The following is a 248,090-nucleotide window of genomic DNA, read 5'->3' as shown; positions in this document are numbered from 1 at the left end:
AGCACTCAACTGAAATTAAAGACACTCTTAGAAACTCCTTCCCCTCTTCCATTAACCTCATCCTGCGCGAAGGCCTAAAGCGCAGTAACGGCCACGTGAATTCAGTTTGCATCCTGCTCGTTCGAAAGCAGTCCTGGAAAACTCCTGGCAGCTAGATTTTTATCGTGAGAGTTGTTTATATCTTAAAATCAGTCGTTTCTTGCTTTTATAACATATGCATAGTGTCTGTTTACATGACATAACTGCAAAGGTATATATTTATAGCAAGGCGTGAGAAGCCTGTGTTTGATGGCAATTCCTCTGTTTGATGGTATGTATCCCACCTTCTTTACCACATTAAGCCTTGCGATAACTTTTAGCTGTGAGAGCCCCTGTCCCCCTCTAGAACCCCATTACCTTCTCTCCAGACACGCAGCGCTTTTTGTGGTGCATGCAGCCACGCGGTAAAAGGCTGTGTGAGGACCTTACCCATTTCCAGCTACTCGCGTTTACAACTGCTTTTCTCCAGTTCCTTACTGTGAGTTGTAGAATTTATACTGTGTGAAGTGCATCGTTGTTTTAGGGAACACGGTTTGTGAAGAAAGAATAAGGAAAGCGAACTGTGTACTTAAAGCTCACCTTTTCATTGCCATTTGATTTACTAATTTCATCAGATGATGCCCACAAACTGTCCTTCAGGTGCTCTTTTACTCCATCACACCATCTGTTTGTGCACTGGGTGCTAACGTAGAATTTATGTCAGTGAACGGTATGATGAACATCTGTATTTTTAACTCTTTGGGGGATAAAGCTATAGCCTTAGGCAGAATCTAACTCAGTTGTACCTGTTTAGCCAGAATATAGAATGCAAAAGCCCATCCACTGGTATAGGTGTTATATATATATATATATGAATATTTATATATATATATGGATTTATATAAGCGTATGCATCTATATATAAATACATATATATGTGTATATTGTATAGTATGTGTGTGTGTATACATAAACACAGCAGTGTTTATATACTACACATTGAATAATGAAGGGATGTCTACAGAGCAAAAATAGGTATCCATTGCATTATAACCAGTGACGGGTCTGAACCAAACCCCTAAATCCAGAGGCCGTTGCATTTGGAAGGTTCGAACCTGCCTTTTGAGATTTGTCATTGACTTTCCTCTCTGGTTCCAGCCCAGTTTCTTGTACACACATGCATTTTGGGGGATGTATGTGTCCAGGCACACGTGCTTTTTTCACAAGCGCGTGCCTGTGTGAATGACAAAGGACACGCGTGCCAGGAAGTGCGCGTGTGTTTACGTATACGCTTCCAGCTTCAGTGAACTATAATGTTACCAGCGTCATCTTCACTTGTAGAGGTTTATCAGCAGCACACGAATGCTTCCAGAGGTCACTTTTCAACTCTTTAAATCACTACATTGAAGTATTACAGTTGTACAGTTATACGTTCATCTATTCTTGCTCTGCTGTAACTTTTTATTTTATGTATTTTGTACTGCATAGATTATATATTGTGATAACGTCCTATGCAATGATATAAAAGGGAAAAAAGGAAAAAGGAAGAAAATTAACAACTGTAAAATATTGTCTTAACTTGTATGCATGATTAGTGATGTTTACATTTTCCAAAATAAAACTTATAACTATAAAATACTGGGTTTCTCTTAATTTCCTTCTCTATGTATCAGTTTAAAAGCATCAGTTGTTAATATTTCTGCTACTCGGTTGAGGCTCGATATCTTGTTTGAGATCTTCTTTTAAATTTCTCCCAGTGCTACTGTTTAAAATGGGATATTTTTGTAATCACCGTAAGTTTCCATGGTATTTGGTTTGTACTCTCCTCTGCTTTAATCAGTATTTTATAGATGCATATGGAAATTTCTTTCTCCAAGCTGGTGTATACTGTGTTTTTCTTTACAAGACAGTTATGGGATTAATATGCGTGACTTAAAGATCAGAGTGTCAACCACCCTCTCTTTTAAAACCCAGTTCTTAGCAAATTTCTGGCACCATTTCCTGAAGCGGCAACACCCCGTCAGAACAGTAGTAATTTAATCTCACAGAACCTGGAATGTTCATTCTTAATTTTAAAGATGAGGAAATTTAAACCCAAAAGATTTGAGTGACTTTCTCAATGACGTGCGGTGATGGCAACTGTCAGCCTTTATCCTCCTTCCAGAGCAACACCAGACCCCGGCAAAACAGTTTTGTGCCCCACAATGAATATCTGCCTATAGAAAATTATAACTGATCGCAAAACCAATTTAAAACAGCGGACTACTGTTGAAGGCTAAAATACCCTGACCGAGCAAGGGGCAGTTGTGGGAATTACTTCAGAACAGTGCATTTTCTTGTGCAGAGGTCACGAAAACTCTTCAGAGCAAATGACTTGGGGCGCCATTATCTTTAATAGCACGTTTCCCCGTTTATTCATTACGGTGTTGAACTGTCAGTGCTGTTTTCTAAACTTTCAGGAAGAATTAAAAGAGAAACAAATCCTTCCAAAAGGATATGGTTTTCAGTTCAAGTACGGAGTTGTTGCTTTGGTGCCGTATTGTTACTGTGCTTCTCCACCCAGACACCCACACTCTGAAACACCTATTGTAACACATTCTCATCTCTGAAAGAAACTTCTCTCAGGTTGCTTAACGTCTGGGTTTCTGTCTTGCCTGTGACTCAGCGTTTGCCGTGAAATGTTCACAGAGTTGGCAGCAGTCCACCAGTTGAGAAGAGAAGTGGCAATACTGCTGGAGTTAGGATGGGGTTTTCCTCTTTTTGTTTACCTGTGTATAACTTCTGGCTCCAAAGTAGTCCACCTTGAGGTTCCTCGCCCCAGCTTTTCCGGGAACCACCCCCGTGCCATGCCGTGTTAGTTGCCTGCAAGAGAGAAAAGAGACAAATATAAATACACCATCAACAGAAACAGAAGGAAAAGCCAGAGAAGATGGATGTTGAAATAAAAAAGAGATGAGGATGATGAGGAAAGCTGAGTGTTTCTGGCAGCTGACCGGAAAGGCTGATATGGCACCAGAATACCTGCAGGAGTTCCTAAAGAATTTCAGAGAAGGCAAACTAGGCGTCATCTCCAAAGATGAGCAGAGACTGTGTCATCTTTTCTAAGAGCAGAGGAGGAGGGAGCTAAGTCGAACAGTAATTCAAGCAGGCAAGCGTGTGTCTAGCTATACCGCGTTGCTGGGGCAGCTCAGAGTATAAAGAGAGACAGAGGGATTATTTTCATAGTTTTCTCAATCCATGCACCAGATGAGGGATGGGACTCTGGATGCCCAGACAGCTGAGCAGTGAGAGGGGAAAGAGTGAACCAGGAGTGAACACTGGCTCTTGGAGCCAGATTTGGGCTTTGGGCAGCCTGGAAAACAAGATCATCATAAAGAAGTCTGGAGAGGAAACAATAAGAAAAAGAGTGAAGTAAACAGATCTGAGGAAACCTAAAGCCTAGTTTTAGGCAAGAACAGGCCCCAAAGGTCTGCTAACAAAACCCAAACACTGAGCTTACTAATAACTCTACCCTCACCAAGAGCAAACAGGCCTGGAGTATAATTGGTGCCTCATGGTAATTGTAAACAATCACCCTGTCCCACCTGGTTGGCACCGGCAGGAGTTAGATTTAATCTTACGCTCCCACTGGCTGGAAAAAATGTTCAACAGGAAAAGAGGGGCTGGCATCGGGCTGGAACAAGAGAGGCTCTGAGACACTGCTGCTGACAGGTCTCTGCTGAGCTGATGTTTCTTCTCTGCGTCACTGGATAACGGCGCCAGCGCAGCAGGTCTGAGCCTGCCGCACCAGCAGGGCCTCCTCCAAAGGGCTGCACACGGCCCCAGCGCTCCTGCCAAGGGCAACCTGGGATGGCCGGGACATCTCCCAGACGGAACGTGCCAAGCAGGTGGATGAGAGAACACCACTGAGGACAACGGACAAGAGAGATGGTGCTGGTTAGAGAGTTTCAGGTGTGTGGCAGCCCAGCAGTAGGAACGAGATGAAAAAATGTGGGTAACAGATGAAAGGTACAATAACTGGGGAAGGTGGGGTATAGAGAAGGAAGATAAGTATAGAAAAGCGAGAAACAAGTACAGGGTAAGGCAACTCCACGTCATTTTCTAGAGAGAAAAAGAAATGTGCAAAATCCAGGGGGTCTAGAGGAACAAGTAAGATCATAAGATCATAGAATCACCAGGTTAGAAAGGACCCACTGCATCATCGAGTCCAACCATTCCTAACACTCCCTTAAACCATGTCCCTAAGATAGCTCATGTGGTAGCATTTCCAGCAGACCAGAGGGTAAGGCATGACAGTGCATAATAAACAGGGCTGCGTGGCTTTAAGAGACCGATGTTTGTGTTTTCCCATGCTCTCCTATTGTGGAAATAACTTTCTGACTAATTTCTCTGATCCTGGAGACAAACTAAACAGATGCAAAACATAACAAAACACAATAGCAACGGAAAGAGAGAAATTCCTCCCTCCCCTTTCCACCACACGCACGTTTTACGTCAGCAGTCTGAACGCACTCAAAGCCTCGGAGGGGAAGGCTTTGGAAGCAAAGCGCAGACCAACAATGTTGTTCGGTACACGCTTTCTGAATCAAGACCTCCTTCACCACCACTACATAAACAGTGACATGAAAGCCACACTTCCCCTGTCTGCCACTTTAAAATATGTTATCCAGTCTCTGGTTAGAAGTCTTGCCTTCCAGATTTCCCACAGACAGTGAACGGCAGCAGGAGTTTGCCAACTTCAAAGCGTAGCACTTCAAAACCCCTGCGATTTTTCTCTCAACACCGTGCCCCACCCTTTGCAATAAAGATGCCAGTTTGGGGCTCTCCCTCAAAAATGCCACATTCGGAAGCTCACAAACATCTAAAAATCAACATCACAACTGCGATCCACCCAGAGGGGAGTAGCACGATGGGCACTCCTCACCAGCCCTGGCCCCCAACCCGGGCTCTCTCAGGGCTCCCTACATCCAACTGCACAATCCCCACTGATCAGACTTCGAGATGAGTCCGTTTTCTGTCTCTTCCGTCAGCCTCGATTACTGTGCTGAGCCCTCTCTTGAACCCTTTGATACCACAGTACGGTGCCATGGAGCTGCAAGGCCTTACAGGCCTGGTTTAACACGCAACCGCTTTGTTGACTTCAGCAGTCGTAAAACAAATCCCAGACTTCCCCACTCTGGTGCTGCCGTACAAACTGCTATTTGCAGCCCTCTGGGAAGAATGGGATGACTTGACAGGAAGAAGGAATCAGTTTTGTTCAGGATTGCCAATCCCTCAAGCCCGGGGCCACGGAGACGCCCGTGCTCGTGCGCGGTGGGTGCAGATCCCTCAGAAGAAATGACCTCCATCCCCACAAGAGGAGTCACTCTTGGGGGCTGAGGGTTTGGAAGCAGCCGCAGTGCTCCCCAGCTTTTGCACCTTTCCCTGGAGTCTGGATAAGGGGTGGTTTCCCCTCCACACGCCCTCGCGAGCAGCTGTACTGAACCACCGGGGTGAGCAAAGAAGCGGCAAGCCCAGGAAACGGGAACCTTGTGGAGGGTGGGACGGCACAAACAACAAGACAGAGGGAATAAATCAGGCCTGGCTGTTGGCTTCCCTGTAAGAAACCTTCCATTAAGGCTCCACTGGATATTTTTGGACTCCACCTGTCTATTTTTAGAAGTGATAATTAATGCCAAAGGAAATGGGGGGGGGGTATCGAGCTTTAAGTCCAAAAATGGAAAATTTGGTATTCTCACAAAATCACTATGATTAAAGAGGACTAAAAAGGAAGGGTTACATTTCAGGAGTAAAAATATGCTACAAGTCACTGTAGAAATTGTATGTTACGTGGTGTTTGCTAAGAGAGCGGAAGCATTTCAAGAAGACAGCTCTTCACCACTTAAATGTTATTAAATAGGAGCGAAGGCCCAGCTGAATGCCCAGCTTTAAAACACAGCTGTGGCTTTGTGTCGCTCCCAGCTGTGCTGCGGCTCCCGGCTTCTCTGCGTGCTGTGATCTGGCCTTGGGAGGGGCTGGCCGGGACCTCGAGAACAGCCCGCACAGGCTCTGCCCAGTGCCGGCCATGAAATTACGCAATGAGGGAAGAATCACAGCAAAGTGACGCAGCACCCTCACCAGGTCCTTAAAATAATCTGCTTGAAGCACAGGGCTATTATAAGGCCAGAAAAACTGTTTAACGAACTGAGGTGAGAGGTTCTCAGAAAAAAACCCTGCCTGCTTGGATAGGGGAGCCAAAACCAATGCACTGTCTGAAGAGGGCCAGCCTACACTAGCTAGTAGTTTTATCAGTGACATGGGGAAAGTGCGTAAAAGAATCACTAATAACATTAGAAGATTAACTGACAATGCTAATAGAGTACTCGGGGTTGCTCAGTAAACTGGGTACAAACAAATCAAGTGTGTTTGATACAAACAAAACTCAGACATTTGGGGGAAAAAAACAACTTAGCTATACTCACCAGACGGAAGGCTCTAGCTCAGGAAGCAAGGACTCTGGAAAGCACTACGGCAAAGAGCAGCTGAATGACAGGTCCTTGTAGATCTTATGGCCAGAAAGACTAAAGACATCTTTATGAATAAATATACAATAATTTAAGTTATGATATCAACATGTACTGAAACGTAGATGCTATCTATTCTTACATAGAGTCAGAGACTAATTCAGAAGAGAGACCGTCTCACGAGTCTGCAGCAGAGTCTGCCTGAATTAATCCTTGTTGGAGTTGGAGTGTATTTCACAAAAAGCTTTCAGTTTAATCCAAGTATCTACAGACCAAGCCAGATGTTAAAAGCCTGGAGGAGACTCGAAGCACAGGCACGAGAAAGTTAACATTCAATGAAATGGAAATATATCTTTGCAACAGTCTGGTAAAGCACAGTCTGCTTAGGCTGACACAGAGAAGGTTAAGGGACGGCCCCATCCGAGGGTACAAGCAATCCAAGGGCAACAGGCAACTCCTCCATCGGATCCAAACGCAGAAATTGGAGTTAGGCAAATTCAGGTTAGAAACAAAAGGTTCTTTTTTTCACAACTTACCATGTGTGAATCTGACTCCTGTTCAGCACCTGGGGTTTCTCTAAAGAAACCCTGTAGTTCAAAAAGAGTTGGTTGACAAACACCGTGTCTGCAACCTGATGACCCGGGCAGAGAGTTCCTGAGGACGGTCACAGCGAGAGCCGCAGCCCAGCGGTGTGGCAGCACTGCCCCTCGGGCACGGAAGGATCTCGTGTCTTTGGAGCCTGGGAACCAGCAACACAATAAAATCAAACCAAGAGCTGAGCAGGCCTGGCATTGCCTCGGATTGAAGGCAGCCAATCTGTGCAAGTTACTCTTGCAATCAAACTGAGTGAGCTTTATGGCGGCAGAAGGAAAACTTGCGATGAGCCACTGGAGCCCCACCCCGGGGCTGCGGCATGTCCCGTGCTCCTCGTTTCCCCACCGTAACGCTGAGGAGAGCGCACAAAAAGCACAAACAAGAATTCAAGCAAACGGATAATTTAGAAATAAGTTAATTTTATTGAATAGGCATTAGAGCTTCTCTCAGTTTCAAATAATGGAGAAGCCAATTCACACAGATTACAGAGCTATCGGTTACTTCGAATAATCTTTCATAAAAGAAAGAAATTAAATACAGTTCTGCTATAAAAAGTGCGACAGTTATAACTGGAAGTTTTTCCAAACAAAAGCAAGTTTTACTACCTATTGCAAAAATCGGTTTAGTGCTTTAATACTTTACAAAGTAACAATCCAACTGCTAAAAACAGCTCCTACACATCATCTTTGTCAAAGTATGGATCAGATTAAAAATGACATTTAAATTGGATTTGAATGAAAAACTGTATGTAGAAAAGGTTCTCAAGAACTCACACTTTTCACAACAAAAAATATTCATTCCTTGAACATTAATTAATGCTTTCATTCCTTTTTGAATGATGGATTTAAGCGTGATATGGCAGTCAGGTTAAAAATGATCAACTGTTTTTTGATTGAGATGAAAGTGACTGCAACCAATCGTGTCTTTAAATTATGAATATGGAAGAGAATGGGAAAAGATAAACTCACTCCTTTCATACGGGATAAAAGTTTGGCATGAAAATGGTCAAAGACAGAGAAACCTAAAAAGTCACTTCAGCTTTAAATAAATTTCTGATATATTATATTGTTTAGTGAAAACCCAAATCAATCTTTGCTAAAGCAGTATAAATGCAGAGAAGACAAGAAGAAACTCAAACTCAGACTCCAAAAATTTAGCAGGATGGTATGACTACCAAGAAGGTGAATTCTTAGCCATCAAAGATCAGTAAGACTTTCTTGATTCCTTATTAACATTTACTTAAGCTCCAGTAAGAGCCAACGGATACCTTTCTTTGAAATACGGACTTCAGGCACAAATACATTTGCTGTACACTTCTGCGGCTTTAAAAATGCGATTTGCTACGTTATTGAGTCACATCACCTGTCCTGATTTTTTAAACTTTATATATTAGTTTTGGTTACAGTCAAACAGAGACCCTCAGTTAATGAGTAAATGAACTTCTATAAACCAAGGGTGTGACATCTGTGTTACTGTAATTCTTGTTTGGGGAGAGAAGCCACTCTATAGGCAAACTGAACTGACAAAGCCAAATCTTCTTTACTGGAAAAGCTACCACAGGCTTTAAGGACAAAAAGCTTCAGAATCTGCCTAAGGAAGTAGAAGATGAAAGGAAAAATGTTAGGAACAGCAAAACAAAGATGTACAAACAATTTGGGAAGGGCATATTACACAATAGTAACAGTAAAGTTATGATGAATTAGCTACATAGGCCTTTTGTGTATAATAATTCAAACAGTCCTTCCAGATTTGACCGTATCTGAGAGGCACTGGGTTGTAACAGCGCAGAATTGTGTAACAAAAAAGATAAAGTATACTGAATGGCAGAAATACATACAAAGAGCATTGGTATTTTCAATGTTTCACTCAGCTTTTTCGATATAAAAATGTCAGTCACAAGAATCAATGAGGAAGAACGAGGCCTTCCAAGGAGAACAAAGTCTTTGAGCCATACAACAGTCAACTCCAAGGCATTACATAAAGTTTGTAACAGTATTTTACGTCTTAAAATTGGAGCAAAATAAAACTTCAGATAGATTCCAACAGGAAAACAAGAGCTCTACGCAGATTTGAAAAATTTTCAAATCCAGCTGAATGATGATAAATCTGGCACGTTCCAAACACAAGGAGTTAGCCTGGTAGGAGCAACAGGCTTGGAAAAGCCACCGAAGTAATTGCTCCTCGTCAGGAAAGAGTGCAAACCTAATCCAGATTATTAGGGTAGAGTTTTGCACAGAACTGTCAACACTGGCCTGGAACACTGTGGCTGGGAATTCCTAGCTGCTTAGGTCCATGGGGTAATTCCATTCATTATTTAATCTCAGCTTAAATCCTCTTTGTTCTCCTTGGCTTATGGTGAATGAACAGGGTGCATGCAAAGCTCTTTGAGCAGCTCCGAGGGAAAAGCATTTTTGTACTGTACACAAACTATGTGCATTATACAAAGACTGTATTTACAGTACTCAGAATCTTCAGCAAATAAATGAGAAAATCATTGCTTAGCTTCTGTTAGTATTAAAACATAAGTGCACACAATTTGCAGAGTTTAGAGACGAGAGCGCTTCTATCTCGCCCACATGGCTGTTTCAATTCATACCTGACCACAAGCCCAAAGGAGACGGAGGCCGTTCTCTGCACCCGCGATGCCGGGTTTTGCTGCTACACCTCCTGCGTGTTTTAACCAAAAGCATAGGGGAGAGGCTTCGTGTTACCTAAACCTGGAGGCAATGAAAGGCAGTGTTCCACTTCATCTCTACTGCACAGATCTTGTTCAGACACCACGGGCCAGAATGAACTGTATCTGTTTTAAAGGGACATGACCAGCCCTTCTGTCTTTCGGCTAGGCTGGCCGTGGCTCTCAGGCTCCCGACATACCGTCAGGCTTCATCAGGCAAAGTTTCTGTCCCAAAGGCTTCTAATCTTTTTTGTGTAGCAAAGGAGTTACATGGGATTTACCCAAGAAGGTGGCTTTTACATTTCAGCTTGCCTGCAAGTGCATGAAAACTCCGTTTTCATGTTTATATTGATATTGCATGTGAACAGAGGAAGAACTGGGTCACCATCTTACAAGTTTATTCTTTAAACTCCCTCCCTCTCTTTCGTAAAAACAGCATTTCAAAGGGGCAGAATGAAAATGATGTACACAACTCTCACGCGGGAATTAGGCACTGTTTACTTCTAATATCGGATCATATCTTTTTGCAGTCTTAGATGATTCTGCCACTAGAGTAGAATTTGCTTTGCTTTGGAAGGGGAGAAAACTCACCACTTTACTCTCCCTTCTTCCCAACAGCAAACCTCCGCAACAAAGAGGCTACGTTAGATCCAGAGATAAATGGCAAAACAACATTTCTGTTTTCCCAGAATACGGGAAGAGCTACAGAACTTCCACTCTTGACAGGAAATACTTTTTAATGCATCTTAACTCTTTTCCCTGGTTTTAGTATTTTGGTGCCATGGTTACTCCGCCATCTATTTTTATTATCCATTTATTATCCATTATCTATTTTTACCTCTCTCTCCTCATTTGCCTAAGGTTTCCTGACACACCGACACTTAGCAAAGAACAACAATGTTTTAAAGGAATTTCTTTTAAGCTTACAGGTTATTCAGATGAACATACACAGTAACGCAGGCTACAGCAGGCCAGAGCGTTTTACAGACATGGTTAAACGAGTAAGTGGGACAGAGGCTGCATCCAGTAAAGTGACTCTCAGTCCCCAGAGAGTCATAATTTTAAGGCCGTTTGGAACATGGTGGCTTCTACCCATGTCATACGTTCCACAGTGCAAACGCGCATCAGCCACTTCAATTCTCTCGGTACAGTACATGCATTCAGGTAGTGGGAGATAAAACAGCAATCAGAACAGCGTATTCACTTGAGAGGGGAAAAAAAAGCCACAAACCAACTAAACAAATCAGAGTGATCGCGATATCCAAGAAGAAAAGGCCTTACGTTCCCCCCCAGCTCGGTGGGATACACTAACCGCATTAAGAACGCAACCGTTAAATGGCCAATTTAGGCAGGGTTTTGGTACAAGGCAAGTCTCTCCATATTCAAGCAATAACTTCATCAATAAGCCCACACATGAAAAATCACTGCAGATAAAATGTAAATTCCATTGACCGAAAAGAAGTGTAGACTAATAAACAAAAGCCCTGAAGATGTGTTGGAGTAATGCGCACTTCATTTTCTGATACCCAGAAAAAGCTTTTGCTCCCACAGAAATTGATGCTCAGTACATCTTAAACCCACTGTATTTATTAGGAGAAACCCAGGTGCAGAATCTTAACGTTAGGCATCCAGATTAGAAAATTTTGGTTGCAGTACATACATTAACACTAATTCTTAAACAAAGAAACAAATTCCAAAAAAGTAAACCACAGAGGTTATGGAATTTTAAAAACTACACTGACTTCTAATTTAACGTCTGCATTAGATTGCAAAGTCTTTTTTTGCACAGTTCATCAGTAATTGATATGTACAGTACAAAGAGCTATGAAGAAATAAGATCTGGACATTTGAATCTAAAAGAAGCTAATGTGTATTTGATATATAATGAGACACAAGTTATCTGCCAATTAGAGGATGACTTTTCTATGATCTAGAGCGTTTTTCTTCCCACAGATGCTAAATGACTACACTGGTTATTAATTCTGGATTTTCAATTTGAAGGAATTATAAATCTGCTTCTGTTTTTTTTTTAAAAAAAAGCAAAGTATCCCTACTCCAACAGATTCAGAGTTTATTATGAATGTTCCGAGTCAATCGATATCTGTGCAGAAATGTTTCATTTGGTAAGAAAACTTTCCAGATGAATGTCTATTCAGAAGCTGCTTATAAAACTGGCTACTGGTAGGGTCTGGAAGGAAGATGGAATTAAATAGGGAGGGATAGTGTTGTACCAAAATATATAAAGAAAAATTTAAAGCTTTTCAATTAAAAAAAAATAAATGTATATTCAACTCTCATTCAATACAGATGCGCATGACAGACAGAGCAGTTAGAAATGACAAGTACGTTTACAAAGCTTTCTTTTCACGGTTAATTTCTACCAGCATTTCTGAAGGTAACCTACTAAAATGATGACCCTGTTTATAATAAAGGCGCAAAATATTGCTCTGTAGCATATTTGGAAAATAATATAAAAATAATTTCTATATTACAATTTAAACTTGGCTTGTAAAATTCCAACACAATACAGCCTTAAGTCTAGAAACAGAACGTACTTACAAACACCTTTGTGTTGGTTTCCTCTCATTTTTAACAATATAGTATTTTAGTCATATACATTGGAAATGAATGTGCAAATTAAAGTAGACGCTAGTGTTACTGAAATAATTTAAATTCTATGCTATATACTGTTTGATGTTCCTCTGCGTAAGCTGCCGTACCCTAAAACAAATACTCTTCAAATACATTAACGGAGACTTTAAATACACGAAGCTGACAAGCCAGCTACAATCAGCATCAGTTATTTTGCTTCTCTTGACCTATAATTATTTGAGACTATTCTAGTTTCTATTGACATATGGGTTTCACCCGTGCAAAACATTCCCGGTGTTAGGAAGATCTTACTCCCTTACTAGCTCCTACGCTACTATCACATCCAGGTTGCGAGTATTTTGTGTGTCTGTGAAGCACCTGATTTAAGGCCCCCATTACTAATGGGATTCTGTCCACAGATTTTGGAGGACAGCAGATTCAGCCCCAAGAGGCCCAAGGCTCCCCTCTACTCCTCAGGCAACATTCTCATCGATTCTCTCATTGGAAGAGTAACCTGAGGGGAACAAACACAGACTGAAGGCTCAGGCCTTGGTCCCACACACATTTATGCTTTTTCTTAACAGTTATGTTAAGTTTCTGAAAAGCAGCGGTCTCCTTGATGTCAGGGAAACCATTCGTATCAGTGAAGTTGAGCACCAGTGTAACCGTTTGCAGAATCAGGGAGTTCGAGGGCAGTATTTTGTCAGACCTGTGCTGTGCAGTTTTTGATATTCACACATTCATCACCCGAGAAGTAGATTACCCTGAATCCGCCTGTCGGGACAGGGATGTTGGCTCAGCTGACTGCTTTGATCTGCAGGCAAATGCTGCGCAAAGCCGCGTTAAGCGACTCTCCTCAATGCCTTCTGTACGCAAGTAATACTTCATGAGTTCTGCAGTTTTACAAAAGACAACTCTGAAGGCTTCACTTGGCCTACTTAGACTTCTTAAGGAAGAAGGAACACGAAACTTTTCCAAGTACCTCATTATTCTTTCAGCGATGCCTTTAATGCTACCTTTGACTCAGGAAGAAGGAACTAATAGCTAAAGAAAGCTGGGTCACACACTACATTTCCACTGCATTTATAAAGCTTAATGAACCGGGATAACAAAAATCAATTGTTTTAAAATCCAAACTATCTGAAGTTACTTTTGATAATCTACTTCACCATTTTCTGAATGAGCTGCTTGTTAGCCATATGATACAACTGATACCCACAGCTGAAAAAATACTTGTGAAGTCTGGCAATAGTTTATGAACTCTTTAGAAAGCATTTTAAATGGAACTTTAATATAAAGCGTGACCGAAACCCACTATGTATTACAGGCCTCCTCTGCTAAGAACAGACCTTTGTATCAGAGTTTATGAACAACATAAAATAATTGCATAATAGGTTTAAGCCTTTTGTGAAATTAGGAAAAAAGCACATTCACTTGTTTAAAAAAATTCCAGCTTCCTCCAGCCTAAATATCTTCATGTGATTTTGGATCTACTCTGGGAAGGTGTAACCTACCCAGGATTTAGCTTGTACTTTTGCAGGGTGGACAACAGCGATAACTGTTGAATCACTTCTAAGGGGAGAGGAGGGAAAAGCACATACAGATGCAGAAGTAGGAGTGGTTATTGCAGCCACTTGAGCTAACAGGAGGAACACAGAGGGTCCTCCAAAACCAAAACTGATATCTGTACAGCCGGGACTAAGCGGTGAGTCTAACGGGCTCTGGAAGGCATAGAGAGGGCAGATGAGGCACAGAAAAGGACTTGCTGGCCTGTGGGCTGCGTATGCTTTCATTGTAAGGGAAAATAAACCAAAAGAGCAGTCAAAGGTCAGCCTTTCAGTGCAAAAGAAAACCATACTGGGAGATTATTCCTTGTCTCACCTAGCTAAGAAATGACACAGCGTCTTTCAGTGCTGCCGAATGCAACTGATGAGCAGTTGGGAGTTACCTCTGGGGAAAAAAAAAAGGTATAAAATTTTCTCTTACAGCTAGACTCTTCTTCTAAGGTGACAATCACTTCTTCAGGAGGAGGCCTGGTTTCTGCATGTTTGGGCTGCTTAATACCAACTACAGTATCCTCTTCAGACAACTGCTCAGGAAAAAGAAAATCACAGTATTACTTATCCAGAAAAAGGGACAGCTACTGGGAAAAGACGGGTAGGTGTTACCTGGCAAGCTGGCCTTGTAGGCCTGCAACTTCTTTTCAATATTAAATGTTAAGGGACAGGATATAGTGGGATATTTGCAGAGTTCTAAAAGAAAATAGCAAAAGTAAATTATTCTAAGTTACAAAGAAAAGGACTCTGAGGGACTTGGGATGACAGTGAACACTGAAGATTGGTATCATGTACAAACGAGCCTATAATTATTCAGAAGACCAATCAATTTTGCAAAATAATCTAACGTACAGGTACAATCTATTCAATAATTTAGAACAGATCAATTTCTCTAAATATCAACCAGCTGTAAATCTCTTTGTGACTATTTAGATGTTAAAAACACGCTGTCAAAACACCTCCTTTGAAAAACGGGAAACAGCAAATTCTCGTTACTTTTTTCCTCCCTTAGGAAGGCCAGAGCTGACTCAAACCCTCGGGCTGGGGCAGTCTGCTGCTAATGTAGGATTTCTGAAACACAACTTTATGCAGAAGCAATTCTCAGAGTATTAAATGCTACTGCTACTCTAATGCTCTAAGAATTCTTAACTATTGATTTCCTTCGTGAAGTTTCATCCTGTCAGTTTTCTCAGTCTCAGCAATAAACACAATCAGGTATGATACTTGATTTGTTTTAGGATGATCTGGCTTGTTCTCGTATCATCTGCAATCACAGAGTTCTTTGGCAATAAGACCTTACACGCAATCACAACATTTAACCAAAAAAAAAAGGACACTGCTCACCAGCGTGTGCCAGCAGAGCCATGGGCTTTGGAACGCGCTTTCCTTACCCACTGAAGCCCTGTGGAGTTTTAACCTGTCATTCCACGTACTATGCTTCCCTTTCACGAAGGAATTCAAATTCAGTGTATGCGCAGTACATGACAAGAAACACGAAGCACAGGTCTGGATTCACAGGACAGTAACATGGCAAACACTGTGACTTTTTAGGAGTGCCTAATGGATTTACTTTGAAACTATCCTTCAAACCTCCCATCCAGCAGAGAGCCTACTCATAAAGTCAATTTTAAGCACGTGCTCAGTTGTGCAAACTCCAATGGTGCACCTTAGCCCAATCTTACGTGATTTCCTGCAAGCCAATACGCATCGGCACAAGTCCGTCTCTTGTTTCAGACTACTTTACGCGTGGTTTCAAGGGTAACAAGGATTAACTGTACCCAAGCGAAACGGTGCCACCCATGTCAAGAGAAAAAAATGGGGCACAGCAAAAAATAATCAGAAACAAAGGCTCTTTGGCGAAGAATCTTTCCTGTGCGGGCCAGAAAAGTACTAGGCCATCACAAGTAAGGCAGAATTCAAGTCCTGCACCTTTCGGTGGCAGAGGAAGCGGTCCTGGAGGCACGACTTCACCTGTTTGTGGGAAACGAGCTCTTTTTTTAACAAAAAGGCAGACAGTGAGCCATTGCCCGCACGCGTGACACCACCACAGACCTATCCTTACTACTTCACACCAATTGATGGTGGAGTGGTGCAAAAACGGCAAGCGCTATATTCAAGAAAACTTCCCTCAATTATACATCCACTTCAACAGTATTTGCAGCGTCTGCTTTACAGAAACATTTTGAGGAGCAAAGTTTAGTATTCAAAAGCTTTGCAAATACTTACGTAACTATTTGGATCTCAGACTTGTGCAAATCAGGGCTAGGAGCTGCCACTCCACTGCAGGTACTCTATAGCCATCTCGGAACCTCCTGGCAGGTACAGAACTCTCTCTAGCAGAAGACTCAAAAATAGGTGGAGCCAATAGTGTTCAAGAAAGGCTCAGAAGTAGTTATCTCTGCAATAACTATCACTATAAAGTTGAGAAACGAATAAATAAATCATGATTAAATTCATGCAATGGCTAAGAGAATCAATTGATGCAATACCTCTGTTTTGACAAGCAGTTCATTCAGCTCTAAAAACGATCCTAATTCTCCTATCCAGTCATCAAATTTTGCATATCTAATAGAATTTTTAATTTTAATTTCATGTAAAATTTCCCTCCATTTTAACAGCAATGAAAATACTACTGAAATTCAGGTGCTCAGATCTATGATACGTGGGGTTTTCTTGTGACGTGAAGTCTTGCAAATCATAAAATATTTTTTATAAAACCCATTTAGAAATTCAGTACAAATAAAAGTGGCTCAAATCTACTTTTTTAATGGAAATATAGGAATAACTTTTAAGAACTTAAAATTAGGAAGAGCTACAGCCCTTGTGAATTCAGACCTTTTGCTCCCATCTTCCCAGAATCATTCCCTTTCAGCCTACAGTGAGTACAGACGTCAGCAGTAATGCAATAAGCTGCCATGTTAAAAATGTGCAGTACGCAAAAATCACTATCCTCCGGAAAAAAAAGGCTATGAAAAATTTAGGTTTTACTGAGGAAAAAATACTTTCATAGTAGCTATAGAATTTCAAATGTCTGCAAGGCAGATACAACCCTACGACAACACCACATCTCCGGTATTCCGACTTTCCCCTATCGTTCTTCTACCTGAGTGATGTCAGTGTAAATTCAGGCACCATTAGTAAATTTTTGACCAAACATATACACAGCACTGACAAGGAGTAAACAACCCTTCGGCTTACCAGTATATGTAAAAAAGACACTGACAAAATGGAAAATAATATTTTTTTTTTTTATGATAAATTAATCCTATTATTTCCTCATTGCCCCAGAAAAGCGAAAAGCTAGACACTATTTACTCATCAATCCTTTATTCTTTTTTTAAGGATTCCTTTTACTGCAATTCAACACTGTTTACTTTGTAAGTAAGAAAATGGTAAAACTAAGTAGTCACGGAAGAATCCTCAATGCCTGTGTCCCTTGCTGTCTCTCTCCCTGCGCTTTAACTCTTCTTTGTAGCAGTATGAACAGTAATTTTCAGTCTCAGGACGACCATAAAAGGAACAGTTCTCCTTCTTACAGCGGTTCTGCTGGATGGAATATAATGGGCAAACTGTGCTTCTGCCTTGGTTTTTATCATTGTTCAACCAGGTCTGAGGAGCATCCTCATCAGCATATTCTAAGCAGTCTCTAATATCGCCGTTATTGAAGCCGTTTGTGTACGTCTGAGACTTGTGTTCCGTAGGCATGGCATAGCTCAGCGACTCCACTGTGTTCACCGTGCGGATCCCAGATATCCGGGCTGGGCTATAGCTTTGAGAGGACAGTGATCTGTTTTGTTGGGGATAGGTGGCACAGGTTTTTAAGGTGCCAACCACTGGCTTGTAGGTGTCATCTTGGAAGCTCGATGGCTTGGAGTTGACATCATGCAAATGGATGACACTTTGCCTTTGAACAGGTGGCGTATGGCTATAGTGGGCAGATACCGGAATGGGTCCACTTTTCTTAGCACCGTTACTAGGTGAAGAAAAAGACCCGGGAGTGGGACTAGTGCGATCTTTAAATTTTAAAACCAGCTGAGTTGTATGGCTTTGAGGCAAGACGGGTGATGCCCTGTCCTGAGGAGATGATTCTAATTTTTCTTTTGAATACGCTTCCGGCTCCAGTTTCCTACTAGACGACCCATTCAGTGCAGCCTTTTTCTCAGCATCCTTCCTCTTCTGTTCCTGTTCCGCATTGAAACGCTCCTGCGCGCTGGTCAGGTAATAGCCTATCATCTCCTCGTGGAACTGATGCCTATGGCTGGTCAAAAGCAGGCCAGCAAAAATAAACTTTCGTTCACCCTGCATGGCAGCTCTCAAAATATTTAGGCTGAGTTTCACGTCAGTGCTGTACTTCCAGGGGTCAGACTGCTTGTCGGAGAAGGATTTAGTGTTCATCTTTTCAGTGGGCGAGTTGCTAGCTCTGTCAGTCGGAGATGGAGTGGTCTTTTCAGATGGAGAAGTGCTCGCAGACTGTCCAGATTCTTCTTTGCTCCCTTTTCGAGACTTAGATTTCTTCTCTTTGACTTTCTCTACCGTGTCACCATTTTTTCCGTTCCCTGAATTGGCTCTGCTCATTTTGCCATGCACCAGGCCTCCCAGACCACCCATATTCTTTTTCAGTTTAATTCCTAGGGTTTTACTGAGGCTTCCTATTTTATTAGCAACCGAATCCGTCCTGGTTTTGTCTTTATCTTTCCTCTGTTTGTCCTTTTCTTTTTCTTTACTGTTTTTGCCATTATTGCCGTTGGAATTACTACAGATGGAATCTCGGTCCGAGTCCATTGAGTCAGCCAAAGACTGAACGTCTTCCCCGGCTGAAGCTGTAGGGGATTCTGGTTGAGCCAAAGGGGCCTGCTATGGAAAAGGAATTATAATTAGATACAGCAAAAACAGTTTCATACATACTATTAAAAAAACAACCAAAAAGAAAACCAACCAAAACCAAACCTCAAATCCCATATAGATTTTGATAGTGGTTTTAAATGTACTTTAAAATCTAAGCATTGACATTTTAGACTGGTTCTACACAAAATAAAGGTTATTTGGCTGTGCTGACTCTGTATCTTGCTTGTTTCTACAGCAGCTTTTGGCTCACTTCGAGCACATTTTTAGAACAGAGGGCAGTCATTCGGAGCTTCTGTGAAAATCAGTGTCTGAATAACAGAGAGATGCAACTTAGAGCTCCTGTCGAGGGAAAGGCTGCAGCGCAACCTCCCGGCTCGTGCTGCCCAGCCAAGCTGCCCCTCAGCCAGGGTGGAGACAGGGAGCACAGAACGAAACCAGTAACATTGTGATGGAGGGGAAATGAGGTTCTGCTGAAAGCTGCGGGGGTGCAGCACACAAACCTGCATACAGCAATATTTCAAAAGTCATTCTTTTAAAATCCAGACTTATTTAAATTATTTTCTTTGTTGTTCAGGTCTGCGGTGCATGAAAAGCAAAGGTACGAGCTAAACATCTTGCCTGAAATATAAAACACTAGACTTAAACAAGTAGGCTGAGGAATACAATGAGACATTCATTCTTACTGAAACTATAACGCAGATAAAACTGGTGTCAGAAGTGTGAGTTCCAATTTATACTTTAGGTAAGGTGATAAAACATCTTCCTTGAAAATGCAGTCATGAGGATCCTACGATACTTTAAAATGTGGCTCTGTTCATTTACTCCTGCAAAGCCTGGCCTTGCTGCCAGGCCCTGCGAAGCTAGGATCTGCTAGAGAAAAACATGAAACATTGAACTATCCATGATGATTCGGGGGGGGGCAGTTGTGGAGGGAAGGCTCTGGAGATGTGTACACTTTCACTATAGAAATCCACGCCTGCTTCTTGTTCTGGGGTACTTAAAGGTCCTCTGTCCCTCTGGAATCCTCAAGCACTCCAGCGCCCAGGTGGGAGCAGAGCTGTTATCTCTACTTGGCAACGGAGGAAGCGGGTGCTCAAGTGACCCGACCATGCTCACGTGGCAAGTGTGAAACACGGAGAGGTGACGCAGGTCCCACACATTTCAGGCTCACAGCTTACAGCTGCAGGACAACTTCACCTCTCTTTTTTCTGATGTGGTAGCTACCACAGTAGAAATTGTAAAGAAATGGATTTTTTTTCCCTTCTTGAGCTTGTTAAACACTTTCTCCTTTTGTGTTCTGTTCCTCCTTTCAAATCTCCTCTGTGTAGGCTGTCTAAATCACCTCCATCCTCTCCTAGCAACCTTTTGCTTCCAGACTAACGCCTCAATCTATTCAATGTAATATGCAGAGAAATTTGCAGCTGACTAGGTGCCAGCTGGGCACGGTTCTAAAATAGCTTTCTGAAAGAACCAGGCTCCAGTTCAGTGCCAGTCTGTGGCCTTCTGTCAGCCGCTCTGAACTGGGGGCTGTCCAGGGGTGCAAATGTATTCTCAGAAAGAAAAAGGACTTGGGATTGGTGACCTAACAGTGGCATCAGGAGAGCCAGCCAAAGTTCTGAGGAAACAATTCTGAGAAAAGGTCTATTTTAAGGTTCCTCTGAACTACACAGACTACTGAAATAAGTACCAGAAAGATTAGGCTCAAAAATGCATTTCAGAATAGAGCGTGAGTTGCAAAGATATGCAAGCAATGGTGCTATTAAAACAAATAATTAGAAAAATCTCTAAGCCTGATTGCAACGACCATGACCCATGAGTGACTGCCCCTGTGCTAGGATGCTTCGCTGTGTCCACACATCTTACCCTACGCAACACCCTGTCACGCTTTGTATCTCTCATCGTGTTTAGACCAAGGAGGAAGTTTACCTTACCCGTGTCTCAGAGGGTATGCGTATCCACGTTACATTCATATAGCTGTGTAGAAGATTAAGCTTTGCCTCAAGAGACAGAATCAAACTAAGGACGAAAAAAGAAGGGAACAAACAGTCAAAAAGAATTAAAAAAAAAACCAAGGCAATACTTCTCAACAGAGACAGCAGCCTGAGCCGCAACTGTCAGCTGGAGACCCACCCATGGCTTCTCCCACGTAACCAGAGAACATGAACAAAGCCCTCTCTGTTAGCAGCTCTCCCAATACTTCAATCACGTATGGCTCAAGACATTTTACTGCTTAACACTAAAGTTACAGAAAGGTCTTACTTGGCCAGCCTGGTGTTATCATTGTCATCTTTTCCCCACTCCCAGTCTTTCCCAGGATCGACCGCAAAGTGCAAAGGCAGTAACTTGTGTTCAGAGTCAGTCAGGGGGATCACCGCTGAGGTAGAGAAGAAACAAGGATTGGGGTGAAGGGAACGAAAATGATAGAAAAATGATTTAGCTGTGAAAAGCAGTATAACTGGCTGAAAAAGAAGGGCAGAATTTGAGGGCAGAACTGTCACATCCAGAGCAGCACAAATGATTTATACCAGGCTCCATTTCCCTAATTTGATGCTTGTGCGATAGAAGAGAAGGGGGAGAGGTTAATACACTGATTGCTCCTGGAGAGAACATCGCTGCCATTTTGTCATGCACAATAAACATTTCCTGGAGACAGAGCCATTAGAATGGCAGAAAGCAATAAAAAGTCAATATATTCCTGCCTGTCTCCCACGCAGACGCACATATACATTATTTTTCAGTTTATTATCTTTTTGTTTTCCATTGTGAAAGAAACAAAAATATATTGATAAGGGCATTAAGAAAGAAAGCAAAAATGCAGTTGCAGTGATTTTGGCCTCTAACTGTGACTTAACATAATTGAGGAGCATAGATCAACATATATATGGATTGAGAGGTCAGTTTGAGACCTGTCTTGAGTGCAGCGAAAAGACCATTACTGCTGTTCTAGCCCAGCATTACTCTTTAGCTTGGTTTGGCTCCTCAGTCCTTTCCCCCCTCTGCTAGCGCTCTGCCTTCTGACACATCTCTTAATGACTCTACTTCATACTCAGCATGCAGGGACTGCATTCTGATTTTACAGCGTCTATCATTCATCACCAGCAAGAAACTGGTGAAAAATACTGTCAACTTTAATTAAAGCTGGCAATTTGCTTCCAATTCATTAGGAAAAAAAAGTAAAAGCCACTGAGGGGCCGGGCGGGATCCTCAGCGCGGGGCAGGTCACTGCTGCTGCTCTGACAACCAATCAAGAAATTTAATTTTCTGTCCTAGAATCCTCAAGGACTTTGCTGGGGTATTCATTCCAGCAAAGCCAAGGGGCAAAGAAACGTGGAGAAGTCACCCAAACATCATGGCACTGAATTATTGAGAACTGATCACACTTATTGGCTGTATTCTGTTTCTAATCGTTTCTGCAGCTCATAAAACAGATGTTGTCAAAACAAAGGTACAATATTTTTGGTTAACTACTGCTCCTCAGCTAGCAGAAGGCAGAAAATTTAATCGGCACTCTAGATTAACACAGTGAAGTCCGTATTTGGTTCAGACTACAGGAAATAGACACAGCATTTCATTTTTGCAGGCTGGAAATAACAAGGTCAAAGCTCTACAAGTTTAATGGAAACGTTTCCCCCTACTGCTTACAGTAGGTAATGCTTGAAATATTTTCCCCATATTAAGTGCAGATAGAACAGCTGGGAATTAATCAACTGGAGACTAATCAGTTGCAAATACCGCTGTAAGATGCAAGCATAGAAATCGAGACAGTAAGAGAATTTCTCTCTTTAAAGAAACTCAACGTGAATAAGTAGCAGACAGTCTAACTCTACAGCTCTAAACACCTGTAATCAAGCTCCCGAAGTACAAGAACGTAAGAAATGTAGAGAGGAGGTGACAACTGAGTACACTTCTTAACACTCACGGAGTAATATGAGGGCTTATCCTGCTGGATTCAGCGAAATTATTGCAACAAAGGGGCTGCAAGAACTGCGAATCCAATTAACTGACAGTGCTTCCAAGGAAAACACATGCTCTGCCAATTAACTGAATTACTAGCAGGTACTGACTGGATTGACAACTGACCTTGCAATGCAACAGATCAACCATTTAAAGGAAGAAGGCAGCTTAAAAAAAGAGCAGCATTAGAAGCTTACAACGCAATGCTTCCACTTCTGGGAGTACCTGACCTCGACCGTTACAGCCTGGCAGAGAACCGGGAGGTGACATTGGGAAGCCGGAACCAAGGAACCGTCAGTTGAATCGGTCTCTTTGGGATGTAAACCTCAAAAAGTAAATTTGAGTTTCTTTTCTAAGTGCAGCTTGAAACTAGTTTTCACAGAGTTCAATAAATAACCACTTTCATAAACGAACTTTAAAAGAATCCTTTTCAAAGGTGATTTTCCTACTGATATGGAAGATGTTCCTACTCAAAATGTTTAGTGATACTCAATTTTATGAAAATCTTAATATCTAAGTACAAAATAAAACTTAGAGCTGATTTTCTAAGCACGTGACTATTGCCTTAACTAATGTACACATTATAAAATGTACTGTCTCCATCTTCACACAGAAACTTGTTATGGGACAGTCTGAGGTCGGTATGAAGCACTACCATCTTCTTGCAAAAAGTATTTGCTAAAGTAACAAGAGTTTTAAAATTCTGGTTTCACTGTAAGAGATTTCCTCTCTCTCAGGGAATTCTGTTTGATACCCAGGGTTTCCGGTAGGATTTCCCCACGTTCCTGACCGAAAAGTACTTTAATGTTAGGGCTGCGAGCAGATCCATCACATTTGTTTCTTGAGCGCACCCAGCAGCCGGTAGCATCGGCTGCTCAGCCACAGCACAGCTCACAGCTTCGGTGCAGGAGTTTGGTTACTCCGGGGTTTGGATGCTCTTTAGCTAAAGCCACACTGTTGGGGACACAGTCTGCAAGTCCTAATGCCAACACAGATGGGATACGTCAAAAGTAACAGCTATTTCGTCCACAGCAGCTTTAAGACACACAAGTGAGGACTTTCAGGCCGTTCCTCAGCTGGGTGTATTGCCTTTTGTGCTGTGAAGTCACAGTGATCCCCAGGACCCATCTTCACGCCTCGTGTCACTATTAATCGTCTATGAAGAACACTAACTGCTTCTGAAAACACCAGTAAAATAAAATGCTGACACAGATCCCAGTACACTGCTGTCAGAAACCCCTGTCACACCTCTGACGCTCGCTATCGCAAACCCACGGTGGGCAGCCATTGCGGTGCTGACCGGCTGACACAGCACGGCAGCATGCCGAGCCCCAAGCTCAGCGAAGCAGCCTCACGGGCAGCGAGAACCGTCCCTGCATGCCAACTATCTGCAGAACACCTACGTGCCAAGAGAGAACTCGAGGCGTTCACATCAGCATTTATTTTACCGCACATACAGGACACAGCGTCCCCTCCCCAAGGCAGCTCCTCCGCAGCTTACGCATGGGCGTGTGCGCAGGCAGCAGTCCAGACAGCTTCAGATGCTGCTCCTGACATCCGATGACATGGTTAGAGTAGAAACACTACAACTATAGTCATGAATGGCCTGGCTATCAGAGAAGAAGCTGTATCTCTGAGCTCTCAGCTACACACTGACAGTTCAAACTCTGGCCATGTACTGCGGCACCTGTGCCATTGTTTTCTGACTCTTAACAATTGTGGCTCTCCCTTCCTCTGTGCCAAAGCTGCCAACATCTCTGTGCTGACAGGGTACAAAAAATAGGCATTATTAGAGCATCCTTGTGCCAGTCTATTTCCTGTCACAGCATTTGAAGAACAATAGCGATGCTGTGTTAGCTGTTAGACTGCTGCAGTCTCTAACAGCAACCGGCTTGGCAGCTGAAAGCTAAAGCATTCCCTTCAGCCCAGACTCACTGCCAAGTGCTCTCTGCTGCACTACAGAATTGAGCCTTTCCTCTGCAACTACGGGCAGAGGAAAATCCTACAGAAAGACAGTTCCTAACTACGAGAAATATATTTAATACCGTTGCTAACACTTGTAGGAGAAATGAAATATGTGACCTTGTTATCAACCTCAAGATCTTACAGTGTGTAATGAACAGGAATATATGGCTTGTAATGTTCTGAATAATTCAGTAGGTGGCACCAAGCTATACCACTGAACAACACGCTGAGAGGAAGGGGCAGAGCAGCTAACAGCAGTTTCCATCACTACCTTTTGTCAATTCTGTCCCTCAAAGGATGCCACAATAACAAAAGGTTTGGTGGGTGGCAGTTGCCCTATCTGCAAAGTTATTGCAGAGATAGTTAACTTCTGCGTATTCAATCAGATTATTTACGCACATAGGCTCTTTTAAGAACCATGATAATGAAGTATTGTATGAAGGCAGATAGACCTGCCTGAAATAAATCAGGTTGCTGTCAGTCTACTCATATCCCCATCCCAAATGCTAGAAAGGAAGAAGTGAACTTTGCCTACTCCAGACATTGTCTCGTTTTGCCACCAACAAAACTCAGATCTAAAATGGACCAAGACCAAAAACACAAAGGCAAGTTCTAGAAGAAGACTGGTCTAAAATTTGTAACACAGATATATATGCAGGAGATACTAACTTAATAGCTTACTGACATTACGGTCCTGGCTGTGGTGTGTCACCAGCAACCATCAAGAGTGAAACAGTACCCTTAAAAAGGCTCTCCAAAACTCTTACCTTCATTCATCTTACATTATCACATTAAAATGATATGAACTTGCTTTGCAGACTTTCATTTCTGACAAGGTGTTTCACATCATCTCTGTGTAGTGTAAAGGCCAGGCCTACTGTCAAGCACCTACCTACAAACCCCTGAAACAGCTATGTGCCACTGAAGGTTGAATAGTCCAACTGGATTGATTTTTCCATTGAATATCCAACATACAGATCAACCTTTTTTTCCATTACTGCCTTACAATTCAGTCTCCTCTTCACCAACACAAAAGTATTCCAATACCACATGCAGCCCTTTGTTGAGTGTTTCTCCTCTCACACAACCTCATGTAAAAACTTCCAAGAAGGACTCACTCGTTCCAAGAAGGACAACTTAACTAGATATCAAATTCTTGCATTAAGATGTCTACAACAAAATCTGTTGTTCAAGAGTTTCTTTCCTCCTTTGCATCATTTAATTAACACCTTTCTACTCTGCCCAGCTGCAGCACGCCAACTGGGCTCATAAGCGTAGAAAATGCCCAATACCTCTGAAATCAGATGAAATGCAGAGACCATTAGCGAATCAAATGAAGGATATTTGCTTGCCTCTAAACTGCTCTCTAAGAAGGAGGACTAAATGCAATTCACTCATTCGATCTCAACAACCAGCACACATTCCATGTTTATTTTACAGGTATATGCCTTTATATGGCATTTAGAACACCTCTGCAGTGTCATCAGGCAAAAAAAAAAAAGGAGGACTCAACAGCAGAAGTCCATCGAGTTGTTCTAAAGCCTCACCATATTTTTGGCAAAACACATTTCCCTTTCCCCGCAAAAGAGGCAACGACAGACAGGAGGTCGTCTCAGAGCTTCCAAATCAGGGCAGTGACAGCCAGCTCCTAAGCTACTGCTGCAGGAACAAACCCAGTCCTCAGCTCTTGTCACTCCCAATCCCATATTGAGGAAGCTCAAGACTTGACAGAAATATCTGGTAAGACTTTATTGTCACTGTTCCAAAGTAAACCAGAAGACAGTAAGATGATATTTCAACTAAATGTTTTCATATGAGAAAAGTGCAGAGAGATTTTTCCACTGCATGGTTTTTCAATAGTAATCTGTCTCACACTTCATTTTCCAAACACTTTCATAACCTAAATTTAACAAAGGCCTTCAAGAGCCCAGAAGCACAGTAGGCGACTAGGATTGTACCTACTTACATACATGGAACTGATGGAAAAGGTTGAAATGCCAGACAATGGCAGCACAAGGATTGGGACTGAAGAGTTCCTGGCTCCCAATCTTGTGATCAGACCGCTCAGACTGCTAAGAATGCAGAAATACCATTTACTGAATATTGTTGCCTTTCTGATAAATACACCTATAGGTAGAAGGAAGTACTTTGTGCACTGTATTCAATAAATACCCTCAAGCTGCTGTGTTTATAACATACCTTGTTCTCTCTGTTGATCTTTTTGTTCCATGGAAACAAGCGCAGAGAAATGGGCCTGATCATAGGCTAGCACGAGCGGTGAGCAATGGCATCTGTTAGGCAGAACTTCAAGTGGCAAATAAATTCCTCCAAATGGTATAGGTGCAAACGCTGCAAAGAAACAAAGCATGTCAAGGAGTAGATAATAAAGTTGGTTCTACTGTGCATTAACAGCTGTGCTACAAGATTGGCAGAGCTCCATGGGAGCATCCTAAAGTGGAATAATCAGTGCAGAAAATAGTCATAATAACAGTTCAAATTCCATTATAAAAATATCAGGAAATACCCCAAGAACAAGAACAAAAACATTCTGCTCTTAGATATATTTTCCTTGCTCTGTTCACTAGTAAAGACATCAAGGGCTTATAATAAAACCTTGATGACTCTCACACGCATGCAGATTCGTACCTTCCTGCAATACTTTTAGGTAGAAGGACATTTTCAAGTCATCAGCAATAAATACAGTATCAGTTCTCTTGGTAAAATGCTCTGCTCATGCTTTGCATTAACAGATTTGTAAAAGAAACATTACAAACATGTTTATAACCCACACACAGGTCATCGCACACATCACCAGTGCATGAGTGCGTACACGTATGTACATAGGATAACGATAAGGAAAGATTTTAGAAAATCTACAAGTAGAATTTGAGTGGGATGCTGCATCTGTAAGGGCAAAGCTCTTTCCTTTGAAAGATTCTATACTTGTTTAAACGTAATTATGGGAAACAGCGAGTTTGGGCAGGAAAATTCTCTCAACATGTTTGCTTCTGACCAATTTTTTTTCCTGCTGCTATGAAAATATGAATCTTTACTGCAGAAACATCGCCAAAACGAACATAAGGAAAAAATAAACCCAAACAATGCCCTGTTTTTATTACAGCCCTTTTCTTGGAAGAGGTCTGCTATATCCACACACTGGGACAGAGAACAGTATTGTTTTTGAGGCATAAAGCTACATTCTAGTGATTCTATCCAAATTTGACCAAGTTATCAGTCTCTTTCAAAGCTGTACTTTGTATGTACAATATTTAAACTGGGATTTACTGTGACAGAATCAGATAGGGTCAAGGAGAAGAAAATGTGCCAGGATGGCAATTCGGGATAGGAAAAGTTACGAGGAAATGAAGCACCAGCGATCGAATCCATCAGCAATCAGACAACCAGTACTTGTAGTTCACGCTTTGAATGGACACTGAAATTACCCAGTGTTTTCCTGTGGAAGTGAACTTCCCTAAATTCCATCACGTGTTTAACATCCCCCTTTAATCAACTAAACATTCTGCTTTAGTTAAGCAACGTACTATCATTAATTAGTATTCTATTAGTTGATAGTAAGTGAGAGAGATGAATTTAATCATTCAAGTCCTGCTGCAACAGCTGTCCAGCTGGTTCCACACGGGATCTAAGCACTTCTGCGTTCACACGTGGAAACTGAACAAAACATGCGGGTAACTTTTGAATGAGAGGTCACAAAGGAGTTAGTAAAACCCAAATGCTAAGATACATCCATTCAAAATTCAGTTTTTCAAAGTCAGATTAGATGGATTTAGGCAGAGTTTTAAAGGGTGTCAAAATAACATGGCAAAACTAGAACCGTGTTAACCTAGACCAGGGAGAAACATATTGTGTCCTGCAATTTGGCGATTATTAAGTTAATAGTAAATATCTAGGATGAACAGATATTCAGTGAGATTTACATAATTACAATGTATTTCTTCTTCATATCTAATAGAAATGGATTGTGTATCATTCTGGTTTGTTGGGTGTTTTTGACAGCAGCTATCCCAGAAACTCTCAGTATATCACAGCTGGGTCTTCCATTTGTGATAGTTTACGACTGATTCAATTTACATCGGTGCATACATTTCTAATTAAGAACTCTTACCTTCTCCCCCCGAGTCTCGTAACATTGTGTCTGCTACTACAACAATAGGTCTTCTCAAAATATGGGCTAAGACAAAAACATGGAACTCTTCTAAGCTCTCATACACTGGATCTTCTGAATTGTCGACTCTGGAAGACACAGCATTGAAACTTTCTGAACCAGCCTGAATTCATCATTGAAACTTTAATAAAGCAACACGTTGCAGCGGCTATTTCTTCTTCTTCCTTGTCACTCATATTCCCACTCTTCTGAAACACATATTCCAATTACTGAAATAGGTAACAGAAGTAATTGGAAAAGAAACTAGGTTTGGTAACCTAATGGGAATAAAAAAGGTAATTCCTGGCCAAACTTCTGGTGTAAATCTACTTTTGCCACAAAAATAATAACTACACATCCATTTTCCATTGTTCATTTTCACAGAATGACAGAATGGTTGAGGTTGGAAGGGACCTCTGGAGGCCACCTTGTCCCACGCCCCTGGTTCAAGTAGGGCCACCTGGAGCCAGTGGCCAGACAGCTTTTGAATCTCTCCAAGGAGGAAGACTTCACAGCCTCTCTGGGAAACCACTTCAATATTCAATTTATTTTATCATTGCCAGTAATTTATGTGGGCCATTAGAAATTATTTCAGTATCACTGCTGAGGATCAGAACGAATGTTCCTAAAGATTAATAAGAATCAAAAATCATCATTAACACATATCCTTAGCAACCTGCCACATCCTTCGATCCACTTATCATTTTCATGGACCTTTATTTATGCTATCTACAGGGCCATGAAAACTGTGGACAAAATAATTTTATCAATATAACATGAAAGCAAAGGAAATTCAAGGAACTGAAATGAATCCCTCTGTTCGTGTAAAGTTAATTTATAAATAATGAAATCTGCATTTCATAACCCTGCTCAACCAGAGCACTCTGACTAAATAATTTGTCTTGACTGCAAGAACAAATTAACAAAAAAGGAAAAAAATAAAATGACCCCCGTTTTTCCTACAGGGACCACTGATACCTAACCAAGTACGAAACCTTAGAGATTTGAGAGGTACTTCCCGTGTAAATATTCAGGTTTTCTGCCTTAAATAAAACTCTGATGACACAAAGGAAGATTATAGCAACATTCCCTCCCTTCTTCCCCATCTAAAAATCACTTGACTTTATTAAGAAGATAATGCCAACAGCAGAAGGGACGGGTGGCTAGAAGGTGACAATTAATACTATTCATAAATAAGAATACCCCCCACTTCCATAATCTGTCTCAGCTCGCAGGCCCACACAGCACGAGGCCCGGCTCCCAGCTCTGCAAGGGTTTTGAGAAGCGAGGCACAACAGTGAGATTCAATCTAGCACTAGAACAGCCTTCGGAACCTCCGACAGACAACAGGCTGCGAAACAAAGGAAGGGCTTGGAACTTTCTCTTTAGCAGGACCGCAATAGTGCGGTTCTTAACAAAAGCAGAGGGCATTAGACGTGTTCCTTTTTCCAAAGCAGTTGCTTCAATTCAGTAGCCCCGGTTTTGCTTGTAAACAGAGATTAATGAGCCGATGACTTTAATCTGAAATGTGTTTTTTACATTTACAGAAAGATGTGTAAATCTGTTTCAAAACAAGGGTCTGCTTCACAGTTAATTACGTCTGCTCTGCTTTAGTGCTTGAAGGATTTTACGCACTGGAAACAAGAACTTCAGAACCAGATTCTTCTGTATTCCCTTTATGTTTTTATTTTTTTCCTACTTCCAAGCCTCAAGAACGAGAGTGCTTTCAAAGAAGAAACCTTTGGAGTCAGCGACAATCGCTGATCTCCTTTGCATGTAGTTCCCTCCAAAAAATAACTGAAAGGAACCCGCAGGTGAATGAGGGAGCGTAATTCCAGGCTTGGGCTTGTCATCGATTTCTTTTGAAGCAGATACAACTTGTGATGCTTTAGCTAATTCTGACACCAAAGGAGAATGTCTCATCTACAATTCAAAGACTATTTTGCAAGCTTTCTTAATACAGTACCTAACTAGAGTACGTACTATACCCATCTCAAATATACTATTTCGATATCCCTTTTCGTTCTCCAGGGCTCTATTTTGAACATGGGTACATTAAACTGAGAAAATAATTCATTCTGCCACATTCATCCTGTCTTTGGAATGCTTGTAATGAGAAATACCTATTCAGACATTTAATAGGGTGAGTTTCTGGCCCGATTCCTCTTTTACCATTTTAAAGGAAAAATTGACTGTTGTCAGTTTATCCTTACTTTATTTTGATTTGCAAATGATAAATGCAGACCATGATGAGAACATAAAAAACCAATTTAAATTAGTTCTTTATGTAATAGTGATAGTCCCTGTTTAAGTATCCGGGAACTAAAGGCAAAGATGTTGATTGACTGGCAAAAGCAACACATGAAGATATCTCCGACTGGTAGACATCGAAACTGCATGGTATGTGAATTGTACAGAATGGAACAGAGAGAATAAGGCCTGAGAAAATCAGTGGTGGATGGCCAAATTTAACAGCGATGTGGAGTGAACCGCATTAGAAGGCTAAAGTGTATCAACAGGAAAATATCTACAAACATAGGAAACAAAATAGAAAGTAAAATGAAAGCCAATCTATTATTTTTAGTCTCAAAACAGAAGAAAACGAGACAGGCTGGCAATTTTCTAAACAATGTCCTCTTGCATTAGTAGAATTACCAGAATTACCTATCCTTAACATCACAGGCCTAAAAGGAAAATATAGTATTCTTTCAAAGCTCTGAAATAAATGTATGAATATGACAAGATGGTATTAAGGCTGTGCTAAAACATAGAAAAGAAGATATCTGGGCACAAACTGCTTTCTTCTAAAATGCTATTAGAAGATGTGATGTTGTTCTGTCATTCCACGTTTTAGTGAAAGTATCTGAGCAGCAGCTATGTTTCTGCTAAGTTTTCCTCAAATGAAAAGCTACGTACCCTCAGCGAGACAAAGCACTTCACCTCCTTGAAGCTAAATGCTGCTGCCAACACAGTTCTTCCAGAAACCAAGAAACTAGGATTTAAGAAATCCAGACTCTTGGAAGCAAAGTAACCTCAAGTCAGTGAGGTAACTGTATAAGGAAACCATAACAAGTAATATAAATATTGTAACGGGAAGTTTAGATAATTATATTCTACCATCAAAAGAAAATTGCAACCATTTGAAAACGCACTTTGATGCTGCTGTAAACATTTTCATTCATTTCTACTGTATTGTTTTCCTACTGAGGACAAAATCTAAACAATTTTGTCATGCTCTAAACTTACCCACCACCAGTGCCTCCATTTTTGCTGAAATGTGTACGAGGCTCACTCGATGCCAGTTTAAGCAGTTCATTCCATTCCCGCTCCCACTCCTCTTCCGTATACACTAAACCTGACTATGGTAGAGAATAAAATACCTTTTACCATTATGCTGGTACAAATGGGAGCAGAGCTCTGTGCTCGTATTTATGACAAACTGATTTTGATCTTCTCAAGCGACACAGTTTAATATCTTAAAACATTCAACATTTCTATTCAAGTGGAAGAATATTAACTTATTCAAACAAGATCTAAACCACTAACTGTGTACAGGATTATATTTCTAGACATGGCTCTGCTGCTAACAGTGTTCCGCTCTGGGAGTTCCAGTTACTCATAGCCCTGTGAATCCCTCGCAACCACGGTTAGCATGCTTTACTGCCCATTTCTGGAAGCTTGCTTTCTTCCCCAGTATGTGGAACTACCATGACTGCCCTTCTTGGCAGTCCTGTGATGCTTTGTCGCTCCGTTCAAGAGCAGAAAGGGTTTAAGTGTGCTTCAGTGCCCCTGTGTTTTCAGGTCGGCTAAAGCGGCTGAGTCAGTCACAGCTCAGCTGTATTCTCAGTGACTGCTGCCAGCAAAGAGCAGATTACAAATAAGTCACAAATATTTAAGCATATTTTCTTGATTGCATTCAGGATTACTCCTGAAATGGGATTTTTAGCCACTGTTTAGGCACAGACATCTTCAGAAATTAGCACATGCTGAAGTACAGCTTTTAATCAACCGTCAAACTAAATTTAAAGATGGTTTTAGTTAAGAAACATCCCCTCAATATTTGGTCACAGGTCTAAGAATCCTAATTCACCATTACAGAATCATAGAATAGTTTGGGTTGGAAGGGACCTTAAAGCCCATCCAGTTCCACCCGCTGCCATGGGCAGGGACACCTCCCACTGGATCAGGCTGCCCAAGGCCCATCCAACCTGAACATCTCCAGGGATGGGGCAGCCACAGCTTCCCTGGGCAACCTGTTTCAGTGTCTCGCCACTCTTATGGTGAAGAAATTCTTCCTAATGTCCAGTCTAAATCTGCCCCTCTCCAGTTTATGCCCGTAAAAAAACTCCCCATTCTGGGGAATTGTTCCCAAAAGGGCTTTTCTTTCTTTAGTGGTTTTCATCCATTTATTTTATAATGCTTGTGATAGCTAAATTATACATTTAATTGTGAAACTCAATTCATTTTAGATCTTTGTAGGCACAAAACTATGCGCATTTATGCCCACAAAGGAACAGGCACATTTGCATTCTGATACAAAAAATTCCAAATAAAAGTATCTCTTTCTCCACGCAAAATGGAAGCACAAGGAATTTGATAGCAATTAGAACTTTCATACCAAACATCAGAAGAATGCTTTTGACCATAAATGATATAAGTAAGACTATCTTTAGGCCATACAGACCTCCTTATTCTGCTGAGTCTGTTGCCATCTCCATCTCCTTTTCAGTGCTTCCCTTTCAGCTCCACTTCTCATCATGGTATAGAGTGCTTTACGTAAAACAAGGTCTCGGTCGTGAAATCCCCACATCCCTGAAGCAGCACAAGATGACATTCATTTTTAAAGAAGCTACAGTGAAACAGAAATAGTAAGTACTAAAACAATTAATATTGCTCTGTTAGCAAAGGAAGCACAGCTTATACATTATTTAAAATGCTCCTTGGCAAATAATTAACTCGCTGCTTTTAATGTTTCCTAAAGAAACAGTCAATATAGATAAGCTAATGAATAACAAGAGGGAATTTGAACAAAGTTTAAGCTTTGATTAAGGAATGACTAAGGATTTGACTGGTTTCAGCATATGCTTGCAGGCAACACCAAGTTTGCTGCAAGCAATGGAATATTCAATGCACAGGTTGGTTTCAGCTGCAGTTGCCAAGAGAGCCTGCAGACCCAAGAATGCTAACGACAACTGCAGGCACCTTTGGGCATCGCAAATGATCCCGACACCCAAAGGCCTCCGCTCCTACAAAGCATGATGGTAAATTTCCTTTGGCTTCAAATCCAAAAAAAAAGAGAGGAGCATTCAAGATGACTGGAACTCTAAAAATACAACCAGCCACAGGCTTTCAAGCTCATTTTACAACAATAAGATGTCTTCAAGTAGTTAAGAATAGTAGCGTACAACAAAACAGACCAGAGCTCTCTCGAAGACGTGCACCCAGAGACAGCCCCATCCCAGCTAACCATTTTGTCAGCTAGTGGCGTTAAATATGTTTATATAAGACTTTGCTAGTTAAAATACTCCAGACTTTTGCTGTAAATAATACGGAACTCCTTCTAAATAAAAAATGAGGTGGACAAAAATAAAAGGATCCTCGAACACAGCAAAAAACTCTTTTATTATTACTTCTTTCAGAAAGAAGAATCTCTTCAATACATTAAAAATCGCGGTTTTTTTAACAAGTCACCTTTTGGAGTTCCACTGGTGGAAGGTTTTAGCAACTGCAACAAAAAAATAAGTTTTCTCATAATAGGCTGGGATGCAGAAAGCATAGCAAAGACTTTCAGCTTCACAGGTTTCTATTCGATTTGAAGAGAGGCATCAAAGATCTTGTATTAGTGATTAATTAATCAATTGAAAATCACTTTAATTCACCCCAAACTCTGTTTCTTCTATACTTAAAAGTCTACAAAGAACGAACAGAGATAATAGGTAGATGCTGCGTTCTTGGAGACAGCAAGAGAACTGTTTAACAAAAGCCAGAGAATTAAAAGAAATTCCTCGCCCACAATGAGGACAACCCCGCAGATGCATCTGAAATTTGCCTGTTCCCGAGCTGTTAAGTCGGGCTCTGTAAGGAAAATGCCAGTCACTGGTGTTTATGATATGTAAGTTTTTGATACTGTTCCAATTACATTTCTTTTATAACCTGATAAAACCTTCCCCTTCCTCACTCAAGCACGCCTAAAGCAAACAACACTTAAGTGAAATTTGAAGAATATATTCCTCCAGAACGAGTTTTTTAATGAAAGTCTTTGCATTCCATATGTTTCTGAGCTTTTCCTGCGGACAGAGAAATGTGGTAAATATTCCGGCAGAAGGTTTCACGCCCAGGCTCTCCCTTACCTAGAGATGCAGCATGCAAGAGGCAGTTTCCGTCACCTGTTGTAGCCAAGGGAAGAAGACGCTTGCAGCTTGTACACACAGTGGACCACCAATTTAGTCGTCCTGAAAAGAAAGCATCTATTAAATTGATGGACACTAAAACAGGATGCATCCTGTGTACGGACATACACTGATGATGCATGATGTTGAAATTTAATCAGGAACACCCTTTCTGCCAAATAAACGTGACATCAGAAAAGATTAGAAATAAGAGGCAGAGAAATTATTTTCTAAACGTATTTGGAATAAGAATAGAGCACCTTTAATTAATTTGCATCTTCCGTTCTCATTTGCTGCATTCAGATCGCCAAGGAGTTCGTTGCCTAAATACCATTATGAGTCTTGGCATCGGTTTCCAAACATCACTGACATTGTCTCCCCCGACGGAGACGAAGGAACACATTACAGTAACAAGTTTCAAAGGCAAAATAATATGTACGTGTTAATCAAGATATGTTACTGTTAGGTAAATTTATTAAGTGAAGTACTATTGTTTCAATCCAAAGGATTGGTTTAATACCTGATTCTCCTCTCTTTACCGTACTGTAAATCATGATTCAACCTACTAAAATCAACAGCTACACTACCTGAGTATTAAAATGAGACTGAATACAGAGCTCGAGGCGTAGGAAAGCAGCTGCTTTTTCCCTCTGAGAACTTTTAGAGAACCACTTATCCATTATTGCTACATGAAGCAAACTTTACATAATAGAAGACAAAGATGGATTATGAAAAAGACTGACAAAAGGACAGGTATGTGATGTATCTGGAGGAAGCAAGTAAAGCCCCAGAGGGTGTCACAGCCAACACCGCACAAGCACAGTTCCCGGCACACAGGCTGCTGTGTAGTAGTTATTGGACTGCTAAGTCTTGGTTAAATGGCCATGTGAATATTTCTAATATAAAGGAAGAGGATGTGACTAATTGGGTAACATTTCTGGGGACAAGGAAGAGCAGATGATTAATAATGATGAGTAGAGCTGGTAGATTGCCCAAGACTTTTGGAAAATCTGTAGGTAACGGATGCTTGAATAATTGAATGAATAATTCGAGAGGCAGAGTATGGTGACTCCATTTCTTTGTTTGCGCTCTTTTGCAGACTTTTTCTCCCTCAATTCTTCTACTTGCAAGCTGAGAGAAAATAGTATCTACATATTTGGACAGTCAGTCTGGCAGCTAAGGTTAAATCCCCAAAACAGAAATAAGCTCAAGCAATGAAAATACTTTTCTCCATTAACATGTTTTCATTACAAAATTATACTGAACTTTATTTGTAACAGCAGGTAACGCACCTAGTGCAAAAAAATATTATATTTTATCATGTGTCCTCAATAGCTTGTTCTGGGTCCTAAGAACTGTGTAATTATATTTTAATTAGTAAGCATGAATTGGGAGTTATACTATACCACAAAGGTCAAGAAGCATAGCAGATCAATAACTAAGCATTTTTGCTAATCCTCATATGATTTTGGCAGCTCGTTTGTAAATGCCCAACATCTCAGACTACACTGACCGAGTTCTAAATTTAATATGCATTAAAGAAGCTTAATTAAAAGCACTATTGGACAGCCTTTGGGAAGGATATATCTGAAATAACAAGTTATCATTTTTAGCAACTCCCATGTCTGTGGGCTGTGAAATAACAACTTGCCATCCGTTTTGGCAGAATGTTTTGGTGGTATCATATTGAGTAATAAGTTATACCAAGGTGCTGCTTAAAGCACAGTTACAAGACTTAAACCAGACAGACACAGACCTTATTGCTCTCTAGCAGCTATTGGTAATAAATGTCGAAGCTGGTGTTTATGAATCTTTAGAATAACAGGAGGGTTCTGTAAAAGGGATCTGATGTCAAGTAGCCAATGCAAAAACTGCTTGTGGGCTCGGTTAACACCAAAGCTTACAGCTGCTTAAAAATTAGCAGAAATGCATTGGAGTGCAACAAAACAGCAACGCATTTTCATTTTTCAAATCTAGTGGTTATAGTCGATCCCTTTGGGGAAACAATAGAAAAGTGGTGCTTAAATGAAAACCGGAAACAGTTCTTCCTCAGGCTTATTTCTGTCTGCTTTGATAAGACAATATTTATGGACAAACTTGACCTTTCTCTCCCTCTCTCTCTTGGTCTCCTACTTGATTTTGCTTCTTACTTTTTCACAAAATCCCTTTAATAGGATTGAAAGCACAATTTCAAGAAATTGATCTGTTGTTTTCCAACAAAAATACATGGAGAATTAATATAGCCATATTCTAGTATTCTGGATGTTTGAAGGTCTTTCCCATGTGGATTCTGTAGTGTTTAATAAACAATATCCACATCACAACATTTTCTTCTATGGAAATACTAAAAATAAGCTTGCTGCTTATTTTCATGCAACTTTTAAAAGCGTAATCACAGATACGTTTGAAATTTGCAGAGTTAAAATTAAAAAATAAACAGGGTACACTCTAAAGAGACAGTTTGCTGACAAGCTCTGCTTCCCTCAGAAACCAGGCTAAATCCAGCCTTTCTTTCATTTCTCCAGCACATTGTATTTCCAGAAATCGACCTCTAATCCATCCCCCAAGACGAGCAAGTCACAAAATAAAGTTTTTCTCTTCCAAAGCAGGCCTAGTTCTGGACATCCCCATCCCTTCTCAAACACACTGGTCGGCCCTGAACGCTCACCAGCTGCCCCATGGAACCCAACAGCAATAACTGCCCCGGGCTGTGCCCAGGACTGACCGGGAACGACAACGGAGGATTTCTCAGCCCTCTCAGACAATCGGCAATGGGTGCAGGAACCTCAACTGCAGATTGGAGCAGAGGTACAGCTACGCTTCATACGTTTCATACATGACTAGCTAAGAGGATTTGCTTGTTTACTTTTAGGTTTTGTCCTTTCATACATAAATGTGTTCTTGCAAGTATTGATGTGAAGAAAATTACAAGAACAAATTTTCTATGTGGGCTTATAGTAATCATTCAGTGACTGCTTCCTTTTTAAAATAAGTGAATAAATAAAGCATTTACCAATACATTTTCTGTTTTTCAAAGAAAGGACCTTCTTGTAGGAGTTCTCTCTTTTAGTCTAGACAATGAAATGGGCTTCACACAGCATCTGCAAAGCTGTTCGTGTTTACTGATGGCCCTGAAATGTAAAGCTGAGCTGTGCGTGTAGAAACAAGTAAAACTGAGCAATCAACGAAATGCTTCACTTTTAGCCTGGTGTGTAAGAAACAAGGACTCTGGCACAGAAGCTGCAGCAGTGTGCAGAATGCAAATCAGAGACCACAAAATAAGATGGCACAGAAATACTTGACTAACTGGCTGCAGGTAACGGATACAGAGTTCAGTTATTCGCAGGTAACTGCAGATCCAGTATTACCCATTTCTTCACTTATTTCTTTCATGATTCAAGACAGACGGGTTTCTACGACATTATTGCATTTCATCCTACCCCATGATTCAATATTTGTCATTCATATTAGAAATTAATTACACAAGCATTGATTTCAAAGCTTGAAAACGAAGAAATTAATAGAGTTCTCTTGTAATTCTAACGGTTGCGATCCCAGCACCCTGCATACACCATGTGAAAATCTATTAAAAATTCTGGGATGAGAATATGTTTCTACAATTTAAAAGGAATGTAAGACCTCACAGGCTTTTATAGACATGCAGCTCCTAAAGTCACCTTCAGACAACACGTGCAGAATATCAGATTACCTGGCTGCTGACATCTGAAGTATTTACCCACCTGCTTGCTCCAAAGCAACCATTGTTGCCTGCTCAATTAAATCACGTTCAATGAAGCTTCTGAAATCTTCACTGTACACGCTTAGGTCTGGTAGCTGGAATGTGTAGATGGGCATCTCCAAAGGAAACTGTTCATTGCTGCAGTCATTTGCTACATGTGATCGAGCAAGGGAGACTATGGCTGAGCTGGCATGAGAAATACCTCTGGAAAGACGCTTTTCTGTAGAAAAAACAAAGAGACATTATAGCACGTAAGACTACATAAAAGACCAGCACCAGGCCTGGTGAATGCCTGTTCGTTTGACATTTCCCTACAGTCAAAGACTGCTTAGCTCTTGCTATGGATCCCTACGGCAAGTCACAGGCACTTCAGCCTCCTTCGCGCAAAACTGATGAACAGTAAAAGCAACAAAATATGAAAGACAAGTATTTCTATTAAAGATTTTTTTAATATGTCTTAAATTTCCAAAGACGCACTGGAAGAAACAAGTCTTAATTCAAGCTGACTTTTGTCAATCAAAAAATCCAGCTTTCTACCATCACCTCGCATTGAACATGCCATACGTTTTAATCTAAGGACAATCTACCTGAAATTAATTTTAACATCATTATGCTGAATTTAAGACCAATTTAGTTTTTATGCATACGAATTTTTTCAAATCCTGATGGAAGAAACCAATACATAGTTCAAAAAGGACAATGACATTAACAAGCCAGACACAAAAGAAAGCATTATTACTGAATCAACTATGAGCTCGAAACTTAGAATTTATTGAATTTCTCTCTGGACAAATGCTTCATAAGGAACAATAAAGGGTCACACATTTACATATTGTTAAGTTAGATAATATTTTTGTTATTTTTCTTCGGTACTGGAAGCTTTTGCAAAAAGCTATTTGTTGCAGCTTCACGTCTATAGCTTCACAAATACTACCCTAATCTAGCCTTTAGTGATCAACCCTCAAACAGGTACAATGTTATATTAAAATAAAAGAAGCTCCTGTACTTCTGTTCCTTCAGAAATTAACAAAGCAGCTTAAATGCACGTAAGCGAAGAGAGTCTTTAAGGCATCTCCAACTGAGTAATGTTTATTAAAAAAATAATTTTCCTGGAGTTTGTATACTTTTATTTCTCTAATGGATCAAACTTTTTCTAATTTTAAAAGCTCAATTGTACTCCCTAAAGTATCCTAAATTGGGGGGAGGGGCAGAAGGTTTGATTACATTTGCATTTCTTTCTTCTGTCTAAAATCACTTCTAAACAGGGGAACTGAAGTATTGGATAGCATCTCCGTTTGACATCCTCTGCTACTACTCCATCACCCTTCTCGCCATGGTCCACCCCTCTCCTGCTGGCTGCATCCCTCACTCCAGGTACCTTGGCCATAACAAGACCCTCCTTTCCCTTCTCTGCTCCTCCCCGAGCAGAGAGAGGAGAGGATATCCCAAGAGGATAACAGTTTCACTTTCTGTTAGGGATGGCTCTCTGATCACAAAGAACTCAGTTATGCATTGAATTGGGAGCAAAGTTACCGTCAGTCCCAGCATTCCAAGCCAGACCTACCCCACACGAGCTCCCAAAGCCACTAAAATACCAACTGGCCATTTCAGGGTAAACTGGGCAGTTCAGTAAGATGGGATTTTGGAGCGAGCTATATTCTAATGAGGAGGAAGGGACACAGTTTTATCCATGATAGTGAGCTCCTCCTCCTCCTCCGTTGTTTATAATCAGTGCCTTTAAGAAGTCACAAGAAGCACTGCAGTTCCTTTTCTACCGGTGGAAGTTATCAATTCTAAAAAGGCTTTACTGACACTCCTAAGTACTGATGCCATTTCCCGCATAACACAGGGAAGAGCCAGCAGGAGGAGGGAAGACTTTCTGCTCCTTATTATTGCATAGAAAGCCATCCCCAAGCCAGTGCTACCACCTCCCTACGTGACAAACCATCACATCTGTGGATTTGATTTTGGTGCAAACTACAGCTCCTTGATAAATTAATATTAAAAAAATCATATTCCAAAAGTCTGAAAGAGACAGAGATCTAAAATAAAACCTACAAAGAGTCTGCAATCAAAAAAAAAAAAAAAATTAAATTCTAATGCTTATCATCCTGTACTGGAAATCAGCTGCTAGAGGTTGTCAACTCTTTTTTCTTAAGGTTTCAATTTCTGTTTGGCAGGGGAGAAGGAGGTTGTTTTTATTTTTGTGGAACTATAAGGGAACAAAATTTTGAAGCTGAAAGTTATTCATGGATTTCATAGACCCCAATGCATGCTGTGAGTAAGAATGCAAAGATTGAAATACGGATGTTTTTCAGCCTTCTTTTGGTCTCAACAAGCACAGAAAATTACATACAATAGTGGTCCATAACACCCGGTAGTTAATTCCTTTCACATGTACTGCAGGACTGCCAGGGGACAATGTATTTTTATATTTGAACGGCACATTAGAAAAAAAATAACTTGCAGAACTGAGGCAAAGCTCATGACAACTGCAACGTGAGATGTAGGGTCCAGCAACAGCTCTGCGGATCCCATCACAACGACACAGTTCACAGGCTGATGGCAAATGACTTCCAACTCCCTGCAGACGAGCACGACTCGCAAACAAACAAGCTTAGAAAGCTGCTTGTCCACAAAAGCCCTGGAGAAGAGCTCTTACCTTGAGCAATGTCATCCTGCCTTTGCAAGCAGGGCCGCTCAGCCTTCGTCACCTGGGGAGGCTGCTCTGGCTCCTGCTGCTTGTAGTACTTGCCCTCATTGAACACCTGGGGCAGGTTGGCGGTGTGTACCTGCCGGAGCTGCTCATAGTCATTCAAAGCTGCTGTCAAGTCCCAATTTTTGCCTGCCAAACAGCAAAAGGACATTCTGCTCACATCTGCATGTGACCAGATTGATAACCCGGAAACCATCTTCATACGCGCTTGAAATATAAACTTAAATAGAGAAATCACTCTTACTTAAAGCATCAACAAGGAAACAGAGGTTCTTTAGATAAACCATTTTACAATCACTCCTCCCTCAACAAAAACGCACAGTTGATAAATACCTTGAAAGCACAGCAAATGTAAAAAGACATATATATTTTTCTTTATTTATTTATATTTTAGCTTTCTTTATATCATAATTGGAGAAGACCTCAGGAATGCTCTCGTCCAACTTCCTGCCCAAAGAAGGGTCAGCTGTAAGATCAGACTGGATTGCTCACAGCTTTTCTCCTTTAAAACACCAAGGATGGAGACTGTATAACCTCTCTGGGCAAAGCGTTCCCACATTGGACTGTTTTCACGGGACCTGCGGCCACTGTGAACCTCTCTCGTTTCAGCTCATACCCACTGCCCCCTGTCCTCCTACCACACGCCACTGTGAAGAGGCTGCCTCTGACTCCTTGGTTTATGAGACTCTCGCAGTATTCCATGAGTACTTCTTCTGGGAATTCAAAAGTAACCCCATTCTGACTAATACAGGATTTATTGCACCATAAAAGGTTGTCACTTTATGTTCTTGGAGAAGCTGCATTACCTGAGTAGCAGTTAAATATAACTTATTTGCTTACACAAAGGAGAATAAGCTAAAAATAGTACAAAGCCATTTTATACAGATAAAAGAAAGTCTTTTACTGTTACAGACAATTCTATGCAGAAAAATACCTAACGGAAGTGTGGAAAAAACAAACAGCTGTTACCTACAGGGCTGAGCTAAACTATCTCAGGTTTTGAAGTACTACACAAAAATGTGAAAGGAGAATTAATAACATTGAGCAAGAACGTTATATACATCCCGAGTAGTCCATGCTAGAAACCACCATGTCAGTGATACGGAATTGTTCTATATGTTACGCTGTAATCTTCTCCTAGAAAGCCTGGAGGACAAACTATATATTCAGAGAAAATTGTCAGAGATCCTAGAACAAGCACTTGAGATATTGCCAGCATTTTTTTTCCTAAAGATCCCATGCAGATTCCATGGCTGGGCTCCAGCCGGGGCTCTGCTCTCACTCTACGTATTGTCTGCACCAAGCTGCCCAACCCAAACATCGAAGAACCATGAGTGTGCTCTCAAGAGCAATGTGATCACATATCACTGTTTGGAGGAGGCATTGCTTTTCTTCAGTCCTGTTTCTATAACACACTTACAATCAGTATCTAAAATCTTCTTCTCCACCATAAGGATATTTTTTATTTTTAAATGAAACAGACAACAAGGAAAATTCCATGGAATGTAGGTTCTAATAGAACAGCCCTGTCCGAGAATGGGCAGTGCTACAAGTCCAGCGCTACGTGACCCCCAGCAGCAGCCCGGGTTTACTCAGCACGGCTACCTGAGTCACAGACCTGGATGAATGGAGCACAGACGGCATTTCTCTGGTGTCAGAGCATTCCTTACAGGTCACCTGCTCAAGACATTTCATATTTAAGCTCTGAAATATAACAAAAATCACTGTGCGTGTGCTGTAAATGACTGCTGTGTGACGGGGCTTTGATGTACAGAATAGGAAAGCAGAAAATCAGTAGACTAATGGAAATGTTGCTGTGCCTCATTTTAGTCCAAATGCAATAATTTTGTATGAAAGCTTTATCATAATAATTACAGTCAGCCTTTAGAAACTAGGCTCAGTGTGCTGCATTGAAAATCTAAATTGCAGACTAACTCTTGAGTTATGCTCCATGGTACAACGTAGTGGCTGAACTTCCAATACAGACTTGACACTTCACATAAAATTTCTATATCTAAATGTATTTAACACAGAAATATTTTATTTTCAAATCTCTCCATCTCCCTGGAGTTGTCTCCATCTCCTGAACAACAGCACTAATCAGCACCAAAGCCTATCACTTCAGAAAACCAACACAGCAAATGCTTATTAGACTCGCCTGCGCCAAATCTGCTGGAGCCTCCAAGCATCAGAATGCAGGGAAAAAAAAATCAGCCAAATTAGAGAACATATTAAGCACTTTTCCATCTTCATGAAATAGTCGTTTTGAATATTAGCCACACTAAATAACTAGCACAAGTGTTTTCAGCTACTGTCCGTACTGGAAACATGTAAGCTTGCCCCCTTTTCCAAGGCTTCCGCTCTTTTTGGTTTATATTTTCACAAGAAAATATAAAAGACAGACCATTTGTTTTTCCAATTGCCCATAAAAAAGAAGAGAATTCATCAGTTCGGGAGGATTAAAGAAGAAAATTCCCAAGTCAGAGGAGAGGAAACTTGAGGCAGCAAAAAGAATAAGGGGAAAGGAAGAGAGGAAAAAAGAACAGAGGCATTTATAAAAGACACCGTGTGAAGAAAAAAAAGAGTTTAAAAGTGTAATTCAGTATAAAATAAAAACAAAGTAAACAGAACTTCAAAAAACATGTGATGTGATCTGGACGATAGAAACGGAAATGAACTGCAGAAGCAATGGACAAGCTGGGAACAAATCAGAGAGGTTACTGAATTCAGAGATGTCCAAAGCAGATGATCCGAACAAGGATCTCCCATATTGTGACACAGCAGGTTTCAGCTGGAAGTCATTCAAGAAACTAGCAGGGCTGATTGCGGAGTTGAATAGAGCAAACCCTGCCCACCTCTCCTCCTTTCAATGTTGCATACCAAAAGCTTTTGAATTTCTAAAGCTGTATCTTATTATATTCCAAACTAAGCTTTGAAAGAAGAAAAATCCCTGAGGTCTGCTGGGTCAGAAAGGACAAAAATAAATTCATATCACATTGAAACCAAACATACAGCCCCACTGGCTCAGAGGGTAGGACCCTCCTTCCAGTCTTGCTACTTGTCCAACAAGTTTCAGCAGCCTTCTGCTTTGGAGCAGAAAACATACAGTCCTTCTGGGCTCTTAGGGAAGGACTTACTCCTTCTAGGTTCTGTTTGGGTGTTTGCTCCCTGGTCTTCTCTGAAACGTCCCAGACCCTGTTCCTTACACAAGTCCCTGCTCTGTAACACCTCTTTTATTTTCTTCTCCTGCAGGCCCTCAAGGGAAAGGACCAATCCTTCTCAATCCCACAGAGGTTAGAACTGACACAGGCAATGACATGACCTCCATCTTCCATCACCAGAATGAAGGAGAAGCAACAAGTAATTCATCTCTTTTGCATAGTTTCAACTAAATCAAATCAAGCAAGACTTTTTGTTGCAATCTGAAGGACAAAACCAACACAGGAGTATTTTTCAGATTGTTCACTCTTTCTTTACTGTTACTTATCTGATGGGCCTCACTAAATTCTTGGTTTATATGACACGTTATTGTAGTTAAAAAGGTATTTCACAGGCACAACAATGTTACTGCAGTGTCCACAGTCACATGAGATGGCACCACACCAGTGAGCAGCAACTGAACCTCCACCGTGTGTTTACGTGAAAGGTTTGGAGTTTCTAATGGTCAGAGAACATTGGTCAGCAAAAAGGCAAAGCAACACAAAGCTGGTTAGAAAACACAGGTGGTGAATCACGATGCTGGAATCGAATTTATTCACTAACTCAACAGAAAGTATACTCTTACTGAACCGTTATTTCCAGAACAGCCGCATGTGCTATGTGAGTCAGCAGGTGCAAAATTTAACAGGACTGAAAGGCCTCTGCTTTCAAACCAAGTGTTTCTAGTGTGGAGGAAAACCAACAAAACAAAAAATAATGCAGCTGATTAAGGAATGGAATATGCACTCTGGCTAAGGGCTGGCACTGACATTTTAGTGTCAGACACAGCAGGCATCTACATGAAAGGGAAATCAAAAAATAAACTCAGTTACACTGTGAAGTTTCTGTCCTAAATAACAGTTGCTTGAATAACAACAGAAGGCATCGTCAGCCTGAAGAAAAAGCAAAGACTTAGATTAAACAATATTTAAGAAGCCACTCATCCATTTTCGTCTTATCGCTTCAAACTGAATTAGCAAAGGGTTAAAAAAAATGCTAAAGCACAGCAAGAGTAGGACTCACCTCAGAAACACTCCAGATGATTCCGTTTTTACTGATCATCAGAGAACTGCTTCCCCCCAGCCCCCACCTCTGCCCCATTCAGACAACTGGAAGAGTCTAAGCATTGCTCAGAAGTGGGTTTCCCAGTCAACTGATGCTCCGGGACCAAGCCGAGACTGTTTTCCCAGGCCTTGATCCTGGTTCCAAAAAGCCTAGCTTTCCTTAGGGCATTTCAACCTGAGACAACAAAGGTGCCAACAGCACGGGTGAGCCGAGTGCCCAGTGCTAGCGCTTTCTATGGTAGGTTCACTGGATTCCAAATACCACGCTAGAAAGAAGCTGACGAGGAGCATTTTCTATGCACGAGTACTACTGCAGGGCCCACACAGAGCATGCTCCCACCTTGGCACGCTGTTCTTCAGGCATCACAACTAAATCTAGCTTTTGAGGGAGGGAAAGACTGAGTGAACTCATTAGGACTGACCACATTATGATCAGAGAAGACATCTCATTCCTTTCCCAGCCCTTCCACCTCGGCTTTCTTGTACTTCTCAACCCATGGACACCATCCTCCCCTTAGAAAACATTTGATAAAAGAAAAATAAGACAAAACCTAAACTTCTGTCCTTATCCTGAAACATTACTGTTTCGCTCTTGAGGCACATCGGCAAGAAAACCAGCCCAGTGGCAAGACTGGGAATGAGATGGACAAACTACTGAGCCAGTATGTTAGTCAGAAATTTAGAAGAAAACGCTGATTTTACTCAAGACTCTGCAGAAAGGAAATTGGGCGCGTGTCAACGAAGAGGTCAAACCAAACCAGAGCAAACTTCACAGGGCAGAAGATATTCCTGTAGCAGTTTTTGCATATCTAGTTCTGCATCACCCACCACGCTGGGCCCAAGCACTATGTACACACGTGTTACAGCACTGTAACAAACACAAACCATTGACATCACTGTTTTGTGAGTGGAACCAGAAATGTTGTGCTATCAGACAGCCGAGGGGCTGTTCACATTTTAAAATACCACCACTTTGTTGAGTATTAAATAAAATAATATATTGCAAAGATTTTAAAAACTGAAACCAATACAACTAAACAGAGCTCTCTATTGGAAGCTCTCTTCGAAAAGTTTCAGAGTGACCTCCTGACAAAGTCCTGATTTCTTTCCTTTAATAGATAAATTTCAAATTCACTTTTAAGCGCTGATCAGCTTGAAAGCTGAAAGTTGAACACAGAGGAGCTCTAGAAACTTCGAACTTTTGCTTTAGATCATTCCCTTCAAGACTATCACATTTGGTAATTTTTTTAAAGAGAAATATACTCTGCCTTCATAAAAACAGTTCAGTGCGCAGCACTCAGGTTTTACAATAGTTTTTGCAGTGCTTAGACAGCTGCATTCACCTCTGTTTTTCTGGAGAATAAGGGTCCAGCTTTCTAACCTAGTCCTTCTCGAGTCAACTCTTCAACTTGACTGTGCTGTGCAGAGAAGGTGGCTTTCTGTTGCTCTGCAGCACATGAGTAATCCTCGCCTGCTCAATGTTAAGCACACGCTTTGTCAGAACACAACTCATACTCTAATAACAAATATCAGGCCCCCGTTAAGCAGCCTACACTACTGGTACCCGTCTTAGACATTATGTTTTTCAGCCAGAGAGGATTCAGGCAGCAAGACCTGAGTGACATCCTATTATCTAGTTTTGGGGTTCTTGCTTTTTATTATTTTGGCTAAAACAGTGTGACTCACCAGGGCTGTAATAGTTAATAAATCTATTGTCTGTCACTTCTTAAAACAGTACAAAAAAACTAGAGGACATTTATCACTAATTAGTAGGAAGAGGAAGCGTGCAATTATAAAGCACCTTCCCCTCCAAGCTTTCAAATATCCACCTACTCCAATATGTTAAAAAGAATGTTTGAAAGGTCACCAACAATTCTTGATTTAATGACAAACAAAATGCTTAAAAAGGATGCAATTTGAGATGGGGAACTAGGAAAGATCTAAATAGCAGAGACCACAATGAACTGCGATCTCTTTCTAATCTACTGGCATTCGCGCTTCTGGGTAGTTTTACACTTAGATGAATAATTTGAAATAATCAGGTCCCTAAGAACTCTACATTAAGGGCTCCTCATGAATAAGGATTCCTCTAAGACAGACCAACTTATGGCCAACTGCAGCAAAAAGAATAATTTTTGTTCCTGGAATTAAATGGGTATTCAATTGTATGGGAGAATGCATAAAGGCCTGAAGGTTGAGAACTGATTTAGGCCTCCCAAAGTAAGAGGAAAGCCTTTGAAATTCTTCTTTCCTGTCAACATCAGCTCCGTCTTGTCTAGGTTTAAAGTTAATTTCCGTGCTTCTGATACACTGTACATTTGGGAAATGGAAATATTCACATTTGCCACAGCAGAAATGAAAAGCTGAGCCCATGGTTAACGTATCTAGTCATTGACAGGAATTCGCTCTGCGTACTCGTGCGTATCTGGGAGGATGATGTTTTGAGAGATGCTCTAGGTTGAGAGGATTCATAATTGCCAATAATAATATGAAATCTTGAATTTTATGTAGGACTAGAAGGGAATATTACCACCTTCATACAAGTAAGGTAATTGTTCCATCATTCTAATGCCTTGTCCAAATCTTTGCAGGAACCCTTATTTAAATGTCTTGGCTGAACCCAACTTCTACACTTCTATCTTTTTAATGCAGCATGTTTGTAGTTCTCTGTGCTGGTGAAGGTACAATTAACTGTCCTGAACTAGAACAGTTCTGATAGTTTATCCTCATAATTTCATAGGACTTTTTTTTTAATAGGATTCTCTCTCCAAATATTTAAAATTGTGATTACAGGCACACGGCACAGTCATCAACTGACTAACTAGGCTGTAATTTCAGCTTCAACTGCAAAAGCTCTTTTACTTCTTCAGTTATTGCTAACATTGATAACACCAGGAGACCTTTTACTGGATAGAATCTATTTATTAAACTTACGAGCTTTAGCTGACTATACTGGAAAGGACTTTGGAAAAATGATAAGTACCTTCTGCCTTTCAAGATTATTGACTGATTGTTAGTTTTCACCGACATAAAATGATCCTCATTTTGTGCCACTAGGCCAGTGCACAGTGATTATTTTTATACACACATAAAAATATTAAAATTATCTAAATTTAACAATCTGTTAAGATATGAAGCCTACCATCAGCTTCTTTCCTGTGTAAGGAAGACCAACTGCTAATAAAGCAGCCCACAAGTACAGTTTAAATGCAGTCACTTCTTCCCATTTGGCATGAGGTAGATCAAAAAATATTAACAGGTACAAGATAAGAAGAGGAACTCAAGACCAGATTTATTCCTTCCGATAAAGACTACATGCTAAACTAGGATAAAATTAGATTGTAGGCTTTGAAACAAGATTTAACCTTGGTCCACATTCTCAAAGGAAAATAATGTAGCAAGGACACATGGTTGATATTTGCCTTGGTTTCTGCTAGAATGCAAAGTCACTCAAAGCTGAACAGACAGCTGGAAATGACAATTTTGATCTCTGTATAAGGAGACGCTGGTTGCCGCTCAGCTTCCCCTTCCCTTTGCCAAGCCTTCCACAAGAGAACTAAAAAAGGAACTGTCTGAGGGAGAGGAGAATAAGCGACTATTTTTGGGGAGTTAGCTTTGTACGCTCAATCACATGACAGTACTGTAAATTTCTCTCTCCCTCTCCATTAATTACACGCCTTTCTTTGAATTCCAAAATCACCATTCTTTGAGATGTCTTCCCACTGCACCTCTGTCCTCTTCGCCAGGGCCAGCCTCCTTCGCTGCACACATTTTATGACTGAAAGCCGATCTCCTCACTTCTGAATTAATAGTGAACTCTGTACACCTTGATTAAGCACTATTTAAAGCTGGAAATAGACAGCAATTACTTTTATATAAAGGTGAAACACTACACCACTTATATAAATAAATGAACCTTTTATACGAGTAGAGAGAACTTTTTCAGTTATATACATTATTTTTAATGCAGCTTGTATTCTTTTTTATGTTTTTATTATTTTTATGATTTTGGAGGGTTATTACTATTTTATCATTATATTATAATTTTATTAGTAGTATCATTATTGCCAGTGAATTTCACAGATCCTCCAGTTCCTGATGGTTGTTTACACTGCTGGTATTTTAAAACATTTTCTCCTACGTCTCCCCCCTATATTCAAGTGGTCATTGCCTGCAGACTGCTGCTTCCTGAAAACTAAGCTATTTTCTAACTGATTTCATTAGTAATCTCCAAGTTCATCCACACCTCGAGCCCTGGCACTGTAAAGCAAACACAGCATAACTTGTATAAAGACACTCTGCCCGGTGTGCTTCCCTAGATCGCATGTCCGAAACACCTCCAGTTTTTCATTACAGGTGGGAAAAATGGGTTGGGATTTGGTATATAATTTATGATGATAATACTCATGTTACACGTAAAAGTTCTTTCGTACAGCAATTGATAGTTCTAAAGCAAAAAAAACTTATATAAAGAAGTTTGGAGATGGGCGCATTTTAGACTCTCTTCCTTTCAATGCTTCAAATTTGGAAATTTATGGTCTGTTCACCTTTTTGAAAACTGAAGCACTGACATCCAGAAATAAAAGAATAATGACAAACGCTTCCTAGAACAATCAGACCTAATCTCAGGAAGAGCATTTACTGAATGCGTAACACAAGACTGAAGTTATAAAGCCCATATGAGTGGCATGTGCAGCACTTGAGGTCAGCTCACAAAGTGCAAATGAAGTAACTGCTTCTGAGGGTCCTCCAGCAGAGCTCTGGAGGTTCGCGCTCTCTTTATTGCCACAAGGGCACTGATACACAACTGTTCCACTCTCAAGAATTCGCAGTCGTGGCCAAACCAATAGGTACCTCCCTCCCTTGGACTTGACTATGTGGACGCAATTCATTTTGGAATGAAAAACTACTGAGCGACTTTGGGTTTCTTTTGACATTTGATGGTTTTGAACACACCAATCCAAATAAATTGGAACAGATTTAATTTAAAGGAAATGAGTAGTAAAGACCGCCAAAGTCTGAGAGAGATGGATGCTCACCTTTCTAGTAACTGAGGAATTTAAAAAATATACTGGAAATGGCACCCTTAGCCATAATCAGCTTATTAAGAAAAGTAGGCAAACTTGAAAGAACATGTAACAGTGAACAGGAAAAAGGTCAATAGGGAATCTGAGAAGTTGTTTAGCAAATATGCAAAACAACAACAAAACAAATCTTAAAATGGAGAGCCACTGAAGTTTCACAAAGTGCAATACCTGCTCTCAACTGTTTCACACACAGAAGTACGCTTTCAGTCCTCGGGAGCACACAAATAGGGTAAAAAATGCTTACAAAGTGCTAAACAATATCTCAAAGAGATATTAAACCAAACTAATGAAAGACTTGGGGAGTAATCATCCAAAAATAAAAGCAAAGCTGGAAAATAACATTCATCAGAAACAAATGGTTTAGCAAATGTATACGATCTGCCAACATAGTTGGCAGAGCTAATGATACGTAGTTGAAATTTATGAATATTAATTTACAATTAATTTAAAGCAAATGTAAGTATTTTAATAATTGTGGAAGTCCAATATTAGATTTCTATACCAGATAGCCATGAAACTATTTAAGCTGCAAAAACTTAAATTATTTTACTATTTAAACTTAAACTATTAAAACTTAAACTATTTTTTTTTTTTATTTTGCCCTATTTTAAGGCAAAAGCATGCTCTTGGCCTGTATTGGAAGCAAAAAGATTGCACGTCACTGACTTCTATTCTTTTTAACTGGAATCAAGAAGAAAAACTGGAAGTATGATAAAATTTTTCACAGACAAGAGCTAATCACTGCAAAATAAAATGGAAGGGAAAGAAAATGAGTATCAGAAGCAGAGACACAGAACAGTGCTATTGGTCCTGGGGCACAAGATTCATTGTTCCATTGGAATGCAATTTTAGAAAGTGTTTTTTAACCTAGGAAAAAAATCCAGAGGTTCACACTATGCTCCCGGATGCTGCTAGCTCAAAATCAAGCCTGTGTCTCAAGGAATTACGTGAAAGGCTGTTAGAGTAAGACTGACGGGAACACTCTTGTTTTCAGGCAGGTTAACTGAAAGAATCTCTTCAGTTTCGGGGTTTTTTTCAGAGAGAGACAAACTTCTACAGCCTTCCTTTCTCCTGAATGAAAATGCACGGAGACAAGATCTCAGGCCTGCAGCATATCTTTTTGATACACAGTGATCTGCTTCAAGCAGATCTGACTCCTGAACCATCACACTGTGTAATGTCAGATCCAGTTTCCACATCCCTTGAGTCAAATGCTACTCAGAGAGCCAAACAACTGTCACAGCCACTCTCTCCACTCCGTAATTTGCTGACATATGTGCTGTGCATATATTCTCCTCAACTCACTATTTTATTTATTCTCTGGTACAGTCAGCAAATAGCTTTTCGTGTTATTTTATTTGCATAGGAACATACTCATCATTCTTTAGTTGACTTGTAATTATTAGCAGGAAAACTTCCGGATTTCTGAAGTCTTGGAGATGCCATGAATTCGAGGACACTTATCTGTAGGTGTGCAAGCTCTCAAAAAATAATTCCTGCTGGGCGTTCACTTTAAAGTCACTGCAAGATTAGAGACAAAGGTGTAGATAGCTACCAATGAAGTGTCCTCCCTGGAGTCCGAAAGAACAAGGATCAACATTGTGAAGTCTTGTAGTGATAACCAAGCTGAAAGCACTGTGCTTCCTATTTTAATAATTCAGCCATAACAGCAGCTAAGAATTTTGGCAGGGTTGGTAGAAAGCTGTGTTTTGAACAGAAAGTGATGGAAGCAGTCTATGGTCCAGGATAGCATTCAGGAAAAGAAAGCAAGGAGTGCTGAGAAAAGGAAGAAAAAGTACAGAAAGGTACCCAGAAGAACAAGCTAGCAAAACCAAGCATGAAGCGTTCTATGCACAAGACACCGCCAGCAACTGCCGGAGCGGACAGAGTACTGCAGCTTCTGATGGAAGACAGATTCCTGATGCAGAGACAGATCATCTGGAGAATTCAGCCCAGAAATAGCTCACTCAGCTATTGCTCAGGCATGCAGGCATGCTGTGGGCACAAGAGAAAAATTATACTAGTACAGAGAAGGGTAGAGAAGAGCCTCCTGAACTGAGAGAGCTAAGACACTGCCTGCGTTAGCTGTACGTAAGCCCTGTGAAAGGATTTCTCTCATGATCTCATCTGCCTTGGGTTCTCAACCTGGGTGTAGGCATGGAGTTAACGGGAATGTTCAACAGCAAGGAATAAAACCAAGCTGAGGGCAGAAATGGGAGACAACAGCATTCATATCTTAAAGCTATAAAGTCATTCTAAGCTCTCATTAAACTGTTACTAAGCATCCACAGCACATCAGAGACTGGAATAAAATTTGATTACTCATATGACTGTATATCTTTAATAGACGCATATGAGTGACGAGGTAAACGATCTTGTGCTGTCAAAACCTCTGCTTGAAAACAATGTATAACCTATCCTTTACAATACGCCAGCTCTATAACCCTACACAACTAGAAGTCTAACATTTTTTAGCCATGCTTAATTATTATTTAAGACAAATGGTGTACATTTACAAAATGCATCCAGCCATACATATCTCCACTGTTCCACTGAACAGCTGGGAAAAGGCCTTAGTTTGGAAATACTTCTATAGTTTAATGAAAAAAAAAAAAAAAAAAAAAAAAAATCACTGAATCCATCCTACCACCAAGGCCTATGATGTATCAGCTTGTAAATTCAAGTTTCAAAAGTTTTCTTTAACGGCAGAAATGGGATATTTATAAATATAATATATATAAATAAATAATATATATATAATATATATAAATAAAATATAAATATATAAAATATATATAAATAAAATTATCAGAATAAAGTGTAAGGAAGGACCGTTCTTCACAATACTTAAGAAAACCTCAAGAAAACTCCAGCAGTTAAGACAGATTATTTAGAGTGCAGGTCTGCGTGCTGCTGACTGCTGCCTCCACATACCTTTCCTTGTGCTTTCTCCAAGTCACAACGGGGTATTCTTTTAAGTTTTATTACATGTAATGTAGATTACCTGAGAAATGCAGCAAAACTGTGTGCATCTCTGTGTTAATCACGTATCATTCCTTATTACTGAAAGACCCAGAGTCAAAAAGAACTTACAGCAAAATATGCAATAAAGGGAAATTGTTCTTGCACAAAGATATGAAGACCCTAATATATACTTTTGAGTTTGCTGTGTCTGTTCAGCAGTTACTCTGATTTAACACACAATTTCTTAAAGGATGTTAAGATAAAAAAAAAAAAAAAGCCTTCAGGAAAAAAGTCCGGTATGTGTATATCCACAGAAGCACAATTTACACAGATACCACGTACTCATTTCTAACTTCCTCTCTTCACAACTGGTGAAGAACTGTTTTCAGAAGAAATTAACAACTATTACAAAACGCATTCAAATATCAAGGTGTCTTTCCACATTTAAGCTTATAAACTTAAAGCAACCCCAATAAAATAAACAAAAAGACCCAGTTCTTTTTCTGATATGGTTTCTCAGCTGTTTTTAAACCTAGATATTTGACTCTCATACCATGACGTTCAGGTACGTGCATTAATCACTGGTCCCCAAGATATCTCTGGTTTCTCTACCACTTTACTGTTAAGTCCTCTTCAGACCACACCTAGTGCTTTGCACAGTAAGCTGAAACACAACTACTTTCAGGCAGCTGAAAAAGTCAGAATTCAGCTAAAGGCCTCTCTCTGCTCTCCCTGGCACATCTACTTGTAAGGCATGACTTTATAACCTAAAATACAGCACACTCACACCCAGAACTTTCTCAGGGTTTTGCTGAAAACATCTACTGTAGTGTAATCTACGGTCACCTTAGTTCAAGAGTTAACTGACTAGTCAAAATACTAAGAAAAGTCTGTTTCCATAGACCAGGGTTCTCTTTTTATGACTGCTTCTTGCTTTAAGCAAGCAGTGAACACATGAAATACTTGTGTCCTGAAAGCTTACCTTCCAGTAAGTCTCTCGCCAGACCTGGTTCTGCCCCTGTGGACCGAACAAAGTCTGACAGGACTGCATCCATATCAAGAGTCATGTGATCATTCAGAGATGCTGCCAGACATGCAGCAGCAGCAGGACTCGCTGGTTGGCTAGAAGGCATCCATCTGCCAAGGAGAAAAAGAAACAGGATTTTAGAACGTACACTCCAAGGTGCTGTAAACCACGTTCTTCCTCCTTTCCACAAAGAAGACCATTAAAAATGCTAAAACATTCAAGTTATAGCACATTAAAATAAAGACCATTTGTCATCTGCCTCTGCCTTAGCCTAGAAGCTGTTGATCACTCACACTTTTTTCTCCTTCTTCACATTTGTTTTTTTTTTTATTTTTCTTATGTGCAGTTTGTAAATAATTCTGCAACTTGAAGACTCCAACCCAGCTAAACACAGGCACTGTTCATTCAAAGCACAACCATCATATCATTGTCACTACTCATACACTGAATTTGAGCAAGTATTTAAATGTTTGGCTAGCCTAGAGCTCTTTTGCCTTACTTACTAACATTTACACAACAGAGCTTAGGATTTGTTCTTTTATTTGCCTTGTCAATATCACTTCTGTAATTTATAGCTTCTCCACCATACTTGATCTGGCTGGAATGGAGTTAAATTTCTTCATTCATTTTCCAGAACTGTGGCTAAACCAGCACTGATAACACATCGATACTTTAGTCATTGCTAAGCAGTGCTGACAGACCCTCAAGGCCTTCCCTGCGTCCTACTCTGCCCCCGCAGTGACTAAGCTGGAGGTGGACAAGAGCCTACGAGAGGGGACAGGCAGAAGAGCTGATCCCATCTGACCTAAGGGATCTTCCAAACCCTAGAACATCGTGCTCAGCCCTAAAACTGGAGTAGAGTCTTTCCAGAGTGGCCGTTGCTCGAGACTGGCTGGGCATCAGTCTGCTTGTGACAGGTGGGGAGAGATTTTGTGTCACTTGCTTTGTTTCCCTCTTCCCTTCACTTTAATGAAACTGTCTTCATCTTGACCTAGAAGTTTTTTCCTTGCTTTTGCTGTTCCAATTCTCTCTCCACCGGAGAGTAAGAAGAGCAAGTGAGCAGCTGGTAGATCCTTAGTTGCTTCCTGGGGTCAGCAAACGCCAGGGCTTTGTACATCACACTCCAGGATTTGTTAATGGCCACTTTCAGCTTTTGCTCTTTGCTGTGTTCTTTATCACTTTGTTTTTCTTTGCCTGAAAGACCCATGATAAAAGCAATAGCCTTGAGTCTAATCTGGTGTTTGGCTCATGTATTGTTGCCATGCCAGTACTCTGGGAATCATCTCATGGAGCCAATTAACAAGTACACCTTTCTCCTCATCCAGGAGCAACTTTGTAAGGAAATTAAGAATGGCACCTCCTCTTTCTCATTAGACACTATTGCCCCAACCAAGAAGTCCTGATTCCCATACATGTGCTGATGAATTGACGAGAGAGACAAGGAGTGATGAGCAACACTCGCTCACTCTGTAACAGTCCCACACTTGGAAATGAGTGCCCCAGGGAAGGAAGCACAGCTCTACACAGGAAAAGGGTAAAGCCCCCAGCGACCCACCACACATTATCAGAATTATCATACGGTACAACACAGTTAAAGAAGGGTTTGAGAAATGGTGTAAAGCAAAGAAAACAGAATGAAGTTAAAAGATACACAATATAAGCAAAAGTGCATGTTTTACTTTCATGCTTATTCATAATTGGTCAAAGTTTACCTTTGAACATGAGTTAGATATTTCCTGTTAACTCCTCCTCACAAGCTCAGTTGCGACTTCACACATGCCAAGGGTAAGGACTATCACGGAGATTTTCTACTAGTAGCAGGTGATATTAGTTGGCTCTTGCTTGTACCACAGCTGTGAAAGAAATAGAAAACCAGTTGATTTCACTGTTCCCCAAATGGAACACAGTTTTGTACAACTAAGCCCATGTTGCTAACAGAACTCCAATGAAAGAAACAAAATATTATTCAGGAAACATACCTGTACAAACCGTAGCATTTAAGGTATTGTACACTTCACCAAAATGCTCCTCAAAGCCTTTGTACTGAGCTAGGAATGCCAGCACCTCTAATCTGACTCCATTCAAATTACCTGTGCTTGACTGAGTAATTCAAGAAGGGCAAATTCATCTTATTAAGAGGCACTTCATAATTACATTATAGAAGGGACATGTGGTCGTAGCTTATTTGCAATAATAATCATCCAGTTCTGCAAAATCTGTAAAATGCTTTACAAAGTCGCTGGATGGATAAGATCTTGTCAGCACACGTAGTTACAGTGATGAATTAAATGGTATTAGTTGAAGCAGCCAAAATGATAATAAACTACCTAACAAAAAGTAACACGCGCTAGACCTGATGACAAAGCGAGGTATTGATGTACTAAATATATTAAATATATAAAGTGTAGATTCATAAAACAAGTAAGATAACAAGACATCTAGTGACTATTATGATTATGGGCCATCTAACTTTTAAAGTATAAAGTATCAGAGTTATAGGAACAAAAGGTCAGGCATAATTACTAAGGTTTTGTCTACACAGTGGAATTCAGGAAATTTAACCTACATTAATTTAACTGGATATGTCCATGTCCATTAAATTCCTTTGCAAACACCTTCACCTGGGAATAAAATGTTGCCTTAATTTTTGTTTGGCTCACCTTGTCTTCAAAGTGAATTAAACTAAATTCACTGGAGGCCACTTTAATTATGAGCGGGAGAGTGCACAGAGACTTGGTCAAATTTAAGCTGCCCTCTTTAAATCCCTGCATTTTGTTGACTTGCATCAATTTTCCTCGGTATCTTGTGTAGACAAGTCCTGAACCCATATACCAGGCACAGAAGTGAAAAAATAGAGAATGACGGAAACTACGCTGAAGAATCCTCAGTCAACACACTAAAGCCCTGTGGAACCACTGGAGAGCAGCTATTTCCAAGAGAAGAGAATTGTTCAACTATTTTAAGTTTAGTTCTAGGAAGAACACTGCCAAAGTTCAGAGACAACTGGGAATTATTTTAAACACGCAGCTACGTTTCAGTTTTGCAGAAATGCTATTTAAAATTTCTACTATTTGCTTAATTTGTTTGAATTATTTCTAGCCACAGCTATTGATAAAAGACACCACTATATCATCTTTTGAGGCAATTCAGAACTAGAGGTTAGAACCTGTTATTGGAGTTTAAGATAAAAGAAAGTCAAAAAAGAACAAATGAAAAGGTAACGCTGCATTTAAGAGCTATAACATCCTCTCACGAAAGAAACATTACAGAAAGCAATATGAACAAGCTAGACCTTTCCCTCATTTTTTTCCTAATTTTTCCCCTAATTTTCCTCATTTCTAAGTTTTTCCTGACACTGCAAAAACCATAATTTCCAAATATTGAACATATTCCTCTAAACACCATCATTCTTTAACATAAAGGAGGTATGCTGGTCAGAACTCTAATCTTAACACACTTTTCTCTCACAAAAACATCTACCACACGCTCTTCAAACACTGCACATGTAAAAATTTACTCCAGTACGTAAAAAGCAAGATGACTATATAACCATTATTGAATATATGTAACAGAGAGTTTCATTAATTTTTTCAAGTTCGCCTGGCATTAAAAATGCAACACTTGGCCTCCAGGCACCATGAAACGCACGCAGCTTAGTAACAAGCACAACTAAGACCAGCTTCACCACTTGCCGTTTCTTACATTTCGAGGTATTTAGCCCCCTTATTTCTACATTGTGAATTCTAAAATTAATTGTCATAGCAACAGCAGCCCAAGTCTTCATTTACAATGCAGACAACCTTTGCGATGATTGATGCATAACCCCATCGCTTCTGATTTGCAATGTATCGGGGAAAGGAACAGAACACACGGGTCGGAAGCGCTGGCACGCAGTGGTCAGGAAGCAGCTCAGGCCCAACCTCTGCTTTACGGCAAGTTTCTTCCTTCTATACTTGCATTTGACAACAAACAGCTGCTGCTGAAAGCCAGACTGCTAAGATTAGCTCTCCTGTTAAGGCTGCTTATTCTTGAGCCGTAAATAGACACACAGCTGATTAAAGCTATCTTTAAGCAAGGTTTTAATTTGACTTACTTACAACTGAGTTTAAATAAGAGTTCCTTGAGGCATGTGTCAGATGGGCATTATGCTGCTGGTTTTTGGTGAGGAAAATAATCAATTTTTGCCACAGTAGAAGGTATGAATAAGCAAAATGTTGTCCCCTGAGAAATCTGGAAAAAAAAAAAGTAATATATTAATTATTGTTCTTATTTAATGTTACTTGAATAAATTGGCAAAAAAATCCCCAATTTTACCTTTGGCCTTAGGTGCCTAATGGATGCTTCTCTCAATACAGATCAATTACCACATACAAGCATGTACATTAAGAAGATTGCCTGAGCACAACCCAGACAATTAAGGAATTAAATTAATCACAAGTGTATCCTTATGGCTATCCTACAGGAAAAGAGTAATTCATGCTTAAACACTCCTCTAACGGTTCTCTATCTTAAGTTTGATCAATTATACCTTTGGAAGATCTTCTTCTCACAAAGTATCAAAATCTAAGGCAATTAAAGAGTGAAGAATAATCCAGGGGAAAACTCAATAAGGGTACCTGCTTTTTTTCATGGAAAATAGGACAAACGAAGAAAGAAAAAACACTGTTTCACGGGATTTATTTACTTTTAAAAGAAACAGTATTTTTCTCTGCATATACTCTACTCCTATCTATGAAGTACAAGTCCTCCTGCTTGGAATATATAATCGAATTACCATAAGCTTCACCTTATTCTTTTAAAAGGCACTTACAATCACTTCTACTGTTTCTGTTTTTATTAAGCCATTTGTAAAACTCACAGACTTGTAACTAAGCCCAGCCTTATCAAAAATAAGGATTTAACAGATACCTGCCCAAACTCTTTCATCACTGAAAACATTCCTTCAATAATGCTGTTAAAAGAAACAGAACTAGAACATAGTCCACATTTTTTATGAATTTGTGAGAATTATGATATGAAAACAGAACGTTATTTCTTGTCAATTCCAAGAATACATATGGAATTAAGCAAATCTCAGTAGGTTAATAGTCCTTAAGTGAAAAAAACAGTCGTCTGTGCAAAACTCAACTGTAACATGAAGTGTTTGTGAGCTAACACATACTACTTAATAAGATCCCTTGCTTTTTTCTTCTCCATGACATATTTTTATGCAAGAAACATACACTTGACCAAGGAATTCTCCTTAATTCTTTGTCAGAACTTACTTACAAACGTACCACATCACAGACCATTTTGAAGTTCCAAATAACATAAGGATCATTTCCTACACTGCAAAAGAAACGCAAGCAGCGGTCAAACTGCATTTGTCCATGACCCTCATCTTTATCACCCTCACAAAACTTAACAAAAAAAAACAACTGTAAAACCCTTATTGACTTACAGAAGTAACTGTTGATAGCTCTAACGCTTTCAAAAATACATCAACTGCAAAGGACAGAAATAACCATCAAGTGTGATTATGCCTCAACAACTCCATGTACACCACGTTAACAAACTGAAATATCGATGCTATGAAGCTCCTATTCTCTACGGGGAAATAACTAAAACCGTGATGCAGCGTTCTGACACAGGACTGAGATGCTTGCTGCAGTCTTCCCAGCAGCTCAGGACCAGCCGCAGAGTGCTGAAAACCTTCTCTGCTAATATTCTGCTGAACCTGGATGAGCATCGTCTTGAAAAATTCTTACTTACCCTAACTAGTGGCTCTTCCACGTGAGAGATGGAACACACTTCTCCCCCCCTTGGCTTATGCTAATTTGATTCAGAAAATGTGTGCAGTAGATTGAGCTGACGGGGATGTGAAGGCAGAAGCTTAAAGGACATCAAAAGTATTAGCGTTATGAGCTTTGTATAAATGATACAATTCTCCAAGCATCCTCTATCTTCTTGTACACGGAGGTTAGAGAAAGGCTCAAATGCTTTATTGTATGTTAAGTGCAGAGTCAACACATTAAGAGTTCAGTACAGTGCTTTAAAATGGATTCCTCAGCATACTCATGCCTTGAGGTAGACATTTCAGCTGCTGTTTTCAACACAAGGCTTGACTGTTACTTTTCACTTTGCATTGCTTCTAACATCAAGGCAAAGCATATAATGGTGATTTTTGCACGTTCCCCTTAAAAATACTGATCCCACGACTCGGTTCATTCCCCAGCTGCAGTCACAGACTGATGGGAAAGTTCCCTCTTTTACAAGTACCCTAAAAATCATGGCAGAATTGAATTTCTGACATTCAGCTTACGTTCAAAAAGCAAGTCCTTCAAAGTCCTTAGATGCATATAACGTAGAAAGAATAGCAAGTTACTAGCTTGCCAGGCACTCACATAATGTGCTGGAATTCAATCGTAAGCCTATCAGCTCAGCGTGTACAGCAGCTAAATAAGCTACAGAGGAAAGAGCTCACACAGAAACATTACACAGCAAAACAGAACTGGTAACTCCCCCCCTGTGACTCCCATCCTCATTGCTGTGAAACATTAAGTTTGTTCCACAGTTAGTGCGTTTAGTTTGGAAAACTAAACTAAAAAGAAAAGAAGGCTTAATTATTTTTCCTACTAAAACGTATACTTTCTCCAAGATTTTTAGAACAACTAGTGATACAAAGATATGAGATATGGAATTTAGAAGGTTTCATTTCACATCATTTTGGAAATGCAGAATTTAAGTATAGCAACTGTGCGTTCCACTTAAACTACATAAATAATCGGCAATCTGTGAAGAACCCATTAGCAAAACTGAAAACCATGCAACAGACAGATCTAGAGAGAAAGCACCCCCCCCGTTATTGGAATTGTATGGGCCAATATATGACAGCTGCGGTATTGAAGGCTGTTACACAACTCATCAGCTATGCTGGTGACTGAGCAGCCACCGCTTGTCACGTAGCTCATCAGAACCCAACTCTTGAACTCTTCCTCAACGCAGGGTGTCAGGCTGCAAGAAAGCCATGCACCGTGCGCTGAGAAAGAACCAAAATATGACTGTTATCAGTTATAATGCATGGAAACCTGTTTTAAGTACTCCAAAGACACTCAGTCCTACAGTGACCGCAGCAGGATTAAAGCACAATTCTTAGAAATCATGTCCAATTGTTGGAAACTTCGCTTATGTTAAAAATCTCTAAGTTAGCATCAGGGTTAGGGGAAAACACCATGGTTTTTTCAATTATGGGTCATTTCTAAACTTTCTGCCAGGGTAAGAGAGTACAGGAAGGCGTAAGCGTGTTATTTTCATTGCCATCTGAACAGATACTGCTTTTCAAGGTGGAAAGGGAAATATGTGGCAAGTATTGTTCAACTACCTAAGCAGAAAAGCACCAACTCTGAATGAAGTCCTGAAGAAACAGCCAACAGATAAGCTAGTGCGGTTGAAAAGGTCCCTCTTTCGAGTTCCAGGGAAAGAAATAACAGGTATCTGTATCAAGCAAAGAGCAATGTCAAAGGCACACCTTGCAATAGGCTGAACGCCTCAGGTTCGGCCTACATGAAAGGTTTCATTTGGTACAGGAAACGTTTCTTGAAGAGGATGGGGGTATTTCTCAGTCACTAACAGTCACGTGCAGATACAGCTGCGCTGGATAAAAGGTGTGTCTGATGGTATGAACTAGTATGTTGGAAGGACTGTTGTAACTGACAAAATCAGAGCAGTGTTGACTTGCAAACTGGTACCTTCATAAGCTGGATTCGCAACGCTACCTCTGACAGCAAACTTCTAGCAGAGGCAAAGCTTCAGTTTGCCCAGTTGTGGCCACTTCTTATCAGCTAAAACTGCCGCTGAGGAACCAGTCTTGATAGAAGGAGGGAATGGAGCCCCCATGGCCCCGCCACGTCACACAGCACATCTGGGTTTACTTACTCGAATACGACCCGTTGTAAAACTGACTGCCCCTTCTCTGAGGGGCGCGTGGTAGCCCCTGAGGATGTTAACAGCAGTTCATATGAGGAGCATACGTTCATTGATATGCTGCTGTAGAGTATGAGCGTAGAAATTATTAGAGAGGACAAGGGATGTGCTAAACACATTTTTCAAAACTCATCAGTGACTTCTCAAACTCCAGCTAGAGATCCCGGGGGGACAACAGGAAGAGGTGAAAACAAATAGGAAGAGGCAAAACATGCAGCTACTTTTTTAAAAGTAAAGGTAAAAGTAGTACTGTACTATTATAATTCTCTGCAGTTTTCTTGGAATCCATTTTTTTGCATGTGTTGCAGCTCCTTTTCAGACTTAGGCTTATACGTATTAGCAAACTATAAATTTCATTTCATTTTCAAGCAAAATGTCTAGTGTGAAATTATCTAGTATTAAGAATGGCTGTTCAATAAAACTTAAAGATAACGTGAGATGACCTAAGTAACAAGAAAAATCCTTCTTTCATTCAACCTAAACAATTTGGTAATGTTCTGTAAGTCTTCTCTCACTGCCAATAAGCTACAGTTACCTCTACAGCCATCAAAATTGATCATTTTTGCAGTTAGGATTTTTTTTCCTGGAATTCAGGCAATGTTTAAAAAAACCCAATGATTAACGGGAAATACTCAGGCTCAACAAGGAGAACTGGAAGCTGACAAACTCGGGGAAGTGTTACAGGGAAACATGCCGAAGAATTGTATACAAGAAAAAAGCATTAGCAACTAACAGATAATCAAAGTTTGATATTAAAATAGCGCAGCTTGATTTTTGAGAGCTTTTAAACAGTTCTGACAGACTTCAACAGGATTAATGGATATTCAACATCTCTAAGAAGTAGACCGTTAGTTCTAATTGCCACTGTCATCATCATCTATTATTACGTTCTATGAAAAGCAGGACACAGTCAGAGTTAAATATCAGTGTGCCAAGCAGGAAATTTAGAAAGCTAGAAAAAAAAATATGGAAATTGCTAGTGACTGCAAAATAAGCCTGGGGGTAGGAGAATAAAACCCTTCACCACATGGAATATTAATGTCCACAGGCAACAGCTAAAAAAAAATAACTTAAAAAACCCCCAGGCACTGTTGTTATGCACCACATTCACATATGAAAACACCGCCTGTGAACTAAATTAAGAACAATCTCTTCTTAAACAAACTGCTCATCATAGGCTAACAGACAGAAAAAGGGGAAAATACAAAAGAATTTGTATTCTCCTTGAGCCTCCGTTGACAAACACGATGACATCACTCTAAGCAATTAAATATGTTTTGTAGAGCTTATTGCAAGCTTCAGCACATAAATATCTTTCAGTTCTATCTACTGTAGAATGAATTTTATATATATATATATTTAAAACAATCTCAAATACATGGATTTCAGAAACAACTGTATTTTTCTCTGCTTTTTATAACAAAAAAGAAGCCCTGGAAAGTACACAGATTCATACAAAAATTCCTCGAGGTTTTCTAAAGCTACATTCTCCTTCATACATTTCTTTTTGCCTTTGCTTTAAAGACACATTGACCAAACTCTGTTGTGCTTTGCTGCTGATCTGAAGCTAAAGACATGGCAAAACTGATTGGAAGTTGTTGCTTATTATTTTTAGAAACAGTGCATCATCACTTTGGACAATACACACTGTCAATTTATTGGAACTTTTTCAAAGCAGTGTGGCAGAAAATGGCTCTTCCTGACTAGCAGGTCTGTTTCTTAGCCAGAAAAGCAAGGAAGGAAGAAAGAAAACATCCTGTTACTGTTGGTTCAAAATAAAAATACGTGGAGCAGGAATTATTTCAGAGATGATCTATAATTACAGTTAGGTGTTATATGAAATACAAATGGCTGAGGAGAGTGGAGAGAAAATCTCTTACTTGATGTGGTGAGTTGGTCCTGCAAAAACAGAGCAGCACTGTCTGGTAAGATGGATGCTCAACAGGCAAGACCACGTACAGGGGAAGAAAAAAACGATGTTGATTTTGCTTGAAACTATGTTCTTCCACAACCTGCAAAAAAACAACTAGACGAGCTGATCAAAATGGTGCCTTAAGAAGTGGCCAACCACAGTGCAAAAACCACAGAAACAAGGTTACCACCATTTCCCTGTTCAGTTTTGCAGAAACCTAGTTGAAAAAAATACGGTTTTGTTTTTTAAGTCAGTTACTTTCCACTAAATCAGTCAAGTTTGCCAGACAGTAAAAATTCACACAATATTTGCTCATCTGAGTCAGCTTTTCTCTTATTTACAAATGTTTTGGAGAAACCTCTTACTTTTCAGTTTGCTAAACCAGTCAATTAACCAGCAGTGCTCTCCGGGACAGACAGAATGAGCTCATTTCTTGCAGCTGCAGCCAATAGACATTGAAAAGCAAACTGTCTACGGGGAGTTCATAATACTTGAAAATATAAAAAGTACAAGCTGAACTTTATCTAGTTGATGGTAATTTCTTTTTCCAATCACTAGCATCAAAGCAAAAATGGTAGTATCAGGAAAATAAGGTCACTACTATCAACTAGTTGAATGTTTAAACTTGGATGTGAACTAAATTCATGCTATCGGTATTTGTGTTTTAATTAATATAGAAACAGATCGGGTTACATGCAACATAACATGTGCAACTCAAAAACTACAGAGCAGCTATCATTTTCTTCTATTTGACATCAATGTTTTCTAGGATGATGATCTATAAAAACTAGAGGCTCTAACTAAAAGGAAGAAAAACCTTCACAAACAGATTTCATCCAAAAGAGATCTGCTGCAAAAAAATTCAGGCAGCTTCAAACAGTCTTGAACATGTCTGTAATTTTTTTTACACAGCTGCTGTGACTGAGTAACTAGTCCGCGTATACAAATCCACATCTGCTTGGTTGCAATCAATTCTTCAACGTATTGGATGAATTCACACATTACAAGAGATAGTACTACGTAATTTAAATAGCTGTATCAACAATTAAACACTAAATATACACATTACTTCCTTATACTGCAGGACAGGGAGGTATCTTTTTGTTTTTCCTGTGCAGTGGAATTAATTTTACCCCTTTTTCTTTCTTTGAAGAAGCTGACTGTTATACCTATTTGTCAGAAACCACAAGAGAAATTGGAGATTTTGCCTCACAGGTCCAAGAACACGGCCTGGAAATGCACAGGCACAGTGCATCTCAGTTTGCACTATGACAACATTTACCAAACCAGTTTAATAATTTATAATCCTTTTTTTTTTTTTAATTGCTGGGTTTTCAGAAGCTGAAACTTTAGTAAGAAGAAAGCTATTTTGCATACAGCACTGCTCAGCTCCAGCTTTCAACTATCATCTGCATAAATTCCAGAACGTGTTATGCCCTTTTCTTATTTCTTTCCAATGAACAAATCATATTTCTGTATTATTTTTTGAGTCTCACTGGGAATTCCCTGTTGCCCTCCCTACACAGCATAAGAGTTGATCCAATAGATAAAGTAACTGGGTAGTCATCGACCATTATTTTTACTGCTCTCATGAGTGGTTCGAACCTCAGCAACTTACAGCATATCCCTGTCTCCCAAGAAGTACTGTAGCTAAATTAGACAGCATTCAAGAACACAGAAGCATTTCTTAGTATTTTTAAGGTCCTGTCACTATCACAAAAGCTGTTCTTGACATCCAGGCGTAGTATGGCTTCACTATGGAAGAAGGGAAGAGACAACCGGATTTCTCAGTGGCATCTCCCCTTGGTAATGCTTTAATCATCACGAGAATCAGAAGTGTATCTAACAAACTGTCTCGTTCCATCACAGCATCAAGCAATTCAGCAGTGCTTTCAGAATCAATAAAAAAAATAGTGACGTTATTTCTTCATATGCATTAAAATCTCTGTTAATAACAATCACTGAAGAGAGCAAATCTAATTTCCCCATAAATAGAAAGAGCATTCCCTCACAAAATAAAATACCTCATCATAAAAATGTATCCAATTACTTATGCGATTTTTCAACCAAGGTATTTTAATACGACATCCTTTTAATCCCTGCATGTTTAATAACACAACTAAGACATTTGTTAGTTTACTAGACTACTGGTTCAAAATTCATTTTTATGATCAGCAACAATAAGTAACTTAAGAACACAAATGAAATGGTCAAATCTCATAAGCTCCAGAGAAACAATATATAGAACATAATCACATGCGGCACACATTTTGGAAAGGATGTTGACTCCATTCCAAATTTAGCAAAATGTGACCAGGAAATAAGCGTCTGGAACTTAACCACAGTGTGTGTTGACCTTTCTCAGTCTTGAAACCTACTATTTGCCAAACGCCACTTCAGCTTGTAAGAGTGTTAAAGATACTCTGTGAAGAATTAACTGTTCCATGAAAGAATTTTTAGAATCTTACTGGTCTAATTTACACTGAGACTTACTTCAGTTACTCTAAAGGATTTTATTCTCTCTGGCTAAAGTTTATAAAGATTTTTCACATCCACGTGAAATCAACAGTGTCAGCTTTTCATATATGGAAGTAGTTCAAGAAGAAATCTGAGAGGAGATGGTTTACTTGGAAAGGAGTTACTCACTTTCTTCTCTATCAATATATCAACTGTCTCCTCCTTTTAGTTATACAAACAGTACCAACTTCTCCATCCATATGCTCTTGCCATCATACATTAATAAAACGGCAAGTAAGGATAGCTGTTGTCCAATTTTACTGAAATTCTTTTTGACTTAGCGATAAACTACACTAATTTGCTTCTACGTATGTGAATGTGAAGCTGAACTATAGTTTATTTCTGCAATGCTAAACATTTATTACAGAGCCCATGCAGCATCCAGAACAGACAACACATTTGTTTTGAACTGTCCTGATTTTAGAGCTTTAATACATTGGACACTTCAAGTTTCTGATCTCCTTATCTAAAATAGTAATGCTTTGAGAGAGATAAAGATCATCTATTTCATCACGTAGCCACTGTCTACTGGCTTAGTCTGTACACACTACATTAATGTAAGCATATTATTAACAGTAAAAACAATGGAATAGAAATTCTTATAGATTTTATGCCAAATAATTATGAAAGGAGTGTTTCAGTGCCATGAAGTATTGCATGAAATGTTTAAACTGATCCTTCTACTGATCTACATTGATTATTTTCACATTACAATATATTAGTGCCTTCTTAGATTAAGATGGATTTCTTTAGAATAACAGAAAGTTGCTCTAAACCAAACCACTCAGTATTTTCTTCTTAAAAATACATCCTGATGACTGGATTTTCCTGTGAGAAAAGGTATTATGTTTTTAAAGTATAAGTATATATTCTTTTCACCCAGGTCTACACCTATCTACTCTGGAAAAACACCACTTTAGAGTGAAAAAGGAACCTTCAAGACAAAGAAAAATTTCCTGGAATTCCACAAGGACCTGTCTTGCACAGAACTGACTGAGACGTGAATTTTTGTTTGCAAACATTGGCCTGAAAAGCTGTGTGAAGTTACTACCTTACAGACACGGCTTCTTCCAGCTGTGAAAGCCACGACTTTTACAGTTTGTGCAAGAGGATGAATCTTGTTTCTCACTATGGAATAGGGCTTAGACGTATTTCACACTACACCTGGTCATTCGTGAAAGCATTTTGATTTCATGAGGACTAAGTGAACCAGTTCAGTTCACACTGATAAAACCTGTAAAGGCATACACCAACAGGAGGTATGAACTAGAATGTTTGTTTTCTGCATTGGAAAAAGCAAGGCTACATGTTTGCACATGTACCTCATACAATAACAAATTGTTATTATGTAACAAAATTGTCTCTTAATAGAGGGTTATTAAAATAACCGACCTAACTAGCAATTAAAGCTCAAAATGACAGAGCATTGCCTGTAATTAAATCACACTTTTACTTCCACCCACGTTAGGCAGCGCAGCTCGAGTATCCTCATACAGTAGTTAGCCTTTATTAATAGTGTCTTAATGGGGATTCCTAAGACAAATGCAATATTGAAATTCAAATAGACTACAATCAAATGGCGTATAGTCTTAAATTAGCCTAAAATTAACAGTAACTGCCAAACGATGAATTGAAGAGTAAGCTGCCTGTAGTGACAGGTAATGCTTCCCAGTTATTTGCAACACCGAATGCCGTCGCTCTATAATAAGCCAACATACTTCTGTAAAAATACTACCACAGCAATAGCCAAGATGATGCTTAAGTAAACTGGAATAACATTTCTATCTTAACTTGTCTCACGCAGGCATTGCTTATCTCTATTTGATCACCATCACTAGCAGGAGACTGGAATTGGCTAGAGCCAATAATAAATATAATATATGCCCCTAATAAAATAATCACTTTTAAAAGATTAAAGAAACCATTAACATATATTGACTTTGCCCCAGAAGAACAGAGGGATGGAATTTATTCAGCACTGGTGATCTGGCAAGGACAAATAAAATCAGTCTGACACCCGAGCAGAAAGACAGGAGCTTGTAGATGCTGAGTGTAGTGTCCATACTCAGAGGAACTTTTGAAGTAAGTGGCAGTGGTTCCAGAGGATACATTCTATAGGCAAAACCAGATACTCATAAAATTCCCAGCAAGAATCCCAAAGCTTTTACTAATATCATTCTTAATCCTCAGCAACTTAAGTAAAGAACAGTTCCCACAGAGGAGGGTGCAGTTCTGAACCAATTTGTGCATCAGCTATGGAGAGAACTGGAGAGCTCAGGTGTGAGTTCAGGAGCCTTAAGACAGTTTGATATGTCAAGACCCACTCCTGAAAGGCAAAGGCAGACAAAGATTCTGTGTTGAAGAAGACACCTTTGGTAGTCAAGATTCCAAAACTAACAAACGACTGGACACAATTCAGGCTTAGCAGGAAAGAAAGATTTGTGAATTCTAACTGCTGCTTTGCTGGACTTCATCCACACAATCCAGTCTGTTTACATGCATTTGGTACAAAGGCTGGCTTGCTAGCAAATATTTTTTGTCATCTCCCTTTTTCTAGATTATCTGAAAATCTCATTACTCAGAATCTGTCTGGACAGAAAGAACACTTCAGTATGGAACTATTACCCCGGCTACACTGACGTTCTTATCCATGCCCTGAAAGTACTGAAGAACATTATTTTCTCTTCAAACTAACTGTCCCAATATTATCTGATACAACTTAACAAGGAAAGAAAACAGAACTGACAAAATTAATTTCAGGTCCCCAGATCAATACACAATGTTGTATTTAATAACTTTACTCATGGTTTACTGAGTTCTATAAGAATTTCCCTTGAAATTGCCATAGCATAACTTAATAATCCTAGCAAAAAACTGCACAGCCTTTATTTATGATGTCAGGAATTGAGAGACTTATTTTTTTTAACCCAGATAAAACAGGTTTCACGTTTTCCTTTATTTTTCTGCTCTTTTTAACCAAGCTTTGCACTACCTGTAAGTCAATGACATTTTTCCACTATTTTCAAAATCTGTTTTTAAGGTTTGTCAGCACAATGTTTGTGAAAGCTCAGAACTCTCCTACTGACAGTTGCTCCACTGAAGGTTGTAATGACAGCAGCAGAACAAAGTTACAGCTCAGACTTTAAAGGCACAAACCCCAATTTAAACAGAAAAGTTTAGCAGAAAAATACATCATTTCAAAGGCAGATAAAACTGGCACCTGCAAGAAGACAGCACGATTTGCCACCCAATAGTCTGCCCTAAACTCTAAGCTCAACGATGACTCTTCACCATCTTTGCTATACAAATGTCTTCTAAATACAACTGACTGGGAAATATCAAAAGAATTAAAAATAATTAAGATGAATTCTTTTGAGGCAAGAGAAAATTAAACTAGACTTAGCCAGCTTAGAGATTTCTTCTGGTTTCACTTTTTTTCCCCCTGATTCCTCTCTACTTGTAGTACTACGAACCTGCCATTATGTTCCTTTAGTTTTGCTGGAGGTGGTGCCTTGGTATTTTTGAGGTCTGCCTCCCTCCTCCATTCTTTAATTCCTCATGGTCAATCCAAAGTTAAGTTTCAAAATTAGAAATAAATTAAATCTATCAAATGAATTCTGAATTAGAACTCCTTCACAATCACAGTAAACAATGACAGAAAACTCACATTTGCAGTAACAGAAAACTGATGCCTACTGGATATTTTGTCATCCTGGCATCCTTAAGCATTGAACTTGCATTTTATATCAAAAAAATATTAGGATTCATAGCAGTGGGGAAAAAAAAAAAAAGAAAAGCAACAACCCAACCACCAACATCGGGGGGGGGGGAATCTGACAAAAGCATCATTACTGCTTTTTATAGAAATCTTCTTGCATGTCAAAGAATTAACAAGAGATCACAAAACTGTTCGAGCTTCTGAAGTCACAAAATATATACAGGAGTCTCCTCCATCTCTGAGGGTATTATAACACATTGCTCATTCTAGTAAAAAAAGTAGGCAGATTTAAAATGTGAACACTTCAGGACCTCGAGGCCGTGGTTCCCCCAACGGAGCTGGAAGAATATCCTGGCTGTAACTCCCTGTAAGTCAAAACAGAGTAAATGCAGGAACGCAGAATTTTCATTCAGTTTTCTTGTGTGTAAGAGACACTATTCTTTAATTATATCCTCTATCTGGTATTTTCATTCAAGATCCCTGTTTTTAAACATTTTGCTGAACTGACAAGGCTCACTTAATCAGCAGGTTCTTCATGTGTTCCGTTGGACCCGACTATGCAAGCCTGGCCCCAGCGACGTGACTTACCCAAACCTTTTGAACCTCCTCAAGGGAGGGTCAGGATTTTTTTACTTCCTTCCATGTTCATCTGCTCAGTACATGCGTGTCTCACAAAACATTAACAAGCTCAGTTAAGAACGTGCCTGTAAGGTGTGCAATTGCTATCCTATTTTAAAAATGGAGCCAAGGAAGATAGATTGGTTTAAAAAGCATCATTAATTTTGACTCCCTGCACTTCATTACAATTTTGGAGAGTATTTAGCAACTCAAAATTAAAATTCAAGTTTCCACGTACTTAATTTTCAGCATAATGCTTAACACAGACCTTGTGCTCTCAAATCAAGAACACTGGCCACAGTTTCCCATGCTTTTCTCATACATAGTGGAAAGTAATTATTGTCAGCAAGTTTTAGTTAGCTGCTTTAGTTTATTGAAGGTCCCCTCAAGCACTTCTGTGGACCTAATGTGGCAGGGGAAGAAAAAGCAATAGCGAAGAACTCAATGCAGCACCGCTGCCAAGGAGTAAGATATGTGTAACATCCAGTGGAGAAACATTTGAGTGAGAGGTTTGGTTTAAGCATTGTATTTAGCATCACTAAGAAATTCTGTAGCACAAGCAGGGATGAAATCCAACTCACCATGGTAGGTTCTACTTGCAAAAATCTCCTTTCTTTCCCGCAGGCCCTATCTCATTTTGGTGAAGCAAATGAGGCAGGCATCCACACCAGTAAACCCGCTTTCTCCCTAGAAAAGAGGACAGAGAAGTCAGTAAGTAAATGGCAATTTACAGCCGCTCATAGTCAGCTAAACACCACTTATTTAGCAAATGTATTGTTCACTTCACTGTCCTCACCAAGGTTATTACTATGGGGATCTTCCAGTTAAATCTTATAATAGGCTCCACCATGTTATTACAGAATGAACTGTTAAGAAATACAAAAGCTAAGAACTACGCCCAAAACAGAGCTCTGCAGTGACAGATCAACTGCTGCAGCCGTTTAACACAGCAATGATATGGATGGTTTTAGGAACTTATTTAGCATCCAAGTTTTAGAAAGCGCAGATAAAGATTCATGTAATGAGTAACACTGCATCATCCACCAGCTCTATGTTGCCCCAGGCAATAGCTTGCCATTAGCTTGTTAATAATTTTAGTAGGTTTCTTTAGTTGGCTACACTCAGTTGTTGTCAACCAGAAAACAAATTAAACTCTTGTTTTTCTTTGCAAGGCCCTTATGCTCAGCATTTCAGAATAACTAGGTGACAGATGCTAAATTGGGGGGTGCAGGGGATGTTTACAGCTACTTACAAGAATGAGGTAGGCAGGCCTCTAGTTTTGTTTCTAATATGTTTACCTATTTAGGAAGGTAGGAGGCAACCGTCCAGCTGATTTTGGTTCTGCTTTTGAAGCTCTGAAGTATCACGTGCCTCTGACAACAGAGAGAAGACCAGAACATGTTTTACTGTTTTAGTCCAAATGCGACACTGTAAATACTGTTTTGCATCCATTTATCCTTCCCACTACAAACCTGACCCAGTAATCTTGTCACATTTATTTCAATATAACAGACCTCCAGTGGTCAGTTTTAAAGCCCTAAGATGCCGCCCACTTTTCAGGTTCAGATGAATTTTCACCAGATTAAATCATGTCAGCCATGCAGAACTCAAGTGCACATCTTCACAAGTGTCTACTAAATTCAAAACTACATCAGCCAAATCGCACCACATCTTTGATTCCCAGCTTCATAACAAACTATGAAAATGACAGAAGTTTTTAAGAGACTGTCCAGATACTTTTTTCATTCTTGCCGAGGTCTTTCTTTCATACTTCTAAATTGTTACCCAAACTTCACTTCTGTTATGTGCAGATTGTACAAGTATGCATAATTAGGCTAAAATTTTCATAGCCGAAGTATGGTGCTCAAGATCATAAAGTTCATGTGATTCCTTTGCACCACCAACATTTCATTCACAACACACATTACAGTCACACACACAAATCATTGAGAACAAGTGGTGCGTCAATAATGCCGTTGGTGGAAACAAAAAGAGCCCAAGCCTGTTGTGCTGTTCCGATGCCCTCACATCCTGCCGAACCGCTTGACGCTCACAAAACTCAATTAACACTTCTAGAAACAGCACACATGGAAGAACTACTCTGAGTATTACTCTCCATCAAAGTGGTCGTTTGTTTCTCCAAAGTGCCATTAAAAACAGCTGTTTTAATTGAAGAAGTTCAAAAATAGCCAGAACAAAGCTCTCCCTAAACAGCAAAAATGCAAAGTAAAAAAAAAAAGGAACACAAGAGACTGCAGAGAGAAGTCTCTCCTGGTTACTTTGCCTCCTGCTAAGATGATCCCTGAATGCTTGTAAGCATCCAGTGGACAATAAAACAGGCCAGGAAAATGAGAGGAAATATATTGGTCTCATCTTAATTGGATGAAATTCATGCAACAGCACAAGCAATGGACAAGGAAACACAAACCTTGTCTTTCAACACAAAGGCCATAGCAAAGGCCTCAAGTATCTATGCCTGTGAACTACAGATTCAAATGAAGTTGTAATTGCCAACACAATTAATTTGACCTCGATATTCAGTTCTCTATTCGGTTATTTGATGAGTCTGTCAAAACAATTCATATGTAATGAAAGGAAAAACAAACAGCACTAGATTCAAACTGAAACAATTACAAGAAAGGTTTTACAGAAAGAACACCAAACATTTCCAGTAAGTTCCTACACGGGTAATTAATGCATTCAAATTCAATCTATGTCTTGTTTATGGCATAACTGCAACGTGACAATCTCTCACTAACGATTCATGAATGTGAATTTTGGTGCAGTAATACCTTGATGTGGTTACACTCTAATAAGTACTGAACATTCTCACATTAGGATATGTGATACATATTATCAATACACTGATTACATTACTGTTTAAGCTCCAATTTATAATTCTATCTCTGAAAATAATACACGGACACTTCCAGTTACGCAGATGGTAGTTGTGTGTTTTTCACTAGTCCAACACTGAAGATTTCCAATTTCAAAATGCAAAGACCTTTCTGAACAATTTTATTCTAACTGGTTCCATCATGAAAGGCTGTAACGGGACAGTACTGGTATACTGGAAGTGCCCGTGTTTGAGCTTTATGGCAGACCTCGGGTTTCATCAGGATAAGGTACTAAAGCAGCTTTTGCAACAGCTCCTGTATTTGAAAACTGATAGAATTGCTTAGGTCTTGGAAAGTCTTCTGTATGTTCCCTCTAGCTTTCAGCAGCATGTGTACTTCGAAGCAGTAGTCTTTTTTGTCCAAAGCTCTAATTTAAGGCATGATGAACCACTCAGTTATATTTATTGCTGCTGACTTTTAGCATCTGTAGTAACAGCATGACGTCATGGAAAACACAGTAATTGTTTGACTGGTCAAAGGCTGAAGACACTTTTTACAATGGAAAATTCTCTTTTTAAGTAAAGACTTTATATACAACACATCTTTATCACATAAAGTAGAGACACTTCTAGGCCTATCAAATGAACTCTTATCACTTACCTACATTCATCTTCTGAAATAAAGAGCTAAAATCTGAATTGAACAAACAATGGATACTACCCCCAACCTCCACATGTCCACTTTATACTACTTTTCCAGCAACATTAGTCTGTGCTGACTCAAAGATGATGCTAAAACCTAATAGCTCCAAAAGGTGGATTGTTCTTCCTTCTCTCTGGCACTGGTTTGGGCCACTTGGTGCCATTTGCTTCTTTTCATTTGCTCTGATACTTAGCCGTCTACGTGGCCTGTGGGCTACTTCAACTCCCCCAGTCAACAAAAAGCCACCTTACTAGTTATTTTTGTCTGGAAGAATTCTGCATGGCAATCGAGCTGGTTCCAGGTCATCCAGGTCAGCACACTGCAACAATACCGAGTGCAGAACTAAAGCTCGCTCGGCTCTGCTGGTGCCCTGCCGGCCCCAGGGAGCTGACAGGTACTTTCCGGCACGGTAGCAGCTGGAAAACCAGTCTTCACCTTTAACAGTATACAAGAAGCTGGGTTGGAGCTGAGGGCTTTAGCTGCATGCTGTGCACAGCTTGTGTTTCAGAGAAATTTCCAAACACACATCCGCCCAGTTCCTCGCAACCTCACAAATAAAAATCTGTGGAAATCCTACCTGTCCTGCGACAACAAAAGGGGATTGGGGCATCCTCCTTTTCTTCAATAGCCAAGGAACATTTTACCGAGACTAAGAAACACTGAAAGATTTGACCATCAAGCTACACGTCATTAAATTAATCTGACTCTCCCGTGCTGTCAGAAACACAGCCAGCTACTCTCATCAAGTTTCTGTAAACAGCACTGAGAAATACAAGATCATAAAACTTGTTTTTATCTCCCTAGTACTGTGAACAGCAAGACTTTGTACATACTCATTTTTTTTAAAAGCCATCAAATGTTGCTCCCCTTTTCCCTAGCCATTGAAAGCTTAAAATACTCAATTAAGTTAATTGTAAAGGTGGGTTTTGCACGTTAAAAATGGCATGGATCTAAACTGAGCTCCAGAAATGGATCTTGACCATGTGACTACCTACACACTTGCATTAAAACATCTCAAGAAACAGGAACTAGAACTGCAGTACTGGGAAAACACAGCCATAGTTTTACCCTTCAAGGCTTCTTCACAACACTCCAACTTCATAGAGACAGCTTCACCTTTACAAATAACAAATGTGATTTCACTTTTGAAAGAATCATACTTCACCATCTTTAAACCACTTCCAGCCACAAAAGCTGACAAGCTCCAAAGCCTGCTGCTGAGGAGTGGTACTATACCATATTTCAAAGTATCTGCTCAGGTGTGATAGGACCTTTGCAGGCACTACCAGATGAGAAAACAGTGCAAAACTGGAGCACACTGCACATACCGACACCTGAAGACTCACAGCATCAAGCACGGTCTCTTATTGATTTTAACTTCATTTCATAAGACCCATTTTCCTTTAAACCCTACTTCACCAAACAAAGCCATTTTCCAACTACCACTGCCCCAATAATGCAACAAAGAATGTCTTGAAGGGTAGTGAGAGCTTCCTGTAAAAACTGGGAACCTGCTAGTGCTTCATATAATCACGGAAGCATTGTTTCTCCTCAATCAGCTTCTTAGAAAGGGGACTGACAGGGAAGAAAGGCGGACTGTGGCCTGCCTCATCAACATTGTATGCCTGCGCCATGGCAATTTCAACGGACCGCATTCAGAGAACTACTTGGTTTGCCGCCCATCTGTGCTTCTTAGCGGCAGCTTCTCAAGGGTGAGGGGTGGGTGGGAAAAAGAATGGAAAGCGTCAAAGACAGTGAAACATGCAAAACTGTGCTTTGCTAAGTGATTACTTTGCATCGTGAAATACCAGCAGAGCAAATCTGACCTCTGTACAAGAGAAGATGATTAGAGAAAAAGAAAAATGACTAGGGGAAATTTTCCACATGATTTAATGAGGTGGAGGAGGGAGAATATATTCTCCACCACAGACAATAACTCTTCTATCACTTAAAATATATATCTATATCCCAGATGTCAATGAAGTTTTTCCAAAAAACAATTACTCAAAATATCTTGTTAGAGGAAGACAAAAAAGAATTAAACCATCTCTCTTGTTTTTCAGAGATGCTCTAAGTGGAAAACATGATGATTATATGATGAGCTGTCGCTCAGCGACTACCCACTCAGTTCTATTACTGCTCACTACAGCTGCTTTAACATTCAGTCAGCTCAGATACCTTTTATATTCATTACATGCAGAAATTCTCAAACGTCCCTTATCACACAGAGCAATCCTTGCCCTCGGAGTCCAGACTGATCTGATCTCTTTTTGCGTTATTGGAACTGAGGACTGAATCGTGAAAGAGAGTAGGGACTCTGTTTCCATATCATTTGAATTCCTGCACCACACACTTTTTTCTCTGCCCTTCCTTTTGCTCTCCAGAAGACTGAGGTCATATGGTACAGTGCACCATTTGCATATCAAAAGCAACAGCACTTTACACAAAAATGAAAAGCAGCCACTTTTCTGGTTTCAGTAACTAAGAGCTTAAGACATGAAAAGAATTTCCTTCCTCTGAATCTCTAACTCCAAATTCAGGTGTATCTCAGTTTTTCAAGACTGGCTCAGACAAGAATCTTTAAAATGAAGAAGCTCCCCCACTGCCAGTGTTAGCCGTTACTTATCTGCCAAAGGCAAAGTTTACTTTCTTTCTTTCTTTCTGGAGCAGTTGGGAGACTTCACAGTCTTACCTGAAAGAATATAATTAAGAAAAACATGCAAGCAAGGTCAAAGGTCGTGAAGAAACAAATCTTATTTATCTCAAGTCACACACAACTTTTCTGAATGGCACTACCCCTTACCAGGGTGTTTCAATGTCTTTTTTTATCTAGCCACCATAGCCTTAGATATGTCACATGTTGTTACCGCAATGAGCTGTATGACTCTCTGCTCTACCTTAAACAATCTAACACAAGAACATGTGTACAGAACTCTGTGTCATATTACAGTAACTTCACGCTAGGGCAGCATCTCGCCCTAAAGTACCTATATGGAGCCATCTTTCCTGAAGCAAAGTGTCCAACACCGGAGCAAAGAAGCCACCAACCACTAGTGCAGAACAGCTAGCACACCGCGAGCTCCACGCTAACTTGGGACCTTCAAGCTCCAAGAGATGCAGCCTGGATACTACGCTATTGCACCCTGTTTTTCTCAACAGGAGGCAGTATTGATTCAAGCACAAGCTATATTACCTGCTAACATGCCCCTAACTGTATCACACCCGGCCATTCTGCCCTCAGCGCATCAGACCAACCTCCACTAAGCTAAAAGAAGCACCTACCCTCCAGAAAGCAGAGAGGAAAACAAATGCAAAAACATTCATAGTTCTGTTTCTAGGGAAAACCTTTCCTGCACCTTAATATGGGTCTGTAGCCTAGTGCTTGGCATACTAACAGAGGGGCGAGACTACAGATCCGAGCTGTGGTGTCCTCGTCAGGCACAGTAACTCACCATCTACACATTCTTCCCCTACTCTTTTTACTGACGGTCACATACAACAGACAAGTGCATCAATGCTTTAAAAGGGGTTAGAGAGGGATGCAACCACATGCCCTCACCCCCATGATATGACTATGATTAGTGACATCAATTTTAATGACTTCCCTGCCTAGAAACGTACCTGGCCACCCACAAACCCTAGACAGGATGGCGAGGTGGGAACAGCAGAATGACTCAGAAATATCAGCTGTTTACTGCAGTGTCTCACTACTCCCAACACCAACAGTAGAACGGGCGGTGTCTGAGCTGTCCTCAGCCCTGCCAAATCCTTCTTCAACTATTTCACATCACTAGAAACGCTGATGTCTGAAGAAAACCAGCTAGCAGACAGTTCTTGTGCTCAAGAGGACCATGCTATACTGTAAGAACGGAGGATCACACAGTCATTTGACTCGTACCAGCCAATCAAGCTGGTTTAGCATTCATGAGTCACCTAAAACCCTTCTCAAATCCTCAGAGATATATGATCTGTTCCCTTGTGTGTCTTCGGTTAAAGTCACACCATTTAAAGAAACTGCACGGGATCAGAAACAAAAACCAGTATTTGACATCAGACAGTCTCAGCAAACTTCCATTTTTCACCTATTTCTTACTTGATAGATCACACGGTGCAAGGGTACGTTCATTTAACCTAAGGACAATGTTTTTATGAGTACATTGCTATTTGCATAGGAATCTTATCGTTAATCCATTTTAATTTTAAAATAAATTTTATTGAATTCTCACACACATTCCTACAGTAATGCTCTGTGCCTCAGAGGAAGGCAACAGTTATGCCACTACCACGTCTTTACAGAGAGGTAAGGGGATGGTGGATCCACAGAGGACCGAGATCTTAAATGCAGAGTAATTCTGTTGCCGTCACTCTCTGTAGTGCCTGTAGGATCACAACTCATGTGGAATACTCTATCCCCCTATGGCAATTCAGGTGATAAATGGGAGAACCTCTTAAAAGCGTTAGGTGGACTTAGCAGCTGAAGTCATACATCTTACAGTAAATAAATAGTTCTCTCTTTAAGGGTTGCCAGAGCAAACATTTAATTTCTTATAAACTGACAAAAACTATGTCCATCTTTCTAGGACTTGCTTTTCTGGGTTCCAGATCTGCGCTGATTCTTCAAAGACACTGAAAAGCCTACATCCTAGACACAAAGGAAAAAAATCAGATGTTTGAGAACCTGGTTTCCCTGTACTCTGACTGGACTTGTTTGGTTGGAAACAAGCATGAGAAAGGTTTCAGTACATCTAAGTTCTACCCTCTGGCAGACTATAGCAAACACAAACGAAGGAACACTAAAGCTTCATAAACTGGATAGAGGTAAAGACACACAGAGCATAAATAGGTACTGACACCTGCAAAGTCCAACACGGTCCAAGGCAGCTCAGGTAACCACCGCCAGGTTCACAGGACTCGTCGAATTCGAACAGGGCTGACTGGATATGCACGCATTAGCAGAGAGCATTTTTCACAGCTCTATTTCTCATGAAGCGTGGAGAAGAAACTTAAAATCCCCAATTCAAATAGCATATACAACCTCTTCAAAAAGATCACAAGTCAGCTGTCAAAACTATCTTTTATGTCCAGCACCATCTTCAGCCCAATCCTGCTTTTCTGCCTTCCTGCCTGATGTATTCAGAGGTTGTTGCTGGAGTCGATTCCTCTTCTCTGTCCTATTTAACTAATGTAATTCAACAGAATAAAATAAATTATTTCTGCAATAACAGGAAGGCACATAGTGAACTGTGGAATACCAAATATACCAATTCACTTTATTCAGCGGATACAAATGTTACCCAGAATACCTCACTGTAACTGACTGACACTAAAACAGAACAAATAATTCAGTAATCACACCTGCACCCGGAACAGTCTGTCTTGTTCAGGACTGAGGTCATCCAGAGAGGGGAGTTTGCAGTGCAGCTGCTGCACTTTACATAAACACAGAGCTTCCACGGAAATTTGAATGCTTGCTTCTTTCCCCCCTTCCTTTTTTTTTTTTTCTTTTAAACGTAACTTTCCTATGTACTTTGGAAAATCTTAAATTTCTACGCCTTTTGCTTATTTTCTAATTTGAGAATGGACTACAATCATAAAATTATTTCCTACTGTAAATGACAGAAGTGTCTGATGTTTTTTATATGATATTAGCGGAAGGTTCTTAACTGTCTTTATAGCATAAGAACCCAAATTTTAATCCTCCTAGCTCTACTTTTTTCCAAAGCAGGAAAGATAGAGTCTTTAATGAGAAATACCCAAAAATTCAGATGAGTATGACAAACTGATGTTTTATGCTTACACAGTTATCGCCTTTTGGTGGGAAAGTGAGGCAGTGCACTCACTTATTCATGATGCTAAGTTCTTCTAAAACCTGCCCCCTCTCTTCTGCATTTATTATTATACTAAAGAAATAGCTTTACAATAACAGAGTTATTGCCACTACTCATGTGCTAAATGTATATTCCCTTCACAACATCCTTAGTGGGTCACATTTACTACAAACGCTACTCAGTATACACCTTCTCAGTAGCTGCCAAAACCACATTCTAAACGTTTCCCAAACTATGCTGGTAAAGTATGAAATTCAGATCTAATGTACAGGATAACCAGTCTTACATTGATAGGTACCACTTAACAGAGAACACAAATAAATGTTTAGTAAACCCAAAGAACTTAATTATAATATATATGTTCAAGTATCATTAAGCTAAAACAAAGCAGATTCAAGCTCTCATTTTGTAATCAGCTCTGCGAGAATGCACTTTTTTATATCCATGTTCCTGAAAGAAGACGCAAAAGATGCTTAGGTGTCCTACCTGAGCGAAAGCCCCTCATTGAAGCCACCTAGGAATCCTGCTTCAATAAGCATTCTCAGCAGGACTTGTTTGAATCCTCATACATACCAGCAGAATAAGCAGGAAGCTCAACAGCAGAAAAGGAGGAAGTATATTTGCACATTTCAATGCATTAATATAATACAGGACTTCCACTCTTCTCTGTTCAGTTTCTGTGTATGTGTAAAAGAGCACGAAGAGGAAAAATTTTCCATTTCAACTACGGATTGTGCTAGAAGCAGCACCAAAAGATGGAAATGTGTCTCTGCCAGTCCAGCTGAATGCCATCTAGTGAACTGCTACTAAAGGTACTTACTGAAATGAGTGGCAAAACCATCACTGCCTTCAATAACAAAGAATCATCTCTGAAGCTAAAAAATTACATGGCTGTTTTGTGCTTTTTACTAAGTGTGCTCGCATTACATCAGCTTTTGCATCAAAGCTGGTAGTGCAAAGAGGAAAGCAAAGCCAATTTTATGAACTGATGTAATCAAGCCCAGCATCTCTGTGGTTTTTTTGTTCCTACGGTCACAATGACATCAGACTACACTGCCTATTTAGTACCGGAGGGCAGCAGCAGTTCTTCACCTCTGCTCACACACTTCTCTATTCTTCTCCTCCTGCTTGTACGTCCTGACACATCAGGACACTTGCCTCAAATCTCTCCCCCTCTCTCTCCCTGCTCCTTTCTCCCAATGTTTCCAGCTATTGGAGGCAAAATCAAAACTTTTCTTAAGAAAGTGGAAAGGTTGTCAAGAATTTAACAAAGCACATCTAAGCACTGTAAAGTGGGTCATGAATTTATACATTTTAACACACGCTGTTCAATAATAGCTGTCTTCTAAGTGTAGCAGGTATTTATTCATACGCAGAGCTGATCCGGAAAGATTTTGAAGCCGTTTGTCTGACCACCCATGCCGCAGGTAAATTAACAGGCTTAGTACTCTTAGCTTTCTCATTTGCATGGGTCCATATATGTGTTCCAAAAGACTCCGACAAACCTACTCAAGCAATTCCACATCTCTACGTCAGTTTATACACTAAAATGGGAATACTTACACTAATCTTAATAACGCATCAACTGAAGAGAAGTTGATTCACTTCCCGTTCACAGAATCCAGCCCTGGAACTCCCCATCTAATTAATCCTCTCATGTGAGACACATCTGGGCCAGATACATCTATGCTCTACTCTGAAATTAGCTACGGCTATCTTAGAATCCAAAACACACAAACATACTGTAACCCCTCTGGAAAGTATAGGGGAAATTTTTCCACGGAGTTGTTACACAGCCTTACCAGCCCTGAAACAGAATATATTAAAGAACACATATTTACACATGGAAAACACTGTAAAACCTACTGACAAAAGCAATCCGTTACTGAAACCTACCAACACGCACACGGTATATTTTCTAAGCTTTCCTGCTAGATTTCCTGACTCTACTCTGCTGTACAGAGCACAAACCTATCTGCACAGTAGTGGGTTTCGAAACTCATCTTAAAAAAAGCATTCACCATCAAACCAACCTATCTATTAAACAAACATCCCATACTAACCATATAACAGAAGAGGTATCTCTAGTTTTCTGCCATATGCAATAAGCAGTATCTAATAAAACGCAACTACAAAAAATGTAATAATCCATAAAACTAACCTATAATTATATTCCATATAATTCCAAAAGCCTTCCAGGACCACGGATTTCATGCTTTTATTTTACTTGCAAGGTTTTGAGATTTTTTTTTGCCCCAGACAGAAAGACAAAGCACACCGACAGAGGTGCAGATGACAAAAGGCAAGAGTTTCTAACAGAAAGTCACACTTTCCCCAGCTCCTCCAGTGGTTCGGGTGAATCTGTCACACGCTCTGCTGGCAGCATGGAGGAAGATAATACCCTGCCAGGTATCTTGAAGGTGATCCCGCTCCAGTTTGCTCCTTTGCCAGCTGTACTCCCAATACGTGTCATTACCATCAGGCGAAGCAGTCATTTACAGAAGCGCTTTAGAAGCGCCTGAGATTGTACCAATAAAGTCTTTCAAATAACCAAAGACATTTCAAAATACAGTCTGTAGTAACAGACAAAGTAATGAGTGACAAACTGCTGTACAAAGGTCAAATTAGAGAACAATAGACCTCCGAACACTGGTAGAAGTACAGATCAAAGTGACTCAAAAACACTGACAAGATATAATTAACATGCAATTTAAGTAAGTTCTACTTTTCAACATTAACAATTTGGCCAATGCAGCAGAAATCTATCAGAAACTAAATTTAGCATGAATGCATGTATTAGCTTTCAAGAGAAGCATTCAAGCTTTCTTGCATTTCAGTTTTCCAAAGATTTCATTTTGTTTATCCCTTCTGTCTGAAACGCACGGTTTAAGCAAGAGACTCAGAGTGATGAGTTATGAACTGTTTAGAAAAAAAACAGAATGTGTGAAATAAAATCACTATTGCCTGATAACAGAGATATTATCAGAACCTAGAGCAAAAAAAAATATCTTTACACTGACTACAAGTGGCTGAATTCTGCTCAAGGACAAAATACTCCCAAAGTTTACCTAGCCAAGTTCCATCAACTCTTCCTTTTCATTGAAAGAAAACTAATCTTGTATGTTTGTTAGAAGACAAACCTTTTACATTGTCCTGATGAAGAATCACATATACAGCAACTCATATATCACTTGTAAACTTCAGCAAAATATATCATCCAGAAAAGACAAAGGTGTTCCATAATTATCCTGGCAGAACATCTTTACATATGAATAAAACGAAAATGCAGATAGAGCACAAGCAGCCTAACATTCAACGGAAAGATTGTCATCCTGCAGAAGTAAAAAGCTGTTCAAATCAAAACCAGAACAGAGTCTCTCTCTGCCTAAAACCCCCAACTGAGCAGCTGAGTTACTGAGCAGAAGGACGCTGGGCAGCACAGGAAAAAACAGACTCAATTTTAGCAGTCAGAAAATGTTATGAGGCTTGCAACTGGAAATGAACTAAGCTATAGGCTGGAGTCAAAACTCTGCAATTGACCATAAACAGAGTTACAAATATTATGGTTACAGTACTATTACACCAGACAGCACAAAAAGCCAGCAATGCTGTTGTAAAAAACTTCCCATATAGCAAAACAATAACAGTGCCTGGCAAAATGAGCCCTGATCTTCAACTGGGCACATCTGGGACATCACTTAATTGTAATATTTCTCAGTGACACACAAACTGAAACTTAAAAACCCACCATAAGGAGAGGATGAGATGTCTAATACAGAAGACAAGAAAACAAACTCTAGTTGCTGTCTTTCACTTTCAGATGTTCGTCTATCAAAGGAGTCAAACAGATAACATCCCAGGGCAGCAACATAGCAGAAAAGGGATTCCACATCCTAACCTCCTGCTTTGGAACTCTTGTTTACATGCGGGGCATCCTAAGGATTGAATTACAGTTCTAACTTTAAACTGAACAGAAAAGCTTTTCATATACTACACAAAACAATAAGCCAATTAACACTCACAGTGGCTTCAGGACACACTCTAGTTCATCATTGGGACAGCATTTGCAACAGTCATAAATAGCTTCAGCAAAGCCCTAGCACAGATGTACTTTGTGGAGGATAGTCAGATTTTCCTGAGGACCGGTACTGCCCAGGGCAGACCAAGTACATAGAATAAAAAACAAGAAGAGGAATCCCAAACTGTGCATGTGATTTGCACCACGCTTCTCAAGAATCTGTGAAAGTTTTTCCAGATAAACCAGGTTTCTGGACGAACGTTTCCCCATCTGTGAAATTACATCTCCGCAATTACTGACCTAACAAGTTAAAGTGTTATTTTGGGGGGCAGGGGGAGTGCTTTGGGGGAGAGCCCATAATCAAATTATTTCACTGAATCGGCATCAAAAAGCGGCTGAGGTTGGCACGGAGCTCTGGAGGTCACCATGCCCAAGCCTCCTGCTCAAGCACGGTCACCTAGAGCCAACACCATTTCCAGCTTCTGAGTATCTCCAAGGATGGAGACTCCACAACCTCTCCATGCAACTTGTGCCAGTGCTTGGCCACCCTCAGAGCAAAGAAGGGTTTCCTGATGTTCAGATGGCATCTCCCATGTCTCAGGTTGTGCCCATTTGCTCATCAGTTATTCGTCACTGTGTACAGAATGCTGTGACACATAAAGCTTTAAAAATCCCAGACAAACGCACAAACCCCCGTGCTTACAAAGTAGTTAAAGGACAAGAATCATTATGAAAACTCAAGGAAGCAAATGAGGACAATGACATTTAACCTCAGCCAAATGAGAATGTAAAGTCTAAAAAGCCACAACTCAGACAGAAGCTTACAGACCAAAAGAAAAAGAGTGTCCTTGTGAAGAGACACAATGGCCCAGGGCTGGATGTATGGATGGCCACCAATAATCACGTGGCTCTGCAAGCAGACCCAGCTTCGTTGCTGCCTTACACATCCACCCAGCTACCGGATCATCTCTCTAATGTTTGCTGTCCTATTCTAACTGGCACCAAGCAGAAGTGTGACCATGTCCATATGCTGCCTACTGCAATACGGTCCCTGCCCCACCCTCCTTATTTCTACTTAGGTGCTCTAGAAGCCACTGCATTGGAAATTGAATATGAGAAGAAACCTTAAATTATGTCTTACACTGCCATTTAGGATTTCCCCGATACAAAAACAACCCCAGTATTTAGGTCAGAGTTCTGTGTCTCATGCAGCCTGGAGTTATCAGCCATGTGCAAATCGCTCCTCCTGCACATTCATGGTACATCTGATCTGAACGCATGCTGTCAAACCATCTAGGATTTCTGTGCATCTGCAGCTCCAGAGGAGCTATGACGCCAACCGAATGTCCCATGGCCTGATTAGAGCCGCTACAGGAATTCCCAGGCAACCATCCAAAGGCCTCACAAAGCACCCAGACAAGAACCAACTTCACGCAACTGCCAGACACACAAACACGCGGTACCACAGAGAACAAACCACTGAAAAAGGACAGAAAGCCCTTTCGAGGCAGAAGCTGAACTTTAAGAGAACTGGTCATTCTGACATCGGTTTCACGAGGGAAGTATTGCCTCTGTAGCAACTTCAAAGTCTTCACCACTAAGGTGGCAAAACTGATACATTAGAATGTTGCTTTTATTCTGTTTTAATCTACCTAAAATTTCAAAGCCTTTGCGAGTGTTCACCAACAAGCAGGAAACAAAATCATTCTTCCTGCACAGCTTCATCCTCAAAAATAAATGAGAAAAGAACAATTCTTCTGATCATTTGGAAATATCTCACCCCAGACCAATGTTTTTTTAATGCTGAAGCACATATTAATCAACATATCCCATGAAAGAGTGAGGTCTATGTTCAGATTACCTTTATTTCCCTTATAAGAACATTTCTTAACCATGGCACTTCTTGCTGGAGGAGAAAAATAATCTCTCTACCATCTTTCACAAGGAATTTCTTGCAGAGATAAGCTTTAGGGTTTTGTGTACACCTGTGCACTATGGACTCTATGAATACTGCCAGTATCACAGTAAAAAGAGAACTCTGCTTCCATAATTGTGTGTTCCACCTGAGACATCAAAAAGAAAATGCAAATTCAATTCTCTGACCTGACAGCTCCAGATGACCAGAAACAAACTGTAAAAATCCAGCCTGAAACAAGATTTTCACTAACTTTTGTGTGAATTCTTACAGAATTCCATGAGAAAAAGCTGCCTCAGCAAGACTTTTACAACCCACCCTAGCACCTGCACCTTCATCATGTTACGTACATTTAGCATCTCAGTTTGCTCTTCTAACAAGTAAAGGTTTTGAAATTCTTTCCAAGCACGAAATAGCAGAGAACTGCCTGGCAGCTCAATGAAGACATTTGCCCACGAATGAATACAGATAGAAAATATTAGTAACAGATATTTATACTCTGAGGAGGCCAGGATTTACTCCATTGGTAATCCTGTCCCCTATGGACTTTTCCAAATGCACAGACAATCGGAGCCAAACAGAACAGCTTGCAGATTCCGAATCCACCTGAGCCGTGCTTCTCCTGACCTTGCAGGCATTTGTCAGACCAAGCTGAGGGCTCTAAGCACTCATATCCACAATTTCTGCAGCGCTACCCGACTCGGACAGGTCATCTAGAGCAAGTTACTGAAAATTGCTGACCAACTATTAGGTGGTTAAGCTACAGACACTACTAAAGAAACTAATATGCTGCAACAAGAAAAAAGGTAATCCCAAACAACTAAGTAGCCAAGAACAGAAGCCAAAACATTAGAATGGAGTTTCCCTCTACTCTGCATTTCCTTCCTTCCATCTAGCTTAGCATGCCATACGAAAACGTAACCAAGAGGATGGAGTTTTCATCTAAATAGTGAAATTCCTCAGTCAGAGCACGTAAGACTTCCTACAGAAGAGTCCTGCTGGAGCAAAGTTCTCAGCAATGAGCTGTGCCAAACCCTTGAATTAGTCTGAAAAATCAGAAAATTAGCATAATATAAATATCTTATGTATATAGCTATATACAATCTAATATATTTTTATATTAATTTCTCAGTTTTTCTTTCTAGATTCTCCAGAATCCTTAAGATTCCTTAGATTCAATTTAAAACAGTGTTTAGTTACTTCAATAGATTTAAAGAACTAATCCATTACTGAATTTAAAAAAAGGGTCAAGAGATCTCTAGCAAGTCTAGGAGCACCTGATGCTGTTCTGTGGATCAGAAAACCACTGTGGTCTACTGTGTGCTGTTCGTAGTTTACTGGAATTTTCCCCTATTATCATACCTATGCAGTGTGCCAGGAGACAGATGGTGGCAAGGTGAAAAATACATACAAGACATGGATCAGCTGCATGATAGGGAACTTGGATATTTTTCCATTGTACTCAGATTTATGTCAAGAATTTAGGAACAGCCAGTCACATTATCCTAGAACTATGAGCTCTTAAGAAATCAAGTACATTTACAAGCGTGTATATATAAAGCAAATAGGTACTCATATATTCCCACATACTTTTTATAATAACTTTTCAAATGCACAGGAGGGGAAGGGATTTTTCTTTTTTCCTGAGCCTTCTTCAATTATATCCACGATGAGCCATTTTGGAAAAGGAAGGTGAAAGTTACTGGTGGTGAAATATATTTATACCATGCTATTCAAAAATGTAGGAAAAAAAAAAAAAGGTAGTCAACGCCTACCAGAGCTGAGCATGACAAAAGCCTGTACGATGTCCTGTAAAAGGCTTACAGTGGTCGTGAGTTTTTATGCAGATAAGTGCCTTGATGGACAGCACCTTACAATTTATAACATGGACAAAATTCACACTACAAAAAACTTCCTCTGAAAAATATGTCCACAAATTCTCTTATTCATCCAATTAGTCACACCGAATGATGTGCGTACTGAGACAGCCTTTTCTCTTTATTAGCCTTATTTGTTCATCAAACACAGGGACCACAGGAATACTGTGTTTCTATCAAACAGCAAAATTGTTTTTTCGATTGGCAAGACCTATAATGCTAAAAAACATAACTAGGGAGAATGCGTACTGACAAGCTGGGCAAATCATCGCTTTTTTAACCAGAACTAACAACTCATTGTCATTTTGAAATTTTGCTGAACTTGGCCCAGAACAATTAAAGTAACAGCTGAACTCATTTAAAAAATAATCTGAAATACTGACTGTTTCTTCAGCCCCATAGACTGTTAAAAAACGTAACAGAAAGGTGTTCACCAGTGTTTGGGTTTTTTACCTCCCCTTTGGCTGCATTTTTCTTACAACAACTGAGTATTTTCTGCCACTTTTTGGATGAGCAAAGATATAATTTTTCATTCCAAATACTCTGTAGCAAAAGAAGGGGAAAAAGTAAATAAGGAATGTTTAGAGTCAGAGTTTCAACCAATTAAATGCATTCTGACTAAATCATCATTATAAAAAGTTGCTATTTTAGCCTTTTATAGATTTCAGAATAATATTTAAGTCGTTAATAAAAGTAGTTCAGAGGACAACAGTCTAATTCAGGGACTCTGGCTTGTCTTATACAGGAGGTAGAAGATGAAAGAAATTAATTCTGTCATCTCTATATCAAAATTTATTTATAGCCTTTTATTTCAGCTATGTAACTTTAGGAAGTCAAGCAGCACCAATTTAAAGACTGCAGCTGAAGGAAAACCCATCAGATTACAGATGGTTTCTTAGATTTGCTACTGAAAATTTGGGGAACTTGCTTCCAGTCTCCTTTATCTAGCTCCAGTTTCCAAGTCATGGATCTCATTACAGTATCCTTCTGCTATGCTTAAAAATATACTCCTACTATCAGAAGTCTTTTCCTCTGTTCTGGCAAATTTAGACAATAATTAAATCAGCTCTTATCCTTCTTTTGCATAAAGTAAATAGTGTATTTTGAGTTTTGGAAAGCTTGTCTTGTAAGAGCAGATTACGGAAAGTTGTTGTTGTAGCTCTTATCTCACATACATGCAGAGAGTTGCTCCTACAGCGCTGACAACCTGCTCTCATAAAATAAAAGATTTACCCCTAGGTTTTAAAAATGCACTTTTACAGCCTGATGCAGCCATACCTTGCTGCTGCAAGCAGCCAGCAGGATTATGCATGACAGTACAGAACATTTGGGCACTCAGAACAAGGACCCCAGCACTCACACCTGGCAGTCACTGCCACTTCTCTTCTCCTCTGAAGTGCTCCATGGCAGTGACACCATTAAAGGGAGTTGCATATTCTCTCTGATTGCTTTAACCTGCGGACTCTCAGGTATAGTAACAGATTTTTATTTGAAGACATTCTCTTTGTCGAGGAGTAGTTAGTGCATCTCATAAGAAGGCACAATTTCTTTTCCATCCATAAAGAGCAGACTGCGGATGATGGGAAAACATTTGTTATAAATACAGCGCTGTCCCAACTGCGTGGCCCTTGGTAAAGCTGGGGTAAGAGCCTACACAGAGCTTGGACCTCACACATACCTCTCCAAAACAAACCCCTCAGCTTTGTGTAGGAGCTTCCTATTTAAGCCAGTAAAACAGGCAAAATGTACAAACGGCACCTGCCAAACAGAAATAAACACAAGCCTTTTTTCCTCAACTTCAGGAAGCAAACATCACAAAAGCTGTTTGGACTTCAATATTCCACAAAATGATACACCATGCTACAGCAAAGTTCTTTGCCGTGTTCTCATTTTTCCTGCTTTTTCATTTAGAGAGATATTAGCTGCCAAAATATGCTTCGAACTTGAAGATACGAAAACACCTTCTAAAATTAACACTAAAATAGCTAGAGAAACAAATAAAGTTGCTATCTTGGTGAACCAGTAATTCAGAGGCCTGTTGGCCTTTGTTCAACTACTCAAATTATTGAGAAGACTGATAAGCCTTCTGAGATATAGAAAACAAAACAGCAGGAAAAGGGAAAAGATGATGTCAAATTACACGAAAGTTAACACAAATAATACTATTACTTGGAGGAAATTCTCCATCTAATTTCTGTAAAGAGAAACAAATAGAAAAACTTCTTGAAACACAACGGCTACTAAATCAATTTAATAAAATAAATTAATAGCTATTGCAGCAATATAAATATTTCATTAGGTAATAAGTTGCTAAATTCCTTCCCTGCCAAAACCAAAAAAAAATAAAATCACATTTTGAAGTCTCCAAAGCTCACTATTTTTGCTTTTGTGTAGGTACATCTTTCACTGACCACAGCTACAGCTCAACTTTTGGAGAGGGACAATTACCAGTGCAGATCTAGCGATGGAAAGCTGTACGGCTTTTTACAACAGATCCCGAGCAAAAGCACACTCTGTTGTCAGAGGGCAGGAGCGCTCTGCGGGAGCAGAACTTTTCTCTGCTTCTTGTGTTCAGGAACGGCAATTTCTACAGTACTGCATCAATAGTTATTTGCTTCAGTACCTGAAAAAACAGCTTAGCTCATCTATCAAAACCACATTCTTGACACTCACAGCAAAACCACCCCCAGACACTGTGGGCAAAATGTATATGTGTACCAACAAAAAATAAAATAATAATTTCTGGTAGATCAGCGATCTTTTTAGCAAAATAAGACCATTTAATTACCAGATTTGTCCATCACCTTTTAACTACCAAGTTACATAGATCACTGTGTAAACACTAGATAGAATTTACTGGACTTTCAGTCTTGTTCTCCTGGCCTAAACTGTCTCATTACATCATGATTCTTGCTTGAATAATAAAACTAATTTTAAAATTAACTGGACAACATAGCAAGCGAGACTGTATTTAAAAAAAAAACTATGAAAGGTTTTGAAACCTATAGAAAAAGATAGTAAAGTAATCAATCATACGTTTACACCTCCTGATTTAAAGTATCTGTTTCCCATTGTCACAGACACATTTTACTACTATTTTTGTATGGCATCTTTTTGGAACAAAGTATCCTACAGTACAAGATATCGGAGATGAGTTCACATTGCTTTGATTTAGAGATTTTCACTTAGATATCTGTTGAATTCAATTCTCACTTTAGCCCACAGCATTGTAAACTCTTGAGCCTCAACTATCAGATTTCATTCCCCATTACATGCAATCTCATATATTAAAGTTGATTGTTTTTCAGAGAGACATCTCATCAAACTCAACAGCTCTTCCAGAAATAAAAACACACCAACCAATTAAAAAACCTCATGTTCTTGGTATTTGAAATTCTTTCAGATTGTATAATCTGGCCTATGGAAAAAGATAAACTATTCCAACCTAGCCTAATGTATGAACCCAAAACGTGAAATACATAGGAAATATATGCCATGAACTTTTGTTTATCTTGTCCCAAACCATTTTTACATAATCTGATCTGGATAATAACCCAAAATGAATACTCCACCTGCCATCTAATAGCTGTAGTCACTCATGGTATTTCTGAACAGACAGAAGTATATATTCCTGAGACATGAAGTTATATGCAATCATGTAAATTGAGCTCCTTTAAACTTTCTAAAAGGTAGGAAATGAAGTATTTTTGCCAAAAAGAAAATATTCATCAGAACTATGACAAAATAAAAACAGCATGAGAGACAGCAAGCTGGAACTTTTAACAATTCTACTGCTTCTTAGACTCTAGAAGAAACTAAAATTATACCAGTGGTAAAAAAGGAAAAAGAAAGTTTTACTTATCATGAACTGTGGGCATGCTTCTCACTGTCTGCCTTCTCTAAGGATTTGTGAGATGCTCAGTGATGGTGTTCATCAGAATATGCCCACAGGCCTGCAGTGATATGCTTACTTACACTTTCATTTTTCTGATGCAAGGCTGCTGCTTCATTTTGGGGGCCTTGCCCAAGAGAAGCCTTGTGAAACGTCACATACTTTTATCTCTCTATTTTGTGCCTTAATGACTATGCAGAGTTGTGGTACAGCCTTTGATATACACAGTAAAAAAAAAAAAAAAAAAAAAGACTGTATTAGTAATAGAAATTTCTGAGCGAACTGGGACTCCTGAGCTTGTTTATGGCTTCAGGGAGGTGGGGGATGACAGATTTGGCTGACATTCGCTCTTGGACAGTACTGAAACGTGCCACAGAAATGGTTCGTGAAACGTATATTACTTTCTCCTCAACACTGGAAAACACTACTACCCTCTTCCCAAATTACACATAAAAATAAAAGAATGTTCCATGAAAGCTGCTTTCCGCAAAGCTCATATAAATGGTTTTGAGCCATCCCTGGCTGGCCCAAAGCTTAATCCCACTGAGCTGCCGAGAATAAAGGATAGCGATTAAAGGAATGCAGTGCCCCCTCAAACACTATTTTTGTGGTATACTAGGAACAATATCATAGATTAGCACCCCTAATGTATCCTGGGATTCCAGCATGCGGCTGCAGTACACCCTGACCCAGAAGTCTGCCCGGCAGGCTGTCGTCTACATCTGTCCAGGTAGCTGAAGACTACTACTGGTTCCATGTAAAGCTGCACTGATCTGATTTAAATACCTTCCTGCACAGAATGTTCTGGATCTGACTTCCAATGCTGAATGGCAGTAGCAGGTTGAATACGCAACTGTGCTGAGCTATCAGGTAAAATTGAGACTATCAAAGACTACTTTCCCTTCCAACACACAAGCATCTCTGTCAGTCTCTCCTCTGGATAGATGGAGTAACTCCCTCTTTTATCTGCAGATCAGCTTTGATTATGAAATCTAAAAGATTCAGTACATACTGTAACTTTTACTTCACAATCCAAGCAACAATGGGAATACAAAAGTTAACTCCAAAACAAACCAAATTAACAACCTTTCCTTGCCTAATTTCAACATTTTGGGGAATACCAGCAATAACATATGTAATAGTCTATTTTTATTTTTCTAAATCACCTTTTTCATACAAAAAAATCTTCAAATCTTACTTCTATCCCACATTATTCAGGCTTTTACTTCAGATTTCCTTCAGTAACATCCAGCTTGATATATACCTAGTAAACTGCCCTATCTAAAGGAATTTATCAGTTCAATTTTACAGCTTCATTGATTTTTGAAGACTTTAATGTATTTTATGCACTTTTCCCTCAAACCCAGTAGCAGCACTGTGACCAATTTTCTTCCAAGACTGGGCAATCATCATCACACAATAAAACTGTTAGTCATGACTTAGATTTCATAAGCAAGTTCCAAAAAAAAGAACGCTTCACTCAGGAGAGTAACTTTTTAAATTAAAATAAATCACAGCAAATGAATTGTTTTAGTTTGCCTAAACTAAAAGGAAGAATTCCAATGGATTTGCAGTTATACTCATAAGGCCCCATTCATGCTTTCCCTTTCCCCTTCCCTCACAAGTGTTATCTTTCAATCCATTTTATGACCGAAAATTTTGGCTCAGCTAAAGAGACCCACAGTAACCTTCACCTACAGCAGCTAGCTCTAAATTCCTGATTATAAGAGTAGAAACTCCATTCTGTCTCTGATTCAGATTTTGCTTTTAATAACAGCAACTGCAACATGCATACTTTCTGAAGAAAATGAGTGAAAAATGAATAAAGCAAATCGAGACTATCTCAAGGCAGAGAGAATTGCTATTGATTTAAGTGGCGAGAAGAGGCTCAGAGAGACGATGGTAACGTAAGAAGGGACAGGGTGAAGCTCTTGAGTTCCAGTCCAAATCTTTCAAACCCAATGTTCTAAATAAGAGTTCAAAGTCTAAATTTAGGTTTCTAAAATTAAAATGGCCTATGAGAGGGGTCAACCATCTGTGTCGTCCAGTTAATTTAAGAGTCAGTATAGTTACTTAGTCGTGTGAAACACCAAATTACTAGGCGTTTACATATAAAGCTCATGTCCTAAGTTTAAGGGCACAGATATTCTGGACTCCATGCATTAATTTTCCCCAAATTCAAAAATTTTGCCTCAGCCACAAGGGTCTCCTTGCTCAATATCAAAAACCTTCTTCCAGAAATAGCAGGGCATGCTTATTCAGGCTAACCAAGTCAGATTATTCATTTACCACGGATAGTAATACAACTTGATTAACACATGTATTAAGCAGTTGATCCCGTACAATTTTTTTAAGTTTGGCACTTATCCCCTACACACTCCCTTACTGCCCAGTTCAGTGATCTATCAAAAGAAGAATAAAGTTTAATTCAGAATCTGAGTGTTAATCCTTCAAATATTCAGTAAACTGCAGTTGAGAACGGTTGGAAGTTGTAGAACTGCCACTGCTGGAAAATGCAAAGACAAGCTAATAGGATGCAGACATCTACAAAACATCCAGTTCTAAAGGGTTGAAAAGCATTTGATTCTAAAGAAGTTTTTTTTTTTACCCTACTCTCAGTCTTTTGAGACATTTTCAACAGAACCACATTTTCTGGCCTTTCCTGAGCAAGAAAGAAACAGCCTCAGAGACAGATTAAAAAGATGACATCCATGATTAGATGAGAAATCTATTGGGGACTTCATTTCCCTCCCGTTTCTACTACACACATCAAAACACAATCCACCCGCTCACTGTGTTTTACCTGCTTTTAGAAGATGTGGAGCTATTACACACCCTGGCTACAGCACCTGACTCTTTAGCTCAAGCCGAGGAGAGACGTGCCATTAGTGTTCCATGGCTGCACTTCAGCACCTGATGTATCAGTCAAGATGGTGATTATCATAATATCATTTTACAAATAGTCTTTATGAGGCAGGAAACATTTTAATAATAAGATCTTAGACAATAAGCCAATAACCACATAGCCACTCAGCAGGAACCCAATTCCCCTTCCAGTGCCAGATACGCTACAAAAAAGGTCACATAGTTTTGTATATGACATTCACCATCTTGTAGAAACAGAGACACTATGACAGTTCAAGCACATCTTGCAACTGTGAGGTTATTTTCATCTCAGGTCAAAACAACAATTCCTTTGTCAATTAAATTGCCAGTTCTTGCTGCTAATGATCTTTATATTAAACAGCATATTTCTCTATTCAAAAGAATGTAAAATGCACCTTTGTAAGAATATAGGTTCTGTAACTTCCACAGCTTTCCTGCTTCTCAAGAAATTTATTGTGCTTATATTTTGCAAAGATCCTTCCTCATCGTCTTACAAAAAAGTAAGGAAGGAGATACTGGGGATATAGTTATATATAGGTTAATTTCTGTATCTTTGCAGGGTGACAGAAGCTTTTATTGAAAATGTAAAACTATGGGGCTTGTTTTTTATCAAACATTTTCTTTAATGCATTAAATTAAGCAAAATACCTCGAAAGCATCCAACTCACCATCGGTAAGTAGCTACTGTAAATACATTCTCTCATTTTCACTGCAGTAGTGGTCTAGACAAGCTACTCCCACATCCCACAATTTTCAGATGTCCTGTAATTGAACAATAAATCAATAAAACATTTTGGTACAGCTGTAACTTATGCTGACTACTTCTTTATTTCTAAGATTGTATTTAGATCCTAAGCAAAAAGTCATTGGCACCAAAATGTTAAAAAAAAAAAATAGCACTCAGATGCTCTACCACAACCAAGAAACTGGGGAGGGGAGGAGGGGAGAAACACCCATGCAACAAACTCAAACAAATTCAAAGAAAACCCACACGGAAAAGCCCGCAAAAGCCCTACAGCATCCACTCCCCAAAAATCTCATTGCCTCCCAAATCTTCTCCCTTGGGAAGCTGGCAAGGCCAGAACTTCACTGTACACTGCATTCCCACTGCAAGCTTAGGACAGAGAGCACAAAGAGAAAGGAAGGGCCCATGGAAAAAGCTTACACTGAAGACTGGGAATGGCAAGCTGTCTTGTTCTAGGTGTACACGCTCACACAAAGGTGTGTAGATGTGCATATAAATACATGTATGTATATATTTATTCTATCCTAACAGTGTAAAAAACCCTGCATGGCAAACATTCTTCTGTGCCACAAATACAGAGAAGGCTTATATTCTAGACTTTGTGGTTTATCTTCTCATAAAAGATGATATTTTACTTCTCCAAGGGTTCCCAATCCCTTTTTTCTAACTGATCAAACTAAAAATAAAAAAAATATCAGGACATCTCTTTTGGCTCTGCCACAGAAGTAGAGCACGCTGCCCGAGAAGTGCTTTGAGAACTTCCTTCCAAATGGAACAGCAGAGGGGCTTTTGATCAGCACTGTGGTAAGCATTCATTCTGCGATCATTCCTTTGGTTTCAGTCAGCAGCACAGTTCTTGGAGCCGGCTGAAACATTCTCAATAAAATTTGATACTCAGCAGCAGAAAGGATGCTAAACCGACAGAAGAAACAATCAGACTCCATATTTTTTTCTCTTGGGGACACTGGAGGTTCAGATAAACCACTGATTTAAATAAATCAGCAGAACCAAGAGCTGCAGAAACAGTACAAGGAAGAAGCAAGAGATTAGTAGCTGCTCCTTGAAGTGCCTATGGAATAAGAAAATCAAGACATTCCCTCATCTCTGAAGCTGTTCTTCATATTCCAAATGTTTTCCCCCCTCTACCCTGAAATGCAGAAATAATAAGGAGAGAAAGCACTGTTGCTTCTACAATGCAATCCAAGAAAGTCCACTGATACTTATTTCAAATACACAAGCATTTTATCATAGAAAAAAGTTTTGGAATGCTAACAGTGAGGATGCCCGCACAATGCTTTTGGACCCTGAACCCCTCAAATGGTTTTTGTTTCTGAGGTCAATTACCTCCAGACACGACATAACAGCCAGCAAGACCGCTGACTCCGAAAAGGGAGGAGAAACTTGACCCTTCCCCAGCCCAGCAAAGGGACACCCTCATGTTAACCACATAGGAAGTATCAAAGAAAAGGTCACAAACAAAAACTTGGATGAAGAGTTAAAAAGAATGATCAAAATTCACAGTAAGAACAAAGATGTTCTTGTTTCTTTTAGGCCATCTTCCTTTTTTAAAACAGTACCTGTATGTTTCTATACATGCAGTCGATAGAGAAGTCTTTGTCTGATGAAAGGACTGTAAAGCTACCTGAATTGCATCTCGTGAAGTACTGCAGTGTGTGAAAGTTCTCACATTATTTAAGACCTCTGAATAGAGTAAACCCTGAAATTGTCACATGAGATGTAGACTGACAGTCATATGCTGTCACTCCTGCTTCAGTACCAATCCATGTTTGGATTCCTTCTAATCTTAGAAATTCAGTTCCTGTAAAAAAGATGCAAAAGCCAGATATTCCTGTTAGTCAAGATTAGATCCTATGACAAGGTGAATGAAGGTTTCCCTAATGGCAGAGAACATAGCTTTTGGCATAAGTAGCTTAGCTGCTGTAACAGTGAAAAGAATAGCTTCCACTGCAAATGCTAACAGGCAGCAGATAATTAAATATCTGTGGGTGAATATCTGAAACTGAGTTTTGAACTCTCAAGCAGAAGGACCTGCTCACTGCAACCTGTACAGACTGCTTGTAAACTTCGGTAACAACTGGACTAAAGAAGAGGGTCATGTTCTGAATCTTCCCATTAACACGGAGGCAGAACATGCAATTAAAAGGCTGATCACACATCGTGCTTCAGCAGAGAGCGGTCAGACTGACAAAAAAAGAGGAGTTTGGGTGCCAAAAAAAAGGGTTCCCAAAAACAAAAAAAAGTAGTAGTAGTTTTGGAAAGAAGAGGAGGCCAGGAAAGAAGGCAAAGATCATGGCTGCAGAAAAGACTCTGAAGTGAGGGAAAATCCTTGAGATCAGAGATGCATGGAGGCAGATGAATGCTAGGGCATGTCCAGAGACCCTGGCCAGTGATGTCGAAGACTGACAACTACAAGGAGATGCACAGCTCAAACCAACGCAACTTTCTACCCAGCCTTCCCAAACCAGCACAGGTCTCCCTGCTAGGAAGTGAAGTCAAAACCTAGTGAATTAAGTGCTGGCAATAGAGTCGATGAGTGAGTGTGCAAAATGAAATCAAGCGTGATAAAAGCTTGTTGGTCCTAAATAAACACCAGCACGTCACTCCACTACACAATGGTTTTGGCTCTGTCTCACCTTTGACAGCTGTAATACCCAGTTTCCTGTTAGTTTTCTTTGGCATGCAGTGGCCTATCTATTGACAAAAGTTTAAGTACATTTTATTCACCATTTATTAAAAAAAAGCATAAAAATAAAAGAAGAAATAAAAGTCCCCCAGACCAGAAAACATTTACAAAATCAAACTTTATAACTGCAGGTCTCAAAATGAAGTTTTGCATTGCAATCACAAATCCATTTTGGTAGAAAATGGAAAACACTTTCTTTCAAAAGAAAAATAACTTCCTATTGCTAGTTGCTGCTCCCTCATGAAAAATGCAGCCTACAAAATTACAAAAACGAAACACTAATCTCAAATTGAAGTTCACAATTAATAATAAAAAAATTATGACTCCACAGAAGGGTATCCAAGAAATACACTTTATTTCACGATTTCCATTTCATGTATCATGAAAGGAAGCAGGCAGAGGTATAAAAGCTTGGGCAAAATATGAGCATCTTAGTCTCCTGGGAGTTCATTTTATGCTGTAATTGGTGAAAAGCCTCTCTAAAAAGGTTATAAAGGCCATATTATTTTCATTAGGGAAATTCCCATGGCATATTAATTTTGTTTCTGGCACTGTTACTGCATCTTTACTGTTAATGAAATTACCTCTTCAGATTTTGTGTAACAGTAAATATCTGTGAAAGGCAACTGTTTTAAACAGACTGGTGACAATTCAGCTCGGAAGCATGCATGTTTATGAGTACTCGTATACTATCACGCTCTTCCGATTAACAACACACTGCCACACAAGAGTTAGCAGGCTCTGCTACTGAAACCACGCTCCCCTCAGGGCCTCGGTATTTGCAAAGACTGCATGAACGGCTATCAAAAGACTAATGACCTACTCCTTTATTTAAGGCAGATACTCGTCTTCTGTGATCACATATAAACTCTGAAGCTGAGCATGAAATTTAATAACTGTCTTAGCTTATGATGCTCAGAAAGAAGACTTCTCCTCTCCAAGCACGTGCTACATTGGACACTGTAGGTAATTCTGGACATATAAAACACTAAGTGTCAGTTTGTACAACAGCATTAACAGCTTCTCCATCCCGGCCTCAATTCTGCAATCTGACTTGTACATGCAGACCTCTGAAACTACCTACGATCTCATTAGTTAGTAGAAGCCAATGGGAGCTTTTTATCATAGGATAAACTTATAAAGCACAAAGAGATAGCAAACAAGTTGTATCACAATAACTACATAGATGCTTGGAAATCTCAGTCTATGATCACTCTTACAAACATAATATGTATATTTTGTATGGTTTATGTCACAATAATTCTAAAATCTACATACACTTACAGGTTGAGATATCCTGAGCTCAGCTACAGAATAACAGAACTGCTAGGTTCGAAAGGACCTTTGAGATCCAGTCCAACTGTACCTGTCTGCTACTAAATCATATCCCTAAGCACTTGATCTATTCATCTTTTAAATACTGCCAGGGACGACGACTCCACCACCTCCCTGGGCAGCCTCTGTCAGTGCCCGAGAACCCTTTCGGTGAAGAAGTTTTTCTTAGTGTCCAATCTGAACCTGCCCTGGTACAGCTTGAGGCACTTAAACCCGAAAGAGTAGGAACACACAGAAAAGAAAGGTACTCGGTATTTCTGAGTACACTGAATACACAGACAAGCATGGAATCGTGACATGAATGGCACTGTTGGATTTCTGCAGAACCCAACTGCTATTTCAAAGCTAGTAAAGACACACAGAATCATATCCAGGAAAAAAAGCACAGTGAGTGTGTGAACTTTCAGTTAAAAAAAAAAACAAAAAAACCTGTGCTTTTTAGGCTGCCATCTGAGGTGACATGAAATGGTATCCTCAAACTTAGGAATCCTCTCCAAGAGTATTCTATTTATGAATAGCAACATTTGCTTGAATGCCCTAAAATCAACAAATATTTTATCACATAGTCAATTCCTATTATTACAACAAAAAAAAGAGGTAAAAGGAATACCTAGCAGAGACACAATAGTACAAGTATTTGCCATAGCTTAGGAAAGACCACAGGACTGCAGGTTCAGTTTTAAACAGATGTGCCTAAGGGCTAGGAACATGTTAATTTTTACAAATTACAGGAGAACAGAGAAAAAACACAGATTTGGGACTGATATGCAGCTCCACTTTATCAGATTTAGAATCAATGTTTTGAACTGGTGTTTTACATCTTGAAACTTAATGAAGTTACAACTTTGTCTGGCAGTTTAATCATCAGGACAAGTATGAACTTTAAAAAAATACTTCATACAGCTTAGAAGCCTAAATCCCATAAGAAGTTACGGGATCTTTTAAGGACCTATAGTCAGGCTTTCAAGCGAGGCAAGGAGCTGTGGAAACTTTTATAACAATTCTCTCTGCACAGGCTACTGGTATTATAAAATAAATAACTTTAGTCTGTCTCTCAAAGAAAGTAGAATTATCCCAACTATTAACAGATAAATATTCTGCTGCAAAACATGAACCAAAGATTCACCAAGCCACTGAACCTCAGAGCTGCAGCCCACCTTCTGTTTCATTCGGTCAACTTTATTGAAACCTGCGACATTTGGATTCATAGGCCGATGCATTCCCAAAGAACGTACTGCTTTCATAGTGATCTGCTAGTAACGTACTTATAGGAAACGTGCTTATTCTTAACTGGAACCTTATGTTTCCTGTAACCCTACGAAATCCTGCTACTAACTTTTTGTATAAATACGACAAATTCTCGTCTTATTTAACATGCGTTCTATGCAGTGACCCAATTTAACAGAGCAAGGCTTGAAGAAAAGAAGAGCTATTAAATCTACAAATATATAACATCACTGCATTCCAGCCAAACAAACAGTGGGAACAGGCAGAAGCAACACAGAAGGAACACTGCATACCATTGGCAGCTCTTTCCATACCGATATTTTGTGAAACAGTTGAGAAGCTTTTATCTTATCTGGCTGCTCAAAAACTGATTTTTTTTTTCTTTTTTTTTTAAAAAAGCAACTTTTCGGGCAAGCTACTGTTGGATTTGCTACTTCCTTACTGCAAAATAACGGTACAAGGTTTAAAGTTTTCTACAGGTCTTAAAAGACCTTATTTTAATAAGTATTTTTGCTACCTGTCAATAACTCATTTTCCTAGAACACATGCCTGTAAATCTTCAACTACATTTTCAAGAAGCTTTTGCTTTTCTTTCAAGAACATTGGTAGCCCCCTATAACTATATTCATAAATATATGCTTTGTAACTTAAGCTGGAAGATCAAAAGAAGGTCACATTTTGCATAAATATCTGTACAGTAAGTTACGTTCTTTTGATGTTTTTACCTTTATAACACCAGCAAACCTCACTCTTAATGCCGCATTAAAGAAAAAAAATAAATGGATTGAACGTAATGCTCATTATCTCGAATTATACAATTGTAATTAACACTATATTCAATTTCTCATGGTACGGTGAGAAAATAAGATAACCACAAGCTACCATAATTAGAATTTCAGTTATTAGAGATGTTTTCATCTAGATCTCAGGATTTTACTGTCCAGGACCAAAACAGTTATAAAATTACCTCCACTTAAGACCATGAAATATACTGTACAGTATTGGGAGGGTATAGGTTTCCTGAAAACCTATTTACCTCCTCTAAGCATAACATATTTTCCATAGCCATAGCCAAGAAAGATACAGCATGTAGATAAAATATCTCCAAGAAATCCCATCTATGTGGCAAAATATTTTGTAGAGTTACGTTTTGACTCACTTTAAAAGTGAGTATACACAAAATAGATTTATTTTTTTTCCCCATAGATATCATTGTGGCTGCCCCATCCCTGGAGGTGTTCAAGGCCAGGCTGGATCAGGCCTTGGACAGCCTGATTTAGTGGGATGTTCGTGCCTATGGCAGGGGGGTTGGAACAAGATGATCTTTAAGGTCCCTTCCAAACCTAACTATTCTATGATTCTATGATTCCATGATCAGTCACGAGAAGTGTTTTAAAACATCTAAAACCTAATCTGAAGCTCTCCAACAACACAAGATTTTGTTTTCCAGGTGTGAGTAGATTAAGAGTAATAATACTGAACCAAGCCCACTTACTGATCATTCATCATTTCTGCATCTTAGCTTAAAATGTATTTTACTGCCACGATTATTCCCTCTTCTTTCAAAGAGACTCAGAACTCCACCACTCAAAGGCTTTCTTCCAGCATTATTTCTCTAGGAAATAAGGTCCATTTCAGTGAGTTTTGTATTTTTAAAGCTCCAGACCTCTTTCTCACCAATTCCCAAGGACAGTGGTAGCATGACCCTCAAGGAATTTGTTACAAACAGAATCACTTTCTCCTCCATTCAGAAGTATCACATTCTTAGGAGAAAAAAATAATGGTTCACAGAGAACACATGTATACATATATCATTACAGCTTATATAAGATAATAATCAGGCTAAACCCAGTCATACGGTTATTTCTATCCACAACGTCACACATCATGCACAGTAAAATTATGTGTTCTTCCAGCCTTTTCCTCACAAAAATGAAGTATTTTCATACAGGTAAACTTTGTTATGAAATCCAAATAAGAGTATTTCATATTTTTCTTTGATAGCTATAAATACACATTTAATGAGTCAGTCAGCTTGAGAGATACCTTCTCTCATGAGTACAAATCTCTCCATTTATATAAAATATGAGAGGCATGTGGAACGAAAGCTAATAACTGAATAGCTTCTGAAGGAACCATGTCTCCCATTTTCATGTAAAGTATATTTTAAGAGACAAAACTGGGGGAAGGAAAATTATAATGGTTCTGTTTCTCAAATTCTATATCAAGGAAAGTCGAGAGATTATCAGCTAGATGCAACCATCTCATCAACTCCAGATACTCACAATCGAGCTGCTCAGGCATGAATATTAGTCTCCTGTGGCAGCAAGAGGCTATGATTTATATTTCCATGTTAATTGAGGTCTGCACTTCACTAGGGCAACATTTTGCACTCACGCGTGCTTACCTCAGGCACCTGATCTGCATTAGCACTGACGGAGAGCAGCCAGCCTTGCAATACTTGAACTGGATGCACATTCATCAGCTTTTCCAGTGAGACTACACATTGTTTATCTGCTGAAATGAGCATATCCTCTTTCCGTGGGCAGTGCTACCGGGCCTACAGGTAAGCAATACATCATAATAGTAAAGCGCACGTGCCAGTATATCAGCACCGTCAGGCTTCCTTTATAGAACATGTCTCCACGTGTAATAAGTAGTGAAGTTTGTAGCATGTGTTTACAATCACAGACAAAGCCACATCAAACAGACTCACACTCCACTGCAAAACTGTTACTTCTTCCAGTCAAAAGCCCTGAGATTCAGTTTCCAGCCTCCTACCCTCTGCCTGACCCACCCTCATTGCCAGCTACAGGGACTCTCCCTTTGAAGGGTAAAGGAACAGAGAAAAGTATTTGGGATAGTTAAGCGATGGGTATCCCCGAGAAAGAGACAACATAATGACTATTGTTACAAACAACACTGCTCTCAACTTTTAAGATGCTACTTTCTTTTGCACATGCTTTTATCTATCAACATCAGAAGAAATGAACAATGAAGAAGGATAAAAATGTAAAATGTGCCGTCCAGGAGACATCACAGACCTCTACATGGGGCTTCTTCAAGAGAACCTTCATTACTGAAGGAGAAAAAACTGTGTAACCTTCATACAACATGTGTTTTCACAGCCTTTAGTTTCCTCCTATTCCTGCCAACAATAGCTATCCTTTCATTAATCCTGATTAAATTCTGCTTTGAGTATTCACAGTCTGCCTATACACTAATGAGTATCCGTCTTTGTATTTCCTGCCCCAAACTGTTATACAGTCCTTATCTGCTTATTATTAAGCATCCTCAGCTTGGAATGTTCGAGCAAAGAGATACAGATGATTATCGACAGGGAAGAATATGAGAGAAAAAGAAACTTGGCAAAGCACTTCTGGGTGCCTCCCAGAAGAGGAGGATTATTTGTATGAGTGCAAACAACTTTTCCTAATTTATTTGAAACTCCATCTCCAAGTATTTAGTGATGAACAGAACAGAGGAAATCTACCATAAGACAAACATGCAAGAAAACTTCAATTATAAACAGATGGATGCAAGTTCTGAGGTCCTAAAACACTGCAGTTGTGTATAGAGGCTTGAAGGAACAAACTGTCTATTGCTAAAAAACACTTAGCTTCTAGAGGACCTGCCATTCCAAGTGTCCCTCATCCACTAAATGCCATCCATAACTACACGGCTCAAAAATTCACTCCTTCACACCAGTCTTTTAATACAGAAAACACATTGTATAAAGCCCAATTTTAGAATATCTGACCTGCACCCCGGGGTATTAAAACTATACATGATAAGAAGCTGTGAGAATACCTCACAGGACCTCAAATCCTTGTGGCTAACTGTCACTCGGACCTGGAGCTTCCCCTAAATGACTTGGCATTGATACACTTCCCCATGGTCAAGTCTTGCTTTCATAGTTTTAAATCCAAACATGAAACACTTATGAAGAGAAAAACAAAACTGATATCAAGTATCTCAGCTGTTGTGAATTTTGCTCTAAATTCCAGACTTTCACGTTGACCTCACAATCTCTGAATTCAATCCTCAGCTTGTAAACTCTAGGGCATCCCAGTACTCACAGTTAATGAAAAGGTTACTGCTTTGCAAAGGCAATTTCTCAACAGCAAACAGCCTCAACCTATGGAGCTGCAGACACTGTATCAACCTGACTTTATTTGATGTTATCCTCATGGCCTTCTCTGCCAGACTACTACATTACACGTTACTTCTGTTAATTTGTGCTGAAGGGAGGTTTATCTCCAGCTCTTAATCAGCTGTGAACCCAATACTGCCTAAATCATTCCTAAATGTGAACTTTATATACAGGTTGTATATTCTGTCATTATTTCTGCTGAAATTATGCAAATCTCCCTTCCCTTTATACCCTACCTTTCCTGGAGAAGAGAATCCTCTGGGGAGACCTCAGAGCAGCCTTCCAGTACCTGAAGGGTGCTACAAGAAAGCTGGGGAGGGACTTTTTACAAAGGCATGGAGTGACAGGATGAGGGGGAACGGCTTTAAACTGGAGGGGGGAAGATATAGACTAGACATTAGGAGGAAGTTCTTCACTATCAGGGGTAGTGAGGCCCTGGCCCAGGTTGCCCAGGGAAGCTGTGGCTGCCCCATCCCTGGAGGTGTTCAAGGCCAGGTTGGATGGGCCTTGGGCAGCCTGAGCCAGTGGGAGGTGTCCCTGCCCATGACAGGGGGTGGGACTGGATGATCTTTAAGGTTCCTTCCAACCCAAACCATTCTATGGTTTCCTTAATTTACTGGTACTCTTCCAGAGACAAAAATGCCAGGAGTTACTTAGAGAGACATAGGAGGTGATTTCATTGCTTCACGCTCCATTATAGTTTGCTAAATCAATGCTTTCTTTACACTAAAATAATCTTTTCCCATTACCACAATGTTATTTAATACACCTGTATGTCCTCCTTTTCTCCGGAGCTGACAATGTAACATCTCTAAGACTTAAATCAGAAGCTACTATGATAGTAAATATTCTTAGGTGAGAGATGGGCAGGTTTCTGGTAAGGGATAGCAAATCTGAGACAAAGTGTTCCCGACATATCCATCTGCAACACTTCAGTCTCAGTACTGTTCTCAGGGAAGTATGTTGTTCTGACTAGGGCCAGTGTGCTGTCATATCCGATTCTAAGCACAGAGTCTGATAGCCTGTGCTTACCTCTACTTTTGCCGCTTAGTACACGCTGAATCTAATCAATAAAACCAAGTTTACCATCATCAAGAATCTGTCCTCTACACTGATCTTAGTGCTAAGAGGGAAAACAATTTGACACAGAATAAAAGCTCCTTTGCAGTATCTTGGAAACTTTGACGGCAATGTGTTTGGATAAAAATTTATTGAGTTCATACCTAGAGAGATGTATCTGGGATCACTCCCTCCATGTCCTTTCTTAGGAACTTCCAGCTGGGTGTAAATACCCAATACAGTCACTTACCAGTAACAGAGAAATGACTCATTCCAACCAATGAGAGAGTAGTCCAAATCAGGGAGCGTTTCTTTCTTATTGCAGTAGATCTCAGATGGAAAAAGCTAATCAAGTAAAGATATTACCTGCTATACAATCTTATTTGGCATTCTTGTATTCATGATTTGCATAGTTTGAGACATACCCTTCACAACATCAGGCTCCCAAATTCAAGGTCTGCCATTATTATGTTTTGAGCATCTATGTAGACAGTGCCCACGGGACACAGTTGCAGCCCTTCTCTGCCAGAAGAGCGTTTTTGAAGAAAATCATACTTGCTGCACTATTTAGAAAGCAATGACAGTAGAAGAGAGTAAACCGACTTAAAGGTCAGTGTTGCAAGAAAGGCCTCTACTCCAATGCCCTTGTTCTTGAGACCAGAAGTAGTCTGTGGAATGTCTGAATTGGCAGTCACTCACTTATTTAACGTTTCAACAGCACCAATACGACAACCTTAGCCTGCTCTGCTATATAACGCAGAGCAAAGCAATTTGTTCAATAATTTTTTCAATCAGGAATATAACATCGGTGGGGTTTCATTCCTGCTAAGGTGCTGAAACACAAAAGATAGAGAAATAGAGAAGAATTTTTTTAATTCAGATTTCCTATTAAGCAATGATTATTTTACCAGTTTCTATGGTACTATCACCATGGCAGCTAGCCATTTTAATCACAGGCATTAGAACAGCTTTCTGATAACATCACAGCAATAGCTTAGAAATATATTACATCTCCTGGCCATATGCAGCAGCAACACCTTTGTAGATTTCCACAGGGCAGCAGCCACGGTGGCATCAGCAAACATCAGCATTGGAAACATGATATTTCGAGCATCTAATTAAAGAACAAGTTCTCAATGTTCCTTACTCTAATTCAGAAAACAATAGGGGAAATACAACCATCGTGACAAAAACGAGAATCAAAATTCTTTCACAGCTTGCTCTGTTTCTACGTGAGTTTTGCTCCTTCTTTGACTAACCAGTCAATGCATATGATTACTCAGCAGATCCTAAGAGAATGTGCAAGTGAGAAAAAATTCACTGTAGAGCACCGAGTATCTGTGAAACAATGACAGATAAAAATGGCTACTTTACCCTTGTATTAAAAACAAAAACATACTTTGTTCTCTATGCGGGTTAAATGCTATTGAAGCATCACATGCAAGATCGCAATCATGATTGGAGAGCATAACTCAGTGTTCTGGCTAATGAAATTTCCAACATACAATGTGAAACATACTGATTTTACTAAACGTATCATGAAGTATTTGCAGATATGTTCATTCTGAAAAAAAGGGATGTATTCAAAAACACTTTCAGCAACCGCAATCCTCCATTTCTTCTTTAAATTGCATAAGAAGAGTAAAATCATACTCTCGTCAGGGGTTTTCTGATTTTTTTTTTCAAATTAAAGTGTATTTCCAAATGGTGAGAGACTCTACAATATTAAATGAATTTATAAACACTTACAATAAAAGCTAATAAGTGAGTTCAACAATTTCTCTATTTCAAGCCTAAGGCTTTGCCAAGGGTCCATCCAAGAGATATTAAATAAGGTAAGTACAGATAATGTCAATAATATGCTGCAGTAAAACACTACAGCAAAGCACTGTGACTAAAAATCACTGGCATAACCATATCCTAAAATAGACAGCATTGACCTCAAATAGAAGAAGAACAATCTGAAGTAAACTGAGAATGAGACTAGAAATACATCCCAATTAGCTTTATCTCTTCAAACTACTTCGAATCAGAAACATCCATCACAGAAGCACTTATGCTAGGAGAACAGTATAAGAACAGAACTGTAAGTCAAGTCTTGCACATCTCTAGTACATCCATGCTTGTTAGTAGAACTACATTCTCCCCTCCCTTGGATCATTAGTTGGAGGAAGGCAGCTAAACAAAAAGAACAGAAAATATTTGATAGCAAACTGACTGTCTTGTTATATTTATATGCATATACTAATGAATCTGCCTTTAAAAGAAATTAATTACTTTCAAGGATTTGAAGACAGTTCTGCCATCTTATCTGGGGACACAAATTTCTATAGTTTTGTGTCATGCTTTGTCTTAGGAAATCAATAATAAAGATGCAGCGTAACAGCTAACCACCATTCATATCGCACTGAAACTGGTAAATCTCTACTCTGCTGCAGGGTTTTCAGACAATCAAAGCAGCCAGGTTAGTCTCCCAGTTTGTTCATGAGGGCAATACTGACTAATGTGTTCTGAGGGTCCACACACCATTTAGCTCTGCGCCTTGGTCTAAGCATCTATGAATGTACTTACATGGCTGTGCAGTGTCTATCAACTATAAATGAACCAGAAGACTACAAAATGTTCAACAACAACAAAATAAAAGCTTTTTTTGACTTGCTTCAGTCCTCAACTTAATAACAGTTACACCTAATATTTTAAGCATTCCTCATTTTCTCAATTAAAAGTTTATGTTTAATTTTTGCTTAATATGAGTCTCAAGATATTTCATGAAATTCAAGTCAAAAGCAGATTCAGATTGCATTATGTATTTGGGAATGCAGAAGGAGACTTCATTAAACTCTAAGATCTGAAGCCTGGACTATCCGGTGAGAAATATTCTGCTAGTTCCCTCAGCCCTTTAAACCCTCTTTCAACTCCAGCTTTCTTTTCAGCCATACTTCACTACATAGGAACGCTTTGCCAGTGTTGTTCTCCTCCTATTGAGGCTATAGAGGTTACTGTGCCTAAGGCAATCGTGAGCTAAATAACAATAGGTGACAAGAAGACAATATATAAATTTTTCAAATTTTTACGTGTCTAAGTAGTAAATTAAAAAAAAAAAAAAACTTTGTGCCCAAAATAACACAGATACGATGCCAATGAACTCATACTAAAGAACATGAAAACAGCAACATGATTAGCTTTAAAACATACAGCTTTAAACTAGAATGAGATGCTCTACACAGTACTTTGGCTAATTAAAACACAGTTTCCTTATTTTATTAATAAGTAAAATAGAGGGCAACGATGGCAACGATTAGCACAATGGTTGCATTGGCAAGATCTGAGTTAACGTCCTTAGGCCTGCATGTACATAGCTCTACAAAACTCCCGACCTGAGCCCCATTCACTGAAAGTCTCTTCAGGCCCTGGTGTTCCTGCTGAATCTGCCAACAAGGCTATAAGGGAGATGTGCCAGAGGCAACGAAAGATGCAGAGATTGCCTTACTATGAAAGGACTAAGTACCTTCCCACCTGCTCGTTACTTGGAGTCTATAATATCCAGCTATTCTCATCCTTATTTGGTTTCGTATTGGCAAACCAAGACTAAAATCTTCTAAATCCCATTTGCAAAAAAACTACCATTTTCAAAAACAGACACATTATGATTAAGCAAACAATCAGTTACTTTTGCACGACACATACAGCAAATTATTAGTCTGTTAGGCCTGAACCGTACAGAGCCTCATACTCTTAATGTTATGCTATTATACACTAATTAAGCTGTCCTGAAAATGACTGAGCCTCCTGTAAACTACAGACATAAAACCATAATATCACAAAAGGGCAAGACTCACAAAAACATCATTTCCATTCCACGTCACCATCCTTTCTGCTGTGTGGGTGTACACAGCCCACATCGGTTCTATACTCCACACCACAATCAGCGTTGCAGCTTTATCAAAACCATGTCGGCTTGTAATGGAAAATATCCCAGAGAAGGGCAGGCATCGATATTCACCTACATTGCAGGTTCAAATGCGGAAACCCTAGCTCGGCCCTGCGCGAGCAGCACATGCACACCTGAGCAAAATCTAGCCTTTATCCACAGAAGGGAGACCATTAGTCAATTCACACCAACAGCAGAAAACGGTGCCATATTCGGCCTCAACAGCTATCCCACTCATATTTTAATAACACATTATAAATAACAAAACAAGACTTTTCCTACCAACAGCATTTCCCATTCCAGAAGCTTAATATACTTTGCTTTAAATCTGTGCCACAGCAACCTTTTTTAAAGTCAATGTCATCTGTATGCACGGAGTTGAAACAAAATGTGGGCCAAATTTATCAGACATCGCTTTCCTCTGGATGTAGAGCTCCGAACGCCTGTCGTGTGCCGTCTGAGTTGCATACACTGCGTTCAGCGACGTATTTTAAGCCAGTCCAATGCAAAGTACTTGCCCTGATCATCACTTTCAAGTGTCTGCCCGAGATGCTGAAGGTCAAAAGAAGAGTGTGAAAGGCTTGTTTCCATTTACGCTACATTTCTACCCGTATGCCAGAAACCGCAGCACCGCTCGGGCCCGAGGAGAGAAGCCTCAGGGGTCAGTGGGAACCGGACAGCGTCCTCGCGGCCCACCCCAGGGCGGCCCCCGGGCAGGGGCAGCACCTCAGCCCCCGGGACCGCCGCCTGCGACGCTCCCCAGCGAGGAGGAACTTACCGTGACACAACTACAGCCACAGCGGTCAACAATTTCACCCTTTAATTTCCCTCCCCGGCTCGGGGGAGGCTCAGCATCTCCGCATCAAACACTTAACGAGGCTCCAGCCGGAGCTCCGAACAGACATATTAGACACACTCCTGCTCCCTCCGGGCTGAGCGGAGGGTTGGGAGCTTTTTAAACGTAGATTATGTAAGGCCGTGCGCTCGCTGCATTATGTTTTATGGGCACGTTCTACCTCGCCGCACCGTATCGCACCCCGTCACCTCCCGAGGGCCGTCATCCCCCCGCACCCCCCGCGGCGGCTCGTTCAGAGCCAGAACGAAGGTTACAGGCGCACTAACGGTTCGGGCACGCGGCGGCTGCCCCGAAGGTCCCGGCAGGCGCAGCCCCGCTCACCTGCCCGCAGTGCAGCCCTTACCCGCTCCTCGCTACCCCAGCTCCATCCTCCTCCGGGGGACCCAACCCCGCCGCCGCCTGCCGCGACCGCCGAGCCCCCCTCCCGCAGACGGAGCGGCAGACCCACCTCCCGCCGCCGCCGCCACCGCCTCCTTCCCGTGAAGTCAGCGGCCGCAGAGCCCTCCCCCCGCCCCGCCCCGCCATCCCCCGCCCCGGCACCGGGAGGCGCCTCCATGCTTCCCCCCCGCCCCGAGCGCTGCTACGGAAAGCGGTTACCGTTACAGTCCTTTGGGCTGGCGGTCCAGTAGAGTTCAGCTGGAGGCCGGTCACAAGGGGCGTCCTCCAGGGCTCAGCGCTGGGTCACAGAATCACTAGGTTGGAAAAGACCTCTCGGATCACGGGTCCAACCACTCCCATCTGCCACTAAGCCATGTTCCTGAGCACCTCGTCTCCCCGTCTTTCAAACCCCTCCAGGGATGGTGACTCCCCCCTCCCTGGGCAGCCTCTGCCGGTGCCCGATGACCCTTCCTGTGAAAAACTTATTCCCGATGTCCATCCTGACCCTCCCCTGGCGCAGCTTGAGGCCATTCCCCCTCGTTCTGTCACTGGGGAGAAGAGCCCCGCGCCCTCCTCCCCACACCCTCCTCTCAGGCAGTTGCAGAGAGCAGTGAGGTCTCCCCTCAGCCTCCTCAGGGCCCTCCGCTGCTCCTCCTAAGACTTGTTCTCCATCCCCTTCCCAGCTTTGGTGCTCTGCTCTGAAACACAAACATGTTTCTAACAACCAAAGTCCCAAAATGCAGAGAAGGTGGATCCAGGTGAAGTGTTTGCATACTTTGTGGACTTTCTGCAGTACTACTCCATTAGCAGCAGTCTTAATAGATTGAAGAACCAAAACTCTTTAGTCCAAAGAAGTGCAATTGATACTGCGATCTCTCATCTGAAAACCTTCCTCCTCTTTAAATTAGAAAGCAGGTACTTTGCTGTTGTCCACAAAGGTCAGGAACTCAGAGATCACAGAGATCTTACCTTTCCAGGCTTTTAGAGGAGGGAAGCATGCCCATGACTAACAGTCTCTGAAAAATCTCTTGTATCTTTTGTGTCCATCCATGGACACACGAGGAAAGAAAGCAAGCAAGCATCTCCACAACAGATGTTCTACTCTGTTCACCGATCCTGGCGGTTGAGTGGCTGTCAGCATAACATGACTCCATAAGGAGACAAGTTTCCATCATGGTGAAAATGATCCAGTTTCTCCCTGTCTATTCATATAAAGCACTGCCGCAGTTTGTCTCTCGTCACCTGTCTTGCATTGCTCTAGGTCAGAGGCAGAACTGATCACTAACTAAGCCAAATGTTTTGAGCTCAAAAATATTCTGGTAAGATCAAACTCACTTCTTGACTACCACCAAACCAAAACATGGTGTTAGGTATTCCTAGCCTCCAGGGATGGAAGCAGGTATATCCTCTTGGCTTTACGGGCGGTAAAGACAGAAGCAGAATATCTCTGCAAGTGTGGGGGAGATTCTTTCTTCTGCTCACTTAAAGCTGACAGAATATCACAAGGGAACATTACCAGTATGAACATTTTTAGGGACTTGGGCCTTCAACTGCCTGCTATGTTACAAGGCAATGCTGCATTGATCTACCCAGCCTTTAAACCACTTACAATGCTATCACATTCTCCTGCAATGTGACCAACTATAGCTTTGTACACGCTAGAAATGTCTTCAAAACCCTTGGCTTTGGGGATAGTGTGAAAGAGAGTGTTTGTTTAGTTATCCTGAGACCCAGTTAGATGAAGGTATAATAAAGGTGTAGAAGCTGTTGCCCGTAATCTGGTGAAGACCATAACCATGAATAAGCTTGTTGTGTCAGCTTGACATCTTAAGAATATCTGCTGTAATCAGAAGCCAGATGGTGAAGGCTTTTGTTACAATTGACGACTCTAATGGAAAAATCCATACTGGAAATATCATAATCCTAATTGAGCATTCTAGGCATGTCCTGTGAACTGGATGTGTGGAGATACCCACATAGAGGGTCGAAAGGCACAAAGCAGTCTCAGGGATCTAAGGTAAATTTACTGAAACTAGATTCCATGCTCCCACCTTGCACATACGTGAAAAGCTATGCTGGAAGCTACTGCAAATTACCTAAGAATTTATAACAATAAGCCTTCTCAGGGTAAAGAGGCAGAGGTGAAGCAACAAGCAGCTTTTTGTGGTTCATAAATAAAAGGAGGAGAGCAAGAAGGCAGGGCTCCTCCTGTCCCTTTTCTGTTCTATTCAGGGAGGAAAGAAAAAACTGTAGGCCAAGGGTCTATCTCCCATGAAATAGTTATATACATCAAAGCGAATCTGTAAATTTGTTAAATTTAAAGGCAACAAAAAAATATTTTGCTTTCCAACTGGGCAGAGAAACCTGTGCTCTTCAAGCAAAGAAAGAGTATTCCCAATAATATAGATTTTGCTTGAAATTCTGTCCAAAGAAAGCATGCCACAATAGTAATGGAATAAGCATTCTCCAGCGTGGTTTGAGTTCCAGCAGCTGAAGCTGTTAGAGCTGGCGGCAGATACAGCTCGACAAAATGTGTGCTGCTAAAATATATAAAGCTGATTTGAGTCCACGTTACCTTAGAAAGAGCACTGAACTCTGCATGTGTGTACCAAACCTGAACACTTGGCTAAACAGAGACAGAGATATGAGCGAGAGCACCATGATTTGGTTAGTTGAACCTAAGCAGAAAAAAATCTTCAGGTAATGATCCAAAAAGAAATGGTGCAGTATGATTAGCATCATTACAATTTTTCAAGTTGGTAACAAAATACTACTAAAACATCAACTCTGCCTGGATACAAGGATCCAAAGCAATGAAAAATCATTTCCCTTGCTGTTTCCACTCTGTCATGGTAAGTTTATAGTACCTGTGGATATAAGCTTGACAGACACTGGACTTCGAAGGGCCGGTATACAGAACTACAGTTTCTTCCCAAGGGATGTATGGAGTTTACACAGCTATGCCATTTTGGGTACAACATGCTCTAAAGCACAGAAAATGCACAACCAGTTTCCATTAACATTGAAGCAGTGTAACTCCATTTTCTATCATGGAAACAATTTTTGGGCTGCACTTCTAGTTTGCTTTTCAGGCGTTACGGGATAATAAAATGAGTTTACAGTTCAAAAATGGCACCTATTTACCACTGATCAAAATTACTGCTAAAGAGATTTTTGTTAATCATTAAAGCGATATGACAAATTGTATTTCTAATAGGCACACGCACACACTAAAATAAAGGCAGTGCTGTAACTGAAAGAGAAATAGAAGGAACAGCCTCTACATAATAGCAATTTTTTACTACACAAATGCCCTGACATTAATCACTGTAAACCATTTGAGAACACTTTATAAATTCAAATTCATAACTTGGATTTATTATGAAGTATATTGCAGTTGTAAAATAAATAGTTGACAATTTACAGACCCTATATTTTTCACTTTTTCTAAGTTTTCCCTTTTTATGGTATAAATTTTTTCTTTTTATAATGTATGTACTTATAGATATATTCTGGACTTAAATATTACATATACACGGTAATGGTTCTGGTTTTCCCTCCACCCAAAAAAAAATCCAACAAAAAGTCTGGAGACAGAAGAAATTATTAATTACTCAGGAATTATGCATTCACTTAAAGAGAAGAAAGAGTGGGGGGGACATTTAAATTAGAAATAGGGCTAAACTCACCAATGTTCAAGTATAAAGAAAATTCATTTTACTAATTTAGTTCCAGATTCTCTTGCCTTGCTTTATTCCCTTGTTCAAGGCATAGTTGTTTTATGTTTGCTACATACCTTTGGCTCCCAAAATGCAGAGATTCAGAGAGATGTTTGTGTCCCCTTGTGGGATGCCACTGAACAAGCCTCCAGGTTGCTTTTTCTCAGCAGGGCATCTTTATAGTGCAGCATTTTGCTTTCCCACAGTACTGCAACAATAACAACAACCATATGCATGCAGCCTGTATCCCGCAGGGCCCTGTAATTCCTATTTTTTAAATGCAGCAATTACACAGAAGTTAAATAATTTGATCAAGAGGAGATTCATTACCAGTCTGTGTAAAGACATGGAAACTAAATACAAGCCTGCTCATGATTTTGAAGAAGTTTTTGGCCAAAATCTTGACAACAGAAACATTTAAAAACATATACACATAAATATCATTATCTACCATAAGCATTTCACAATTTCTAAGACATTCTGCCGTTGGTACCCACCAGCAAAAAGGTCTCTGTCAGTTAGTGTGATCTGTCTGGAGTTTTAAGAATTCATCCATAAGTAAAGTATTAACAACTACTTCAGTGACTTACAACCTTACACCCATTATAGGCATTAGCTGCATAAATCGATGAAGCCTCCTTGCCCAGATCCCCAGTCTCTTTGTGAGTTTCTCATCAGCCTCGCAGCCCCACTCAGGCCCTTCTTCTCCCCAACTGTCTCTAATGCTCTCATGCTTCTGGTAACACCAAGCTATTTACAGAAAAAACAACAGATAATGTAGCCATCTACAAGGCGTATTTTCCTCTCTAGTTTGGGTTCTACCACTCCCATCCATTCTGAGCCTGCAATGAGTTACAGAGATTCCAGAAGGGACATTAGGTGAGTTCTGGATGGAAAGTTTATGGAAAGTGAAGGCAAGCTTTCAGGTATATTCCCAAAAAAACTCTTCTAGTCATATCTTTCGGGACAGCTACATGTGCAATAGCTTTTAATGATACTTTGATGGTAGCTGTGTAACACCTGGAAGAGTTTTTATGAAAAGCCTCTTTTTATTATTCTACTTGGACAAAGTAATTTAACGTACAATATTTCCAGAAAAAGATTTCCTTGAAGGCCTAGGATAATCTTCTTTAACCCAAGATGTAAATGAAAGCTTAAAATAAATAAATAAAACCACACACACAGAGGCCAGTTGAAAAGGCAAGGACATACTTGAGTTAAAAATAACCCCAAAGATTTAACTTGAACAGAAAATGAGGAAAACAACTTTTATTTATAACAGGTTTTGAGTATTCGTAGCTAATAGGACTTAAAATTAGGGCTCCCGTGAGTTGTTTCCCCCTCCCTTTATGTTTATACAGATCAAATCATCAGCATTTTCGCTTCTGAATCCTACACTATTTGAAGCACACAAACTGCAGGCCAGGACAGATCAGGGGCGGGGGAAGAAATCAAGCACGTTACCTCCTCCTCCTTCTGAGCTGTGAGACTGGGACCCAGATGATGTTAGCTGTTTCCTAATTAATTTGATTTTTTTAAGTTGTTCATATTATTAAATGCCACTGAAATTAGCAGCATTTATTGCCAGCCAATTGCTTTTATTACTTGTTAACTCTGGAAGTATCTACTCAACAAGAACACATTTTTCTATCAAGTCAGCTGGGAAGTTTATTTCTCCTGTCATTACATCAGATTATTATTTTACAGTTACAGACAGATTGTTATCAGCCTTCAGTGGCTTTAAAAATAATACAATATGGTTCCTGGCACTCCCAAGCAGACTGAGAAATGCCACCCACACAATTAGCAACACATCTCTTACACAGCAAGCAAGAAGATTTGTTTTGCAGATGTTTTGGAGTTAATTCTGCAGTAAAATCTGGCAGGGAACAGAATCAGTAACGCACTGAGGCATGACACTTGTGTACTGAAACTTAGAGCAAATCTGCAATGCCTCTCTGCTGCTTCCTGGTGAGAAACAGGATCACCTCAAATATCCCTCAGGATATCTGACTTAGGACACTTCACTAGGACATGCCTACATCTGCACTCCACTAACAAAGTGTATAATAAGTCAAAAGTCAATAAGAAAAAGAAGCTCTATGTGCTCTGGAGGAAAGGACAGGCATCTTGGGTGGACTACAGGGACGAAGTGAGATCGTGCAGGGAAAAAATCAGGAGGGCCAAGGCCCAACTAGAATTAAAACTCGCTAAGTCTGTGAAAGACAACAAAAAGTCTTTCTACAAGTACATTAACAGGAAAAGGAGGACGAGGGAGAATATCCAGTCTCTAGTGGATGCAGAAGGAATAACAGTGACAGGGGATAAGGACAAGGCTGAGGTACTTAATGCCTTCTTCGCCTCAGTCTTTAATAGCAAAGAAAGTTGTTCCTTCTGTTTACAAATCCAAGAGTTAGAGGGGCAGATTGAGGCTCCCATGATCCAAGAGGAGGCGGTTAGAGACTTGCTTGCCCAGCTAGACGTCCACAAGTCTATGGGGCCGGATGGGATCCACCCAAGAGTATTGAAGGAACTGGCGGATGTCCTTTCCAAACCCCTATCCATCATCTTCCAGAGGTCCTGGCTGACTGGGGAAGTTCCACTAGACTGGAGGCTGGCTGATGTTGTGCCCATATCCAAGAAGGGTTGCAGAGAGGATCCGGGGAACTACAGGCCTGTCAGTCTCACCTCAGTGCCAGGGAAAGTCATGGAACAGGTAATCTTGAGTGCTATCATGAAGCACACGCAAGAGAACCGGGTGATCAGGCCCAGTCAACATGGGTTTACAAAAGGCAGATCTTGCCAAACTAACCTGATCACCTTCTATGACAAAATCACTCAACTACTGGATGGGGGAAAGGCTGTGGATGTAGTCTTCTTGGACTTCAGTAAAGCCTTTGACACAGTTTCTCACAGCATTCTGCTTCAGAAACTGTCAGCCTCTGGCCTGGACAGGCGCACACTCTCCTGGGTTGAAAACTGGTTGGATGGCCGGGCCCAGAGAGTGGTGGTCAATGGAGTTAACTCCAGCTGGAGGCCAGTCACAAGTGGAGTTCCTCAGGGCTCAGTACTGGGTCCAGCTCTGTTCAATGTCTTTATCAATGACCTGGATGAAGGCATTGAGTGCACCCTCAGCAAGTTTGCAGATGACACTAAGCTGGGAGGAAGTGTCGACCTGCTGGAGGGTAGGGAGGCTCTGCAAAGGGATCTGAACAGGCTGGACTGCTGGGCCGAGACCAATGGGATGAGGTTTAACAAGACCAAATGCCGGGTCCTGCACTTGGGGCACAACAACCCTATGCAGCGCTACAGACTGGGGGAAGAATGGCTGGAGAGCTGCACAGAAGAGAAGGACCTGGGGGTGCTGGTTGACAGCCGACTGAACATGAGCCAGCAGTGTGCCCAGGTGGCCAAGAAGGCCAATGGCATCTTGGCTTGTATCAGAAATGGGGTCACCAGCAGGTCCAGGGAGGTTATTCTCCCTCTGTACTCGGCACTGGTGAGACCGCACCTCGAATACTGTGTTCAGTTCTGGGCCCCTCACCACAAGAAGGATGTTGAGGCTCTGGAGCGTGTCCAGAGAAGAGCAACAAAGCTGGTGAGGGGGCTGGAGAACAAGTCTTATGAGGAGCGGCTGAGAGAGCTGGGGTTGTTTAGCCTTGAGAAGAGGAGGCTGAGGGGAGACCTTATTACTCTCTACAACTACCTGAAAGGAGGTTGTGGAGAGGAGGGAGCTGGCCTCTTCTCCCAAGTGACAGGGGACAGGACTAGAGGGAATGGCCTGAAGCTCCGTCAGGGGAGGTTCAGGTTGGATATCAGAAAAAAATTCTTCACAGTAAGAGTCATTGGGTACTGGAACAGGCTGCCCAGGGAGGTGGTCGAGTCGCCTTCCCTGGAGGTGTTTAAGGAACGGGTGGATGAAGTACTTAGGGACATGGTTTAGGGAGTGTTAGGAACGGTTGGACTCGATGATCCAATGGGTCCTTTCCAACCTTCTGTGATTCTGTGATTCTGTGATTCTGTGAAAGTGCTCTTTGTATTCAGAAGGTTAGGCACTACAGAATATTGCTGAGGAAAAGGCCAGACCTGTAAGCGCACGGTGTTACCAGTAGAGCTGCACGTGCTTCAGAGAGCTCCATTTATGGAGCTGTGAAGAGGAGTAAAATCTCTCACTTCTAAATAGAGGGTCTGGAATTTGTTTTTGATAGATAAAGGTGACATGACTTGCCAATTTTGATTTTTTTTTTTTTTAAATCACCTTCAGCATCTAAAATGTCAGCACTGTTATACCTAAGGGACACAGTAAGCGTTCTTAATTTATAAACACTCAGGGTTCACAGAGGAAAAGGTTTGCTTTTTGACAGTGACCATATATTTGGCTGACATTGAAGCAACTCTCTGATTAGTAAATGTTTTTTTTTTAAAAAAGCAGACAAACCTTCCTAATCCATGGGTTCTCAACGAGCAGAGAAAAGTCTTTCTATGCAGAAATTTAGAACTTGTGGAAGAAAGTAACGGCCTGCGTGCAAGGAAAGCACGTGCCTGAAATAGTCAGTTCTGGACATGGGCAATAATCTCACAATGAGGGTCATCTCAGCTTTGTTTAAAAGAGGGGATTTACCCTTGCATTATTATTATTGTGAGACATGGGACTTGTTCATTTACCAGATGAACCAACAGTAGTGAACGAATACCTGTCTGCATTCCAGTTCTCTGCTGAACTGAAAGCTGCTAAAATACTTCTCACGTCTATGCAGAAGCCTAACAATACTGTTCAAAAAACCACAGAACCAATTAGCAGACTTGGGACATTTCAATTGGTTTGAAAAGAAATTAACTACTACTTTTAATAACTAAAAGTTTTTGCAAAGTCATATGAATTAAAAATGGGAGATATAATCTGCTCATTTTGAAATGGCAAAAAAAAGACACTGTCTTTCAAACGTGGCAGTGAAGTCAAATATTTTACTACTGAAAGGTAAATTTTCTGCTGGATTATTGTGTTTAGCCTAACAATGCTATCAGAACAGAAGGGGAAGAGACTCAGAAACATGTGAAGACATGGAAAGATCTCTAGGAGAGGAGACACAACAAGATCTGTAGTTAGGAAGAAAACATTGTAGCCTTTTGTTATTATCCTCACAGTGGAAATCCAGAGGAACATGAACCCTACTGACTGAAATTACAATACTTCACCCTCCTTTTCTATGCATTAACTGCTACTGGAACTCAAATTCCGAATTCCTACACATCTGAGACCAAGAGATCAAAACAAAGACTGGACAGCCAGACAGCTCTGGAATTCTCAAAACTGCCAATGACATTAAGTAGCCGAATTCTCATCAAAACGTACACAGAAAGATAATTATTAAAGACTATTTTATTCTATTGGCTCGTAAGAGTAGTTATTTTACCCATCCATAGAAGAAAAACACTATAAACTGTTAAAATACTAGTTATAGTTATTTCTGCCAAGAAAGAGTTTCCTAGTTTCATCTCACCAACACACCAAAATTGAGTCTAATAAAAGGTGCTGCCTTCTCTACGATCCAACTTTGAACAAAGACCTAAGATTCATTGCTAAGAATTCCTTAAAGGTCTCCATCAGCCATTAATCATCAAAGCTGTTTTAGTTAAGATTAATGATCATAATCACGACCATTAGCACTTTGATTCAAACCCATGAGTTATGTTTGTTAAAGCAGGATCAGACCATACCATGGTAACTACAGAAGCAATAAAATAGATAAAATTTTCAATATTGAACTCTGTACTAGTGACTCACAGACATGACCAGGTATTACTTGATAAACAATTTGGCTATGTTGAAATCAGAGACTATGTACAGATATTTTCCTGATTCTGTCTTCATATTCCATTCAGGGCAAACTACACATCCAAGCACCAGAGAAAGCTTTACCACTAAATCTAGTTCTAAAATACACAGTTCTAAAAGACATACATTGTTGAAAGGTTACATTTTGTCTACTAGGTTGATTAAGCATCCAGTATTTTGTAAGTAAGAAACAATTAACATCCAAGTTGTTCTTGGGGGGGAAAAAATAAAACAAAACCAAAAACCAACCCAAAACCCCTACCCCAAGAGCCAAAGCAGCCAAAAGGAACAAATAGCTACTATTGTTTTTATCCAAGCATTAATGCTTTAACCTTACTGACAGTGAACTATTTCTCTTCCAGTTTAGCTTTCCTTGGATATGGCTGGATTTGGTTATATTGTGCATATCTAATAGGAAAATATTTTCAAAGCAAGGACACTGTAGCTGTTCTTCATTTAACCTGCTGTCCGTACCACATCCAGCTGCTATCTAGAACAGGAATACTTGTACCTTTGGCAGGACATGGAACTAAAGAACAGTGGGATTTTTTTTTTCTGGTTCCCTCAGTCTTTTTCCTCTTCACAATTTGACAGAAAAAACTAATCAATTTAGTTTATTTCCTAAATTAGAAATTGTCTCTCCGGTCACTTCTTTTGCTTCTTTGATCCCTTTTACCATCACATTGAGCTGAAGTATGCTGACAACCAAAAATTACCACTAAAAAGGACCCGGAGGAGTTTGTTACCTCTCTCTGCTGTCTAGAGAGGCAGTGGCAACTTAATGTTTTGGGTGCGTTACCTTGTCTTTTTGTCCAGTTATGAGCTATTGGAACAGCTACTGTCCCAACCCAAATTCCTGCTTGATTTTCTCCCTAGTATAGAAATGAAAATAAAAATCATCACTCCCCTGCTGCTCCCAGACATTTTAAAAAAAAACAACAACCACAAGTACAAACAACTTGCTCAGTACTAACAGGTGGCTAATACACCAATAATTAGTTCCTGACCATTCCATGATTACAGTTACATGCTTTACCAAGTAACACCTTCCCCTTTCACCCAGCACAGGGCTATTACTTGCCCCTGGAAAGGAAAGTAAGAATTTAGGACAGAAACAGCAGGCGGGAAGTTCTTTATACCAAAAGAGGCAAGAATTTTTAAAAAGAAAAACACTGACAGACATCTCAAAACACAAAAGGGCACACACCATGCTTTCTAATGCCAGTCTTTACTGTAGGGTTTACTCAATGCTAAAGAATTAACTGCTTACCTATCCACTTCTCTGCCTGAGTTCAGACACTGGGCTGTAAGTAGGCAAATCCTCAGTCTTTAGTGCTTTTCTTACTTCTCTGAGTTCTTAATCCCTTCTACTCAAGCAGGAACAGGCTATATGCTGACTAAAAGCAACCCAGAGTACAGGGGCTAAAGATTTTACAGCATTGGACGCATGATCTGTGTCAGGCTGGTTTCCCACACTGTCCAATACAAGGTAGGACTCAATGATCTGAGAGGTCCTCTCCAACCTAAACTAATCTCTGATTGTATAACTCAGCCCCCACGCATAGACTATGAAAACAGAGAGCTTTTGCCAACAAAATTTACTGGAAGTGTCACCTAGACAAAAATCTCAGAAAAAAATTCCAACTTTGGCTGACATTATAGAAGACCTAATTAAATAGTCGATTTATTTTTTTCCTCTCGCTCTCTCTCCAGGCGAAGAGCTGAGTTAGGTCCCATCAGAGGTTTGCTGATAGAAAGAATGTTTAATGATAACACCACAGAACTCATCTAGTTTGCTTATATCCATAAGGCAGATGTTCTAAACTAAAAGCACTAGAAGGTCTGTGAATCTGAGATAAGATTTCATCCTCTAAAACCTCTGAAGAAATGACTTCTAAGTCACCCATTATGCAGCTGATTTTGGGTTGGCATTTTTGAATTGGAAGGGATCATAGGGTACACTGGAGAGCTTGAATTTGCCCCAGGACACTAAGCTATGACTCATGGCAGGGATTCTGCTACACTGCTGCTCCCTGGGCAGATGAGTAGATGCTACACATCAGTCCAGGATTTAAGCACAGGAGGAAAAGCACGAACATCAAGTTCTACAGAAGGCACACAAGCAATCTGTTCCGTACTGCTGATGCACTGAATAAAAACATTCTCTATTTCACTGCTTTGATGCTGACAATTAAGTGAAAATTCTTTCTCACTAAAACAGGAGTCTCTCAAGACTTCTAAGGTTAATAACACCGGAATATTTTTTAAAAGTTTATTTTTGTCCATTTTGCCTGTAGGTTGATGTTTACAGCAGTAGCAATGAAAATACCATTCATGTATATTTACTAGGTTTAGACTAGCTATTTCCCTAAACAGGAGAAAGTTACTGGTTTGGATGAACTATTTATTTTAAAATGACAGACCATAATCTTTCCAACTCAAGCACTCCTTAGAGTTGACTCATATTGATTCTCCATTCTCCTCCTGCCTCTAGAAAAGCATTCAAAAAATCACCCTAATTTGACTCTAAATTCATAAATATTGTAATGTCAAAGGTGAATGTGCATTGCCCTTCTAAAAATGTTCTTTGTTTCTTACACAAAACGATGAAGTGAGATGTTTTCATTGGTAGCAATTCCTATGGAAGTTTATACAGTAACTCCAGGGGTAGGGAAAGGGCTTATACACTTCTCCTTCCTTCTCAATCCAAAACATTCCCTGATGACAACTGTGGGTTCTGAAATGAAGCCATACCAGTCTCCAGTCAATAGTAAGTCTTGAAATTATGCTCATGGATCCACCACTGAGACTCAGGGTATTCTCAGCCTTGGTTATGTCAGATTACACACCTTGATTTTCTTGGCTGAAAATGCTAGAAACCAGTCTAGTAACCTAGAGCCCAAAATGCTTGATTTTACCTTTTCCTCCTGGCAAAATGTGCCAGGGAAATAAATTAATAGAGTTGTCTTTGAGTTGTTTCTTTGCAAATGATACTTCCAGGAATGCCATGATCTCAATCCCAAGAATTATATTTACAAAAGAAGGCGTTTATGACAGGCATCCAAGGGAACGCCCTCTCAAGGAACAGAGAGTTAAAGAGTATATTCTTTCGGAGGGGAAATACAGCTACAAGCTTTCCCCATCCTGATAATAAATGCAGTATTAAAACATTGAAAGTTTTTCCAAAGCTACATTTAAAATTTATTGAGTGGATAAAGCTTAACTGATCAGACTTAGTTCTCTGCAATTTAATGATACCAAGAAGAACAGAATATTGGGATGGCTCTAAAACACCAGATGACTGTAAAGGTCAAAACAGTACATTTCACTATCAGTTTTCATGGATATTATGTAACTCACCTGAAATTCTACTCTCAAAGCAAAAGGACTACCAAGGTGCTTTATTAAGTGTTTCTCCTCCCACTCTCTGACAGTTACAAAAAGAGCAAGGGAGAAATCAGACTTGCACAGAATTAACTCTGACTGGTTAAATGAAGATTTATAAGACTCAGTGAAACAGTATTCACGTGTGACAGCTCATCATCTCAGAACAATGCAACCTCCCAGGTACAGCAGCTGCACTGCTTCTCAAATCCCTCCCTCAGCACTCACAGGGACCATCGCTGCTAACTCCATCTCACACATTTTATAAGCCTTCGTTCAAAGCAAAGTATTAGGAAGCAATAATATTTTATAGGAATCTGTTTCCTACTATCCACATTACATTTCTCTAGGTAACATGAATTTATTTTTCTGAATGAGAAAGGCCAAGCTTTTCATTAGTCAAATAACTGACCTCGCTTACAATTATCAAGAAAAAAAGAATTGTCAACTAGTTTTCTATCACAGATGTACTTAGGAAGAGAAAACAGATGCACTAATTATCTCCAGCAGATCCCCTGTGAGCTTCCTATAGTACACTTCCACTCTCTGTGCATCTCATGCCCATAAACCAGAAGCAGCGCAATATCTCTACAGGGAGTTTGTTCTCCACAGTTAATCATGAAGGAGTAAAATTTAGATAATAGCTCTTTTCATCACCATTCCAATCTGAAATAGATCCCAATAATGAATTTATTGTAGCAATTTATGGTATTTGTGTATTTTTAAACACAACTTCCTAGCAAAATATTCAAATTGTAGCAAGATGAACATTTACTTCAGCAGGCCTAGCTTTGCACCGTGTGGATTGCTGAAAACTACAGATCATATTGAGGGGAGCATTAGGCCTTAACATGCTGCTATTTTTCTTTTTTACTATTGTGAAGTTCCAAATCGAAAACAAAGCTCATTATTCTACATATATATGGTACACAATAAACCTACTATTAAACTAAAGGCAGTAACTCTGCTAGAACTGGACACAACAGAAGTCCAGTTGAAAAAAGAATAATTTGGATACATATCCATGTGAATCAGTGATCTTAAGTTGAATATAGGGAAGAAATACCAACTCAGAACATATTTAACCCATTTCAAGTTATCAGTAAAGCTGGCCATCTCTTGGTCTTTAAAGTAGAGATGTGTGGAACAAATCATAAAGCTACTTCACCTAAGTGAGGTTTGAGTTTTAAAGCAGATAATTAGACTCATATATATGATCATTAGAAGAACTCTGCTAATACCAGGCAATTCAGATCACATTTCAAAGCAACCGCTTCAGGGTAAATCTTGTTACAAACAATGCCAAGAGCAAAGATATAGAATAGCATGAAACCCCTTATAAACAAACATTCTAGAAGAAACACATGCTCAGGTGAAGCCAAATGAATTGAATTGCCTAGAACTCACAGGCCCTTCTTAAGAAGAGAGATTTGAAGAAGCCATCTGCATCCTATTTTTTGCTGATATTTTCCAAGAATGGACTACAAAAAAAGGAATGTTTCAGCTCAGAGGATGCAAGAGTCATAAAGAAACGGGGAGCTGGTTTACAATGCAAAGCACCTGACAAGCATAACAACCTATTCTGTAATGCACTCGAGTACTAAAGTACAGCATCACTCCATCTTAGTTGTTTCTCTTTTCAGAGCCCAATTTAATGTCAGTTGTAATGTGTTTTTTCCCAGCAGAAATCCCAACAGGCAAATGGAAAGCGCTTCCTCTTCCACAGGTTGCAGCGCTGGTTTTGTGCTGATTGCCACCAGCCCTGAAACTGTAAGTAATTCAGAAAGACTTTACTGAAGCGATCAGTGGTAAAGCTCTGACTGGGGAGGTCCTCACTGTAAAAACTGCCCTGAGCAGGACCATAACAAATGTATATTTGTGAAAGGAAGAGAGGCTCTTTTGTAGGGCTGTGCAATGGCCACAAAGAGGAGACTTCTACCTGCTTCTACACCAAGAAAACACCAAAAAACTACAGAGACTCTTCCACTTATGATCTGCCATCTCTATTTCATCTACTCCAACCCAAACCATTCTATGATAATGTGATTTCTCTCATAAGAACTTTTTCTTAAGTACTTGGAATTGTATTATACTATTTAAATCAGAGGCATAAAAATGTGATACAAAATGTGAAACAGTATTAGGAAGTGGCTGGAGAACAGTTGGTTTGCTCTGTAACTTATAAGTTCAAAATGGCAAACTGAAGCAGAGAAAGATTGACTCATAATAGCAGTTAATGAATATTTAAATAGGCTGCAATTAATTAAGCAGACATGTTGCTTTTTCAAACATCCTTTCTGTATTATATTCCTCCTTTTATCTCATCTAACTCAGTCCAACTCTTCTGAAAGCTATTGACAGTAACAGCCAAAAATACCACAGGTTTTCCTACAGAAAACCCTACTGACACTGACTGCTAAATCCACTGGTGCATGTCCATTTGATGACTTGAGACTCATTTCGTTTTAATCTCCTTTCCTTTCATGCAGAAGACCTGAAGTTTTACAGTTTCATTACAGCCTGCTCCTTTGCCTTTTCTCATATACCTAAGACTAAGTAGGACGAGTAGGAAAAGCCCACACTGGCTGTCGCTAGCAGCATTTGTGCTGTTGTGATAGCAGGCTTGAATAATTCACAATTTCTCTAGAGCTTAAGGAAAAGAAACAGGAACAACTCTCAGCAATTCCACTCTTCTTGTCACAGAGTACTGAGATTTAAGAAGGAAGTATCCCGTTTCCTCATTCCTCTTGCTTCCTTCCCCACAATGCTGAAGTCTGTAGAAATTAGAGGAATAGCTGCACTTCCATTTTAAGTCATGCATTTAACAGAAACAAAATAGACATTCAAACCTTAGACCCAAATGCTTGATATTGTCGTTTTTTACTTTCCTGCTCAAACGCAATGATCACATTTAACATGTGGCCATTAAGGCTGCTTTGTCATTTATGTTATTTAAAATATCATACCCATTAAAATACCATACCCATTCGGTTTTTCATTAGCCATTTAAATGTCAAACCAGTTTATCTTGTCACGTGTTTTGGTAGAGCCTGGAACTCAACTTGGACAGACGAAACATATTTCTACTATACTTTTCCACTAAACATCCGTAGCTGCCTCTGACTTAGATTGGGTTTGGATACTTAAAACACAGTCATATGAACACCACTGTGCAGGGAGGCCTCCAAAACATCTAGTCTTCCTTCAAAAAAAGCCGTAAAGTCCCTAGAAATTATGGCACTGCTTCCAGGACAAGTAGCACTAAATTAGCAACGACGCACAGTTACAGTTTAAGAGATGGTGGGATCTAAAGACTTAATCTCATGCTGGATGATACTCTGACATTGGTGGATTTACACCTACCCATGTGCATGTCTACAGTTGTGATGTGGTCCCAGTTCTCATCCAAATAAATGCGAGAGGGGAAAACTGAGTACATAATACACTGGTGTATGGTATGTGCTGTCCAAAGCAAACCAAAGCTGGTTGGTCTAGGCACTCTGACATCTATGAATGTAGTATACTTCCCACTCTAAGTCCTTCACTCAGTGACCTATATCATACAGCCACCTACAGCAACCAGGTCATCAGCGCACCTGAGATAAGAGCAGCATTTCTTCACAGAAAACTGAGGGGGTTTGTTTTGCAAAAGATTACTTACAATCTAATTAGCTTCTGATAGTCCAATTAATTCAAGTTTTGGGTTTTTTACTATGCTGCAACGGAAAACAAACTCTGAAAATGTCAGGTAACTGTCAAGCTATATTTAACTACCGCATTTCACTTCTGAGGAAACATCATTTGAATAAACAGATGGTGTTGCTATAGGGTTGCCATCATTAGTAGAAGCTGTACAAGCACACATTCGACTCTGAAAATGGCAGATATAAAGGACAAGAAAACTCTATGTGTTATTGGGCATTTCCAGAAGCAAAATCATGGTTATACTAAATCTTAGTTTGTTTCATTCCTCTGGTCAATAACATAGTCACTGTCAGGGTTGCTTGAATTCCCAAGAACTAAATAAGAACTGAATTTTGCTAACCATTCCTCAGTTAATTTCAGGAGTATTTGCATTCCTAGCTCCCTTTCTCCCTCCCCTGAAATCTCTGGGAAAGTAAATGTACAATTTTGGTTACTACATCAAATAATTTATGTAGCTGGGAGTATACTGAAAATAGATTGCATGCTGTTTCAGGAACATGCTAGTTAACATATTTAGTCAATGTATTTAAAAAGCTAGAACAGAATTTTTTAAAAAGCTATGAAAATCAAAAGAGAGAATATTAGAGAATATTAGAGTTCATTCAAACAAAAGCAAATAGGAGGACTGTAAAGATATTTATGATACATGTTATCATATGCATTAGGAGTTGAACTTCACTAAAAATGGACATCGTGCTAGGAGAGAGGCACTGTCTTATTTCCAAGAACTGCTTTAAAACTGCAACTGCTAGAAATTTTCCAAACTGCACAAAATTTTCATCTGCTTAAGCACTCAAACAAATAACATTTCAAATTCCAAATTAGTAGCAAGTGGGAATGGAAAGGTTGTTATGGACAATATTCCATCAGCTGGTTATGTAAGTTAATCATGATTCAAGAATGTTGAATATAACTTTGACTCTATACTCGTGGATTAGTTTGAGATTTAAAAAGTGATCAAAGCCAGTATCCTCTAGGCAGAAGAACTATTATGGCATCTTTTTAAGCCATAGGTATTATGGCTTAAAAAGAGAGCAATGACTATAAACTAGAGACCAATGGCTATAAACTACCTCAGAGCATTCAGCCAGGAGTTGATTTGTGACGTTTTCATAATTCTTTCAGCAGTGAAACAAGCAGCACCCTAGAAAAAGAAGCTTAACTTCAGAAGCCGACTTAATGAATGCATACAAATTGAGATTCCTCCCCACTTCTCTCAGAGGCAACACTTCCTGCTGTCACAATTTTATCATGACTCTCACTATTTTTAGTGCTTTTTTTTAGTCTCTCTGCTGCTGGAATCACGCCTGAGAGTCTTAGCAGTAATTTTAACAGAAAAGACTTCCACTCCTCTGCATCCTGAGAAAAGCTTGAAAGCGTGAAACCAGTGCAGCCTACAGGCTGAAAAACTAGCAAGAATACAGCAAATTCGCAGTGAGTTTTGGTTTTATAAAAAAACCTTGTGATTTCTATGCTGATTCTTTAGAGTGGCAAGAGCTACATATAGCGCATCATCTCCTCATAGATGACTGTCCAAGGGAATCTCTCCAGAGATGTAAGGCACATAAGCAGTTTTGCGTGGAAGAAATACGCAATGCCATTTTCACTGCTCTTCCTCTGCAGTGGATAGTCTTACTTTTCAAAATGCTAATCCAGCTTCTCTTAAAAGACATACTTTTAAAGAGAACACTTGACCTTTTGAGCTAGGAATGAGTATTATTTCATGCACAAACTGTTTTTAGTTTACAGCAAGATAAAATTATTTTTCTCCTCTGGAAAGCTAACTCCTCTGCAACTAAGAGCATCTTGCAGTTGAAGATAAAAGTAAGAGAAAACCTGCAAGGAAGGCGTAAACATGTTAGGAAGGAATATAACATCAGGCTTCCATAGGGAAAATGATGATGCTTTTACATTCGTCTTAACATAGCTACTTGCTTTTAATTATACACACAGATGGAATTTGAAGGAGAAAGTTAAATTATCTGCTTTTATCTTATCATGCGACTGAGTAGCCGTCTTAAAAGGTACCACTAGATGGTGCAAGAGCTTAATTATTTCACAAATCTCCAGCACTTACCCTCACCTCATCCCTCTCCTCCCAGCAACAGCAGGAGATAACACACAACCGAGAAGAAAACTTCTTTTCTGTATTTGTATTTGTCAAAATAGCAGTCAAAACTAGCTTTCCCCTAACCATAATAATTCACCTTCTTCTTTGGCAATTCTTTCAAACAGGAGGCAACAACAGTTGCTCCTCTAAGGGAAAACCAAGTGGTGATGAAATCACTATGACTTCCCGTGGTTCTCTGAGATCTACAGGAGGAGGGAAGCGACTCCACTGCAGATCAAGGTAACCAGGATGATATTCTCGGACTTCAGAAACACAAATTCAGCTCCCTCTTCTGCTGGACAGACTAACTCAGCAAATCCAAAGGCAAGTCTCTTAATCTCACTGCATCTCGATTCTCATCTGGAAGTAAAAATTATGGAGCTGTTTTTTAGTACTTACAAACTCAGCTGGATGCTAAGAGGACAAACACATTCAAACATTATGCCATATTCCTGAACTGTGAAGTATTTTAGTATACATTCCTCTCATAAGCAAGCGCTTGGGCATTCACTTGGCCTGGAGTGCTCAAACAGCTAGATGGATTACGATTAATTTTACAACAAACTAAGTTAACTTGCAGAAGTCTCCTATCTGCAATTGCAGTGGATCAGCTCCAGTTACTCAGAAAATGCTTCTACTCTGCCCTTACTTCTTTTAGTGCTTACTACTTCATCTCCTGAAGCTCTGGACTTTGAAGAAAGCCTGGTGGGTCAAATTTATTACCATGCAACGGAAATGCCTATCCTGGAGGTCAAGTATGGCTCAATTTTTAATTTTAGTAATTTTGTTTAAACATTCATCAAGATTCCAGGAACTATTTATTACAAATTAAACTAAACTGATAAATAAAATGTATCTAGAACTGGATAAGACAGCATAGGAAGTTCTGAGCCTACTTTGTTCACAACTAGCAGAACTAGAAGCCTGAATTGTATAGTATTCCACAATATGTTTCTAATGATCATCAGTAAACAGATTATAACCAACGTAATAAGTAATATGTGTTTAAGTCTCTAAGAAAAAGGGAAGTGTTAGGTAAGTAATATTAGAAGCATGTCATGTAGATAAGGTAAATTTTCCATCAATTAGTAAATGTCAAACATACTATTTAATTATTCCAGTATGTGAGATAACACACAGAAAGCACACACCTTCGTTTCACAGGGAAGAAATCTCCACCCAGCCACAGCTACTCTCCATGTGAAAAGAGGGGAAAAAATGCTGAGTAAGGCATTCACCTATGACACAGAGCAGGAATTGCTCCAGGAACAGAAATCCCCTGCAGGACATGGCCCTGAGAGGAGGAACACGAGGGCAGCAATCAGGTTGGAAAAAAGGAAGGAGACTGTGTCCAATGCATTAACAACTAAGACCCACTCTGTATGCATTGTGGGATAGAACTCCCCCAAGAGATGACAGGGCCTCCCTTAGGCTAAGACAAAACTTTGGTGGAAGTATCATCAGGGCTCTTACACGGGACAGAAGAGATTGAGGATTGTGGCTTTTGCTACAGTAAAGAACAGTTGTTGGCTATAAACAATCTATGTTAAACCTTTTACTGCTTTGAATGCACTCACCCTGCTTTAAAAAAAAAAAATTAAAAAAAAACAATCATAAAGTCTGTATAGATGCTGCCATACTGCCAAAGGTAAAAGGGAAATGGAACTGAGAACCCCCGAAAAAATACCACAGTCCAAAAGGGATGGCAAGGGTGCCCTTTCCCCCCTGCATTGCCCTAGGCAGGTGCATAATAAATCTGTCAACAATATACACAATAGACATGAATACAGCTGCAAAGAGGAAGAATGAAAGTCCAACAATAATCTAGTAGCTTGACTATTCATGGAGGAAAATGTATTACAATAATTCCTTTTTCATACACGATACACATCCTTTACACAATGGAGTAATGCAGCTATATAGTTACTAAATAGCTTCACTATATAAAGTTCAGAAAAAGTGGTGTAGCCTCTTCCATTTGGCTTTATCCCCATAGGAAGCAGAAGAGAATATCCTTCTCCTTTCAGGATGACCAGAAAACAATACAAACAAGTAGTGTAGACATGCCTGCAACGTAAGGCCTTTACTAGTGTAGCAAGTGATCTATTTCACTACTATTAAATAAAGAATGGCCTAGATCACATAGCTGTTGGCCAACCTTCATACTGAGAGGCAGTTTATCCTGAAATGAATTATTACTCTCACCAATCATGAACTTCTATGCTGGCAAAATTATATTCACACTGAAGGTTTGCTAAAATGGGGATTTTGCCAGGCCAAGTCTAAACTTAAGTTCACACAAATGCAACTACTCACTATGGTTAACAAAGTGCCACCTTCAGTATCTTCATCTTGAAGTACTGCTAGGGCATCTCTCTAGTTCAGTACGCTTCCCTTTCTCTGAGATGGAGGATGAAGCCATTTCAGCAAGATCCTTTGTATAATGGAAGATACTCTTAACAGCCAAACTGGATGAGAATCCTGTTCTGCTTACTCCCTTTTCCTTTTCTAACAAAGCTCCTGCTACTTGGTTGTGAATTTGGCCTCCACTCTCTTTGTTCTAACACCACTGCACACACAGCTAGACATTCTTACTGCAGGCAGGGCCACTACCCAGAGTGGGGACCAGCCGAAGAGAAACAAAGAACAGGGCACTCCAGACCACTTTGAATCCCAGTCTTAGCTAACCCCTACATCAGTTGGGTCACCTTTGTTGCCCTGTGAGCACAACTGCTGGCACTTTTCTTTTGAGGCCAGACTGTTGCTTTCAAGATTAACATCCAATTGACACAATCATAGCTTCACTGGCCCGCCACAGGCATAAGTATCATGCCCACGTGACACTTGTGGCCATTCCAGACAGCAGCAGGGATCCAGTCTTGCAACCTAAGTGAAGCTGTATCAGGAAGTCTTACAAGACCTGCACCTCAGGTGAACCCACAGGGATTTAGTTAAAGTACATCGGAACAAACGGAGGGAGGTCAGAATAACATAGGATTACGGGAAAAATAAGTTATCTGTTTCATTCTATATAAGCCACTCCTCAGAAAGCTGCTGGCTGATAAGCAGGTATCACAAAAGCAAACAAGGAAACTACAGATGACAGATGCCATTTCCATGTGAGTCTGTGACTTGCATAAGACTGAAAAGAATGAAGGGTCATAATAGAGACCGCAAGGGGTTCTGAAGGAGGCAGAGAATTTGAAAGCCTGTATTTTATGTCTAGTATTCTGATTAAGTTCAAAGGTCCTAGTCAGGGAAGATAATACTACATATTTGCAAGCAGACCTCTTACATTTGCAGACCTGATCCCTCTGGGTGCCCAAGAATATTCACGAGCCAAAATGCCAGTCTAAATGAGGAAGGTTACTTTTACAAATAATGCTTAGGTAATCACGAGACACATCGTACTGTAAGAGAGAATTCACAATGAAAATATTTAACTTCAGAAAAATGAAGTATCAAAAAATTAAATGACACTGCTCTTCACCATGGTGGAATTTGCCAAGAAACAAGAAATCGAATCTTACTCTCCAAAGTCCCAGGCTAGCACCAAGAACATCCTCGTCTTCTCTGGGGCAGAAATAGTTTCTCTTCTTTTTGCTTACCTTATTACTTAGAGAGAGAGTAATAGCACTGGAAGGATACCAAACTATATGTACAGATTGTACCCAAGCCACACCTTTGCTTGAAATAGTTGCATCCAGATTCGTATTCTGAGAAAACTGTAGGATACCTGATTGAAAGACGGCATGAACAAAATCTATGTCAGTCATTAATTAGGATAGAGCAATGTCACACAAAGTAGCTGAAAAATACATAAGTTTTAGACTGTTAGAACTTCAGACTTCAGCCCAGTATATGTACACGCTTGTGTTTTACTGGTCATAAATGTAGACATTTAACTGCTATCTAAACAGACATCAAAAGAGGAACCCGAAAGGTTTCATGTCTCTCTCCTACACACACTTTTTTTTCTTTCTAGTCAAAGTTTTCCGGTTTCTAATAAAAAAAATATTAGAAAATATAAGAAAATATGGAAAGAACTGAAGGAAAGTGTTAACTGTCTGAAAAATAACCTAATTTTAGTTATTCAAACAATTTTAAAAGAGATTTTATAAGTAAGTACAGGCATGAACTGGTGAGTTCACATGAAAGAAAGCATTTCTGGTGTACTCTTTTCTGGAGTTCAGTTAAATACTTGTGAGAGAAAGCATACAGAATGCACAGAAGAAGAAGTCTGTCATTCATGCTCCACCCTCCTTCAAAAAAAGGCTTACGTATCTGTGACTTCTGGGTCACTGAAACAATCTGATACAGATAAGTGAGTATATGAAGAGTAGAATCTGTGGTTCCTGAAGGACTGAAATCTTGCCTTCTTTTCTGGTATGACTGCTATCGTTACAATCACCCTTCCCACTGCTACTGCAGACAAGAGAACACGGAAGCTTGTTCCGTGTTCTACCCACTTCCTTTAACTAACAGGTGATTGGGCTTATTTCACCCAGTTAAGTGCTGTGCCAAAAGCCATAGTGTTCCCTAGGAAAAGAGACATTAAGTTATTGTTGCATTACTAAGCAGGCACTTGCCCAAGAACATTGCAGTCACATATTTTAAAAACACAAAAGTTGTTCTGTTGCAATTTATGTTTCTGCAAAGTGACAAAAACTAATTAACTTCATTTACTCATTTCACAGATTGAATTAGAAATATGCAAGAGAAAATACACCTGCTTTGTGTGAACCACATGTATATGGCCAACAAAAGTTTTTAACTTTAAAAGATAAAGTTAGATTACTTTATGATTTGATTCAAATTAAAGAAAATCCACCCAAAATCTATCATGTTTGATAAGAGCTTTTACACAAATTTGCTCTTTGTGGTTTTAGGGATTTTTTTTTTTTTGTTTCCAGAACTTACTCATAAAGTCAGAAATTACCCCACACTAAGAGGAAACTAGAATCCTGTGTCTCAGTAGGACAGAGATTTCGACAGACAGGAGTGCGTGTATACAGAAAACAAAGTCTTACCTAGCTAGGAAAGAATATTCAAAAATATACACTAAGAAAACAAAAGCTAACAGGCAATGCACTATACACAACTTCAGTGTTAAAGGCAGTGTCTAGTTCAAACATCCATTGAGAGCTACAACAGTATTTGTTGACTATGGATGAAAGTTCTCTCTCATAATACTTTTGTACTGATGCTACTGAAGAGCATATTGGAAACCCCTTACAGTCTACAAGGGAACACAGGGAATAACTAGATTACAATTACATTCACTAGTAAGACAAACACAGCTTTTTGCTGTAAGTGTAATACTATCAAAAGTATCACGTCTGACACTGGTCAGAAGAGGCATTTTATCTTTATGTTAAGTATGCTTATAGGTACACAATACAAAAAATATTTAATAGGAGTTCAGAATTAGCAACTGGCAGAATGTCTCACACTCATTATCTGAATCATCTGTTGGAAACAATAGAAGAATTTCAACTACAATTGAACTCTTCACCTACAATTGAAGAACAGGGCTAGTCCATGGAATATAGCCTATTCCCTGAGCTGTAAAATAACTTTCTCTTAGTTAGAAACACGAGTTGGCAGCGGAACAGTACTAGGGGCAGATCTGCAATATCATAGAATCATGGAATGGTTTGTGTTGGATGGGACCTTAAAACTCATCCAGTTCCAACCTGTCTGCCGTGGGCAGGGACACCTTCCACTAGATCAGGTTGTTGCAGCCTCATCTGACCCGTTCTTGAACACCTCCAGATACGGAACTTATACTGGATTTCCCAGATGCTCTAACTCAGCTGGCAGACAGAAGCTCTTCATGATACAGCTAGTGAGTTGGAAATGCTACACCTACTTTAAATGGGTCTCTGGTTTAGTCCCACTATTTAGCCCATTCACTTGGTTTTGAGGGTTGCAGAGATACCCACTGGCAATGGAACTGTGCCAATTTTTTCAGGGATCTTGACGCTGAAAGGAAAAGCAAACAAAAGATTTGAAAACAAAAGCTGTGGGTTTGTTGGGGTGTTTTTTTTGGATGGGTTGGGAAAGATTTGCATCTTCTCCTCAGCTTTATTCACCTTGCAATAAAACTGCTAGAGAAACAGCTGTGAAGTGGGACACATGCACTTTGCAGGTATTTGTATTTTTTATTTGTAACTTGGCAGTTTTAAATACCTGCAAAAAATTAGTAGCAAAGAGAAAACTGATGGCATACAGATAATTCCAAATCAATCACAACTGGAAGCTAAAGAGTTGGACAAGCAATTTACATCAATCCTGTTATGAAGCAAGGAAAGAAAAATGGGCTTCTGTTGCCATACTTGAAAAGAAAATCTCTTCCTCAGTTTTACCAATAAAACACTATAGATTCCTGATTACTTAGTATTTACTATGAATTATTTTAGCATCTTGTTTCTTAAAATATCCCATTTTTCTAACTCAGCATGCAGTTCACCAGACCTGTTAGGGAAGTAATAGACAACTAATATCTGCTCATCTTGCCACACGCAGCACTGCTGCCCTTTGCTCATGTCTCTTCTCTAATGCCTCTCCATATCTTAATTTCTGAAAGCACATAACAAGAATTTTGAAGCTTACAATTCTGACACTAAGAAATGGTGTTCAGGCCTAGAGAGAGTTTGAGTAGAATCACTATGGTTATGCATAATGTCCAACAAGAGCACCCACTCAAACCCAGTGTTCAGATTCTCACTGACAGATCCATAGCTGCGGGTTGTCCAGCCCTACTGTACCTCACCTACATTCCTATCGCATCAAAGGCCATCATCGAGTATTAAGCACAGATTTCTCTCCCCACTAGGAAATCCAAGGCAACTCTAATTGTGATTTATCAGTAGGTAGAGAGTTGTCTTGTCACTATGTCTATGCAGGCAACTCCACTGCCTCAAAAAAAAACCCAAAACAGATGACAAAAAAAAACCTAAACCAAAACAAAACCCACCAAACCAATCAACTAAATAAACAAGAAAAACCCAAGAGGTAAGAAAATATGCTGTAGTCCCTGAATTCCAGTGCTGTATTCTTGATATGCTATATTTACCCATTCCTTCAAAAATAGTCACTACTATCTAACGAAAAACCTCATGCCTGAGGGAGTTAGTGACAAACTAGAACTTAGGGAAGAGAGCACGGCAGGCCTATTGATCATTCCTCTTGTGGGTGAGGCACTCACTCAGTTGTTTTAATAACTAAATAAAACAATCACTGTTTCTCACAAAATACCGTCCATTCCTGTGCTAGTGTAAAAAAGTCTGATGCAACTCAAAAGTTAAAAGTTACTGGTCACAGTCCTGATCCCCTTGACGCCTCTGTTTCTTATCTTGCACTGCATAGCTACCTAATTTCTTTAAAGCAATGAAACTTAGAACATGATTTAAAAGGCAGCATAAAATTAAGCAGATGACAAACATGAAGAACTTTACATATTTTGGTGTCTGCATTGATTAGAAACTGAATTGACGGAACATGCTCAAACACATTTCTCACGGAAACACTATCTAACTGAGAAGCAGTCAAACACTTCTTTTTCCCCACTATGTTACAGAGTCACAATCATTTTTATTCTTTGCTTCTTCAGCTGCACCCCTTTTGTACATAAAGTATACATGACGGCATATACGTACAAGCTAGTTCAGGGCTTTACTGTGATTCCTTCCTTCATTTACAACTAAAGCTTTTTCAATGAATAAATGTTTGTCACTTGAACTTCCCATTTCATAGAGAAGTGCCTTTGTTTGATTAAGCAAGTCAGTCCTGCTTATAAACCAAAAGGTTTAGAGAACGGCAGACTTTTGCTCTAGTCTAGCTTGCATGCGAAAACACTGTTACCAAATCCAGTGGTAAAACATTAGTGCTGAAGTTTGACTCGGAAGGGAGCACAGGGCAAACATAACATGCTGGAAAAAATACCCATCTGACAGCGAGTTCCTTATTCCTTTAAAACTCCTTTCAGAGAGATTATACTATCAGACTTCATTGCAATCACAAAGGCTGGACATTTGTTGCAACAACAGAAAGAAAGCAGAACTTGCTTCCTTTCATTGATGTACCTGCAGTCATATGCTACAAGCAAGTATTGATGAAGTCTATATGATCCACAAAAACTATGTCACGGAAAGCTGGACAAGACTACAGAACTAAAAGAGATCTGCAAACCCTCTGAGTCCAGGACTATTCCTTTCCCAAAACCTCCACTGTTTGTTGCACACATTGCCCAGAACTGTTTGGTGTTTTTCTGCAGCCACCAATTCAAGTTTTTCCGATTACTGCTAGCCCAGTGATTGAGCACTGTCTCAAAGCAAAGGACACAGGTTCCTCAGGTGTCCATAATGTGTTCAGCTGTGAAACTCTGCACACAAGCTTGGCCATCATCCATGGTCCATTCCCTCACACGCCTCCAGCATTCATAACTCTAAAAACAGTTTCAATACAGCAATTGCAAAGGACAAAGTGCATCACCGTAACCTATTGTTCTCTATGAATCTGAGGTGAGAACACAGATATCAGAAGCATGTAATTGCTTAAGGCCTAGAGGCGTACACCTTCATTTTCTAGCTAAAACGTTTCCATTCAGGCACAGAAAACCGTTTCTGAACTCTATGTATGGTTTTGCTGCCTTTTAATCTCACACATCGGTGGGCACTTGCTTTAACATTATATTTGGTCACTTCTGGTACTTCAAAGAACAGCAGAGTCAGCTCCCACTGACTGACAGAAACTGTGCCATTTTAATTCCTGCTAAAGTCAACAATATTTTCAACATGCTCTAGGCAGAAGATGGTGATGTAATGGCAAAACTACCCAGATACAAAGGCCATAGTTCATATCCTCATGTGTGTGAAAGACAGTTTTTCCTCTTCTTTGGCAAACACAGCTTAGTCTGTGATGTGCTTTTTATTCATTCTGTGATGCTTTTTATTCAAATGAATACAGCCACAGACACCACACTTACTGATCCAGTTTGCTGCTACGTGCTAAATATTCACGCTAGTGAGTACAAATGTGCCTGTCAGATCTCATCAGTAAAGCCAGGAGAGTATCACTAGCCAGATTTATGGTTTCAATTACACTAATACCCTTATGAGAAACAATGTAAAAGTATATTTTAAAAAAACAAACAACAAACCACTATTGACTACAGGTACCTTCCATTTCCTCTTGTCCTCTAACTTTACAAATAACGGCTAACACTGTGTGTCAGCAGCAGATGGGCGATGCTATCAGTATTTTAGCGATTCTGTCCTGCAGTGGCATGGCAGAGGGCATCACACCACAGCATCAGTCAGTACCTATATATCAGTGCTACGATCTCACCATTTTAAATGCAGAACACTGTAGCCCTTTTAGCTCTATTACTTTCAAGTAGTTTCTAGGAGATCATGAACCATAACCTTCCTGAAATAAAGGAACATTAGTACTCTTAAAGAACACATTGTTTCAGTATGTAATCCATTGTTTGCTGAAATATACTCTTGCAGTGTTTGCTAGTTTTTTGTTGGTGCTGTTTTTTGTACATCTAACTGGGGAAGGGGAGGTGAGGAGCAGTTCAGACTTACCACGCTGACTCAACTCAGCCTTTATTGCTAAAGAATTTCTTCACGATTAGATAAACACACACGTTTTCTGTTTTTCATGTGCTTACATACAGTAAAATCTTTCTAGCTTAAACTTTTTTACATATATACCTCAGGAATCTTGATGGAGGGAAGGGAGGACACGGTTTTAGTGATGATTCCAGCAGCTTTCCTCTGAAACAACCTGCAGAATTTCTTCTCAGTTGTGACTAAGAAAATGGCCTTATAAGTTAGCTCAGTTAACTCAAGTGAGTTGATTTTTAATTGAAAATGTATTTTTATAGTACCATCTCAATTCTTCTGCAAGCTGCCTAATAACTAGAGATGCAAATTCTTACTGGAATATGTATTTTTGTTCTATAACCCTAAAGAATATGGCTTTATAACTTTTAGTTGCTGTACCACAGTCCAGAGATAAAGTGATTAATTGCTACTCATTACAACAGCACAATTGCTTTAAACAGGTGGGTGAAATGACCTGGAAATACTGTTCAATGCTGGCATTAGACAACATTTAAGCAATCTGACAAAGAGCAGAAATGACTAATCACTGAAATTCTCTCTCACTCAGTACATGGACTATTCCAACAAGAGGAGTAAGACACTGCACATTTTTTAGCTAACTAATGGCTGACCAAGCTAGCACTAAGACATCCATGTATAAACTACTGAAATTATCGGTTTGAAGTAAAACACAAACCAGCTTTCTCCATTTTTCTTCTCTCCACCTGTCTTCAATGAAAGAGAGCTCTGAGGTTCACGCATCTCAGTTAGGATTTGTTGTCAGTGCTTTATATATTGGACACTAACATCATCACTGCTGAACACAGAATAAGCGAAAAAAGACTTAGTTCAAGTTTAGAACTGAAAATAACATGAAGACAGGGGCTTGCCAGTGCTGTATCTCTCAAAGAATGAACTACTACTAGCTCCTCACTCTTGAATTTTCAGTTAAGGTATTTCACCCAGGCCTACAGTATGGTACTCCTGCAGGGCTAAATATTGACCTAAATTAAGTGCCAAAATCACTAAGGGGGGAATTTTCTCATAAACAGAAAATAAAATCCAGAATGCTAGAAGTGTTGGTTTTTTTCAAAATAAGCTTATCACGTAAAAATACATACGTTATTCTTTGATATCTAGCACTACCATAGACTACTTTGTTCAGATAAAGGTAAGCTCAGTCGTGCTCCCTTGCAAGCACTGACAAACACAGCCTTCAGGGAGCAGCCACCAACATTTTGGTCTTTCAGCAGTAGATGCTCCTCAAAAAAACAGTTTCACCCTGGGCCCCTTCTGAAGAGACAGGACATACTAGCACATAACAGATACCAGAAGAAAGATGAAATTGCCACCTGTCTCATTAGCAGTACTTGTACAGAACCACTTCTCAATCTAGGCCCACATATTCAGGCACTTCTCACTATGTTAAAGCAGGATGCTCAAACACCTTAGTGGTTTTAGACTTCAATAACTTACTGAGAACATTTATCTTACGCTATTGTGACCTTTTTTCCCTGCAGTTAGTTTACAACAGCATGGAACGATGTTCACAGACTAAGATTTACTATGGAGACATGCTATGAGCACAGAAGGAATGAAATAATAACCAGTAAAAAACTTTAGGATTTTCTCTGACATGAAATAAGTGAGGCCAACAGTTCTAGCTTTGCATAACAGGGAGCAAAACCATCAAGCATATAGGAGAATTTTAAAGGGAAAAAAATAGGAAAAAAAAAAAGGAAACAAACAAGAGCACCTTAAATAAGGAAAGAGTAGTACAACACTCCCCCACAAACGTTTCCTCTCTGCCCCCTCAAAGCAATTTCATTTTTTGACCCTTGCTGTGTAGCAGCATGTATGGCAGAGAAAGCAGGGAAACTCAAACTACTACAAAACATTTGAGTTTCTTTGCAGAACAGCAGCCAAAACAAGAACTGCATGCTGCAGGAACTTCAGACGGACCTGAAGAGCCCCTGGTAACAGTTCTAGAGTAACAACCACCCTTCTTCTGTCAATTCCTCTTGTGGCATTGCTTATATTGCATTTCATGACTCTGAAATTAAGTGCTCTGCATGAATCCTTCAGGCACTGAAGGAAAATTTCCTGGCCTTAATGAACCCAGGACATGCCTATTCAGCAACTGGATAAATTTTCTGCCCTAAGTATTCTTATCTGGCTGTGGAACACTCAAAACATATTCAGATGAGTTTCTGGGCAGCCATAGAGGCATGAAAGAAACACAAGCTGTTGCACAGAAGCTTTGGCCTTTGCTCTGTGCATAGATATCATGATGGCAGATAACTTCATTGATGACCACAGCAACAGAATATTGATAAATTAGTACAGTTTTACCACAGAAGAGAAACACCGGAAGTTCAGAATACTTTTTAGACAGCTGCCAATAAGGCAGAAATGAAGCTAACATGCTTTTAAGGTTATTTTTTTGTTCAGATAAAAACTCTCTCAGTAACACTTCTATTCCAGGCAGTCCTTTATCCATTAAGAAATAATCTCTTCAAAAGGTTAGTTATCATGGGCTCTCCACAGTGAGAAATGTACAAAATTAATTTCATTCTTTTCAGTTCTTTATTCCTATGGCCCTGAACTCTATCATCTATCTAAAAGAGTTTTGATTGCTGTTTTGTTTATATTTCCCATGCTGTATGAAGCAATCCTTTTCTAGAAACAATGAGGCATGAGCTAACGTATTTATTATTCTCAGTATCACTGTGTTTTCTTTCTTACGTTCTTCAAGAAAAATCAGGTTATTTTCTTCCCCAGGAGACAGTTCAGTTTCCAGTGTTGATCACCACAGTCAGAAACAGCGTCAGTTCTAAGAGCGGTTTCAAGGAATTTTTTTTCTAAACACCTTTCCAGCATCACCCCACTTATCTGCCCAACTCTTTGGCAACCTGCATAAGGTAAGTAACACCTTATACCTCTATTTTCCTGCATTATACCAAATGAGATTTAGGAAACTCATACTTTATCAGCAGAATTCATCTTTGGTGTAAAGCAGCAGGTTAATAAATAACATCCTGAGTCAGTATTTACATAATAGTAAATTATGACTATCTGCTTAAGCTTTCTTCAAAGCCATACTCACTGTTAGTCCACACAGTCCATATATTTTGCCTTGGATAAGAGCAGAAATCCTTCCTCCCTCCACTGAGATTTCCACAGAGGTCCAGAAACGGCAGAGCAGAGCCTGCAACTGTAAGGTTATTGGCATCAAGCAGTGCTCAGTTACAAAACAGGAACTCCTATGCATGCTGCAAAAACGACTGCGTTTTGATTTTTTACTTACTGTATGCTGTCTTTTCATGTTCTTTCTGCATCACGTCTATCTAGTGGCAGACCCAGAGGTATCGCATGTAGTGCTTTCGAACCATTCATCACAAACCAGCAATGAAGTAGAACTCTAAAAACAAAATTCACGTCCAAGAGTTTATTCAAATAGTGAAATGACCAAAGATGAAGCTAGTGTGGATGCAGTGTTAGTAGCCTGGAAAGATACAGTTCGATCTGTTACAGAGAACAGTACTGAGCCACATAATTAAGCTGAAATTAAATGGAAAGTAAACAAAAGCTAAGGTCTGTAATTATGCGGTTTTCAATTTCAAGAACCAAAACCCTCATGAGACCACGTTCACCATGTCAAAGCTTTTACAGATAAAGTGTATGCATGTAATATATATATATATTTGCATGTTTTACTATACTCACTTTTAAACCTCAAGACTTCCTTGTTCTCTCTCTACCTCCTCCCTTCCAGGAAAGCATGATGTGCTAAAGACTCCATACAAAAGAACCTTGAACATTTGTTTTCTGAAGATATATAATGGGAAGATTATCATAATGTTTTCCAAATTTTTGTCAGCAATTTTAAAACTATAAAACTTAAAACAGTTTTACATGCCTTAGGCTGGTAGGTATTTCTCACAACTAATCCATATAACTTTGGAAAGTACCAGCAAGCTGATTGTCCACAGTTTTAGGTTAGCTGTTATCTGTAAACCTGGATGACAATCTACATGTCCTTGACACCTTAACTACAGCATAAATCATCTTATAGCTGTTAAGATGTACTAGAGCCATCAGCCTCTCTGCGCAAACATGTGGCCGGCTGAGGGTGGGAGAGGGAAAATGGGAAAGATGAAAGCAAGAACAAATATATACAACCTTTTCCATAAGTCATATCCTTAACACTTCTTCACACTCTCTCTCTCCATCATTATCTAAGAGGAACAAAGGTTTAATCTACTGGGTTAGCACAGCAATGATTTGTTAAGGAGGCAGACGGTGTCTCTGTCACAGGAGACCAGAAGCTGCCCCATGCCAGACATGAAAAGTTGAGCTGGTAGCGTCTCTATGAAAACGTGTTTCAGAAAAAGTTTGTTTCTTTATAGAAATAGCTGCTCAGCAGTTGGCAGGGTGGAGAAAGCGTGAGAAACAATCTTACAGGCACCAAGGCCAGTGAAGAAGGCCAGGGGGCGGGCAGCAACGGTGGTGTGAGGTGCCTGTGCCTGGAAGGAAGCTGCAGCCAGTGGGGAGAAGTCCACAGAAGAGCAGGTTTTCTAACAGAAACTGTTGTCTGCAGAGAGGATCTACACTGGAACAGTTTGTGTTCTGGAAAGTGCATTGCTTTTGTATTACAATTATGCCTCATGCACACAATTCCTTCTATTTATCTCTTCACTATCTAGTTGACATATAAAAAAATAAACAACTGTCAGAACAAAAGTAAATAAGAGTCATTGTGCTCTGAATATAAAATTCCTCCTGTTGACATAGTCATCCTAGAGAACACAGGAGTTAGCTGTGATTTAGTAATGCCTACAGAGCAGCCAGCCAACATAGGAGAAAACACATCACAATGCGCACTGTATCTCCAAAATCAACCAGCAGGAAATAAGGCTCTCCTCTAAAAAATGAGAGACTATAAAATGCAGACGTGGAAGAATGATAAAGACAGCAAAGCCCAATAGCTTAAAAGTGGTATCATAGCTTAGAAGTGGAGTTCTCCAAAATCTCTACAGGCTGGTCTTTAACAGATTCCATAGGTTCTAACTCCAAAAAGAAAAAAAAAAATACTATCAAGCCATTTAGGACCAAGAAGCTGAAAATAAAACTCTTGGCTCACCCAAGCAATGGAATGTAACACCCAAGATTTTTTTTGTAGCATGTACAAACCTGGTCTCAGATTCCTATTTAGGGCAACAAAACTTACTAGTTCCACATATTTCTTAAAATGTGTTCTAAAGAAGCCAACAGTATGTCTACATATACCTAAGTTCTTTCCTTATACATGTTAGCAACCGCCACTTCGAGCTGGTTCTTTCAAATGAGTTCCGTTTTTCCCTCTTTATTACTGCTGCTTGCTCAGGAAAAATCCTATTCCTTCTATGAGCCAACTATGTACAGGTGAACACACTGAGACTATGAGCTTTGCCATCACTATCTAAATTTCTACCAAGTGCTTCACCAGGTGTGGCACCATCAGCAAACAATGGACATAATATTTTTATTTCCCCTTGAAGAAGCAAGCAGAATATGTGTTTCTCCTCCACTCTCCAATGCATTTATCTGAAGCAAAACCTAAAGATTGTGCAATTCAGCGAGTAAGTAACAGGCCACCTTGTGATGATACCTTTAATCCCTTAAGAGGAAAGCTATAACAATAGGAACTTCTGACTTCATATGGCTTATTAAAATGGAAGGAAGTGCAAAAAGGCACCAGAGAGATGTGCCACCCAGACTTATCAAAACTGTTTTAACTGAGAGTCTTCACACTGATGAAGAACGCTTCATTCTTTAATAGCAACAGGGAATTCTGGAAATGAACAGAAACACCAGTCTGTCTTCTGACAGCACAAGAATCTTTAAGCCACGGCCATCACTGCCAAACACCTGAATTCCCCTCTATGCCACTTCTTCACAATGTCAAATATTAACAACTTTAGAGGAAGACAGCCTGTTCTATGTTTCTGCAAAAAGCATACCACGAGAATCTTGCATTAACTACCTTCTCACAGACAGTGTTCTGCAAGATTTATTATTTAAATATGATTAAGTCATCCTCCTCTTACACTGTATCCTACCGTCATATCTCCAGGCTATTGATCATTAAGGTAAGTAATCAAGTAGCTGCTGGTTACCCTGTAGACAGTGCTTGTACTGCAGTATCCTTCCCGTGGGACAGTTGTTTTACACTTTTAAACAGGATTTTTTCATCATTATATTATTTCATTATGAATCTGCAACAGAAGAAAAAAAACAACTTTCTGTACAGTTAAATGTTAGCATCTGTATCCTCTTACATAACTGTAATATGAACTGCTTATCAAAACTGCGACTAAGGGTACAAATTCCTCCTCATGAAGTTTTTTACGTGTATATCTCTTGTCTGTAACACATACTATTTATATCAGACAAGTTAGACACCAAGCTTCACAGAAAGTAAAGTTTGGAATCGTAACAACGGCTTATCTGCTGTGGTTATGCAGCCAACATGCTTAGTAGAGAATAAAGCAAATGTTTACCTGTGTTGCCCATGTGCTCTTAAGAGAATGCATAAAGAATAGCACCAAAGCACAGGAAAAACTGGTGTGACAAACCCAAAAAAAGTAATTCAGAAAGGGCTGCTCAGTACCGTATAGCGCGATTAACTTAGTGATCAACCAATAACCATTACAAAGATTTTTCAGATTTGCAGCCAAGTGTTCAGTTGGACGTTTACATGTCACACAGTTCTAAAAATTCACCCTGAAAGTAAGCAAGGAAGATATTTCAGTCAGTACCGCCATAAGTGCTTCACACTACTTGGGTTTGCTGTGCTATTTTTAACTTGAGATAAGAGCCTACATCTGAAGAGCCGTGTACTACAGAGTAGACGATGCACGGTCCTACAGCCACGCTGCTAACCAAGGGAACCTTCAAAAGCTTCAAGTTTCTTGCACTGAATAAGTTCAAGATGTTAATGCCGAGTGACAAACTTATTCCAGAGAAATTTCACATGGATGAACCTGTGATTAAATTTACACAATGTTGACAAATTCACTCTAAATAATTTCTTTCCTTACTCAGTATTGGGCTTCCCTATGCCTTTTTTCCCCTACGATTCTCCCAAGCACATTCACTTTGGTACTTGGCACAGCTGAATCCACATACTATATATATATATACTATATATATCACAGCATCGCTTTTCATAGTGCCCATCAGAACTTCTGGACCACAGATGTCTTAGACAATAATGTACTAAATTGGGTAAAGCTAATAATTCAACAAATAATCTCGGGTTTTAAAATGGGGAAGTAACTGCTGTTGTTTCCTAGAACTCACACAGAACTACACTTACACCAACTGCCCTCAGTCCAGCTGTAGTTCTGTGAGCTCCCTGATTCATCTGGAGGAAAAAAAAAAAAAAAAGAAGTTAAAATAAATACACCTTTGTTTGCATCTTAGAAAACCCATCAAAGAAATTTTAAGTCATCATCGAAACTGTTAAAACCAGCCTTTTTTTACAAACATGGAACCAAATATCATGTTTGGGTCAAACCACAAAGTGGTTTAGGATGACTGCAAAACCTAGGGGACATAATTTTGTTCATCATGGCACAAGGCATATTTTTAGTCACTTACAGTTATCCCTCTTTTTCTTTTAAGTAATGCTGAGCCAAGAAGTGCATATAGGAGCTCAGGACATAGGAGCTCAGGGGACACTCCACTGATATTCCCTGTCTTTTCTTTAAGGGAATTTTTGAGGCACGTCATTTGCAAACTGCGTAAAACATTTTATGACACATCATTTGTAAACCACGTCCCTTTGCTTTCTCTGTAAAAGCAGACTGCACTTTGCCCTGTACCTCACCACCACTCGCAATAACCCTTCACTAACAGTCAGAAGGCAGCACGATGCAGCTGGGCTTCTGGATTGCGCACTATTGCCGTCACTCCCTGACCTGCAAGTTGCGATGATCCGAGCACTGGATCATCCTGGAGAGAGGAGGCTGAGGGGAGACCTCATCACTGCCTACAACTGCCTGAAAGGAGGGTGGAGTGAGGTGGGTACTGGCCTCTTCTCCCAAGTGACAGGAGACAGGACAAGGGGGAACGGCCTCAAGCTGCACCAGAGGAGGGTCAGATTGTACATCAGGAATAAGTTTTTCACAGGAAGGGTCATCAGACACCAGCAGAGGCTGCCTGGGGAGGAGGGGGAGTCGCCATCCCTGGAGGGGTTTAAAAGACAGGAGATGAGATGTTTAGGGGTATGGTTCAGCAGCAGACAGGTATGGTTGGGCTTCATCTCAGAGGTCTTTTCCAACCTACTGAATTTCTGATATTTGAACCTTATAAAGGAATATTGATTGTACTTAGGCAGGATACAAATTCAATCTTACTGTTGCTCTTAAGGATAGGGTTTAGTGGCAAACAGGCGTGGTTGGGCTCAATGATCTCAAAGGTCTTTTCAAACCTAGTGATTCTTTCATATGAAGAAATATTGATTGTACTTAGGCAGGGTAGAAATTCTTTCTTACTGTTGTTCCTAAAGATACGGTTCAGTGGCTGACAGGTACAGTTGGGCTCAGCGATCTGAGAGTGTTTTCCAACCCGGTGACTCTCTAATTCTATGAAAAGCAGGTTAGATCCCAGCCACCCAGCAAAGTCTTTTTAACAAGCGTGTTACGCGCGGTTGCATTCCAGGGGACTTCTCCTCGAGCTGAGCACCGGAGAGGGATAAAACAAAACACTTCCTATTCAACAGATGTCCGGGCGATAAGAACACCTCCAGGGCTGATCAAACCGAACCTCCGGCGCTGATAAAACGGAGGGCGGGGAGGGAGGAGCCTCCCTTTCCCCGCGCTCCCGCTCACCTGCGGTGCGGCCGGCGCTGGAGGCGATGGGCTGCGCGGGGCCGCGGCGGCGGCGGCGCTGCCTGGCGGCGCTGGGCTCGCTGCTGGGCTCGCTACTGCTGGCGGCGGGGCTGGCGCTCAGCAGGGAGCCCTGGGCGTGCCCGGCCGCCCCCGCAGGCGCCGCCGCCGACCCGCGCTGCCGCGAGCGGCTGTTCCGGGCGCTGGAGCTCGGCGCGCGCCCCGGCGTCAACTGCTCGGGCGTCGTGCGGGGGGACGCGCAGAGCCTGCGGGAGGCGCGGCTCAGCAGCCTGGAGGTGGCCACGAGAAGGGCCCATTTGACGCCCCGCCACTACCTCAACATGACGAAGGACTGCGGGAGCTTCAAGGAGACGCGGAGGTTCGTCGAGTTCCCGCTGAGCAGGGAGGAGGCAGAGTTCCCCATCGCCTACTCCATGGTCATCCACAACAAGATCGAGATGTTCGAGCGGCTCCTGCGGTCCGTCTACGCACCGCAAAACGTCTACTGCATCCACGTTGACCGCAAGTCGCCGACCGACTTCCAGGAGGCCGTGCGAGCCATCGCCGCCTGCTTCCCCAATGTCTTCGTGGCCAGCCGCCTGGAGAAGGTAGTCTACGCCTCGTGGTCGCGGCTGCAGGCCGACCTCAACTGTATGAAGGACCTGTTGCAGAGTCCTGTGCCGTGGCGCTACCTCCTCAACACCTGTGGCACCGATTTCCCCATCAAGACCAACGCCGAGATCGTCCAAGCCCTGAAGTTGCTGCACGGGCGGAACAGCCTGGAGTCAGAGAAGCCCTCAGCCTTAAAGCAGAAGCGCTGGCACTACCACTACACCGTGGGGAATTCAATCTTCAGGACAGCCACGGTCAAACGGCCGCCACCCCTCCGGTCCCCCATGTTCACGGGCAACGCGTACATAGTGGTGACGCGGGCCTTCGTGCAGCACGTCTTCAAAGACCCCACGGTACAGCAGTTCTTGGAGTGGTCCAAGGACACCTACAGCCCTGACGAGCACGTTTGGGCCACCCTCAACCGCATTCCTGGCGTGCCAGGTGCCACACCCCAGAATGCCAAGTACGAGCTGTCGGACATGAACGCCCTGGCACGCCTGGTCAAGTGGCAGTACCAGGAGGGCGACACCAGCAAAGGTGCGCCCTACCCGCCCTGCACCGGCCGCCACCAGCGCTCCGTCTGCATCTACGGGGCAGGCGACCTGCAATGGATGCTCCAGCAACACCACTTCTTGGCCAACAAGTTTGATCCCGAGGTAGACGATGTTGCCATCCAGTGTCTGGAGGAGCACCTGCGCCATATGGCCCTCTATGGCTGGGGACTGTGAGGGGCAGCCAGCACCTTCCTCCCTCCAGCACCCCAGGGACAGCAGGAGGGACTGAGGACCCACATTGGGGAAGGGTCTCTCCAAGGGACTGGGGTCAGTGTGGTGGGGCTCAGCCCCCCCTGTCCTGCCTCCTCTCCTCCACTGCTTGCGCCCCAGGTAACTCTGAGAGGCTCTCTTAACTAAACGGAGGCAGTGGATTTTTACCCCCCCCTCCGGACTGTTTGCAGAGGTGGGTTTTTGCAGATGACAGGGAGGGCTGGGTTACTGGACCACAGTAACTCCACATGCTGCTACAATCGAGCCAAAACTAGAATGAGTTTGCTTTTTCTGCGAAGCACCTGGCAGGCTATCCGCTCCTGGCACCTGCTGTGCTGCGCAGCTTAACATCTGGCTGCTCCTGTTACACCATTTAATCCAGTTAACCCCTCTGCACCCCACTTTCTATCTGTAACACAGGGTGAGGGATGCTTATGAAATCAATGGTGTGCAAACTACATTTTTCTAACATCTTCATCTTTCCTTCTTGCCAGAAAAGAGAGGGTTTTTTTTGTGAGGAGTACTCTCGGTAATATAATTCCCATATCCAGTAGCTCACCTTGCCTTTTAGGTGAGCAAATCAATCATGCAACACGTTGTTTTCTTAGGTTTCTAGAAGCTGAAAGAAAGATTTGTGAATGTTTGTATTTCACCCATGTGTTTTTCCTACTTTCTCATAGTAAAGCCAGCCACTTTCTATGGATCCAACACTTTTCACAGAGGGATTAATTCTGTTGTCTTTGTACTACCAAAAAACTCTTCAAATCTGTTTGTATTTATTTTGTTCAATAAACACTTTCACCTTTATATATTTTAAGTCTGTGGTGGAGAATTATTGTTATACAAAGACTATGTGAAGCAATTCCATAGCACTAGGCTTCATTTAGAGGAAGTTATGGCTGCAATCTCATAGATCTTAAAACCACTGATTTAAATAGGATGAGAAGATGAAGTAACTGACTTGAAAAAAGTGTGTTGTTGCAATTTTCTTAAGACTTTTTAAATGAACTCGGTTGTAAAATGCAAATTTCTGAAGTGCCGTGGTGATTTCACAGCATACATTACAGGGAAAACCCCTAGCTACTGGCAAGAATGCATCACTGGGCATTTGTTTATTCAAAAAGAGCAAATAAAGTAATAGGATTGCTGGTCCCAGTGGGAAACTTTTCCCAACTTATGTAAACAGACACTTGATACAAGAGAGATTAAAGCTTTATGATAACCTGATAGTAACATAGAAAATGTAAATATGGTTTCAGCAGCAAATTCAACTTTAAATAGCAAATATCTCCATGTCCAGTACATTCTTTTAAAACAAACAAAGCTTCTCTGCTGACTCAGGGTAAGAACTCAAGTGTCCCAACATAGAAGACTGCATCTAACCACTGGTGCCCAGTCTGATTTTGCTTATTGGAGCTCTTTCATTTAATTGAAATTAATGCATATTACCAAAATGGTAGACTACTGCCAGTGATTCATTAGGGAACCGAGATACTTTGAAGTTGAAGGACTAAATCAGGCAGAGTCAGGTTAGCGTGTTTTGCCTATGGCAAGCTGTTGTCTTTTTGCCTTAGAAAACAGAAAAAAGATGCACATTCATGGAGAGAAAAAAAACAAAACATACTTATCTGTTCTAAGGAATCACACTGAAACCAAACTCATCCATGAAAGGGATGTCTGTAAGAAGATCTAAATGATTTATATCTCAAAGAACCTCCTGAGCACCTACAAAAAGCAAAAAGGTGTATGGGGTTGGAAGGAATCCTAGCCTGAAATAGTGAAGAGGGATCTCTCTATTATTTTGCAAACATACCTGTAAAGAAAGATATATGCTTACACGTCATTTACAGATTTGTTAACAGTAATTTTTATGATTTTTATCCCCTTCACTCTGTTAATATACTTAACTTTATCAGCCATTTCTTCTCTCAGAAATATGAAGTATTGCTTGTACAAACTTCTTAAATAACAGTGTTTCATGTGTTATTGACAGACACGGCCCTGACAAAAACTGTTACAGATGGAGAGAGAGAAAAGTATTTGGGGGGGGGGGGGGGGGGGGGGGGGCGGGGACAGACAACAGACAAAAAGCATCACTTCAAATCTGTTCCACAGTAAGTCTTTTAGCAAGGTCAGAATAATCTTCCTTTTCATGTTACTTATTGCAATCCATGCTTTTCCAGGTTAGATCTGGAGGCAAAGAATCTAAGCATTTATCCACATTTGAAAGAGTTCACCCATAGAATACCAAGGCCTTAAGTGAAATCAGCATACCAAAAAAACCAGCTTGGGGGCACAGTAAGGACAGCAATTACCTAACAACATAACCCACACAGCCTTCTCGATTTAAAGAGATCACTGATTGGTATGAAAACAATGTACTGGCGTAATTACATGGAGATACAAACAACTTGTAAACTTCCACATACAATTCTCCTGATGCAGAGAAAATTTCGAGTTTCTGTTGGTCTTATTACTCACAATTTATATCAGATTATTTGGTTACAAAAAAAAAAAAAGCATATCTTGCGCAAATTTATTTTCAACTCACCCTCTCCTACTACTAAAAGTGACTTCTGAAAGAACAAGACTCCTCCCAAATTCAGAAAGTGGACTAAGACAAAAGGATTCTTAGAAAGGAATGTTTGCAGCACATCCTCTCCCAAATACGTTATAAATGCCAGATTTGTGAGTGCATTCACATGTCAAAGCAGTGCTATAGAAAAGAAGAAAAAGCCTTACCATTATCAATGTCAATAAAAAAATATCACTGAACTCTAATATAGAACTTTGTATTCCACAGGCCTGAGTACTCAGAAATAAGATAGTTAGCATCGTAGAATGGTTGGGGTTGGAAAGGACCTCAAAGCCCATCCAGTCCCACCCCCTGCCACGGGCAGGGACACCTCCCACTGGATCAGGGGCTCCAAGCCCCATCCAACCTGGCCTGGAACCCCTCCAGGGATGGGGCAGCCACCACTGCTCTGGGCAACCTGGGCCAGGGCCTCCCCACCCTCACAGAAAAACGCTTTTTCCTGATATCTCATCTCAGTCTCCCCTCTTTCAGCAGAGGACGTTCCGCTCGTCCTACCCCTTCAGTCCCTGACCAAGAGCCCCTTCCCAGCTTTCCTGGAGCCCCTGTGGTAAACTGGCAGCGGGTGGTAGGTACCGTGAAGAGACCAGTACGCTTAGCTTGGATACTCGGACACAGGATTAAGACCAAATGAGGTGACACTGTTGATTTGGTGATAAGGCATGCACAGAGAGAGGGGAGAGATGGAAAGAAGGAAAAGAAAGAAAAGAAAGATAGATAAATACAGTTACCCCCATGGCGCTGCGGCATCCCCTCAGTCCTATGCTCAGTCTGGTGGGAGAATGTTCTCACCCCCCCCCCGCCTCCCCCCTTTATAGACTCGGGGGTCCGCACTGCTGACGGCTCTTTTCACTAACTCCGCCCCTTATTTTCCCGCCCAAACCACGCACCTGTTTGGCCCTGTTGGGCCCCCGGTGGTTGTTTGGTCTGCCTGGTGTCCCGCTCCTGGCACGTGTTGTGTCTGGTGGCTGTATCCCTCACGGGGAGCGCCCCCAAACCCGCCCTGTTCACCCTGCGGGGTCGGGGGTGAGAGCCTCGGCTCAGCTGTGAGGCGGACACAGAGCAGCTCCTGCTGCCCTGCGCTGCCCCAGGGCGCAAAGGAAGGGCGTACTTGCAGAACTGAAAGAAGAATAAACTTCTTTAGGACAAGCTCTGACAGTGAGTAGCACTGGTGCTTCAGAACGCAGGATCAGCCCCAGGTTAAATCCCACATCGGCTTCATCAGTAAAAGCTCGGGCTGTCTAAATTGGAAATACAGTCGTGTCAGAAATGTCAGAGTTAACTTTGTCTAGTAAGGGGATAAATCTACTTCTGACACTTCTGTTTACAATCATTAATTAACCACCTGAACCTCAAATAATGTCACCAGAGCGTGTCCAGAGCAGAGCAATGAAGCTGGGAAGACTGAGAACAAGTCTTAGGAGGAGCGGCGGAGGGCCCTGAGGAGGCTGAGGGGAGACCTCATTGCTCTCTGCAACTGCCTGAGAGGAGGTTGTGGAGAGGAGGGCGCGGGGCTCTTCTCCCCAGTGACAGGGACAGGACAAGGGGGAATGGCCTCAAGCTGCGCCAGGGGAGGGTCAGGATGGACATCGGGAATAAGCTTTTCACAGGAAGGGTCATCGGGCACCGGCAGAGGCTGCCTGGGGAGGAGGGGGACTCGCCATCCCTGGAGGGGTTTGAAAGAAGGAAATGTGACCTATAGGAACAGAATATCAGTGAAGTATTTGTAGTCATAAGTAAAATTGGTTTAGAGAACAGGGTTAAGGTGTGCTTTTCCTTCTGGCTGCAGCAGCAGTGACCATAAAACATTAGATTCTCAGTGAACTCTTCTCCGCTTCCTTAGAGGGTGCAGCTTCTTCTAGCACAGGGTGAAAAACAAATATTAAAGTATCCTTGACTTACTATCTACTAAGCCATAACAGCTATTTTGAAGATGATATTTATCTTTGAGAAAAGCTAACACCCTTTAAATTACAGTGAGGGAAAGGTCCACATCTCTCAATACAATCTTATTGAAATTAGAATGCTCTTTACCATGCGCCTTCTTTTCTTCACCCCTCTGGAAATTTTAGAGTACAAAAAAGCAAAACCAAGTCACTAGTACCTTAATGGAAATACTTACTCCTAAGCTGCTGAGATCCTTAAAAGCAAATATATGTGTTTTGAGTAACTCTAATCTACCTCACTGTACCTAGTCATTGCGTAAAAGTACAGAATGATGGTGATTAAACTTGTCTTCTGGAAATTCATCATAAATTCTTCCTGCTCTGCACTTTCCTTTACTATGTGTCTCTGATAACATTTAGTCAGGTACAGATATCCTTGACTGAGTAAACAGCTTACTTCAGATAACATCCTGGTTTACGCAGTTATGGAACTCACAAATCCTTGTTCTTGGAAGCCTTGTTTAAACACAGGCAGGCACCCACAGCCACTACTGTATTGGTGTTTATTCTTTCCTTTTCTTCACTTTCTTTTAGTTAGTTACTTTCTAAATAGAGACATCCATTCCAGGTCAAGGTGCAAAGGTGCCGATACCTGGAACTGTGACCATTCTGAAGAAAATCAACAAAAAAACCCAAATAAATGAATTGGCCCATAACACTCCAGGCAAGGAAGGACCAAATAGGCAGCAGCGAGTATGCTGATGCTATAGAAAGTGAGATGGATTGCCTTCCACTGGATATTAAAATAGCTTAGTATAAAAAAGGCACAGTTAACAGTTTTACGTCTAAGTTCAACAGATTTTGCAAGGCCGCAAAGCACGTTAATCAAATGAACGTGGAGGGAGTAGCTGAAATTCAAACACAAAAGATAGCAAATGGCAAGAAAGTTTTGGAGAATAAAACAATAAAAAGCAAGAATAATATTAGCAGCCAACCCCCCTTACCTTCTTGTTTGCAAACAGCCTCCACAGAAGTAGCAGATCCAAACACCGTCCCAGAAACATGGTTTGAGCCAAATAGAATGTGTGCTGCCAGCCTAGTGTCAGAGTTTGTGTTGACAGCTGCGAGCTCTTCAGGAATTAATTCCTCCAGAAACATATGGAAGACATAAAAAATGTTATCCCCAAGAACTACTTATACCTCAGTAAGCCTCAAGAGCTGTTTTCTAAAGAGACAGCAGAATTAACAGGCCAAATACCTTATGCTGAATGGGGAGTTTAATAAAAAAAAGATAATTTAGAAACAACAGGAAAAAAAAAAAGATAGAAACTAGAGGTAAGCTAGGAACAGAGTATTAAAAAAAAACCAGACCTGTGATGCTTACTTTAGAAGCTTTAGAAACCATAAAGGAACCCTTATTCTTGTTGTTTCTTCACATACAAAAAACCCAACACTAACTTTTGCAGTTCTCACCAGTATATTCACTGAACAAATAAACACTGAAGAAGTGGTACCTGGAGCTTCTGCACCGTAAGGTAACTGAGCAAGGAACAAGGCTGCCAAATACTTCTCTGTTGTATATGTACAGATTGCCCTTTGGCTTTCAACAGGCCACAAGAGCAAAGAATAGGATTGATGACAGAAGTTCAAGTATTCTTTGTGTACTTTGATAAACTTGGTAGTCTGTATGCATCTAGATTAGAATTTCTTGTCCTTGAAACATCCCGCAGATGCAAAAATATCAGATACCTGCATTGCCTAGCACTGCACTGTCATGAAGGAGACAGTTCAGAAGCATCCATAACATTTAATGTATTTTCATCTGTGTGGCCTTTTGCCACTCACTGAACTCAGGCTAAATAACAATAGCACCAGCATCATTTAAGCATTTGCAGTAAGGCTTGGGTACAGCACATTTAAATTCACTTCAGAATGTCCGGCTCCTTTTCCAAGCTTCCTTACAAGGCCAGGCAATATTCAAAGCAACATTCAAATCTCAGTTTCCATACCAACTAGGAACCATCAGATAAGTAGGGTATACAATTCAAGGCATTAATGTTATGCATTAGCACATGAAGTGTCCCATCACTTTCTCCTTCCAAAGAACCACATCTAGGGCTTGAATGGGACTGTTGCTTCATTTTTAAACAAGTCAGTAAAGTTGTTCCAATTTATTAACGTAATTTGTGGTTCCTGCTCCCATGGATTTGAAATTCCCTGATTACTAAGTAGCAGGCATCTTTGTCAACAAAATTATTTCTCCTTTCATTTGTAGTTTTTTTTTAGAATACATACTCATTATATAATTTTCTTTTTCAGTTAAGTGTTTCTTTTCCTTTCAGTTAACAGCTAAGGAAGCACAAAGCCTGGGAGTGCTATAGTACAACTGCTCAAACACAACAGAACCAGAGAGTGAGGAGTTCCTATCCAGAAACAGGAAGAGAGCACAAAGAGTTGGAGGTAGGGACAAATTTTGTTATTTATTATTGGCAGAGTACCAAACAGACAAATTCATCAATAGAAAGATGCAGTGACAAACGGACAAATATACTGGCCAGCATGAGCTGCTAAGTTTTTGTTGATGTCCTCCTCCATCATTCTGAAACAGCCATTTCTTGCAGTGCTCATAAGTGTAACCATAGGAAAGAACGTATTATATTCTTCTTTTTAAACAAAGTTTTCCAATGATCACTCATTCACAACTTTTTAAATAAAAGTTTATTACAGAAATTATTTTGAACAAAAAAGGCAACAGTATCTGTTGTAAATTTAAAAAAAAAAAAGTAACATAGTATTCATGCTCTAGAAGGTGAACCGAAGAAATGCTACAGGTATTTCTTCCACTGCCATTCTGTGATGCTGTCTAGATTGGATTAACTCGCATCTGCATCACAAGAATTACATACAAACACAGTCCCTTTCCATGCTTCTTTCCAGAAAGTGCTGCATATTAACAGAAAATATTGCAGATAAACCACAGTTCTATTCATTCCGCAGTATTGGAACCAGTGTCTAGGAAAGAAAAAAATAAAGCCTGAGTAATAAATGCCCTGGACTACAGTTGAGTATAAATTCAAGACAACCAATACTGTCCTCTATACTTTCCCCAAGCTCAAAAGCATTCCCCAAGCATTTTAGAGCATGTTCTGTACTTACCCAATCCCCTCCACTGCTATCAGAGGTGATGCACGAACCCCTGTGCTGTTTCACTTCAGTTAGCAACAATGAAGAACCAGCACAAAACTTCACAGTTGTGCCCACACATCACTTGCTATTGAGGCGTTAGAAATACAAGCAGCGTTGCTCTAACTTGTAGTGAAACACAAACACTTCATTGCAGGCAGCCACAGGCACATCCACCTAAATTACACCATCTGCTGAAGAGAGCTTAAGCTCCTACAGAGTGTGGGCTATTGCTCATTACGAATTTTGAAATACATGCAGGAATGAGCACGATCTTCATAAAACAACTGATAACAATTCTGTTCTGAACTTTTGTCAGGAGCATCAATTAACACCTGTGCAATTTCTGGTCTTACTACCATTACTGCTTTCTTGTACTTAGAGATACAGAAAAAAACCCAATAACTTGGGTAAGGAGAAAGACAAGTAATTGTTTACTACATTCCTTTATCAAGTCAATTTCTTGTGTGGAAAAAAGGCTGTAATGTTAATAGCAACTTCAAGTCACCTAGTTCTTTAAATCTTATCTGCATACTTTATCAAGTGTGAAAACAAATAATACTTAGAAACTAAAGGTTCCTCTACTAGCTATAATAAGCACACAGAAAATAAATAGAGTAAGATTATATGCTTGGCTAATATCTGAAGTTGAGCAAACAATGAATTCTGTCAGCTCTTTAAAACTACAACTTGAAGTGACCCCTGCAATCATGCTGGGATCAGGATGCCACTAAGAACGTGTTTCAGAGGTCCCAGGTGTATTTAGATAAAGCTTTTTCCATTCTCAGTTCTTGCTTTTAGCATGATTCCCTTGGGATGAAAAACACCGTTTTACACATCTTTGGTGGTTTCTGCCACACTGATGGTTTTAAAGTGTATAAACCAGCTTGCCACGTAAGTCACTAAATGACTTTTTCCAGTGAGGAATTCCAAGGAACCTTGACAAAAGTAATCTAGCAAAGCAGATATGGAACATAAATACCCACAAACAGTGCACATACAGTAGCCGGTTGAGCAATGTATAAATATTATAATATGACTGCAAATGCTAGCATATGCTTTTCATGTGCTCGGGTTCTCTACTATCAAATCCAGCAAACAGTTGCTTAGAGAGTTTTCTTAGGCCACTGTGTGGTCAGACTGGTGAAGCACTCCTTGAATACAATAACACATGGTGCTGTTCAAAAAATCACTACACAGAAACTCAATTAAGATTACTTTTGACTTTCTTATCGCTCTAGTAGTATGTGATTCCCAACAACAGGTATACAGCTGTCTCTAACACATTCCTATTTCAGTGCTTACAAGTTAAGGAAGCATTTAGTTTGTATTTGTTTAATTTCTCATCATATGTAAAAGAGCGCAGAGCCCTCCTTTTGTCTGAATAACGCAATCAAACTAGCTTTAATCAGAGATTTGGTGAAAGCTCTCTATAAATGAACAAGTCTCTGCTTATTTACATCACATTCCATACTTACTTTTTCCATCACATGCTACAATTTTCACTTTATCCACTTTCACAAGTTCAGTGACCTCCCTAAATTCAACATCATTCAGTACAAACGTCCATACGTTGTCACAGAACCTGTACGTATTCAGAGACCCCTGAAAAAGATGAGACATTTTCTATAGGATGCCTTCCAGAAGTATCAGAAAATGTTTATTATCTACTGAACTACACGCCTTCTAGAACTACATTTGTCATAAAGCCACCTCTGAACCTGAATGCATACAAACTTCACCAGCAACTAATTCTGAGGAAAACCATAGTTTAAATGCCCTCCAGTGGCTGAAATTTTCAAGACCACATAGTGACGTTATAGTCTAACCAAGGGGAAGCTTCACAGGTATGCTACGAAGTTTTATAACTTTTCTAAGGTGCATGAAAGATCAGTATCAGAAATGACTTCTTAAAACATGAACCATAAGAAAAATCAGTTACAGCAGCGACCATAAGATGTGAATTCTGGAACTGTTTAAATAAAAAACATAACAAAACTAACCAATGTGACATGAAAGGGTATCCCTCGCATTTGATGCATTACTGAGGATGCTGACATGTAACCTTCTGGCCTTTATCTTCACATATTTTGAACCGACAGTCTAGAACATAAGCTCCAAGCAAGTTTCTTTAATTTAATCCACTAAAGACATTCTGAACAGTTTTCTACACCGTGTTACATACACAGAGCAAGCAAAGCATGTTAGAGAAAAGAAGGTATGCTCTTCTTAACATATCTGTATGGTTTAAAAATCTAAAGAGCTCACTTCATTAATACTCTGTTCCGCAGAGACTGCAGAAGGAGCATTGGGACATAAGTTAGCAGAACAGCTGTGAGATTTTTTCCTCTCAAAATTGCAGTCAAGCTGACATTTAACAATTTGCTGGCTGGCTGGGAAAAAAACCCCAACAACTTATTTTTCTATGATACTTAGAGAAAATAGCTACAAAATGATCCAGTGACTTGTGTAAGTGTAGATCTACAACTCTCTAGTCTTTCCTCACATTATAGATGTGGCTGAAAATCTGGCCTCATCTCACTTCCCCTAGGTACGACTAAAAGACGCAAAAGTCTCCCTCCCCATCTGCAAGACACTGATGATGGCAATGCTGCCCATCAAGGCATTTCCCTCTTCCCCTGTTTTCATCCTCCCACAAAAGCCGTTTCTGATACTTGCATTCCTTACAAAAAAACCCAACGCCCTAGGAGAATAAGATAACAAGCCTTACAATTGCATACAGTACATACATGTAAACAGTCATTATTTCAGAGTCAAAATGAACCTTTATAAGTTTTTTCTGAGGGCACACAGCTTTTAAGGACTTTCTGGATCAATGCTTATTTACTATACCTCACGAGGAGTTTTCAGATATTGTTATCTTACCCTGAAATTGACTCTGTTCCTGACTCGTTGTGCCAGTGCCGAATTTATAGCTTTATCAAACTGAAGTAGCACCTGAAGGGCCAGCTGAGGCGTGATTTGTTGTGACTAAAGTAGTTTAAAAGAAGAAAGTTTTGAGTTGTTTCAAAGTAAACTCAAAAGTGCAGTAAAAATTAAAAACTTCAAAACAAAGTTCACACGAAGCAGATCTCTACAAGAACAATTTACAGAAGTGCTACGTTTCTGTGTTCGCTTCCTTTCTCCCATTTTAACTCTGAGAGAAGCAGCAATGTGCTAACATGACATTTTCTGCCACACAAAAATTCTTCTGATAAATATCCACCGGGAACAGCCAGAAGAGCAGAAAATCAATTACAGTGTTCCAGATTAACCTGGTGGTTCCTTTACTGAGCCATGCAACAGGGCTTATGCCACTTCTATACAACTTTTTCCTTCACCTAGAACATTAAGAACAAGATTTCCCACATGAATGCAACATCTGTAACTTAATTCTAATTAGTTTTCTAAACACTGGCCCTAAACACCCCAAGACAACATCCAAAAAGCAGTTTTAACCTCTTGAGACCCCAGCCTCACACACACCTGTATGAGCTCATCCAGACTCTCCTGCAGGCTGTTCCCCAGCGTGGTGTTCCTGTACAGCTGGTATGCCATGGTTTACTGGGATGGGCTGGGGATCATCCACAGCTCGGGACGCCAGCTATGGCCTCGCTCTCATTTAAAAAAAAAAAGAGAAATTAAATAAAAAAAGAAATCTAAACCCCGACATCAACAGAAGAAATGGTTACTATTACAGAAGTGGAATACTTCTGATTTACGCTAAAGTAGAGTTAGGTTTCATCTGAGTAATTGCATTCGTTTGAAAGTTAGATGGAATGTCCCTCCAGAGCATGTTTTTATTCAGTGTTCCCCAGACAGGGCTCGTTCTCTGGCGGTGGGACGGCCCTGTGCTCCGCGCGGTCTGTGCTGAGCAGGTGTCTCTCCCCAGCGCAGAGCCAAGGGCAGGCAGGGCTGGGGCAGCTCCCACCGAGCGCGGGGCGGCACTGCCGGGAAGGAACAGCATCAAAAGGAGTCCTGGAGAGGAACAGGACCCGCACGAGATTCCCCGGAGGCTGATCCACAGCCGTGTCAGCGGGACTCTCTCCTGCCCCAGCCCGCCCGGCCGCCCCCGCGCTGCGCAGCCCCGAAGCTGCCCCAGGCGCGGCCCCTGCGGCTCGCCCGGCCCGGGACGCGCCCCCCGCGCGCCGCCGCTCGCACCCCTCGGCCCGGACTCACCCGCAGCGCCCGCCGGAAGGGGCGGGGCCGCCGCCCCCGGACCGGAACCGGAACCGCAGGGCGGGGACAGCGGAGCGGATGCGGCGGGGTGAGGGGAGCGTGGGCATAACCCATTGCAGTTTGTATAGCAGAGGATAGATAACGAACTATATAAAACATTATCTATCATATTGCACATATTATGTTAATCATATTGTCATTATATATTAAAAATATAATGCATTATATAGAATTATATGTATGATAGAGTATTATATATAGTATTACGTTATGCGTTATATAATTGTATATTTTACATTATATATTGTACTATATATTGTACTATAATACATCATATAATACATATACAATGTACATTATATATAGTGTATATATACTATAGTATATATATAATACGTTCTATATATATAATACATTTAATTTCTATCATATATAGTAAACCTAAAGACGGCACTACAGCCATCTCAGCTGTTCATCAAGATATAATATATATATAAAAAGTATATAATGATATGTAGCATGTACTATAAGTATATACTATAAGGGCTGTCAGTCACCCAGCAAATGCTGCCCAAGAGCCTTTAAGGCTATATAAATATTTATATATATTAGAATATATAAAGTATATAGTAATATAAATATATATGTTTAATACATTAGTATATATAGTATATAATGTATGTCTAATATATATACATTTTATATATTAGTATATAATAATGTATATATAATATGTATGTAACTATACACTTATATATATTTTATTATATTGAAGGAAGAAACAATCTGTTGCAAGTTGCTAGCCTATTATACATCTGAATATTATGTATAGATTTTGTGATTTTAGTGCTAAAAATGTAGGATTAGCTTGAATGATAATGTTTCACTAGCCTGTGCCCGGATACTTTTGCTTAACTAAGGGCTTTTAACAATGCTGCAGTTAGAAAGAAAGGGAAATGCTGGCTGTGTGTGCTTTGACTGTCTGTGCCCCTTGTGAATGGTAATGGTCATTACCTGGATTCTTCCCCTCCATGCCTGATGTCACACTGAAGAACACCTTATTTAATCAAGAAATTGGCATCAAGTATTTGAGTCTGGCTTTTCACGGCATCAATTTATTACATACCTCAACGAACAGCTGAGATGGCTGTAGTGCCGCGTTGTTTCTTTTGAGTGTTCAAGTAACCAAAATCCATGCCCTTCGTAAGCTCAGAGCTTAACCACTCCTCCTTTGACATTAGGCTGTACCGACTGCCAAAAGCCTTTCAACTATTCAATTCAAAACTATCCGTTTTTGAACCTCACCGCAACTACTGAACTTTAGGATCCAATTGAAAGTTTATGTTTTAATATAAGAGGGAGTTGGTGGTGCATACAATCACAACAGATTCTTGTATTATTAACATTCCCAAGCAGTGAAAGAAGACATTCAGAGCTTTTCCGAAGGTATTCATTGCATACAGTGTTTATTTTTTCCCCTAATTAAAAAGGTTCCCATGAGTGTTAACAGCTATAGCACATTCAGAGATGTGTTTATCATGTTACTCCATGACACCTTGGAACACAAACAGAAGCTCATTTAAAAGAAAGGTTCATAGCATTCTGAGAGGTAGGTGAAGAGTTTTGCACTTTCATAGTTTAATATTAAGAGGGCAGAGGAAAATAGTCACATCTGTGAAAAATAATAGTCAATGTAAGCCAGTTACAGCATCTGTTCTTCACAACCTGTGTTTTGGCAGGACTAAGGCAGCTCCATTCTATTGAATGCTGCCCATGTCCCACATCGCCCATTGTTCAGTAAACTGTAACAACAGAATGTCTTAACCTTACTATCTACATTTGGGCTGGTACCCGACTACTCAGGCTCCTTTGGGAGGGTAAAGCATCCAACTTCCATCAACCTGGAATGCCACATCATAAATATTAACTAGCAGCTGAGCAAGGTCATGCAAAGAGCAGAAAGATATGGACTTAGCTTTCTGAAAACACTCCAGTAGCTTCTCCTGAGATCACTTTCAGTCCAGAAAAAAAATCAGTATGTTTAAATCGAAGTAATCTGGGCAGTTCAAATTGAAAAACAAAATCTATTTTTAGCAAAGAATGGCTTTAATTTTAATTATCTCAGTCATTGCCTAAAGGGAATGATAAAAAAACTGTAATGTGACTGCACTCTCTTCACAAATTCCCTTTTTATCTGTTAGCTCAATACAGGGAACAAGTAAGGGAAACAACAAAGATCAGCTTAAAATTTTGCAGCTTGGAATGCTACAAAATCTGTCTTTCAGAATATGAATATTTAAACATTCCTTATTTTTCAGAGTGCTACTCTGACTAAAACCAGATTGTCCTTAAAAAGTGTACAGAAAGCACTTATTTCAAGTGTCTCCAACAACCAGCTGGTTAAAACAAACCCTCTAGAGAATGACCTGCATCCACAAGGATTAAGAATTTTCACTGAAAGCTTTGTAAGACTTCTGCAATTACAGACAGCACGCGAGCTGTTATTCCTCTCCCTTCTGTTCCTCATGTGGAACTTTTCTGAGGGAGACTGGAAGGACTAGAGAATTAAAGTCATCTCCAAAGAAAATGACTTTTTATAAGAAATACATTTAAGCCATCTTTCTACATAATAAATACTGTATGATACACAGATGAAAAACTGACACCAAAGAAACACACTTCTCACTAGGAAATCTTTGTGACAGAATTAGTTTATAAAGTGCCCATTCGCCACGCAGTTCCGTTGCTTTGTTCACTACAGACATTTCCATAGATAACATCACGGACACTCGACCAGGCAGCAAGGCCACCCTCTCTTCCCTATGACACACTTCAAGGTCACCTCATGAAACATTCCATTGCCACCAACCTGTCACCTAATCTTCAAGTCTGACACAAATTAACCGTTGAAAGGAGTTAAGCTGTCATTAGAGCATTGAAGTGTATGATGCAACCAACTTGCTTAACTAATACAGGCTATATACTTATGGTGTGCAATTCAGAACATAACTATTGTTTCTCGGTACAAAGTTCCTCACAACCAGAAGTGCTGTTCTCATCCTTTTCACTGAAAATAAAGGAAAAAACATGCTAAATTGCATTGTTACACACAAGGTTACATATTATTCTAACTAGTTATAAGTTTTTTTGAACCAAAAATCGTCCATTTTCACATGCCAGAATCTTGAAGACTTCAATCTGCTTCAGCACGAAATCCTACGTCCCTCTCCATTACTTCCCAACAGAACATGGCTTTGCTGTACTACACAATGTCAAGAACATTCAAGCAATCTAGTGTCTACTCACATCAGGCTTTAACAATGCTTGCTTCAAAGTATCTTTGCCACTTCTGAACACTTATTGCATTGTAGAAATCAAAGTCTCACATCCAGACACAAGAGAAGGCCACTGGCCCAAACATCTCCATTTCAGTTGCGCACAATAACAGCAAGATAACTAATGACTTGTTAGCACATAGATATACATATATAAATGAACTAATGAGACCTCCAAATCAAAGGTAAATTAGTGACTCATTACATTATCTTTTCTTGACAGGGTTCAAACTGTATTGTAGCCACGTGAATTTTACTCTTAGGAGGAAGTGCCATCAAAAGGTGAATTCCCTATGATATTGTATCTTATCACAAAGTGATTTGGTTTTTGAAATAACTTCTATTGAAGTATGACATTCCAGCTTTTCCTGTGTTAAATATTAAAATATATTAAATTATTTTATAGATTAGAAAAAAATCAAGTTTGACAAGAAGTTACCTATGAGTTCAAGAAAACTCTGGGACCTCTTTGCTTTTTCTAAACACCTATCACATCAGTAAATGAGCTGCAAAAGGTCTGAGGGGAATAATTATTTAGTACGCTCGTTTCTCAAGCTGCAAATCTTTAGGGACAGAAGAACTGTTGTGCTGTATATTTATTCACAAAAACCTTTACTAAAAAAATAAACTGTTAGGAAAGACAGTAACAATCCCAGCATTTGATAAATCTGCCCTATAGAGAGGACTGGCTGCTCTATACTGCACACATAGGAAGCAGCAGGACATACAGAACTACAACCCTTCCACTAAGAATACGATTTTACTGAGAAGAATACTTTCTTTAATTGGGAAAAATTTGAAATGAGATGATCAGAATGCTTAGTATCTAGCTTAGGACCCACACAGAACCTGTAGAAACCAAGAAGGTTTACGGGTTTGCACACTCATACACACCGCCCTGTGAAAGTATCATAAGCAAACAGGCTGCAAGTGTCCAATTTACTGACTAGAACTTCACATTATTCTGAGTCAACATCAAAACTTACACAGGAGATAAGACAGCCCCAAAGAAACTGTTCACATTTGTGTTCTGCTTTCAGAGCAAGATCCAAACCTGATAAAATGGATGCAACACCACTTGAAATTATTAGCATTACCTGTAGAAAGAGAACATCCTGCATATTCATCTCTACAATTGTAATAGGGATGCTACTATAACAACAGTGCCTAGATCTTGAGATGCAAGTCTCTGAATTGCAGACCAGCTTGCAGAGACATGGGCAGTTTGCCCTCCTCTGGACATGTATATGCTCTCAGAGTCTATGCATGTTTCATTAGAGAAAGGCAATTAATTGTTAACTGGTAACAAGTCATGACTACAGAACTATCTCTCAACTGCTATCTATCAGTGTCAAACAAGAACCTGATTGAAAGCAACCTTGTGGGTTTTGGTTTTTTTTTAATTAAAGGATGGTGTAATGCTAACTTTTAATTGAGAATTGATATTTTTGGCATTAAAACAAAATTGTGTGCACAATAAAAGAAGTGAAGATTGAATATATTTCTACAGTATTATACTGCTTAACTATAGCAGTAATAGCCACCAGGAAATAGCCATGACTATCAAAAGATGTTACAAACCTATAACGTATCAACCAACACGTTGTGGTAAACCCACAAAGACATGTCCAAGAACATCTCTTACAGACACAAGTGTAAGCCTACTACCATGGTGGGGAGGAAAAAAAAACCCCAACCTTTAAATAACTTTTTTTATTGTTAAGTGAAATTAATGCCGATATCATGCCAAGCCAAGAGCTTTAAAAATGGATATTTCATCTACAAGGATGACACAGGTAGGATAAGGCTCGACATACCTCTGCAAACAACTGAGTATGTGACTAGAGTACCTATGTAACTCCCCAGCTTTACTGAGTATGACCAGAGCTTCCTACTCGTGACAGCCAATATTCATTCAGGAAGAACTGCAACAAACTCATTTCCTAGTGGTAGCTGTGAGATTCTGCTTCAGTAAATCAAGACTGAATTCACAACCTAAATTGAGAAAGGTCCGATATCTTGCTACTCATTCAAGCAGTTCAGCTCCTATGTGGCTTAGGCTTAAACCTTTTGGCCAAAAGACTGAAGTTTGCAGAACTGCAATTCTGCATTCTGAAAAAACAGCCTAGAAGACACCAATCAAAGCTCAAGGAGTACTGCTTCTATTAGGTGTGTGAACAAAAAAAAGGATCTCCACGCTTGTGAAAGAGTACGTTATGTGATTGTTAATATCCAAGCAAATTAAGGTTTTTGTGACAATAAAGAAATGCACTTGACCATTTACAGCAAAACAGATTTATACAATAAGTAACTTATAGCCCTGCCTACCTGCAAATGAATTACTTCAGCAGGTATACACAATATATTGCTCAGTCATAAAAATATATATTATCTCTTTCCTTTAACATTTAGGTATATAAATATTTTACTGAAGAACATGCATGATTTAGATAAACAACTGCAAGAACATCCTCTGAAAATATAGGGTTCTTTGACATTTAGCAGTACAAAATGATTACATAAGCACAGCTATTAAAGTCAAGACAAACCAATACAGCAGTAAGCAGTCCATTGTGTGCTAGTCCAAAGGAATTAAGCACCTTTTGCAACAGGTTATATAATATGTACATACACAGAGAATGCATTGTAAATGTAGCAAAAATAGCATCATTCTGTCTGCATATTCTTCAGTCTTGTTTGGACTCCAAATTCACTGCTCACTCTTCTGCTCTTGTTTTCCATTCAGCTCTTGGTCAACTCTGCTTAGCAAAGAAAGCAGTAAAATTAAAATTACATTAAGGGGAAGTTTAGTTTGATAGCTCATATATTAAGCAAAATCTAGTTATCTTAACAGGAAAGCACAAGGCTTTTACACGGAAAAAAGTTCTAGTAAATAAATACTGAGATTTTTATTGAATGTAGTCACAATGCCTTTTTTTATTAAAAAAAAAAAATCTAATTTCCTACCTCCCCACAGAAATTCATTGAAGTTGTTAAGAAAGAATTTAAACATGCTATAGGATTCAAGAGGAAGCATTTGAAAAGTGTAAGTGAAGTCTGACTTGCAGAAGAAAAAAGCAAGTTCCGTACTTTTATTAACAAACACAAGCAGGAATACAAGTGTACAGGTAACACGACAATCTCATCAAGCACTACTACATTGACGAATTCATACATTGAATAAGCACAGGATTACCTTTAATGTTACAAAAATCAAGCAAAAAAGGTAATAGCACTAGTTGAATAGAAGTGAAGCAGCTCTTTAACTGCAAAACTTTTCTATGAAGTGTTGCCCAGGGAAAAAAATAACCACCTGCCTGCTAAAATGTTGTTTGTGGGTTTGGTTTTATTTTTCATCTCTGCCTTGGGACTGGCAAACAAAATGCTGCTTTTCATAAACCAGCGGATAGTTGACAGTCCTGCACAAGATGTACTTTTCCTCGTTACAGTAAGAGCAAGATACAGTCTTAACTATATCTTCTGAAAAACAAGTTTTGCATTAATTTTAAAACAAATAGCAGTTCTGAAGTCAGAGAGGCGAAGGCCAAGTTTGTCTCCTAACAACCTAATTGTCTAACCTACCTGTCCAGTCTCAAACTATAACCAACCAATTTTTCAAAACAATCAGAACAACAGCAGCTTTTGGAGGTCATGAACCCACAGAAGGCAGAGGCAAGGTTGGGGTTTTTTTGCAGCTGTAGAACTGAAGCTAGTATATCAAGGATTCAATAGGTCTGGACCAGCGTTTAGGAGAAAATACCCATCAAATACCTGTTCACCTGCACAGCACACAGCTGCAACTCACCTCCGTCCTCACCACAGTATCTCAGGAAAGCATGTTTTGACATAGTTTACAGGACTAATTGCAGAAAGTGTAAGAAACCATGGTAAGCTAATGCAAGCAAGCTATGCATAAACACACAGCTGACACAAATCCACAGAAGTATTTCATTCTAGCTTTCAAAGGGAGTCATACACGTAGCCAAAGAATTGCTACTGCCATCCTCAACAAATTTCATAACTAAAATTCAACACATCTTGTTTCCCCCTATTATAATAAATAATGCCTACTACTGCTTTCAACCCAATTAAAGTCTCAATATCAAACAGTGCCTCTGATCTCTCCTCTATATCCAAGTGTCACTCAGGAACTCACAACTTTGTGCAGAAGTGGTGGTAGTATAAGTGATGGTATCGACTGGGACACTAAGAAGTGCCTGTATTGGAGATGGAGGTTTCTACCTTCCCGTTTTGCACTCTGAATACCATGGGCCTTGCAATAGACCTGGGGCAAATTATACACGGGTGGGAGAGGAGGGAGGGAAAGAGGAAGGGTGGGAAAAATTAAGCAGAACTGTTTAATAAGTGCTGATAGGGTTTCTTCAATTTCATAGGCTTACTACTTCTGTTACCGCAAGATTATAATTCATTGGAGTAATTCCTAGACAACATTCAACACCTCTCACTAGCCCTACCTTCTGCTTTCAGAAAGAATTCAAATTCCTTCTATTTTAATCTCTCAGTATTCCTTTCCATGTCCACTACCCAACTTAGAGCACTCCCCTCAGTGGTTATGCACACATAAGAAGAGGAATTAAAAAAAAAAAGCAAAGTTAGTAGCAAAATCTTTCAGTACATTTGTTAGTGACAGAGTGAAAAAAACGTATCCATTAAAAAAAATTTCATCAGCTGCTGGAATAGCTTTAACAGTAGCAGAAGGCTCAACGTGAATAAAATGGAAATCCAGTGTTTGTAAGCAAGGAACATAGGCACTGCAAATACAAACAGCACTAAAAATGCTAACTTAGATTGCATCTGTGCAAGTTAATAACTAAAAAGGTAGTGAATACCAAAAATACAAAACACAATATTCAATATCAGAACTTCTTCCAGAGCTGCATCCCTGCTGATGCATAGCTAAACACCTAAAACCAGCTCTTCTTCCTTCAGACGTCACTTGTTAGAAACAGTGAAACTTGATTTAAACAATTCACACAGAAGCACTACTTGCGCCTCTTGAAGATTCAGTTGAGAATCCATGTATCCCCTTAAAAGTGAGCATCACACATAATAGAGTAATAAAACGACTATTCACGAATATCTGTTTGAACATCCAGGCTGTTTCTTTAGTTGATATACTGTACTTCCGGGCAGTATAGTTACTTTCATACATAAAAACTTAGTCACTAGTGCATGTTTATATTTACAAATGCTTATTCCCTTATGCAAGCCAGTCAACTGGGAGTTAGTTGCAGTGCAAATAGTCTTATCTAGATGCAACCCTAATCAAAATATGAATATACCTTTTCAGTTTCTTTCTAAATTTTTCTTCTTCATACCTTGGTGAGGAAAAGTTTGATTTCAGTAAATATAACATATGAAGGCCAAATTCAACACAAGCTGCAAACTGGTATTGGTGTCAATACAGTTTGTAGAAACATACTGAAGTTTTGAAAGCGATATAATTAAGAAAAAAATATATTGTACCTCCAACATTTATAAACAGTAAACAAGAAGCATTTAGTTACTATGACACAATGTTCAATTTCAATACAACTTCTTCTACAGTATTAACATGCATCACTAAAATTTAGTCTGTATTCACAGTATGAAGCAGATCTAATCCTCCACAAAAGTCTGAGAATGAACTCCTAAAATCAACCGAGCTCAGCCTATGCAGGACAATTAAAGGTTCATCAATACAGAAGGTAGTCTTTCAAGACTTATTTAATGACAGTCTGGATATTCCTAACACATCCTTCAAAATCCACAGTAAAAAAAAAAAACCATTCTAAAGATAGCACAAGGCTGCTTCAGTGTAGTCATGTGTTTCCTCCCTGCCCCAAGAAAACTGTTTTCTCTACTTCATAAAAAGTTAAATTATGCAGCTGATAGCAGCAGAATGTTTACTGCCATAACCAGCCATTCGCAGGGGTGAGGCAGGATTGGTGGATGCGCCCTGCTGTCCATGCAGTGAGACTATGCTATCTTTCCTTACAGAGTCCTCAGTCTGTGATCACCTACTGCGATGCACATTCCACATGTTTGTTACACCCTATAATAGCGTGATCAGTTTATTATCAGAATGATTAGTTTCCTCGTCTGGCTTTTAAGACCCAGATTTACAGTTTCTGCTCTATTACTGCACCCACGAATGCTGCTGACAAATTATCATCCTCATATTCGATAGCAGAGCTGTGCTAACATTAAAATGGAGGTATGTATCTGGAGAGGAGGATAAAACCAAAGACATTGATGCTGCCATTACCTCTTCACCAAAGCAGTTTTAGAACTGCTACAGGTCGGGATTTAGCACTGTTCTACCACAGGTCTTCTTTTAAATTAAATCCCAACCCAAGTGATATTTCATCACTTAATTGTTCCATATTTTAACGTGTATGACGAAGATAATACAAATTACAGTATTGACATGCCCAGAATTTCTGACTCACGAGCCATTCAAGAATACTAAGGGGTAGAACAACAGGAATGAGGTCTTGTGTCTAGAAGACTAACTAACACCCATCACTTGGTAATTACATAAGGCACTATCTGAAAATCCCTGTACATCCATATTTTGACTATCCAAGCTACTGCATACCAAAATGTAGTTAGCAATGTGCTCAAACACGGATACTACTCCTAGAGACAGCAATGATCTGAGATAAATTACATTTTATTAAATGCCAAGTATTATATTCCAACCAATCACTGAATATAACATACACCGGTTCTAAAACGTAATCAGTGTAGAACATGTTTGAATAATAAAACGTACTGTTTTATGCATTCTGGGATGCCAACATATTCCATGGGGATGAGTTCAGCTAGTTCTGCCAGGGTAAAGACATACCTGATTTTTTGGCTGAATTTCGAGCTGTGGAAGAACAAATGCAGGGTACAGTTACAAATTAATTTTTCAGTAGCTCAATATTAAAACCTTTTTTTGAAGTTTAAAGTAAATAGTTGCTAGAACTGTTTAAAAAAAAAAACAAATAGCTTCCAGAGTATTACCTAATAAAAGGTTTTGTGATGGCCAGAAGTGTTCTGATGAACCAAGAAGGATGAACTATGATTAATGATTTCAGATTTTTCCTTAACCTGAAGAATTCAAACAGCAGACATAATTACTGAACAAAGAGGCAGCATGACAGCAAGGGTTGCACAACTGTCACATAAATCTAGTATTCTGACAGTCTATTACAGAAATTACCATCTGTCAGAAGAGAAAAATACAACACAACTATATAGTCCACATTTAAGATGTAGTATCAGTTTGACAACAATGAGAAGGAAATAACATTCCAAGAGAAGCTTATTTGAATCTTCTTACACAACTAATGATGAAGTGGTTGGCAAAGGACCCTCCTTAGCACCTTGTGTTTATACATGAAGTTCTACGGATTTTTCATGTGGTAACAATATTCAGTATTCTAACACTACTATTTTCACTAATAAAATAGTGAATAGTAAAATACCAAAACCCCAGGCATACCTGTAGTGTCATCCCACGTTGTGTGGCCTAGCGAAAGGTTTTCAATATACCAAGCAATTTCCTTAATTAAATGCTAACCAATCGACACCACTATAAGCAGCAGTTTCTCCTAAGCACTTATATATCACTGAGCATGCAAATACTGTAAGAAAACACTACAGAGCTGCTTACCTTCTATCAATTTGCTGGTAACATTTCCTAAGCCAGCCTAAACTTGGCATTTTTCTCCGTGTTGTTGCACCATTCAGGTAAACTATCATATAGTTCTCTGCTACTAACATTTCTAAAGTGCCAATTACATACCTGCAGAGACAAGCAAAGAAAACTTGCAGGTGATCTGGAATATTAAGGTAACTTAGTCATGCTCAAATATTTTAAACACAGAGTTGGCAACAATGTTGAGCAACATCTAATATTTTTTTCCTTCCCCTGGAAGCAGATGTAGTTGCTTTTCTATTTGCTACTTTACCCTCATCTCAAATGTAAAAAGCTTCATTAAAAAGAGAGCAGTAATTGCCCTTATATTAAAATGCTAAGTTTCACAATGTGAAATTAAGACAGTATTCTTAATTTTGTCTAACACAATGACTTACTTAAATAGATTGTCCATTAGGTATCTGTAGTTAGGCTGGCTGCTTTCAGGCATAAAGCAAACTGCAAACACAACAATGGCATTTAACCCGTCACCATAATAACCTAAAAACAAAGTACAAAGCAGCAGTAGTGACAAAGGCAACTATACACTGACTACAATAAGATTTTTCATTATTTACTTTAAAGAGATTTATAAACATCTATTCAATATAGATGGACATACAGTTACAGAAAACCCAAGACTGCTTTTTCAAGTTTGTCTACTTCTAAAGAAATAGCTGAAGTTGATGTAAATCAAATGCCGTACCTACAATCAACATCTCTGTATAGAACAGGTATATTTAATAACATTTTTCATAGTCAACACTTTTTCCAGCCTACACTCCACAGACTAGGGAAAAGTCACTAAATTCATTTATGCCTTAGTCGATCTACAGTTAATGCTTTCAACAATCTTAAACGCAAAAAAAGTATACTGGTAGAACTGACACAGTAGAATAGATAGTACATCATTTCATACATGCATGTTAGTAGCTTCTTCTGAACACGTCTACATTTTGGAACTTAAGTTTAATAGGGAAAAAAATATTAGATCAACCATGTCTTACTACTGCAACAAATAAACCATCACGAGTCTTTATGCCCAAAGCTCTTCCTGTGCCACCCCAACTCAGCTTAAAGAAGCAGTTTCTCAACAGACCCCTCAGCACAACACTAATCCTTACCACCATGACTGATAACTTTTTTATATGGTTCAATTGCCTTCATGTCCACCCTATGGTCCTGTTCTCCAATCCTAAACATTCGCCAGCGTCGATCATAGTCTTTCTCCTCTGCCACAGTGTATTCAGTAAGTGATCCTTTCCTAATTACATCAGTAGTTTTTGGTTTTGGAAGATCATCTGCCAAAGTTAAAACACGTTCAAGATCGATTATGAATGCTTCATATGGTGACAATCAATTACGATACAGGTTAACCACTTTGCTATTTAATCTATTTTAATATTCTTTAGCCAATCAGACATCAGCTGACTTGGTCATTACAAACTAGGACTTCACGGGCGTTACATTTTACCAAAATATTCTATATTGCAGTTGACTGTTATTTGCTATGTTAAAATACGTGACAAATTTTGATTCATGTAGGAAGCCCATTTAATTGCAGGCTTTCAGAACACAGACCTCGATGAATCTCACCAAAATAGACAAAGTGGTTAACTCCAATGATAATTACATGGGTTGCTTGATCACAGATTTGCATAAAAGCATGATTTAGAACATTGACAGTACCTTGCAAGCAGACATGCAGGCAAATCTATTAGAAATTAAATCTAATTCATGTGTGTGCAATCAGTAGATATGAAATTTATGCTGACAGCAATCTGTAAAACAATTTGCTCCAATTAAATAATGATTCTTGACTTTGTTGCATAGACCTTACCCAAAGCGAGAAAAACCTACTGCAAGTTAGTTGTCTGTTCCCAAGACAAAGCTGTTAATTGAAACTATCCTTCCAGGAAAATGAAGGCAGCAGCATTAAAGGAAGAAAAGACAGAAACCCTTTTCAGCCACTTTTAAAAACAAGGCACAAACATCCGGAACATTTCCTTTGCATCATTGCAAAGCTAACCCTAAATATCAATTCTTCTTCAATATAATTATGTAAATCCTTTCATACAGGTAAACCCACAGTCTCTGTTATGACAACTTCACCTGCACTTTGTCTTCACCTTTTCAAAAAAGAACTAAACACCTTATTCTAAAGAGTGTTTCCATCTCCATTTATAAGTTGTTTTGAATGAAGAACGGGTAGTCTTTCATACATGAAAGTGAAAAGAGCTTCCTGTTTACTCAGGAATTAAAATTATTTCATTTCCATAATAAAAAAAAAATTGAATTTACATGTTTACTTATTAGAGACATTAGGTTATGAAGTTCATAGAAGTTAGACTCCAACTATTTGAGCAGCACAACAGTTCTTGGCTTACATAAAAATGGCCTTAAAAAATAATTAAACTTGTGCTTTAACTCCTACACACAACTTGTTTATCTCAAATACAATTTGTTAGAATCTTCAAGTTTTGCCTATAAGAATAAGGTGATACACTGTTCTGTTCTTAAAATATCATTATTAGCGCGGCTATAGCGAGGTTAACATCCTATCAAGTCATTTCAGAATTCCTTGACACAAAGAGGCTTTTCTTGCACTCCCAATCAATACAGAAAGCATGCAAACTCTAAGGCTACTGACCTTTTGCCATTCTCACCACCGCAAGATATGAGATCAGGTATTACTCAGTATTTTTAAAAACATCACTCAGTCCTTAGATACAAAGGCTTGCAAATCATCTATTTCCAACAAACTCATCTATATCCCTTTAAATGGTTCACTTCCATTTAAAACTGATCTACAATACATGTAAATCACCTTTGAGGTCTCTTTTTCCCTGGCTGATTCTTAAAAACATACTGAACTAGAGAGGATTTTCCCTAACTTCCAGTCTTATGTTTAATGACATTTACCTGTTTATTTGCAGTTACAGCTTTTACTACCTTGCCTGTCTACTCATCAGTCGAGGCCTGATTCCAGTTTCTAAACTAATCACTCCCTTTATATTTTTCCTCTTGCAATACTGAGTCATAGTTATTTCCCACCTGAAAACCCGTCAGCCTGCACGCATGAGAAAAGAAATACTTTAGGGCATCAGACAAACGTAAATAAATACTTACCTTCCCATTCAAACTCATTGCTGTTTTCTGAAGGAGTATCTAAATCATCCAAATCAATCTCTCCACTCTCATCCAAGTCATCAGACAAAACAGATTCCTCACTGCGATCCAAAGTTAAGCTGATATCTGGAGCCACTAGTTTCTTCTTCACTTTGGTTCCATTAACCTCTGTATTTTAAAAAAACAAATTATTTCCTTTAAAAGCTAAAGCGAATTTATGTAGGTATAAAATAACAAGACAGGAGAACACAATGCTTTCTCAGAACACGCTGTAAGTTAATGACCATAACTTAAACAATCTATCTTCAAGCAAGAATTAAACACAGTGTGAAAAGAACAGCACCTGGAGGTCAAAGTTCTCAAGTCCACAAGACAGTAAGTTTACCTGATAGATCCACACTATGATCATACTCCGTACAGAAGAAAAACTTGACATGCTGACACCACCTAAGCAACTACTCCCCGTGCCAGCTCTTCTAAAGAGTATCACAAGTTGTTCTAGATATTATACTCCATAAGTCTTGCACATAATGCAACAGACTGATGTCCCTAGGCCTTGTTTCTATCAGGTATCTGTAACACCATAACCATCTCTGATGAAATAAAAAATAACATACAGGCTGCAAAAAAAAAAAAAAAAGACAACTGACAGACAACAATGAAGACAAAGTTAATTAAACTACTGGTCATACACAACACCAAACCCCTCTTCTTTCTCAACAAGATGCTTACAACACTCTTCACACCCAAAAAAAGTATTTAGAATGCTGTTTCCTCAAGCCCAACTCAAAAAACCCCAACCCAAAGAACAAAACACTCCCCAAAAATACAGAGCTTTAAAACAGCCCTCTAAGTGGGAAGCAGTCAGCTTAACTGGAGTGGAATGTTCTTACCAGCTTCACTTTCTGTTGCAGCTGCAGCCAATATGTCTGATTCAACAGGATCATCCTCTGGCAGAGGCCTGGTACACAACGCAGAAACTATTGTTACAAAAATGGGGGTTTTTTTAAACAGCCAGCTGAACACCCAATAATTAGACTTACATATTGCTGAAAAACTACTGTGGGACAGTAGCAAACTGAATTTACTTATAGCCCAAGCTCAAGATTTCAGTAAACAAAGCACCACAGTAGCAGAAAATGCCTTTACAGCATTCAAGCGACCATCTGTTCTTGTGACAAATGCCAAAATACCGGCTGCTACTAGTGTGTGTCATCCTTAAGAAACCTTGTCATATTTTTGGCTTGAGAAAATTTGACATTAAATACATTACAGAAGTGGGTAACTCATGTTATTATAGAGCTCCTCTGAAGTCAGCTGGTTTAGTTTCTCCATAGGCCTAAGGCACACTAACAGTCAGAAACACTGCTTAATGAAATATTTAGGTCTTCAGACGTTGGTAACAGGTGCACAATGTAGTCGCAAAAGGTTACCCCAGAAAACACACAAAGCCAAACTTGCAAATGTTCACTTTGGCCAACGTTTGGAACTTCAATCATTGCATCCCTGCATTACCTAACCGAGACACAGATATGAAGTCATGAAGTGGCATGAAGAAACACGCCACAAAACCTTTTCAAGACTACTATACTAATGGAAATCACTTCAAGATTACGATTGTGTGTTAGTTCACCAGGAAGATGTAGGTAGCTTATTCTGGATGCATTTGAGTTGAATTAGTTTAAAAAAAACTTTAAACCTTGGAAAATCTTCATCTTGCCATTCTTCCTTAAATTCAACTCCTTCCATTCTGCAGCCAACTTGAATTGCTAATAGAGACTCCTGATCAGCCAGAACCTCTTGTCTTCAGGACAGTGGGCTAAAAAGGAGCTGCAGGAACATAACAGAAGATGCTCGTTCAATACTATTGTAATTCCCATACTTGCAACACATCTTTTCACTCATCACCACGTTGAGGTATTACACAGGAAAAAAACCCACAGGGAAAAGTTTATGGTTTATTTCCTTTCTTTTTTTTCCACCCCTCTCAATACAAAACTCCTTATAGAATGGTTTATTATACAATAATTTAGGCTGGAAGGGATCTCAAAATCAAGGCCCTGAGCAACCGGACCTATCAGTTGGGATTACACCAGTTCACTCCAACTCTCTAGATTTTAGAGGAGACATTGAATAAGCGTATATTTTGAGAAAACACACCCAGATGGTCAGATCTAAAATACAACCCAGGTCTTAAAAAAAAGAACGCACCACACACTTGAATGATAACTTAAAAAAAAGAAAGCACCACACACTTGAATGATAACTATTTCAGAAAGCGTTTTCAGAGAACTTACCCTGTGATGTGCAAGTCAAGTTGTGTTTTTTCCAGCTCACCCATCACCAGCAACAAGGAATCCCCAACAATGGAACATAATAAACCATTCTGCTAACATACAAGTCCAAGTCTGTTGAGGCTCTTGTCTGAGTTGGGTCTACAGATTGGCAGAAACAAGTAAACTTATCAATGAAGATGTTAAGAACATAAATGCTAACCAAAACAGGAAAAAGAATGACACTCTATGCAGTCAAGAGAGTACAAAATTTATAATCAGTATAGAACCCACCATCTGATGCAAATACGCAGTTTGCGGTGAACAGACACTGGACTTAAAAAAAAAAAGGTAAACTAATGACTTTATTCTTAAGGGACAGATGAAGAAATGAAAAAAATAACAGTAAAAAAAGAACACACCACAAACCAAAGTTATGACTATGCTGGTGGCTGCAAGATGCTACTCTTGAGCAATTCTGGCCTGCAGATATTTCATTATAATGAGTTAAGCTTGATACACTAACATAGGCACAGAGTTTAAAAGTTAGTCGTGCTGTAACCAAAGTTTAAGACACTCCTACAAAACATTTCTCACATTACTTACAGGATGCTCATCAGTAAATTCTCATTAAGGCATACTTGAAAGAAACCATTCTCTAAATACCACATAGCACAACTGCAAACAACTTACACAGCAGTTTCTAAGTTCAACATCAGATAAGCTTCCTTTTAGGTTTCCAGCATCCTACTTAACACACAGACTAAATAGTTGTTTCAGATGCTTTGACTTGAAGCGTCATGTGCAAAAGCACTACCATTTGTTAACTAAAAGAACTAGAAATTAAAGAGGAAGAGTAACCTTCACAGCAGAGATGGAAGAGTGCTGACTTTAAAGTTAGCTACCAAATAATTTTACATCACTAATACGAAGGCCTACAAACCAGGGGAAAAATATACTATTTCTGCTTACACAAACTAAAGCGGTTCAAAACACTCTTCCTACAGCTGCTGTGGTAGTGCTGACATCTCCTGGTTTTACTATGCCATAGTCTCTTCTTAATTCAGTTGTAAATACAAGATCTAAAAGTTAGCCTACTTTTTTCTACATTTCACCTTCACCATTTCAACGGAAACATTAGCTGACTGTTAGTTAAGTGAATTCCAGGTTCCAAGCATGCAAGATGTGCCTCTACAAGTATTTTTTATGTTTGGTTTTCCAGCAAGCCAGAAGTAAGGAACAGATATTTTCTGATACACGCATCCAACACGGTACAGATCACTATAATATCTAAATGTTTTTATAACTCCACAGGCTCTCTGAATGTGGCCACACTAGCCAAGACCTCAGAAAACATTTCCCACAGCTGGCAGGGGACATCCAGACTTTATCACTTCCAAGTCTGCAGAATCAGGTGATACAAATCCTTTAACTAACAAGTCATTTTTTCCTATCTCCTTTTAATCCCTTGTCTCGGCGTCAAAGCGCAGAGAAATCAGGCAGCTAAGACAAAACTTTTGAAAACATTCTTGCTTTCCTCTCTGAGGACACTACTTTATTCAGAGCAATAGCAGAACCTTCATTTCTCAGTCACTGTGATTCATTTAAAGGTAAACACTAATTATCAGACAAAAGTAAGAAAGAATTTTTACCCTGCCTAAATTCAACCATTGTTCCTTCATAAAGTTTAAATACCAAAGAGTCACTAGGTTGGAAAAGACCTCTGAAATCATCAAGCCCAACCGTACTTGTCCACTACTAAACCATTCCTCTAACCATCTCATCTACCCATCTTTTAGATATGTCCAGGGATGGAGACTCCACCACCTCCCTGGGCAGCTGTTTCAGTGCTCGATAACCTTGTAGGCAAAATAATTTTCCCTGATGTCCGGTCTGAACCTGCCCCGGCACAGCTTGAGGCTGTCGTTGAAAGCCTGTCACCTGGGAAAAGAGACCGACACCCATGGCTCTACAAACCCCTTTCCGGCAGTTGTAGACAATGACAAGGTCTCCCCTCAGCCTCCTTTTAGAGGAGCTAAACGCCTCCCGTTTCCCCAGCCTCTCCTCCCAAGCCCTGTTCTCCAGCCCCTTCACCAGCAGCCGGGAATGAGAAGGAACCACGACAAAAGGCATTAAAGCAGCTTCGTGACAGGAAAGGGTTCCCCTACCGGCACGGCCACACGACAAACGGAGCCTCAGCGCGAGGCTGCGGGTGGGCGCGTACGCGGCCAGAACCCTTCCCTCGTCCGCTCCCTGCGCACAAGCGGCCCGAGCCGGGTCTCGAGCGCCGCCGCGGCCCTACCTGTGGGAGCCGGGGGGGGACGGGCCGCGGCCTTCCCGCTCCGCCGCGCGCCCCGCGGCCACCCGGAAGCGCACCCGCCGCCGCAGTCACGTGAGACCGAGAGGCGTTGGCTCGCGCATGCGCACAGAAGCACCGCCCCGCGGCTCTTGGCGCGCGCGCAGCACCTCCCTCCCGCGCGCGGGGCGGGGCTCGCGCTCTGTGTGGCGGAGTGGGGGGCGGGAGCGGTTACTGACACTGGAGGGGGAATGTTTAGAGTGAAGCTAAAGATTCGCCGCAATAACTGCATTTTGGGGAACTCAAACACAATATTCCTCTGAGAGCGTGTCTCTTTATTTCATAGGATCCTGGGCTCAGGATAAATTGGGTTGGAAGGGACCTCTTCTGCAACCCCCTCTCTAAAAGGGCAGGCAGGGCTGGAGCCTCCGATTTGGCGAGAGACTGGGCTGGTAGGAAGGTCATAACAACATTAAAAGGAGTCCTTGGAGAGGAATAGAACATGCGTAAGGTTTCTGGGAGAACTGATCCCGTGCCTGTCAGAGGGAATCTCTCCTGTCCCCGCTCCTCTGGCTGCACACAATCAATGGAGATCACTCCTCGTGCTGCCCAGCCCTGAGGGAGGGCGCTCGCTCTCTAAAACTCCAAAATGAGTCTTGGAGAGTGGATTTGCCGGCATTGAGTGCAGCCTCAGCGAGTTTGCAGATGACACCGAGCTGAGGGATGCGGTTGCAACACCAGAAGGATGGGATGTCATCCAGAGGGACCTGGACAGGCTGGAGAAGTGGGGCTGTGAGAACCTCATGAGGTTCAATAAGGCCAAGGGCAAGGTCCTACACCCAGGGTGGGGCAATCTGTGCTTTCAGTACAGGATGGGGGAATGATGTGATTGAGAGCTGCCCTGCGGAGAAGGACTTGGGGTTCTGATTGATGAGAAGCTCGACATGAGCCGGCAATGTGCGATTACAGCCCAGAAGGCCAACTGTGTCCTGGGCTGCATCCAAAGCAGCGTGGCCAGCAGGGAGGGAGGGGATTCTGCCCCTCTGTTCCTCTCTTGGAAGACCTCATCTGGAGTACTGTGTCCAGTTCTGGAATCCTCAGCACAAGAAGGAAATGGAGCTGTTGAAGGAGGCAACAAAGATGATCCAAGGTCTGGAGCACCTTCCACATGAGGACAGGCTGGGAGAGTTGGGGTTGTTCAGCCTGGAGAAGAGAAGGCTCTGAGGAGAACTTATAGCGACCTTCCAGTACCTGAAGGGGCTACAGGAAAGCTGGGGAGGGGCTGTGCACAAAGGCTTGTGGTGATGGGACCAGGGGGAATTGCTTTAAATTGGAAGAGGGAAGATTTAGACTAGACGTAAGGAGGAATTTCCTCACAATGAAGGTGGTGAGGCCCTGGCCCAGGTTGCCCTCTTCAGTCATGTCTGCCTCATCCCTGGAGGTGTTCAAGGCCAGGCTGGATGGGCCTTGGGCAGCCTGAGCCAGTGGGAGGTGTCCCTGCCCATCGCAGGGAGGTGGAACTGGATGATCTTTAAGGTCCCTTCCAACCCAAACTACTCTACGATTCTATGATTTTCGGTGTCACCCCAGGCCAAGGGGCGCTGCCCGCCCCGCAGTGTGCTGAGGGTGAACCCTGTGCCTGGGGGGTATCGAATGGCACCACTGCTGTCCCTGGGCACCGACAGCTCCACCGCCCGCTGCCCACCCGCAGTGACGAGTCCTGGGCCAGGTGATCGGCACCGAGTGGAAAATAGAAAGTTACCTCCCCAAGTCCTGCGTGCTGGACTAGTGAGCTGTGCCTGGTACTTCAGGCGCAGAGGAAAACATGGGATGAACATCAGAGATGAGATGACCCTTCTCTATGAGGGAAAGAGAACAGATGGCACTTGTATTACATGCCGGCCAGAGGTATCGAGCGAAAACCTGAATACCCACATCATTTGAAATGACATCTGCAACTCTAAAAGCACCAAAGAAAGGACACAGTTGTGGAGAAGTGTGGAAAGACTTAAAAAATAATGTAAGGAGGCACAAAATGAATGTGGAAGAACATACGAAAGAAAAATAATGCTGAAGAAGAACAGAAGGCGCAGGCACACCAACCAGCAAAGATGAAATCTGCGAATAACAGAGCATAAACCACAATTATTAAGGTAAGTTAACTGGAGCATTGTACATATATCTATAAAGAATTAGTATCATGCACAGGAAATGGTCTGAGGCCTATAGGCATTATTGTAACATGTTTGTCATATAGTAGTTGTGAATGTAAAGCAGGAGAAAAGAGAATTTCCTCTTAATGGGCTGCTCAGTTAGTATGGATCAAAACTTATCTATTAGTTTGATGCCTGAACACCAATTATTTCATGGGCAAACTTAAGTTTGCAAAGTGTCAGAAAACAGGTTTTTAATCAGTACTGTTGTATTCTGGTTTACATAAAGTAGAAAATGAGATTAAAATATGTTGTAGAGAATCATTTTAATGCCTGATAGATAATTTTCCTTATCTTTCATCAGTGCAGTAATAAAGGGCCACCATGACTTCCTTATTAAGTCGGAAGGTTAAAAGTTTTCCAGCAAATTAATGTTTTAAGAGCAATTGTCTCATTAAACACTTTTAATGCATTTATAAATGTGCTCCAGCTGTTGATAAACCCAAAACTGTCTTCAAAACACAAAAATGTCATCTGCAGGACAGCAACACCAAACTCATGTCAGGATGGTCAGCGAAGTTGTGCAGTTTCGCATCTCTTACACGGGGTGGCACAAGATAGCTGGAAATCTATCGAGTGTTCAAATATCACCTAGAAAACAAGCACACAAGAGGTCAGAACCAACTACTAGGGAATGTTGAATAATTCTATTTATAAACTCTGTTTGTGTGATCTTCAGGGTTTTTTTAACATATCTTTCCTATCAGAGAGCATCACAGTTTGTTGGGTACAAACAGCCATGCTGATATAAGAAAAAAGAAGCACCAACTTCATAACAACAAGAGTCTTCACATCTGCATTTGGTGGGGGGTGGGGTGGATATATAGTGATTATCTTGTTTACAGAACTTATTGATGTTCATTAGTATTTATATAAGATTTCTGTATCTGCAAGTGAAAGGTACTAAATACAATGCTATTAATACCATACTTGCTAACTACTATGTTCTCAAGAGAAATACACATTAGTCCTAAACTTCACTTTGGTTGAAAATTGAGGGACCCATTAACTGTGGGAATAATGTGGAGAAATAAAAGCAATAGGAGATGTCTTGCATTTACCTTTTCCGGATAAATACTATTAGACAATTCCAATACACCAGCAGAATTGCAGACAAATGTGTGGCTCTACACTGTTAACTCCCATTTCTTAATTTGTACAAGAAAGTCTGCCTGTGTCAGAAAAAGGAGATGGTTAGACCAGGGTACAGGTAACTGGTGTTTTCTGAGGTTATTTTCTTCATAGGTATTTTTTACATGGTAAACATTCTTATCTTACAGTGCCTCGTACAAAATGTCTGATCTTGGCCATTTGCAGTATTGTCTACCATAATGCTGTACTAATAATATCATTTTTATCATACTGTGATCAGAATCCAGTATCAACTGTGGATGAATCACAATAGGAAAATATTTATGCATAATCAAAAAATCTGCAGCTTTCTTCATAAGAAAACGTTGAGTTCTCAGTTTGTGTTTCTGTGTGTTCTGATGGTCAGGCTGTATGCAGACAGTATGATTTCAGCGATACGTGGTTCAGCTCACTTCTTACAGTTTCTGAAAAAAACATGAAGTACCCTGTTACATGGACAGAAGATATCTTTGCTGGTTGAGCTTGAGGGGAAAACTGGGTACAATTATATATTCTTTTAATTATTCATGACTTGGGTCTGAAGCGAATGTGTATACATTTTTCACTTATTCACTTTATAAAATTCAAAACTAAGCCCAGGAGCAGTTTTATTCTTGGCAGCGTGACAAGTTTCCTTTCCTCAACGAACCAGTCAAAGGAATTGTTCCTCAGAGAGTTTGTCATCCTCACGTATCCCAGAGAGTCGGGAGGAGAGCTGGCATTCATTACACCTCCCATCACGCGTATGTGTGTGCAGACCCTCCCTCCTTCTCTTTCTCCCTCTCTGACTGAGCCCATCTCAGAGGACTGTGTTCATAACTAGCATGTGGTTTCATCTGTGTAGCTGATTCACAGTTCATTAATCTAGAAAGCATTGCCCAGTTCTGGTAAGGACAATGTACTATTCTGCTTATTCCGCCTCCTATCCCTGTGCAACACACAGTTCAGAGAGAGGGAATTCACTGTGTTTCGTGGAACAACTAGAGCAAAAGCAACTCTGGAGCCAAAGCTGATGTAAACATACATTAGCAAATTGTTTTGATCTGGCCTATCAGGCTGCTGGCAATGCGCTCTGCTTCCTTGGGAGACATGCAAATGTAGGGACACAACTTGACATGATTAAGGCAATGCATACAGAGGTAGTTGCCCTTCGGCAAGAAAATGATGTCAAGAACCAGTGATTCTTTACATTCTTGGCAGAGCAGGTAGGATCATGAAATAAGGGGCCTCTTGCAGAGTCATTATAATTTAGGTGCTGGGTTGAGTATTTTTTAAGCTATGTTTTTTTCCGGGTTTTAGGCTTGTATTACTATTAGTAGTTTGTCTTGCAGGGGATCCTAAGAACAACAGTTGATTTGTCTTCAAAACCTAAATCTGAATCTGCTGATATTGTGATAACTTACAATAGTTTTTTGAGTCTGGATAAAACAAAAGCCAACAAAAACCAGTAAAACAAGGGGGGGAGGTTTAAAATAATGCCATAATAAGACATCGACTTCTGCTATTCACTCACAGCAGTGGGGTTCTTCACTTTGAAATTTAATTATCAGAGACACTGACACTCGTTGTTGACAGACATGTGCTCAAACCCCATCCACATGCTTGAGTGGAGTCAGATTCATCTTGTACCAGGGTTAATGAGAAATTACTGATCACTACCTGGGAATTTGGAGGTAAGAACAGCTGAACTTAAGGTGAAAGACTCCATATCCTATTCCTACTCCCTTGTGTCAGCCTAGCAAATAGCTAACTGTAATATCTTAATTAACCATGTGTTAGAATCAACCTTATTCTCCCTTGCAAGCTGTACACAGTGCTAATTACATTAGGTAAGCACACAAGAGCACAAGGGAAGCAGGCATTAGTGTTGTGGTGGGGCAGCTAGATTTCCCACTGTACTGAATAGCAAAGCAAGTCTGATAGCACTGGGGTGATGTCATTGAAATGTCACCCTTTAACTTAATGCAAACATAAGGATGAGGAAAGCCATCACCCTTCCGACCTCCAGGACTAAATGGGCACAATAGGCAAAGGAGGCTTTCCTTTATTCTGTTAAGTTTGGCAAAAGAAGAAACTAGTAGGAAGAGCTCTGTCTGTAGCTCTGGAAGCTGTCATCTTTCATATGCCTACTGTATAGAGATCCTCCGACACACGTTCTGCATCTTTGAATGCTCATGAGCCCCAGAGTCAGTAAAGCCTTGCTGTGCTGGGCGCACAGTGAGAGAGAATAGAGGAAGCGGAGCTGGAGTGTGCTGTGTTCTGGCTGTGCACAGCTGGCGTGTGATTCACCAGGGACTTGTACCATCTGGTACAGATGAGAGTCTATCATGTTACATGGCATCTAGCAGAAATAGGGACTTGGAAGAACATCACAAAGCTGTCATTAGTTTGCTGGTGCAAATTTAACTTTTGAACTACAAACCTTATATGGAGAGGCTGACTACTTCCAACAATGACATTCTCTAGTTTGTCCAAGGCATAGCTGACAAATACTTGTTTTTCTAGGTCCTGCTAGTTGGATAAAACTTCTAAAAGCGTATAAGTTTTTGCGTTCTTTTTAGATCTAACAAAATTCATTCCCAAAGCCATTTTAGTGCTAAAATGCTTCAAATTTGCTTTTTCCATCCCTACACCAGTACACAGTTTCTTTGACATTTCCCACTGATCCCTGTGATGTTCTTTAAATTAATTTTTGTTTCTGTCTTGCTTTATGTATTAAATGCAATTTTTGGAGGTAATTTCCATCTAAACGTTCTCTGTCAGTCCCTGGCCTTTCATCTTTAAGCTTTTACTCAGAATACTTAGATTTTATCCTAGCCATTAATTTTAATTTTCAAACTGTATTTTTTGAAGAAGAGCTAAATTAAATCATTTTTGTAATTAGTGTCAAATTAATCCATAATGGAAGGTAGGTAACAGCAGAAATGGAGTCTCTTAGGTTTTGACAGATACCCTCATCGGGTTTAATGTTTTGTATAATATCTCCTTAAGCGAGCAAAGAGCTCGCCTTGATGACTTCCTTCTCTCACACTTAGGCTGCTGGCCACATAGAAGAAACATCTTTCACTATGCGGAAAACTAACTCTTTTTACATTCCTGAAGTCTGACAGGGGGTGTTGTTAAACCCGATAATATTAAAAAGACCTTTTTTTGCTGATTTCAGGCCTTATCTCTGGCACTTGATAGCTGATGGTTGCTGAACTTTCATGCATTCTAACATACAAAATCTACCACAGAAAAAAAATCCAAATCCAAACTTGATTTCATAGAGATAGGTGAAAAAGAAGCCAAATGTTCAGTTTAACCAGTGGAAATTGAGGGACAGTAATCTCTGGTTGGCAGACTAGTGGAGGGAAGGAGGCCGGAAATGGGATAATGCAATCAGTCATCTCAGGATCACTTCCTGGATCAGGACAAGATGGGTCTGAACATAACTCGATATCTTAGCACTTGATCTTTTAGACCGATTAAAATAAAGGGAGCAAACACACTGGGACGTTATTAGGATTATTTGGGTGTTCGACTATAGGTGCATCTGTGCCTGAAGTGCTTTTATTTGAGGTACTTGATTCTGAGCAGATGATCTGCCCTAACTTGTGGCTGAATTCACCTTGAATTTCTCCAATGATTAAATGCTTTCTCCAGTGACAACAATCTTAGGTGTGGTTCCTTATTACTCCAAAACAGAAACAAACTGTGTAGACTATGAATTCTTCTGAATAAGGATGATGTTAAGCTATTAGTCTTGCACAGCGAGGCTTTGGCTTCATCTGGAGCTACTTAATGTTACTGTAGTAGAAATCAACAATACCAAACTATTGATTTAGGGATCATTTAAAGTCAGTGTTAACGATATTTGTTCAGCTATGGTCTGTGTATGAACCTCACAAATGAGGAATACTCCCAAGTCACTGAAACTCCTCTGAATATCCTCTGTAATATTTAAGCCTTTCAATTTACTTAATGTTGAGCTGGAAGAATGAGCTCTGCAGTGATTAATGTGATCTCTGAGAATGGAAATGTCTCTCTCAAACACTCGTGCCTTGTAAAGCTTGCACCTAAATGCTTCCAGGGACCTAATTATCATTGGTGGATATCAGTCTGTTCTCTCAGACATACTGTGGGTCTCAAGTTCAATAGAAGTAGGGAGATAGTGTATAGAATGGAGATACACCACAGCATTTTGCTGTCAAGTGGTGACACAGTAAATCAAATCAGTCCTATTTGTTGGCTAGAATATTGGGAAGGAAGAGATTTTTCCTGAAAACAGAATTGAAAATCCTTCGGCATCACTGCAATTCACTTTAGGTAAGCAAAAATAAACTCAGATTTGGCTAGAGGTGTTTTTGTTAGATTCATAAATAAAATGTGAAATGCACTGTCACACGTGACAGTGCTGGGACATTATAGGCACCATAAGAAAACAAAAGAGCATTAAGAGACATGTCTGTTGTGTCCCACAGTCTTCAATTTATCCCCCACTCATGCAAAAGAATTGATCAAACCAGAAAGAGCCTTCTACGATGGAGCAATCTAGAATATTGCCCTCAATTTCCAGTGCACTTACAAACTGCTATCGCCAAATATGACTCATCAAGATTAAAAAAGAAAAATCATTTAGGCAGAGCTGTTGTCAAGTCACTATTTAATGTTACTTTTTGTATTTGCTGTGATAAGCACTAAAATTTGCACACTCCTTGATAAATCATTGTTTAGCAATGTCTAGAGAGTCCAGTAAATGGTCTGAAATTGCCACAATGTAATAAATGGTTATTTGATAATGAATGAAATTGTTTGAAAATACTGTTAAAATGTCAAGTTTTAACACACAGAACATTAGTCAAAAGGAGTGCAAACATGGAAACCTTAGTGACACTATAAATATACTGCAACAAATGCATTTATTTGTACAGGGCAAATAGTAGGTGCTGTATACAAACCAGTATAAATTGATATATGAAGTTAATTTCAATCTGTAAAAGTAATTGCATTGGTTTAACTTATTTAACTCTTCTTACAATAATATTTATAGCAGAGCAAGAAAGTAAAGAAATAAATGATGATAAATAGATAAAATACATAGGAAATGGGAATTGTTTTCCAGTTTAATTATGCTGTCACATAAAATTATCACAGAAATACACTATGCCGACAGGAAGAATACATTAAAATCCCATTATGCTGTGCTGGATAGCTTTTGTTGCTGCTTATTCCATAAACAGCTTTTCTTCTTTTCAACTATGATGAAAAGTTAAATTTTGTAAAAAATATAGTGGTGCAAAAAAAGACCTTTGAGATCATCAAGTCCAACTGTACCTGCCCACTACTAAATCATATCCCTAAGCACTTCACCTACCAATCTTTTAAATACCTCCAGGGATGGAGACTCCATCACTTCCCTGGGCAGCCTCAGCCAGTGCCCCATAACAGATATGTATTTCTCTGAAGGGGGCTTGATTTTCAGAACAGTTGAAGTTTCGTTTGCTTGAAAATAGCTATCTGCTTAAATATAGGTAAAGAACACTATTATGCAGCAGTTAGTGCTAATAGAATGGCTGCATTATTTTGACACCTCTATTATATCCTGAATCTTGCTATCTTTGTAAATTGGCAACTTTCAAAGCTATGTGATTAAGTAGGAATTGGTGCTTTACTTAAATGAAAAAAAAAAATATTACTCTTTAGGATTCCAGTAAAAATCTGGAAATGTAATTCTTCAGAAACTTCAATTCAGAGGAAAATTTTTAATACAGATATCGATAATTTTAAAATTCTTGTTATTTTTAAACCTACTCTATAACTCTTTAGCATCTGATTGATGAGGTTTGATCAATGAGGATAAGCAATACTCTGAGCAGAAAGGAAATCTCTAGAACATGAAATATCTGTCAAGAGAATACTATGTGCAAAATGAAATCCCCAAAGATAAGGCAGCTTCCTGAGTAAGACGAGATTTAGGTCAAAGTTACTCCTAGTACTCATCATAGTTGAATAAATTAAATGAATGGACTTGCTCCAAAACATTATTCCAGCTCTTTAAAATTATGTGTGTGCCATAAGAATGATTTTTTTAAAGCTGTCTATTGCTATAAAACAACGGCTACAAGTAAAGTAAGCTATCATTAGAGTTTGGAAGGGATCTTTCATTAAACTCCAAAATGGTCTGTTATTTACAGTTCTTATTAAAAAAATGAATGTGGAATGCATTCAAATTTCACCAAAGTTGTAGTACTGTTAAACTTGCCTTCTAGCAGTACGAAATGATGTATTGGCTCGCAAGAATGATTTATAGCCTTTATACTAGTACATAAGCATTTCAAAAGGACAAAACCTGAAATAATCACCTGAATGTTTATACAAATCAGAGACAAGCACCTCAATTCCCTTCTTGTTATTTTCTGATACTAACCTGTAGTACCTTCAGGGACACACGTACAGTTACCTTTTCTGGTTTTGTTTTTTTTTTTTTAAGGGGCTTCTAATTTTAGCAGTCCAAAAATTTGTTAAAGCCTATAATTTAGACATATAGCATCAAAACTACACTGAAAGCTACTCCTTCAGCAGCCTCAGATATCCACCTCAAAGTACTTTCACAACTGGGGACACAAAACACGACAGCCGTAACTATCTCTCATTAAAGATATTCAACTGCTGTAGTTGTTGGCATTTAGACAATATCATTATGAAGACATGTAAAGAGATATGTAAAGAGATATGTAAAGGTTTGGCCCTTTATAAATTGTGGCCCTATAATATTTGCTTGGAGAGTTGGGTTTAAACAAATTCGAAGTATAACTTTACCAGAATCACATCTCATCTATTTTCAAACAAGAACCATGAACTTGGCTTTGATGGTTTTATTTGGAGGTTCTCAGTGATTTGCATTGTTCTAAACATTTCATATAAAGGTAATATCCCTTTAAGGAACAAAAAAAAAAAGCAAAGTGATAGTGTTCTGAAGGGGCAGCGCAGACCTGAGTGATGTCATTAACTGCTGTCTTCATCCTATTAGTTGAAGTCTTTCAAAATTTTTGAATTTTTATCTTTCCATGAAAAAGGGAGGACATTGAGAATCTTTGCATCAGCATTTGCAGGCATAAGATTGCTGCACATTTCTACACACTTTTTTGGACGAAGAACTGCTCAAGCTATTAATGACACTAATAAGGAAACCAATAAAAAGTATCATAGAAGTAAACAAGTAAGGAACTTGTTCCTGAAACAATCCCTCCACACTGTTAGTGAAGCAGAGTAGAGAATTCCTGTATGTTTTTCCAGCGCATACCAAAAGTTGCACTCAGATCTCCAGGGTTGTGTGTCCTGGACTCAAAGTGTTTTTACCAAACCTAGAAGAAAGCACAAGAGCCAAGTGAGTCAGAACGTTTGTCACTTAGCATATTGTAGAACCGAGGAGGTTTGACCATTGTTGCTCACTAATAATTTGGAACATGTCTGGTAAATGAGAAGCAAAGTAGTCCCATCTCAATGCCGCAACTCAGTGCAATATCTGAGTAGCCCAGGCAGAAGCGGAAGGGCCACTGCTGTGCTTTCATCCCGTTGGCTGCGAGTACCTTGCTGCGTCAAGGCCAACGCAGTGACATGAATTTACATGTGATGTTGTCGTGAAGCCTGTACAAGTTAAATCAACTGTGCCACAACTGAGCATTTCCAGTCTTCATTTTCTGTAAAGTCTGTGGCTTCCCTTTGCCACAGGCTGGTGAGGGCGCCCTGTGCCTACAATACTGACTCCTGATTTGTCGGCAGCGCATTGATTAAGATACAGATAAGCCATATGCTAGTGAACTAAACTGTTAAATGGATTTTGGGGGAAGTTCAGCTGCGAGGAATTTTACAAGTGCCAGCTCAGATTTTCCTTTGAACTGCATTAGCCATAAATATGGATTATTCCTGTAGGTCCTATATATGGAGAATTTATCTGCTTTAAAGGTTCAGCAGCAAAATATGAACATAATTATTTCCCAGCCAGATGAGTCACTTTACTAGAGACATTTTGATCATGTGACTTAGTGTAGAAAAAATAAATATTTCCATCCTTGTCTGCTTGAAACTTTTACCATTTATATAAATATATACATACATGTGCATTTACATAATATACACTTACAAAATATTGCAGATTTTGACAGCTTCACTCGTCACTTAGTTTGAACAGGAAAGCAGCAGACAGGTTCCTAAACAAAAGGATAATTCAATTTTATTACTAAAATCGAAAGTGAATTTAGTGTTTCCTACTATTTGTGAGTAACTGCTCTGTGAAAACATTAATTTATGAATATTCTTGAGGAGGTGACCACTAAGTGCTTAATAGGAACTAGCAATTAGTGTATGCAAATCAACTAAGACAGCACTATGTCAATTGCTGTTCTGCATAGAGGGATAGTTAATTTGTAAGAATACATGTTTCCAGCCCAGATTTGAAAAAGTCACGTTTTCCACTGCTGAAAACCTCGATACCTATCGTATTTGTTGTGCGTTTTATGATTACTCTTAATGCCCTTGCAAACACATGTAATAAAATGCTAACAAACCATCATCCATTACTTAATTATGTTTACCTAAATGGATAAAGTTGGGGTGGAAGGAGACTGTGGTTAAAAAATATTGTTTCCCATTTGGCAAACACAGACTAAATTTACAGCTTAATTATTCCTTGTAGTGCTGTAGAGAGATTTTCCTGTTAATCATACTCAGGTCCAGAGTTGATGTAAAAAGGAAAAAAAAAATTGTTCTTTTTTTGGTGTTGTTTTTGTAGTGAGGTTTAAAACGTACATTGACTCCCAATTAAATCCACTTCCCCTCCAGCAGGGGATTTAAATATTTGTGAGGCTTCATTGGGAACTACACAGGGAGCGTCTCTGGCAGTGATGAAACACCTTCCATAAGGCAAGACAAATATCTCGGAAAATAATATTATGGTTGCCATCGGAAACTTTGCCTATGGAAAATATCAGAATAATTCATCTTAATTAATAAAAATACCTCTATGTTTCAGTAACCAAATGCAAGAAAAATAGAGGTCCATTCCAGAAACCTTTATTCATGAGAGCGCGCCGCTAAATTCCAGAAGATCACTTGTGTGCACAATGATGCCCATGTGATTAAAGACTGCAGTTTATCTCAATGTGTTTTTCAATACTCCATGAGATCTTTTAAATTTGAAATATTTAAATAGTGTTTTTTTCAAAGCCAAATCTGTGCCAATCACCACAGGACCACCAGACATGAAAAGTCAACATCTGAAGTTGCATTTTGTAACACACTTGACTCTTCCAGCCTTTTGCTAGCCTAGGAAGTGCCTACCGAGAAGAATCATCAACCAGGCTTCATAGTATGTTCTTTAGCAGTAACCAGGCAAAAGTAATCATTACAGTAAATACATAGCAACAAGTTGCATTGAGCTTGTACAGTAACACATGAAAATATCTCCTTTTGATGCTGAAGTTTACCATTATCATAGCCATAGGATAACTTTACACCTCAGTTAGCTGCATTTGAAACAGACAAGTTGTCAAAAGATTGTTTGGTATATCTGTCCTGGCTCTAGCCAGCTGTGATTTTATTAACTTCTATGTTAAGTAGTTAATAAAATGCTTTTTGCTAAATATTTAGAAGCATATAGTATGAAGAGTTACCGGGTTCCATTTCTCACAGAGTACCCTTCAAAGCTGGCACAAAGCCTGCCTTTGTTGCATGAACACAAAAAACTCACATCAACATTTTAAAGGGTGTCTGAATTCTGGACATGCATTATTGAAGTACTTGTCCTGGTATATTTTTCTCCTGAGATTCTCATATTTTTTCCTGATATGGGAACAAGCTGTAGATTGTTAAGCACCCATAAGAAAAATAAGAAAAAGATACTTTACTCACAGAGGCTGAAAATCTGGTGGAGATTTAAGTAAGTAAACCTTAATTTTTAAAAAAACCCATTCAAATATATTACTAAGATCTCATTTATCAGCCTCAATTAATTGTTGAATTAATTATTTTTATATAGATTTGAACCTATACTACCAGGTCATTCATGTAAACTTCCATTTTGTGGACACTGGTGTAGGTCTTGGGTAGTCAATTATGAACTGTAAAACAATACCTATATTAGTAGTTCTTGAACACATCTTTGTGTCAGAACAGATTATACTTTAAGAGAAACAGCTGGAAAAGTTTTTTATTTCTATTAGAAACAAAGCAAATAGTTATTTCTGTTTTTCTTCAGATCATCATGTTCCAATTATCAATCTATAACAGCAAAGAAGTAAACACTGAGCAGTCACACCGATGTTCTTAAGGAAAGGTTGTAACCTACTGTTCTTCTGATTTCAACATACAAAAAAAAAATTCAACATACATGAATGTACAGTGCTTTAAAAGGTGCTTTCGAAGATTTTAAGAGACTTGTGTTTCCTTCATGAGAACATGCTGTATCAATGTAAAAAAAATTCTTACTGATCCTATCCACTTTAAGGGAACATTTTTACTTTTCATTAAATCATTATAAAGCAGCAGGAGCCTTTTTTAATTTTTGTTCTTAAGCTGGAAACATTCCCTAAATGAGACCCACTTTTTACAGCAGAATTGTTTTAATGTGTTTTCTTTAATTCAGCAGAAAACCATTGGAAAAATATAAATCCGAAAAGGGAGCTTTTAGGAGAACTGTATATAATGCTGGATGAAAGCATACATGTAATTGGGGGGAAAAAAAAAAAAGAGAATATAGGGAAACATTGACATTAGGGATACTTTGTATGGACTTGGAGCTTTTGAAACTCAGTACACAGTACACTACCACAAAACACAGAACCAATTCCATAGCCTTAAAAGCATTTCTGAAAGCCAACTTTCAACAAGACAAAAAAATACCAAAGTCATTACAGATCATATGTTCCCTTCAGACCAAAGCCTTTCCAGACACTGATCAAAATTTAAACAGAAGAAGAGTCAGAATAGGCTGATAGTAAAATCTGTAATAGAAAATTCATAGACTATAACTTATTGCTTTTGAAACCTGACCAGGAGGGGAAGAGGAGTTAAAAAACAGCAGTCCTTGACAAACTGTTAAATAAAAGTTAAAAATCTTTATTCTTCTCTGAAGGAAGGAGCTTAACATATTAAACTAAGAAAATACAAACCTTTAATATGTGAATTTGAAAAGCTGAATCTTTGTTCCCCAAGTTAAGTAGGTGTGCAGACATTGCCAACCTTATTTAAGTCCTAAGAATGATAATTAGGGTTGCTCTTCAGGAAAGCTCTTAATCACATGCTTACAGAAGTCGATAGCTTCAAATACCAGCCTAAGCACTTTCCTAAAATGGACCTCGCTAGGTGAACATATAAAGATTGTATGGAAAGGATCTAAATAATTTCATGCCTATTTATAGCCCAGACAAACACAAACTCTCATTTCTTACTGAGTTTTCACATGTAAAGGATTTCATTTAACTAAGGGGTTCCTGATAATAATTGGATTTTTTCAGCTGATGACATTTGCATCAAAAAGCTTATGAAATAATCGCTTCCCTCCTCCTGCTGGCCACACCATTGCTGATACAAGTTGGGATGCTGTTGGCCTTCTTGCCCACCTGAGCTCACTGCTGGCTCATGTTCATCTGCTGTCAACCAGCGCCTATGGGTCCCTTTCCACCAGGCAGCTTTCCAGACCCTCTTCCCCGAGCCTGTAGCATTGCACAGGGCTGTTGTGGCCCAAGGGCAGGACCCAACAGTTGGTCTTGATGAACCTTGATGAACAGTTGGCTTCAGCCCTGTCATCCAGCCTGGCCACATCCCTCTCTAGAGTCTACCCTCAAAAAATTTCTGAAAGAAAAGGTGCTTATGCATTTATAGAATTGAATGACTGTTTTATACATTATTTTAATCCTAGTAAATAAAAACCTAAACAAACAAAGGAATTTCCTTAATAAAAACATCAGAGCCCATGATTATACAATAAGTTTGGGGTTTCCAATAATATTAGGCAAATTCTGTACCCTGTAGGTAGTACACCTTCCAGTGAAATCAGCCGGCACAGACTGCAGGCTGGGGCTCTCAGAGAAGCAATCCAGAATTTAAGGCACAGAAAACCAAACTTTTTAACACTTACATACTTAAATACTGTGACTAGTATCGGTAGGTTTATAATCAGACGCATAACAAAGGCTAAATTCAGCATCACATATAAATTGATTTCACACCCACTTCCTAAATTTCCATCACTCTTAAATGTAAAAGCAGCGCTTGTGCCATGCTCCCACTGGTAACAAACTTGGGCTTACCTGGATCCCTGCAGGGGTTTAGGTTCTTTCATTGTCAAAGGACTGTTCACTGGGAACACTCATCCGACTACATACCTGAATGGATTCTGGCCAGCCAAGATGATGGATGTAGGGCTTCTGCTCCGCCACGTAAAGCCCTTTATGCAACGTAACCTTTGTTAACAGCAAAAGTAAAGAATTGTTAGGTGATTCCTCACACCAGCTTTCATAATCCGCCTGAGGAAGTGTGTTATGGTAGATGAGCTTTCAGCGGCGGAGGTAAGGGTTATACTTGTGGACTAAACAAGTTATTTGTCCAGTTCAAGTGGGGCTGCACAGGAAATATTTTATTAAAATACAAACAAATTTTGTTCTTTGCTGCTGTCATCTCTTTTCCTTGGAGCTGCGTATTAGTTCTCAGCTAAGCAGGTGGCTTCTTCTTTCTTCCTCTCTAGGCCTGGACCCAAGATTCCCTTCCTGTATTGGTTCTGGATTTCTTAGTGCAGACTGTATCAGCTCAGGGTTTGCTCAGGTTTGACCAGGCTTGCGTATTGAAGGCTAAGCTATATGCTTGCAGCACGGTTCAGCTGAGGATGGAGTTTGTAATTGTTCCTTGTGTTATTTTTTCGTTTTGATCAAATAAGGACTAAATACTTAGTAATAATCATAAATCTTAAATGTTTCCAAATGGGTACATAATGACTTAGAACAAAGTTACTTTGCTCTACTGTAGACTGCAATAAGTTTTAAAAAAAACCCAGCAAAACGTTAACAAAGCTTAACCTTGAATGCCTGATACACAATCAACTTATAAACAATTTCTGCCTGCAATCCTGGACACTACCTGTTGTTTTTCCACTCTTGGTCTTTATTCAAATTCTCTCTGAACTCAATGAATATTTGACAAATAAAACACAAAATAAAACTTTAGGATTAAGCCATGGCTCAGATAAATCCTACAAAACTAAACTAAAACAGTTTTGTTCTTCTAGGTATGGATTAGAGGCTGCTACACCACAGAGTAGCTTGGTGCCCCAGTTTAATACTAGACTTAAAGCAACATTTTTGCTCAATTAAAAATGGACACTATGTTATACACTAAGTCCCAAAGCGAGGTTTAGGTATGGAATAAATACCACATATGGCTTTATCAAATTCTAGTCTAATTCAATTTGTGTTACATGAAATGCATGTAGGCTGTGTTTCTACACTGTCTTACTCCATGAAATGACAATACTGGATACCAGTAAGAGCAGAGGCTTCTATAATGGGATCTTCTGCTTTTTATAACAACCCAATATAATTATTAAAATAGTTGTGTGGTGCATCTTAACTCTCAAATAGTATTGAGACACTTAGAATTTAATGAGTAATATCAATCTACAGTAATGGAAGGCATAATTCAATAGTTTCAAATAGATATGAATTCCTTATCAGTAAGCTGAAGTGGAAATTTAAATATTATTATCAGAAAATATATTGTAAGAAAAATTGTGTAAGTCTACAGTAAGATTTTAAAGTAAGATTTTAATTTATAACACTGTAAGTCTAGAATGTCTGTTTTGGTGTGGTCTCATCTCAGTCCATTGCTCCTGAGACAGAGTTCACACTAGTACGCACATATGGAAGAGATGACATTTGGATTTTCCTGTACATAGCTAATATTCCATAGAACTTGGAATTCTGAGGTCTCCTTACCTTCAAATTTGATTCATATGTTCCTGCAAGCAGGGCAGGTGAACAGAATATTGCTCACAGTGGTGTTTATAAGCTAGAATTTTGAACTTGTCAAGGCTCTACATTGAAGACTGAATGTAATTGGTCATTTCAGGTGGTGATAAATTTAGAATCAAGGCAGGGGAAAAAATAAATCTGCTTTTGAATGATTTGCACAAAACTGAACAGAGAAAAAAATGCTCCATCACTGTTGATGGAATGACTATTCTATCAAAACTGCAGTCACATTCTGTTCTATTGAGATTAACTTTACCTGCTGAATGTTGTGAAATTTATTTCAGTGGCCTATGACCACCATATATCAGCATCCGACCCTTATCTATATAAAACAATAAGCATGAGCTTAAGGCTGTCTTAAAGGCTGTCTGAGAGATGTATATTTACTGACATATAACCTGACTAAAGCCAAACATCATTACCCCTGTGACTGATTGGAGGGCAGCCATAACTTAACAGTTTTATTTCCCTTCTACAGCTGAGCTCCTTGACCATGCTGGCTGAGCTGACACGGCATTTCAAGTCTTGTTACCAGCTCAATGGGTCTCTTATTCGAAAAAAAACAAAAGGGAGGGGGAGGGGGAACTAGAGAAGGAAAAGAAAAGGCATCTCTTCATTTAGTCTCTCCATCTTGATCATTGCTGATGGGCTATCAATAATTTCAACTTGGTTAAGCAGTTGACTGAAGGTTAAATAAATTCTTCCTGGTTGTTTGCACAATCGTACCTGAATTCAAGAATTTAAATTTGAAGCAGATTTCTTTTTGGGTGCTTGTTGGAAAATTCGTATGGAGTCAAAAAGATAAGAAAAGGAATTATTTCGCTGAAGAAGAACAAGAACAAAATTAAAGTTGATGGGGCAAAGCAACCATGCTTTGAAATTTCTGAAAGGAGATCTAAAGGCATAGTAAAATGCTTCATATATGTATCTACATATGTATACACCAATTTAGATGAGGAAAGCAGGAACAGAGGTCATTGGTAATCCTCCAGTCAGAAGGATTTTGTCCAACTGCTTTAATAGATTGTTAAAGTCTAAGAACAGCTATCCGTGGATTCATGAATGAATGATGATTTTAAAAGAAAATAAAATGGGTCATGCCATTTTGCCTGCAATGTATTCAATTATCTTGCACACTACTATTTTGACGCCCAGAGAATTATTTACAGCAAGCACAACTACCTACGTGTCTCAGCCAATGTGTACTAATATGCTCTTAATAATGCATTCTGTGGACTCAGCATTTCTCTTACTTGCATCAGCTTTATTGTTTATGTAAGTATTTACTTCTCAGGAGTATTTCTGTATTATTTCAGTACAAGGAGCTCTGAGCACAATATGAATCAAATACACACGCTTTCACATTTAGCTGCAGTAGGGTGATTTTGGAACAAACACACTCCTTGTTACTGAGACACAAGGAAAATGCACACTGAAATTTGTCTAAAATAATCAGAATAGTTAATATTAAGTTAAGCACTTAAATAGCAGGTGGTGTCCTGTTAAAGGAGGAAAAGACTTATGTTTATGGAGACTCATATAGTTGCTTTGCCTCATACAGGTTTAAGGTATAGTCTACTTTTACACAGCAGTTGATTTTTCATAATCAGATTACTCACATTTTCAGTAGTTTGCTACCGAAAGAGGGTGAGCCAGTTTGGAGAGAGAAGTCAGGTTCAGGTCACAAATCCTGAGTGCAAAATATGCACATGTATGGTTACCCCACATAGCAAGCACCTCGATTTGCTTCCTTCACCTTTCATTGTCTGATGTAAAGAATTCCTAATACCTACAAATAAAATTTCCAAAGATTGAGAAAAATTAAGCAATAATGCAGACACGTGAAAGGGTGAGAGAAAAAGTTTCAGAAAGTTTTCCCTTAGAGGTTTTCAAAGCTGGATAAAACCCCAAATAACCTGGTCTGATCTCACAACAGTCTAAATCTACCCTCTTTTAGTTTAAAATCATTACTCCTTATCCTATGAACTAATAAACTTTTTACTGTGAAAAAATAATTTCCTCTACAAAAATAATTCCTAATTTCAGTCTAAAACTGCTAGTTTATTCATCAACCAGTGTCATCAATATGACACTATGTCAGTAGCTTAGAAAATACTGTCCGTACAAAACAGTAGGCTGCAAACACCTGGTGATATATCTCAGTAACCTGGCAAAGGCCACGCAAATTGCTCATCATCTCATACGGTTTTACAAGTTACAGCCTCATGGCAGCAACCTCTGCACAACTGGAATTACTGTGATAAAGACGTATATAACTGGGATAAAGTGATCATTTATGAAACATTTTTTGAAAGCAAAAAGGACACACAATAATGTGTGTTAACAAACTCTTGACCTTACAAATTCCACATACACAGTATCAGTATTGTCACATGTAAGCTATGTAAAGAGCGCATGACTGGACAAATTACCGCTTCCAATTACAGTCACTTTCAAAAGAAACCAACACTGAGCAATGGAATGCAAAAAGGACACCTCACCACAACTGCATGCTGTATTTGAGGGTTTGGTTCTTTTCTTTAAGCCCTTTTGGGAAGACTGCTATGGAGCATTCATCGGTTTCCAACACAACCAACCTCTATCTTGAACTTTCTTACACTATATTACATGCTGACTTGGGCTTTTTATGAAATCTCGTTGATCTTTGGAGGCATTCAGAGATTTTAGATTGTTAGAAAAATATACTCCTCTAATACGTTGCCCACTTTGAAATTAAATTCTGTAACATGATAGTTTTCAAAGTCGTTGATTTATTAGAGCTTGGAAGCAATAAATTAATCTCTTGCCTGGCTTTGCTTGCATGCGCAGCTTTTGCTTTACCTATTAAATTGTCTTTATCTCAACCCAGAAGTTCTTTCACTTCTAACCTTCCAGTTCTCTCCCCCATCCCACTAGGGTGGGGAGAAGCAAGTGGCTGGCTGGTGATCAGTTGCCAGGCAGGGTTAAACCATGAAAATATGTTATTAATAAGAAAAAAAAGTCCATGAAATTATTTTCTTCTTCCCCTGCCCAGAGACCCTTTGCCAGGGAGGATGCTCCAATTCTCACCTATTTCAAAATTAGCAATGCATCTTGCAAAATCTCTACATGTAAAGAAAACTTAACACAGGAGGCGAAAATCAGATTATCTGTGAGAAAAGAAACATTGTTTCTTTGTCAAATTCCACCTTCCTTTAATAGTCTCTCAGCTGTCAACTTAATGGCAGCTTGATTTTGCACTCAGCATAACTGGGGACAATTCCTATTCCAATCTACTTTATGTTTATCTCCTAATCCAATGACAGAATTTGTCTCCTTTGCCCACAAATTTTGGGACTAGAATTTATCCACCAGTAGGTTTCATTCCAGAAAGGTAAATTTAGGTGGACTTGTAATGTCTTTGTTTATCCAAAGAATTTAAATATATTTAAAGAACTCGAAAGCAGATTTAATTTAAGAGAAAAGTAAGGCCATTATATAAACAGCAGCAGATCTCATCCAGAATGTGTCACATAAATATCATACTATCAAACAAGAAATGTAAATTATCATACATACTCTATAATTGAAAAGTGTATTATACATTAGTGAAGTCACCCATTTATCTAATCATAATCAGTTCCAATAAAATCTCATTTAGGAAAGTTGAGTGTAGTTCAGGGTGGATGGTTATGAGGATATCAGTCATGCGAGTATGCACTGAACCAGTTTTGAAAGGTAGTTCTTATACATAGAAATCTAATTATTGGATACCTCATGAAAGAAACTAATACTGCTTTGGGCTAAAACTGTGCATTCACTACTAGAAGTGAGTACATTGAATAACTCTATTTCGAATAACGCTTTAAGGAAATTTGTACTCGAGATTTTACATTTGCAAGAAGTCATTACAAGAATGACATGATGTTTAATGCTAAAAAAAAAAAAAGGTTCAAAAGTAGGGGAAATCCTGATATATCATTTGAAGTTTCTAATGATGTACAGGTTGGACCCAAACCTCACGTGCTTGGTTTTATAAATCCAGCCTTTCAGTAGGAGAAATTTGGTTTGACCAAACATATCAAGTCGGTTACAAAACGAGGTAAAGTGTAACTATTTTCTATCACTGCTGCCCTTCTACTATAGCATTTCAGATAAAATAGGCTCTAGACATGAGTAATAAGACATGAAACAGACTAATTTTGCCGTTCATACTGTACATGATTCCAAATGAACTGCAGGAAAGTTTGCTGTCTCAGTTTCAACAAAAATCAACTTAGAATCTAACAGTAAAGCTGTATGAATAAAACGTATAACATGACTACAGCTAAAGAAGCAGTCCATGATGAATACCTAATTTGGTACCATTAGCCTCTTTGGAAATTATCAATAATGATTTTTTTCTTCTGTTCCTCCATTTATTGTGCACAGCTGCTCACCTAATCACTTGCAAAAACTTATCTTAACCTATGGATTATTTATTATACATCTTCTTCCAACAGTAGTAACCTAAGCTATACTAATTTTATCTCTGCTACATGTTCCAAACCTTAAATTTTCTATATAGCTCATCCCCATTCCATTTTGAATACTCACGTACATAGATTCTGATGGCAATATTTGCAAGCAGACATATTCGAATCACTTTTGAATATTTCAGTAGCAAGGAGCGTAACCACCAACCATCTAAATGTTGATCATCAATATGGGGCACAAGAAGTGAGAAAACATACGCTTAACAAAAAGAGTATCCATATACCATCTTTAAGAATTTTTGGTACTTCCTAAGCTCCAGGTATAAGCTTCCATCAAATACTGCAGTTCCACCTTATTTCTTATATTGTGATGTGTTTGTTTCATCACAAAAGCCAGTGGATTCTGTACAAAGGGGTTTCTTAAAAAGAAAGTGTTCCACTGCTGGAGAGCTATGTCTAAAGAGATCAGGAGATGACAAGGTGCAGGAGGAATGCTACATCCAGTATTTTCTACCTAGAATTTAGTTTCATTCTCTGACTGTCCCAAAAGCCTTAAGAGACTTTCTTCTTCTTCTTCATCTCAGCCAGTAAAAAAATACTACTAATATACTAGTCTGAGGATCAACTCTTGTAACAGTATCCTGAAAACTTCCTGCTTAGTATTTTGGTCTCGTTTGATTCTGGAAGATTCAGCTTAACAGAGGGTATGGAAGACCACGCTTAAAGCCTGCAGATGTTGTTCACTCTGAATACCCTCACAATCCCTAGAGAGAACACTTTGCCATCCCAGCAGCATCTGTGAACTTTGAAGTGTTTAATTTAAGAAAAATAATTCCACAGTAGAAAAACTTTCTGTGAAGATATGCAGAAAACTAAAACTTCCTTACTGTCCTCCTTCCCAGTTCATACCACTTAGCTTAAGCCAGCAGTGAACAATTTTGACGTATGCTGGGCTTCAGCCAGGAGTTTAAATGAGTATATGTGATTTAGTTCATATTTCCAGGCCTCCGTATTAAATACCTCCCAGTTCCATCTTGCCTAATATTTGATCCAGCAAGTTTAATGACCATTCCTTCATTAAACACTACAAGCTTTTTAAGACCTTGGCAGTGCTGCATTTCATTCAATAACCTAGTGCTGCTACAAAGTCAACACTGAGTGCCAAGTTAATCCCTCGTGTCCACTAATTATGTCCAGTGCTGCAGCTTCTTGGGTGAGCCTGAATCGCTGGGGAGGTGCAGGATTTCCAGGCCAATGGATTCAGCACTCCAGCTATATCTCATGTCTTGACACTAGATGTCAGCGAAGGGTAATTGTTGTCTCAATTTAGAGGCCAGCCCAGGTAGCTACTAGCAACCTCTGTTAATGTTTTATAGCAAAGGTGAAGTATAGCTTAATACAAGCATCTGACATATATTACAATAAAAAAGGATATAGTTGTCTAGTGTTTTTAAAGTCAGTCGTAAAAGATGAATAATGGTGCAGTTTAAAGCTAAAAGACAGCTGCCAAGCTGAATGGCCATGATGGATGTCTAAACACCCACTGTAGAGAAAACCTGTTCCCTAGAGACCACCATCCAAAAAATTAATTACTACAATTCAGCATCTTTAAATGTGCCACTTAATATACTGCCACCATAATTAAATTTCCAGCCCTGTGACCTTGAGACCATTTCCTGAGATAATAAATGAGATCAAGGTTTAATCGATGCAGATGCAAGTAGAAACTGTCCGAGGAAGCACAAAACCATCACAATATAGTCAAGGTCAGGAAAGAAAAACCAAGTGAAGCTGCGAATCAACACTAATCGCTTTCTTATGATAAAAGATGTTTATTTTAATTTGCTTTATTTGCAAACAACAGTTCCATTGTATACTCTCTGACAGCAGCTTTTAAACTCTAACCACAGATGAAGTCAGTAGAGGGCATATTTGCCTCCTTGCAGATAGCACTTTTTGCAGAAAATGAAGCCATATTCAGGAGCACGCTGAGATCCGATAACTAAGCTCATCACACATCAAACGATACAAAGACAAGAAACAACGGACTGCTTCAGGTACACTCCTTCCTGTCTAATGCAAGAAACCAAACAAAAAAGAAGAGGCTTTGGGTAGAGATACAGAGATGCAAGCGCTATTGTGTGTCCTTTTCTGAGTTGAAGTGAGAGAGTCTCTGCAGATAATTCAAGTGTCCTTAATCATATGCTGTTACAGAAATTAGAACTAGGTGATGGTAGGGGGAGCTTACGTTAAAAAAAAAAAAAAAGTAACTTTTTGAGACTGACCTTGTGTAGAGGTAGGTTTCCTTTCCTCCCAGGAAGTATGGAGGGGAAATAAAAACGTGTTCTGACACATAAAACATCGGTACTTTAAAAAGCATAGAAGCCATCGGTAAGAGGACAGAGAGATAAAATCCTGTGAAACAAAGTAGACAATAGACCTTAAATAATAGTACTTGGATATATTATTTTGGTTAAATAGGTATTAAACAACAATATTAATCCTTTCAATATCAAAAATATTAAATTATGAACCACTATACATTCCAAGGTTAAAATGTAACCAATATAACAGAAACAACATCTATAAATATCTTGAGCAAATCCAGGGGGTGGGGTGATATACAAAACTCCAGTGATGTCAGACACAAAGATTATAGAAAACCCTGGACTTACCAGTGTGGAGTGATTTCAATGTGCAAAAATTTGTATCAAAACCAAAAGAGGACAAAAAAGAACAAGTCCAGTGACCATCAGGGATTAGAGCTTTCCAGTTACAAAGGTGCTCAGAAGACATGGTGCAGGGGGGGAAATAACATCCAGGCTGCTGCAATGTAACATTCGCTTTCCTTAAAGTTTCCAGACATAACTATCATTAGGGCACGTTTTCTGAGATATGAGTCACAGGACTGTGCCATATACATAGCTAACATTCATGTTAATCCTGCGAGCGTGGATGAGCATGTGTAGAACCTGAAGACACACTGGGGACAATTAAGACTATTATTTCCCAGTCAAAATCTAGCAACTGCCTTTGAGAAGGGGAAAGTCTTGGTAAAACAGCTATCATGTCTACAAAATGATGCTGCAAAATCAGTTTGAGAACTCAATTCAGCTGTAACTTTGCAAGATAGGTAGTACTAGTGTGGGGGAAAAAAACCCCAAAACCCCAAGGTATTACCATCTCAGAGCAAAGACTTCTGGGGGATGGAAATAAACAGTAGAATTTTACTTGATTTAGGCTGAGGCAATACTATACTGGAAATTAAACCAACATTTGTTGAAACTTGTAGATGACCTGCCTTCAGTCTAATGCAGTCAAAGAAGGGTTTAAATGATCTACTGAAGTTAACACTTTCAAAATTTCCGTGGACTTTTGGATGTATGCTTGTGTTTGTAGATAAGCTGGGAAATTCACTCTGCCTGATGTGAAACTTTTCCTCCTGTCATTCTCTGTGTACTAGTAAGGCCTTCAGAGAGTGAAAGTAATGGGAAACAAAGTGTCTCCTCTTATCTGACAGGCTAGTGCTGTAAATAATGCACTCTTCTAACACCATTCTCAAGAAGTCACATTGCATGACCGATGTCATGCAAATGCCAAAGACTGCCAATACTGGTAGCTTCCATCCTTTCTTATTGAAAGATCCATTCAGATGCATCAAGACAACATGAAGGCTATTTCTGATAAGAACAATGGGCAGTTTCAAAGGAGACTAGGCAACATTTCAATTACAAATTTTTATTTTACATTTTTAGCCTAATTTGGTCTCTTTGTGATAAACAAGATGTTTTACATATGCCTAGTAGGAATAATTGATAGTTCATGCTTCTGTGTGTTATACTTGTTAAAATATTTGCATTTAAAAGCAAAGTTGGACTTTAGCTCTAGGCTACGTACGTGTCTTTCCTAAGGAGTCTCAACTAAAAGAAGCATTTTGAATTATAATTGTCTTCCAAATCTCAAATTAAGAGAGACAGAACACTGTTAACCCTTCACTTAAATCACTTATCCATGTGAAAACAAATTGTGATTTAGGGAAGTTGACTGGGCACCTAGCAGATAGGCTGGAGTCACTTGACTCCTCCTACATTCACTCAGTAAGATTAGACAGATGAGTAAAGATTACTTATGCTGCAAAGAGATGAAAGATCAGGCCTAAAGTAATTACAGCATTCGAACACATGTATTTCATGAGGAGATCAATTTTACAGTTAAAAACTTTATAGCTTGATTCAGGAAAGCAAATCACTTAAACTTTGCAGAAAGTAGTAATAGATTATGAAAGAAGAGGTTCTGTTTTCAAAACACTTTCCAAACTCCTCACACAAGCATTTCTTACCTTAAAAAAGATGTGTCACATAGCATGCGTCTTGTATTGGCCTTAGGGAACTTTTCAACATATGCACAACAGAAATACAGAATACAGAGATGCAAATCAAGAGGTTTTGGCTGAGGCACCTGTAAAAAAGAATATAACATTTGAAGGCTAAGAGTTTCAAAAGTCACTTGTTACTTTTCCATGTCTATCTTTGTTATGTGCATGTGGACGCATCAAGAATACTCCTTCTCAAGAGGATGAGGACGCAGAAACAGTAAGACTTTTCCTACTCATAGACTCTTATAAAATACTTAGAACTCAGCACTGCAAAACTGTAGCATAAAATTATTAGTTGCTTTTCAAAACACACCTAGTTGTTTTTTTCATTTGAGTTTATTGATAGCAACGAATGAACATGCAAAGTATCAGAATAAATTCACATCTTAACTCATAATTTGCATAGCTTTTAAAATCTGAGTATTCACATGGCTATACTCATTGTACATAAGGTCACATCTTATTGTAACAACCTTCATTTTAAGGGTACAGCGGACAGAAGGTGACGCTGTGTACAACAGGTTGTGAACTGTTGACAAAGCTGTACAGTGCTGACCACGACTTGCCATCCCAGCTTGCTGGCAGCCAGCTGCACTCCTCACAGCTACAGTCCAACACAGCCGCCTTTGCTCAACCTGGCAGAACTTTGCAGCTGCAGCAGAGCTGGCTCCCCCTATGCCTTCCCGCGCTCAAGCGTTCTCGCTACAGATTTTGTGCCAGATCTCTGCTATTTTCGTCTCTCCTGTTTACTAGCTCTTGCTCCAATAAAAAGGAAAAAAGGGAGGAAGGTGGGGAAGCCAGCTGGGCCATTGCCTTCCTCCTGAGGGAACCGCTTCCAGAGGCAGAGCAGAGGCGAGCAGTTGTCACATCTGTGCAGTTCTGGAGTACTGGGTGCCTTCGATTGGGGGCTGACCAGAGCTTCACTATCAGCTGCATAGGAGATTTACGTTAGTCAAGACAGAGCCTATAACCACACTCAGCATTAAACAAAGTGCGACTAAAGCCCAGGAAAGAGAGAAACTTTGCATTCATGCGCTGATGTCATTCTGTTTTGTCATTTATTCTCTGAAAGCAGAGGGATTTGCTTTACTAGTTCATACTTTAATTTTCACGAGAACATTACTGTTATTACTGTTAGATGGCAAATGAAGTCCGTGATATTAAAAAATAATGTATGGGAAGAGCAGAGTCCAATACAGTTAGCAAACACATCACCTAGAAAAAGAACTGAGAATGAAGTAACAGCCTGACCGTATCAAGGCATCAATTCCCTACTTCTGTAGCCACAGAAAGACATACTAATTTTTAAGATTATTCTGGGATACACTGGGGAAAAAACAGAGCAGATGAAATAGTTTGTAATGTTATTCTTTGGTCAAGCAAAATGACATCAATATCTGTATCAGATACTATATCCAGCTGATGGACTTGCCTACAGCATCCCAATCACAAAATGAAGCTTTAATTAGCTTCAAAATGCTTAACTGTCCTTGGCAAATACGAGCACCAGCATGTTTTTCTGGAGTGAGAGACTTTTTATTAATAGGTTCCTGTTCCACGTACTACACTGGAGATGAGAGAACTAAGTGCTTACAGTGAAACAGTAGGGAGGCTTATTAAATCAATACACATCTGTTAGATAATGGGCTCTAAGTCAAGAATGTTAAAATGTTGCTTGTTTGGCAGTGTTTTCCTACAGCTATTCCCTCGTTGAAGGATCCCCTCCAGAGCTGACCATCTATTTTGTAGTGTTAGTTCCTAACAAGCATATCCAAATGTCTCTGCCAAATGGGAAAGATTCTCCAGAAATCTCAGACAATGTTCTCAAGTATGCCAGCAAGATGCTGTGAAGTTTAAATCTCTGAAGTTTAAGGTTAAGGCCTTAAGAATACTAAGAAAGAATGAGAGCCAAAAAATCCCTATACTACTTGCAATGCACATGTAACAATTTCTAATGACATCTTGAAATATCTGCAAAATTAGATGCAGATATATATTAATATATAAACATAAAACATGTTAAGGTGTTAAATATATTTTATGACACGTACTGTTGGGACGTGTATCTCCTTCTGGTGATGTCACGGCTCAGTCAGCAGGCATGGGGCTACTCTATGTTCAACTTCCCCCTTCTAAAGTCACACTAAGTCACTTCCCAGTCTGTGCACACTCTTATCTTTTGTCTGTCTTGCTTATTTTGTTGCTACAAATAGCGTGAGGCAAAAGTTGCCCCTTGCAGTATCTATGAAATGTTCAGCAATTTCATTCAGAGCCCCTAGGCACTACCGCAATAAACATGAATAAAATAATATTTACCCAGTTAGACATGGGTAAATATTTTACCTTTACCACCTTAAACTAAACACACAGCTCAATTCTAAACTAGTGTGCCTATACGCGCGCAGAATGTAACAGTACAGAAACATAAACATGAATACATTTTTAATAGATGTGACCGTAATGAATAGGAGCCTGTGCAAATAAAGTAAGATGCTCTGAAAAATGATAGAGAATGCAGAGAGATCAGCTTATGTCTATGAAACATCACTCACCCGTTTTATTTCCGTGCCATGAATCAATTTGGCTGCTTCTGTAATATTTGAATTAATGATTTACAGACATGTTAATGTTTTTTTCTACAGTGGAAAACATAAACCGGAAATGTACATACAAGGCTGTCATCTACTGACTCACCAAGGTAATTCCCGATGTAGTGGTTTCAGCGATAGCACTGAGCATGTGCAGAAAAAAATAAAGGATGGCTGATGTTTGCACTCTAAACAGTGTGAATCATAACATGATATCAATATTAATCTATCCCTTATAAAGATCTTAAGACCTTTTCATTTAATGAATAAGATACTGCACAACAATATAATCTGTACTTTTCCAAATTAGCCACAAACCATCTGGCTTCTCTCCAATTACTTGATTTTTATTTTTTTTCTATATCTCTAAATGTTACTGACCTAAAAAAGATTTCATCAAAGGCTGCTGGAATCCTAACCCCTCCAGCAACTATTAAATTGGTCCACTCTGTGTCCTATGCTGACAAATCATTATACTCCAGAGCCTTACAATCCACGGTAGTATCTCAATTAAAGACAAAGATGAAGCAACAGTATACCAAATTCATCCACCCATCTAAATATTACTTTATTCTTAAATAAAATAGAAAATGTATATACAGCGATCCCGGGTTGGTCATTGCTAAGTCCACTGGTAACAGAATGCTGTTTCTGCAGGAGCCAATCAAGTGGTTTCAAATCAACAGTTTATAAAGTTACGTGAAGTGTCCTGCCTAAGTTAAATGACATTGGAAACAGCATGCTCTTCCCTTCTTATGTCCTCTTCCAATCTGCACTAAGCAAACTGCATTTGTGCATAGCTTTTACTTCAGAGTTTGCCTTGACAAGTATTCTGCTTCATCAGTGAAGACTGGCTCACAGAGGCAATGGCAGCCAATGTTTGTGTCAAAGAACTTGGCAGATGCAACACACACACTAACTTCACCAGCAAAGTGCTGAACTAATTACTAGCTAACCTAATTACCGATATAATTACTGACAAGCCGCTGATCTAGGAAGGTTAGTTAACCGTAGGCTTAGTTATTTCCACTGGTTCTATCCTTCTGAAATACTGCAGAGGTTGATGGAAACCATTGCCTTTAGATCAGATTCCAGTATCAGAATGTAATCAGTTGCCTATCTAACCCATCCAGTGGGCCACTTCGTGCATTTCAAGACACGATTACTTTCATCCACCACATGTGGGCTGCTCTGTTGGCTTGTCACACCTAAAACAGGGTCAATAAAACGTATTTGCCATGGTTGCCAAGGAAGGATAATTTTTAACTCCAGCAAAGGCGTACTCTAGCTGCTAGACAAACATTAATTAATTAATCTCACTCTTTCTAAGTGCAAGCCAGATACGTACATTAATGCTGACAATTCCCCCAAACTGGGACAGTGTAGCTTTAACAGTTTACCTCCATCTTTACAGTTATCTTAAGCTGAGGTTGCTGTCTAGGATCTTTACTTGTTCTCTTAAAAAGGAAACTATAGTTTTAATACTGGAATTTTTATTTGATTCCGAATAAGCTTTTCTGAATCAATGTGGTGTTCCCTGTATCAGTGCGTCAAATCTCATACTGAACTTTAAGTTACCTTCCCAATAGATCTGTACAGAGAAACTCAGCATTGCATTCCAGTCTGTGCAACAGGAAGCCTTAGAAAACGGCTGTTCTTCTTCTGGACATGTTTTTTTGGCTGTAAGACTGTCAAGCTATTTCTTTCCCATCTGGAGTTCAGAGCTAGTTCTTCTAATAGTAACAGCATTTTGCTGCTATTGATACGGGAGCAATAAATATTTACATAGTAGGTGTAAAGTTTTATCATAAACACACTTCTCTGGCATAGAACTCGCATCAGCTCCGAAGGCCTTTGGAACAAGCATCGATTCTCACTGCTAAATTAATTTGAATTACGTTATTGTCTGTAAGGCAACAGCACAATACCTACTCTGAAATCCTTACCATATCAATCTTCTTTAAATTTAGTATCTTAATATGACCCATGACTTAAGTCACCTTTTGTACTGCCTTCTGTTTGATTATAATTTTATCTATTAATCATGTTAATCCAATAGAATCTGCCTTAATCAAATGCAAGTCAATTACCCACTTCGTCAAATTATATTTTTAATGAAAGACATTTTTTAAGATTGAATACCAATTAGGGATGTGTTTAGGGAAGTGTGGCTAGCTTTAGAGCATGGGAACACTTTACTCTCTACTGAGAAAGTAGTTTTCACATCCACTTCCAGGTCAAGTAGTTTCAAGAACACTTCTGAACAGACCCTAAAATCACAGCAGACAGTTGTTCCCTATGCACATGGGCACACTGCCCCACCTAAATAATAACCACATGATTGCTCTCTGATCACAGAGAGGAATTAGACCAGATAGGCTTTAAAGGACAGCCCATGACTTGCTACGTGAGAATTAAAACAAAGAAGAAGGCTACACTGGCCAATGGTTGTAAACCTGAGATATGACAATCAAATGTACCAGCCTGTGCCTGGGTATTCAGATCCTCGACCCCCAAAGGCTGACTCAGAAAAGCTTCCCTGAGTGTAACAGCAAATTTTCTATCTCTTTCATTCCTCTGCAGCTGAAACACAGAATAGCAACCTCTATATTTTCAGGCATTTGCGACCCCATTTGACCAACTTCCATGAAATCCTAAACCAAATTCAAACTAAGGAACAATATGCAAAAATGAGTTATGCTTTCTTTCTTTTTCCTGTATGATCACACATGAACATGAAGAGTGATTCATCTGACAGGATAAGAATTCTGACTGCTCAACACAGCAAATCCAGCCAAATATAACGTAAAAAGATCATCTTCACCTCTCTTTGCTTTCTATTCCAATCTCTTCAGTTCTGATTAGTTGAGTGTCTTGAAGCCTCTCCCATTTGACTTTCTTACCTGACAGCTCCAGGGAACCTTCTGAGAGCAGCGGCTTAGTCTGCAGGCAGGTCCACGTACCAGCCCTTTCAGTAGTCCAGAATCCGGTCATTCATCCCAATATTCTTTCTCCGTAGTATTTACAGAGTATAAAATTGTCTGACTGCTAAATCAGACACCTCTAGTTATGTTATATTTATATTGCACCGAGGTCCTAATGGTACTATTATACAAAAATTCTGCAGGGAAGAAGGGATGTTTGATGTTAAAAGACAGACAGACGTAAATGCAGCGTGTGCACACAAACATTTCACTGGCAGCAATAGTACAGACTCAGAGGTTCATTAAAACAAAGACCAAGACAATGTTCTTCAGATATTTACAAATCTGCAAAGCACATCTAGCATAAAGTCACCTGAAGCACGTACGGCTCCGGTTCCCACCCAGCATGCAGGATACGCACAAAGCCCCAGTTCTAAGCTCTCACTTGCAGAGGTTTGTTTGCTTCTGATACACTAACTTGCCTAAAAAGCTGTATGCAAAGTCAGCAGTCCAACATGCAGGATACCAAAAGGCGCCGCAAAGTTTCACAACATACTCACCTGGGCAAGAGAAGATCTCCCTTAATATTTGGAGAGGTTCGTAAAGCTGCCTGAGGTACCTGTGCCCGTATCTAGGTGAAAGGACAGTAGCATTAAAGTGTGTAAAACTAGGCAAATAATTGGCTTAATTGAAGGCAAGGTATTTAGCTCCTACTATTGCTTTTATTTAGGAATCCATTCCAGATTTTCTTCTGAAAGCTAACTAGTTTTCAACTCTTTTTGCCTTTTTTTTTTCTTTTTCTTTTTTTCATTGGTTTTATTCCCCAGCTGGAAGTGCTTGATCAGCTTCACTAGGCCTTGAGTAAGACAGTGACCAGGATCAAACCTTCTAGACTCTAAGAAAAATAACACGACTGTTTGCATGAGAGCCAGGGATTACAGAAAGGAAAGACCATCTTCACGGTAGTTGTTCCTCTCTCCTATAAGCCTCATTTTTCCTTCTGGGGATGTGGCAACTTGATCCTTGGTCCTGTCTTAAAATATTCTGGTTTTCAATGCAAACATTTGATATATGATGCAATTAATCTGTTATCTAAGTGGAGGATGCCGCTTGACTAAGGTCATTCAACACTGAGCTTTTAAAGGACATTTTATAACTCCTAAGACAGTGCTTTCTTTCTAGGAAGAATTTTAAAACTTTGTTTCAATATTTATGTCACATAGCTGATTAGAAAGAAGTCTTATCGGAGAGTGTGGCTGCTTAGCTTCTCTTGATTAAACAGAGTACTTGGAAGACAACAGCTTTTCAAACTTTGTATTTGCGTAGCAAAGTAAACCCTGGGAACGTAAAGGACTTGGTGAAGTATTGTAAAATACTGAATAAGATAAAGCACAAAATACATGTTGTCTGCAGATACACTGAAAACAGAAAAGGAATATCTCAAAGAATCTAACCTTTATAAGTTTCTTCTGTTTCATTATCAGTGACAAACATCTTCCTAAAGATGACTAAAGAAGTCATCTTGCATTATATTACTAATCTCCAACTTGATTTAAATTCAAAATCCTACACACATTCATCGAGTATGGCTTTCCTGCACTGACTTTCCTATACAGGAATTTTTTTAATCATTGTGTCAATGCAATTTCTAAGATGAGAATTAAAACAACGTGAGTTTAAAAACTGTTTTAATGTCCTAAAGTCTTTAGCATTAAAAAAAAAAATCTAGTAGTTTTAATTAGCTGTTAATTTAATCTCAATAAATGTTAAGCAACAGAGACACTCAGGGCTTCTGAGAAAAATTATGCCAGTCAGCCAAATTCACTCACTAAACTGATTGATGGCAGGTAACATAGTAAACAATCTATTTTCTAGCTCCTAACAGCTCCATAATGTCCTTGTTTCTTATAGTAACTAGATTGCCAATACAACATTGACAAAGCATCACAAGGCTGGAGCCAAGCTGACCTCCTCTCATCATTTTTCTTTCTGGACATGTAACATTGCGCTGCACCGCTTGGAGTAACAGCGCGCCCAGAGCCCCAGCTTTCAGAAGGGCAAAGCTCTCAGGCTTCCTTGGCAGATCAGACTGGCATTGACTGGATGAATAATTGAAAAGTCACTTAAAACTGAGACTGGTTTGTCTCATTGTTGAGGCACCGGAAGGGCTGTGAAAGCCAGGTATTTTCCTCATATCTATATCTGCTTTTCTTGATTCATATTGAAACAATCTGCACAAGACGTTGGTTGCCCGAGTGCTCCCAGGCACCGGGTCCCCTCTGTTGGGCACCGTGGGAGGAACCACAACGCTCTGCAAGATTTGCAGAATTTCTGAATAAAAATACTTGCTTTCTCAAGTAATCAAAAAAAATCTATATGGCCCACGACCGAATGCCAAGTCCTGGTTAACACAAAGCAGAATAAAATAAAGCCACCTTCAACAAATGCAATTGATTTTAAGATTCCATAGAATCTAAATATCCTGCGTCTCTCTTGCTGAGGTTACATGAACTCGTCCCCTGAAAATAGGTGGATAAAAAGATATTAAGTAAAAACTGCTGTATATACATTAACTGACTGAATTATACTTTGTTTTGGAGAAAGGTGTTCTGTAGACCGAAGCCTAATGAAGCTTCCCTTCAAAGGAAGCTGAATCTGTAAATATTCTTCAGCTCAGTATCACAGCAATTTTTGCTTATTTTTCAAGCATACATTACATTGCAGTGGTTTAGTCCTTTATCAGAACTACTGACTGTTCAACCAGAATAACTTGCTTTTTGAAGCAGTAACCACTGATTTAACTGAAGATCAGCATGCACTTGTGTTTTGCATCATAAAAGGATATGGAGCAGATTTATATAGGATATAAAGGCAATTATAGCACATAATTAACACAAAATTATTCTCCAGGCTTAACTATCCCATACAGTGTCAAAGCTGTACACTTATGTTTTAATTTGCCAGGTTAGTGCTGGTAGAATTAGGCAAGTTTTTGGACATTTATCTCACACCAAACCCTCACCACATTCCAATTTTCTTCATCAGTTTTTAATTTCTGACCAATATTCCCACCTAATTCCACCCCCCAGGTTCTTAACAGCTGTTCTTCCTTCTCAAAGCCTTCTTCTCAGTCAGTTACAGACTGAGGAGTGTTGGCACCTGTCTGTCCTCTTGCTGTTTATTAATAGGTTTGTGATAAAGCAGCTCTGTACTCAGTGTTGCAAAACTTCTTAATCCTTCTGCTCACCTATTTTTCAGATTTTTTCACAGGATCTAGTTCTAACTTTGTTCTAGTCTATACAGCTCTGGGATTTCTCCCATCTTCCCCCCTTTCCACCTGTCCTTCATCTGGGCAGTGTGCATCCAGCTGAAATTATGGGTGATTGGTAAACGTGAAAAATTAGAAAGCTACTTAAATCTTACCTGTTAGTACTGTGGTACTTGAAGTCTCCCCAAAAGATCCCGACTCTCATTTACATGACCTAGATAATTTTCCCCTCAACACTTCCAAACAGAAAGACATCTCTAAATTTGAATGAACAATCTCGGCCTCATCCATGGCTGATTACCCTGGGCTCGCGTTAATATCTTGAAGGAGTTTGGCTTTAAGTAACTGCCATGAAACAAAATATCACCTGTGCTTGCTCCCTTGAGTTGGTTATTCCTGCCTTTACAAATGACATCTGGATGAATTTCTCTGGCACAAAAGGATATTTCCATCCCTCTTTAACCCTGGTTGAGGATAATTAAACTGCATGATTCTCCTGAGCCCATAGTGATTTAGCAGAAGAGTTTTGCATTTCCATCCGGCCCTACTGGGGAAGCCAAGTGCCTGACTAATTTTGTGCATGTGAGTACATGAGTGCCTGAGCATTTCCACTTACATCAGTCAGACTACTTGCACGCTTAAGATTAATTACACATTTAAGACAGATTTGCCAGTGATTACCATTAATTGCAACTGCAGTGATTTAGGTCCTTCCATGAGAGTCATCATAAGTGTACATGCGTTCTTCTTCATTACTTTTTCCTTTTGTATTTCAGTCAAATGCCCTCCTTGAATGCTTAGTTTCCAAAAAAGCTAACAAAACCCCTGATGTCTAAAGACGCGGCTGTGCTACTGCAGTCAAATGTTATGAATTCCAGGGAGGTTCAGATTGGCAGTACTGGTGATGGTCTTGGGGCTCCATCATCTTGTTGTGAAATAAGCAGATTTTATGAATTTCCGAGCTACGTTAGAGACACATAGTAGTGCTTAGAAGCCTTCTACCTGGAGCAGCTAAAAAAGAGTGACACAAGCTGATTTCACAGGTGTATCATCATTTCAGCCACACAAAGCAGGTACGGCGTACAGCAACTAGTTTAGGGAATTAATAGCTTGGCTGTGGCTGTAGAGACAGATACAAATCAGAGGTCTGCTGGGAGATAGCTGTGTGTATTCCTACATCACGCTCCCCAGAGATCGGGAAGGAGGGAAATGGCAAAAAATAATGGCAGAAAGGAGATACCAGTATACTCCAAAAGGGAGAGGAGATCACAGCCTGGCTGTGCTGGGGCAGAACAACCGCTAGTGATAGCTCCAGACTAACAGTATTGTAAAAGAAGATTGTTATTACAGTTGACAGACTTTTGCTGCTACTTCTTTTTCTGATTCTCATGCCTTATCATGATAACGCAACGTTAATTTTAGAAAAGTTTCTAAAGGACTACGAACTCCAAACATAATGGAAAATGACAAATCAAAACAATACCATATTTTTATAATATATCATCTTCCATACTAAATTCATTGTAGGACTTTTAGCGATATGATCTTTCCCTTTAATTTCTGCGAAGGGCTAGCTTTATCCAGCAAATGCGTGTGGTGGAGGCAGACTGAGAGAGAGGGACGAGGGAGAAAATGCAAGGCTAATAATGATATAAAGAGATTCAGACTTCAAGAAGTCAAGTCAATTTTCATCCTGATTGATCATAACCAAATACAATAATTGCCAGTTAAAATACCACTCCAAGAGGGCTCAGTGCTGTAAGCCAGCATCAGAAAAGCTCAGCTTCAACTATCATCCCGACTGCTGTTAACAGGGCTGCTTTCACAAACTAAGGCTTTGCATGAAATGGTCCTAAATCATAAGCAAACACCTATGGAAATGGGGGATTCCTGTGTATGACTGCCTGACACTTTTCTGATAATCCCACCCCTAGGGGCACCATGCATTCCGGGATGTAATGAGGAAAACCACTTAAGTTTACTTTTAGTAAGCCCTTTTTAAAAAGTGCTAATATTTCCTGACTGTTCCCGGGCTCCTGGTTTCCTGTCACAGAACAGCCGCTTGTAACGCAACAGAATGTTACTGGCTGAACAGCAATAGCTATTACTGCCAGTTTTTATACTGGCATTCATAAATGATCAAATAAGCAGCTCAAGAAAAGAAAGAGAAAGTTGCACCTCTTCTTTCAGGTTCCTTCCCCCTCCTTTTTTTACCAGTAATCAAAAAAGTAGAGCTGGAAATTCAGAACATTTCAGATCTTCACTTCAGATATCCTGACACAGACTTTAGGCATGTTTTGGTGTAACCATCAATTATATTGTAGTTATTGTTTGCTGCCATTAAAATTCAGCCTTTGACCATTAATCTGCTACTCTGAGGCCATCTAAAATGGTTTGAGTTAGTATTGGTTCATCAGGAAAAAGAAAACGCTCTTCCGTGTCTCATCCAAACCTAACAAGTCAAAATTTTTTAGAACAGTAGCATTGCTCACACGGTACCTGAACGGTGAAGGTCTGCGTTTATATTATGACATATTTACACGTATGCAATAAATAGTCACAACTAGTGTCTGATATTTAGTGATTATCTAAAACGTCCTTATTCTCAGAATAGAATTTCTACAATAAATTCCAATCAGTAGATTTATTTGCCTAATTTATATTCAACTTGCCATATTGATTACAATACTTTTTAAAAAAAATTTTTACATTTTGACAACAAAAAAGCATGTCTTTCTCATGATTATGTGAAAATGTAAAAATAATTACAGCTATTCATTTATAGCTATGTATCCATCATTATACCAATATCTAAGTGTCCCTAACTGCATATAGCAAAAAAGGCACAAGAAAATTAGAAATGTATAGTTTATCTGTACACATAATAAAGGCAAAATAAATACCAGGGTAGTCATTTTATATTATCCTTTTGATCTATAGGATACCAGTGGAAGACATAATCTTTTATTTATATTATGTGAGGTAAAATTTTGAAATGGGATTTTCTGTGTCTGTCTTCCTGCTCACTTCATAATTAAGCCTGTAGGGCTGCATGGTTTATGCTTTAATGCTGTACTTGTCAATTTGTGTTATCACTCATTTAAAGTTCACAGCTCCATATATCATAAAAATATAAGGGCAAAACAATTTATATTAAAAAAATGGCTTGAGTTGAGCGGGTGGCTAAGTTTTCCTGTGTGTTCTCTTAAAGATTTCATTTCAAACAGTGCTGATTTACAAAGCCGGAAAGAGAGTACAAAGCTCTAGTGACACGCACTTCCCTCCACACCTCCATATCTTCCCCCCCTCCAGCTTTCTTTCTCTCTTTTTATATATATGAATTAGATAATTTTTTTTTACTTCATTAGTATGTCACCCTTTTTAATTTCGCTCCGAACTTGGTAACGTAGTCCGTCCTACCACGATCAACTATGACACTCGCTAGGAAGAAAAAGCATCGTTTATTTTACACAAATCATTACAAGGTCAGAACAGTGTCTTTCATCTCTTCCCACCTTCACCAGACTGAACAATAGGCAGCAATAATCCTGTGATATCCACAACTAATTTATCCAACAAGGAGACAGGTAGCACTCTGAACCGCACTGCTGCCTGAATAGGTGCAGTAAATAAGCAGCTTAATGGTAGCCTTTCAGGCAGGAGGGCAACATATCACAGCATGGCATTTTTATAATCTTCTTGGCATGCCTACAGCCAAGAGCACATAGCTGAGCGTATGTTCCCTCTTCTGTCGGGCTTAGGATGCATGTAATCGTTAGATTGTGACACATTGTGCCTTTAAGCAAGTTTAACTGTTTTATATCCCCTCTGATCTACAGCTTTGTACATCTGTTAAGTTGCCTCTTAAACTTCAGTCACCACATCTGTGGATCCGATCTTTCTGAAGCTCATTGCGCGGCTTAGTTTTGCACGGTGTTTCTTTGTATCTGTCCAGTGTTTATTTGCAAGGAATACCTTTTTTATTAGTGTTCTTGCCTAGCTACAGCAAAGACCAGATTTAAATCTATATGGGACATCTTCATCTGGCAAAGAATCAAATGGGGCACTAGAAACTTATTCCGGTAACTTGAATTATAATTGGTGAGGTGAATAGGTCCTTTTCCTTTATGTCTTTGAGCACAGGGAATGCCTTCTCCTCACCCAAAAGACATTTTTCTCGATAGGCATAAAGGATCCAGTTACTGGACTTCTCCCACCAAGTACCCTAGGAATACTGATGAAATAGCCCCAATTATGGATAGATGCACTAATTTGCAGGTGCACTGACCACCCTCTTAACCTCCTACTGATGCTGGACAGATTGCAGATACTTATTATATGTCAAGTAGTCTCTTGGTATTTTGTCCTCCAGCACAAAGCAGCCTGGTACCAGCCAGCATTCTCCAGAACTATAGCACAGAGCCCAATCCAAGTGGTGCTGGGGAGAGGATTGAGCCAGCAAACCAGAAACCCACCCGCTGGGACTCCTAGAAATGCTTATGTAAGTCCTCCACAAAGGAGTGAGTATGTATCAGTCAAAACGGCAGCCTGAAGATCTCCACAGAAAGACTAAATTTATAGATACTGAATTTATTTTATACCACTATTTTGTTGTTATACGATGCACTGAAAGCCTTTGTAGAAATTGCAGGCATATGGGAAGAACAGCTGACTGCTCCCTAGTACAGAAAGACTGAATAATGCAGGGACTGGGTAATGACATTTAAAGATCCCTGTAAGCATAAACTCCAAGTCAGAAGGGCCTAACAGCTTCTACCATGCAGCCACCACAATGCAAATATGCTACAGTAAACCTTAGGCTAAAACAGTTCTACACATTGCTTTTTGCATTTTTTTTCTTGGGGAGCTTTTCCAAGTGTTGCAGGAAATATTAGAAATAAATAATGTAGAAAGTGATGAATCCTTAGATTGTTTCCTACCTTGTATCGAAAGCTATGAACTATTATTTTGCTAGTGAAAAGTTACAAACTGACCCTATAAAGTGCTAATTCAATAGAAGCCTATGTTCAGCCAACATCATCAGTGGCTGCATCAAAGTGGTTCCTGTCCTACCCTGTTAGTCAGTACAGCTCAGCCTACCTGGGCAGTGAGTTGAAGGGAGCAGAGCAAAGCTCTCACACCAGCAGGGCAGCGGCTTCCCCAGCCAAAATTACGATGGGCAAAATCTCACCTACACTGATGTCAGTGACAGTGTTCCCCACTACCTTTTTAATAAGTTAAGTTCCAGAAACTCAGCCATTAAATATCTGCAATACCGCAGGACAGTTCCTTTTGAGATACTACCCAGATATAAGTACAGTTTTTAGTTCCTGTTCTGCCAAGACATCAGTAGAGATCACATAACTATCAGCTTTTTAAAAACCCTCCAGAAAAGCATATTAAGCTACAGAAACTGCTTTTTGATTATTCTCACGGTTGGGATTTCATCCAGTCTTATAAAAACATCTCCACTTCAAACCTAGAGGCCCGAGAACTGAAATGAAAGCCTTCAGGTTATACAAGATCAAATGAGACCAAAAGCAAGTCTATGAGGAAGTGTGTGTTTCTTAGAATTACTCTGATGCAACAGTTCATTATCTCGAGGTGCAGTGTGCTGCTGGACAGAGGGATAAAGGAAAAGAGAGGCTGCTGCCTAAGTTTCCTCACTAGGATCCTTTCACACACTTTGGCATCGTGACCAGTAATGAACATGTGATTTCTCAGTGCTGCAGGACTACTGAGAGACATCATGACTACCTTTTCCCAACACAGACATTCAGCTGCCAAGTTTGTGTCTCTAAACAACTCTTAGGGAGCAGTAATACTTGGTTGCCCAAACGAGTTTCCTCTCTTTCTTTACCCATGACACCTTTCACACTCTCCCCAAAATGATACCCTATGTTTATCTATGATGAATTTTCCGGAACAGTGAGAACAGACTTCTTAGTGCAGCATCATTACCCCTTTGCTTGGCAGAGAAGTAGAAAAGAGCTTGTCTGAGCTGGCAACCATCAAGCTTTACAGTCTAACAAGTTCCACTACTATAATGAAAATCCAAAGACCTGGAAACGATATACAGAGCTTCCCTGACTAATTTTATTATGCAGACACACTTAATAGCTCCTGTTACAATCACATTTATAGCAGGAAAACAGTATTGGATTGTGACTATCACACTAAATCGACACGGATTATCAGTCATTAAAAAGGAACAAAATTAGCAGCAAGCAGTAATATTTTACACTTATCAAATCTACAGCTGGTCAAGGTTCATTACAATACTGTGCAATAAAGTCAGGAAGCATTGGCTCATTCTCCAGAACATTTAAATCTCTATTGTATTTGTGTAGGATATAATTTCTGATAGCAATAAAGCCTAATAAAAGTTACACCCCGATGAATAAAGTGTTAATAAATTGACCCAAGACATTTAAATGGCTAATTATATTTGAAATAAAGGAGGAGTCACTTGTTTCTGTAGATTGTTTGAAGCTGTACTCTAACCAGCTAACTAACCAACTACAAAATTATTTTATATAAATACATCTGTGATATAAAATATTAATATTTCTAGCTCCTTTTTAATAGATTAATAATTAATCAGAATTTCCTAACACATTTCCTATTCATCAAAAGACTCATACCTCTCTTTAAAATGTCCAAGCTTTGCATAACTTTAGTTTAACTACTCCCTAGATTTTATTTTATTTAAAGGTATTTACAGCAACTATGCTTAGCTTTTCCATAAGCCTTGTCAGTAATAAAAAGGGGTACTTTATTATAAAAATAATAGTATGCTATTACACTTCTAATAGCGGTATTACAAGACGCATGTAAAAAGACAGACCAAACAAGCACAGCGAGCAGGTCAGGGTATTCGTGTGGGATAACTACTGTGATCGGCCTGCTAAGATCCTGGGCCTGAGTCTAAAAAGCTGTCATCATTTAAGATTGAATCAAAAATCATTCCTTATAGAAAAAAACCATATAAAGAAAGGAGAATCACCCTCACCTTCCACCATCAAAGATGCAAATGCTCACCTACACCTGAGCCGCACTCCCCAGCCATTGGGAGGGTCCAATTCCCAGCTCTAGAGATGCACAAGCTTGCCCTGGCATCCAGAGAGGGGTGGGCACCAAGAGCGAGCCACATAGTGCTTAAGTGCACCAGAAAGATCTATGAACGGAGGTTGATAAGCAGTAAGCACCTGGCTGAGCTTTACTACACAACTGCACAAACAGGCATGAGGGACAAAACCAATCAGAAGCAGCAGGTTCACAGAACTACTTCCTTCAGCAGCATCAGTTACTCAAGTCTGCACCACAGAGTTCTGGAAATCTCGGGGGGGTTCCATCCGCAAAGCTGCCTGCAGCAGGCCTCTGAATGGAACAGCCCAACAAGGTCACCGTTTTCCCAGGTGCCGAATTCTAGATGCTGGAGGAATAATGATTTGTGTATGGAGAGAGACTGGCAGACAAAATGGCAAAGAATTAGTCTCTATGAAAAAGGAATCAATAAAAGCTATGTCACTTATTCTGAAGTATTATAGTTAAGTCTTTATACTTTGTGTGGTGTCGTAACTACTGGACATCGAATGAAATCAAAATAGTTGAGTCAAATTGTGAAAAGATAACTTCATGTGAGATCCTTACCGAGCTGGTAAATCCTCTGGATGTATTGCAGTGCTATGATGGTCATTTGCGATTCTGTTATATTAATGTTCTACACACAGTATAAGAACAGAATCCCATCTGCCTGCATGCTGCCTTTTCTAATGCCTGCGGAAGATCAGCCTGTCCTTTAGCGGAAGCATTCAGTTCTTTCAATGGAAGGGAAATTACATTAGGTAAACCAACTCAGACCCAAATAGGGCACTTACCGAGGGAAAATGCTTTCTTCATTGAAAACCTGTAAAAACCTCTACATTACTAACCTTGTCAAATTCTGTTACTAGATACATAAAATCTTGCATTATTGACCAGGATGAAAAATAGCTGATAATATTCACCATAAGAAAGCATGCATACTTTTAAAAGGTAAACACATAAATCGGAGGCATAATCATTTGTTACAGTGCATTTATATGAACGTGTAGAAGTATAAAAACTTCACAAAAAGCCCAAGTCGACTTAGCAGCTAACGATCGCAACATCTTGAGATGCTAGACCATACCCTTCTTGTGCAACTGAAGGTTCAAGAGCAGTACAGTAAAGGCAAAAATTGCGCAACTATAGTTACTGCTAATGAAATTACACCAACTTTGCTACAGCTTATGCAATTCAATGCAAAAAGTCTGACTCTCCGCTCAAGAGCAAACACTCGTCTTCCTAAGGAAATCACACTGTGTGAAACATCCAATTGATATAGCTGTTGTTAAACAGAATTTGAAGTGTCAATAGCTGCAAAACCAGTATTTACTTTTCCCTCTTTGATGTTTTTTCAAAATTCTGTACTAAAATCCCAAAAGCCTAAGGGTGTTTGTTCTTATTCAAAATAGCTTCAGTCTCATCAATGTGCTACCTTAATTCTTTGCCTGCTCAATTTCCTTCTTAAAAGATATCTGCATTGTGTGTTTTTGAAACGGATTACCAAGCAGGTATGAGGTTTGAAATGCAGCACAAAAGCAGAGACCAGCAAACAAGCTCAGCAGTACCGTCCTGTCTGCTGGGAGTGCCTTGGCAGGCAGAGGAGTGGGTTCCATGCTGGAACCTGCAGGGATGTCTCAGGTTACTCTTCCTCAGCACTGAACACAAGTAGTTTTAAAATAGCTGCCATCACTGCTTCCCCTTGACCTACTGCCTTTGGACCTCAGTATCCCCCATGTGTTTTATGGGTGTATAAGCCCTTGAGAAAAGCAATCTGGGGAGGTCACTAAGAGTTTGGGTCCGAGTTACATATCCCTGTCTTCTATAGAAAGTGGAAAAGTATTCCTACTTTCCCTCATGGCATGTAGACATGGAAACTGCATTGTGCTGAGTACCCAAGGAACTCTCAAATACCCAACTCTTATGGGAAGCCAGAAGGGGGGTTAGACGTCTGTCTTCTCTACCTTCTGGGAAGGATCTAAATTTCTCTAGCAGTATTAAACTGTTTGGCTTATAAACTGCATTACAGATGCTCATGTTCTGCAGGTTCATCCTACCGCCACGTTAAGTATCTCCATTTTCTCATAGAAGCCTCTGCGTGAGATCTTGCCATAATTTATTTCAGATATGGTTTCTTTCAGTCAATGGTAGAGTTCCATGCGTTACTCGATGTCCCCAGCTATTCAGGAAAGGTACGCTATAAAGGTTTATTTTTTCCTGTCACATTGGCCTAACTCAAGACAGCATAATTCTAGGACTATAAACAGCCATTAAAACTTACAAATTTAAAAACTCTTGAATAAGCAGCTAACTGAAAGTCACCAGGACTGTTCCTAATGTTTGCAAAACAGTCGCACTCCTTGTCCTGTCTGTAACACGTCATTAACAGCCATCAGACTACAGCATCAGAGTTTAAATAAAAACCATGTTGTGGAAGCATAACCCGCAAACATGAAGAGGGAGTCCCACGAGATGGGAAGGAATCATCCCTGGGAAGACAGATCAGTTCAGTCCCTGCAAGGCAAAATGCAATAACATTTATTCAAACAAGGCTTTGATCTTTTCGGCTGAAGTGTTATGAAGTTTTAGATTTTTTTCCTGAATATCAAAATATTTTCATTACAGCCTGTTTCCTTGAACATGGAGACTACCAAGAACTCCAGCTTATGAAGACCTGTGAGTACTGGAATTTCAAACCATCCATTTGCACTTAAGTCACTCCCTGGCAAAATCCAGGAGTTCAGTTTATCCTCAGCTTGCTTTATTTATTTATTTAAGCTAACTTTTCTACTTGGCAAACACTGAAACAACGAATTATAAACATGTACAATATTTCATCATCAAGTCTCCAAGTAAAGTAACTGCTCAACTGCTTTCTTTCCCAATTAATCTAAAAACCTCCATAAGAATGACGATTGCTCACTGTCTCTTCAGCGTCCTTACTTGCAGTTTTCCTTGGGCCTCTGAGCAGGAATCAGACTGTGCAAAGACACAGAGACAGTTTGCTGAATTCTCAAGGACAGACTATTCTCCCAGATTAAACAATATTCACTCTCTGTCAAAAGCTCAGCTTCAAAACTGCTAAAGCATGAGGGGAACGAGATGCTGCTTAGACCTTTCTGTGCATGACAGGATAAAACGCAAGACTTCTCTGCCTAAAGGAATCCAGATAATGAAATAATCTTTAATCTTTGTCCCTTCAAGGCACTCTCAACACCTGTTATCCTTGATACTGTCACAGGCAAAAAAGTGTGTGAATTCGACTCAAGGCTGGTAATTATTTCAGCTAATTACTCATTTGGATGTGGGGTGATTACCAATGCTCCTTCAGGTGCCACGCTGGCCACGTTTTTTCTAGCTGATGTTTCACAAAGCAGGAGAGCTGCTGTGCCCCTTTCCCCCATTCTTGCAGAAAGATGGACTCCCGTGCTGTTTAAAACCTGCACTGCAGTGAAACAGCCTGGCCATGGGGTTAAATCCAAATCTTCAGCAATTCATTTTACAGTCAAACATTACTGACTTCATTTAACCATATTACATGCAGCAATATCTCAGCGCTCAGTATCCTTCTGGATGCGTATTTTTATTGTTCACCATTTCCAAACTACCCTTTTGTCAAGCCAGAATTGCCTTTACCTCTATAAATATGAATCAGATGTCAGACTAACGTGTCATAATTTCACTTTTTTCTTCCTAAATCACTGGTGGTTGCAAATCACAAATAGCTCGTGATGAACAGACAGCAAATACGTGATGGGATGGGGTATTTTGGTGCAGCTCCGCTAAGATACAAAATGTGGGAAGTTCCGTTGTATGAGCATAAAGATGCCCAGCCACTGCCTTTTCTTCATAACTTCAAAACTTTCAAAAAACCTCCTTTCCAGACTTTTCCAGATCACATGCTAAAATCAGCCCAAGTTGTTTTCTCAGTCTGATGAAGAGCTCAGCTTGTCTCTCCTCTTCAATAAATGCTTTACCTCTACCCACCCAGGCAAATTTCGAGCAAAGGCTTCTCAGCCTTCATCCAGAGGGAAAGTACATAACTATGTTTCAGTGTGGAGACTGCTCCTTTGTATTTCCAGTTCGCAGCAGTTCACGTGAGTTGACAGTTGTAATATCCACACTCAAGAGTTCAGTCCAACCACAGAAGCATACACGAAGGCTTCTATGCATTTCTGAAAGGTGATGTTTGGTATTGGTCTTGAGGGAAGATTTTCTTTTTCCAAGTTCTTAAACTCCAGTGGACACAACACTGAATCCAGACTCTGAAATGAGCACTTATGCAAGAGGAGGAGCACAAGAGTTTCTTTAGTTATCACTGATACCATAGGAAAATTCACAGATCCATCCAATGCATCCACAGTGAAAGAAGATCCTCTTCCCTCACCTCACTGCCACGGAACAAGGAATCTTCTCTTTCCCCTCTCTGTGCCAGAGGAGGGCTGTGGCGTCTCCAACTCTAACAACATTCAAAGCTCGACTGGACGAGGCCACGAGCAACCCTATGAAGCAGTGAAATCAACCCTGCTTACAGAGGTTCCTCTAAAATCATTCTGTGGTCGTTTGTGTTCATTGGAGGCGTTGGTATTACCGGAGGCATGCCTGCAATTTCTTGAGGCATGGGTACAAATTAACCAGTCGCATGAAGGCCACAAGCCTTTTTTTTCCAGAGTGTAACTGCCAGGGCAGGAGGGAGCGGGCAGGGCCCAGGCAGGGAAACTTCTCAACAACCGGCTCTTATTTGATCAGCACACAGCTAACACTCAACGAAGGGAAGGCAGCAGTACTGGTTCTGCCCAGCATGAATTTCCATTCATGTATCTGTACAAACAGCAGTACAGGTCTTTCAGTACTACTTTTCTCCACAGTAGGCCAAGCTTCTTAACATTTATATCTCAAAGAGAAATAAAGCAATAGTATATTTCCCACATCTGACAGAAACCTCCTTAAAGATTTGTTCAAAATAATAATTAAAATATTCTTTACTTGGAAAGAAGAGTTTGGAAATAAGAGAAAACAGATTGTTTTTATTTATTTAATTGTCTTTAGTTTTCTAAATGTTAAATTACATGAAAACCCAGTACCATAAACCAATCATTTTAATGAACAATATAGCACATCGCTTTGATTTTCTTTCCTAATACTCACCACTCAGAGACTGCTTCAGGTTCTTAAATAATTGGGAAGACAACTGTAGCCCCTCAGAATCCTGTGGTCATTAGCAGCTAAAGATCCTAAAGAGCTGCACTGCTCTAAGCAGCAGAGTGGTTTTATATTCTTAAAGAGGCAATTAATATTTCTGTATTGTTTTGTTCTCCTCAGTTTGAGAATTGTCTGTGCCTTGGCAGAGGGCACTATTTATGGTCTCGTTCGCTATCAAGTGGGATTTTTTGCCAGCTGATTGATATCTTCTGACATGTTTCATGCAGAAGGGATACAACATGGGAAGGAGAAAAGTAGCGAGAGTCTGTAGGCTCTAGTTCTTCTGCCCCTAAAATAAAACAGTCCTTTGAGAGTCACCAGTCAGCAGCACGTTCCCTCATCATTAGCATCAGTGCTACATTCTTTGCAGCACCTCGTTTTGCCTGGAAGATAAGTGTACAAGGGTGGGATTCCTTATACTAGATTTAGGCAATTAATATCATATCACCACATATGTCTCTTCAGGACATGATCTAATAAATGATCTCTGCTCAATCCTGTACTTTCAGCTCACATTCTGACACCACCACAGGAATTCCCCTCTTTTTTTCAGCTTACTCTCTACAGTATAGACTATTCCCTGCCATTTGATCCTCTGGCTGGTCTTCCAGTAACACTAAGTGCATTCATCTCACTGCTTCTACTGGTTCTGATCTCATCCTTCATCTGTGGGCTGGTCAAACTGGAGTAAATTGTGGCCACTGCCATCAGTAGCTGATCCTTTCCTCAGGAAATTCTCTCCAACCTACCCGTGCCTAGAGTATTCCTAGGGACCCCTCCCCTGAATTTTTACCCTTATTCTGGTCCTCTTTCAGCTCATCTGCCCCCTGAGGATGTATCCTGAGATGTACTGAGGAAAGGCCTATTTATTCCTTGCCAGGAAAGCTGTTTTCTCTTTTCTGATCTCATAACTACAGACAGCACAGCCTTGCGGTTCCAGTGCCTTACTCCCTGCCTTTGCTTTCAGTTTTTATTTATCAGCTAGGAGGATATTCTAGAATCCAACCTCACAGTAAAAAGCTTGCATTTTCTCTGTATCTCACCTCAGAAATTGTCTCTTTTGTCTCCTTCATCTATCAAGGATGTGTTTGGTGTCATCAGGGTTGCTTAACCTGGTCTTCCTTCAGATGTTACCTTACTCGGATTTGGTCAGAGTATTAATTGGATCGCACACTATGCTATGCTGAAGCAGCAGGTAGTATGGCGAGGCACGAACTAGGCTACACGCTATTCCACAGCTGAACAGTCGCTTTTATCCCTCAAAATTAAAAGGAGTCTTTAAGAGATTTATGAAAATAACGAAGATTTCTCCCCACAAAGCAAGAACGTAGGAATACAAAATAGGTGAAAGCAAAGGTTTCGGCTTCCTTCTCAAACACATGGCATTCTAAAGACCAGGAGTGTTTAACCAGGCTTCTTCTAACATGGCGTTCTTGGAATTAGGTGAATTTGTGAATGAGGAAAAACGAGGGGTTTAACCTATTTCTTGGCTCGTAAAAGGCTTGCAAAATCTTGAAAGCACAAGACTCCAAAAAGTTAACACTCCTCTCAAACTGGCCTTTGCTTTGGAAGCTGATCCTGGTTAAAGGCACCTGTAAACCATTGACAGGCGCAGAGCATTGGAACATGAGTGCCGTAAGCAAACATCGGGATCTCTTTGCTCATGCAGCAAAGTCAGAACCATCCACTCATGATGCTGCAGACGTGGTTTTAACAACAGATACTCTACTTCCTTGCTACACTAGTTCTTACAGAGACCGAGATACGTTGTGATGGTGTTAACATTCCACAAGTGTATATGACCTAAGCAGATATTTTCACTAATTCAGTGGGGTTTTTTTTTACTCAAACTGTCACACTTTTGTAATTCAACTTCCAGCTTGCTGTACCCGGGCACCTTTCTTATTTTCATATATATCTAGATATAGCTATTTGTTTGCCTCACTGTCTTTCACCTAAATCCTTTTTTCTTTTCCTGACCAGCTGCAACTTTTTATGGAATAACTTTAACAAATAGACAAATCTAAGGTCATAATTACAAAGTAGCAACAGTAACAGAGGCAGCGTCTTATTTGACTGTATTAATTAAACTAGATAAGTAATATTATTTAATTTGCTAATATTTTGAAACCAAAGTCTGCTGTTAGTGACCGCCAAACTCATAATCCAAAAGCAAACAGCCCGTTTAAAAACATCTATGACTTGTATCTTTGTAAACTAGAATACCGAAGATCTCATGCACCGCAGCTTGTTAACACGACACAATGGTATTACAGATTGAAACTACTTCGACAGCTTTAATGTGTCCTTTTCCATTGTAATGACTTGGTGCATAAAAATGAATTTTTTTCTCCAACATGATCCCTCGGCTCCTTACTGAAGATTTCAACTCATTTTACAACATATGATGAAGCATCTTCCTTGTTCTAATGTGACAATGGCACTACTGAGCACAACAATTTGAGTCTGAATGTGCCACTGCAAGACAGAAAAAATCTGAAGAGCCAATTCCACTTAGAACTATACAGCAAATGCATAAGAAAGAGGAAGAAGAATTATTAAGGACGCATTAACATAGTCTGAAAAAACAATGCTCTTGACAAAAGAACCCTTGGCACATCTGGTAAAAGGGGAGCAGCACAGAGCTTAGCTGAATGAGAGAAGGGCGAAGAATTTGAGCAATTCTGATGGTGTCTCTTTGAAATACTTGAGATGTAAATGTCTCTGTTCAGGAAAAGTCAATTTTAAAACAATCTTGCTATAAAATAAATCACTTCTGAAGAGGTTTTTAGTCTAGAAAAAAATCCTTTTCCTAATTAACCAGCTCAGGTATTAAATTTAGCATCTGGAATAACCAAAAATGTATTAAGAATGACCCAGATATTTTTATTTCAAGTAAATTAATGCACCACACGTTGAACATCCCACACATACTACTGCTGCCTTCTCCCTCTACAGTGAAGTTGCTCTGAAAGTTTGGAGTGCAGTTTTGTAACCTGTGCTGGAATTATTCATTGTCTGATGCCAATTCACAACGCGTCACTTCTCCTGCACTTGTGTGTTTGGTCTCAACTCTGGATCATAAAAAATCCTTACCACAAAGAGCAGCAGATGGGGAGATTTTGATTCATTCCAGGTCACCCCTCTAATAATTATGTGTCCTCAGAGAGCAGCAGCTGTTTGTCTCTTTTGGTTTGATACGGACACATCTCTGCTTACAAGTGCCTTTGGAGAGGCTGCCCCAAGGAAAATATAAGTATAGACATATCTGTATTGGACATATTAAACCACATTTTTTTCCCCCCTGTTCACATATCCGCTATTTTCCAAAAGTGAACACCACTCTGACTTTCCTGCTAAACAGACTGAGCCATTTTGTGCATTGCAAAACTGCAGGAGAACCCGTACGAACCAATGCTGTGACTTTTATTCACACATTTGGCAGGAGCTAACCGTCACAGTCACTTGGTACGGTGCCTTCAGTACCGTTCGGCAGCCTGCGTCTGAGTCTCGGGACTGTGCTGACTGCTGAACCAAGCAACAATTTCTACAGACTCAAAAGGAAATGAAGGATTTTTAGAGATACCAATTGTGAAAGACACCTGCTTTAATAACATATTTTAATGAGTTTCTCTAAAGATCTAAAATACAAAACTTTGATAAAAGCACATATTCTAAATCTGATTTGAAGACTGCAAATTATCTATATTAAAAAACACCTCCTTTTGCACCCTGTACAGACCCTTTAGAACTGTACAAAGCACTGGTACGCGCAAAGAGGGAATCATTCTGTTTTCAACAGAACCCACTATTCTTTCAGCTTTTGTAAATCTGAGCATTTTAACGTTACTCCATATCTGCGCTGTGCTTCACACGCAGCCGCACTGCAAACCCTCGCAGTACGAAGAAGCAGAACCATGCGGATCCCCGATTCATTACCAAGTTCTGCATCATTTACTTGTGTTTTCTACAGAATTAGCTTGCAAAAAGCGTGGGAGATTTCAGGAGTGATGAAACACCACAGCTATCCTGGATCTGCTGCAATGTATGAATGCCTCGCACCCTGGTGTGTCTCACAGGGATGCACAGCCCAAAGAAGGCAATCCGAACTGATCAAGATGTTCCTGAGGGAACTCTTCATTAAATCCTAGCCATTTATAACACTAACTCATTACAAGAAATAATTACCATAGCAACCACTGCACACCATGCATTTGCTAGCACGAACAACAGTGTCTTCTTAAGGAGGAAGTGCGAGGGAAACAAGTCAAAACAAAAACTTCTGGAGAGGTTTAGCGTAGTCAGTCACAAGTAGATGATGTTTTTCTGTATTTTCTTTTATTTTCATGAAAAGACGTTTCCTAGTTAAGGATACTGTTTCAAACAAGCAGCAAACGTGTCAGAATTTTTAAGTGCGACAAAGCATGTCAAAATTTCACACCACTTTGTATCGAAGCCCTTTGGTGCTTTTCCTTATAATAGCATTTTATGTAGCCCAATCCATCTGATTTCACTCGGGATGCAAAGTCGAGCCAGCCCGCTAGCTGAAGACTTGAGGAACCTGGTTTTATTTTTTCTTTTCCTCTCTGTATCAGAACTCCTGCGTAACTCCCATTTTAGCCTAGACGCTCAAAAGACATTTAGATGCCCAAGTCCCAGTACCTTAGAGGTCCCAACCACAGAAAACCCCCACAATTTCTCACCCATAAAACTGGAAACGGCAGCGTCTTAAGTGCTTTACTGCAAAGACACTCTAGGGTGTGAGACGCTGAGATGCTCAGAGCAGCTGAATCACAACAGCATCGTAAAGAGCGATGCAGAACTAGGGTCAAGAGAGTTGTACAGAAGACAGATCGGGGCTGTCCAGATCTAGGCGAGACATCTTCACCAACGTGAAATACAGAAGCAGAGATAAACCGGTAGTAGCTTAATCGCTTTAAGCTATCGTAGCCATCATCACCAGAGAACCCCTTACATAACTTTCTGAGAGCTTTTTTTATTACCTCTCATGGCCCAAACCTGTTTCCACTGGCCGGGATCTCAAAGGCTGCAGAATCAATGTAAAAGATCAAACTCTAATATGTTCTGAGATATTTAAAGCATCCAAAGAAACTTAGACTATTCTAGAAAGCCAGTTAAGCTTCCGTCTGTTGTCTTTAATGCCTGCTTATCTTGGAATTGGTAACAAGACTCAGGACTTCTGAGGATGGTCTTTGTCATCTGCACAGAGGAGTGGAACTGCTCAACAGAAGGTTTCCTAGCACATTCTTATACTTGACAATTATGAGGCTTGCCTAGGAACAAACATTAGCAAAATAACTTTGGAGGTTCTGGCCTCTGAAGGCCTGGAAGAATGTATTTCGTCAGGAAGTTCTATAATATCAATTACAGATTTCTAAGAGCAATAAAGCAAAATGTTTTGTCCCCTTATGAGCTCTTCCCACTTCTCAAGCTTTTCCTTCCTTTTGTCAGAGAAAAAAAAAAAATCACTGTTATTTTAACTTTACAGGATTAAAAAAGTGAGAAAGTGAAACCCTGGGGGCTAGGAGTCTTGGACTTTAAAGGTCTCTGTAATGAACTGTTTCATGGTAGTTAATCACTTTAATCGTGCTTCCTTTCCTCAATAAAAGTTTCCCTGCCTATACTCTCCAAGTGCTCTCCAATCCTTCTCTAATACAATGCACAGAGGGTTAGAATGCATTCCAGCACTGGAACATTGGCTTGGGCAAAGGGCAAAAATCCCTTACTCTTCTGGCTGATTTTCTTCTGACTGTGTTCCAGGAAAAGTAAGCTTGGGATAAAGACAGAAATATGAATTTGAGACCCACTCCAGTGGTTTCGGCAAAGGGCAGGAGGGAAGAAAACATCTTGTAAGTTTTGGTCCTTCTATCTCACTGAAAAAAGAGATGAGATTCCCAGTTGGATACTATGTGCCCCTACCCGTACTGGATCACGAGGACTTTCTTGCAGTGGGGAGGAAGTATTCCTGAGGGTAGTGGAGGCTCACTGGCCTATTTTAAATTTGACTTTTAGCTTATTATCCCACTGGGGTAAGTGCATCAGTTTACAGTATTGAAAAGAAGCCATTTTCCTCCAAACACTGTAAAATAACTGTTTGCATAGAAATAAACACCGAAACTTACAGCAGTGCCTTATTCTTCCACAACAGTTTTCTCCCCCACCTTTTCTTCTTGCTAACTACTAACAATAAATGTAAAAGTAATCCTAGTTTTTATTTGAAGCTATCTCAGCTTTAAAAGAACCTTCCAAAAATGATTGATGCTATGATTTAAACCCATAGGTAACCCCTGAAATCTGCTTTGAATAGCAACAAATGCCTAACAATATCTAGAGCGCTTGTAGCAAAGAAATCTAATCTCTGAACTCCTAAAGGTCAAGATTTACTGCCTGGTAACATGGCTCAAGTGTAAATGCTCTGTAATGCTACACTAGGTGATTGCTTTGCTCTCTAGACAATGTCAATTTTGTCCAAGTAGCGGCAGATGTGTCTAGCATTAAGACAGCACGGTGTCAAGGGCCCTTCTCGAACAGTACTGCTTCTCAGAGAAACTGGTCCTAAAGCCCTAGTCTATTAAGACCATACCCAAAAGACAGGCATTTAAAACTTAAAGGAGGCTAGAGAATCAAGGTGCATTAGAGCTCTAATGTTTCACAGTCAGAAAACCCTGGAGAAGATATTTGCTTCTGATACAAATGCACATCCTCACATCCTTCCCAGCTTCTCCATAATCAGTGCAGCTAAAGGTAACTTCCACCAGAAGAGTGTTTGGGTCCAAATATTCTTCTTTCCAAACTTCTTCCTCCTGACTTTCCTCAATGAGGTGCTGCCCAGGAGCCGCAGTTCATAGTCTCTGCCCACACCGCGTACTGCTCTATCCCCTGGCTCCTTTATCTGAGCCATTTATGCCCAGTACATATGGTGGCTATCAAATCCTACCCTAAAACTACTTTTTTAAACCATTCAGCATTGCTCTGACCTCTCCAAGTCACAGAGACACAATAATCAAAGACTTAATTAAATACTACGTATTTTATTACGTTATGTTCTATGGCCAAAAATCAGAAAGCAGGGAAAGCGCATCTCATTTGCAAATAAATAGCTGTAACCAGTCCACAGAGCATCCGGTGTTCTTTAGTTCTACTTCTGTAAAAGAAGCAACACAAAATGGCTCCAGAAATAGCAGCGGGAGTTCCTCACACACTTTGCCATTTCGTACTACCAACACTTGTAGCTGTGTAACAACACGAGCTGACCCCTGCTCCCAGCAGAGCTCCTCTACATCTGCTGACAGCCCTTCCCACGGCAGTGCCGCAGAGCACAGTAGTGACGAGCAAGACACCCAGAAGGCCTCAGGAAACACAAAACAGTCCTACAGTATTTTCTGTATCTCCAGTGTCTGAAGAGTATTCATGGGGTAACTAAAAAAATCAATGTAAAATCCTAGTGCAAACAACGGAGTTTAAAATTAATTACATTGGCTGAGTTTCTGGCCTTAAATCATACGAGTAATTTCACCAGTGCTACTAGAGTAGGCATTCCTGCCAGACCTCACTGTGAGCTTACTCACCTATATCATTTGAAGTAATCCTTTTGAAGTCTTATTTATGGATGCGTGGAAAGCCTGATGCCACAGAGCCTCACGCTGGGCATGCCATCATTAAGCTCTGAATGGCAGCAAATGTAATTTAACTTCTCTGAACAGCATCATTTGGAACGGGCCCAGGAAAACCTAGTATAAAACTAATTTCTAGCAGCATCAGATATGTAAGTATTTACAGAGCTCTTTGTAAACACACTGCAATTAAAAACATTTAAAAGAGAGCAAACCCACTTTACCATATGGCAAATCATCTTCAGTTAAGGCAAGAGAGCTTTAGTGGCTGACAAAGAGGGCAAGGGAGACAGACTGTAAATTCCAAAGACCTGACAGAGAAGGGGCCCCCAAAATAGCTTATCTATGTTGGAATTGCAACTGCAACGGAGAAGAAGTAGCCCTAGGCCTCAAATCTTTGCCATGGGATACCAAGACACCTGTAAAAATCCCTGCGTAGGACCAACATATCTTACATGAAAAATAATCGCTTGGAGCAGCAGAAGGATGAGGTGCAGCATTATCTTGGAACATCACAGCCTGTTAGCGCTGTCAAGAACCGCATCAGGAGATTAATCTCCATCTATGCAAGGCTTTCTCTGGAGTTAAAATTCCACACACGAAGTGGGCATGGAGGGGAAAGGCTTACAGTGAAATGGAAAATACAGCTGATCACTACAGCAAACCTCTTGGAATCCTCCTTCAGGAGCCATTTGGTAAAAGGTCAAGAAAAGGAGACTCAGCCGATTTAACTGAACTCTTTAAATTGTTTGGAAATAGAGATTTTTCCATACAAAGCATATATATTTGATCTTTTTTGAAGATAGAAATGTGATATGGTATCTTCAAGGAAAGAAATATTCCTCCTCCTTTGTTACCAATTTGTTTCCCAGAGTCCTGCCTGCAGACCCCCCTCGAGTGACCCTAACTTTCCAAATTAGGTCTCGTAGAAGTTAAATACAGAAGAGGTTTCCAGGGAGAAGGCAAAGTACTCATCATTCCCTGGAAACTGCTAATGAACAGAAACACCTAGAATCACAGTAATCCTGCGTCCTTCATTCTCACAGTGCAAGGCAGCTCATGGACCAGGGTGACTGCACCTCCCGCTACCAGGTGTGCAACAGCTCTCCCACCGTGCCATGGAAAACAAGTGTCTGCTGCACAGGGAGATGTTATCAAGAGCAACACACAAGGCAGTCAAGCTCTGGAAATCCCTGCAGCAGAAATTCAGATGATGACCTTGGTGAGATTCAAGTATGGACTGAGAATGCAGCTGGGGAAAGTACAGTAAAAATACAGATGAGAGAACAACAAGAACCAGTTGTCTCGGCACAAGCAGGTCATAAGCCAACAAAGGAAGAAGCTGCCCCACTTCATGCATATGCCGTCCTACTCTTATAGAATATTTGCATTGGCAGGGAAGCACATCCGAACACACTCTGAGGGAGGCTGGGCACAGCAAAGAAAATACCTCTGGAAGCCCAGTTTAGCATCTGCAGTGATCCTGGTGATCAGAGGTGTCTGTAGAGGCTCCCTTTTTAATGTTAGCTTTTGCAGGATGTCAGTCACTAGAGTATCAAATGGCTCAGAAACACCTAAGCAGTCTTCACAGGGTTAAATGCTTTCATGTCAGGTCAAAGTTGAGTGACGTTTTTAAGTTTCAATTTGTCCTAAGTAAACCAATATGCAAAACTAATGAGATCATAAATTTTTCCTCCAGTTAATGTGCTAGGTGGAGGATGGGGAGGCAGGAAGATGAGAGGCTGCCCAAATTCATGCACTTGATTAAACTAATTTAATCTGCAACAAAGAAGACCACCCATAAAAGCAGTGACATTATTCACTGGGATACGCTATGGCTTCAGCTCTCTGCCTGCCCAGCATTCAGACTAACCCAACCCTTTTAAAGTTACAGGATGAAACTAAAACACAAGGTTGTTTGACAAGAAAGCCACATGGGTTTGGAATTTGTTTGGAAGGTTCAGTACAATAACATGCTCCTGTCACAATCCAAGGACTGTAATTGTCTCAACATATCCTCTTTAAAACCACAGGGACAATCTAGCAATAGCAACAGCTGTACCTGAATGAAGGCTGACGAGTTGCGCATATATACATTCATCGAAGTGCTGCTCCTACAACTGCAGCAAATACAAAATACAGAAAGCATCACCCTGTGCTAAAGCAATGTAATCTCATACCTTGTCTTGATTAGTAGACACCATGCATCACAGATCCAGAGTAAGACTGAGGAAACAGCAGGTAGATATGGAAGAAACCCATCCAGAGAGCAATGCTTCAGTTTACTGTATTAGTTACAGTCATCACATAAACTGAAGCACGAGAATGTTTCTCTGCCAAAATCCTTGGAGCCTTTATTTTTTCCATCCTTACAGCACACAGTTGAGATCAATATGATTGGCGTTTTCCAACCAGAAAGTATTGGTTTGGTTATATGTACACACTCACATATCAATCTACCAAAACTAAACCTATGCACATTAAATTGCTCAAAAATGTTTTTTGAAATTTTTTTTTTTTTGAAACATTTTGAAATATTTTTTGAAACATTTTGAAATCCACTAGCTGGTCTGCAACAACCTCCAAGCACACAGAACCTAAGCTCCAGCCACTGCGTCTCAGCTCCTACTTTTTCTTTCAAAAAACATTTCCCTTTTTCTGTAGTGGGATTGGTTTTTTTGAGGATTATGGTGAAGAGCGCGAGGTCCTCAGCCTTTAGCAATGTGGTCAAAGTACTTAGACAGTTAAGGCAATAAGACTTTCCAGGCATAAAGCTAGGACATACATACTGCTAATTGATGAATGATATATTTTAGCCTTCGCTTCCCTATCACCCAACACGCATGATTTCACATTCTTCACGTTGACCCAAATCTTATCTTAAACATACCTTTTCCCTGCTAATGCCTCAATCCTACATTGCCCACCTACAAATCATTTATTTGCTTTGTGCCGCCCACCACTGGCTATTAAGGATTGAAGAGATCAACCTATTTCTCTTATATCCTTGGATTTGAATCACAGAAGTGGTATAACTCCCAGCATGTGATCACAACTGAAACGAGCTAGTCCTTAATTAAACAGAGGTAGAAGCTCATTGTTTAATTAAACAGATGTAAGTGCCTAATCATTCAACTATCCCAAGCATACGCTGCATATCATTTAATCTCACCACCCACGCGATGAAGGCACAGCTCTAAGTCTTTGCTGCAAACTATTCCAAATAACCAGCCTGTGCTTCTAACAGAAGAACTTTTCCTGTGACTGGATAAGCAGGTAAAAGATGAGTTCATGTGGGTTTATTAACAGAGACATTTCCAGTAAAATGTGTGTGAAATGAGTGTCTCTCTATGGAGCTGGAAACAGTCTTGCAACACACCCCCACCTCTTGCTTTTTATGACGTACAGAGGCCACACTTTGAGAGGCTTTTTAACACCACATATGTCCTTCAAACAACCCTCCTGTAGCACGTAGGATACTACATAGGACCTGGTTTGGGCAAAGAGGGTAGATTTTACTTAGGACACTTTAAGAAAGCCCAAGCTCTGTGTTCATACATAGAGCCAACAGTTCAAAGATCTACAAGATGAACCTGCCTGCAGTGCTAGGCAGACTCTTTCTTCACTGTTCAAAGTGAGATGCCTGACATCAGAGGAGACAAATACTTTTCTGTATATCCTTTTTGTGTAGCAGTCCTAAGGAAGCTACTTTCTGGAGCAAAAGAGTTTGTCTCAAAGGATTTTTCTGCATGAGATAAAGACTGATAGGTTAGGCAGTCAGCTTTTTAGCCATACCTGACAGATCCAGTTGTTTATGAGGAGAGCAGGGGGAAAGAGACCAACAGATTTCTCCAGATTCCTCAAGCCCCCCTGGCAAAAGCAGGATAGATTGCTCTGCATGGATTAAAAAACACAGAGAGCATGTATGAATTATACTATTTAGCAGTAAAAGGAACTCCAGACACAGGCAGAGAAGCTGTATGCGAGCTTCCATATTTGACAGGATAGTCACCACAAAAGGGCCCTGATGACTTTGTCTCTTACCATTTGTTTCCACCCCTTGTGTCCGTGGCCACTGTCCTCTCGGACTGCACTACCGGAGCACTGAAGGTGGCAGTCTGACAGGAAGCTTTTGTCTCCCTCATCCAGCCGTTCCAGCGTTAAACCTGTGCTGCAGCTGATATGCCGGCACAGGAGCACGTTAACTGGATCGGGAGAAGGTTCGGCTGAAAATAACTCCCTCACCCAAAACCAAAAATCTGCAGAAAAAAACCATGCAAAATCTGCAAAACCAAAACTCTGCAGAAATGCCTTCAGCAGTGAAACACAGGGAAAGTGCAGAGATCAAGAAGGTGCTGGGGTTTGGTTTGGTTTCTTATCTTTGGAAAATACATCCATCTAGACTTAAGAATTCACATCAAATTATAGGCTCGGTTTTGTCCACTCCGCTGCTTGCGAGCTGCAGCTACACACCAAAAAAAAAAAAGTTTGTGTTATTATTTCAAACAACAGTTCAAGTGATTTAAAAGAAAAGTGAACTGTGAAGTTCATTTCTGCAATGTGGTTCAGAGGACAGGGAAGGCGGCAGCCCCCGCAGAGCAGGAACAAGAGGCAGGAGGAGGAGAGCAAGACCTGCTCAGATGAGTGCTACCAGAGGCTCCATGGGGCCTCCCACAAACCAGCACGGTGACACCCACTGGGGTACCTGCAGCAAGAGGAACTTTAACTTTTAAAATGAGATAACTTGTTGCCTGTTTGCTGGGCGGCTGGGTCACAGTTTTCAAAGGAACAAAAGTCCCTTTTTGAGCAAGTGTCAAGCTATCAGCCTAACATACAGCCTGGCGGTGCTTTGACAATCCAGTAGTGAGCAAACCGTGCAATCCTACATCGAAGAAAATGTGCAAGGATTAATCACACCAGGAAGGAGTGGGACCTTCACGCTTTTATTGCTCAGCTAAGCAGCCTGGGCTGCTTTAGCCCTTACAAATGGCTACGAATTGTCTGCGCATTTACAGATACCCAGCTATGAAGCCCATGACTACAAAAAGCACAAGACACACTTAGAACAATTAGTTTTCCGTGACCACACATCGGGTGGCAAATAAAAATATGGGAACTGTTACAAGAGGGAGAAGAGGGACATTTGGAAATGGATTCTCCGAGCTCAGCTTTTCTGTTCCTCACAGCAGCAAGGTTACACGTGCTGCCATCACTCTCTCCACAACAGTCCAAATTATTTTGAATAGGTTTCAAAGTGAATACCACAACGCAATCATTTGTTCCCCACACGTACAGCCTTCATAGCAAAACAACTGTGCCAGTTAAGAATCATTCCACAATGGTAAATTTACAGTGTTTTAGGGGTTTTTTTGGCTAACCATACAGCGAGAAGAAAAACTTCCCACCAGGCACGGTTAACAAATTACCTTGTGCTGCCGATAATGTTACAAAGCAATAGGATTCCTGTTGTTAAACTTGATGATCAGCAGCATCGCAAAGGAACACCTAACAACCAGTGAACTTTCCACAAAGACAGTTTGCTTCCCATAGATCTCCATACATAACCTTTACTGGTCTCAGTAGGATCATTACATCCATTAGACTGTGGACTCAGCACTGCTTCAGCTCTTAAGTTAATACAACTGAGACTTTTTTTTTTACTTTCCTATTGGGAAGTAGCATGTGCAATTTTAGTGATTTCTTAGATCATTCCATAAGTAAATCAAATATTCTTTCAAGCCTAGTTATCAAAATTGTGTCCTTTGATACTACATCCTCCATCAAAACTGCAGTAATCCAGATCAACACATTTTAAACCTCCGCTATCTCTGCTAATATCATTCTAGCAGATAGAGTAATTAAATTTGTACTTTTTTTTTTTAAAGTCCTACTCAATAAATCTGAATAAATTAACAACGCATTACTAAGGCTGCTACATTAAATTTGCATAGTGCATTTAATGAATATGCAACTGCAAGTGAAAAGGTCTGCTACTGTGAACCTTCCACATTAGCATAACTACTTCCAGCATGTTTCTTAAATAATGCACTCATTTGCACATCACTGACTTGGCTAATTCTGACTTCAGTCAGGGTAGCCTTGTAATTAAGACTCTTGCTTTAATTTTTAATGAAGTTTATGTTACATCAATCCTGACAGTAATGAGGGGACATGGAAACAAAAAGGCTGCTAATAATTAAATTCACAAACCAGTTTGAGGGATAATAATTCCTGAGGAGAAATTACATGACTAATTATTAATTAAATATTCATACTATTGCAGGGCCATCTCCCTTAACTGCTCCTTCTTGTTGGTAGTAATGGCGAGATGTGGATGCCTTCCTGCAACCATTCTGATTTTAAGGTCTTTGGTTAATTTTAGTATGCCATTAATCAATATGACACAAAAAATAAAATTGCTTTAATTGGTATCATTTTATTGTTTCTAAATATTACTACAGTTGGTTTAGTTGCTTAGAATTAATCTAGTTAGTCGGTGCCCATTTTATGGGAACATAAATCCAGTTTATATCCATAAACTTCTAATGGCAGGACAACTTGACCTTTTTTTGTAACATTACTGTTTACAGATAATTACACCAACTCTTTAAAAGGTTGTTTAATAGCTTTGCATTCATCATAGTAAAATGAAAAACATGCAATATTATTTAACTCCAGACTATTCTAAGAAGGTCTCCAAGACCCTAATTTACCCCCGCTGAAAAGTAAGCAATATTAATTTGTGTGTTTTTAAGAAATCTATGAGACCTTTTCCTCAAACGCGTACAGATCGGAGGTGTTTGTGTATTCATCTTTCCCACATTTTAGAACACATACATAACAAAAGTCACAGCACGGCTATGACATTGTTCACAGAAAGAAAGACACCAGCGTGCGGCTTTCTGTATGACACCGGGCTTTGAAATGATACTTTTTCCAAACTCTCATACACAAATACCATAAATTCACAGAGGAGTTCGCCTGATTAATCCTAATTTATTTTGACATTTATATCAGCCAGGATTCTGCCTACTGAAAGTGTCGTAATAAACCTTTAGGATTACATGTTTATTAAAATGAGTCCAGTTTATAGGAAAGTTTAGCAAGAGGAAAGAGATTATTTAAATGAAGCTTATTAGTCACCAAACTCAGTTGCGCTATGAATTTGTTTTAAAATTTATGTTAGTGCTTTAAAGAGAGAATATTTCGCATAGCATAGAACCAATTCTCAAATTATTAAAAAGACATAATGCATGTCCTTTTATCCTGAAGGGGCATTTGGAAATTCTGAGCCAGGGCAAACATTTCATTTTTCTAATAATTCAAACCAGTTGATTCATCAAAGTGAAACAAGTCCATCACCATACGTGGGGCAATGATTCCCTTTAGCTAGCGCTTGTCACATTACTACAATCTGACAGGTTTGTAGGGCATTATTACTAGGTCTGATTTATACCACTCTATCCCTTTTACTAAATCTTAAAAATCTTTTTAACTTTTCTTTTTTCTCTACTCTCTTAAACTAACACCTGAAGGCAATTTAAATATACCACTCCATAATGAAATACCACTTTCATTCTCTCTAGAATTAAGATGTCATTATCAGCCATCTGTTCCTGGTCCTGCTCTCTATTTCTTCCATCAAAGAAATAATTCCAGGCACGAAACACCTCATTGGAGCAACAATCACCTGAGACTGCCCGAGCGCTGCGATATGCGGGTGGGCCCGGCTGGCAGGGGACCCAAGAAAGCCAAGAAACTCTTTCGGGTAGCTCGGTCTTACAACATGCAGCAAAGGAGGAAACATCCTCCTTTCTCTTCCCCTCCCCGTTTCTGAAGCGGTGTTCTTACTGCTCTGCTTGTGCTCCCTGGAGTACGTCACCGGGTACACAGGACAGAAGGCACTGAAGTGTTCTCAGGTCAAGGATCACATTATCAGGCTAAGGGCCAAAAAATACAGGGCCTGTACTGACATGCTTTGGGGAGGTTCAGTGGATGCTGAACCAGGATTTGATGCTACTCTGAACATCACCAGCAGTTTTCCACACACACAGGCTGTAGCAACAGCACGCAGGCTTTGGTTCTTAACCACAGTTCCACAAGCAGGATCAGGAATCCTTCAGTTCCTTCTTCTCACCAGGAATTCATAAAAATCAGTTATATAAAACCATACCTTATAACGAGCGTACCAGTGTAAGTTAAATATTAGGATTAGCATTGGAATATGTTGTAACATGGTAATGATCTAAGTTCAAGAACAGTGTAGGCAAAAATCAGTCAGGAATGACTTCTCTGTTCCCGATGCAGACTTAGGAAAGAAGACAGACACTTGGGGTTATTACAGTCCTGATTCTAAAATTAATTCAGTTTTAGGCAAAAGCTGTGGTTGCATAGATACACACATATTTCACCTACCAAGGAATCAGTGCAGCTAAATAACTACTAGCAGAAACTTGAGGTCAGTTTTGGGGATTTGAGGAATTATAATGTCTAAATGAGACATTCATCTCTTTAAGAAGACAAAATTATAGATGATGAACACAAGAAATTGAGTCATCACCATCAGACATGGAAGCGAAAAAGATGTGAACTGAACTGAAGTCAAACAAAGGGACTGAGCATGACTAGGAAGGAAAAGCTTCCCTGTGCACAGGACACAGAGCTAAGGATCACTTTGTTCCTCCGTTCCTTCTTTCTTTTTGTGCCATTTCCCTCAGAAACTGCACCTCATTGAGTTGAAGAAGAAGTAAAACTCTGAGAAGCTCCTATCTTGCGTTCCTGAAGCTCAGGTGTAGGCTCCAGCAGCTCAGTCCTCCCTGTGATAGAAAGCATTACTGCTGCACAGGCACAGAAATGTATCTTTAAACCCAGTCTTGAACTACACACTGTAGCTTAAGTTTCCGAGCCTTTGGGCTCCCTGCGGAGTTTCCCAACAGACATGGTGACAGAGTAGGACAATCACGTTACTGTAAATCTGATGAAAGAAGTGGCACATGGTACAGAAAATCAGCATCATCAGCTGCAGTCAGTTCAGCAATCAGTCCCTCCAAACACCCGCTTCCAGGAAAATAATTCCATGTCAAATAACTTTTTAATATGCTTTTTTTTTTTTTTTTCCAGCAGCTGCCACATCAGTTAAGCTGTCCTATCAGTGTTCATGCTGGAAGCTGTCAATATTTCCTAGAGTAACAGGATCAGGCACTACAGCATTGTGGCCAATTTGGTCAGAGACCCCAGGAGTGCCTGGAACAAGAAATGAATTTTAATCTGAGGGACACCTACTACATATCCCTTTTAAAGCCTCTCAATTTTAATAGTGCCATAAGAAGCATAAGAAGATGTAAGGGAGCAATCATACCTCAAAACTTATGCACCATTTTTTTACGGATATACAGAGTCAAATTTAACTTGTGCACAAAATAAGCTGAAAAATTGACATAGCTTTTTAGCACATAGTTTTCAATATCATTTCATAGCTGATAGATTAGCGTGACCTATCTATTACTGACTTCATGTGTACTAAATATTGGTTCATTATCCTGGACACCACACCTGCAAAAGCCTACAGAGGTCAGACTGAGCACACTGCCTCATTTGTTTAGTGTTTTAATACACACCAGTAATTCTGGAGATGTTTGGATTACTCTGTCAATGCACACTGACTCTTCAATATCTCGTCTGTGTGAAGAATATGTAAGACACCTACTAGAATGAAAATTTTAGGCAAAAATCCCTGTGCTGATTTCCCTCCACTGCTCAGCAAAAGTCAGGCGTGTTCAGTATAGGCGCATGGGCTTAGTGTACATCCCAAGTTAACCGTTTGTTCTGCTTTTAAGCAGCAGTCAAGTCAGATACTATTTCTGGGCTTCCTTTAGCAGCACTGAGTGAGCCTTATAAAAAGTAATTTCCTCCATAACAGATTCTCAGCCATAAACAACAGGCAAAGGGACTCCAACAAAGCAGGACAGCACTGACCGCATCTCCAAATCCCCATCATGCTGGTTTTGGCTGGGATAGAGTTAAATTTCTTTAAGCAGCCCAGTATGGTGGCGTTTTGGATTTGTGATCAGAACGGTATTTCTAACACACCGACCTTCACGTGCTTACACAGCCTCAAGGGTTTCTCCATTTCCCCCTCTGCCGCCCCGTGAGCAGGCTGGGAGAGGGGACAGGCAGCACCGCAGGGATCCCCCCTCCCACAGAACGTGCTCAGCAACAACAAGAAACTTCCGAAGGACGGCATCTACCGTCCCAGGTAACAGTTACATGTGATGAAGCCCTGCTTTCCTGGAAACACCTGCCTGCCGATGGGTTATAGTGAATTAATTCCTTCATTTGCTCCGCTCGCCTGTGCAGCTTTTGCTATACCTATTAAAATGTCTCTATTGCCAGCCCATGAGTTTTCTTACCTTTTCCCTTCCAATCCCCTCCCCACCCTGCTGGGAGGCAGCAAGTCAGTGGCTGTGGGTGCCCAGCTGCCAACTGCGCTGACCCACACCGCCAGGCCAGGCAAAGCAGCAGGTGCGTATTTATACTTTCAGTCGTGCACAAGCCTACATTTAGCCTGTCCGGTTTTGGTAGCTGTGCAGCATAGAGCTCACTGGAGAAGCTTTTAGGTCTGCATTTCCAAGAACTATGGTCCATCTCCCCATGCAAAACTGCCCGGACCTCTAACCCCAAGTACACCCACCTCAGATGCCACCACCCATTCCTCCCACTTACTAAGAGAGGCCTCCCAGTCTCACAGTGGTTTAGTTTTGGCTTTTTTCTCTCCTGAAAATTAAGATTTTACTGAAAAATAATGAGAAAATTGCTAGGTTCTGGCTAAACTACGTTTAACCCAAAGGTTACTAAAAGCTGAGTTTTCAAATTAAAGTTGTTTCTTTTTTAAAGCAGAAAACTAGCAACATAAGAGAGATGTACCACATAGCGAGAGACGAAAACCTGTTTCGAATGACGAAAATACGAATGAATCGCTCAGATCTGTTTGTATGTCTCCACCCAAGTTTTCAACCCCTGGTTTTCACTAGGGATGAACTGGGAATGAAGGACTCTGCTATCCCTCTGCTGAGGTGTTCCTCTGTGCCAGTGCTGTACTGACCATACGTCCTATACTTCATGAGAAGACATTTGAAGCAAATTTGAAGACCCGTTATTGTGTTGGCAAGGTGTGCTGAAGAACTCAAGGCTTGGAGCATTCCATACAGCAAGCTGTATAATTAGTAACGGAATAAAAGTTAAATGAATGTTGCTCTCTATTTCAGATTGTCTACGTAGTTTCTGCTGATGCCTAACTCCACAGCACTCTGTTGGCAGGGTTCAATAATCAAACAGTGAGAATCTGGACCATTTTGACAGGATGTATTAATTACTCCAAAAATTTTTTTTTAGTATGAGGTGAAGGCAAGACTCCATTGACTGTTCAGTTGAAACACCTAATGACAATTAATTCAGATTTACTCCCATAGTCTCTTGCTACTGCTTCAAACCTGCAATTTCAGTGAGCACTCCTGCTATTTAATTTGTTTCCCAAAAAAGGAACACACAAAGAATCCGAGGGTCAAGTGCAATGAGACCTCTAAATCCACACAAGGAACTCCTGGTTTCCAAGGGGATCTACATTAGTACAAAACCTGTTTGCAGCCTATAACAAATGTGTTACTTTATAAATATAGTTTGATTTTGACTTTTCCATCAGAGTTTCCATCATATTTTATGTGAACTTAATCTTGAGTTTTGTTTTTTTGTAATTACACTAACAAAGCTGTAATGGGAATTCCTTTTACCCTTCAACATCATCAGCTAGTGAGATGAGAACTTTGTATTGCATAATACATGATGCCCTGCTTTACATGTGATATGCTTTACAGAAATCTTAGTCTAATTGTGAAAGACTACTGTTACAAAACAT

At 39.8% G+C, this 248,090-nt stretch overlaps 4 protein-coding genes and 1 long non-coding RNA gene across 14 annotated transcripts; 1 reads left to right on the top strand and 4 right to left on the bottom strand.

Annotated features, from left to right (window-relative positions):
- Window positions 1-7,525: 7,525 nt before the first annotated feature.
- Window positions 7,526-143,907, bottom strand: OTUD7A (OTU deubiquitinase 7A). Of its 8 annotated transcripts, none has more exons than XM_054077451.1 (17): window positions 143,796-143,907; window positions 143,595-143,702; window positions 73,076-73,150; window positions 72,359-72,464; window positions 59,148-59,280; window positions 56,763-56,903; window positions 55,006-55,160; window positions 41,657-41,839; window positions 38,996-39,214; window positions 35,217-35,318; window positions 33,551-33,678; window positions 32,113-32,225; window positions 28,828-28,955; window positions 26,901-27,050; window positions 21,042-21,156; window positions 20,714-20,798; window positions 7,527-18,791 (listed from the first exon to the last, which is right to left on the bottom strand). In XM_054077451.1, the coding sequence occupies exons 7-17, from the start codon at window positions 55,154-55,156 to the stop codon at window positions 17,358-17,360; spliced, it is 2,808 nt and encodes a 935-aa protein (XP_053933426.1). In that variant the 5' UTR covers window positions 55,157-55,160; window positions 56,763-56,903; window positions 59,148-59,280; window positions 72,359-72,464; window positions 73,076-73,150; window positions 143,595-143,702; window positions 143,796-143,907; the 3' UTR covers window positions 7,527-17,357. The 8 variants fall into 8 exon arrangements, with proteins under 8 accessions (XP_053933429.1, XP_053933426.1, XP_053933425.1 ...); XM_054077450.1 differs by lacking the exons at window positions 143,595-143,702; window positions 143,796-143,907 and adding exons at window positions 96,401-96,494; window positions 112,086-112,102; XM_054077449.1 differs by lacking the exons at window positions 143,595-143,702; window positions 143,796-143,907 and adding an exon at window positions 112,064-112,200.
- A 4,521-nt stretch (window positions 143,908-148,428) lies between these two features.
- On the top strand, window positions 148,429-151,436 carry GCNT3 (glucosaminyl (N-acetyl) transferase 3, mucin type). The gene is made up of 2 exons (XM_054077455.1): window positions 148,429-148,554; window positions 149,195-151,436. Exon 2 carries the CDS (start codon window positions 149,391-149,393, stop codon window positions 150,699-150,701), a length of 1,311 nt encoding a protein of 436 aa, XP_053933430.1. The 5' UTR covers window positions 148,429-148,554; window positions 149,195-149,390; the 3' UTR covers window positions 150,702-151,436.
- Window positions 151,437-157,917: 6,481 nt separating this feature from the next.
- GTF2A2 (general transcription factor IIA subunit 2) lies at window positions 157,918-162,639 on the bottom strand. Of its 2 annotated transcripts, XM_054077364.1 has the most exons (5): window positions 162,579-162,639; window positions 161,886-162,016; window positions 161,286-161,390; window positions 159,878-160,004; window positions 157,918-158,228 (listed from the first exon to the last, which is right to left on the bottom strand). In XM_054077364.1, exons 2-5 carry the CDS (start codon window positions 161,955-161,957, stop codon window positions 158,203-158,205), a joined length of 330 nt encoding a protein of 109 aa, XP_053933339.1. In that variant the 5' UTR covers window positions 161,958-162,016; window positions 162,579-162,639; the 3' UTR covers window positions 157,918-158,202. The 2 variants fall into 2 exon arrangements, with proteins under 2 accessions (XP_053933339.1, XP_009553619.1); XM_009555324.2 differs by lacking the exon at window positions 162,579-162,639 and having other exon boundaries at window positions 161,886-162,554.
- A 2,632-nt stretch (window positions 162,640-165,271) lies between these two features.
- Window positions 165,272-181,439, bottom strand: BNIP2 (BCL2 interacting protein 2). Of its 2 annotated transcripts, XM_009555323.2 has the most exons (12): window positions 181,308-181,439; window positions 179,030-179,167; window positions 178,432-178,562; window positions 177,626-177,693; window positions 176,733-176,900; window positions 174,728-174,904; window positions 174,002-174,104; window positions 173,580-173,711; window positions 172,928-173,014; window positions 172,692-172,790; window positions 171,217-171,252; window positions 165,272-168,672 (listed from the first exon to the last, which is right to left on the bottom strand). In XM_009555323.2, the coding sequence occupies exons 3-12, from the start codon at window positions 178,479-178,481 to the stop codon at window positions 168,624-168,626; spliced, it is 969 nt and encodes a 322-aa protein (XP_009553618.1). In that variant the 5' UTR covers window positions 178,482-178,562; window positions 179,030-179,167; window positions 181,308-181,439; the 3' UTR covers window positions 165,272-168,623. The 2 variants fall into 2 exon arrangements, with proteins under 2 accessions (XP_009553618.1, XP_053933338.1); XM_054077363.1 differs by lacking the exon at window positions 171,217-171,252.
- Window positions 181,440-191,129: 9,690 nt separating this feature from the next.
- On the bottom strand, window positions 191,130-213,644 carry LOC128853367 (uncharacterized). Its single transcript, XR_008451878.1, has 6 exons — window positions 213,550-213,644; window positions 212,969-213,186; window positions 207,442-207,560; window positions 205,388-205,517; window positions 192,771-192,837; window positions 191,130-191,991 (listed from the first exon to the last, which is right to left on the bottom strand). It is a non-coding gene; the product is annotated as an uncharacterized LOC128853367 (long non-coding RNA).
- Between the last annotated feature and the right edge of the window lie 34,446 nt (window positions 213,645-248,090).

This window comes from Cuculus canorus, chromosome 12 (genome assembly GCF_017976375.1).
Source record: "Cuculus canorus isolate bCucCan1 chromosome 12, bCucCan1.pri, whole genome shotgun sequence".
Taxonomy (NCBI): domain Eukaryota; kingdom Metazoa; phylum Chordata; class Aves; order Cuculiformes; family Cuculidae; genus Cuculus; species Cuculus canorus.
The sequence above is the reverse complement of the archived record's forward strand: the minus strand, read 5'-3'. Positions and strand labels throughout refer to the sequence as shown.

What these genes read in the sequence shown, in the direction of transcription:
- BNIP2 (XM_009555323.2), bottom strand. Translation starts at nt 178,481, where the DNA reads ATGGAAGGAGTTGAATTTAAGGAAGAATGGCAAGATGAAGATTTTCCA. An exon ending in AAAAGTTATCAGTCATGGTG is followed by an intron (nt 174,105 to 174,727) that starts GTAAGGATTAGT and finishes CTTTGTTTTTAG; the next exon opens with GTTATTATGGTGACGGGTTA. An exon ending in CTAATGGACAATCTATTTAA is followed by an intron (nt 173,712 to 174,001) that starts GTAAGTCATTGT and finishes TTGTCTCTGCAG; the next exon opens with GTATGTAATTGGCACTTTAG.
- OTUD7A (XM_054077451.1), bottom strand. Translation starts at nt 55,156, where the DNA reads ATGCCTTCTAGCCAACCAGCGAGTCCTGCTGCTGCTGCATGTCTGGCA. An exon ending in GCAGGATGACATTGCTCAAG is followed by an intron (nt 39,215 to 41,656) that starts GTAAGAGCTCTT and finishes TTTTTTCTACAG; the next exon opens with AAAAGCGTCTTTCCAGAGGT. An exon ending in AGACTCAGCAGAATAAGGAG is followed by an intron (nt 32,226 to 33,550) that starts GTCTGTATGGCC and finishes TCTCTACCATAG; the next exon opens with TCAGGTTTAGTGTATACGGA.
- GCNT3 (XM_054077455.1), top strand. Translation starts at nt 149,391, where the DNA reads ATGGGCTGCGCGGGGCCGCGGCGGCGGCGGCGCTGCCTGGCGGCGCTG.
- GTF2A2 (XM_054077364.1), bottom strand. Translation starts at nt 161,957, where the DNA reads ATGGCATACCAGCTGTACAGGAACACCACGCTGGGGAACAGCCTGCAG. An exon ending in GTCTGGATGAGCTCATACAG is followed by an intron (nt 161,391 to 161,885) that starts GTGTGTGTGAGG and finishes AAACTACTTTAG; the next exon opens with TCACAACAAATCACGCCTCA. An exon ending in GGAACAGAGTCAATTTCAGG is followed by an intron (nt 160,005 to 161,285) that starts GTAAGATAACAA and finishes CATCTTTTTCAG; the next exon opens with GGGTCTCTGAATACGTACAG.